Source organism: Vidua macroura, chromosome 18 (genome assembly GCF_024509145.1).
Source record: "Vidua macroura isolate BioBank_ID:100142 chromosome 18, ASM2450914v1, whole genome shotgun sequence".
NCBI classification, from domain to species: Eukaryota; Metazoa; Chordata; class Aves; order Passeriformes; family Viduidae; genus Vidua; species Vidua macroura.
This window is the reverse complement of record NC_071588.1, coordinates 7,436,757-7,725,114: the sequence shown is the minus strand read 5'-3', so window position 1 is coordinate 7,725,114 and position 288,358 is coordinate 7,436,757. Positions and strand designations below refer to the sequence as shown.

At 40.9% G+C, this 288,358-nt stretch overlaps 4 protein-coding genes and 1 long non-coding RNA gene across 17 annotated transcripts in view; 2 read left to right on the top strand and 3 right to left on the bottom strand.

Annotated features, from left to right (window-relative positions):
- Positions 1-32,043, bottom strand: part of GNB1L (G protein subunit beta 1 like) — a 44,509-nt gene extending 12,466 nt beyond the window's left edge. The window contains exons 1-4 of one of the 4 annotated variants that reach the window (XM_053993507.1): positions 31,962-32,043; positions 4,161-4,288; positions 3,786-3,911; positions 1,648-1,810 (exon numbers count right to left, since the gene is read on the bottom strand). In XM_053993507.1, coding sequence (XP_053849482.1) covers positions 1,648-1,810; positions 3,786-3,911; positions 4,161-4,276 — 405 coding nt within the window. In that variant the 5' untranslated portion in view covers positions 4,277-4,288; positions 31,962-32,043. Of the gene's footprint in view, positions 1-1,647; positions 1,811-3,785; positions 3,912-4,160; positions 4,289-18,095; positions 18,271-31,010; positions 31,334-31,961 lie in introns of those variants that run through there. The other 3 variants (XM_053993505.1, XM_053993508.1, XM_053993506.1) reach the window with 3 other exon arrangements.
- A 20,356-nt stretch (positions 32,044-52,399) lies between these two features.
- On the bottom strand, positions 52,400-82,714 carry TXNRD2 (thioredoxin reductase 2). The gene is made up of 17 exons (XM_053994033.1): positions 82,668-82,714; positions 81,570-81,635; positions 80,812-80,868; positions 80,047-80,191; positions 79,641-79,715; positions 78,754-78,832; positions 77,754-77,816; positions 77,340-77,410; positions 73,899-73,918; positions 73,437-73,528; positions 71,948-72,122; positions 65,638-65,774; positions 60,712-60,807; positions 60,415-60,507; positions 59,571-59,642; positions 57,719-57,816; positions 52,400-55,477 (listed from the first exon to the last, which is right to left on the bottom strand). Exons 4-17 carry the CDS (start codon positions 80,130-80,132, stop codon positions 55,354-55,356), a joined length of 1,281 nt encoding a protein of 426 aa, XP_053850008.1. The 5' UTR covers positions 80,133-80,191; positions 80,812-80,868; positions 81,570-81,635; positions 82,668-82,714; the 3' UTR covers positions 52,400-55,353.
- Positions 81,598-104,463, top strand: COMT (catechol-O-methyltransferase). Of its 6 annotated transcripts, none has more exons than XM_053994036.1 (6): positions 86,373-86,406; positions 89,618-89,670; positions 97,157-97,439; positions 99,212-99,405; positions 100,627-100,758; positions 103,203-104,463. In XM_053994036.1, the coding sequence occupies exons 3-6, from the start codon at positions 97,157-97,159 to the stop codon at positions 103,380-103,382; spliced, it is 789 nt and encodes a 262-aa protein (XP_053850011.1). In that variant the 5' UTR covers positions 86,373-86,406; positions 89,618-89,670; the 3' UTR covers positions 103,383-104,463. The 6 variants fall into 6 exon arrangements, with proteins under 6 accessions (XP_053850009.1, XP_053850014.1, XP_053850013.1 ...); XM_053994035.1 differs by lacking the exon at positions 86,373-86,406 and adding an exon at positions 88,077-88,252; XM_053994034.1 differs by lacking the exons at positions 86,373-86,406; positions 89,618-89,670 and adding an exon at positions 81,598-81,692.
- Positions 104,464-108,181: 3,718 nt separating this feature from the next.
- On the bottom strand, positions 108,182-272,429 carry ARVCF (ARVCF delta catenin family member). Of its 5 annotated transcripts, XM_053994029.1 has the most exons (17): positions 203,255-203,365; positions 195,716-195,874; positions 186,500-187,107; positions 179,393-179,892; positions 172,346-172,529; positions 159,252-159,369; positions 157,833-158,004; positions 151,090-151,161; positions 127,105-127,232; positions 126,026-126,176; positions 124,477-124,669; positions 123,209-123,320; positions 122,534-122,624; positions 121,429-121,482; positions 116,746-116,837; positions 114,743-114,856; positions 108,182-113,363 (listed from the first exon to the last, which is right to left on the bottom strand). In XM_053994029.1, the coding sequence occupies exons 1-16, from the start codon at positions 203,291-203,293 to the stop codon at positions 114,755-114,757; spliced, it is 2,775 nt and encodes a 924-aa protein (XP_053850004.1). In that variant the 5' UTR covers positions 203,294-203,365; the 3' UTR covers positions 108,182-113,363; positions 114,743-114,754. The 5 variants fall into 5 exon arrangements, with proteins under 5 accessions (XP_053850004.1, XP_053850007.1, XP_053850005.1 ...); XM_053994032.1 differs by lacking the exon at positions 114,743-114,856; XM_053994030.1 differs by lacking the exons at positions 108,182-113,363; positions 114,743-114,856; positions 203,255-203,365 and adding an exon at positions 272,370-272,429 and having other exon boundaries at positions 116,465-116,837.
- Positions 121,739-122,696, top strand: LOC128816419 (uncharacterized). Its single transcript, XR_008439900.1, has 2 exons — positions 121,739-121,894; positions 122,553-122,696. It is a non-coding gene; the product is annotated as an uncharacterized LOC128816419 (long non-coding RNA).
- Positions 272,430-288,358: the final 15,929 nt, after the last annotated feature.

Genomic DNA, 288,358 nt, shown 5'->3' with positions numbered 1-288,358 from the left:
TGGCCACAAGGAAACACACCCTTTCTCTTGTTCACATTAATAAAGCTTTTAACATGTTTTTGGCAAATTGGCAAGAAAAGTGCATGTAACTCATAATTGGTGATTTAAATGCAATCATGAACAAATAAATGCCTGTTCAGATCTCATTATTTATGGACTGAACCTCCTTTAAGACAAAATTAGTCTTTTTTTGGACACCAGCCAAGCATAAACACTTATTAAGTCTTAATTTTAATCATAAGCTGCAAATGTACTGTGTCTCACACAGTGCTGCCTGTTTGGAAGCACTATATATTATGGGAGCTTATGTGAATTTATTGAAACATGACACAGTTCTAATGCAAAGGTTCACACACAGAGTGGAACTCTTCTACCTCAGGAGATTGCAAATCATTCTTCTCTTGCAGGCCCCAAGCAAACAAATGAGAATAAAACAGAGATGAGTTGTAAGCAACACCAGGGTAAATGTCTTCTATTTGGGTCAGTTGATTATTTAATTCTTCATTACCGGGACTTCTCCGGCTGACACGAGAATGCACTTGTCAATTTTGTTTAACTTAAGTATTATTGAGCACTGCTTTAAGATGGAGGGAGTTCTTTGTTTGATCAGAACAAGGCATGGGACTTAGAATGGTTGTATTTACTGGTGCTGTGTCTGTGTCCACAGGCATATCTAGTTCTGTAAAAGGGTGAACACTCTGGCTGTGAGTCAACAAAGTACTTAAATATGTGCTTAACTTCTGTATAATAAAAAGAACACATTTTCTTGTAATACAGGCACTTATTACTTCATGTATAAAATATGCAAATTTCAGTTTCAAGATACACAACCTATAGTCCAGAAATGCATGTGAACTTTTATGCTCATCAGCAATTTGCACTTAGCTACAATATTTCATTTCATATTTATGCCACTTTTTTCTTCTTTCATAATTTTGGTATTTTGATGTCACGTATTTAGTATTATTTTTGTGTGATGTCCTCAAACAGTCCATTGTAGAAAACAAAACAGTAATTTCTTACAAAGCAGAAGTGGACATTGCCAACAAAGCTGTCAGTCAGTGAGTGCTGCAATAGTGGCATTAGATGTGGACTTACCCAGCAGGAACTGAAACGGACCCTGCAATTATCTCACACAGAGCAAACCTCTGGCTGGTAGTAGTAATTCAACTATTTCCAGCCCCAGTTCCAGGTAAGGAATTAGCCTGGGGTGAAAGACCAACTATTGCATTACAAATCACCTGCACCTTCCCTCTTCTTGCCAAACCCGATTCAGCTTCAGATGGAATATAAGCTCCTCCATCTGAGGACAGACCTGCTGACCATTAGTTCCCCAGAAGGACTCTTGTTTCCAGTATTCAGCAGCACCAGAAGAGTTTTCAAAACGCCTGCATGTAAAGATCAGCAGCAGCTGCAAATACTTAAATGCCAAATAAATCTTGGGGTGGTATCCTTGTTATTAAAGCATGAGTTATATAATTCAGTCATCCTCGTGGCAGTAGAATTAGTGATTAAAACCCCCAAAGATTTCTTGTGCTGCCTGCTCTTGAGCAGACAATTCAATGGCACTGATGTTTCCCCTTCTGAACGATGTCATTTCAGTACCAAAAGCAACCTCTCAAGCACAGAGAAAGAGACACTTCCTACCTCCTCCAGGCTCCTGGCTGCCATGGCTATTAGCCAGCGTCCCTGCGCCACCTTTAACAGAGAGCATCTGCAGAATCCCACATGCTCCGTGAAGACAGAATCCATCACTGAAGTCCGTCCCTCTGCTAAATCCCACAAGCAGATCCTCTGGTCGCGCCCCTGACTGTTACAGTAAAATAAGTTATCCATGAGCTGCAGTGTGAGGAAGCCTGGCTGCCTGCAGGGCAGTAACCTGAACTGGGTCTTTAACAGACAGTAAAGGACCAAGCTTCGAACAGCTTCTGTGGGGGCGTTAATTGGGTGTTTTATGAAATGGGGGGGAGTTCAGTGTCCTTGAGACCACCACCCTTCTGCCAGCTGTGGAACTGGCCAAGAGGTTCAACTATCCCTGGGAGGGGGGAGGCTTGGGAGCCAGTCAGATACACTGCAATCACAGTTTCTGTTTCCTTGTGCAGAGAGGCTTGATCAGGCTGAGTTGTGCTATTTATATGTAAGAATATATTTATAAAGTCTCATGAGCAGTTGAATATATACACAGTAAAAAAATACTTACATTTTATCACTGATTAGATCTAATTTAAAAGGAAACAAAAGTATCCCAAGATTTACACATGTAACTCTCATTCACCCTAGCAATGAAATGGAAATGTCATGTGTTGACAGCTGAAAGACAAACAGCATGACAAGACCTTATCAGAGATGAATAAAAAGTGACAGTTATTCAGTGGTCAACTTCCCACAGCTGCAGGCAGGGCACAGAGGGCTTCTAGGACCGTGCACGTGTGGAGACACAGCGGAGAGAGACTGGCAGCAATTGCTCAAGGAAATGCTGGGGCTGAAACACCCAAGGCCAGAGCAGCAGCAGCCACATCCGAGGTACGAGCGCAGCTCCCACGGACTCCTCGGCACAGCCCTGTCCCAGAGGCTTTGTGCTGCTCCCAGGCAGGCAGAGCGAGGAGGCCACACAAAGGGCACAGCAGGAATTGTTGCAGATTTATGTGATCCCACTGGCTCTGGAACAAAGTAGCACTGTGCAGAAGCTTCCAATCCATAAACCATCTTAGCAACGGATGTATGTGCTCATGTTATCACCTGGGCAAGGAGTCATCAAAAATCCCTTACCCATGTCTTACTTTAATTAGCAGTATCACCTGAAGAAGCATGAAACCAAAACAGATGAGATGTAAATCTACAGACTGTTGGGACTTCAACATCAGTGCTGTTCAGCTGAGTGACAAACTGACACAACATTTATAGCACTGTGGATACAAACAGTGTGATACTGCAAGAAAGTGTTGTGATTTAGCTTCACAAGAGAGAAATATAAGATACAGATAAATGCTGTCCTAAAACTGCACTGCTATGTGAAGTGTTAGAACTATACAGTAAAAACAGAGGTACAGGAAAACTCTATAATTATACAAACAATGCTCATTCAATATGATTTTATGGGGGAGAGTGTTGATAATTGTACTTAAGCAGATAAGAAATATAAATGCTAATGAGTTCCACTGTATATTATGAGATGTCTTCTCTAGATAAACATGTCAGAACACCTCCTAATCATACAGACACTTTGGCATCTACTCTAGATCACCTGTCTAATCCAAAGTACACAAATCTTCCTGACCTTCCCTCGCTAAACAGAAGGTATTTTGCAACAAAGCAAAAGCATGAAACTGAGCATTCTTGCTCATTTTCAGTCTTCCACTCTCCATCTCTGATTCTTCTCTTTCTTCCTCCCCTTTTCTCCATATCCCCTCTATTTATAAATTCATTTTTTCAATCTTCCCCAGGAACCAGCAGTGAAAAGTTCATCAACTTCAAATCCAAGTGTATTTCCTTGACCCAAAGACCTCACCTGTTCTTAGTAAAGACAGTACAGGTCCCACGTTGTTATGATATCATAACACACATCATAAATAAATTAATTGCATCTTTTCCCCTCCACCCCCCACACTTTTTATTCTAGAGTTTGTCTGTCTTTTTTTACTTCAGTACATTTCCATATGTGTTGGAGAAACTTTAAGTGACTTTAGAATTAAGAGAATCCTTTGTGTCCCCGCCCCCCTTTTTTTTCCCTTCAATCGCAGGCAAGAGACAAGAATAATTCACTGTTTTTTGCCTGCTTTGCTAACCTGAGAAGTCTGTCTTTACCACCCATTGTCTCCACGCAGTAGACAGATTTTCTTCCATGGCCATCCAATGCTGTGTCCACTCTGTGTGTTTTCAGGTTCCAGACATGGATAAACCCATTCTCAGACCTGGCAGTAGGAAGACATGCTTTTAGTGTGAGCACTGCATGGAGGTGATCAGAGTCTGATGCTTTTCATTTTGTTTGTTTGTTTGTTTTGTTTCCAAAACTGATGCTGTATGCACAAGTAACATACCCATCATGCAAAATATGAATGTTGCTGTTTTCCCCAGAAACACTTTGTCAAAGTAATACACTTCAATTCAAAAGGAAACAACCATATGACGCTCAGCAGAGACAGAAATTCTGGTGTATTTACCCAGAGAAAAGAAGGGGGATATCAGGTTCTGGGCCTCCACAGGAAAAATGCAGAGTGTGGACTGCAGCACAGGTACCTCTGAGCACAAACTGTGGATCCGGAGGTGGCAGAGCCATCGGAGCAGTGAACTGGGGGGTGAGAAGCAGACACAGATATCACAGAGGGTAAAGCAGCCTAAAGTGAAATGACAACTTTAAATATATTCTGAGCCGGACACTTGCTTCTGCTCTTTCCTCTGAATTTTCTTTATTGAATGTTCTTTCTATTTGCCACCCAGTTGAGGGTGAAGTATTTCCTCTTAAGACGAGCTGACGAAGCAGGTGTCCAACCTGCTCTTTGCTGCGTTCCTCTCTCAGCAAGGTGCTGAGCTGGCCACGCGCATGCACCTCTCGCACACTTGTAAATCTCAAATCGGTCAGCTACTCTCCCTGAGCTAAAGGGAGATAAATACAAGAAACTTGACACCCGTAATTTGAGTGGGCAAGCAATTTATCATTCTGCTTTAGCCCCCTGGCTAAGTCTTTCCCCTTCCTCCCCACAAAAATACTACTTTTGTGTTTTTTCAGAAAAGCATTACAGTGAACATATCAACAGAAAGAATTTCAGATCACAGAATCACAGAATCACTATGTTGGAAGAGACCTTCAAGATCATTGAGTCCGACCCCTGCCCTAACACCTCAACTAAACCATGGCACCAAGTGCCACATCCAGTCTTTTTTAAACACATCCAGGGATGGTGACTCCACCACCTCCTCGGGCAGACCATTCCATTACTTTATCACTAGTTCTGTAAAAAAACTTTCCTAATATCCAAACTGTAGGTCTAGAAGAAGGGATTACAAGTGACCTTGCCCCTGATAAGTCACAGTTGTACTAATTACCAAAGAAGAACAGTCTTGCTATTAATGGGTCACAGCTGTGACTAATAAAGATACGTGTGATAAAAGGGGTGGGTTGGCTGGACAAGGGGGAGCTTGGGGGAAGAAAGACCACCTTGAGGAGGTAGACCTTGAGGAGATAAAGGAGCCCTAACAAAGAAGGAACGATCCAGAGAGACACACAGAAGAATGAAACAAGGAAGAGAGTTGCTGCTGCAAAAGATCTGCTGTGAGGTCAGTCTGGGTCTGATAGAGTTAGAGCCTGTTGTTGGAGCCTGCAGTCATAGTCGAGCTAGGTAAAAAAACCTGTGGTCAGAGGCAGCAAGGAAGTACTTGCAGTCCTATTCCAGCAGGAAACAGGCAGCAGTAGGAACTTGCTGTAGTCACAGTCAGGATGGCTAAGCTGTAAAGAAGAATAAACCGGGACCCTTTTCATGTTGTTAAATAAGATTCTGTGTCTTGGCTCATTTCTACCCCTAATGAGAGGTCTGCTGCAACACCTGAGACTAAAATAGGATATCTGAAGGCAATAAAGAAGGAATAATATACCTATTATCTGGGCTGCAGCACAAGGGAAAAGGAGAGCAAAGGCCACCTCCTACCTACAGACTGGAGAGGTAATGAACACTCCCATACCTGGATCTAGTGGTTTACAGGCACAAGAGTAATTTGTGATATAGTCCACCTTGAACTGGGAGTTGATGGGATAATGATCTGCCAGCTTGAACACCTTCTTGGAAGCATCATAAATGAAGATGATCAGGGGGAAAATCCTCCTCTGATGAAGCAGGTAAAGTACTTGACCAGGAAGCTGGCATTGGTGGCCACCAGAATGAGACACTGGAAGGCTGACCAGAGGCCGATCCAGAGGCAGAACTCCAGGTAGTCAAAATCACTGTCCCTGCAACATCCAACCTGTATTTCCCTTGGCGCAGGTTAAGGCAGTGTCCTCTTGTTCTGTCAGTGCTGCCTGGAGAAAGAGACCAACTCCCCCTTGACTACAGCCACCTTTCAGCGAGTTGTAGAGAGTGACAAGGTCTAAGTCTCCTAAGCCTCCTTTTCTCCAGGCTAAACAGCCCCAGCTCCCTCAGTCATTCCTCACAGGGCTCGTGTTCCAAGCCCCTCACCCGCCTCGTTGCCTCCTCTAGACACGTTCAAGCATCTCAACGTCCTTCCTAAACTGAGGGGCCAGAACTGGACACAGTAGTTGATATGTGAGCTCACCAGTGCTGAGCATGGGGGAAGAATGACCTCCCTGCTCCTGCTGGCCACACCATTCCTGATACAGGCCAGGATGCCGTCGGCCTTCTTGGCTACCAAGGCACAGTGCTGGCTCATGCTCAGCTGGTTGTTGACCAGTACCCCCAGGTCCCTTTCGGCCTGGGCACTGTCCAGCCACACCGTCTCAGCCTATAGTGTTGCAGAGGCTATTGTAGTCAAAATTCAGGACTTGGCACTTGTATTTATTTTTAAATGTCATCTTATTGGACTCTGCCACCTATCCAACCATTCCAGGTCTCTCTGCAGAGCCATCCTACCTTCCAACAGATGGACACACACTCCCAGCTTAGTGTTGTCCACAAATTTACTAATGAAAGACTCAATACCCTCATCCATGTTGATGAGATGGGAGCGATGATCATTTCTACACAAGAATCCTATTACTCCAGAGTATGTTAGTTTTTGGTTCTAAGCATGGTTTCTTGAAAAAAGAAATGCAGTACTTCATATTAATTGAATGACTACTGTGCTAAACATTTTATTCCAAGGGTTTAGTATTCCCTAAAGGATCAAGAGATGTATGTTTTCAGCTTCATATCAAATGTGGTCCAAGTCAGCACAGAGTAGGACCAGTATATAGGGGGAGCAGCTACCCTGTCCCACACAAGGAACTCCTGGCAGAGCACAATTCCTGATGAGCTCACAGGGACAGCCTGTGTGATTCCCCACAGGCACTCACTGCTCTGGCCCCTCACCAGGTATTTCGCTTCACATTAACAGCTTTGCAGGCAGCTGTGCACAAACACTGGAGAAGGATGAGGACAAATTTTCTGTTCTGACTTGTTACAAATGACCCTCCAGACCTGGGCTGAGACAAAGCAACCGGCAGCTGATTCAAGTGGAAATAGAATTTGCAGTTCATCAGAAAATGCATTACAATGTCCATTACAAGAAATATTTTCACCATGAGAAGTGTTTACTCCCTGATCTGTGGCATTACTAGCCACACTTGTATATCTGCTTCTTCCTTTCTGACCTAACCTCACAAAGGGCAGCTTCTGCCACTGCAAGTGTCACCTGTCATCACTTTTTCCCACTTGTATATATTACCCCAGATTAAACAAAAAGTGTTCAAAATTCAGTAAGGAATGATCAACAGGTGTTTGTCTGCCTGCTGGTTCACAGCAGAGGAATTGCAGAGAATCAGAATGGAGTGCAAGAGTGACGCATTCTATGGCAAAACAGCCCAACTCTTCATTGCCTTCTCACCTCAGTACCAGCTTTCAAATTGTGTTTAATGGATGCACTTGCTAATGCACCTCATTTGCAGGTCTAAATTGAGTGTTTATAGATCAGTTATCACCATGGTATCTATAGGTTTTAATTAAATGCAATTATATTTTAGGGCTAGTGATGAAACAGGATTCTTCAGTGTAATGTGCAGTTCTCTCTCAATAGCACTGTGTAATTAGGTATGAAAATAATGAGCTCAGTGGATACCCTCTATGTTTTAGGGCCCTGACTCATCTCTTTTATGAAGTTGTTGGATGATCTAGACTCATGGCAGGCTGGAGTAAATTTTCAGATGTACATGATGTGCATGTTTGCCCCCACGGTGAGATGCAGCTCCTAAGTGCCCATCTGTAACATGCTCCACCTGTGTTATAAACCTGTCAGATCAAGGACTTTGTCACCAAGTGAAACCTCTTTGGGGCACTACAGCTGAGTGCTGGTACCCTCAAAACAACACTTTGTAGAACTAGATAAATAAAAGAGTAGCTAAGAGCTTGTCAGAGGGTCCCACTTCACAGTGGAGCAATTCTGGCTCACTGCACTGAGCAAGGAAATAGAAAAGAGGCAACCCAGAGGCTATCTGGGATTACAAGGCAGGTTTTTAATAGCATTTTTCTAATTACTGACACAGAAGTTTTTGCTGACAGACAGCAAGTGTGTGCGTGGCTGTGGGAAGGGTTTTACCTGGCATGAAATAGACACTACTAATGCATGTCTTTACAAGGATGATATTTCAGAAAAATCCTCAGACCAGTTACAGGAAAAAAAAAACCTACTGAAAACATACTTCTGAGCTGCAAGCTATTGAAGGGACTTTTTGCTCCTTAGAGTCTGGTTCTTTCCTTGCTTTTCTGCTAATCCTATATGTGAATCTGGAAATTTGGCTTAATATTGAATCTAATGTTTATTGAGTCCTTATTACTTCCTGTCATGATTTGGCAGATGAATGGCAGTGTGACAGTATTTAGTGTCTCATTTTCCTTCCAGCAGGTGCTGAGCTATAAAATTTCATCTTTGCTGTCTTTTTTATCCATGAGCTTGGACAAGTCACTTAAGATTTAATAAAAAGTTGTTAGGTACCTACAAAGTCCCATGAGGCTGCAAAGAGATGGAAATTTGGGGTACTGGTACTTTAATACCTCCAAGAAAGCATCAATCTGTTCCTGGTGACACACAAGCATGCTCAAAAAAATGACACTTAGCCTACCTTCAACTCACTGGTAGCTCAGTGTCTCTACCTTACAGGGATAATGAAGTACATCGTGGTATACTGATTCAAACAGATAATAGTTATGCAGTGCTTTGCTAAGCAGACAGCTACAAACTTGCTAAATATGATGACTGTGAGATGGTTAAAGCCTCTGGGGAAATTTTTCAAAAGTACCTAAGTGATTTAGAAGCCTAAGACTCATTTCCAAATGAATTTTCAATCCTACATCTCTAGGACTTTTTAAAGTTTCACCCCAGGTGTCTAAAAATGAGTTCTCTAATTAGCACAACATTTATTTTCTTGTTAACTCTATCTAGCCTCAGGGAAACCAATCTGTTCTTGTTAACTGGGGATATCTGCAACAAATTTAATTAAATGAATTTGCTTAGTATTTAGTCTGGTCTGAGAGCAAATTCTGGCTCAAGGGCTTGAACAAGTCTGGCTCAAGGGCTTGAACAAGCAAAATTCAACCTACAGAATAAAATTTATTTAAAAGCATTTCTGGGCTACACTATATGTTTGTCCCTGTGTTATTATCCTCCTGCCTCCTGTGAAAGGAGCAAAAAGATATGAATTCATGAATCATTTTGCTCATGGCAGTATTTGCTTGCAAGATAGCATCACCTGCAAGAGAGGGAACACCTCACCATGAGGCTTTTTGGTTTTTAAAAAAAAAAAGATGTTCCACTTTTTATTTCTTCCAGCCTTTCCTCCACTGGTAACAGCATCGTCCTTCAGGAGCTGAGCCACACTGATGTGGCACAGACAAAGAGAAGGATTTTTCAGAGTGCACTGCAAACCCTTGGGCTCCTGCACAAGTTACATTTGCTGCACAAGTGGGGAGTGGAAACCCAGTTGCTCAAACAAGGGTTTCAATTAGTGAACGGCTGAGTACACCACACATGAGGTACCAAAAAGGGTTTTGTCTAAGAAAATGCATCTGCTAAATGCCTGAACAATTAAATGTTCTTCAAAATTACATTATTTAAAAAAACAATTCACTATTAATATCCTTCACAAATCTTACTTTGCTTAGGTTGCAATTAGAATAATCCTCAAACCATTTGAATTTCTATGCAGTGGTATTTCAGTATCATCACTTCAGCATTTGATATAAAAAAGTTAAGCTTTCGTTTAATGAGAGGCCTTTAAAATATGTAAATGTCAAAAGGATTACCTTAGAAAAATCTCTCAGAGAATTAAAAACATTAACAGATTCCCACAGGAAAAATTCCAGCAGAATTCAGCAATTCTCCTGTTCCCACTCCTGTCACTTGTATTTCTATCACACATTGAAGCAAAAACAAATTGCTATTAAAATATCATCCAAACACCCTCCTCCCCCTAACAAACTCCACAGTTCACTTCGAGATACCAACAGCTCAAGCAAAGACAGGAAAAAACCCTCTTCTATTTTTCTTTAGGCTTAGAGTAGTAAAACCTCAGTGGTAAAAAAGCTTTTTCAGGTATAGGAGAAATAAATCTCCCTAGGCATGTCTGGCAAATTGATTTGGGACTGAAACCAGCAGGTGTGCAGACATAATTACTACTGCAAAATATCCAACACATCCAGGTGTGCTCACAAACAGATACATGAAATCCCTGTTATTTTTTGACAATTCCCAGTCAACCAGGTGCCACCCTCCCAAAGGAAAAATCAGAGCAAAGAATGAGTTGAGAAAGATTTAAATAAATTGTTCTTCTCCCTTTCCAGGCTTTTTCATTCATACAAAAGCCCTTTTTTAGCCTGCAGTTCTGTGCCTACCTGCACCCCCTGACAAACTCTGCCCAGTGTCACAGCACTTTGTGCTCTAGTGCATGAGTGTGTTTAGGAAGTGGGTTCTGAGCGGCAGCTGCTGAGGCAGTCAGTGCAAATAACAGACTGCTTGAAGTTAATGGTGCAATGCAAACAATTTTGTTTGTTCCATTACATTTGCAATCTCCACCATTAAAATCCAGAGGGCAGCCCTTGCAATATGAGCTTTCCAAAAGCAATGTTCCCACATTTCCAGCCTCCAACCACTGCAGACAATGAGGTTTCTCAGTGGTTGAAACTACAAACTACTCTCAGCCCAAGCAGTGCCCCATCCCAGGGCTGCTGGGAGTGCCGTGGCCTTTCCTTGTGGCTCAACAGCCTCAACAGAACCCAAGGGTCCCAAAGCACTTGGAAATATTTTACACATCCCTGGTTGTCACAAAATGCTGCCTGGTTCTATATGGCACTTCTCAGAAGCAGAGAACAAGAATTTAGCACTACAAGAACCCATTGAATCAGTAACATTTTCATACCTCATTAAAAGAGATGCCAGACAAATCCACACAAATTGAACGAGGTGAAGTTCACCTCATCTGACTGCAAAAGTGAAAATTTTTATAGGTTATTGACTACAAATGGTCTGAAAGCAGGTATATGATTTGGTAAACAATTCTTCAGACATGTTGTGACAAATTTTTAAGCCCAGCTTTTCATTTTGCATATACAAACCAAAAAATATCAGAACACACTGAAATAGGGAAGTCAGCAATACAAAGAGATGTTGTGAAACTGAAGAAATCTCTTTGCACCCGAGGTGAAAAGTAACTCAGCGATACAAAGAAATGCCTTTCTGGGTCCTGCAGCAAGGCAACACCCACAAAACATTTAGGGAGCAGTGAAAATCTCAAACTAAAAGCCAGGCACCCTGCTTTTCCGATTCTTACCGCAGCTGCCAGAAACACAGGATATGTCTGTTGTGTGAAAGGACAGAAATGTGCACTAGCAAAAGTAAAATGAGCACAAGCTTGATCAAGAGATGAGGGAGTGCTACACAAACAGTTGCAAAGGTCAGAGCCCCAGAATACATGAAAATTCATTTGTCAGTCACATAACAATGCAGCTTTCAGTTTAAAACTCCCATTTATATCTTATTGAGATAGAAACTGTATTATACTTCTAGGGTTTCTTTAAAGCAAATTTAAATAATAATTTAATTCAAGTAGAAATTAGAAAACATTACAAATTTTTAAACCAAGAAATTGATGTCAAGCAGAAATGAGTATTAGTGGAAATTTTTGATTTAACCAGTAAACGTACTAATAAAGCACTCTTAATTTTCAGAGATAAGGATAACAAAATGCTTTCTTTTGAATTGCTTATTTTTCATATTACTATTTACTTATGACTGCCAAAGCAGGGATTAAGCACAGTGATGTATACTTGTGACTTCAAAACCTAATTAATTATGATAATAATAATATTTAATTTTAAAAAAATCTCAACAGTGGATTAAGAGCATTCATTAGTTTGTGCTTGCAACAGAAAATACCATATCCAGATACTGTAGACAGATTTCTATCTTGCTTGCAAAACTTGCTAGTCAGCGACACATCAATGTCAAAGAGAATGCAGTGATTTATATGACCTAGTTACAGAATCCTTCATTAGCTGATATCATAAACCTGTTGCCACACAGCCAACATTACAGCTGACAAGAGTCCTTCCTCTTACAGGTTGGGAACACTAAATACTGTCAGAGCTTTCATTCTAAATAGTCACCAAATCATCTCTAATGACTAACAATGACTGCCTGCTCAGAAAAACACTTCAAAAGTCTCAGTTTGGGAAGTGCTGAGAACCTCCATTTCCCACTGACTGCTAGGGAAGTTAGGAGTTCATCCTTTCTCAAGAGATCCCCAAAATTACCTTCTCTCTTGACATTTAGACAATGAAGGATGGAGGTTTCCACATTTTAATAGTATTAGTCAATGGACAGATAGCAAACAAAACTGCTTATCAGCAACTGGTGATATGCCAAGAAATCTTAAGGGAGCAGGGGAGAAAATGACTAATAACCGTCATGCAACGCAACGCATTTTTAATGATTTCCACTCAGATAATGGCTCCTCCCAGCATTAGCACCCTTTTTGTCTGTAAGCATTCCTTACGTGAAAAAAGCTAAACCACAATATATTAAGATTTTAAGTAATGAAGTTTGCAAGAAAAATGTATATAAATGTCAGTGTGTAACCTTCAAGAATACTGAAACCCAAGCTTTTGTCTTGAGGTTCAATTTCAAATATTTCCATCTGCAATTTTTAAAAAAGTCACTGTAAAACAATTACTTTCTATAGGAAAACATAGTTTCAGCATGGGAACAAAACTAAGAATGATTATAATCATTTGAAAGACACTGAGTTAGCATATGGATCTCATTGCCACTTACACATTTTGGTCACTGGAACAAAAAGCTATTAATCAATATGTAAAAGCCATAAATTAACATAAACATTAATCATTCTAATACTCCCCCTGTGTCAGATTGATAATTTTTTTTCAGTCTTTCATTCTGACATATGCGCCTTCAGCTATCAGCTGTTTGACCTTTTTTAACACAATTAAACATTTTGGGCATTGCAAATCTTACTGAGGTAAACATTTTGGAGACAGACAAATGTCATGGATATATTTATGCCAAAAATATGGGATCTGAAAATGTGAGAACCCCTGCTTCTCATGTTATTGCACTAGCTTTTAATAAGGGAACCTAAAATTCAGCATGAAAAACAGCTGAAGCAGATGGAATTCTAGTGTTTCATAAACAGGTTCAATTTGCAGATGAGGGAAAAGACACCCATCTGTTTTACTTTCTGAAACCATTAATTGCTTGGAAAAGTGCAATGATATAACTACAGCCAGCCTTGTTTGGAGAAAGAAAGCATAAAAGTCCACAGGAGTAAGGCTCTACAACACACTCTGCATAAAATTAATGGGGACACAAAAGACAACAAATGATTAATCACTTTGAAAACTTGAAGAATATGAATATGCATTTATATATATACAAAATAAGTTTTAAAAAAAGAATTTGTATAAGTTTCTCTTCACCATAACATCAGACGTAGAATGACTTTAAGTTTGTACATGTGATAAATCATTGAAATCTGGCAGAAAACTGATGAGCCAAGGACCATCAAAAGACTGTTTTGAGTAGCCTCCAGTTCAGCCATGCATAGCAATCTGTCAGCCACGGGGCTCTGTCTGCCCATCCTCCTTAATTAGGGGTGCTGCATAGTGCAGCATCAGCCACAAATCTTTTGGTTCCAAGAGCTAATAATGTCCTCAGATAGCATGGGCTTAATTAAACATCTTCCAGACATTTTTGCAGACATTCCAGCAATAATCTTGTTTGGTAACAACTATTAAAAAGAATTGACAGAGAAGAAATACATCAAGTTGTTACAGCAACTGAAGTTATTTAGGCCAGAATTATATGTCTGCAATTAAGGATTCTGTAACTCTGAGCAATTAAAATATCACTTTATTTGAAAACTAATTAATTCTAAACACATATTTTTCCCATGACAAACTTTTATGATTGTTTAATTTATTCCATTCTAATTACACTTTAATTAATCTACTCTTGTATAATATTATACTGTTATTCTGGCACTTGACCAATGAAGACAATAAATTGATTGCAGTTCCTTTGTGCAAGAGCAGAAACTGTCATGCCAGTTTCAACACCAGGTTTATTTATTTGTCTGTTCTATTACTTTTCCTTTCCCCCCACAGGGCATAGGAACATGAAACACAGTACAAATCAGATGACATTTTGTCTTCTGTACTTTCTTAGAAGTGTGAAGTATAACAAGAGTTTTCAGAATTAAGGAAAAGTATATGTGACATGATATTACATAATAAAATACAACCAATAGTAAATGAATTTATACTTCTAAAATACACCGCTTATTAATGACTTATTAATTGATTCCTGATGTACAGGACCATGTCCAGAGCTGCTAGAAATGGAGTTGTTTCCATGAACATTAGGGTCTATTCAGGATCTGGCTTGACACAGTCAACAAAAAGGGAGAAAGTGACCAAATCCCATTTTCATACCAATCTTAAAATTAAATTAATTCAGTATCTTCCTAAGTTTAAAAGCCACTGCATTTTAATTTTGCATCAAGTCACCTTTGATTCAACTAAACAAAAGTATATACATTATTTTATTACTCTGTAAATATAATATTTGGATTAAGCTGCAATAAAATAAATATATACAAATATTTATTACACATGGAATTAGTAGTGTTGCATTTTATTTTGCTTTTTACCATACATGAGGTAAAAATTACTATTGTTTATAGTCAGAAGTCTGCAATTTTTTTTTTTTAATGTGAACATCCCTGAAGTTGGCAGTTTGCAGTCATTTGCTGGGAGGAGACAGTGAGAAGTGACACTTCATGAAGACACAATGAAGCAATCTACTTTTCATGTACTTTTAAAACTTCAGCTTGTGCTCCTGGCCGCATGCTTCCCTCTGCTTATGAAATACCCCCGTACTGTGTACACCTCACCATGGGAGAAATTCCATGCAGAGGTAGGCAATTAAATTAAACTACACTGCAAGTTGAGCTCTGACAGTGCTTCCCAAAATATTTCTTTTATTTTAAAGACACAGTTTACATTTCATAGAATTAAAAAGACAAGTACAAAATACATATTCATTAAAAGAAGAAAAAAGACGGCAAATAGCTGAACGGGCTATGTACTTCTCCGGAATATGGTGGGAGATGCATTTATATCAGAATATTTTACCTATTTCCTACCCCCATGTTTATATTGTTATTTGTTTCATAACAGTTAAAAAATATACTTTAAAACTGCAAATAGCAAGCAATACAAATTTACATAAACACAGAAGAAATATTAAATAACCAAGGGCAATTTCTATTTGTGACCAGCTTGTATATTGAAATCCAAATTTTGAATCTGATCTATGCCTGTCCAAACTATCAGTGAGACTGCTCAAACAAGGGAGGGTTTGCAGGGTCTGTTCATTACACCAGTATTTCATAAAGCGTTTTATCCTTCGGAGCTTTCTGCTTCTGTGTAAACGACAACACATCTCCAAGACCAGTGTTATTCCACGTATTTCTCTGGAGATGGAGAAGCTGTGGCAGGGACAGTAAGTGACCTCCCAAGGTGCCACAGTTCCTAAAACTGGGATTAGGACTCCACTCACTGACTCCAGGCACAGACAGTCCCTTCCCAGGGACACTGAGATTCACGTGCCATGCGGTATTTTAAGAAACAAAGCAATGTGGACAGTCTGTATCAATTCATTAGATTAAAGCTCTAAATCCTTACTCAGGTCAGAAAAAATCTTCTCAAGGTCAGAAACAAACTGCATTTCAGTAAAGACCATCACATTTGGTACTTAACACTTTACTTTCTCCACAATCCCCTTCAGCATTGAAAAGAAAGAAAAGACTTAGTGTTGTGTACACCACTTTTAAATATATGACTCAAAATAAAAGATAATTAAGTATTTTTATGTTATGAAATATCCCCCAAAATTCAAGCTTAATTATTAATAGTATGTATCATTTGTCTACTAGTATTCCTATTCCATACAGCCTAAGTATTTGGATAAGCCAAGTTACTGGAGAGTAACTTAGTCCAAGAACTCTAGTAGGGATCACTGTAATTCCACTGCAAACAGGAACAACATTTACAGAGTAAATATTACCTGAATATCAAATGAAAAAATTAATGTTTATTTTAACAGTTTAGGCTAAGCTTACACTTTAGACATAACTGTTCTTTCATGCCAGTTTGATCACATAAATCTACATCTATTTTACACAAGCATGTAGGATGCATCAGTTAAATATGGTCATTTCCAAGCATACGAGCATTTGCTCATATGTTAAACAGTTAAACAGTTAAAAAGTGAGGGATATTGATAAGAAACTGATTCCACATTTAACATATTGAATACTGATGATGCTTGATTCCCAGTTTCTGGTACTGTTTCCTGTGTCTGTGATGTTCTTACCAGTTAGTTTCTCTATGTCCTAATGAGTAACACTAATATTTAGCAAATGGAGGGAAATTAACCCAAAGTTACAAACTGGAATTGCAGTTTACACATTTAACTTCAAGCTTCACTCCTCTCATCCACCATAAATGACTCCTGACCAAAAATACAGTGAGAAATGCAACACTGTTTCACCACATTAATTTTAAACTTTGAACAATTCTGCCGTACCTGAACTTGAACTCCCAGCCTTTGAATTTGTGCTGAACAGCCCCCATTGTACCGCGCTTTTATGCTGGCAGGAACTGAAGTGTCAATCTTTCGTCAGATAATCAGATTATGTCATGTTCTGACCAAATTCATTAGGAAAACTTTTACCAACCCTATTATCTCAAACCAGAAAATCTAGATCAAAGTATAACTGATTTTACAGCACAATAAAACTGTTATAAATATTTAAACATTAATTAAATGGCCCCTTTTGTTAAAAGTAAATAAATAATTGAAAGCTACCTCTGCTTATAAGTGCTATCGAATGCAACCACATTTATCACGTTTCTAAGAAAACCTGGTTCTATACATGGTGGAGAGTGGGGAGAAAAGCACTTAAAAGTTATTTGAGAAGATGGAGGGTAGCTAGACTTTTAAATGATTTGCCTAAAGAAAGTCACACTGAGTGCTCATTCTGGTGACAAAGCATTAATCCCTGAATGTCTTTGTTAACTCCATTCACATGGGACAGTTTTATCTACTTCATGCAGATGTGCTGGATGGACACTACATTCAAAAGGAGAGAAGAAATCCTCTTTAAGGAAATCCTACATCATTCTCAGTAAATGCAATTGTATTGTAATATATTGTTTTCTTCCTGGAATATGCATGATTTTGTCTCCTAAAAAGGTAAATAACTGTAATTGACTTCATCAGATGTATTTTCTGCTTGTTGATCAGATATGACATCTGCATAAACCAAACACTGAACAAAAGAGTACTTACTACTTTCCCTTGTCTCAGTTTCAGCTGGATAGCAAGCATGGCATAAGGAGGAATCAAAGAATTCATATTAATATAATTAACAGCAAGGAACCAATCTTAGACTAATCCATGAGCAGAAGCAGCGACAGGACAGTCATCAATACTGATTTTGCATATTTTTCAGTACTCCAATCAGATTCTCCATCTGTAACTCAAACTTTAAAAGTATGATAATTTACGGAAAGGAGATTAATTTAGCCATTTTGAGTCAAAGACTTATTTCATAGCTTCATCCCAAATCCTGTATATTGTTAGGATCCCTTTCCCCTTTGAAGACTTAGTGAATGATTGAAGCTTCTACTTTCTGAGAAACAGATAACACAAGACTAGTAATCTGACTCTAAGCCACTGGATAAAGGCAGTTTGTTTCCTCTTAGCCCATCTGTCAACACCTCTTCAGTAATTAGTCCTAATTATTACAAAGGGCTAGCCTCCCATTCGCATTATTAAATCAGAAATAGTATCATAGCCAGGTATCTTTCAACGCCTACCAGGCTGGCGACCTTCGATTTCATTGAATCTTCTATCAGTATCCGCCTTTGGAAGAGCCTCGGCAGTAATTTTAGCATCAGCTTCAAAGATGCAGATCCCACAGTGGAATTCCAGGGATGCATTCATATACACACCCACATCATGTGACAGGAGAGCAAGCAACACAATTGACCTTTGCATTGTTCTCTAAACTCCTGTGATATAAAACACACATTTCTATTTTACACAATGGAACTGGCTTTTGCCTGCGTGCTTCGAAGTGCTCCTTTGAACTAAATGCTGATAGGAAGAATAGTGAAACCATGTATAAAGATGAAGGTCAAATCTTTGTTAGGAAAACAATACATCTGAAACTTTTTTTCAGACCAAGATAAATTTGCAAGGAGTAAACAGTAACTAAAAATATTCATAAATGTATTTAAGTGTGAAGATTTAAAAGGCTTCTTTTGTTTATTTTTGCCATATAGCTGAAGTACTTCCCCAGAGAAGTGGCAAACAAAAGGATGATGACATCCAAATTCTCACAGAACCAAAGCTCAATTAGCTGAAGCTTTAGTCAGACTGCTTTAAGCTCTTTATTTGCAGTAACATTTACTTCATTGAAACAAGAGAAAAGATACTCCTAAGAACCAAACACTCCATTTCTTTTGATTAAAAGCCAAATGTGTTTCCCAATTACACACCTGAGACCATGAGTGAGGATTTGTTTATGGTGGATTTCTCATCAACAGCAGAGTACCACCAGTTTCCACAGGCACAATGAGCCGACCTGAGCTGCACTCATACAGTTTATGACTCATGTAAGTATCCCTGCTAAAAGCAGGTCCCAGAGTACAGGAACTACACATAATATTCAAAAGTCTCCATGTGAACAAAGCCCATATTGTCTGATTAAAGCAAAGAATGTTTTTGTTAATATGCTTAATGTTACCAAAAAAAAAAAAAGCATACAGAAGACATTTTACAGATATCTTTTACAACAAACCTCCACCCAAACCCATATTAAAGAACTTTTCTGTGTCCTATATTAAAGTGGTGATTTCACCCCCCTGCCCCACTTTCTTTGCAGGTCTCCTCCAAATGCTAGAGATGTAATAAAAGAGTGACCTGCTATGCAAGAAGCAGTAGCCTGAAGCCTGTGGGGGAGTTGGGCAGGCACAGAACTGGGTGCTTGGGGAGGATGCTCCAAACTGCAGGGATGCCATCCCAGCTCTGAGTGTCATTAAAGTCCAGTGCCTGGAATAGGGACCATGACCCAGATTCTGGGTCCCTGATCTGTGTGGTTGGCCCTAAGTCCCTGTTGATTCATTGATTCAATTCGGCCTACCTGGAACTAGCACAAAGACATCTCAGTAGCACACAGTACTGGAGCATGAAGAAACTACTCAGATCCAGCTCCCTGCATACTTGTCCTGCATACCTTCCTGCCAGAGCACTCATGGCACCACACAGCTTCACTGCACCTGGATAGCTTTTCCCTTCTGAGATAACCAAAACTCGCTGCCAAGAAAAATAAACACACAAACTTAAAATTCATTTTCCAAGTTGTATATTTTCCAAACAAATGCCATGTTAGTGACATGCACAGTAACAGGCAGGCATTTGACTATCAATGGATCAGACTTAAAAACACATTAGTATTTCAGGTATCAACAATGGAGTATTAACATGCTACCATTTTCTTCTTGATTACGCTTATGAGAATTCAATGTACTAACAATAAAACCCTTTCAAAGCAGAACATAGTGTGGTACTGTATGGCAGAAAAAAATGCCCTGCAAGGTCGGATGATTGGTCCCATCTGGCCTAGTAACTGACTTCCACCAATGCCATGCTATTTAGAGATACTGTTTAGGAAAAAGACAGAAGCCTGGCTGCTTTTGGGGTCCATTCCTCCTGCCCCCCATGCGCCCCTCCCCCATGCACAATGATGTTACAGGGCACACAACTTCACTGTCCATTTGCAGTTCTCTTTTTGTCTATGAAATTATCTGACCTCTTTTGAACCTGCTGATATCCTTGCCTTTGCTACCATGGCAAAAAAATGCACTACCCGGAGTTCCAGAAATGAAGGACTACTTTCTTTTCTTTGTTTTAAACCTGATCTCCTACTACCTTCACTGAGTGTCTTCTAGTTCTTACACTGCAGGATTTGGAGGGCAACAGTTTCACATCTGGCTTTTTCATCACTTTCATAATTTTATAAATCTCAACAATAAATATCTGTCTTTCTCTAAACTGAAGAGTACTAGACTTTTCAATCTCTCCTCATATGAGAATTGTTCCATTTCCCCAAATTGTTTCAGTTGCCATTTTCTGCACCATCTTTAACTCCACTAAATCCATCTGGAAAAGCAGAGAACTGAACACAGTACTTCTGATATGAGTCCAATGAGCTTTTCTTAGTAGCACAGTGACATCCTTGATGAGATAAATCCTCACTAACGTCAAAAATCCCATGTCACTTTCAAGAGAAAAGTTATTTCTTTGTACAACAGAGATAATTCCAGCTAATACACCTGGCACAGGAAGTTATCTTTGTTCTCAATAGTTTGGGATTTCTCCTGCAGAGCAAGCCAACAGAGAAAAGGCTAAGTGTAAGTGTACTGTACAAGGAGCTACATCCGGAAGAAATAGCATAATATTTGAATAGCACTTCCTGAAACACCTAGACTTCCTGGAATTAACAGTTAAAATCACAGAGGAATTGATAACGTTCTTTGACAACCCAAGCATAGCAGACTGCTGCCCAACACCACTGTGTACCTTTCAGGGAAGAATTTTAAAGGTCCTATCTGCTCTACATCAATGCTTGAGAACTCTGGTCCATTTTTATAGCTATATGCCCTGTAGCTTCTCTTGCTGATGTGGGCCAAAATCCCTCTTATATATCATGCTAGGAGCTGCTTCTCTCCATTTCCAGCTACATCCATTTAAATGGCACATTCTATGGTATAACAAATCCTTCTCTATTCTAAGTTTACTTTGTATTATGCAGAAATCTTGGAGTGGCAATGAGTGGCATTGATTTTCATTTAATGTCATTAACTTCCATGGAAGTGTTTGGGTCAAAGAGAGGCAGCAACTATAAAAGCATATGTGCACAATGTAATCTCAAAAGAAAACAGAAATCAGAGTCCAGCAGCAGGAACAAAAGGAAATATATCTTTGCTCCAGCTGCATGAGCCACCCAAGCACTGAGGAGAACAGTGCTGACATCTCCCTGAGACTGCACGACAACACTGCAACGTAACCACAGCCTTGCCTTGGCCTCACTTCGGCCACCACATGCCCAAGTCAAATTGGCAATGAGATGGATGGATCCCAGGGCCTTTACCTGGCAGTTGTGCTCAAATGCAGAGAGAAAGATGAGGCCCCATGTCCCAGTGCAGTCCTCACAAGAAGAATGAGGTCTGGGCTTCACGACATGGTTAGCAGACAACCTCTGCAAAGCATATTTTTAGATATGCTTTTTTTAGATATCATTTTTAGATACTGCAAATTAAAATATTTTGTAGGAATGCACTTCTGCTGTTTCCTCAGTTCCCTCTAAGGTTCAAAATATTTACAAACATCAATACTTACACAAAGGTAGCACCACTAAACTAACACTGATTTTAAAGAGATTACATGCACAGTGAAGATGTTCAAACACATTGTCAACAGCAATGGCATATTAACTGACTTCATCTCTCTCAGAAGAGAAAAGTCTTCATTATAATGTGCTTTGTATAAAACCAGACTACAGTTTAACCCACAAGGTCTCTAGTACGTTCCTTTCTCAAATCTGCAAGTACTAGTTTCACGGAAGAAGTCTGTGCCAAAGTATATTATACCTACTATGGCAATAAATTCTTCATGGATGAGGTTTTACATATAAATTACCTTCATTTGCAGTCTCTGAATGCTCTTCTAAATTTTATGGGATAATATGAATTATGAGCACCCATGTATTTCTTGTAGCTATATTGTGAGACATATTTTTTCTACTACTTGCAAAAGATTATGCAAGTGAATTATACTCTACACCTCTTTCCCTCCACCCTCATTGAACAAATGTGATAACACAAACCAGTCAGTTGCTTATGAGAAGTATTTGGTCTGCTATAAAGATATGTATTAGTTATGTACGTATGTATTAGTTAGTCTAACTAGGATTAAATGTAAATCACATGGTAAAACAAAAGCACTAAATATATCAGAAAGGTTTTTCCTAAACCTTATAATCTTACATTTCTTAACCTCAGTTATTTCTTGGTTTAGTTATTGGATACATTTATGGTTTGGCAAAATAACGGTTTTTAAATAAACTGTACATTTAAAACGCACAATTTATATTTATTTGAAGTTACTATTGTAATTTTTACAAAACTTGGCTGGGTTTCAGTTGCTGGGCTTTAGGTATTTTGCTGGTTCTGCTGGATTTCTAAAACCCCAGAGAACTGGGAATGGAATGAGTCTGTTCACTGTTATTATTAGTCTCTAATACATACTGTTGGTGACCCACTGGAACCTAAATCCTAGCCATTCTTCATGTATCTGTTGAAGACTGGGGGCTTTGGACTCAGTTCATACACAACATTTTCCCCAGAAGCAAGGTTCCAGGTTTCCACAGGAGCTCTAATTTCATGAATCACTAGAAACATGAACTGGCAAACAGTACCTGGACCCCAATTCTATAAATTGCTCTAACCCCACTATCTGAAACAGCTTAGTAGTTTCAAAGGCTTCAAAGGAACAGGTCCAGGATCAGTCATTGTTCCAAAAGGATAAGGTGCTACTGAAGAGCACCTACTCACAGCCACCTGAGAGGCCAAAGACATCAGGAATGGAACACGTGGTGTGGGAACACTTTCCCTGCTCCCACGACAGCGGGCAAAGGATCAGGCAAGGAGACTCATAACAAGATCAGACAAAAGAGAAAACACTGAATCATGTTAAAGTAATTACCAGAAAATAAGACTTCTGCAAAATATTTGCAATCAGCTCGCTGGAGCCTTCAGGCTCAGTCTTGCACTGGGCTGCCTGTAGCAGCACCACCCCAGGAGGCGCTCCAGGAAGAACGGGTGACTCAGTCGCAGTTCCTCCCTGGCTCCTTCCTCCCGCATGGCACAACAAATAACTGCACCCTGTCCCACCGCAGCGCTCCCACGTTACTGCCAACCAGCCAGACAGCACAGCCAGCCACAGCCCTGCTCCCCCTCTGCTTGCCCTGCTTCTGGGACAGTGAGGGCACACACACCCCACTGTCTCTTCACCCCAGTGTCTATCCTCTCCCATCTCCACACACCAAAATCTGCCGTCTAAAGCAGCCATATGGGACACATTTACTTCTCACTGCTGCCCTGGGGTGCTACTAGGAACAGGAATAATCTAGCACAGAGATAGCATCAGCATGAAAGAGAAGAGAATCCTAGTTAGGAAGAACGTATGTCGTCACTAGATAATGATAACCACATTTAATGGGCACAAGCATGAAGGCATGAATTTCAGAGATTTCTCACTTGTTTTAAAAAATAGGGGCTTATTATAAAAATGCCCAATTACACCATCAGGCACTATACAATATTTATGATAAAAAAATCACTATAATTAAATGCTAAGTGCTGATTTCAATTATTTAGCAGTGGAGCAATAAAATAAGCAGATACCTTTAAATCATTATTTCCACAGAGAAATCACAGAATACAAAAGTAGCCAAAAAATTACCTGTTGGGACCTTAAACATCCCATAGTAAGATTTAAGCTGCAAGGATTCTCAGATCCATTTTTTTTTCTGCAAGCTTATAGTGGAGCTAGTATATGGGAAAAGAGTGAATTCCTGCCCTGACTGAGTTAGTTACGGTATCACCTAGAACTAGACATTCGGGAAAAACAAAGGCATATACAGAGGCTAAAAATAGTGAAGATCTGAAGCAGTGAGGCAGTTCAATCCACAGGGGCCGTGTCTGCACATGCCCCCCGCTGAAGGACCTAGGTTGTGTTCATTAGTGTTGAAAAACACTGGAAGATTATATTAAAAAATATTTAAAGTTGAAAAAATAGTTACAAAACATAATCTTTCTTGAGAAATAGCATTCAAATCACTAGAAATCAAGGGCATTCCCAGTAGATATTCTCAATAATCTGTCATAGACAGGAGAAAAAAGGCTTCCACATTAATTATTACAATGTGGAATATAATACATTGTATTACAAGTATTACAATGTGGAATATAATACATTAAGTATTACAAATTCTGTTCTAGGGCTAAGTAACACTCCTGGATGAATGGTGATAAAAACAACCAGCAAGCAGGAGTGAAGCTGTGGCAAACCAGGTGCTGTACTATCCTTAAACAGGATGCAGTGCACACTGTCCTGACCAGGGACAGGACTCTGTCAGTCAATGATTTGAAAGTGGCCATGCCACCTTCCTTTCTTTTTAGTGTAACTGATATTACATCAAGGAAAGACCTCCAGCACAGCTCCAAATTTGCAAGGCTCAAGTGCTGTCAGTGTGCCAGACTCACCATTACAGGGCAAAATAATGGATGGATATGGAGCTTCTAGACTGCCTTCACTCCAGTTGTTACCTTACAGAAGTTGGGATGGATGATACTAAAAAATTATTCATGTTTGGTATTACATTAAGAATTCTTCTGTCAAAAAAAAAAAAAAAAAAAAAAAAAGAATACAGCCCATTTCCATTCATGTTTCTGACAAACTTTTGCTTTTCTTGATAGATTTTCAGCTAAAACAAAAATTGAGTTAGAGATTTCCAGTTCAAACTAAATGTCCTATAAACTAAATACGGCTGATTATTCCTTGCTTCCTTACATCCTTCTCGTTTACCAAGAGGAAAACAAAACTTGTTGAAGAACACATTTTAAGGCAAGAATAATGACCATTCTCAACCCTATAGTTTCATTTTTATTGCAAATAAAACAACCCTGAAGGTCTTCCATCAGCTTCAGAGGCTGGGAGGGAGTGGGAAGAATGATGTGTTACACTACAATGGAGGAAGTACATACGACAACTGGAAAAATGGACTATAAAAAGCTTTTCTTACAAAAACATGAGGAAGCAACCAACACCCTCAATTGTTGAAGCAAAAGCAGGGAGGCCTAAACACACTACCAGAAAAAAAAATTTAAAAAGTTCTGCAATGTGTCACATACTCCCAATTACTCTCAGATTTGAGAGCCTGGTTCAATAAGGTCTGACAGTTACCAAGAGCAAAAGAGCACAAATGCTGTGAAACTGCAGCAGGCTGGAGACCCTGCTCACACTATCACTTGGTTTTCTGGCACAGCACTATGGACTCTCCCTCTCTGCAACCTATTGCAAGTTGGGTAAGGAGCCCTCTGTATCTGGAACAAAGGATCAGAGTGCAAAACCAGGCCACAGTGCTGCACTGCAGGAAAGGTGGTGCCACCAGGGCAACTGCTTCTGCTCCAAGGGCCTTTCCTAACCAGCAGCATCCTCAGCTGCATGGCAGGAATGCATCCCCTCCAGTTAACCCAGGAACATGGTTCCCCCAGCTCAGAACCTGTGTGGCACACAAGGGCAAGAATTCAAAGTACAACTTCAGAAGGTGAAACCGGCTCATTACAGAAGAGATTTATTAGAACAAATAGCGAAATACTGTCAGGACAGAGGTGCAAATTCTAACAAAGCAGACTGAGGAAAAAGGAGGTGAACAGTGAAGTTGGCCACACTAATTTTACATCCTTTGGAGAGACTGCTTCCTGGCCCTCTGCACTGGGCAACACTCAGTTAGAACAGCCATCCCTGATATAGGCTCATGCACGTCCATGCCCCAAGAAACAGTCCCATACACCACAGTATTCTGATCCCTAGCAGCATAAAGCCTCTAAGAGAGATACAAGCAAAAGAGAGCTCCCACGATTATCTACTGCCACTTCAGTAATCTCATATTTTTCCATTAAGGTCATTTTCCTTGTCCATGAACATATATTGATGTTTAGCATACATTAGCAAAGTCATAGCCCTCCAGTTACAGAGCTTGAACTTGTCAACAATTATTTAGTGCGTGTAGTGGAGCTAGGTCAGAATGCAGATACACAACTCAGTGATTCTACTAGTCCTTACAAAATCGTTCCTTCCCCAGCAGCCGCTGTGTGAAAGGACATTAAAGGTAGAGGTTTGGGTTTGCAATGAACCTGTAGCTTCAAACTAATTTCACTTAGAAATTTCTTACATGGTTTTGAGTATCTACCACTCGTAAATGACTACGAATGAAAACCAGAGGTGCCATCACACAATATTCAAGTGGAAGTAGATAGCCCACATTCTTTCCTGTCCCCAGAACACGTCAAATTGTTTTGGAATTTTTGAAAATAACAAGAAACACACTAACACTTGAACAACCAGTCTGGGATAAAACTGCAGTCTTCTTCCCCTGCTACTTACTTAGGGAAGATGTTATCATTACTTTGCCCACAACACACAGACAGCAGCACAGCTTATCACTTCAAACACCAGGAGAGCCAACACAGGAGAAACCAGCCTGCTTTGTCCCTGGCATTAATGGTCAATGCAAAACAGGATACTGGATTCTTGAACATATTTTCTTTAATCTGCAGAAGGCACAAAGGAGTTCTGATAAGCCATTCTCTCTCCTGATTTCAAAGTGAGAATCCATGGCTTTACAGAGCTCTGCTCAAACACGGCTCTGAGGAACCTCATTCCTAGATGGCTCCAATTCTCCCACCTTTATGTGTGTGCCAAATTTATCTCATTGTCTGGTTTGGTATGTGGTTCGCTGTTGTCGTTTTTTTCACATTGTGTCCATGGGTCTCTCCACAGCTCACACTGCGTACACTTAGAGTCCTTGATAAATCTTGTTGGCAGCTAGCTCTGCTTTTCCCACCTCCTAGCACTGACGAGGACAGTTCTTCTTTTAAATAGTCTCACTGCTTTCTACAGCAAAACTGGCACTGTGGACTGCCAACGGACTCCTAACAATTTCTTTCCATGTGCACAGCATCATACAATTCTACAGGGTGAATTAAGAAAAAATAATCCTCAAATCTTACATAATTCTCCTTTTTCTAGATGTCAAGAAGTTCTTTTCGTGATAGTCAAACTCAAGTGTCAATGACAGAAACTTGTATTTTAAGAAGAGGCAAGCAGAAATTTCTCATCATCTGAACATGTCGTGCTATGCTTCTGGGCACACATTACAGTATCTTTTTCGCATCACACCTACTCTACTAAATATACAAAACACTGTACAAGTGATAGTTTTGTCAGCCACCAGCTAATCAAATGAAAAATTATTAGGCTTAGAAAAATAATAAAAGCAGAAGCCAGCTGTGCATTTGTTGGATGAAAATCCCAGTGTCTCCCATGTTAGCTCATGTGTATTTCAATTTCTGGGAAGAAAATAATGGGAGTTTCTCCACCCTTTCTCATGTGAGCCATAAAACAGATTTATTACCTAGGATATATTCTGTGTTTTCTCCTGAGGAAAAAAGAAAGTGGTGGAACAAGTTCATTTTTTTCCCTTCTAAAACAAGGATTTTCTTTATAATAAACACAGAGCTTAATTTTGGTATCATATGGCCCTTCTATTTAATGCTCTGGTCACACTTTTGCCTTTCTAAATCTTGAATTGTTGCATTTTCATTTCAGTGGGGAATCTACAGCTGCTCCAGCTGTCTGAGTGTGAAAAGTCTGTCCTCAGATTCCTATCTGGTGTTTTAAAGCAAAATCTTTCCCTCCCCTAAATCAAAGAAATTTAGCATCTACTGAAAAAGTATGGAATAACTAAAACAAAAAGAAAAGCTAAACATTAGTCTATGTTTCTTTTTCAAATAGTTCTTGCTCTGCTTTACCTTACACTCAAATGTCACCCAGCGGCTCTGGGAAACTCAGGCTGCAGACCCAGAGGTTTAGGACAGGGTTGCATCTCATCTGGGAAGGTTATCCTGTACAAACAACTATTTTTTTTACTGTAATGGTCACCTTATGACCTTTAAAAATAAATCATGAGAAAGAAGATTTGCTGACTAAAAGATTTTTTTTCTCCTAAAACTCTTAATTTGCTCACAGTATCATGTTACGGTTCTAAAAACCCGTGCTGGTAAATCCATTTGCAGAAAAGGTGACTTCCTCTGGAACTTTCGCTTTTGAGATGCAGAAGAGACCGATTCCTATTTTAAACACTTCTGAATCATTATATAGCCTGGATCCTCCAGTTTAGCGGTCTGGAAACTTTCAAGGCTAAGATATCCCTTTTTTAAATGACATCCAGTAACACAGCTTTTTAAAGTAAATCTGTTGACTCTGATATTTGTAGCCTAAATGTGTTCTACAGTCTCCCATTGCTAATCAGCACCTCTTGTTTAATGAGTCACTTTCCTCAACACGGCAAACCTGACATCTCTCAAAGTTTCAGTTCTTTCAAATAATCCCATGATATATGAGCGTTTACATCAAGTCATAAATGCCAGTGAGATAATTTTTGAAATGACGAGCATTAGCTGTATATAATTAAAATGTACCATAGGAAGTGCATTCATTACAGTTGTGAAATTGTTTTATTGCTTATGAAAATAAAAAAAATGCACTTTTAATAATACGACTGTGCCAGCACAGAGCTCAAAAGGAAGCTGGCTTGCTTGGGCAAAAAATTGTGCAGGTTTTTATAGAACATTTGTTTCATTCTCATTGTTTTGTGATCACTTACATTGCTCCACAGAGACCAGTAATTTGGAAACTAAAACCCCAGTAGCTGAAGAGTTTTCAACCTATTACGAATTTGAAATCCTTCATTTGTACTACCAAGTATATTTCAGTGCAGTCAAACTGCATTCTTACAAAGAGAGCATGAATCCACCCACAAAGATATTCTGAGGAGGAAAACACTATTATTGCCACTAGACTTACCTTTTTCCTTTATAAAGACAACAAACACAACAAACATGTAATACTGTGTTAAGATTCCAAATTTGTACAGAAGTATCAGCACTACAACTCAAAAAGGTGTCCAAAAAGCAAAGTTCAACCTTTTTTTTAATCAAGTCTGTCTTCACAAATTAAGAAATAGCACTAGCATGCATCTATAATCCAGCTGCAACAAGACAATTTATTACAGAAGAGCAGTCATAGTAGCTATTTTTTCTGAATGAAGACAGTGCTTCATAGAATATAATTTTAAAAAATCAGAATCTTCACGGTTAAATTTCCCATCTGAGCTAATTAGCAATGACTGGTTTACAGTTACTATTGATCCAATGAAACAGTACATTGTTATAGCTCAGCTTGCAGAGAAGTAGTACTCAAATTAAAAATAAGACCCATACAAACATGAAGCATAATACAGCCTGATTTTCTTTGTGGTAAAGAGCCAAAAAATGTGTCTCTTTAGAATGTAATAATATATACGGGTCAGTAATTCAACAATTCTTTGCAAAAAGAAACTCACAGTATTCTAAAATGCTCAGAAAATGTGTAAACATACTTAGTCAACATTTCTGCTCCCTAAATACCTTACCATTCCAACATTGTAATTCCAGTGCTTAAAAATAAGTCTCTACATCAATTAACCAAAATCAGACAATCTATCTGATATTAGAAACCGGCATCTATTCCAGTGCATGCACCAACATAATTCCCATCTGCAGAATCTTTAAAACTGATAATCACACATCCAAGCCAGAATAAACAGAGTTAGACTTGCTGATCGCAGGGTATTTTTAAAACAAGAAAAAACTAGTTTACCTGCAAATCAATGGAAACGTTAATAGGAATCATTAAAAACGAAAAGGTTGCTCCAGTAGCTTTTAAAAATCTATTAATTTAGTTACAAATAAAGTTTTTATAAGGATTCCTTATACTTCTTGTAACTTAGGCAGACAGGACACATTTTTTATGGCATTTCCCAGTCACGGGGCCCTCTCTTCTCTAAAAGCTGCACAGAAATGCTGCTAAAATTGGAGGTTTCTGGAAGGAGCTTCAGAAGGATGAAAGAGACTGTGCTAAAATGTGTGGCAAAATGCTCCTCAAAACAATTCCCAGAAGAAAAAGTCACACACATATTTCCATCTCGTGTGGTCTGCTTTTCCAGAGCACACACCATGCTTGCTTTTTACCTTTTTCATTTCAAAATGAAGCTGCTGAATCTGAAACCGGGATTGTTTCTTACTCAAAACTGGCATTTAAAGGAGTTGTACGAGGCAGTTTCGTTATTTCAAACAACCAGCACTGCTGAGGAGAAAAACACAGCAAAAGAACGCCCATGTCGGAGGTCAGTGCGCAATGTCCCCGAGGGCTGCGGGACGCGCTCGGAACAACGCGGCCGCTGCCCCGCCGCGGGCCCGCGCTGCCGCCAGAGGGCGACAGCGAGCGAGCCGGCAGAGCCAGCTCCGAGCCCAGACCGACCATCAGAGCTAGAGCTCTGACCAGTTGATAAATACAACGTTATTTTTCGTATTACCATAATGTACTTGACAATAATATGTTTTCTTTTGTAAATGCTTCCAGCTGAAAGGTATTAAAGCCCTTTTAGGTGTTCCTGAGGACTGCCACTACTCTTTTGCAAATGGTGGGGAGAGACCCACCTGAGGCCGTGCCTTCCTTCTACAGAACCATGTTCAATACTCAGCCAATACTCAGTTTCTGCCTTACCTCCGTCTGCTCAAGCAGTGCAGTGTCGCTTAAATACCTAAAAAATACCTATTTCTACTGGTAGGTGAAGTACTGAGATTATTATGGGGAGTTGTAAAATTCAGTACACTGGAAGTGTGAGCTCCATTACCACCGCTGATATTGATGCCTGATAGGGTGTGTCCTGAAGTCAAGGCACACACACTCTTATCATCGCTGCCAGAGGAACTCCTGCACGGACTGCCCAGGCAAACTGCTGCAGAGCATCAAGGAGATGCAGACCATAATCAAAACATTACTTTGTTTGAGCAGATGCCTCACTTCAGCCACAGATGCAACATCTCCCTCACCGTGCTGGCTTGAGCTTCTTCCCACGCCCGCTGGAGTGGGGCTGTGTGGGGCTCTGCAGGGCCGTGCAAGGCCGTGAGCAGCTCCGAGAAACCATAAGAAGCTATGTAGGGCCGTGCGGGACTCTGAAGCTCCGTGCTGAGCTCTGAGAGGCCACGCGGGACTCTGAGGGGCCGTGGGGCCATGAGGGGATCTGGAGCCGTGCGGGGCTCTGAGGGGCGGTGCGGGGCCATGAGTGGCTCTGAAGAGCCGTGCGGGGCTCTGAGGGGTGGTGCGGGGCCATGAGTGGCTCTGAAGAGCCGTGCGGGGCTCTGAGGAGCCGTGCGGGGCTCTGAGGGGCGGTGCGGGGCCATGAGTGGCTCTGAAGAGCCGTGCGGGGCTCTGAGGAGCCGTGCGGGGCTCTGAGGGGCGGTGCGGGGCCATGAGTGGCTCTGAAGAGCCGTGCGGGGCTCTGAGGAGCCGTGCGGGGCTCTGAGGGGCGGTGCGGGGCCATGAGTGGCTCTGAAGAGCCGTGCGGGGCTCTGAGGAGCCGTGCGGGGCTCTGAGGGGCGGTGCGGGGCCATGAGTGGCTCTGAGGGGCCGTGAGTGGCTCTGAGGAGCCGTGCGGGGCTCTGAGGGGCGGTGCGGGGCCATGAGTGGCTCTGAGGGGCCGTGAGGGGTCTGTGAGGTGCCGCGGGCGGTGGGTGACGTTGCCTCCGCCGCCCGCTCCGCACGCGGCGGCCGAGCCTCCAGCGCGTCGTTGCCCTGGCGACGCCCCGCGCGTGCGCACAGCACCGCCACCTCCTCCGGCCCGTGAGGCGGCGCCGCGCCGATAACAACGGAGTCCTCCCAGCCTGATCCGACCCCGCCGCCACCCCCACGGCCGAGCGTGGGGTTCCCCCGTCCTCCCTTCCCCCGCTCACCGAAAACCCTTCCGCCCGGCGGGCCGGGTGCGCGGTAGCGATGATTCGGCGATCCCCGCGGGAACCAGGCGGACACGGAGGAACGCCGAACGCCGCGCGTGACGTCACGGGCTGGCGGGAGGCGCGCACGCGCTGTCGGTCCCGGCGGCCGCTGGCCCTGGCGGGCCGGCACCGAGCGCGGCTCAGCTCGGGGGTTCCGTGAGGGGCTCCCGCTCACGGCTGCCCGCAGCGCCGGCGGCGGCACCGGCAGGCAGTGCAGCCCCCGCGGGGCATCCCCGCTGTCCGCTTCCTCACGCTCCGTAACCGGAAGGACCCGGCCTTCACCGGGAGCCCGAGCGTGTCGCTCTTCCGTGGAGCCAGACACGAGCTCTGAACCAGCCGGGAAGGGCTGTGCCGGGCGGTGGGGCCGGGCTGTCGCTGCCGCCGGTCCGTGTGTGACTCGGGCGATTCCCCACAGCTGGTTGGGAATGCCGACCAGTGGGTGCGCATTGGGCTGTGGTTTGGGCTCTCTGCTTGCACAGCATCCATTTATCAGGTGCTCTGCTGTGCATGGTGTTATCGCATTCCTGAAGTCATTTGTCTCCTCCAGGAGCCACTGTGAACTTGGATTTGTGGCGGGATAAAGACCCAGTTCTTTCAGTGCAACACAGCCATACAAGTTCCCCAGGTCCTGCAGGAGAGCTTCCTTAGAGAAAAAAAAGTTGCCTCCTGAAATAGTTCCCGATGGAAGTTACTGATTAGATGTCACAACTGAACTGAATCAGGCAACAGTTAAATAACTCTGTGTATATTGTTGGAACAAAACTGCTGTGGGATTCGAGTTGTACCCTGCTACTGTACCCACCCACCTGCAGCAGGATGGTGAGAAGTGCAGTGCAGATGTGTACAATGACAGCACTGCAGAGAGACCACTCTTCCCCCTTTCACAGGCCCCTGCCACACCGAGATTTGCTCAAGGAAAGCAAATACGCTTGTGTTACCTGTCTAGGAGTTAAAAGTTGTGTCATTTATGTAGTTTTTCAGGAAGCTGCCCTGCTCTAGTTCCAGCTAGAAAGCTTGGTACCTCATAAAACATGCTTTTCACTTTTCCTACCATTTTTGCCTATGGAGCCAGAGTCTTTCAAAACTAAATTAAATCTAGTGCTGTTAAGTGAGTTCTGTTCTATTCTGTTCCACTTCTATTGATGCAAACAAAGGCATGGAGATTTTTTGTGATTTTGGGAAGGTAAATCTGGAGCTTGCTTTTCTACTCATATCAAATTTCTCATCAGTAGGAACACTGATTCCTAAATCCTTGCTCTAAAGGGCTTTAAATGGCATTTGGTGGTTATGAGGACGCAGTACACTGAGGAGGTTATGCCTCTCATTAGGAGGAAAGTCCTGAGCACAGATAAATGCATTCTGTATTGTATAATGCACAAGCACAGCCCCATATTTCCCTGTATGTTTTGCTGAAATGATTTGAATTAAGAGATTTAGAGCAGCAGATCATTGCTATAAATTGCTATGTATAATGGAACCACATGTGCAGTATACTTCAGGTCTTTAATTTGTTAGGGGCTAAATGTTTAGTAGAATATGGTACAGTTACTATTCCCTACAGTCGCCTTGAAAATGAAATACCCCTTTCACAATGCAAAGATAATGAGTTGTATGGCAAGATAAGGTGGTTACCAGAATTCAGGAATGACAGAATCCAATTAATTTAACAGGAGTTAATGCAAGATCAAATTTAGTACAGTTGGATGCAGTTTGTAATTGAAAGTTCCATTACAGCATGTTTTTACATGTTATCTTCTACCAGTAAGTGATCTCAAAAGAGCAAATCCTCTATTTTGAACAGCAGCAATGTGTTTAATATATCATAAATAAATTTTTCCTTACATGTTTGCTGTGAGGAACTGCAGGTCCCAAGAGCCCAGTTGTGCACAAGGGGCTGTGCTCTTGCTCTTTCTCACAAGGGGACATGACTGAGCTTAAAGAGAAACCTGGGTTTCATCTTTGACTGCTTTGTTGTGCTGCCCCTCCCTTTTTACTTGTTCATCCCTTTTGCTATTTTCCAGTCTTCTGGGTGATCACCCCTCTTTGTTTTTTGGGTGGGAGGGGTGAAATCAGCCCTCTAGTCAAATAAACCTTTCAGCTTCCTAACTTCAAAATAAACACTTTTATTGTGGACAGTCCAAGCTCCTTAGGCAAAGCTTTAGGTCTCAAATCCAAAAGATACACTGTGTCCTTTTAATAATTTCATAGTGGAAACTCACTATTTGCCCATTCCTGTGGTGTTATGGAGGTTTTCAATGATTCTGGTTTAGGTTTCGGGATTAGGTGAAACCAGAGTGCCTTAAACCTCTTTAGAGGTTTGGGATTAGGTCTGCATCAGGCCTAATATAGCCTTTCTGTGCAAGGCTAAATTAAATGGCAGGAGTATTTGTTGTGCACTGATTCACAGGTGTTTGGCAAAATACCAGAAAACATAAAGAAACCACTGGAAGAATCATGAAGGCAAAGCCATCGAAACATGAGTATTAGCTAAGTACTGAGGTATCACTTGCAACTGTGGGGTCTTTCAGACTGCTTTTAAGTGATTTTAAGCATGGATATCATTTTTATGTGTCTCTTTCACATGAATGCGAGTAAATTGAAGATCTGTCGTGCAAATGGATCATGGATTTTATTTGGGTATTACATTCTGGTAATTTCTGCCTGTTTTATAGCAAATGTATATTAAAATTTGTCAAACAGCTGATATCACTGAAACTCTATTGTTTTATTGTACACATAAATTCTACTCCTTCTCTGGAGCATGCATTGGACTGACAGAATATGCTAGGTCATGAGGAGAAAATTCAATAGATTTATGCCTACCATTAAAACACTGGCTGGTCTGGCCCAGGAGGCAGAGGCATTTGCCTTACTGATGACCATGGACTAACTGGAGGAACTAATTTTGTTGTTTAGGTTGTCTACTGTGAGGCTTTTCAGCACTTTTCACTCACTTTGTCTCTGGTAGGGCTGTTTCTCCTCTATGTGCTCAGTTCTATAGTTTGTAACATGGGCAAGTCCTGACTCCATGGCCATCCCCTGAGGTACTGTCTGAGCTGAGCAGATTTCATCAAGCAGGAGTGCAGCTCATTGCTGCAGTATCAGGATCTCTGCAAACTGCAGCAGCTGGTTTGGCTGCATTTGTAGGGAAAAGCTGATGCCTGGCTCAGCAAAGCCCGAGCCTGGCATCAACAGAAGCCAGAGATGGGGAGGCAAAGCACAGTGCCCAACGGTTCAGTTCCTACAGCTGCCCAAAATCAGTCACTACCTGAGCATAACTATCTTCTCACACTAAAGTATTCCCTTCACAGATTTTGTGCCTGTCAGCCCTTTACAGAAAAGTGTAGTTTAACTGCATTTATCTACCCAGATAAACAGATTGTAGCTTTGCTTGTAGACTTGCCTGTATTTAGAAAGTTAACTACATCTCAGGAATTGCAGGGCTTCTCTGGAGGTTTTTGCCATACCAACAATGAGTTCTCTTGCTGCATGCTATTTTTTGCATTCCCATGTTCCAAGTGTTCTGATCAGCAGTGCATACAGCCAGGTCCTCTTTTCTCATGTCTGCTTGCAAAAGCAAAACAGAAATAGTTAAATCAAGTTTAACAAGAGTATGTCCCCTCTAATCAGATGAGCTGTAAAATAAGAGGGAGGCTAACTAAAAGGATTTAATAATCTTAGAATCTGTAGAAAACATTATTTATAGCTTAAGAGCTACACAAGTCTTGAGCTTTAAATATAAGTTCTTTCCTTCTTTAATGGTGCATGTAAGGAAGAGCAAGAAAGAAATGTTCCAGTCAAGGACAAAATCATAAAATAATGAGCAGAAGAAGAATGAAATGAAAGTATTAGGGGCCAGGGGAGGCTGAGTGGGAGTTTGTCTTCATACATGATTGATCTAAACTTGAAAAGGAAAATAATAAAAGACTCCTCATCTTTAAACAAGATGGTTATTTGAGCATAAATAACAGTTTCATGTCAAATATGCTGCTATTTCCAATGGAGTCTTTTCACTACAAAACCACAACATTCTCAGCCCTAATCTCCTCAGATAAAACAATACGGCTGGTGGCTGTGAATAAGCACTTTGAAACCAACCTCTGAAAACACCAACACGTTCAGGGTGAAGAGAAACAGAGACAAAGAGCTGCTGTTTATAGATCTTTGCCAAGCGAGGCCCCACCTGGCTTGCTTGGAAACGTGCTGTAACACCCGAGAATTGTTTCTCTTTGGGTGGGAAGTCCAGCTCAGCACAGCCAGCCCAGGGGACTGAGGCTATTGATGTGTCTCTGAGTTCGGTCCCACATCAGGCTGAGCTGTCACTGAAACCTGCAGCAGTGAAATGCCAAAATCCTCCTGGATGCTTGAGCCTTGAGGTTGTGTGAGGAAGGGTACAGTGAGAACAAACAGCTGGGCTCTCTGTGACAAAATGAGCACTCCTTTCCCAACCCATTTGCAGCCACATGGTGATGTCCCCTCCCTTGTGCTGACCCCAGCACTCATCTGAGCAGCATCAGGACATGCAAGGCAGGTTGCAAGGTGCCAGGAAAGGAGAGGGCCTGGAAGGGAGAGCAGTTACAGTGGAAGAGACCTCCCCTGAGCAGTGGCACCGAAAGGAGCAGGCCAGCCGGGACACAAAGGTTTCCATCCAGAAAATGACATCTCACCTTAAGCAGGAAGCTCATTTCCCTCCACAGTCAGTGAGGAAAAGCAGGCTATTAACTACATTGGAACATCCCCTCCACCTTTTTTTCTTATTCCACAGTTTCCTAACATAACACACTTAAACAAGCTTTGGAATCCAGAAATGCCATCCCATGGGAAGTGGGAGAAGACTTTTGTTTCAGCGCAGACCCCCAGCTGTTGTCTGACTAGAAGGACCTTGCACTGGTGGTGGGGGACGTCCTATGGCAGCAAGACTTGGAGCAGGATCAAATGAAGAAACACTGTGGCATTTGCACTTTCATGTGGGTTTTAGGGGCACTGTCCATAACACAGAAAAAGTCCTGATATTTTTGAGCCCCTCTCAGAAAAAAAAGGGAAATGAACTGGGCATTGTTCTCCTCAGAGAGATCACTGTAAAATGGCCTTTGGACATGGTCTAGAGGCATCAGCTGCACAACCTCCCCATCAGTGCTACCCTTCCAGCAAAGCTTCTGAGGCAGGGCTCAGATGAGAGAGATGTTGACAGGATGCCAAATCCTAACCCTCTGGAACTAGACAGAAAAGAGAACCAAATGGCAAACCTGTATCTGTGTCGAGCTGTAAAAGCCCAAGCTTCTGTTAAGTCTGAAAAAAACCTTTGATCCAAACATCCCTACTTTTTAGGGTTTCCAAACACAAGTGAAAACACAGCAGTTTCACCCTAGCTTGAAACATAGCCTCACACCTTTGATTTCTGAGGAGAGATCATTTTTCTTGGGGTGAGGCACGTGGACAGCAACAGATCTCTCATGTCTGGTCCAGACAGGCCAACCAAAAGGCTTAAGTGGACACACACAGAACCAGCATGTGATGGGATTTAGTGCAAGGAAATCAAACTCTCTGCCCCACCTCCAGAGCTTATCCTTTAAAGACCAGTCCTGTGCTCACAGCTGGAGTTTATGTGAGTCCTGCCTTATTAATTAACTGAAGCCAGTGCCTTTTTCCCCTGAATTCCAACAGAAGCAATTAGAAAGCAGATACTTCACATATAACAGCTGGTTCATTTAACCCCCTGCTCATGCTATTGTCTCCCCTCCCCCAGTCAACTCACATACCCCTTTTCCATCCTTTCATGTAATGGAGAGGGACAGTAAAATCAAGTGGCAAAAGCAGGGGCAGCAGATAACCATATTCTTAATAAAATCATCTAATGTAATGCTGAAAGCAGAGAATTGTTGTTGAGGCCACAGTTCTAAGCAGGGAATTGTAACATTCACCTACCAGATGGGAAAAAAAGCTTTGGCTGTCTACAGTGTCCTCCTTATAAGGGGATCTGTATCAAAGTAGCAGCATATTTTCTTCACTGAAAGCTGTTGATGTCATTAGAGCAAGTCTCATTTTTATTTAAGACCAGAGTTAAGAGTCACATAAAATTGGCACAGGTGAAGGCACCAGGCCCATTAAGTTGTGGAACGTGACTCTCTGGGAACTTTTTGAATGTTCATGTACCTCCAATTTATTTATGCTTGGACAAGCCAGCCTCAGAGCTTCTCCTCCTTGCTTCTCGGTATAAATACAGCCTCAGTCCTACCATTAGGCCTGTAAAAAACCCACTCAATCCACTAAATTTGCCCCACATCCAAGATAGATCCAGTTACAGGAAGAGCAGTTCTGCCCTGCTCTGTTACACACATCACTGGGAGATGCTAGGAATATAAAATTAAACTCATAGCCAAAAACATTCACCATAACACTGGAAGTGAAATCTGCTCTTGCCAAACTACCTAAAGTGCATGTTCTGCTCCCAAGCAGGTACTCTAGAGGCTGGATCTTGATTTAAGGAAAGTAGAGCTGTTCAGAAGGAAATAAGTTTAGAGGAATGGAGATTAATTTTCTTCTGTGAAACACTTCTGAAGCAGGGAAGTAATTTCAGTGTATTTGAGGCAAAGGGGTGGTCAAGAGCCACATTTCTTTTCTTAGCATGGCTAGTATTTTTTTAATGTAGAATTTATGGGTACAATAGAGATCTGGTCCCACACAAGGCATCGGCTCCTGGCATACAGGAATAATAACAAGAGTAGACAGCCAAAGTACCCAGTGCTGAGAGATTTTTCTGCTAGATGATTCCTCACTGATCCTGAAATCAGGCAGCATTAAGATGACATTTTCAGTTATACTATGGGGAAGATTTAGGTCCAGCTATAAACTTCCCATTTCCTTCCTCAAAGAGGTTCCTATCAGAGAGCCAGCCAGATGTTTACCATCTTTATTACAAATTTTCATGTATCTTACAACACCTACATACTGTACAGCAGACGGATGATGCAGCTATCTAATACCTACATTACAGACATGGAGAACAAGTTAGGAGGGATTAAATTATCTGCCCAGCTTCCCTCAAGACAACACAGGTGTGGCTAGAAATCAAAACTCCAAGCTTCCAATTTTTGCTGTGTTATACTAATCTCTTTATATGCTTTGCTGGAAAAAAAAAAAAAATCCAACACATTTCTGTAACATGTTTGTTGGTTGAATTATGGGTACTTCTAATCAAACAAAAAGATTAGCATATTTTAGAAACTCTTACAGCTGATTAGTACACTGGTCCCCCTTTTTTATCTCCTGGATCTTTCTAAAGAAAGAAAAAATAAAAGAGAAGGGCATCTTTTTCTAACTGCAAAGGCTCCAGCTAATGAGAGTAGAAATCATATTTTATATTCTGGCAGTTAGTGGTAAACACTATTATTAAAGCTATAATAAGATCAGCAAATGTTGTATAAAATATTAGTGATGTCTGAGCACAAAGCAGAGTTCCCATTTCTTTAGTTAAAATTACAAAATGATTAACAGCCCAATTAAAAACATTTTTGTTTTTGACATGATAAATTATACTTTATCTACCTATCTGTGGATATAATTGATTATTTTATCCGTTTGCTGTTGGCTGTCATTAAAAAAGACAGATACCATGGCTTTCTGGCCTCTGTCCCACTGAGAGAAAGAACAAATCCTGCTATTAACGACAGACAGGATCATTATGAAAAAATTCCATTTGCCACTAGGCAACATAGCTGAGTTCCAGTAATTATTGTATTAGTCAAGCCGTTGAGAAGTTCCATAAAATTGAGAGAGTTTTTAAGAAGCATCCAACATTATTTGGCAACTTTTGTGATGTAACAATTAAAACCATGCTCCAGGCCCCAAAATGTGCAGGAGATTGCCAAAATCAGATAAAACCCTAGAGGGCCCCTGACTTGCAAAGGAAAAAAAAATCAAACTGTTTACTTTTAGGATCAGACATTCATCAACGTTTGGCTTTTGTTTCAGCTGGTGTCAGATAATAACAGCACCACGTTTTCAGTTGGCTTCTAACAAAACTCTGCACTGTTCGATGTCAGGTCCCAGGGCTGACACTGGCCTCTCTTCAGGAGAGGGAATTCTCATGGACCTGATGCTACCAGCTTTGCTTGGCAGATCAGATACCTGGGAGCACTTAGCAGTACCTTCTGGAGTGAATCACATCTTTAATCCACCAGTAGCATCAAGAAATCACTGGGGAGAAATGCAAGTTATTCCTTCCTCTGACATCTAGGAGCCGAGCCAGGCAACACCCCAAATTGTCAGGGCTGCAGGGGATAAAGCAGAAGTCTCCTGTCCATGTACCCCATTAACCTGTCAAGGAACTGATAAAAAAAAAAAAAAAAAAAAAATCACACTTTAAAACTGCTAAGGGAAATTGCTACTGAAAAAACTTACAGCCAAGTTTATCATTTACCTACTTCTCTACTGAATGGTGTTAAGGAATAATGATGTACAGTACCAAAAATGAAAGTACAGGATCAGGCTTCTGCAGTGGAAAGTGAAGTTGCGAAACGTAGACTTGGTTTAGCTTAATGAAGACTGCAGGAAGCACTTCAAGAGCATTTCTGTTTGCAAAGGAGTTTCTCCTTTCCCAGAATAGCATGCCTGGGTCAGAAAGTTGCAATGTTTTAAAGCATTGTGATGGGAGCAACAGTTTCCATGGCAGTCAGAGGGAGCTGGGTCTGAGCATGGGATACTGCTGCTGTCACCAGGGAACAGCAGTAGGGCAGGGTTTAGCACCAGCACCTGCCAGTCTCCACCTGGAACATGCTGTACCAGGCAGGACAGATAAAAAGATACACTGGAGCCTGCCATGATATGGCCTTTCATCACACAGCTCTGAGACTGGAGATGGCTGCCAAATGTTAAGGCCTGCTGACCTATTTAATAAAAAAGATCAAACCTACAACCCTTAGCCATCGTGACTTTTATCTGATGTAAATGGGAACAGTGGCACAGCACTACAGGCCATGGGCAGCCCTTGAACCATAAGTTGGATTGCCAAGGCAAAGGCAGAGGCTCAGACTTGAAGAGAGGGTGTGTGAAAGAAAAGCTGCTCCTCTCTCCCAGCTCTGAAACTGATCTTGCTGCTCTGCAAGGCATGCCTGAGTCCAAATAAGCTCAGGAATCAGATAATGCTGGAAGCTTCTGCCACATTTTCCAGCACATTTAACTTCTAGTTTGGGTCTGGCAAATGCTAGGGTGTGGTGAGATGTGTTGCTATAGAAGTATAAAACCTTAAATAACTACTAGCTGCTTTTGGGAGACAGCATGGCCTTGTAGTTTTCTTCAGCAGAACTAAAATATATATTGTGGTAGTATTCAATTTTCTTGCTTTTGGAGCTGTCCTCTAATATGAAGCCTCTGGCTTACAGCTCATCAGAACCATGAGTGAGGAAAATTCAAATCCCAGCACACAGAAAAGGGCTGTGATGAAAGAGGGAGAGTGGAGTGGATTGACAGTGCATTGCTTGTGGGTATTGCTGAGAGCAAGATGAACCCACTGAACAAATGATAACTTTACATTGAAATTGTGAGGACTTTAAATCAAGGCTACAAAGAAGGCTAAAACTCCCTGATCCAGGCAGCTCTCCTCAGATCACTGCTGTATTTTCTCTGTGGGCTGCAGCAACAAGCCTGAACAATTCAACCAGTTTCCACCCCGGCCTGGCTGTTCAGGCTCTAGTTTGTAGGTGTTTCCATCTCCCTCCATTGTGTTAGCTGGCTGGTGCTACTTTTCAGAAGGATGCCAGATGGCTGGTACTTTAGCCAACCTGATTTCCAGATAACTGTTTTTTGTGGATACCTCTTTAATTAAAATAAAAATTAACGTAAAGGACAAGTTTATCTGCTAACACATGCCATGGTTGTCTCTCAGTCAATCAGCATGCAGCAGACAGAGCTGCAGACTTCTCTTCCATACCACCGGTATCCAGAAGGGAAAAAATCAGTCCATCTGAAAAAGTGATCAGACCCTTATGCTTCCCAGCATCAATTCCCTTTACAGGACCCAGTGCCCTCTGCTGAGGAGAACCAAACTAAGCATTAACATTTCCCAGGCCCAAAAAGGGACTGTTCAGGTACACCAGTATGGAGCAGAACAGTTCAAAGTTCACCTCCACGCCCACCCCTTGTCCCATCTGCCATCAATGCTTCCACGTCACTGTAAAGCAACACATGGAAAGTATCGGGGAGCTTGCAAAGGCTACAGAGCTGTGAGAAGAGGAACATGTCCCTTTCTGGAAGGGGAAATCCGTGTGGACATATGGTAGCTGTGAAACGAGATGGACTAGCAACGTTGGCAGGCTGGAGCCGAACAGAAATGTTGCTGCTTTGCCTTGATCTTTATTTACAATAAACTCCTGGGCTCCAGCTCAGTGTTTTATCTGGGAGCCGCCGCCGGTGTTCCTGCGCCCGTGTTCCGTCTCATTGCTGCACTGACATATTTACATGCAGGCCGGGGCCCGGGCAGCTGTGAAAAAGGGGCCATATATCAAGAGAGGAAAAAGGGATGCAAAGATGAATTTTACGGAATATTTTCCATTTTTCTTTGACTTGGTTGTGCATTTTGCTACGGCCCATTGGCCACTCACTCAGCACTTGGACACTTTGCTCCGTGCAGTCTCGCCTCTATTTCTAATTGTGTCTACATGCCAAGCCTAGCCCAGTACCTGAGGCAGCCTGCAGGGAAATGGAGATTGAAAAAAGAAGGTGGGTAGGAGGGAAATTTCCTGCCCTTCAATGGCATATGCCATGGGAAAGAAAATCATGTCTTGTAAGTTCACCAGTCTTTTCCGAGTCCTGCAGGACACCTCTTACATTTGAGTGCCAAAGTGAGACGAAATATTTCCACTAATTTGTGAGAGAAAAGAATCAAGTCTCTTTTGCAGTTTCAAGAGATTGTATCATCTTTGATTTCTTCTCTGGGCAATGAAAAGGGTTAATTCCTCACAATGCTGACTTAATTCTTTCCTTTTTCCCAGTGGCTGACTAATAAGTTAGATGTGTTGACTCTGTTTATAAAGACAAGCTTTGGACATAATATTAATGATATTGTGTGTGCAATAACATTAGAAAACATTAGAAAACAAACACAGAGGCACCTGGGGAGTCTGAAGGCATCTTCTGGCCCTTCTGGGCTGACAGCACAGAGTGGCCCTCCAACATTTCCATTGGAAAAACATTTCCAGTGGAAAAACACTATCTAGCACACGAGAGTTTACTTTGAGTGACCCTCTTGCCTTTCAAACAATGAGAAGTCGGGACTGTTACAAAGCTGAAAACTTGTTTTATAAGAACAGGCCATTGCTCAACCAGCTGAAGAGGAGGGGAAAAAGGGATTCCAGAGAAACAATTGGAAATGAAAACTGGACATTTGAATGGAATAACGGCTGGTGTCTTTACTCTGGCACTGACATCAACAAAGGGTATAAAAGTTTTTTTCCTTATGTTTTTGCAAGGCAGAGATGGGAAGCGAGCATTGTTTGTTTATTCATTTGTGTTGGAGCTCCATGAGCACAAAGAAGTCACTTGACAGTTCCAAGTACTTAGCCAAGGCTCAGGTTCATCCCACTGGGAACTTTTTGCTCCCTTGATAGCCCATGTGAGATCCAAACCAGCATGTGGAGGTGCTCATTTCCCTCTATTGTCTATTTAGGACATTTAGGGGAGTGATGCACAATTCCTGTTATGTCACCATGGTATGGGTCTGAAAGCCAGGTAGGCCTCATTGGTCACCTGAAGATGCTGCTCAGCACAGGTGTGTACAAGGCCTCACCTCAGAGATTTGTCAGGCTTTGTGCAGGTGTCCTATCCTGAGTGTCACAATGCAGGCAAAATAAAATACTGCTGAACCATAGAATTTTTCTGGTACAGCTGTGTTTAAATGGAGCTGAATCAAGGTAATCTCACCCTTGGATTAAGAGCCATCAGTTCCCAGGAAGAGATCTGCTCCACTGAGTAAAATGTTTGTCAGCACTGCTGAAGAATCTTCTCAGATGATTCTTTGGAACTCTCTTCTCTGGATGGTTTCATTACCTGCAATGGAGCAGCTGAAGTTGCACGGGGAAGGAGCACCTGAGGTCATCAAACCCAGAGCTCAGCAAGAGCCTGGCAGGATAAAAAGACAGTCACCACTTTAAGCTAGGACATGGGGATCATTTAGTGACTCACCCAAGATCACACAGATGGTGCTTATATCAAGAATTAGACCCACCAAGCCATTCAACACCTCTGGATTATTCATTGGGGATTAGAGTCCATTTAGGAGTCTATTTTAATATATAAGTGTAGGATCTGGAGCTATGGTGGAATGGTAAATTAAATACTGAGAAGTCTGCCACATCTCTGTTCAAAGCAGGCTAACATTTCATGTAAGGAATTACATGCTTCAGACAGTTGCAATCATCTTCTGCAGAAATAATTTAAGCTTACTTCATCTGTTGTATTCTGATTTAAAATTTTATTGGAAATATAAATACCTATGTCGGTCACCAAACCAAATAAAACAAACATATTGAGTAGGGTCTATTATAGACTAATATGGAAACAAATAATCTGCAAGTCTGGTTTTATTTATAAGCTTATTTGAGTTTTTACTCTAGGCTCATATTAATCGGGTTTGTGGTTTCCACATCTGTACTGCTGATGCCCTGTGCAGACAGCATGCCAAGTCAGACCTGGGCATCCTCCAAGCTCTAAATGGAAAACAGATGCCTCAACTCCAGCTACCTCAAGACAAACAGGGCAAGTAACCTACCAAGTAACCACAGCGGGTGCAGCAGGCAAAGCAAAACTCTGGGGAGCTCTCTGAGGTGCCTGCTTGCAAGTTTCTTGCTTCTGACTTGCTCCAGGGGCAGCCAGACTGCCGCCTGTATTGTATTTGCTCTCTCTGATGATCAAGAGATACCAATTCCCTTCACAGCCTCCCTTTTCCTCAAGCTGTAGCTAGGAATTCCCAGACTGGACCAGTTAGTTCACAGTGTCAGCTAGTAATACATATTCTAGAGGAAGATGAAGAACTCCTGCAGATGATGGTAATGCAGGATGAATTCTTTCCAGAACACTTGATTATATTTAATATTTATAAAAAGCATTTTGAATGTTCACAAAAGCCATAAATATATATAAAAAAATGCCCATGCCCCTTGTCAAGCCAAAATGAATCCAGCTGTTCTGTGGTGCTGGTCTCTGATTGCGGAGAATCCCTGTATTAATGAAAGATGTATAAAGGGAATCCCAAACGAAATATGATCTCTGCTCAAGGCTGTTCAACTATTAAAGAATATTTCAGGGAAGTACATCAACACAAAGCGGATTCTCAACATGGCTGAGATCCAGTCATGAGAACCCATGTCCATGAAGGCATCTCTACTGCTTGCAGATATTTTTCAGAGCAAGTTGCTTCCAGACAAACTTTGTTTTGTGCTGGTACATGGCCAGAGTTTTGTGCCAGTGTAGCTACATCATTGCAAACCCATTCCCTAAGGCCCAAGAGAACCTCAGTGCAGTAGGAATGCCAGACCTGCTTCTTCCCTAAGCACAGGAGGGAGGCCAGTATGAGAACTGGAGCAAAATCACATACATGACAGTAATAAAAGAAAAAGAAGCAGTGTCACTGGTGTAAACACTAAAAATTTGGCAGAAGCATTCGAATTTATTCCTTGTGCACCCTCTGATGGCCATCCAGCAGCCTCTGCCACCTGTAGCAATTATCTCTTTCTACAATTTTCAACAAGGGATGCATTGCATCCTGTGTCATAAAATATGTTCTTTCAAGTCACTTTAGCATCTGTGTGTTGTTCATACAGCAAAACCAAGATTTGTTTTAAGAATTCAGAGCAGGGGATATTGGGGAGGGGATAAAAAATTAACACAACCTCAGTGTCCTAGCCATGTGGAAGGGAATCACTCTGTCATCCATCATCATCCTCCTCAGAGAACTGCTTTGCTCCCAACACGGCTGCTCCACTGGCTCCCAGGCAGAGGCATTCTTAGGAAACTGAGATGGCAAAAGCACAGTGTCTGATAGCAGAGGGGCAGATCTGTCATCAGCACAGAAGGCTGATTCCTTGTGGCAGTGGCTGGATAAAAGAAGATGCAATTAACAATTAGCTTTGGTAAGAGAAGACAAAACCCTTAAAACACAGTTTGTACTGCAGCAAATCAAGTCACAGACTTAGGAATTAATGGTTCAAATTCTTGGTTCTTGCTTTCCTAGATACACTAGAAGATGAAACAGAGAGTGAATTTCTCCTGCCACTTCATTCTGGCTGGCTAAGAATTGGGGCTTAGCCATGGAAAAGGGCCAACTTTGGAAGAGTTACAGGAAATGAGAATAGCTTTGCAGCATTTCCAAGCAAATTTAGCACACCTTTGGATTTGTATTTTCGGCACAAAACTCAGGCTTCGCACCCCAGAAAACAAAACTGAAGCTTTTCAGTAAATGTTGCATTATTCATTTCCAGAAGAGGTTACATTCACATGATTCAGATTATCTGGAGATGTGCAAAGAATATAATCAACTTACATATGCATAAAAGGAATGTTTCTGGTGCAAAGTCAGGTATCTTCCTCTCTCTAAGACATCTTGCGTGTGGATTAATTCAGACTCTCAGATGACATTGAAGAACCTTGTTCTATTATTTCACAGTTCACAGGTGCATGAGACCAAATCCAGCAGAACCTACATGCATAGCTCAACATCCTGTATGGCACTGCCAGCCGTTCTCTCCTCCCTCCTTCCCAATCACTTTGGTTCTTTGTGCCCTACAATAATTTCCTCTTACAGTCTCTCCTTTTTTCGTCATAGCACACTACAAATTATTTGTGGTTGCAGTGATTAATTTCACAACTCACACCTAATTTGACCCTAATAACTTTGCCTGAAAAGGGGACAATTCTTTGTTGATCCAGACAACTTATCATCCCATGAGCACAATAAAAAGGCAGAGCTGGTTATCAACAGGGAGATGCCCATTAGTATTTTTACAGGCAGAGTGTCGGGAGGTCCCTTATCATGTTGGGTTAAGAGCTGGCATGTACTCCAGGCATGCAGGGGGAGGCAGATTGCTTTCAGCCTGCAAGGCCACACAATATGGGAAGTGGTGGCTTGAAAGAGGAGTGGGAGAATGACAGATGGTTTGTGCCTGTGCGTTTCTTTAGAGGACACCAGGTTCCCACCATGGGAACAGCATGGACAGTAAAGGCAGCAACTTCATGTGAAGAGTGACAAAGCAAGTCAGCCACGGATGGCCCGTGGGAGGCCAGAGGAAATGCACCATTAGTCAAAGTTGGAGGAAAAATAAAATGCGATGACAACTGGGCCATTCATGTGCTTCCCCTTCAAGGACTGACCAGACCCTTCACAACTCAAAAGACTCAAGTATCAGCTTCTTTTTCTCTTCAGCCAGGCTAATGTGCACTGGCAGGGTCTGAGGAACTCCCTTGTCACTTACATTAATTCTTATCTTGTTGTTCTTGGCTACACTTCACTGAAGTACAGTGAGGGAGAGTGCTTCAGTCAATAATGTAGATACAAGAGGCCACCTCCCTCTGCTGTTCCTAGGGATCAGCACAATGGCTTAAAGCAAATGTTCACCCAACTTGTGAACTTGGGAAATATTAGGACTTCCAGAATTAGACATAAGACAATGAGGTGGCCTCACAAGGATATTTAAGTCCACACATGAACAATCTCATCACTCCAGGATAGCTTTTTGCATTTTGAGAGTTTGCTACTCAATACAAAAACTGCAGCACCTCAGAGTTCTCTCTCAGTAACCTCAGTGACAAAAAGGCAGCCTTGCATTTCACAAGCAAATTTCATCAGATGTTTTACTTTGCCACTGTCACGGGAACCCTCAGGCACTGCTGTCACAGCTGGTGAATCTGATGCATTTTGTCATTAAGGAAAGATGATGCCCTTCAGAAGGTCTAGCTGTAAACACTCACAAATGGTTGGTCTCTCATTGTTCAAGGTGAACAATACCACAGCTATGGACAGGACTTCTTTAGAATTGCCTCCTCTGGTGCTATGGCCTTTCCAAATTTGGAAAGTACAAGGGAGTTAAAGGAAGATGCAAGCAGAAAATCCCCAAATGCTCTCTTATGAATACATTGGACTCTTACCCCATCAAAGGGACTTCACTTATTAACACTTAAATAGGGCTACAAGTAGCTAAGTAAAATAGAATGAGCCTCTTGCAAAAAGGTGGAACAAGAAAAATTCAAGAATAACAATTAAGTCCTTAATCAAGAAAGAGAACCAAGTCCTGACCTGCAACTCTTAGAAACTCTGGATATACATAGAATGAACAAGGACAGAAATGCAAGCAAAGTCTGAAGTGTCAAGAGAATTCTCCTTATTCTCCTCTGTTTGAAATATGTCTAAGAAATAAACTCAATGAAAAGTAAAGCGGCAAAAATCAAAAGTTCCTGTCATGATTTAATTAGATCTCAGTCTGATGTAAATTAAATTAATTTAAAAAATATCCTTTGACAATCTAAGAGCCATTTCTTAAGTCTCCAAAGCAGCCTGTGTTCTTTAAATTACTTCCTGTCATATGGTTAATAATTTCTGCTTTCTACATTACAGGAGTCATTCACCTAGGACAGCCAAACTGAACAGTGCTATCAGTGTGAACACCCTGCTGCCTGAACTGCTGTGCTTAACAACATCTTCCCAATTATCCAGGAGTCTACTGCCAGCAGAATATTACTTGACTCCACTTCTCTAAGGAAAATGCTTGAATTTCCTGATGCTTTCAGCTGTGTTTGTACAACTTGCCTTCATGTGAAGTTGAAAATTAATGCATTTCCTCTTGACCCTTTGAGAGAGAGAAAAAAATGAAGATTATCAAGATTAAATAAAAATTCCAAGGCTCAATGCTTTGTCCCCACTGAACAAAGGCATTTAAAGAAAGATTGCTGAGCTCAACCTCCTGCATAAAGCTAAAAGCTGCTTTCTAACCTGTTGCTCTGACACAGTGTGAACAGAATACTGGTTGACTGCATTACAGTTCATTCACACATTAGAAAAAGATAAAAGTAAAACAAGCTTTCAATTTTAACTGTTTTTTTGGGAGTACACCATGGAAAAAATGCATTTGGGCCTTTCCTCACAGGGAGCCAACAAAGAAGGGAACATTTATTTATTTTCTCAATTTTTGTTTAAAGCCTAAAGCCTGTCTTTTTTCACTGTTTTCTTTCCCTTGATATTTTATTTTACTGGAGTTACATAGTATTCTAATAGACAAGGCTGAAAAGGTATCTATAGCTTAGATTTGTTTGAGTTATGTTACCACCTAGGTAATTCCTTGCAGAGCCTTGAGAAAAAGTCTCCTTGTGAAAGATTTAAGTAGAGGGATCTTGGTCTTTGGCTTTATGCTTAAACAAGGAATAACAAGCCTGATTCCCATATTGCTTTAAAGTAAACAAAAGGAGGACAGAAAAAAACCCAACAGTCTTTTTGGTGATTGTGTGATCTGGAAAAAAACAGAGCTGGAGGTGCAGTAGGGGTATAGTTAATCTTTCATGGAGTAAAAAGGCTTTCCTTAAATAAATGTATTAATATATTGGACCTACTCTATTACAAACTGCTGAGATTTCTACCTGGAAAAATTTTCCCCCACCCCCTCCTTGGAGATGCTGGTTCTGACAGGCTGCAACTCCCAATATCTCTACCCAGCTAACAATGCACAGCACCTTGTTCAAACAAGACTGGTCTTCATTTCACACTCTCCCCCAGGGAATATCCACTTTTCTCTTCGTACTATATCTTTATGACTGATGCAATCAGATTCTGGAAACCTGCCTTATTAGTTTATATTCCAGCTTCTTAGGGAATGATGTTAATTTTCCATTGTAGGACCAGAAGATTTTAGATGTGCTAGATCTTGTCTATAAGAAACAACAAAAAAGTGGCACACACAGTACCATGCAATGAAATGGACTACAGTAAACAGCATTCTTTGTACAGAAAGTCTAGGGGTTCCAAAAAAAGACACTCTCCTCAGTCCAACAGTGCCTGAAGCAAGGTATTTTACAATTACATTATGAATAGATAAATGTGCATTTTCTTACTTATTCACCTGAGATATTCTGCTTAATTTCTACATCAGTTCACCATCATAATTGTTTTCTTCCTAGATCTGTGTTTTACTAAGACTTTACACTGTTATGACCAAAGAGTTCCATTATATCCATTAAAGATTAGATAATTTTCTTTGTTTCCCACAGCAAATAGGATCCCATTCATGTCCCAAACAGAATGTCAGTAGTTGGAATGATGTTTTCTTAAGGTGCATATAAGATTAAAGACTGAAATCAGATGCAGTGTTGCCAAAGCCTTTGTAATATGCATGTTTTTCATGGCAAGATGATTGACAAGAATTGCAGTAAGGTGCTGAAGGGGATATTTCACCTGGCCCATCAAAATTCAATGTAGAGGATTAGAACTAAGAAGAGCTGACAATATTGACTTTGAGTACCACAACGGAAACATAATTAGCTTTTTGACATGTAGTGGACAGAAATATTCCATTTTAAAAAAATCAGTTAGAGTAATTACTGCAAATCTGTTGCATGCTGCCCTGGGAAAAAGGAAAAAAAAAGAGGTTTGCTCTGCTGTTTCCTCTTTTCCCAGTAAAATCCATGTTTGGCACTAGAATAAATGCATACAAACCCAGCCTTTCTGCTGGAAGAACATCAGGAAAACTTCGTGCATTAAAGTAAAAAACCTCTCTTAAAAGAGAGCACACAGATCTGAAAGAATGAAAAAGTCAATGAATTTTATACAAGTTTACGTATTGCAAAACAAACTGTCTGCACTATGCTTATTAAAGGCATATTTCATTGCCTAATCATAGATGTCTATTGTACCTTTTATGTTTTGAATCATAATTGCAGCCTTTTCCCCAACTGTAATAACGAAAGACATTTTGGCATATGCTTATATTGATTCCCCTTTAACAAAGCACTTAAGACAAATATTTGCATCCCAGTGAAATTAATGGCCAACCTTAGCTTTGAGTACACTGATGTCATGGGCATTTAGACAAATGGCAATTTATATGGGCACAGAATTGCCTACTTTGTTGGACAGACGTAAGCCTCTGAAGAGAAGTCTTCCAACACAAATGTCTTTAAAATACTCAACTGCTTTGGTTAGAAACACTATGGCATCCATGGTTTTTATGTTTTTATCAGAATAAATGTGCTAGCAAAAAAATGTGCAGCTGTTGCACTGAAGTATCTTTTCCAGCTCCTGGTCTGGAAAAATTTAAACTGTAGAAACTATTTTCAGTAGATGTAACAAAATACAGTACATGCAGAAATGGGAAAAGGCAAAACTTAATTGCACACAACACCTCAAGAGCAAGCTATCATTAGGTATAATATAAATAAAGCAATAAATTTTATTCCAAAATTATTTTGTCTGTATGCTCATCTGTTACTCTTTTTGCTTTGGGATTAAGTGATATATGAAAATAAACAAAACAAAAAAAAAAAAATCAAGAATTATGCTTACCTTATTACAATTTTTAGGACTGTTACTAGTTATCCTAATTAGTTAGAACCTGCAATGAAATATTTCAGGAAATTCCAATAGATTAAAAATGCAGAAATAGAAATGCCTTTACACAGAGTAAAGTCAATATTCATTCTCAGCATCAAAGCCAGGGCATATACGGAGGCAATACTAAACTAGCCTGTTTCAGCTCAGTATCACCTGACTTAATGGGAACTTCTCATCAAAATCAGTGGACTTTAAAGATATAAAAGAAAATTGAGATGAATTGAACAATGTACTCCCTTACTTTTCTAACAGAGAATTTTGTCAGAGTTCTAAATAAATTTTGCTAGTAATTTCTCTATTAATCTACTAATATTTTTACCTAGCAGTATCCACAGCTACTAACTGGCTTTGTAGCACTGCATTTTCTCCACTCTGTGTTCTAGTTTAAACCCCAAAGCGAACCGTTCTTGTAGAACACTGTAGCCCTGTAAAATGCTCTGACTGCACTCAGGGAGTTTACTCTTGACAAGACTTCAAGAAGCATGTCAGCATGCAGGGACAATGAAAATACCTGTTAGACCTCATTAGCAGGAATAAAGAGGCAATATTTGAAACCATACTTAAGAGTCTACAGTTTCTCTTAATTTAAATTTAAAATATGAGGCCATCCAGCCTGGGAAAATCTCAGTGGTTATTCAGTTTACACATTGATACAGAAGTATCAACATTTCCTTAATAAAAGGTCTGAGTCTGTCTATTTCTTCGTTTCCTGTAAAATACATACTTCAACCAAGATAGAAAGCATTAAGATCAAAAAATGTATCTATTGTAAGCAGAAATCATATGTAGAAAATTAAGCAAGTGCAATCACACATTTACTAGAAAAAATATTCTTTATTTATTAATTAATTCATAACACAATAAATATTGGGATCACACATATGAGGGACCCAGCAAAGCTCAGACTTGTTTGCACCATGGTGTGGTTTGACAAACAAATCCTCATCAGCTGGCATCCTAAGAAGCCTGACCACTTTTTTCTTGGTACATTTTCACATGCAATCAGTAAGTTGCAATGTACATCAACTGTTTCAATTTACATTGGTCAGGCTTTTAAAAATAATTCTTAAGCACCATCCCTGGTGAATCCTTCAGGAAAAAAAGCACAATCACAATATTTGTCATTATTCTGTCTTGCTGTTGATTCTGACATTATTATCTAGGTGGGAGTGTATGTTTTGTTTTACTTCAAGGGGCAACAGCATTTTCCACTAAATGAGGAACAGAGCCAGGCTGCTGTTGAAGAGACAGGAACAATTTCATGCAAGCCACTCAGCAATTCTAAAACCAAGACAGTTCTGTTTCTTCTGAAAACCATGACATGCTTTAGTTTCACACTCTATATGCACTGAGGACACATTTCCTTGAGATCTCTCTATTTGCTGTCCCAAATAATTAATTTGAACTTTAGAATGAATGAAATGAACTCATCTTTCCATTGATTTGTCTGTATGGACAGACAACTCTGTCTACTGGATGCATTGGGAGGGCAGAGAAGAGAAGCAGATTTTACATGGTTAAACACCAGTGCTTTCATTTTTGGGAAACAAAAGGAACTATAATAGATAATAACTTGAAAGAAAAACTTGTATGCATAAACGAAGTTTTGTCAGAGGTGAGCTGTTTCTCACAGCAAAATTGCTATTAGGCTGTATCTCCAAATTTTGAAATTTTAAGTAAAACATTTTAAGAAACCCTAATTTACTCTGAATTCCTTTTTTGTAAACAGCTGAGGAAAATCCAGCAAGGGTTTTGGCTGCACCATACTCATAAGGCCCTTTATTAAAGGAAAGAGAAACTTCTGAATGTGCAGGTATGCACCTATTTATATAAAGTTTTAATAATTTCTTCTAAAGGCAGCTGCAAGATTCAGGCGTTGTTTCAACAACATTTCCAGTCCAAATATTTCTTGTCAACTACAAACTTATGGATGACTTCACAGATGAAAAATGGCATCAGCAGATCTGATAGGGAATGCCACTTGGAGTCCAACTGTATCACTTATTTCTAGTTTATGGACCAGAAATGTGGACCAAAAAAAAAAAATCAGGAAATTTTGTAGAGAAAACATTTAGGACTTCTTTTGTTTAAGTTAAAAAAAAATTTGAAAATTTAATATTCTCATATCAATGAGAGTGTGATAAATGCTGTTAAATCCTATTTTACAAGGAAGTTTTGATCCCTTTTGCCTAATAGTTTCTCAGACAGGTACAACTCTCATGGTAAAAATTATTTCACACTCGATATAAACTACCCATTTGTCTGTATTGTTCCAGCAGTGAAATACCAATCAAATTAAAATAGCAGATATACACATGATCATCAGACTATTCTTCAAAACTTCAACAAGTTTGGAATGAAAATAACAAATTCCACACATAAAACACTGATATAAATTAACTGCAAAAAGGATATATTTTGTTTCACCTGAAGTTGGTCTCTTCCAATGTGCACTACTCTGCTGTAAAGGGTGCAAGAAACTGCGACTGGAATTGAAATTCAGTGCAGATTGGTTTGTGTTTGCCTTTGTCAGGCTACCTCCTTAACAGGGCTCTGCACAAGAAGCTTCACTCTCAGATTTGTTCCTCTCCTGCCACAGATGAGCCAGCACCTCCCCCTTCTGGAAAGCACGAAAATCATCAGGAATTTTCAACAGGGTAATACTTTCTTACTCGGGCCAGTACACAAAAACAGAAAAAAAAGAAAAAGTTGCAGATTATTATTTTATATCTTTGTTCAGGGCAGGACCATTTCTCTTCTGGATCGCTGCTTAATGCAGTTCCCTTCAGTAACATGTTTTATTAAAGCCAGACATAAGTCAGTTCAGATATAGTCTCCAGCTCATCAGTAAGAAAGTCTTAAAAACAAACCAAGAAAATATTTCAGTGTCAGCCATATTCCTGCATTCTATAAAACAGAAAATGCTGCATAAGGTGGATTATTAGAGGGTTTTACTCTACTTGTCAGCTTAATATACACTGTTCAAGCAGTAATTTGTGAGATGTGTCAATTTAGTTTGGACTGAGCTGAATTAAAAATTTGAGGAGTAGGCAGAGACGCCACCATAAAATTCAACTCTTTCTTTAGCACCTCTGAGATCATTCATTCTCAGTCCTCTCCGTAACAGTGTGACCAGGCTGCTAATGATTAATCCATTGTGATTCTTCCAGCAGCAGTACAGCTTCAGGTGATTTTCTATTAAATTCCATTACACATTACATTTTAAAGGAAAAAAACCCAAAGATGATTGCTTACCCTTTGTTATGCACTCCAGGAACTTGTTTCCACTAGTGAATGCAAAGTCTCAGTGTTCAATATTAGGATCAGTAATGAGCCACCCAAGCATGCAGGACAAAGCATCCCACCAAACTTCTAAGGGATGTCCTGTCTGATTCCCAGCATCTGAGACTCTTCTGCTGACCAACAGGGAAACCCAAATGACAACTGCTTCATTTGTAGATGGCCTCAGATGTCACGGGCTTTAGTTATATTTACATATGAAATACTGGGATTATTCCCTAGCTGCCAGCAACAGAAGAGCTTCAGGCACTCAGAAAGAGAGATTTGTTGCAGCAGGACTACATTGGTTTTAGAACTGTGATGGTGCAAGGAAAATTTTTCGGCTATGAGAAAAACCTCTCTACAAAAAAAACAAAAAAAAAATTCCTGTAACCTGAACCATTAAAGCTGTTTCAATTTTCAGTGCCCCCTTTCTTTACAAATATGTTTTGTGCTTTTTTTCCTTCTTTCCAGGGATGGTATTTAACCTCAGCAGCCTGTGACTGTTGCATCCAGGCCAGAACGCTTTGTAATGTGCAACTTGGTAACTTCTTCAGCACAGGTGGGGTGAATGCCAACTGTCTTCATCATCTGAGGATATGTAGCACCACACCTACCAAAAATCAACAACAACAAAAAATGACGCACAAAGTCAAATGCTATTCACCTGAAGCAGCTAAAAGGTACTAAAATATCAAAATAACTCTGCTCTTGTCCATTTGATCAGGTAGAGGAGTTGCATTTGTTCTTCAGACAATGCTGTCTATTATTTCTCAGGCACTTACACAACACGTAGACGCCCAGCTTCCCAACACTGAGGTAGGGAAGAATTGTCATAAGAGTTGAGACAGAGAGAATTAAGCAATTTACCCTAAGTCACAACTGAGCCTGTGGCAAAAACATATGACAAAACTGCAATCTTCAGCTTTTCTTGTACATACATGTGTGTTTCACTAACTCCAGATGGAAAAAAATGCACACATACACACAGAGGAAGAAAATCTTAATTAGAACTGTTGGAAAGAATCTGCTAAAGGAAATAATACCAGGATATTCTTCCATGAACTTAAAGTCTCTGGTGCTTACACTGAACATATCAATGTTATAAGCGAGGAAAAAAAAAAGTCTTTTATTTAGAAAAACATAGCAAGCAGACATAACCCACCATAACCCCCTTGTGCTACAATCCCACTTGCTTAATTCCCTTATTTGTCCAGTAACATTCTTAAGATTTGATGATTTTCTTTTGAACTGCTATTCCTGCCAGACCATGTTGTAAGAATAGCTGAAATGGCCCTAAATTTAAGAATTCTTTCAAGCTCTCTATGGAATAATGTTATATCCCTCTACAAAATACAGGAAAGGAAGCTATAGTGGCCTTCTGGTGTCTCCACTTACATCTAAAAACGCACTGACAAGCAAAAGATCTTTGCTGACTACAAATGTTACTGGAGTGCTGGGTGGGGAGGAAAGATAAAAAATCTGTCAGAGAGGCTGAAGCAATATTTGACAAAGGAGAAGAGCAGCTTTTACAGTGGGGGTTCCGCATTGAAAGCTCTGGATTTGTGAAATGCAACAGAAACCAATACAGGAATCTGACCTGCTGAAAACCTCTTACTGTGGCTAAAGTTTTTATTTCCCTCAAGCAAGGCAGAAAAGCACTCCAGTTTCATGTGCTTCCTTTTCAATGGTTATTTTGGATAAAACATCAAAACAATGACATCCTAAAAAATGTAGTTCTAGAATCTATACCACTGGCAATTAATGGACTACAAACACATGTTGAAAATGTGTACTGAGTGTACACTGCAATCAGTGATTTCCAAGATATTCCTCACATGTTACTTGCAGTCCTGCCTTCTTAATCCTTTCTGCTTTTCATTTATAATAGTCACTCACAACTGCAGGACTAAAACTGCAGTAAAACGGTGATCAAATTTAGGGAAATGAACTGACACCACAACTGGCAATGATTTATGATGTCCCAGACTACTTTCTTTGAAGAGGGAGTTAAAAATTATAGTTTTGTAATGTAAATAAAGGAATTAACATTTCTGAAGATGTGAATCAGCAATAAGAAGGGGAAAGGAAAAAACAAATAAGAAAAAATTGTAGCACACAAAAAGCATAGCAAGAATTTTCCATTTAACCAGAGAGGACTGAGAATCATTGCTTACTCCTTCAAATGGAGGACTTGTTTATTAATATTTGAGCAAAATCTTAAACAAGATCAGATCACAAAGGATGTTTTTATTGCAATTATCAGATCACTTCAAACAAAACTATCTTCCCTCTCCCATCATCCTATAGAAATTTCTTTTTTACTATACCATATTTAGCTAGTACCCCAGCAATATAAGAATTCAAGCAAAACTTGCTGAACATTTAAGAAGCCATGGCTGTGCAAATTTAAAGATGAGATTAGGAAAGGAAATGCTTGGCAGGTGTAAAGAAAGGTTTTTCTGAAAAGCACAAGTATATATTTTAAAGGAGTAAATTGCAAAACTGTGTGGTGATTTCCTATCCTGTGCACAAAATGCAAAAGAAGCTGCACTGAAGAAACTAAGATTAGTTTAGTTAATGATTAATTCTTTTTTTTGCTTTAACTATATCAAATCAATGATATATTTTCTTCAGTTGTTCCCTAACTATATCCAGTATTACAGTAACTAAATCCAGTACATCTTAATGAAGAACTGCAGTATTTTTTGTGAAAATATGTGCAATACTCCATAAAAGTAACAAAAAGCATGCATTCTTTATAGTGTTGCCAAAACTAGGCAGCTATCTTTTATAATCTTACAATAACTTAAGAAGCAGGCTTTAGAAGCTAGAGACATTCTTTTGTACTTACTTGATTCCAAGAGCAAATCCTTGAATAACTTCGCCTGCATTTGGTCCAATGAAATGAAGGCCAAGTATTCTTTGCTCCCTCTCTCGTAAGCACACCATCTGAAAACAATACATCACAAAAAGATCTTTTCTTAGAACACTTAAAGATAAGGCATGAAGATGAATTAAATGAAACTGGAGTGCCCCAAGATCCTAGTTCAGCTGTTTATTTCCAGTGTGCCAAAAACTTATGCACTTGCTTAAGTCTTACTGACTTCAATAGGTCTTACTCGTCCTTAAGCACTTTCCTGAATTGAAGCTTTATTAGTGTATTTCTTTCAGACTTGAGGGAGCCACTGACAACAATAATTTCTGGAACTGTTGTTCGCCATTTGTATGAAATCCTCAAAGTACTTTCTGTAGTCTGGTGACCAGACCAATACTCTTTTCCACTGAGTGGCCACCTCAGCACTTCTCCAAGCCTGTGCAGTTGTTTTCATCATGGTAGTGATTTTCACAGAAGATCACTACCATTATCAGCTGTATTTTCACAGATGACCACTACCAGTTCCAGGATATTTTGTGCCTTTGTGACAGTTAGTAAACACAGCAGCATGTTTGGTGAGATACATTTACCACAAGGGGCACATAACCTAAAAAGGAGTCAAGCCTCAGAAGCAGCCAAAGATGAAGGTTAATAAGTATCTAGGAGTGCCTGAGTCATTGCACACTTAACTTTTATTAGAGAACTTAATGAAAACGGTTTAGTTCCTGTAAGGACACCATCTTTATAATTATGAAAAGAAAGTCAGTCTCTCCCTGCATCCTCCCATCAGGCATTAAATTATCACTAATCTACTAAGTTCTGCTATTCAGTAAAAGCTCAGATTTCTTTCATCATGAATGCCAGGAACAGCAGCAATCTTCATGTGGGACTTTAAATATTAAGGCATTTTAAAGGAAAAAAATTTGCAATAGAGTTTGAAAGACTCAAGTTAAATGTTTGTTTATATGTTTTGAGAGTTTAGTAAGGACTATATTAAACGTCATCCAACAACTATTATGTAGTACTACTGTCAGTACTTCACCCTTAAATATTTACTCTAATTGACATAATTCAAAGGGAATACATAAAATTGAATATCATCACCTTTGTTACCCTAGTACTTGGGATGCTTAAGGCAAGCATTTACATAATTCAGAGGTGATAGAGTCAGAAAAACTGATTGCCATTATTGACAATGGACATTCCCTACATAACAATGTAATATTGTATCATATAATTGATGGACACATTTATGCAAAAAAGACTGTTCCCTGATGATGAGGAGAAAAGGAAGAAAAAGAAAACTATGATATATTCTACCAACACTACACTTCATCTTTTTTAAGATTCTCTGCTGTAGGCAAGAGCATCAAAAACCTTTCCAACATTGAGCAACTGGATTGCTGCAGAAGGCCCTTTTCAGGTCTGGCACTTTGGTCTAAACCAGAAGCTTTTTTTTTTTCATGAGTAGAGACTGACTAATTATTGTAGTTTTGTAAGCCTTACACTTAATTTTTGAAGGTATCACAGTTTTGGCAAGAGGTGTCAATATAAATATTTCATGTAACCAGTTAAGAACTTTTCTGGAAGAAGCAGAGATTGCTCTCTGTAGAATATGAAATACTTTTTAGGGTTCAAAGATGGTATTTATCAGCAGAATGTCAGTTCTGAAAAATGCTAATAATCTGTAAAGCAATTTCAAGATGTCTGTCACCACGAAAATATCCACCTTGAGATGTTTTTTTTTTTTCCAAACAGTGCTCTTTAAAGTTGGCTCTACCATATCCCATTTTAAGTTAAAAGCAAGTTAAAAGCCCACAAAACTCACTTTCATATAGCATTGAGTTGCATCTCTTTCAGCCACTGTGAACTCTAAAGGTTTATAATATGCATGGTATACCTGGTAGGAAAAACAATAACATTTCGTGTCAGAGAGTACTATTATGTCAAAACCTGGTATTTATTACTATAAAAACTACTATTACTATATATTTATACCTTTGTACAAATATTGATTCATTTATAACCTGTTATTTTAAAGAAAAATATGGAAAGCACAGTAAGAGCTTAACACAAACCTTTCTCAGAGAATCATTAGATTAAAAACAAAACTGAAAAAACCCTCACAAATAATGCCACTCAGACTAATGCACCAAATTAAAGGAAAAAAACCTAGCATTTTTAAGCTTCTCCCAAAGGTTCAATGCCTTTTTTGCTGAAAAAAATTAAATCCAAGAATTCTTCATATCTATAATAATGCATCTCACAACAAAATCCAAACTTTAATTTTTGCATTCTGAATAGTAAATTCTTATTATTTCATTAATGATTTTCCCGAGTGATTAAGAGTAACACATCATATCTTTTCAATGGTAACTTGTAGAAAGTAACATAACCATTATTTAATGATGCTGCACAATGTAACTTGCTAAAATGGCAGCTACTTTAAAGCTGCCACACCCTATCAGTGATTTTAAGCCCAAGAAGCAAAAGTTCCCATTGTGACCTGCTGCAATACTACTGAAGTTCTGAGCACTTCTGGAGACTCCAACTCCCTAACTGTAAACACAGTATTTTTGGGGACCAAAAATTTTACCTGCTAAGCAGTAAAAATTCTGCCTTTCCACAGGGCAACTTTGATACCAACTAGAAAATTAAAAATGCTTTCATACCTCAATATTGTCTGATCCATGACGTTGCACAGCTGCTTCTTCTGACAGGCCAACACAACCATATTCCAAGGGAGTGAAGACTGTGGTAGGCACCTGCTTGGGAGGAAGCAGAAGCTGTTACTGCTGAACCACGTGCAGCAGCTGCCTGGCAGACACTTGTGCACGACTGAGAGGTGCAGCTCGGGCACGCACCTCCACTTTGGCTGCTGTCAAAGCTGGATTCCAGGTGACAAAATGCAATTCCTTAAAAGAAAAAAAGCCAAAAATTGTTCTTACTGCAAAAACACGTTAACTCACATTGTCATAGTCCATCAGTTCTGAAGACTGGCCGAAAAGACGCTGAGCCAGCAGTTTTCCTGCAGCTATTGCTGTGGGTGTTAATTCAGGACGGCCCTAAGAAGAGAGCACAAAGCTTTGTTTGAACTCAGGGAGAAGCGGCATCCAAAGATTTCTCCTGGGACAATGGTCAGAGGAAAGCCAAATCTTTGGAATTCCAGCTTGGTAGGCAGGGCTTCAAATAGAAAAAGCAATAATAATTTCTGTCCAAACGTACTTTAAAGTCTGAGTTTACTATCTGTCTTAATGGGGGGAAAATGTCACAAATATGTAAAATCTTTTTATCTTATCATGGCACCTCTTGAAAAGCAGCACATATTCATATGCTGACTGTTCACTTCACCCTTTCTCTCCAAGTAAGCCATGAGGAAATTTTTCAAAGTGTCTTTTTAAAGCAAGAAGAGCCTAGTTTAAAGCAACTATGTTTTTATAATATCAGACCTTTAAAAAAAATTGTCTGACACATTTTTACAGAACACAGGCACAAAACCTAGCTACTTGTAGACACTATTACTGACTTCCTTGGTTGGTCCTGGACTGGAAAAGTGGAAAGCTCTTTTGCTAGCACTGTGACCTAAAGGGTGAGCTGGTCCTGGTCTCAGGCTCTGCTGTTACGGAGGGGCTTGAAAGGGATTGCTATTGGCAAATGCAAACTTCCTGCAAGTGAGAAATGGAACGACAGCAGGATATGACCAGGGTGTGCTCCAGTTCAAGCCATGAGTCCTGGCTACTTTTTATATCCAAACAGGGCTGTAAATGTGCCAGAACCCAAATTCTGAGTGCTGACACAGCACCGCTGGAGCATCAGAACTGCAGAGCTGGTGTTAAAGAACTTGAAAGTTTTTGAAATTTGAATTAAGGTATTTGCAAGGGAATATTTTCAAGGCCAAGGAAGAACAGTCCATATAGGTTAATAAGACTAAACAAAATTCATAGATCTAATAAAAAACCCCATTGGTTAAGAGTTCATCCAAGACATAGCATCAAAATGCTTGTCTGACGTGAGAAAAGAGGTCACAAATTCAGAAGGAATGATGTGAAAACATAAGAAAGCCATAACTGAGACACACTTTTGTGGCACAACGTGGAATGCTTTATAAAATGTGTGAAGTTTTGATTCACACACATCCCATTCAGATACAACACTTATCACACTCCTGCAAAGTCCTACTTGGAGGCAGTCATTCAATAAGCTCTCAAAACCAGTTCTCAGCAGAAAATAAAATAAGGATTCCCCATCATACACATTCAAAGTTTTTAACTTTTTTCATCATCCTGAAGTTTTTTAGTATTTACTGGAATCCATTCCTTTTTACCAGCTTATCTTTTTTTGTATGTTGGTAGACAGAATCTGTACATAGTATTAGCTACCATTTTCTTCAGTACACATACCATATTAATTATCTGCATATTAATAGGCATCTAGGCTTTTATCTGTAGTAATAACCACTTAAAAGTTCAATTGCAAAAAAACAATCTGAAACATTATATCTAACCTGATAACAGAAACCACAAATCTAATTGCTAATGAAGGCTAATCTATTTTTCCTCCACAGCTCATAACAAATCACAAAGCTGCAAGTCTATCCTTTTTTCCTTCTAACATCCCTCAAGTAACAATTTTTCAAATCCAGCATTTTGACTTTCAAGACTGTAAATGTAATTTACCAGATGAAATTTGTTTTTTCTTACACACATTTGCCTGAAACATGTCTGCCAATCATTTCTGTAGCAGGAAATATATGTTGTTTTGGCATTCCAGAAATGAATAGAAGATTGGAACGAGAGATAAAATTGTGAAAGCACTGCCATGCATTCCATAAAACCCAACTAATTACTAAAACATCCATGCAGATAAAGCCCAATTCCTCATAAACAATGACTTAAAGACCTTCCTTGGTAAATATTTGAAATGGACATTCACTTTGCAGTTATGTGTAGAACTACTCTGCTGATAATTATGGATACAATTTTTTTCATAGGAATTCTCCAATGGATTATACATTTAACTAAGATGGTCCTAAGAGAATTTAAAAAGCTTTGAAGTAATGTGTATTTGTTCTAACACAACTCTTTTTGGTCTAATTTCTATTCAAAGCAACATACTGTACATTCCACTTTCTCTACACATCTTTGTTGTAACACCCTTTGAAATATGACAGATGTGGAGTGGCCTGACCATAAACCTCCTTCTGAGGAAATGTCTTTATAGTGTGTGCCATGCTTTTCAACAAGAACACTACTGGAGGAAGGATTTTAACACAGAGAGTTTATATCAGCACTGAAAAAAATAATTCACACTAAAATTCCATCTTGATTTTCCTGATTACAGAAGATGAAAATGCTGAAATGCAATTTCACCTGCCAGTTGAAAATAATATTTTGCCAGAACTTGAATAATGTTTTTTGAGGGTACACAAACTGACTCGCATCTGGAAGATTTTTTTTTTCCCTTTTTTTTTCCCCAAATGAAATCTTGGGTAACATTAGGATTCCATTCCGTACAGGGGTGCAACAAGACACCCATGTACACACAGATTCCCATTTGTAGGGTAGGACTCCCAAGTGAAAACAGTCCTTCTGAGCAATCAGGAAACTCAGCTGCCCCCTCGCTCACTCCCCTTCCAGCCAGGGCACTGAATTCAAATTTTAAAAAAGCAGTTCTTGCTATTTGGTAGCAATTCAGTATTTATTCAGTGTGGAGTGGTAAAGGAGGGAGGAGGGCTTGGGAACTACTTGCAAAATTTGAGCAAAAGCACTTTATGGTAGCAAAGAAAATCTAACAGGGACAGAGCAGAGCAAAGAGAAATCCTAAGCAGGAACACTGGAGGAAAAAAAAAATTTTATAATGATTCTTAGGGATCATTGATGTTCACTCACAGGAAACAAAACTCCCCTTCCTGTGCTCTTTTGGTAGGTCACACCCAGAAAGCACCACAACCAAGCTTTGCAGCTCTGTGGCTCTCAGCAGGATGCCCTTGATTCTCATGTGTTAATTGGAGATGTGCACCAACACAGAAATTGATTTCAGTGCTGGTTCCCATGCCAATGAAGTTTATTATCTAAATTAATTCTGCCTAAAAAAAAAAAAAAAGAACACCCACTAAACTAATTTAAGTATTCAAATAAAATAAACTTCATTGCTTAACAAGTGGAATTACACAGGTCATGTGCTGGAGTCAGATAAGATAGTGGCAGTATTTCTTTTTATCTCTAAACACTTGAAATGTGTGAATACTATATGATGATCTCTTTAATTCTCTGCATTAAGCCAATATGCAGATAAAAGCTTAAGGGAATATTCTACAGAGCACTGACATAACTTTTTCATTTCCCCCCCTAGTTATACATTGGACACAGTATAGAACTGTGGTGCTGTTTTTAACACTTATATTTAGAAGTGTCTATTGAACCACTCAGGTTCAAAAATCTGCAATAATAGGGACAAACACAGGAAAAGGAAATCCAAGTTTTAACAACAAAATGAAAATGACAAATAAATGAAGACATGATTTTTTAGATCCAGAGAAGGAAAGAGGAGAGCATCCTGCCTCCAACTTTATATTTCTTATTTAACTAAATCCTCAAAGGGCAGAAGACAAAAAGCATCCAAAAGGAAATGACTTGCCCAAAATAACACTGCAGATTGGCAGCAAAATAAGCAACAGATTCTAAGCCCTGCCAGCATTGCCTCTAACAACTGCTTCTTGGATGAAATTAAAAAGAAAATTTTGGAAAGCAGTAGGGAGCCAAGCCATATATATCAGGGATGAGCAGGTGTAGGAGGCTGTTGTGAGCAGAAAGTGGACTTTAGGAAGTAGCCAAGAGCAAGAAGTGACAAGTAAAGAGGGAATCTGCATGTGAAATGAGAAGAAAGGAGAGGAATTCTAGAAAATCCCAAAATTCTGAGTGACTGGATAGAGTCAGGACAACTGGATAGAGAAGTTGTGTAGAGTAAGGGGAAAAAAAAGGAGAAATATCTGAGAAGGAAAGAGTTTTAACACAATTTAAAAGGAAATGGCAAGTCCACATGAAGATGGAGACAGACAGGAAGAAACACATGTCTACACAGAGGGAAGAGGTCAGGAGTGGTCAGCAGATTTATGAGATTTAAGTGTCTCTGGCAGCTCTGGAGTCCAGTCAGAAATTTGCAAGGCTATTCCCAAGACATCATTTAATCCATTACATCTCTTCAGAAACTAAAAGCACCTGTAAGGTTTATACATTTGAGAAAAAAAACAAAAAAAACCAAACAAAAAAAACCCCCAAAAAACCAAAAAACTAAAAAAGCCACACCCCTTATGTTTATTTAGCATAATCACTCACAAATCATGAAGAAAAGTCACATGCATTTAGTATTTTCAGCAATTACTTTTTCTTATTCTAGACGAAAGTACTTTTGTCAGGAGCATTTTGCATCAGGGAGCCGATAAGCTGTTTTGTGATTAGTCTCAATTAACACCCAAAATACCCCAAATGCAGTCACAGAACTTGTCATGGCCATTCCCAGTAAATGTACTCAGCTACAGAAGGTAAGAATTGCTTTCACTCGGCATTCACAGGCAGTATGAAGTCATATGTCAAAAGTGATACAAACATTATTAGAAAGATAATAGGAGTGATAAAGACATCATTATTAGCCTCTGACCAATGATGCATTCCCTGATAAACATCAGCAATAATCTCTCATGCTGAGATACTTCACAAGATCCCTGTGAAGGAAATTACTGACCCAGGTGGCTGGCATAAACACTCCAGCCCTGCCAAGTGAAAAAGTGCAAAACACTAAGATATACACTAGAGCATGACTACATCTGGGGACTAGTTATTAGTCAGGAACAAAGTTGGCTTCCTGTTATTGTAAAATAGTTTATATAGACTCAGTACCTCTGTTATGTCTCCAACTGCATAAATGTGAGGAACAGAAGTAGCTTCACTGGCATCAACAATAATCTTTCCAGTTTCAGAGTTAGTTTTCACTCCAACTGTCTCCAAATTGAGATTTTTGGTGTCAGGAGCTCGGCCTTAAGGAAAAAAAAAATTAAAGTAAAAGCTGTTGGAAAACTTCAGCAGTGTTAATCTAAAAAGATGGCATCCTCCACTATGTGTCTCCAAGAACTTTGTTCTATTTGATAGTCCAAGCAGAAATATGAGAAAATTTAGTATTACTGAGAAAGCTGCAGGGGTGGAAAGCATGGATATGACATTCTGTGGGAGAGGAGCTCGATCACTATTGCCTTTGCTCAGACATCAGAGGGTTATCCTTTTTAAATATGGAAGACAACACCCACTGGAAAAAGTGCAAAAACCACATGATTTCATATTTATTGAACATTCTAAATTCAGTTTCCTAATGTAGCACAAATATACATATAAAAACTATGCAACTTCTACACTGAAAATTTCCAATAAACATTAACTGAATGGCGCTCAATGCCAACAGTGTGTTGTGTATAATTTTTGAATAAAAATTATTAATAATGCTGTTCAACGTTAAAAATTCCTGAAGTCCTTGTTTCTTGTAATCTGAATACACTTATCTTAAAACACTTTTAGTACACTCAGCTTAGATGAAAAATTTTATGAACTTTGCTCTCAAGTCCTAAATGCTGATTTAGTTATCTCAAACTGTATTTGAGCTATTTCTGTAGAGTTTAGAAACATTTTAAATGTATTTAAAAACAAATGAGGCAAATCCAACCAAGCCCAGATTTTATTACAGCTTCCTATTCCAATGATATCAAATTATCTCATATTTAAAAAAATATTTTTTGTAGTGTTTTCTGCATAGTTACCCCTTAGATCAGTGAAATCTTAACAGCATTATACTGAGCTTTCTATAGAGCGTCTAAGGAAGCAATTCCTGACCCAAAAATTGGAATCTTAAATCCTATCCAACTTGTTTGAAAGTTAATAAGCACAGTGAAATTATGTGTTAGTCACAAAATATTGAAGGCTACACAGGATCACACAGAAAAAAAAAAATACCTGCATCTATCCAAATTAAGGAAATTTTTAAACATTTTGTCTCATTTAGAGGCTTTAAATGAATATGGATATATCTACACATACAAGTCTCCTTTGAGTCAGTCATGATTTGCATTGAATTTAATACAGAGATATAGCAAAGCAAAACAAAAAAGGAAATGTGTTTTCATTATAGAAACAAGCTCTTTGATGTTAATGTAGGAAATTATTAAACAAAAGGAAAACCTGGCTTGTCAATACAGACCTAATTATATGTAAACATATGATTCAGTGCTTTATACATCTTCCATATAGCCAGGCTCCTCAAACAATGTCACATCTGAATGCCTCTGTAAAGACTGCTGTGTATTAATTTCATCTGGTGAAACCAACACTTCCTCTGGGAGCACTGACTGAAGCTGTCGGCACTTGGCTATCTGTCTGTCTTCCCTTCTCTTGTCCCCATGGGATGTTGATCTGCTGTTCCTTCTCTGCCCCTTGCTCCCCAGTCCTGATGCTATCAGGCAACAAAAATAATAAACCTCCAGGACCTTATCTTGGCTCGGATGTGAAACAACTTCCTACCGTTGTATTTCTTTGGGTATTGAGAGTAAAGCCTGGGTATTCTGCAAATGGACAACTAATGGGGTTTTCTAGTTTCCTCTTTTTCCTGCCAGGCAGAGCCAAGAGAAAACTTAGCACGCAACGGCAGGCACTGAAAGAGGAAAAAAAGAAAACCCGTCAATAGAGTCATTTAAAGACCTGTGATAACAACAATTGAATTTATCAAACCTGCAGGATAACAAACTTTCCAATGCAGCCAATTTTAACATATGCACAGCTCGGTATTAATAGCTAAGAGTTACAAAGAAATGTGCTGCTTCTCATAGTGAAGTTTCTCTCTCAATTTTACTGCCTATTATTTTTGAAGGCAAAACCAAAAATTTTAAACACTGAACTGAAGCGTTATTGGCCTTTAGCCCCATGCAGGTTCACCCCCATAAACAAGAATTATACTTACTGATCTTGCTTCGTCTCAAATTCAGTAGCTTGGGCTCATGATTATACAATATGTCTTGGTAGGTTGTAGTGCCAAATTCAGGGACTTCTGATGTTTCCCAACATTCACTTACTATTATTAAATCAGTTCTCACCATTTCTCAGTAGGAGTTTCATTTTATACCCATAACTCCTGATTTTTCACATTTTCAACTTCAAGAAAGTATGACTTCACAGCTTATTTCTAAGATCCCAAATCCTACCAGGCACACAAACCCACCTTTTGCCTAAAATCAGCACATGTGCTTTAAGTTTGAAGATGTCCTGAAACTGCCAAAGAACAGGAGTTCTTTGACATCAACAAGAGGCTTTATTTTTCACTGAAGAGTTCAAAGATTAAAAACTCGATGGCAAGATTATGTTTGCCAAGACAAATCTAAAGCCCATTCCCTTTTCTACAGGGGCTGGCAGAGATGTGCTCACAGGATATCACAGCAATATTTTACCTTATGGGAATTTCCACAGAAAATCTCCTAACAAAATTTCTTTTTGCCTTGTTAACCCAAACTGGTTTGGTTGTTAGCCTTGAAGAACACTACAACGAAAAATGTTACATACTTAACTCTTTGTTGATACTGAACAGCAAAGATCCTATTTTACTGCACAACAAAATAAATCTGCCTAATGTCCAGTGTGACCCAAAGGACAATGTGCTTGATAGCATATGAAGTGCAACACCTGATACCTGTTCAGCTTTACAATGGCCTAGAGCTGTAATTCTTGTATACAGCAAAGATGATATTATTTTAAAGAATTAGTCAGGATCCTCTAAGTTTATAAATGTATTGGAACTTGAGAATGGTTGTTCCACTGCCCTCATGAGGGAAAAAACTCTTTTTATGAAGCTGTCCTAAACCAAAAGCTAAACTTAAAATCTGCTGCTGGTCATTGCTCTTTCTGTCACAGTTTACTACCACACTACCTCACATTCTCTGACAAACTAATTCCAGGCTATTTCACAAATACCTGCTTAGTTTAATCATCCATTCAGTGCTGCTCCTCTGCACAGTAGGAGCCCACTGGAGATGGACTGACTTTGTTATCTTTTCTAAGGATATTGTGAATTATCAAATTTCAGTTACAGCAGTGATATTTTGTCATGTATTGCAAACTCACACGGAAATATTACTTACCAATTCCTTTTGTATATTAGCTGTTTGCAACTGCTGCACTCCTGCCACAGGTTTCAGCCCTTCAACAGCTGAAATGAACCCTCCCTACAAAGCCTGATCTCCTGCAACTGTGTCCTGCAGCTCAGCAGTTGTGTCTGCTTACAAAGGTGTCAATCTCTACTCTTTCCTTTGGATGAAGATCCCATGTTTACTCTGAACACGCACACATTTACCATTGCTTTGGAACTCAGATAAACTAGGCATCTAACAAACATTTTTTGTATGTCCTTAGGGGCAGGGAGAATACTATAGAGTAGTAAAAGTTTATTGGTTCTACATTAAACAAAAATTCAAAACCTCAAAATCTTATAATTTCAGGAGAATTCTCTAGAAGCCAAAGACAGCACTAGTAAGACAGGAGGACATACAGAGCTGAACTGGAAAAATCAAATAAACATCAAGAACAGGCTCTTGTACTGAGCTGGAATATAACAGTATGTAGTCCCTCAGCAAGAGAGGATAGGCCCATGAGTTACCTACAAAGCTTTGGACTGAAACTTTTAAATTACATGAAAATGTATCAAAATGAGAGTTCTTTTTTTCTCCTCAAATATTTTGAATAGTTAAAAAAAACTGCTAGAAAAACAAAGGGAGCATTGTGCCTACTTTTATTGGCTTATCCATACAAGCAGAAAATCACACATTCCAAAAGCAGAACAAAACTCATCATAGAAACACAACCTAATTTTCTTTTTAAAGGGTTGATATTAAGAGATAGTACTGTAGCTTATTAAACTATGTCCACTATCAGTAACTATTTTAAACATCATTAATAAAACCCTACTAAAATTCCATGATGCACTGGCAAAAATTATGGAAATATGTACTATAATTTAGGCTACAATTCGTTAACAATAGCAGCTGCTTTTTAACCAACTCTACAAGCTGACTTGCTTCAATCAGTATTATAACTGGCACATCTGCAGGCAGGAAATCCTCAACACCACTAAGTTTCCCAGCCTATTATCTGAGACACCTGGTGTGGGTATGTTGATACAGAGCAAAACAATGAATCATATGGACTGCACACCAATTAACCAGCTTTAACTGTTAATGTGTTTAATCCTTAAGGGTGGAATGCCAATTTGAACACTAAAAAAAGTCAACACAAAATCCTCACACTATTCATTTTGCTGTTTCTAAATATGGATTTTAACTCAAATCTATGACAAAAATTATAATACATGTAGCTCCTTGGTATTGAAATTGTGAGCAGACTCATGTTACAACTGAATTGCAACAGTCTATCATGCAACCTTATTCCATTGTAATTAACAGTAAACCAAGATTTTTTCCCTTATTTTTCAACTTAATAGCTCTTTTTTCCATCTTAGACAAAAGTAAACAAATTGACTTGACATTTGACATGTGTGTCTCCAACTCACTGTACTTTTCATAGAACCACAGAATGGGTTGAGTTTTTTACCAGAAAGCTTAAGAAAAATCAAATACAGCACTTAGAAACCCACTTTTTGGAAACATTTTCATCTCACCTCATGAATATTACTCTACAGTTTTCAGGATTGTTATGTGTCCAGATAGCATGAGCTTTTTTTTGCTCTTGGCAAGCACTACTCTGTTTGATTGGTTCTGATGAGAATAATCCATTATTACAGGCTGTTCCACAATTTGTAGAGCCCAAGGCACTTCTAAGAGAGTAGTAGTTACAGTACGGAAAAGAAAACATTTGTCACAATGCACAACCTGCTCTCTGTTTGGGGTATTAGGAAGATATAAAGCTGACTTAACCAGGGAAATAAAACAACTGGACAGTAGATTAAGTCCACTGGGCAAAATACAAAATACTATAAATGATCTGTTTCTGATCCTGTAATGGATCTATTGTACAACCACAAGTATTTAAATTTATGTTATAAACAAATGAAAGAGTAATGCATTCCCACTACTCTAAAACAGAAATGCCAGATAAAAAGAATATAAAGTAGTCAAGGGGTTTGCTAAAGCTCCTAGTAAAACTGATTACTCGTCTGCATCAAAACAGATTTCTTGGGCAGTACATTTAAGCCTATTTACTTTGTTTGCCAGATATCATCTGCCTGCCAAATACCACTACTACCTTTAGCCCTGCATTATTGACCTAGAATTCCAGATAGTCACAAAGCTTTATAAGCACAAAAGGCAAAAGTCTCCTACTCTGGTGGGCTTACAGCCCATCTGAACCAATATAGAAACTGAGGACAGACTTGTAACAGCAACAAATGAGCAGCTTAGGGAGGCAACACTGAAGGAGTATTTTCATTCCTGTGGGCTGGAACCTTGTACATCATTTAGTGTGTTAGTCCTTGCCGGAAGTAGCATTTGTCTCAGAGGAGGAAAACCCCAGATTCAATTCCCATTTCTGATGATTATGCTCATAGACATTTATCACAGCATTCTTTTAAACCAATCTTCTCTTAGTTGTTGTATGTCAGTTCCAAGGGGTCTGAGATATGTGAAAGTCCCTAACCAAATTTCGAAAAGCTATACAGTTTCAAGGTTCCCTGCAAGAGCTTGGATTTTTAGAGACAGTTACTTCTCTTTCTCTGAATTGGATGATGGCTGCAGTAACAAACTTAAGCAGCACAGTTTAGAAAAAAACATAGAAGAAATGGTAGCCTCTTAAACAGGATAAATATGCACTTACAGTGAATAGCTTCATGAATCAATCAAGAGTATAGACTTAGAGAACACTACCTGCCAACCAGAGCTTGCTGGAATTCATGTTCTTACTCTAGTAGAAGTGAGAAAGATTAGATGGTCTCCCATTTATTGCAGCTCATGCAAAAATAGTTACCACAGACTTCTTCCATTCACTGTAACTAATGTGTTTTTAGACTGTAAATGAACAAATCAGGCATGCAAGAAAAGAATTAAACAACTATCAATGTTTAAGTCACTTAACATTTAATGGGGGGTGGGGCTGTTTGACCCCATGATGAAGTGACTTCACTTTCAGAATGGAAAGCATTGCAAAGAAATGTTAAGATAATCATATTTACCTACTGCCCACATAACGGTGTTGAAAGAATCGGTTTCTTCTGTGTCCAGGTCAGCATTTTTCCAAGTGACTTGCAATCTGTCGCTCTCCAATTTTTCAACTTTAGTTGGGAAACATCTCTTTAAAAATTTTGTGCCATAAGATTCCATGTGCTCAGTTACTAAAGAAGCCATTTGCTGTTGAGTAGTGAAACAAATTTGTTTTTTCTTATATACATGACCTTTTTAATGTAAAGCCCTCCTTCAGCTGGGTTCAGGAAACCCCAGTAAATACCTTGTGCATTTCAAACATTCTTTATCACTTAGCTACTATGCACTGCCAACACATGATAATTTAGGGAGCCACTATGACCTGCAACTCCATTCCAAGAGGCACTATACCTGAATACTCAAATTATTTTCAAAAAATTATAGCAGTATATTAATAAAATGGTTGCTTTTAAAGCATTTGTTGTTTACACAATCTAGAGCATAGTCAGTTTACCATTACCATAATTATAATTTTCTAGTAGTTTGATGAAAATTAAATACTTTCATAAAACAATGGGAGAACGATATTTCCTTTTGCCATAACACCTGACATTTCTCTGCAATGACTACAAATCACTAAGGTTTGATGGAAAGTTCTAATAGAAAAAAAACCAAACAAACAACACTTTTGTCCTAAGAGCCAGTTTGAAATAATGCCACACCACACTGAAGTAGTAAAATGTGGAATCAACAGGTTTATCCAAAGGCATCAGTGCTCTTGACTGCAGGAACTCAGGTTGCACCTTGCCAGAGTGTGTTTATTACTTAAAGGATATTATTACAAAACCACTCACATAGAACAACTCCACATAAACTCTCTCAAAACTTTATTTTCAAAGTTGATATTAACTAATATGAAGGCAACAGCAGGGCTATGTCTCTTCAGAAACATGAGAGCTCATTAATCAGTTTCCAACAGACTCAATGTGGCTGCAGACTGAACATAATTATTTTATCTTCATTAATACTTTATTAACTTTGGTATGGCCATTGTGCTCTTCCTGCCTACAGAGGATCAAGTTCTCAGAGCAAGCCCTACTGTAAGTGTTTGACCAAGTGCTACACACACACTATTCCCTGCTTGCTCAGAACTCATGCTGTTACAGGTGGGATTCTTCAATGAGGAGTATAAATCCCAAGAATTATTCTTATACAATGTTTTACAAACTCATGCCACCACTTTTAAGGCATACAAGCTGCTAGTTTTAAGGAAGCCACTCTAGGCTGGGAGAGGGTGACATACAACCAGGAGCTGTCCATGTGTGTCCATAGTGACTAGTGTCACTACCATGGGTGGTGTTTGTCACTGCCACTTAAGCAACAATACTCCCACCTCAAAAACTGGAAAATGGGAAATGTTTGGAGATGCAAACAACACTCTTCCTTTAGGAGATAAAAATAATAAAATCTATCTTTTAATTTATTTGCTAGATAAGGAGACGTAAGATATTCTGTACTTGCCTGATCAAACCCACGAAGTGGGACACTTCTCATCATGACTGTAGTGTCCAATCCAATGCCTGTTAGAAAGCCAGCACACTCAAGGGAAACATCTGGTGACACACCAGTTAAGCAAATGTAAACAAATTTTTCCATAAACACAATTTACGAGTAGTATACAAGCGGGCTTTTCACTTGGAGATACCAAGTTCTCCTCACACAGACATCTTTAGCTTGCTTTTGTACATAGAATAAAACTTGTAAGTCTTATAGTTAACATAGTTAACACTGAGTTTAAGATCCTGAGAATTTATCCTCAGCTGATCTTAATTTCCATGATGCTACTGCATAGAAAACGATTACCATTCTCTTACCAACTCAACTACAGGACATGAGCAGAGGAATTTGGAAAACTGAACTTTCATAGGAAAGACAGCTATGCTAGTTATAATCATAGATCATCACAGGCATTTCAAAGGATACAGCTGGCTCCAACAACCAACCTGTTACGGAAGAAGAAAACAGTGGAATGAGCTTGTGCACATTTTTGCACAGACAGAAAAAAAAAAAATGGTGTGGGTGTCACATTTGCCAACTTCCAGTCAGCTAGGACCCCTGAGTTAGCCAGGACTGCGGGTAAATGATGGAGGGTGGCTCAGTCAGCTCTTCCATCAGCTCCCTCAGCACCCTGGGGTGGATCCCATCTGGTCCCTTGGACTTGTGCATGTCCAAGTGCTGTAGCTGGTTTCTAACCAAGTCCTCATGATTTATGGGGGTTTCATTCTGTTCCCTGTCCCCATCTTTCAGCTCAGGGGTTGGGTGCCCACAGAACAACTGCTCTTTCTATTAAGGACTGAGGCAAAGATGGCATTAAGTAACTCAGCCTTTTCCTTATCCTTATTACTGTGCTTCTCCCCCCTCACATCCAATAAAGGATGGGGATTCTCCTGAGCCCTCCTTTTGTTGCTACTGTATTTATAGAAACATTTTTATTGCCTTTTACAGCAGTAGCCAGATTAAGTTCTAATTGGGCTTTGGCCCCTCTACTTTTCTTCCTGCACGGCATCCTTGTGGTCCTCCCTCTTCTCCCAGGGGCATAAGCACTCCTTTTTTCCCTGAGTTCCAGCCAAAACTCTCTATTCAACCAGGCCAATCTTCTTCCCTCACAGCTCATCTTTCAGCACATGGGGATGGTCTATCAATTAGATTATGTCTTCCTATCAAGTAGATTACAGTTCCCAATGAAGATTTTATTCATTGCTAAATTTAATTTTGATTTATAACCATCTGCTTTTTAATTGTTGTATTTTTCCAAATGCCAAATATTTGCCCTTCCCATCTTCAAACATTTGTGTACAATATTATAGAAACTGGGTTTAATAGATATACTTAGACTGGTATTTACCAAATATATCCATTTTAGTTCTTAAATAAAACCCCAGCTACCATCTCTCCCAATATTTCACACCCTTTCAATCAAGAATATAATTGAAATTATCCATCAACACTTGGAATTTATGAGGTGTATCAGCTCTCCAGCACAGCAGTTTCCATCTCTATCCCCAGTTGATCCCTACACTGCAGCAGTTCCTCTCTCTCCTGACCACATCCTCAGCTCCCTACATTTGCTGGGTACAAAAGGCAGAATGCTCTGTCCCTGTTCTGCAGGTAAAAGCAGCTCCAGCCAGGCAGCCATTAACACTCAGCTGCTGGACAGGCTGCACTTGCCCTCCTTTGCTGTTTATGTCTTATAGAGACTTGTTAAAATCTCACAGTTTGGAGATGACATCCCACACAGTATTTCCACTGACAACAAAGTATTTTGTTAGGTTTTTGAATGGGCTCGTGGCCTATGCCTTACCCTAAACCAATCTGCAGCATCTCCCAGTTCTAACAGCAATGCTTTTAAACTTCTGAGGAGTGCAGACATGGAGGCTGCAGCTCTGTAAGCCCCAGGGACTGCACAGTCAGTACAACACATGTTTTCTTACAAAAGACTTGAGATAACATCTCTCTATCTTACAATAAAAACACACAAGTTCTGAAGGTGTACAGAGAATAGGGTGAGTAAAAGCGATTAAAATCTGCTAGTCTGAGGTTTATGCTTAACATAATGGGAAATAATTTTTCCAGCATTAGGGCATCTGATTCATCTGTGAATGAATGATCACACCCTCATTAGCATGCAGCTCCTGGGAAGTGCTGCAAAAAGCCATATACTGCCCGTAAAGAAATATCTACTGGAGAGTCACAGGGAAAAGAATGAGAATTTCTATAATTGGGGCATACGTTTGCTCTTCTTTTTCATTAGATGAAAAATATGTGTCAGCTGGCACTTATTCATAGCATCAGTCTCACATTATTCACACTTTCTTGTACAAAACAGGAGGTTCCTGGGCATTGTCAGTACCTAAAAGAAAAGTTAGGAAAGCAGAACCTAACCTTGTTCACACCTGCTCAATTTCTTACTCATTCTCAACACATTTCAAGGCATCTCTTCTAAGTCACTCTGCCAAAACCCTTCATCTCAGGAGTTAGTTTCTTCCCCATGTTTGTATATCCATGGGACTTTTAAGTTGGTTAATGGTTTACTTTAAAAAAAACCAAAAAAGAATAACTGCAGGACTGACAGTTCTATAACCTCCAGGCATGTAATTTGTAGCTGAGATATGTACATTTGGAGAGGGAGAAAAGAAAGAATAACTACAACACAGCTCAGACTAAAAACAAAAGGTGTTAAACTGAACCTTGGGAATATTTATAACAGAAACAAATCCGACAGAAACAAACCTTTAACAACTCTCTCCTTCATTTGCTAAGGCACAGCCTGATAAAGCACAGAAATGCTACTGTAGCCCCTGCAGGCTTATTTTGACTAAATCTCAGGAATGCAACATATAAACACTAGACTCCCACATTACACTGTTACAACTTGCATTAGCAGCAACTGGACAAGAGCCACATTTTCACTGAAACATCTTACAAGGATAAATCTTATATTTTGGTTTTGGGGTTTTTTTGGGGGGTGGAGTGGGTATTGCTTTTCTTAAAAACAATTTCCTTGCATAAATCGTACTTCCAAAATTCAAGAGGTGACTGATACACTACAAACAACAACAAATTTATATTCTTTCTAAAACTGTACCAAGAAGCTTCTTTGTCTATTTGAAGTTTAGCTTAATACAGGGCATTTTTTATAGCAGAAAGTCACTGCCATGAATGGCAACTATGTTTTTTGTACAAACACCAGTACTATAGCTCAAAGTCTCTTTTGCTTTTTCTAAAATTGCTCAATAGAGAAGACAAAATGATAGCATTATCTGACTTTCAGGCTAGCAAATGTGCATTTCCTATCACAATTATCTTCATCAGGAAATTGCTCTGTAGCGCAGCATTGACTCGGAATCTTACTGGGCTATATGCTGTAAAAAAACAACTGTGGCATTTTAGTATTTCTATCAAAACCAGTGTTTTAATATTTCAGTTAAACAATAGCTTCCAAAGCAAAAGTAACCCAAATGACTCTTCATATTTTCTTTTGTTATCAGAACTGTCACAACTTAGGAGAACGCAAAATTATGTTGGAGCTACTCCCCAGTCGAGGAACAGGGACTGAGCAGTCCCCAGGTGAGTTCATGCTGCCCTCTTGTGACTTAGGGTGTAATCGCTACAGCAAAACCTAACACGGTGAAAGGTGTATTTAATTTGATTTTAGAAGGGAATTTCATAAGAGTTAAGAGGGGAAGATCTATCAGTTACTAATGAAGTTTGGTAATATGATATTGCTGCATTGCAAAGCACATTTTCAGAAGGAAAACAGAAGAAAAACTGGTGTACAAAAGGCAATTTTGAACATTTTTCACCTTGCCATATAGAAAAGGTAGGAATGCCAGCATCTATTGCAGCTGTGGCAAGGTAACTTACGTTTTTCCAGGAGACTTCTTTAACCAGAAGAGATCATCACTTGTGATTCCATACTCCAGTGCACCTGCAACCTATGATCACACAGGTAAATCTACAACACAAATCCTGTCAGCAATAAAAGCTCATAGCAATTCATAGCTGAAGTACAGACTAAGGGGAATATATCTGGGGCTGCCAACTTCCAACCTGAATTATCCTATAGCTCTAAGCAACACCAATATAGTGAATCAGAGCAAATTGTTGTCTATGGAAATGTTTTTCTAAAAAGCTATCCTTGATATAAAGACAATTTTTTGTGTGACACAAGTACAAAAATCTCTCATATGTTGTTTTATTTTTATATTCTTTATCCTTTTTCACTGTGTTCTGCATCTCAGCAAAGCAGTGGAGTTGTCAGATGGAAGGGTAACTTACATGTGTAGGGTATTTTGGTCTTCCTCCAGTAGCAATGACAATATTATCTGCAGTAACAACGATCTGCAAACAAAAATGAAAAATCAAAATCAATAATTTGCAATCCTTTTATCTGTTTTTGGATTTCATCTATGTACAAAGGAGTGATCAATAAAAAAACTGACACTACCATCTGCTATTTATGTGACATAATTATCAGCAATATATTAAAAAAAGGATGGAGATAAACTAATACATGCAGAATTTCTCCTACCCATTATCTACTAGGTTTTGTTTTAATATTAATGGTGCAATTGTTCTTACACTGTGCAAGATTCTGATGACTACTTGGAAGCAGTACGCACAAATGACACTATTTAAATCAATTTCTTGTCAGGATAAAACACACAGAGATCACAGCAGTAAATTCTGTCTCAGGCCTGGAGTTAAGCTACTTCAAAAGGAGAATGTTTCTAGAAAATCCTAAACACCTACCCCCAAGAACCTGATATTCAAGCTGATATTAATCAGTAACATTAAACAACTACCCTCAAAAAGGTGTTAAAAAGGCACGTTCAGGCCTTGTTAAGTACACAGCAATGGCCACCATTCAGTTATATGACCCAGCTGTGCATTCACACTAATTGCCTCCCACACACAATTTGGTATTACCGAGTTAATCACCCCTACAAATCACCTGAAGGAGGGAAACAGCTCAGAGCAACCTAATTCTCAGAACTTACATTTCTATAAGCATCAGCATGACTGACCAAATCAAACAAAAATATTTTGTCTCAGCATTTCCACCTGCAGAAAAAAGCAATAGCATCTAATGGCCTGGCCAGGGACTCAGCAGGCACCAGTCAAGTTCATAAACAACTTCTCTAAGTGGAAAATGCAAATCTCACTTACTAAAACAATTCTCAATACCTCAAGCAATCTGCAAAAGGACAATCTAGCTCCCAAATGACCTGAAATGTTCAAAGTGAACAACACTGCAGAAATCAGCACAGCAGCTCACCTCTTTACCTGCTTTTGTTAAACCACGGACTGTATGTGGATCAGAAAAACTTCCTTTTATGTTGAAATATTTCACCTTCCTGTTTAGAAGAAAACAAGAATAGGTATGAAATACAGTCAGCTACCTTTTCTGTATTCAAGTGCTAAAAAGGGTAGCAAACAGGCATGGAGAAGTAAAAGGAAGTAATCTCATTTCATAGGACTGTTTGCAGCTCTGTCATGATTTGTCACTTTATTTGTGTGTCACACTTAACTCTTCTATACAGAAAAGTAACTAACCTAGTAACAAACTTTGACATCAATCTTTGAGAGGTTATTGACCTCTTAAAAAAAGATATTTTCTGTTAGCCATACCATTACTAGTATTATCTAAAGCATTTCTGATGCCATGCTCATTTGAGAACACACCAAAGTGACTCAGCAGGAGTAACAAGACTAGAATCTGTTAAATTTTCTATTATAATTTCTCTATAAAAGGAACTGTATGCTGAAAAACCTAAAACTATTTCTGCACTGAAAGCAAAAAAAAAAATCTGCTGCTCTAGCATAGTGTTAGCTGTGGGTTTGTATGGTATAGAAATTTTGGGGGATGAGATCAAAAGTATCTTAAGAAACCTTGACTGCTTCATATTAATGCAAAAGCTCTCCAGACTAAAGAGAGCATCACTACACTGCTAGAAAGCTTTTGTGTATGGTCAGTGCCAACCACTATTCCACCAAAAGGAAAATGGGAGAGGAAGAGACCACTTACAGACCCCAGAAGAAAAGACTTACAGACTGAAAATATTAGCTCTAGATAGAAACTTGAAAGGGAATTCTGCAGTTCTACAAGGGCAAGAGCATCTCTTTGACTGTGGGAAGAAAGACAAACTTCAAAGTCTTATTTACTTTTCTTGTAGTTGCACTCTGTGTCCCCAGTTCAAGGATTTTACATAATTCTGAACACCTTGTGCCATCACAGACCTGTGCAAAACAAGAAACTGAACATGAAGTCATCATATTACAAATTCAGGTTATGCAACGGAAAGATATAGGCCACTGCTAAAAATGAGGAATGAACCACAGTATTTTTTGTTGTAAAAGCAAATTATCAAGTCCAAATCAACATAATTTCTGCCCTGAGAAACCAGTAACTAATTCTGTTTTTTAACAAGTACCAGGCTAAAATTTCACATGCAAAATTCACTTCCCTAAATGTCCCATAATAAACACCAACTGGGAAAAGGTTAGGCTATTGTTATGCATTTGCAGCACATAGGAGTGGAGACAGGCAACAGCAGGCAACAGTCTTTACCAGGTATGATGAACAGGTTGGGATATATTCCAGCCATAGTGTTGGGCATCTTTAATGGCACTCCCTAAAAGGGCTGCTTGATGCATAAGCTTTTTAGGAATGCAGCCAACATTCACACAAGTTCCACCAAGTCCCCATGCAGTTCCTTTGGAAAAAAAAAAAAAGAAAAAAAAATAACAGAAGAAAGAAAAAAAAAAAGTAAATGCACCAGCTTAGTGTAACAATGCAGTTGGGTCCATGGGAAGTAAAAAGTTCTGTAACAACACAGTTTACTGTCTCCTACAGATCAGTTTATAACTTTCTTTGTGCTCATTTGTTTGATGAAACCATCTCTCTATATTTTTCTTCTAAAATTCAAACCATCTCAAGATTTTTCTCAGAGCTCAGAAGATTCAGTAACTAAACATTCACGTTTGCAGATCTCATTTTGTGCATTGTGTACGAGGAGCCTCAGCATGACACAATCAGTATTTTTTAGAAATTGTAAATAACATTTTGACAGAGGGAATATTCTCACTTAAGTAAGTCCTAAGTCTACTATAAATGGTAGCATCAAGCACTGCTAACAAGTTTAATGTGCAGGGGAGCAGGCACAGCTGGTTCATCTTGGAGAGAACAAGCCATGGCACAAGCCGGGCTAAAGGACTTTTACTCCAAGCAAAACAGGCAGTGTGGCTTTGGACACTGCTGTCTGGAGCAACCTGCTCACCTGAGCAGCTGAATTTATGCATTTCCAATTATTACCCTGTTATTTCTCTTCCATACCTTGTGGGGAAGGTTCAACATAATCCAGAACAGCCACTTTTCTTCCAAACTGAGCAGCTTTAAACAAAGAAGCAAGGTAAGGTATTTAGAGGAAGGAGAAATACACAAACATAAACATTTTTAGTAGTACAGATATAGATAAAGTACAGGAGATGAAAGTTGGTGGGTTTTTTCTGTCTAACTCAAGATACCAGACCAGAGACCCAATCTGCCTATGTAGTCAGCAAATTCTCTGGAAGATGTTTAATAACCCAGAGTGGGGCCTCCAGCTTCCACTGACCCTAAAAATGCAATTTGACCTCAAATGAGATGTTTAATAACACTGTGGGTTGTTGAACATAGTACGCTGAGATACAAAGGGGGTAAGGTTCTCTACAGCAGTTAGTTCTTGGAAACAGTCTGAAGGGATTGTTGTTTTAACACATAAATGAGAATGATATTTTAAAAAATTCAGTATCTATGGAGGTACTCTGAACACTTTTACAACAGTGAAATGAAAGCTTATTAGTTTTTTCCCACGGCCAAAGAATAAATGCTTTTTAAAAGTTAAGAGGAAAGCCAAATAAGATCACACCATCTGAGTGTGTGAATCAATTTGCAGATTAACCATATGGAGCTAAGTTAATGATTAATGTGCAGGTACTGAGCATACTATGCTTCTTAATAAGCTTTAAGATTATCAGTAATATTTCTCTTAGTTTCCTTACACCCCACTGGAGTTAAACCAAAACTTCTGTTAGTTATTTATGCATACAAACCTTCTTTTGCACAAGCAAGGCCTCCAGACCCTCCACCAATGACCAGAAGATCATACTCATTCTTTCCTGTGAAGAGGACGTGAAAAAAAGAAGGAATAGAAACAGACCAGGAAGATGGGAGAGGTATGTAAGAAGGACAGTATTCAGAGTACACCTATTTTTACATTTGATTATTGCCGATTTGGGTTTTCCTCACTTCACTCTAGTGCTGTGGTTTGCTCATTAAGCTATCTACTCTGGTTTTGTGAATTAAATACAGAAAATAAAGCAAACAAAGTGAGAAAATAGATTGAATTTTTACATAATGACCCAAGTGGCTCATAATTAATGCAACTGAGATCCAGTACAGGTCTCTGTCTCAGAATTACAGCAGCAAGTTCTACGCAGATATTTTTCCGCGGGGTCACTTTATCGGACTCAAAGCTTTATACGCCGTGTGTGCCCCGCCGGGGCGTGGGCCGCGGTCAGAGGGAAGCTGGCCCCTGCTGCCACCCCGGCCACTGCACAGACCGGCCTCGGAGCAAACCGGCCCCGGCTCGGCGTGAGGCGCCGGGAGCAGCCGCAGGTGAGCGATGGCTCCTTCTAGGGAGGGCACGGGGTCGCTGCTGCTTGCGGGGCCGTCACGGGCAGGGCGGGCACCGAGCCCACGCAGCATCCGAGCCCGGGCGGGGGCGGCTTCCCCTGGAATTGCCGAGCGGGCTGGGAGGGCCGCTACGCTTTGGCGCTAATTCCGCAGGAATGAATCCGCTCTGGGGCAGCCCCAGCCCCACTGCGGAGCCCCCACCCCGCTGCACCGTCCTCTGAACCTGGCGGTCCCACAGCGCCCAGGCGCCGAGGGACGGGCTCCGCAGGAGCACCGGGCGCGGCCGTGGCTGCCAGAGCCCTCACGGATGGAGGCGGCCGCCGCCTCGGAGAGGAGGGGAGAGGCGGCCCGGTCGCCACAGCAGCCGCTCTAGTCTGTGATCTACGGGTCGTTGGAAAGGCTTGGGGGACCTTCCCCAGGCGCTTTGGGCGTCGGAAGGCGCGGGCAGCCGCTTCCCGCGAGGAGCGGCGAATGCGCGGCCGCTGCCGGGCCCGAGCCCCGCGGGTACCGCGTACCTGAGAGCGCTCGGAGCGTACGGCACAGCCCCGACACTGCCGGGGGACGCGCCCGCCGCCACAGCGCCGCCATGCTGTACGGCACAGGGCCCCGCGCCCGCCAGGACCCTGCGGGGTGGCCGCGCAGCGCCTGAGCGGAGGGCGGCGGGGCGCAGTGGGGATCCCGCGCGGGAGCCGCCTGAGGGGAGCGCTCGGCCCGGAGCCCTCACGGGGCTGGAGCGGGCGGGCACAGCCTCTGGCGCTGGCGAATCACACACACCGGCACGGAATCGTTAGGATTGGAAGGGACCTCTGGAGGCCACTCAGTCCAACCCCCCGTACAAAGCAGAGCCGCCTGGAGCAGGTGGAATGCTGGTTTGGAATGTCTCCAGAGAGGAGGACAGCAAGACCTCCCTGGACAGCTATTCCAGTGCTCTGCCACCGCCAACATAAAGTTGTTCCTCATGTTCCCGCGTTGTTCCTGCGTTCCTCATGTTGAGGTAAAACTTCGTGTGTTTTAGTTTATGGCCATTGCATCTCATCCTTCATATCATTAATGAGATTCCCTTTCAGTCTTCTCTTCAGACTAAAGAGGTCCAGCTCCCATAGTCTATCCTCACAAGAGATGCTCCAACCCCTTCATCATCTTCATAGCCTCTGCTGGACCCTCTTCAATAGTTCCTTGTTTTTTTATACTGAAGAGCCCAGAATTAGACACAGTATTCTGAGCCCAGTTATGGCCTCCTCAATTAAAATCAGTTAAAAATTGCATTAAAATGAGACATTTGGAAGGAAGAAAAATCCCACAGTTTGCTTGACTGGCTTCACCCCAGATCCTGCTGTAGAAAGGGTTTGGGGAAGGCCTTTTGGGAAAGACAAGGAGCATGATGACTGCCCAAAACCTCCCCTGATATCCAAGACCTGTCCTGTCCCCTCTGAACCATCCATCCCTCTGTAGCAGATGTGGTGAAAGGAGCTGCCACAGCCCCTCCTCGGGTGCAGGGCACTGGCTGACAGAAACCTCTGAGGAGGTTTGAACAAAGCACCTTCCGTGAGGTGTTAGAGGCTACACACAGTGTTGCTCTGTGTTCCTGTGACTGTGATACATTCAGGATCGTGAGCAGGACTCAGGTCTGGAAAAAGGGGTTCCTCTGCTGGCATGCTGGAGTGGGGCACAAGTGATGTGGGTCAGTGACCCTCATCAGCACCAACAGCTTGCACACATGGCTGGGCTGTGGTGGGACAGATACCTACTCGGGACAACCTTTCAGAAGTGCCTCCAGTGCATCAGCCTCCAGCAGCATTCCCTATCCCTGTGCCACATGCCTGCTCTTGACCTATCCTGAATGGGAGCTGTCAGAGTTAATAATGCCTGTGATGTGTTCTGACAGCCTGAGGTAAAAGGCCTGAAAGCTGGCATTGATCAAAAAAAAATCAAGGAACAAGTTTTCCTTGTTCAGAGCTGTTGGCTTGGCCTTTACTGAAGCTCAGTACTCGCCCTGCCTGCTGCCCTAGGTAGTGGAGCATATGTGTTAAGTGCCACCACAGCCAAAAGCAGAGTTTGGGACAAGAGAATCATATGCTTTTTCTACAGAAAAAAAAAAAAGGTTTTAGGCAGTCGTGGTTCAGGCTTTGGAGCAGGGGCCCCGCTCACAAGGGGGCAGCATCCAACCATTTTGTTTCAGAAAACATCAATTCTCTGGTCTACAGCTGAGGAGAGATGGTAGGAAATTAAAATACTCCAAAGAAAGTTTTATAGAATTCACTTCACATCCAGTTTAGTCTCTCTTTTTTTTTTTTTTTTTTTTTTTTTTTTTTCCCCCCAGTTAATGTTTGAAAATACATGGATGTTTGAAAATACATGAAAAAAGGCAGGAATTATTATCACTTTAGTAAGTGGATTGATGACTTTTTTCCAGCATCATTGCTATTAAACCTCCCTCGCCACAAAATACAAGAAAACCAAAGGCAAACCCCCTCTTATCACTAGAAACACTGTTACCCACTGCAACAACAGTAGAAAGAAATGACTGGAGCATACTGAGAGGTCTTTGAATTAAAGAAACCTTTGAATTAAAGAAACCTTCAGAGATAATCTTTTATGCTTTTCAAGGTGCGTGCATGCAAAGTTATTTCAGCTTTTCATGTCAGCCGCTATTCTGAGTTGAATCAGGCAGTGTTGAGCATATGCTCTTCACACTGATTTAGTTCAGACATGTAGGATCAAGGGTAGAATTAACTCTCCCCAAACACAAAACAAGTTTATGTGAGGAGATGTCCCTGCAGCATTATGGTGTTCTGCTAATAAGGAAAGGCCTTAAATGTGGCAAAGTGAAACGAAACTGAACCAAATGAAAGAAAGGTGGGTGTCAGTTTCTTCTGCTATGTCTCAAGTGAAAGCATGAGAGGAAATGACCTTAAAATGCTAAGGGAGGTTCAGATTAGAAGGTACAGCTGTGTGTGATGCTGGGGTGTGCCCAGCCCTGTGGCTGTATCCCACAGCTCAGGATAAAGCAGTGCAGTTCCACAGGTTTCCCATCAGGACCGCCAGCTTCAGAAGAAAGTCCAAAATCTGTGCTGTGCCATTCCACTTGTTCTTGTTCATTCTCACAGGCGTGATCCTCAAGAGTGATAGAGACAAACAGCAGCAACGAGGAGTGGGTTGTGCTGATGGTGACAGTATCAGTAAGAGCAGCAGCCCCTGGTATTTCCTTCTGTCAGCACTGAGTAGGTGTGTCTGTGCTGCACTTCAAAACTCTTTTTCAGGGACAGGAGACAGATAATGGTTATCAAATGTGGTTTCTACTGTATACGTGGCTCAGCTCATATGGCTTTCTACTCTTAATTTAATTATTTTGTGGTTAGCATTATGTTGATTAGATAATTAGTGATACACATTTATATATACATATATATAAAATATATGTTAATTTCTTTGAAGAAAACAAGTATTAAGTCCTTTAGCAGCAAATACATTATATTAACAGGAATCATTTAGATAAAGCCTTGTGTTTCTGCAGTGAAAGCAAATACTTCCAAAACTGAGATGAAAAAAACTTCTTCCAAGATAGTTATCAGATTTAACATCATATTTCCATTGAATTTTGTTAGTTGTAGCTTGGCATATTTGAAGTCATAAATAAACTTATACTCTAGTTGTGGCTTGGTTTATTTCCAGGTGGAGATGTTTATTCAATATACTTTAAAGAGTGTGGTATTAAAAGGATAAAGGAGACACCCTGTATCGGAAATGTACACAAATCCATTCAACAAAAATGGTGCTTTGTAAGTCATGAATTGATTTTGTTAGCAGGCAACTTTCTCCTTTTGAATTTATTGTAAAGACAGCTTGCAATTCTGTATGTTGTTTCCTTTGTAGGAAATACAAATATTACATTTATCAATGGCTTACTTAAATTCTTCCTCACAAAATGACCAGGACTAAATACTTTTTCTACCAAATCTTTTAAAAATTTTGACTTTTCAAGTGCATCTTCTTGTCTTTCCTGTTTTTCTGGCATAGTTTCCTTCATGTCTTATTACATTCCTGGATCAGCAACCAGGGAGGGTGGGGTGAAGAAGAGAGGTGTCAGGTAGATACTGTCTTTGGAAGTCATCACTTCGTGTCCTTTTTAGTGGGTGGGGTGGGAAATCGATTCTCTCCGAGGTTGCATTTTGTGGTGTGATCTAATGAATAATTTACAGAAGTGTCAGTGAACTCTACTGGGTCACTGGTTGAACTAAGCTGTCTCCGCATGAGGTAGGACCTTTTTGTTTCTTACCATCTCTCTCTTTTAAAGATTATTCAAGAATTATTTTCATAAATTTGTCTCAGAGTAGGATTAGTTCAGAATTTAATCTATGCCTTTTTATTCGTTCCTTCCTTCCTTAACATAGATCATCTGTTCATAGTTTGACCTGAACAAGTAATTGATTGCAAGTAAGGGAAAAAGACAGCAGAAACAGATGAAGCTTCATGTAACGCAAGTTCTTGGCTTCATTCAAATGCTTCAGCACATATTGCCAAAAACGTGAGGGTAGAAAAAAGAGAAATGTGGTATACTTAACTGCTTCAGAGTTTTTGTGACGAGTTATAAAGTCTTTGAAAATTGAGAGGTTTTTTCAATCTTCCTGATAACCTTTTAAGAGGCTTTGTAAACACAAAAGAGTCTAACTGCTTGTATTAACTGTTCAAATTTAGAGTACAACTTTGCTGGCCACCTTTCTTCTCTTTTAGCTGTTTCCTGTTTTAGATATTGCCAGGCAGTTTCCTGATTCAGACATGAGTGGTGCTTCCTTTCTTCAAAATTCCTCTTTTGCGTGTTTCTCAGCAAGACAGACTAATTTGACTGTGGAAAACAGCGAATTCCCATAAAAGAAAATCCCTCCTGCTATTCTGAAAATGCAAGCTCAAAAGAATTTTCTTCCACTCAGTGTTTCACATGATCTGTGGGGTTTATAATGTGCTAGCTCTCCTGTCTCCCTTTGTTTCGGCTTTTAAAAACCAGTCTTTGTCCAGGATTATTAGAAGAAGGGAATGCCATTTGTTGTTGTGCCAGGCATGGATTTAGGGGGAAAGGCTCTAGCTCCGTGCTATGCACAGCAAGTGGGAATGGCCCTGCCAAGCTGCATCATGTGACTGCAGCTGGGGGCTCTATCCATGAGCAAGTCTGCTCAAGTTTGTGCAGGCAGATCAGAGCTAAAGTGGCAACTGTCAGGGTGAGTCAGCCTGAACCAGCCAGTTATCCTGAGCTGCTGCCATTCATGTGATGTTGCTCCCAGGCTAATGCATCCTGGTTCTACACCTTCCCATGGAAGTGCCCTGTGAATCCAGTACCTGATAGATATTCTGAAGTCTTTTAAGATCTTGGCCCTTCATAAAAACTGTATTACACCAATACATTTGTAGTTCTCTGCAGTTCTCTAATCTGGTTGTATTAATATCAGGGCAGATTCTTACTGTCTGGACAAGGATAAGTCCAGATAGTATGGATAGTATATAAATTTATGCACTGTGGCGTTTGTAGCATTGTTAGTACATTAGTAAAAACTTGCAAAAATATCCATACTTATATACAGACCATGTGTTGGGCTAACAGATAAATTAAAGAGAGGCATAAACCAATGGCTATCAGGCTACCAAAGAAACTTCTCTTGGGGAAGAAAATATCCCATAACACATTACAAGACTTCAATTTTCTATTAACTTGGAAGCAATTTATGGACATTATTGCACACTTTGGGTGGCTTAACCAACTGAACCTCCAGTTTGTCTAACTTGCAGTTATTGCCATTCACCATTTTTACTTATGTAATGAAATATGTAGACAACAGCAAGGGTTACTTGCAGGCGTAGCTTTTATCGCACAAGTAAACAGCTGTGGGCAGGCAGAAGCAAGTTTGCTCCTCCCATGCTTTGAGCCTGAAGAATATAATTCAGCTCCAAGTTAGAAGACTTTTAGAAGTGTTGTCATGGGATATTGCTCAATCAGGGAAGTCTTGGCACTAAATTATGCTGCTAAGCAGAAGCTGGGCTGACACCACCCACAACTAGCCGTAGTTAACTGCAAGGACTTCTCCAAAGAGCAGCTGTATACTTACACAAGGTAAAGCTGTATACTTACTCAGTGCTTAAGTAAGTTTTGCTGTTTTAAACTCTTTTCTCCACAGCCCAGCAGTAAAAAAAAATTCTCTGCTAATTTGAATTGTGGGAGGCATCAGGGATCATGCAGACACAACCAGCTTTTGACCAAACAGGAAATTACTGTCAGTGAAGCTGGACTGCAGTATTGCTTACTTCATTCTTTGTTGTGCTTGATGTCTGGATTATAAGAAAATATTTGCAGAGCTAAAGATCTGTTATACATGGAAGAGATAGTTCAAAGTTATTCTGTATTGACATTGGGGACTGTGCTGTATTGCAGGGTCTTAGTTATGTTTTGTTTAGAGCTACTAGAAACATTTCAATCTTCACCCACCTATTTTTCCCCACAATTCTTTATTCAATTAATCTGCTTAAAATTATTTGGTTTTCTCTTGTCATGCTCTCAGGTGGTCCCTAATTCTTTCAAGGACCTCCCCTATCACTTGACAAAGCCTGAAGTTCTCAGAACTTCAGCTCCTGTTTCTGCCACATTTGGTACAAACACATTCTTTAAGTCTTTAAAAAGTTTCTAGGTTTGAGCTTCAAACGCTTGTTGATTAGGTCTGAGCTTTGCAGTGAGAATACAGGAGAGAACTATTACCATACTGTGTTTGGGATTCTTCGTTTTGGTTTTCTTCTGATTTTCTTCGATGATGCAATTTAATTGCAGCTGGGTTATATTGTTCCTACCTTGAAGGAAACAGTATAGACAGACAAGCTGAGAGCAAGGTTTATTAGAATAAGCCTCTTCTTTCATCTTAGAGCTGTTTGTAGCAAAATATTTGTCCAACTAGAAGCCACAGAAATTCAAATGTGCTATTTATAATGTATTGATTGCAGCTCCTCCTGTAGTTGCTATTAAGCCATTTGCTATACATACCTCGCCTGCCTCCAGCAGCACTCTATATTTAACCCGCATGCCTAGGTCTTGTTCCTACCAATTCTGCTCTGGCTGTAGCATGCCACGTCTGAGCTGAAAAAAGAACTAAATCCCTTGGGCCAAATTCATTCCTGAAGTTGCTTGATTGAACACATTGCATTTCTACTGAGCACAGATTTGGCTCACACCTGACTTTGTCAGCATTCACTGTGCTGTAGCTAAGTAACAAGAGCACTGTCGTTAGGGGACAGATGAATAGATTTCTCTACGGTTATTAGAGCACCGAGCACCTTTAAGGAGTGCAGAATCTGTGAAAGGAGGAGTTGGGGAAAAGGACAGCACTCCTTTTAGAGTCTGTGTAACAGAACTGATAAGCTATTCCTGTGATGTGATCGAATGTGACTGAATACTGCAGGCTCTTGGACTCTTATTCTGTAAAATCCACAGGAGAGCAGCACAGGAAAAGATCGGAGGGAACAGCTTCTGCTATACTAAGAAAGGTACATGTTTATATTTTCTTATTTGTCAGGCTTGACATGATGTGTTATCTTAGAAAATGTCACTATTTTAAACAGTGGTGCTTATGAAAGAAGTGGTGTTTTCCACATTCTGACTGGCACTCATTGTCAAGAAGCCAGTCCGTGGGCAGCAACAGCTTTCATGGAGAAAGAGTAGGACATATTTGTGTGCAATGCATTTGTACTGTATTGTAAATCTTGACAGCTGAAAGAAGTGAGATGAGATAACCCTGACTAAATTGAAAATTTAATTTATGGCTATAAGTATGCTGGAATTTGGTATTCATTTATATTGAAGAAAAAGCTGAATGAGAGTCTAGCTTCAGTTCAGTCACATTTGGCTGAATAGCTGCTTTTATAAGATGTATTTTATGGAGGTACTCATTCTCAAGAGGGAGTTCTGCTACTGCAAAATATCTCTGAAGTAGAGACAAAAAGCGAGTACTTTTGCTTGCCAGCCCTGTTGGTGCTTATATAGTATCCTTCTGATGCTCATGATGGATATTTTTTACTTTCTGTCCTTTACAAACAAACTCATATTTACCAATACTGTCAACTACGTCATACTGATGAACTCTGTAAACAACCTTAAACAACCTTTACTTTGTCTCTGCACTTCTGCTTACTCAGTCATGGGCTTCTCCAACAAAGCCCTCAGGTTCAGAACCACATGCATTTGCACAGCTTTGCAGTATTGAAATACAAAAGAAAAACTTCCTGATTTACAGCTTTAGTTTGCATTAATGAGAAAAGAATTTGATCACGTTAACACTGCAAGCAACTTACTTGCCACCCAAGTTTAGCAATGTTTCTCAGTAGTCTGGTACCCAGTTTACATCTGACAGTCTCATACTGTTGTCTTTCAGCATTCCTTCAGGATCACTGGAATTAAAAGTGACTGGGAATTTTTTGAAAAAACATAATTTTGGCAGCAGTCCTTGAAAACAGATCTTAATGTGTGAGGCCATTCTAAAGCTCTTTCAGAAAGCAAATTTCTAGACAGATACCCTCTATACCCACTCCAGGCACTTTTCTGGGGAGAGCTTTCACTCAGGATTTGAAACCAATCCCTACCCTGCTCTATCTCAGGCTCCCTCTTCCCACACAGTGTTTGATTACCTGTTATGCTGTGGTGAATCCCACCTTCCCTGGCATGTTAGAGTTGTTAATTTTCATAGAAAGAAGTCATCATTTCAGCAGAGATTTCCTTCCTAATCCTTCAGATCCCTCAGCAGGTGTCCTCACTACCAAGTTTCAGCTGTGCACTCCCCCCAGCCTGAAGATCAGCCTGTGGACAGCAGAAGGCTGTGCTGGGAGAGAGACAGATTTACAGTAGATTAGCTGGTAGCCTTGGAAGCAGGGCAGGAGCATGCAGTGGGGATTTGGGACACTAAGGATTCAGCCCTGTAATATAAGGAAGAGACTGTGAAATAGGTCTGTCTGAGGACAATTACCCATTTTGATCTTTCCTCTTCCAGCCCTTTCTCCCTACCTCCGTCTGGGGCAAAATCATTCAATAAGAGTTTGATTTTACTCCCTCGGGAACATGAAAATCTCAGCTTAGAAAACTCTTCACAGACCAGCTCCTAGTGTGCTGTCAGGGCAGAGTTCTTTCTACTTTTGTCAGTCCACTGCCTGTAGGATTTGTACAGTTCTGCTGAGCCACCCTAACCACTGGTCTTAAACACTGGTACAAATAGTACAAACACATCTGGAGTGCTCCAGTAGGAATAAGAACTATCAGAAACAAACACTTCCTAGGGATACCTGAAAAGCTGTCTTTGCTTAGGGCCTGGTAAAGTGCATTTCATATACTTGAAGAATTCTCTCACCCCAAACTCTGGCTTTAATCATGCAGCGTGTTCACTAGGTCAGTCTGGATTATAATGCTACAAATTCCTGTGGACCTGCTTGTTGGATGGAGATGAGGCCTCTCTGTGTGGCCAGTTCATTCTAAACACTGCACTTCTTTATGGGGCACACAACCATTCTATAAACCTGCTTTGGGTAGTAGCACCCAATGCCATCTAAAGAATGGCTACTGGGAAGGGAGTTTTAAGTGGGCAGCAATTATCCTAATTGAAATCTATGTGGGGAGAATGGATTTAAACATTCTTATGAAGCTTATTTGATGGGGCTCCCAAGCAGGCAATAGGCACTTTTCTGTTCTCTTCCTTTCATTCAGTAAGAAGAAACTTGTATTTGTTTCCTTTCAACCTGAGGACAGGGAAGAAGAGGGAAGACAAAAGGCTGTGGGAACAGAAAACAATCATCAGAACTTTGCATTTATAGAAGACAGAAATTTTTGTAGTCATGGCAGTGAAACTAAACTATAGTAATTTGAAAAAGACTGAGAGGTAAATCTAGATTTCAGGCAAGAAATAGTGAAAAATTATATAAAGTCTGCTCAGATTGTTTTAATGATGTCAGTGGAAAATCTGAATGTCAAACTCCAAGACTGTTTCCATCGAAATACAAACTATCCACATTTGGCAATATGATGATTATTCTCAGAACAGTTGCACTCACTTGAAAATACATAAACAGTAACAAAAGAATAGAAGGTAAAAAGATATTTTTTGACCTTTAAATGTACTAAATTATGAAGCTGTTGAATTGTGTTGCCTACAGCAACAGAATACAATATGTTTGGCAGAAGTTAGTTTAGACTTTCTGACCAAAATACTCTGCCTTTCTTTCTCTGGGAAAAGATCAAGAAAAACAAAATGCCACAAAAGAGAGATTGCCTCATTCAAGACAGCATAGGACTAAGAGTCAGAAACTCCAGTCCCAGCACAGCACAGATCTCCTCTGGCCTAATGCAGAACATTGTTAAAATATGTGTAGAAATGTGCTGACTCTCCTGCGTTGCTTTCACAATGCTTCATAAACAGCTAATATATCCTTACTAGTGTGCAAATCCTCTGCACACTTCAGTGCATGAGTGTCTAAAGGCATAATTTCAGCAGAAGCTGAAAAAGGTTGAATGATATAAACTTATCAAGTGCTCCCCATTCACCTGGTTATGTGAGTTAATAAAGTCAAAATTAGATTCTAAACCCTTTAGCACCAGAATGCTAAAGTACTGTCTGGATGCGTGGAGACTCATAATGAACTCTTAAACAACCAACCAGTACTTGGCAGTTAGATTAAATGCATGAAAAATTATAGCAAGACTGCATGTACCATTTTCCTCAAAGGCCTGAATTGTCAGCTGGCTGAAAGCCCTTTAGGAAGGCATTTGAAGCACTGCTTGTCTCCACATTTTCCCAGTTGTTCATAAACTCAAGAATAATAATGTCACATAGGCATTTGCTGTGCAGACAAAACTACTTTGCCTTTCCTCAGGTGTTATACATACATTCATAGCAGGGACTTTTCTGAAAAAGATTTATTCAGCCTTACAATGCCTTGAAAGTTTACACATGTAGCAGTAACTTTTACTCTTGTGGCAACACAAGGGAGATAAGACAGCTCATCCAAGGCCAGATAAGAAAAACATTGCCAAAATGAGACTGACAGCTAAGTCCCCTGGCTCAGGGTCACAAAGTTTACTCTCATTCCAGCCCTGGAGAATAGAAGGCTAATATATGTGCTGTCTTTGTACAAAAGGGTGGGGGTATTTGTGATAATGTTTAGGACTTAATTTTTAGTACAAAGCAAAGCAATATCAGTTTATCTAAGCTAAAAATGTAATGAGAAGCTCTGTAATTAGGCTTAGAAGGATTCACCTTGATTAGAGAAATGTTCTATCCAGCAGTTTTTCACCTCACAAGTATTTCAATATTTGTCATCTCTTATTTTTGCATCGGTAGGAAATGACATCTTCTTAATTACTCATAATGTAGTGAAATGCAGGCTTCAGAATAGTTAAATAATCAAATTTGATACTTCTTTAATCCACTGAGTGTGAATCTCACTAGGGTATATGCTTTTGTTAAAACTTAGACCATTTAAACATGCTTACTTTCACATGCTTATTTTTCTTCTCAGTAAACATCAGTTTTTAGCAAAGGGATATTGGTTTGGAATCAGAGAAGCAGTTGCAATCAGTAGTTTACATGACATTTCCATACACCTTCCTCTCACAGTGCTATGAAAACTTTGTACAGTTTTTATGAAACAGTGAAAAAGATCTCAGTTCAATCTGGTTACTTGGACTTACCTTAAAAATTGATGTTACCAATTGTTCTAATCCTTATTTTTTCATGTCAGGGAATTCTAGGAGCAATTATTTTTTAGCAGAGGTTGGGAAAATGTACCAGAAGGACTGATAAGTAGCATTACTGAAAGATCCTTATTGTAACCATTGGTGAAATGTCTGGAGTCAGCTGCATGAGAATAAAGAACAGGATGTATTGGTTTGGGCTCCATCACACGAGCATTTTTATGATTTTAGAAAAACTGAAGATCATATGATAGTAAGGGGATACTGAATCCCCTAACTTAACATCTGTTGGCATAATAGCAGATCCCTAAGTCTGAGCCAGTTTTCATGGTTTCTTTTAAAGCCATTGGAATGACTTAGGTGTTTCATCTCCACAGGCAGTTAAGCTGGGGCAGCAGATTCCCACATTTTGTGTCTGCTTCTCTCTTTGAAAATGTGTTTTAAAATCTCTGTAAACTGAAACAGAGGTACTCCCATTCAAATGCTGATTGTTTGATTATGGTGTACATCGGGGAAAACTGCTGAGCTGCATTATCAAGTTATGATTTGGTCTTATGAAACCTGCCAAAATGAGTAAGATTAGATGCATAAGAAAATAACTCAGTGCTTTAGAAAGACTCATCAGTAGTTTGACAGGTTTGGGCATGAAATTTTAATATGTTTTCTTTTAAACTCTGTCTTCTCAAAACCAGATGTACTGATACGTGTTATTCATTCCTTCCCATAATGTTGTCCCTCCAGTTTTCTATTTATTCCCTTGCTGAATTTTTCATTTGCCTGCTATTTTCCACTTCAAATTTTAGCTTTCAAAGAGAAGGCTCCCTTTATTATAGTGTTTCTAAAGCACAGAAGAGGTTGCAGTGCTAAGCAGTGTATTTGGAACCTCAGTATAAGCATTAAATAATAAGAGTGGCTGCCTTTTAATAAGTGGTTATGGGAAACTTGACTGTATGCAAGTTTTATTGCATACTTAATGAATCTCATGAATCCACATTACAGCAAAAATTACTGTTGCATTTTCTAAAGCTGTCATAACACGACTGTCTCCTAGGTAGTGGTAGCTTTAAATTGGTTGAATTACACACTTAATTTTCATATCAAATATTTTCCAGCTAAGAATATGAAAGCAATTACCTATTTTGGTACAGATCTTTTTTCCTCTGGGTGCATGACCATCACCATGCCTCTTGATCTTGGCAGACTGCCTTTACAGTCTACTGCTGTCACTAAATTTATTTTCACACCTAAGAAGACAGAAATTAAGAGGGACAAACTTTGAAAAATACTGTGTTAAAAAAAAAAAAAAAAAAGAAAAAAAAGTGTCCTTTTCCTCTCTTTTTAGAAGGTACCTCCTCTGGAAAGTGGTTTTCAGGATAATTGCCTCCTGAAGGAGTTCTGCTAAGAACAACCCATACTGCCAGTTTATGAAGGTGCTGGGGTGTTATACAGAAATATTAATAATAAAAAAAACAATAGTTGAAAAACATTCCTTGATACTTCAAAAATAAGTGAACTCATCAAGGAATGGAAAAATCAGCATGCACTCTGTGACCAACCTCTGGGGAAGCAGGGGGGCTCTGCTCTTCCATGTGGTACCATTCATGTGGGATTCAAATGCAAAGATCTGAGGCACTGTAAAAAGTGGATCCCTCTGAGTACTTGATTCAGTCAGTCTGAAAAAGAAGTCTCAGCATTCCTGCAGGACAGGGAGCAGGGCTGAGTTAGTCTACAGAGGCCATTTCTCCCTGTTTAGAGAAATCTCATGAAATGGTCTCACATCAATGCTAAGCAATAAAGGAGGAAAGCTGTTCCCCCAAAAATACACTACCTAGTTCATCCTGCTGCTCCCATCCCTTCTCGCTGTCTGACAGATCTTTGAAGGGCAGCCCCAAACATGCTGGCAGGATCTCATAGTGCTGAAGCAACAGCCTGTGGCTAGAGGGACCTGACTGTAGCTGGACTGCCACCAAGTGAGTCACAGGTTTGCTGGGTCACAGTTTCACGTGTCCAGGGGCAGGAAAGTTAAGAGACCTGCTGGCTTTAGGAAGTGTTTTCTGGGCTCCATCCATTCATTGGAGTTCAGAATAATTATCTCTCACCTGTGTCAGTAATCCAAATCCATCAACAACAACCATACAATCAACTAAGTCATGAAAGTCAAGGAAAGACCAGTAAAGTGAAGCTAGAGAGATGTTTAATGTTAAACTAATGATCTTTCCACAGCCCAATCGAAGTTCTCAGTGAACAGATAATGTCAAAAATTTTCATGTAGAAAAACTAAAAAGAGCTGAAGTCCTCCCATCTGAAAGGTGCAGGACAATTGGGCCTAGTCAATAGAACTTCTGCACAGAGGGAAAGAAGAAAAATTGACATCCAAGCCTTCATTATCCTGTTGAAGTAATGAAACAGGCTCACATTAGCTATCAAAAAACATTCAGAAGGTCCAAGAAGCAAGATTTTCATGTACTAATGACGCTGGCAGGCTCTGAAAGGAAACGTCTCAGGTCAGACTTTGCAAGAAAAGCATTAAGGGTAACTGTTAACATTGGTGACTGCTTAAAAGCAAAAGAAATAGACTTTTAACAGCTCCAAACAAATCATACTTGCTCTGCAACAAAGATAAGAGAATGACTGAACAAAATCAGCTGTACTGTATCTTGAGCATATCTCCATGGAAACTCAGTCATCTTCTGAAGTCAAAATGTGTTCTGCATGATGATTCAAAATTTAAGTAGTGGGATAGATCTTCCCCATGTGTATATGCCAAATCCCAGTACAGAATGGAGGTCAGACTATCCATAAAAATTAGGATTTTTCTGGGACAATATTTGGGGAAACAAAAAAGAGAAGCAAGAACAAGTAGGAAGAGATTTGGGGAATGTTGTTATCTCCTAGAATGAGATAATCCTTTTGTCACTGGTCTTGGGTAACTTAGGCAAAATTTTTGAGGATGTTGTAGCTCCTATTGGAGCTAGAAAAGATTTGATGCTGGAAGCTCCTTGTGCAGTGGCATGCTTGGAGCCGGGACTGAGCAGCTGTGTGGGGGAAGGGAATAGAGCATTAAATAAAGCTACTTGTTGACTGCCTGTAAAATTGGCTTCTAAAGGAAGCGCTACAGAGCACCATCCATTACCAAGTGACAGAGAGCCTTTTACAGCTACTTCAGACACAATCATAATTAAACTCTGTGTGTTCCTATTCAGTAGGGTTGGTTGTGGGTTATTTAGCTCAATATTTACAAAAGGGACAGCCCTCTCCTGTACAACCTTAACCCTGGGTTGTTTTTCTCTTTTCTTCCAGATGCTGGAGAGCTCTTCAGTCCCTTTGTTCATTGTCTTCATTTTGCTTTTCATTTTGCTGCTCATTGTGTTGCTCATCAGGAAAAATGGCACTGCTGCCCTTATCTGGAATGAAATAATCCGGGAGAAAGTAACCAATTTCATCATGAATCAGAGCAAAGAACAGAGGATTTTAAATTTTGTGCTGCAGAATGCAGTCCGAGGAGACCCCTGCAGTGTGGTGGACACTATAGATAAATACTGTTCCCAGAAAGAGTGGGCCATGAACGTGGGTGATGAGAAAGGTAATTGCAGCAGGGGTCAGCATCTGAAAGATCCTTCAAGACTAGCACAGTACAGGACATCTGATTGTATTTACATGGCAACTTCCATCTGCTGCTGCAAAAACCTCAACCCACACAGCCTTGTGGTCAGCAGAGTAGTTCTGTGAACAGTCATGCCTCCTCATGCAGATGTTTTTGAGGAGGGGTGTCCACTGACTCATCCAGAAAGTCACAGCCCCAGATGTGGGTTTCTGTGTTGTGCACATTGCAAGCGTGTAAGCAGAGAGTGGCAACTTAGGGGAAAAATCTAGGGTTGCATTATACCTCACTTTTTACAGAGGGTGCCTTCAAGGCATAATTCATTATGTTAAATACTTTCAGATCCTTAACAACAAGATAGCAAATTGAAAAAAACCACCAAAATTGTGTTTAACTATATGAATTTTGTGTATGCAAGCATAAATTAGAAGTTTCTGTTGAAGGGAGAAATCATTCATGTCATACAGTATCAGACATTGTTGCTATTTAGCAAATAGATAATCTTGTTCTTGTCTCCTAAAGAAAAATATGGGAACAAAACCTTTTTTTCATAGCTGCAGGAAAACAGCAATCTTTTCAAAAAACTATAGAGACAAAATGTTAATATGTTCCCTTAAGAATTAGAAACAAAAGTACCTCTTGCTGGGAAATTTCTGGTGAAATTTGCTTCGTCTGGGATTAACACAGCTAATGAAAAACAACTGTAAGCATTGTGATAAAAATGCTCTTCAGACATGTGTACAGTTTTTGAAAGTAGCTCCTAGGCATACCTGGCTGGGGTGCTTAGCAGAGCATAACTGTGGGCCATGGCTGAGTAGGAATACTTAAAGCTCTAAACTTTGAATATTTGTGATTAAATTCTTAATAATTTCACTCTAGTTTACCTCTGATGGCCTTTCCTCAGATAAAAACCAGCAAAGCTTTAGTCTCTGAGATTTCAAGAGTGACTAGATAGCCTCAAGATGCCTCATCATCATATTCATAAACAATACTCAGAAAAATATCCCTTAATGACCATGGCCTAGCATAAAATCCCTTCCACTACTTTTTGAGTTTAGTTTTCTAGTTTCTAGCCATACAAATAAGAGGAAATTTCTCACAAATAAATCTCATAAATAAATCCTTTTCTTCAAAAGGACTGAATATAGTCATTGTCATTTCTTTTTTGAACATTTTCTGTTGTTAACAATTGACTAATGTTTTCCATCTCACAAATTCATGCAGTGAAACCAAATATTTTGCAGCTTTGTAAGCAGACTTTTCTTTTTTCCTTTAAAGATGAGTATTTGGAATAAGAAATTTTATATCAGACTACAGCACATAACATTAGCAACAAACATGAGCACTCAAAATCCAGGAGTCATGTATTTCACAAATATGGCCAGTTTCTGCAGTAAATTCTTGGGAAAAATTACTGCATTTCCCCCTTCTAACATTATAAATTAGTTGTTTCAGGGAATTACATAAGTTATATAATTCAGGGAATTCCTTACTCAGAAATATGTATATTGTGAAACTAAGATTTCTTTTAGTTGAAAGTTTGCACTTTAGGACTTAAAATGTCCATGATTAACTTGATCACAGGCCAGTTTGCAAAGGATACAATATATAATTTGACATCAACTCTTAATTTTTGAATGTCCTGAGCAACTGAGTACATGGATTTTTTTTAAAGTTTCTTGTCACTAACTTGCTCTTCTGTGTATGAACCAGTATGATTTTGTCAAAAGGTAATCTTTTCCCATTTTAATCAGGTAAAATTCTAGACAAGACAGTGGAAGAGGCCAATCCATCAGTTGCCCTGGAGCTGGGAACGTATTGTGGCTACTCAGCAGTGAGAATTTCTCGGCTACTGAAGGCAGGAGCTCGTCTGCTCACTGTGGAGTTCAACCCAAAATTTGCTGCTATAGCTAAACAGATGATTGAGTTTGCTGGAGTACAAGATAAGGTAAATACCATTTGTCTGTAACCACTACAGCAAAACTGGTTAGATTTTTTTTTTTTTTTTTCTTGTACCCATGGGCCTTATAAATTTAACCAGCTCCATGCTTACAGTGCCTGACCTCTCACAGCAGGACTTCACTATGTTGCCTTCCAAAAGCCAGAAGAATACTGGGTTTCTCAATATAAACTAAAAGGTTCAAATTGGTATCAAGACTAACTACAAAAAACTGAGCCATAGTCCAATTTGTTACAAAAGCTCACAGGAATCAGTTGTATTATGTGGAGTGGATGTCAAATGAGAAGGATTTACCCAAATCTAGCTGGTCACAGTAACCATACCTAAGTTTTATGTAGTCAGAGGTGTCTTGACTCTCTATAGCTGGTTGAGATGCAGGTGATTCCAGTCTATAACCCCCCTCCCAGGTTGGGGGATTCATGCCTGAGTAGTGCCTGTCTATTCAGCAGACATCTCACTTCAATGGAGCTGGAAACACTGAAGGAAATAAGTCCCACCAAGGGACCCTCTAATGTGTTTCTTAACTTCTTGAAGAGAACCTGAAGTACCAGTGACATGTAAAACTGCATTTGTCCATCTGACTTAATCTCCTGATCAGCTATGAGTCATAAAACAGGCATTTCCTTACCACTTTCTTCCTCCTTTCATGGCATATGGTGCTTGCCTGACAAAAATCCACGTGCAGCAGCTGCTTTCAGTTTAACAGTAGTTACTCCAATAAATCTGTGAGGAAGATGTTAACAGCCTCTGTCCTGTCTCTTCCCTCTACTGGCCATATAAATTTTACATACTGTAGCCTCCATCTTTTTTCTAACCTAACCTGTTCTCTGCATTTTTTCCTTCCCTTGGACTACAAGACTCAACTGAGATGTAACTAAAAAAAAGTAATTAAAACCACTGTTTTCAACAGGAGATTTCATGTTTCCTGTAAAGATACACATTATACAACAAAAACAACAGGTCACTTTTTCTGTTGTTAATTTAAAAACCAGCAAAATCCAAAACACCCAAATTCGTATTCTGAAACTTAACTGAGTTGGTTTGTCAAAAATAGAAAGGTACATTTGACCTAACTCTATCAAATAATTCAACTGACATAATATTGAGCTATAAACATGATCCCTGATGTCTGGCTACAATTTAAAATGAGCTGGGAGCATGTAATTTTTCTTAATGGTTTGCAATTCATCACATGGATTTGTATTTCAGGTAAAACTCCTAGAAGGCCCTTCAGAGGAAATTATCCCTCAGCTAAAAAAAAAATATGAAGTGGATACTCTGGATTTTGTCTTCCTGGACCACTGGAAAGACAGATACACACCAGACACCATCCTGCTTCAGGTCAGTATGCACAATTCCAGTCTTAGAAGTAAAGCAGCAAATATCTTCATGTCTGTGAGGCCTCTATTCTTTATGAGGGACCTCATCTGATGTAAAATGAAGACTGGCAGCCAAAATAGCAGCCTTACAAGGAAAGAGGATTTGAAGGACAGGACCCTAAACTTTTGTTAAGGACACCTGCCAACACTACATAGCTCAGGACGCAGTGAGTAGTGCTGAACCATTCTGTTTCCTGAACATACAGGTGTGCAGTAGAAATCCTCCCTGGAGGAGTGCGTGGCCTGAGTCTTACATTCCAGGAGTGTGTGCATGGTCACCAACCAGAACACTTGACCCAAAGCCCATCCTGATCCTGGGAGCGTGTGAGACTTGGGACCTGCATATCCCAGCCCCACCTCTCTAATTTCCTCAGTACCCTTTGTTTGCCTGGGTCTGTGGTGTCAGCAGAGCCTCTTGATGAAATACCATTTTGGTAGTATGGCTATGGTAGCATGAAGTATGACTTGTCTTGGAGTTCTTACGCTCTGCCTAATTACTTGGCTGCAAAGCAATGTTAAGAAGAGTGCAGACTGCCCCAGCCAAGTACTTTCTAGGGAAATGCTGTCCAACTCTATGTCCAGCCCCAAATGTGTAAAAATTATGCTTATTTCTTCCCAAGCTGCCTTTCTGTGGGTATTACAAAATAAGTTGGCTGCAACAGCAGTAGGCAGTGGCAAAGGACTTCTGGATAGGAAGGTATTTTCAGGTGTTAAATAACTGAGATGGACAACATCTGTACCTGTCAACACAGCACATACAGATACTCTCCTAGCTGAATTTTCTACAACTGCCTGTTTCTATGGAAGTGCCATTTTTAAATTATTTTCTTCACAAATAAATCCACTTTTTTGAGCCTGCCTCTTAGATTGAGAACCTGCCAAATAATTCCTGACCCCTGCCTGAGGACTACAACACTATTTTCTGACCCAGCCTTCCTTGTTTTTTAGTTTTAAGCCCTGTCCTCCAGAAAGCTGTTTGAAATTTGTTTGGGGTTATGAACAGCTAGTATTGAACTTACACAGCAGTAGCTGAAGAAAATGTTCCCTCCGTACAGTTATTTTGTACTCAGAGAATGCTTTCTTTTAAACTGCCTGTGTAAGGATGACTGAGCTCTTTCCACAGTGCATCCTTATCGGAACTTAGCCTCACAACACAGCCAAAACAAACAGACGGTTTAGTTCCAGGGTAGTGGTCAGTCTGATGCAACTGTGATACAAAGTTGCAAAAAAACTCCTGTGAAATTAACAAGAGAAAGACAAAGAAAAGATCCTCAGATTTTCTCAGATGTCACAAACTTTCTAAAATGTATTCTCAGCAGGTATTGCAGTATGAATAGTGAATATGAATTATGAATATATTCAGATGAAATATGTATATATTGGCAGTGGTCCAAACAAAAAAAGCCAGACATGAAGACCATCTGAAATCCTGATGACCAGTGGAAAATCCAATATGTTGTCTCTTTTAAGCTTCTGTAAGCTGTGCAGTAGAAACAGACTGGAGGGTATTTGACACGTCTCTAAAATCACTTCTACTGTGCTGACTGATGTTCAGTCCCCAGAGGTAAGAGCAATAAGCTCAACGGCTTCTGCAGGACACTCATCAACAGAACTACTCTCATAGACTGGGAGTGACAAAAAACACCCCATGTTTTGGCTACAGCTACTGCCTGTAACAACAGGATAACAACAAGCTGATTTAGCTACAGAATTTGTTTTAAAACAGCTGCTAAGCCCAGATAAGCAGCTTCTTCTAGACAAAAAATACCAGTAAAAATTAGGTTTCTAGGTTTACTGAACATAAATGTTGCACTTGAAGTGACTGTTACAAGTTAGTTACGTCTTGTGGGAATTTGTCAGAGGGATCTTTATTGTGCAAAAACCTCACTTCATGCCCATATCCCAAACAAAAAAGCAGGAAGTTGTTCAAGATGAAAGGAAAACAAGCACAGAAAATCTTTCATTCTTTTAGCAGTTCTGGAGTCTGACTGAGACTGGCCAAAGCAGTACATGCTACTGTCAGGTAACCTAAAGAGCTACTACAACAATTTAGTGCCGTATTAAAAAAGTTTTTAAACATGAGGCATGGCAGCCAGAACAAAGCCACCTTACTGATCATGTAGACATAGCTGGAAACAAGCTGAGGTGCAAAGCACACACTTCCACTTGATTTGCTATTTCAGAATCATCATCTCTAATGTTGTGCTAATAAACAGAAAAAGCAAATGACCACAAAGGATCCGAGAGTTACTCAGCTTCTCCCATGTCTCTCTGACCTTCCAGACCTGTACCACAATGCATTTTTGGATGCAGGCACTCAAGTATACCTGGTTAACATAAAAGTACATTACATTCAAGCCAATGTCTGCTTAACAGCCACTATGAAGCCATTTCTCTTCTTTCTAGGAATGCAACTTGCTGAGGAAGGGCTCAGTTCTTCTGGCTGACAATATCATTTTCCCAGGAGCTCCAGATTTCCTTAACTATGTCCGCAAGAGCCCCCATTTCCAATGCACTAATTACCCATCTCATCTGGAATATATGCAAGTGGAAGATGCTATGGAGAAGGCTGTGTTTTTGGGATAAAGAGAGTCATTAATAATCCACTTTTTTTTTCAAATGATGTAAATGCAACTGCACAGGTTAACTTGTCCATGCTTTACAGGTTTTTTTTTTTTATTATTATTATTTTTTTTATTTTGGAGATTGTAATTAAACAAGCACTAGTGATCTTTTTAGGAAGGTAGAAACTGAAATATGGAGTAAGTTTGGTCTGTGCCATTGTTCCACATTAACTCGGCAAACCCAAGGTGATGCACATTGCCTTGCCTTGACCAACACATCATCAAACAACAGTCTGTCATTTTGAACTCAACTTGAACAACCACAGTTTGGGTGGAGAAATATACTGCAACTTCTGAAGACTTGTGTCCCCAAGCTAAACTCATTAATCATTAGCAAGAGTGGAAAAAAACATCCATGTTGCAAGAAAAGACCATTTCATGTGCCCTATTTTTGCTAAATTACTAGCATGCTTCTTGATGCAGTGAAGGCTCCTATTGTGAGATCAGATACTTCTTTGAACATTTACTGCAAAAGTTAATCATCTCTATGTGAGAGAAAAGAGCACACACTGAAAGAAGGCAGACCCATGCAGTGATGAGAATAACAAAACAGAATTTTGAAAACACAAACAAATAAAATTAATAATCTGCCCACACAGAGACAGGGAAAACTGTAGTAGTAAACAGATTAAAATAAATACAGTAACAGGTAACAAAAGGAGCAGACTCTTTCCAAAATACAAAACTACATAGTATTTGACCTTGATAAAATGCTGGTTTTCCCCTCATTATACTGTACATAAATAGTACGTGCTTTTAGAGGCAGGGCAAGCTGCTTACTCTGAAATGTTGGGTGTGTTTAAGATGCTCTATAGAAATAAAGTCCAGAGAGAATGGGTTTCAGCAGGTGGGCCCCGCACGCCCTGGTTAACCTCAGTGCTGTTACACCATGTGAGTAGTGTCGGTTGTCATTGAGAAGATTCAAAGCCAAATACGAGGTCTTTAACTCACCTGAACAATGCAGTGGCATTTCCTAGCATGTCCTGCTGTGATTATATAAGGCAGCAATGGTCACATTTCTAAATAAAAAGCAAGAAACAACAGAGCAGGGGCATGACTTTCATTTTTTCCAATGAATTCTGTACTGCATGTGAGGCTTCCAGACGTGAAACAGCCACAGAAAGAACCAACAATTGAAAATCAGAGTGAAAATCAAGGACAACCATTCTTGTCTTTCTCAGTATGAATTATTTCAAGCCTGTTATGAGTTTCTTCCTTGTATAGCCCACCTTACCGCAGTGGTCCCTCCCCTGGCCTGTGTGCTGCAGAAAATCCACCTCCAGGACACTAGTAAGGAGCAGAGGATCACCAAAAGGAAACTAGAATGGGCTAAGGTGACAGAGTCAGTTTAGAAATGGACCAAGCAAACCATGGTGACCCAGCCAGTTTGTACAGTGTGCATTTCACAGGGATAGGAGAAGGCAACACTATCAGAGTTTTCCTGACAAGGTAACTCTGTCATATCGTGAAAGACACAAGATTTCCTGTACTAGGTTAGATTATGCAGAAGCAGCCTCAGGTGACTCTGTTGTGCTGTTCTGTGTAGAGGCAACACTGAGTTCTAACACCTCCATCTTGTACTGTAAGTCAGTGATTCATTCTGTAACATTGCTGAGCAACATGTCCTCTTGGTATTCAGCTCAAGTCCAAGTCATTGGACCAAAGTCCTTCAGGTGGCTGGAAGCAATTTTTGCAAAATTTGCAATGCAAAATAATCTTCAAGCACATTTACTGGCATATACAAGTTTCTAGAGAAAACTGGAAAATCCGGATACATACAGTGGACCAGAAAATTTGTCTGTACATCTAAAGCCTCGACTCCTAAGAATCCTCGCTTGTGTTTAGCCCTAAACACCTTTGCACCCAACAGACACTCCTGTCACAGCAGGGCACAACACACAGGCTGACGAGCAAACCAGTCGCAAAAGGATGAGTAAGAGTAAACAGGTAGACTCTTCTGCACTTTACAAGAGAGGATCACAATAATGGCCAAAATTACTGTTCAAGGGACTCTTGATTAGGAAAGGTGGGAACCTGTAGAGTGGGTATTTCAAAAAATGCAGTAGTGAATAATGTATTTGTAATACATGTGGCAAATACAACAGCCACCTTTTAGTATAAGAAGGTATTTTAATTCATTAGAAAGCATCTCCTACATGGCAAATTGTAAAAATAAACACAATGTATGTACTATCAGAATATTTTCAGAATTCCGTATGTAAGAAAAATTTTTCCACTCCACTACATTTTTGAAATGCTCTTAATTATTGGTGGCATGGGATGAAAAGAAAAAAGCCTGACTCAGTTTGCATGACTGACAATTAGAAAAAAGGCTTTTGGTCAGTTGAGCAAATATGATCTGGAGTCACTGACACATAAATGTGAAAGCTCCCAGGGAAAAGAGGCACTTTTCAAAATAAAGTCACACTTTGAATTCTGGGAGAAGGCAGAGAGTGGATCTTCTAATTTGAACACATTTTAAAAACCTACTGAGTGTTACTGCAACATCAGCCTATTACAGTTAGAAGACACAACTATGCTTGCACAAACTATGTATGAAATGGTGCATGTGGAGCATGTGTTTAAGGAGTGCCCATGAGAATGGGCCACTGATAGAAAGCTTCCAAGGGGAAGAACTCCCCTAAAACAACATACATACATCTCTGCAAATTCTCACAGCTCATGTCAGCAATGGATGATCTCACCAAATAATGGTAATTTACACCTATTGTCCAGATGACAGTTACTGTCTAGGTTGTCTTAGTGATTCAGGCAGTACATGAGAGTGAAGTCTGGTTTCTGCCAGAGCCTCTTTGTTACCTCAAAAGGGACATGACAGTGTCTTTCAAAATATTGAACCAATTTGGTGTACAAGAAAGAAGGAGGATTTAAGAAGTAATTAAACCTAGCACTACTGACTTTTGCATAACAGCACCCATGGAAGCAACCCTTCCATCAGAATTTACTTGTCTGAGTACAGAGCACGGTACAGGAGCCACTGCCTCCTCCCACTGGCATGAGGAAGTGAAAAGCAGCTCACTGGAGAATTCTGAGCAGAGTCACACACTAAATGCAGTGAAGGGAACATACAAAAACCCATACAAGTGCAACAAGAAGAGAGAAACCACTGAGATCCCAACTCTGCCACCGAAGGTGACACCAGCAGGGCAGTGATGCGTCCTTACTTGGCTGAGCAGTCAATCAGGAATCAGTTGTAAGGTACCTTACAAGTAACAGCTATGATTGCTGTGCACACACACGTTGAACAGAGCACCAGAGTTTCAGTCTTTGCCTCTGTCTCTACAGCTCAGTTAATGACATTATAAAGCACCTTCCTGTTCCAAAAGATCCCCCTTCAGCTTGTTCCAGAACAAGATCCTGCCACTGCTGTGCTTCAGAGACCTTCAAAGAAAGACAGTGAGGAAGAGACCCTCGAAGACAGACTATTACCCCAAGACACTGCTGAAACCTGAAACAGATGAGGGCTGTGATATTTCTTGCCCACTGTTACCAGATTAACCTTTCACCTGCAGGACTCACCACTTCTGTTTGCCCAACCTGTGATAAGATGGAAATGAAGTAATTCTGACAGCTATAAAATGTCAGTTATAAAAACAACCTATTTGTTTTAGCTCAGTACCTTACCTACAGCATCTGCTATTCATTGCCATATTAGTGCATCCACAAAGGGAAAATAAGATTCCTCACTGCAGTGGAAGAATGACGACACCAAGCTGCAGGATGCTAAGTCTAGGAGCCCACATCTTTTCACAGCACTTGTGAAACTGTATCCTCCAGCTGCAAGAACAGATCCAGAGATGATTTTACAAAACACCTGGGGATGCATTTAAAACATCTGAAATAAGGAGGGAAGGTAAGCTGGAGATGACCTTCCAAGCTCTGTTTGCAAACATTTGCATGCAAATGAAACCTTACAGTGCTGTGAATGGTACAATCAGGAATTCTCATATGGCAAACTCTGTTACTGGCAATGATTCATTAACCTTTCACTCAGAAAACCTGACCTCCATTCTCTAAGGCCTTACAGAACATTCTGTGGAGATTTATCAGGTTTTGTCAGGCTTCACGAAGGCATGTCGGTGAATACGTGTGTTTAGATGTGCTGGTCACTGATCTCACGAACACAGATGAGGCAGTCCTCAAGAGAATGAGTATCTGTTGGTAACTGGCTGTTACCTTAAATACATGGGTGACTCTTCATTATCCGGATTTTCTTCCATTCCACAGTACCAAATGTACATTATTTGGCACATCCTCAAAGTAACAATTTCTCATGTCAACCAAACCTCATACATTGCTACAATTTGGTTTTCTTACACACATTTCAGAAATGTGCAATCTTGTAAAGTTACATAGATTTTATGGCTTAATTGAGAAAGGTTAGTAACTTTCCAAATGGAAAAACTATCAGCAAGTTCTGTGCTCACAGACATGCTGGCCCTTGAACATTGATGCAGATGTCTTTCTCACAGAAATATGCTTGTATATTAAAAAACAAAAAAAACCCCCATGATCTACATGTGCTACAACTCCAGCATATGGCAACAAGTCAAGAATGTTCAGCTTTACTCATTTATAGGGTATTTCAATTGCCTCTCATTACCACTGACCTTTTGCTAACACAGAGCATTGACCTGAGCTAGGGTTGAATAATCCCCTGCCACAGAAAACTGCTGCTGCAAAAGCCAAAGAATATTTGAGATACCTGATGTAACAAAAAGATAACCAATGGCACATGTATTCTTTCCAGGCATGGTTTATTGAAAACACACCAAACTGTTATCCTACATACCTGGTTTCTAACAAGCATTCTACTTGTCTGCATTATGGAAAGATCCTATCATAATAATAATACATTCTGTCACGGTAATATTTGTTCTATGAAAAGCATAATCCACCTTTTTTTTCCTCTCCATACTTGTAAAATCAAACCATTCTAAGTGTTTCAGTTTATAGTACAGTGTAAATACAATGCAAAATCCCACCAGTCTAATCTACAGAGAGAATGTTGAGCAGTTATTACAGAAAACACATTGTTGATTTTTTTTAAATTCTCCTACCATGAAAATTTTAAGGCACATGATAGTTACAAACACATTAGCTACTAATTACCAGTAAGCTTCTTAGTCTAGTTGTTTTTTTCTGAACAGTAAGAACCAGATTGGCAGGCCTTGTAGTATCTGCACTATCTTCCTCCTCACCTTGGACTTCAGATCATCCTACCCTGATGTCAAACTTTAAACAGAAAACAAATAATATCTTCCCCTTAAATGCACTAGGTTAGTTACTGTATCCATAAATCAGAGTTTTTCTCTGTCAAAGATAAGGAAACACTAGATTTTAGTGGCATCATAAAGAAATTTTGCAAAAAACTACGCCTACATAAACACCTTCAAAAACTCCCCCCAACAGCACAAACCTGCTGGCTGAAGGTATTGGCACATTGGAGGTTTCACTGAGCCAGCAGTGGCTCAGCAGATGAGGCTATAACCACTCTTATGTGCCCATTTGGCTTCTGAAGCTTTGCTTACTCGAGGGTTTGACACGTGCACCTCTCTCACAGGTAGCTGAGCCTATGCTCAACCTTAAGGCAGGTAACAGAAGGTAACTCACCACCTTCAGTCTCGTGGAACTGCTCTAGGAGTGAAAACTGCTTTGCCTAGCAGAAAGCTTTGCTGCTGTAAAGCATTACTGAAACTGCTCCTCAGAGCTGGCACAACTTAGGAAACTGCTGTAAAAGACATGTCACCCCTGGCTTTCTTCATGTGCCCCTGACAGCAACTCAGTTCCTAGTCTCCAGGGGCATCTTGGCAAGAGAGACCAGATCTGCTTCCCTGATAGAAGCACATTTGGAACCAGAAGGTCTGAGTGCGTGAGAACAGATCTGCGATAGGCAGCAGTTCTACCAGAACAGAAGACACTGAAGACTGGGAGCTATGGCTGCCAAAGCTGTTCCCTAGGGAGCATTTCAAGCTGACAACACACCTTGAGTTGTATGTATGGCTATACTGCTACTTAAATCCACAACAGAACCAAAATGTCCTACAGCCTTGACTTTTTGCTCTCCTCCTTGGATTCTGCAGACACACTGACTGACCTGGGAAGCCGTAAAGCACAGCTGCTTGCACACTTACTTGATGCTTCTCTAGGGGAGTTGATGCACAGTGTTTTTTCAACTTGCACAGCTCAGTGAAAACACTTGGGAGATATGTGAGCCACCTTCCTGGGAAGAAGGTTCTACAGTAATCACATGCTGTCAGAAGTCTCCCTCTCCCCTGTGTTATCTCAGCCCTGACTGGGCCATCAAATTTCCTCCTCCTCTTTAGCAGGAGTCTTGCAACATCATCGCTTCCTTCCACAACCATCCCTCCCACTACAATTTCTGCAGGCAGAAATCTCTTCTATCCCAGCCCCTTGCAGGCAAATTCCCCCGTTTTCACACTGGAGTCAACAGTAAAAGAGGAGGTCACATACCTGAGCCCCAAAAAGCACTGCCTGCCTTTTAGCAGGAGACTCTAGACCCTACTGCAGCATTAGTCAACACACACTGCCACTTTCCCTTCTTTACATACAGTCCCTGCTGCCAAAATACAACAATTACGGGTTCATATACCCACATTCCAGAACAGCTCAAACAGCCAGTCACACTTGTGCCAGCAAGGGGAGAGGTGAGGTCAGGGGTGGGCACACATCCCACCAGTGAGCCCCCAGCCAGAGACAAAAAGGACATTAAATCACCAGACCTGGTTCAAGGTACCCTGCTTTGGACCTCAGCAGGTGGGCTGGTAATACAAGGTGATAGTCTCACATACAAGTCATCCCCCAATCTGTTTTCCTTCCTCACCATCCAAACAACAGTTGAGAAGAAAAAAACCCACAGTACTGCTGAGGATGGGTTATTGCTACATACTTGGGAATTAGTTGTCAATGTAAGGCTTGGGAAGGGTAGGGGTTTGATGTGTGATTCCCAGGGGAAGCCTTGGCCCATCAACTTGATATCCAACTTCTTGACATACCATCCTCTGATTTTCTGCAGCAATAAACCATGTTGTCAGCTCACAACTCTGCTGGCTGCTGTAACATCCCCAGGAAAACAAAGAACAGTTTGCTATGATGACCTGGGCAGCTAGTGCCATCTAACCTGATAGGGACAGTTCAGGGTGCAGTGTAAATACCAAAAAATACTAAAATACTTTTGGGAGAAGTGAGATGGGGTCTGACTATCATTAGTGTTTTTAGCCCATTAATGACACAGATGAATGGAGACTCCAACCCAGTTTCTGAGTGTCCCTGCAGTGTCCCAGTAAGAGCCATGGGATATCTAGGATTGGAAGTCATGACCATAATTGGCCCCAGTCACTTCACTTGCTCCTTCCTGTGGTTTTCTCTGTTAACTTCTTGCTGGCTTTGAAGTATCTGCACAATAACTAAACCACAAAGTCTTAGCAGAGACTCCTTTCAACAGTCAGGTCTTTATTTTAAGTGAACTTTTTCTCAGACTCCTTTGGTAAATATATGGTTTGAAGTAGATCAGGGACAGACTGACAGCATGGCCCTTCTCTTACACTGTTCTAGTCAGCTACAAAGCAGGTTCCATTGCTAATTACTGAACGTTTTTAAAAAAATCCTTTCATATACAAAAAGAATACACCAAGTACATAACCAAAAGTGATATAAAACTCTTCTGTGTAGCTCGGTTAAAAGGGTCTCCGCGTATTGGCAGAACAAGTATGAAAAGAGCACCATTGATATAATATACAGTCAGACGATGTATCTGGTTTCATTGCCACACTTTATGTCTACACAGAGAGACACTGCCCCGACACAGATAGTCACAGGTGCCTCTCTTTGCTTCCCTTGATCCGCTGAGCATCTTTGGCCCAATAGGACTCTCATGCAGGTGAAAAAACAAATCTTTGCTATGTTGATTTGCTCCAAGCAACTTCACCTTCCCCAGGATCCAGAAGTGACACTGCAACGTATGTGGAAGATGAGGGTCAAAAAGGGAGGGTGCGAAACAGCACACGTATCATCCAAATCACTGACAGCTTCTGGCATCAGTCTTTTTCCCTGAATCAACAAATGCTTCCCTCTCCTGCAAACTAGTTTACATGGTTTGGTTAACCTATTCTCTGCACAACAATATATATATATATAGATATATAGACTTTTTTATTTATTTATATATATGTATTCATGTCAAATTTTTAATATACTCAAGAAGATACAAAGCTCTTGGTACTTGCCTTTTTTTAAAGTTTTTAGATTTTTTTTTTTTTTTTTACAAAAAATGTAATGGTTACTATTACAGTAATATTTTGGGGAGGTGAGATTGTTGGATACTTCCCCTATTTAGTTACAAAAGAACGGCAGGCACTGAAAACCGCAAATGATGTTTGCTAGACTCAAAAATGTGCTTTCCAGTCACACCGTTATTAGGAGCTTGTTTAAAACTAAATGTGGCAATCAAAGAACAGTGGCAACCAAGTAAAATCAGCAAAAGTCCTCTCATGCTGATACTGAGACATTTGCTTCCTATTCTCATCTGCTGCCCTCCCTTGACCAATGCCTGGAGAAAAATCAGTGATCTGAAATAATTTAGTTCCCGGCATTTCCAGATACCACATTTGCAGAGTACGTTCTCTTGAGGTAAACACTCCCCTACAGAAGGCAGGCCTTGGCATCCTGGAGGAAAGCTGCTGCACACGTGTGATTTTCACGCCACATGAAATATGCAATCTCAAAACAAAAGCAAAGGAACACAGAAACCATGACAATGATTTTAAAATGCCAAACCAGCTCCCTTTGTGGCATTTTTCATCAGGATCTATAGCCCAAGGCAAACACGGATCCAACACTGAAAAATTTACCAAACATAAGTGACAGACCCATCTCAAATTTATAGCATGTTCAAAATGAGACATCCTACAAAAAAGCTCCTATTTCCTTTCAATGTCTTAACAGCTATGGCAAAAGTAGTTCATCAGCAATGCAACAATGATAAATTTAACATATAAAACCTCCTTATTGCAATCTTTGAGAACATGGAAATAAAAAGCCAGCCAACTCCATTTCCCAGCACGTATTTCTGAACCAGGGATGCTGAAACCTTCCATAAACTGCTTTTCAATATGTAGAAATAAAAACAGAGACATTACAGAATTCAAAAGGCAGAAGTATTGTACACCAGATTATAATGATAATATAGCACTGTGATTGATATAGCTTACTCTAAAAGCAGATTATACAGCTTGCATCAATTTTGTCATCCATTCTCCAGTTCATTTAACTAGCATTTGATACTTTTTGTTCTGCATTTTCTCCCTTCATTGAAATCCAATAAACCCACTCAACATTCCTGCACCTTCTGTGGGAATAATAAAGAAAACCTAAACATTTTCCAGAAAGCCTTCGAAAATTTTAAGAGTCACAGTTCAAAAGAAACCCCCAAAACAAAAACCAAAACAATGAACCCCAAACCAGAAAAGTGCTGTTCTCCTCATGGCTACACCTACGGTATCATTTCAAACATCCTGCAGTTCCTCTCTCGCTGTGAAACTGCCACATGATGTGCGCTTCTCCAACTTGGCACCATCCACATGTAAGAGTCACCTAAGAATGCAGCCAGCTACATGGAAGCTTGGATTCTCTTTTCTTGCTTTTCTTCTTGCAGGAGTGGGAGGGAGGGAGGGGGAGGTGGTGGCTGTTTCTGGTGGGAATGTCAGGGAGTTAAGCAGCAGAGTGTCTCGCTGTAAGGCATCGTGCTCCGGGCGATGGCACTCGGGTGGGTTCGCTCCCCACGCCCTCCTGGGACCTGCAGCCCTCCCAGTCTGAATGGCAGTGGTGACTGATGAGATCCTCTGGGTCGATTCAATGTTTGTTTCTCCCCCCTCAATTAAAAAAATGTGGTTGGACTTTAGCCCTGCAAAATAAAGTCAGAACCGATTAATACCAGTCATTAGCATGGCCTTGGTGATCTCCATCACCTTGTGGTAGGACAGTAACTAAAAATGCCAACCTATGCCAACACATGGGTTCCTTGAAGGGCATGTCTGGGAGAAAACAACTCCAAAGAGAAACAGACTTCATTTTTCAATGTCAGGACCCCAGCTGTAGGGCTTCACTGCTCAGAGCAGAGTGCAGGAGTGAAGCAGGCACCACAGGCACATTGATGCTAGCCCTGTGCCTGAGCCACCATGGCTGATCACGCAGCGCTGAGCAGCCATGGGAGGCCAGTGGTGCCAGGATCTGCTCTGTGACAGCACCTCAGAATGCTGAAAGCCTCCTCTGGGCACGTGCTTCCAACCAGAAACAGAAACCATCTGCTAACACCTTGCATTTCTACTAGACTGAAAGGAAGGAGAGGAAAAATTATCAAGCACCACTACCCAAAAACATACAGGAGTTTTCTCTCCCACTAATGAAAGGGATTTCCATGTAGAATTATGGGGGTGGATGACAGTTCATGGTTTGGAATTTGGGCCTTTAAAGTCTCTTGCCCACTCTGATGGGAAAGTTGCTCAGTGCCTTCGTGACAGTCACTGAAATTTTCCTTTAGTCATAGCCAGGGGCACAACACCTGCTGTTCCAAACACAGCATCCTCTGACGGAGTGCCAGAAGGTATCACCGGGGTAACTCGAGCAAGACAGCAGGACACAGATTAGCAGTGGCAGAAGCAAATAAAGGCCGGTGACATTACTGAGGAACTTGGCACATGGCAAAGGCAGACAACTAGAACACAACAAAAAGGCACCTTTCTTTAGTGACACACAATAAAGAAAAAAAGAAAAGTGGGAGTTGTGGGTCACTGTTTATTGTGTAACCATTATCATCTCTCCTTGCAAAGTAACTTGTGTACAGTCAGCAGCTTTCCTGCTGTAATTCGTGGGAACCTTAGGGGACATCCAAAAATAGTCAAGGATATGTTTTTTCTTAAGTCTCAGGCTAATCCTTATAATGAGCATTGAGGGAGAAAAATGGTTGGAAGCAGGAACACACTACTCAAATTCATTCCCATGGCCTAACAGCAGAAATATTTCACATTTCAGCTGACAACTAATCATTCACAATATTAATTTTCTGCCTGGTTATTTGACAGGCTATTTTTAATCAAACAGTGGTGTTTGATTGCATTTCATTAAAGATACACTGAATAGTATAAACACCACTTTTTTTTTTTTCCAAATGCACTTTCATCTATCTCTAAGTTAGCAGTTAGATTTGAAGAGATCCCACAGCTATACAGATCATGCACAAGAGAAAGTTATTCACTAGCCCCAATTACCATTAAAAGGACCTACCATGCATGCAAATTAGACCCAGGAGTCAACAGGCTGGGGTTTAATGTCACGGGCATCCACCAGATTCACCGAAGCCCTGTTACTCCTGTTAATGTTTTTCCTATTTGTGTCATTCTGCAGCACAGGGTGAGGAGTTAAAGCAAAACAGAGCGGATTAATCAAACAAAACCACCAAACAAGTGAGCTTAAAGTAGCACAAGGGAAAATTAGTGGTAGAGAAAGAAACAGGATCAGCAAAGGCACAATACTGACAAAAGCATCTGCAACAGCCAGAAGGCCACAGTTCCCTGGATTCCCAGCCTCCCTTGAGCTTTCACACAGCTCATGAGCCACAACCCCCACAGCCACATTTCTGTTTGGCAGCACAGGGAGGAAGAGCAGCAGCTGCTCAGCTCTGCCCAGGTGAGGGCAGGGCTGTGCACACTGTTGCTGTGTACAATAGCCTGGATTCAGGCTACCCCATGGTGCTCAGAACCAAGAGGCAGCACAGGCTATGGGTCACACACTGCTGAGGTGAAATGTTTTTTCTCTCTTTCTCATAAAGCAAAGCAGCCACTTGCTGAACTTTGGTTGTGCTTCACTTCGGTCATACACTGGAGTTAGGGTTGCTTGATGTGATTTTGAGGGTTGCATTGGACCACTTTAATGAATTTTGAGTAGAAAAAGTAACAAATACTTGGTAATTTTCCTACCTTATCCTATTTTCCTTAAAAAAACATTTTCTGCCAAACTCCTATTGATCAACATTCTTATATAACTTACTGCATCCATTCCTGCTGCATCCTTGCAAAAATGTACTAGAAATGTGATGAGGGAACTAGGAAGTTTATTTGACTGATACTACCTCAAGCAGGACCATCTCTTGCCAATTGGAGGGGAGGGACACGTTGTAGGACTTCAGTATCAGCTTAAAAGAAGTCCAGGCAGATTGAAGCCACTCTCTCTTGGAAAGACAGAACACAGCAGGAAAAGCCTGGCTAGGCAAGTTAAAACAGACAAGTTGGTGCAGTCTTCCTGGTTTACCATCTATGGAAGTATTTTTATCCAAATCCCATTTTTTATTTCCCTGTTCAATGATGGTGGGTTTGCCTTTCAGCTGACTGAAGTTTAACTGTTTCCCCTCAACATGAATCACCTGGATTTTCTGGTATTAGCAACAATGTGCTGAAGGTTATTAAGGACAACCTTCTGCAGACTAGCAATAGTGTCTCCTACCACTGACTCTTATTTCAATGAATCCTCATTTTCCTTCTCGAAATTACTCCCCCAGGGGAAAGCCCAAGCTTGTGTTAAGGCCAGGGAGAACTGGTGGCCACAGTATTAACAGACTTTTTACTCTGAAAAGGTACAGAAGTGCAACAGAAATTACACAGAGCCTACTGAGCCACACTTGCACACAGCTCATCATTCAGAAAGCCTTGTAAAGTAAGAATTATTTTTAATTAGAAAATAGTCTAAATTTGTATTTAGAAGACACACACATAACTGTGTATGTCTCTTCTTCGCTCTCCATCTCCCTGGCCCATGGTCATGGTCCACCATCAGGACTGTGAATTGAGTGTTGTAGAAATGAGTACTATTCACCACACTGCTGGACATGGACACACGAGATCACACCTATTTCTCATGGTGAAGACAATAAAGCAGCATGACAATCTGAAGAGACTTGTCAGAACAAAGTCTGAGCACAGTTACACAGTTCAGGGCCAAGAAATGCTGCCTGGACAAGGGCAACAGAACAAACACTTCCTATCTTTACAACCTCATCCATTTTTACAAGAGTACAGCAACTACCTGCACTTGCTCCTGCACTGGAAAGCAACATTTTGTTTTTATTTCTAGTTTGCCAAGTGCTAAATTACAAAATAATGTCTTCATGTGAAATAAAAAAGGCCCTTTATACAGCCCCCTGGTGAGTGACTACCCCGTGTTTCTGGCTGAGGCCACTGGACTCCTTTCTTCCCAAGGCACTGACTACCACTCAGCAGTAAAAGGGAGCTCACTTTTAAAGGTTCCTTCTCAGAAGCGTCTCCTGTGTTATCACTGGTCTTGTACTTGCGCTCTTTGTCTCGGTGGTCGATGGTGGAATATCCATCTGAGGAGAAAACACAACACTCAGGCATGAAACAAAAACAAGAGCAGAAACAGAGCTGATGCAAGCAGAATTCTTCAGCAAAGGAAAACAAACCACCACAACCCAAAGATGCTGGCAGCCTGCTTCTCATGTGCTCCAGCTCTGAAATTTCATTTTTACTAGCTAAAAACAAACAGAGAAGCCTTCTTTTTATAGCACTGCCAGATGCTGGCACTCATTAGCAAGCAGCACTGTTTTCATCCCAGTCTGCTGCACTTTTTAGTGTGCCCAAGGAAAGGAGCAAGTTGTCATCTCATGCCCTGTGGCTAATGAGCTCCAAATTCAGCCCAAATCCGGCGTTCCTTGCTTAGTAGCCTGATTAATTGGCTGTGTTCATTCTCTGAATACTCTGCAGCCTGTTCCCACTTTTCCTGAGCCTGACTACTAGCAGGACATGACAATAATTTGGAAGAGTCCCCGTCAGAGCACTGAGAAAAAAGGGCCTGTCGAGTTGGAAGAAATCTCAATGCAAACCCTGCTGTGCTTGGGCTGTCTTTCATTACGAAGCAGCACCTGTTGGTGCCTTTCCTCCTGACAACTAAGGAACAGCATGAAAGCATGATGAACACAAGGAAGAAAACTGTGAGAGGGTTTTATAAAGAAATGGCTATAATTATTTCAGAACCTTTGCTTTGAATCATTGTCAGACAATGCAAAACTTAATTTATTTTCATGATGCATCAAATTTCCCTCATTATCAGTGACAAATAGATCCTTGCCTGCTCTGCTTTGACAGCATTGTAATCTGGAGTAAATGAGACCCGAATTTATACCTCCCTGTAGGCTTTTGTTTTCCCCTATGTAATTGAGGGATCATTAATGTTTTCTTGTCCTGACAAGCTGTGTTTTTAGAATACCACAAAAAGTTTTACATAAACTATCAAAATGCCTCTCTCTCTGTTTATTACTTGCCTGTTACAGGCTATTAAGGAAAAGTGAGTGATGTATTTGTGGGCTTCTCATGGCACTGTTTGCCCACATGACAACTGCACACCGTGCCAGGTCAGACTGAGAAAAACTGCAGTGTTCTGTGTGCCTCAAACCCAAGTGCACACAGACCAGCAAACAAGCACCTGAGGCAGGATGTATTTTTGACATCAAGGGCAGTAGGAGATGATTTAACCACGCTGACCAAAAATAACTAAAGAATTCTGGAGTTATACATGTAGTTCACAGATCATAAAGCATGATTTGCTACACGGCACTTAACTTACAATTACTTGTTGACAATCAAGATGCCTGACATTCTTAGCTATTCCTTTTGAACAAAAAAAGTAAAAAACCAGCTGCACCCAGCTACCCAGCCAGCACTTGTGGAGAACGCACGACTGATAATTCTCTTTCAAATGATAGGTATGAACACTGCTAGTAGGCTATGTCCTAATCTACAGATTCATCATTTAGTTAGAACAAAATACTTCACAAAAGCATGTATTAAGTGATGGGAAAACAGAAAATCAAACTTGCAGCAAATGGGTGGTAGCTTTTTACAATCTCATGGTAACTGTACTCACAAGGATGTAATGGATCACTGCACATTTTTGCAGTGCCATCATTATGGATGATTGACAAACACTTCCAAAAGGAATTGTCAAGACACAATGGAAACCTTTAAACTACCCCAGAAAGCAACAGTCACTAAGTGAAGGATGGCAGCTGTGATAGTTCCCAGGGAGCAAGATCATTAGTAAACTGTAATCATAAAAAAAAAAAAACAAAACATATCTTTAATACTACGAAAAAATTAAAACTCCCACACTTAGCCAGGACACATCAGCAAGAGGAAAATCCCACTTTTGCACTGGCAGTAATCTGACAACAAAGAACACTCAAGAACTTTGCTCTTTGCATCTGAACTCCAACACATTTTGCATTTTGTCCTGTGGGTCCCTGGCCTGCACGCAGACTAGCATCCGTAGGTCACGTGTCCAAAACCCACACACTGTGCTATGCCTCTGCCAAGGTAAGCAGCAGCAGAGATAGGGAGTTCATTATTTGATCAAACAAAATGAGAAATACCTTGAAAGAGGCTGCATTAGAGAAGTAATACCTCACTGCCCTGAGAACCACGGCTCTGCAAGAAGTTAGAAATACTGCTTCTCCCATATTTCACATTCATTTGAAGAAGCAATAAGAATTAATTACTTCTGTGGCATAAAGATCTATACATATCTTGCTGCTCCAAGGTATAAGTACATTATTTTGACTTAATACAATCCCTTGTATAACTAAAAGTTACTGTGGAACTTTTGTCAACAGAGGAATGCCCCATCCTTGGCTTGTTTACTTCTCTTTCTCAGGATCCTGCTTGCTGTTGTCTCTTTTGCTTCTCTATCTCCCCTTCACTCTACAGCAACATTTTTATGTCATTACAAATTACAGGACCAATTACATGCCTGCCAGTGTCAGTCCATCTGTGCCCTCACACAGCTCTCAACTTAAGAAAGATCAAACCTCTAAACCCATCAAAGAGCAGGAGGAGAAAGGAAAAGTCATGCCTGAAGACGGGCATGGAGGACAGTGGCATTTGAACTCTGTGTCTCTGGTCTGAACAATTTCACCTCCCAAGCGCTCCTGTCTGAGTGTCTGCAGGTTAACTAAGGCACACACAGAGTTCTGGAGGACTTGGCACACACTGGAGATCACCGTTCTGCTGCCCCTGCAGACAGCTCTGGGGCAGGGCCCCAGGCACACGGTGACAGTGGCACTGCTGCTCTCCAGCCTGACTGGAGCTGGGGACGCCTGACAGACCTGATCACCCCATGGTGACTCATAATATGGGGCTTCTTCTATCTCCCAGCACATCCACACCCTACCCACGCTGTTCCACTGCCCCAGACAGCAGGGGTCTGGCTGGTCTAGTACTGCTAGCTAATGGGGAACGTATCCTTCTGCCTGCCTAACCAATGACAGCAGAGTGATTTCCTCTGTTGAGAAGGATGACCCCTACAGCATTAGGAAAGAAGCTGAGACAGCAACAGCAATTTTATTTTTGTGATCTTGAAGCAGAGCCAATGTGGGTTAATAGGAAAAGCCCTGAGCCCTGAGACCAGGACAGTCTAAACATTGGTGAGAAGAACCCACAGAGGAGGGGGAGACAGGTGGGGATGTTCTGGAACCATCAGTCCCATATGTAAGTACTCTGCAGGGGATGAACACTGGCCTGGAAGGACCAGATCATTCCAGAGTGGAAAAAGAACAAAAACTCCAGAACACAACAGTCCATTATAAAGTTAAAATCTGAAAACACAGTCTAGAGCAGCCTTCTCAGATTAACATGCCCATAAGACAAAAAAAAAAAAAAAAAAAAAAAAAAAAAAGCAGCATTTGGAAGAGCCTGAAGAGATGAAATATTGTTATTCCAGTTGCCTGGAATTAAGGATAGTAAACTGGATAAATGAAGTTAGTCTCTTTTCATCTGACCTCTGAAATAGCACAAAGTCATATTGGAAGTAAAAAGCACTCAAGAGCTGGGATCAGGAAAATGTGACAGATATCTTCTAAAGGTGATAAAAAGACTGGAGAACAGCAAGGCCCAGAGAATCTGCCTGATGCTGTACATATGCTGTAAATTTGCATTTTGTTTTGTACTCAGGGCTGTACCAGTAACTCCTGAGAGCATAAGGCAGCAATTAATACGGAGACTATAAACAATCAGCACTGCCCATTCTGCAGCACCTGCCAGCACACAGCCATTCCTGCCAGGCAATCCTCTCTGAAGAGATTTTCTTCCATTGTGAGAACAAATGTTTCAGTGTTCCCTAAGGCAAAATACATACGGACAGTTGATTCATGGCAGGTGGCATCTCATTTTTCCAAGAATACAAAAGGTAATAGATACCTGTTCTTTTACTTTCTGAACATGCTTGGCTTTTTCTTGGCTCTAACATGCTATTTTATTCAGCCACAGTCACTAATAGCAGTGTACCAAACTGTTTGGTATAGGTGCATTTAAATAGGTGCAAATTCTCAGAGACCATACAGCACCTTTATCTATCTTGGTAAAGGAAAAAAATCCCTAGAAGTTTAACACTACAGAGCTTATCAAAGGCATCGCTAGCAGTCAGTGGCTCTTCTCAATCTACAGGAAAAGCCAAGCTCATTTAGATGCAGGTAAATGGAAAGTAGAGTCATGAATATCACACACACTAACCTATTTTTGGTTTTACCTACAAAAACAAAGGCAGAACAGATTTAAACACAAGCAATACATTGAAGTAAATTTTCAACTCTTTCTTTCTGAATCCCAGAGACTTCCAGATCTGTAATAAGGAATGCAGCTGCCTCAGGGACCAAAGAGCAGAATGAAAGATGGGTCAGTGTACCTCCAATATAAGCATAAAGTAGTGGGGGAAATTGGTGTGCACATTCCACATGTATACAAAGAAAAAAAAAAAGACAACAACCAATCTTTTGTGAGGTAATGTTCTGTTTTAAATGTCAGCTTTATCCATCTGAAATAATATCTCCTAGAGAAATAGTTGAACTTTGCTGTGAGTGACAGTGTGCTCTATTGGAACAGACAGAGAATTTTATCTTTGACTGAATTTACCTGGGCCAAGTTCATCCATAGGTATCATATCACGACTCCCAGACTTCTCATTATCTAGAAAACAGAAGCATTGGAACAACTTGAGGTACATTTGCTTTTCTCAAAACCTGGTAGTTTTGAATTAGTCACAAAACCAGAGAGGTTGATAAAGTACTGAATGCAGGGATTATTGTAAAAAAAATCCCGAACTATTCAATTGTTATCCATTCAGAAAGGGAAGTCTGAATCAAATTCTCCAGACAGCACATATAATCCATGTATTTTCTGCTTTGGCACTGTAATACAGGGCTTTCTCTCTCAAACTGAAACTACAGGTCTGCTCTGGGCTACCTACCAAGCTTAACAAGCTTCTCTTTGGTCTCTCCAGAATAAAAGAGAAGGAAAATAAGAAAGGGTGCAGCTTCTCATGGCACACCAGCCAATCCAGCAGCCTGCTGAGCCAACAGAAAACTAATCCACAATGAAAGTAAGTTTCTTGTCACATCAGCAAGCTGACCCAAATCATTGTCTGCATAATGTGCCCAGTTTGATCAAAGACAGGGAAGGTGGAAATAGGCAGGGCAGTGTGGGGCTGTTGTTTCTGCAGTAACACCAGACAAAGTGCACCAAGCAAATCCTGCTCTTACCAACCAGAGCCAGGCTCAGAGACACAGCAATCACGGTGAAATCAAAGTTGGTGCTACACTGGTGTTGGTGTGGCTGTGCCTCATGAAAAACCACAGACAGGATTAGTCAGAGCTTGAATAAACTCATCTCCAATAAAAAAGCCCTTCATGGTATGGGAAGAGGCTGTGCCAAAATGGGCACATTTATTTAAAAAAGGGAAAGACTCCAGTACAGAGCAGGGGTAAGGTCAACCCCACTTGCAGGAAGATGTAACTGATAACATTGCATCCAAGTTGAGAAAACAGTATCAGTAGTGTACATTTTGTAAGGGAAGAAATTCTATCCATCTCCAGGTAATAGGCAGTGGTTATTTTGAGACTGTGGGGTAAAAATCACACATGAATAATACACTTTTACCCCCTTGTGCTGTGACACAGTCACAGCAAATCCAGAAAACCAGTAGAGCACTATATGACAAGTGATAAAGAGAAGAACTGACCTTGACTTTTATCCACCAGAGGCAAAGTGCTGTCGTCATAGCCAGACCTGCCAGCAGTACCTTTGGAGCCCTTTGGAGCTGCAGAAACAGACTACAAGACAAAAACCACACAAACACCAAATTGCTACTCATGGAAACTGAACAATAAAAATAAATGAACCAAGAGCACAGAGAGAGATTATGGAATGCGCTTAAGCCCCCCTTCTGTTGATAATATGGAACTGGAGTATTTTTTATTTTCACATAGATTTGATGGAGGAATTTTCTCCCTGTTTTCTCAATGGCAGCACTGGTGCCATGTGAAAGGAGAAGCCTTCCAACAAGGAAAGGTGAGGAGGCTGCATGTCAAGCACAGGTGGGTGCCCTAGGCTGCTGTACAGAACATTTCAAAGGAGACACAACTAAGACAAGACATGCTAATTCTTCCACCAGTAAATCAGGGCATTTGGGCTGTACAGGATGGCAAACTCCCCAAACCTAAAGAGCTACATTCCACAGACCACAGCAAAGCACAGCCAGCAACTCTATGCAGGACGGTGTGACTTAGTAGGATACAATCCATTGTGCTCTCACCTGGAAGAACAGATGTGAAAACGAAGATCTACAAGACTGCAAGATTAGCCTAAGTCAGGACATCTCCTTCAAGCATTTCCAGAACTTATTTAAGATCTTTACCTGGAAGTGTGACTTGTTCCATCCATCCTTCTGAAGGGCATTTCGTAGTTCTTTATAGCTCCAGATCATCTGAAGAATGTGAGATGCTGCTTTTGTTTCTCTGGGAGACTGGCTGATTTGCAAGATAAAATTACAGTTTAAGTATCAAGCAATGTCCGACTATTTGTATGTTAATACCTAATACTCCACACAGCTATTATTTCAACCTATAAGTAATGGGATATATGTGAAATCATTCAGTGACTTCTTAATATCTACAGGTATTTGCTGACAAAAACAGAGATCAAAATGTTATGAATTTTGTACATTTCTGTGTTTTCACATGTATTGCTGGACAAGCACTGTCAGGTCAGGTCAGAGGCCATGGTGACACTTTTGTCTTGTAGTTGTCATTAACAAAGAACAGACAGATTCCATTCTGCCTGGATTTTTACAGGGAAAAAAAACCCAAACCAAAAGTATGTTCTAAGCCACTTTTCAAACCTTCATCCCAATGTACATCTATTCCTCACAATTCAATGAAGTTGCTCCATGGTTTAAAATACCTTACAGAGTAATTTCGGTCAGCAAAAAAAGTAAGCTGTTTTTAAATCAAAAATGAAATTTTATCTATTCCTTACTAAGTCAGTACACAGACACCTTTTATATTATAAATCAGGCCTACATTTTTGGTGGCTCTCATATTTTATAACAATACAATCCAAGAAGGCCACTTCAGCCACTCTCCCAGAAGCTTGCAGCAAACACACCTACAACATCTAACTATGTGAACTACACAAAACAAAGTTTCCTCTATAGCAGTCAGAACAGTGTTTTTAAATGGAAGAAAATTTGTCACTTCAAATTACCACCACCAGCCCTTTGGCCAGAACAATTACTGCACATCATTAACCATTTCACTTGAAAGAAACAGATTTCATCACTGGCATTCCAGCAGTGGAACACTGCCACAGAAAAAAGGCCTTCCAAACGAAAACCAAACACCATGGTTTCACTGCAAATGCTGCCTGGTAAATGTATATATGATGCTAAGATGACTCTGACAAGGAGAGAGCACATCTTAACATGACTGAAGTGACTCATCAATTAACCTTTTTCATCAAGTACCTTTTAGAGGCTGTTTTTACTTTGTTATATTAACTGTTGAAATTACAGCTCTGAAAGGCTGGCATGCTCCAATACTTTCACAAAGCAAAAGCTGCTGTTAATAGTTACATCTTCATGTTTGCAAGGCACTCTCATGCATTTTGCTTTCAACTGTCACTTACCTTGACTTGCTGATAGCTACCAGCTTCTGAATGCCCTGTGTCTGGATCAGAGACCTTGCATTTTCTGAGCTGTCAGTAATGATTTCATGGATGGTATTCAACACTGCAACCACTGTGTCCTCTTCCAGGTTCTTTGCAGATCTCTGCTGCCTGCTGGGCAAATTTCTTACCAGCTCACCCATGGCATAACTACCTAAATAAGGGGAAGAGATACCATTAGGCAGCCCTAATAATAATTTCAGCTTCCCATCCTGAATGATAAAAGTCAATGGTGTTTGCTATGTCAAAAAAAAACACCTTATAATGCATGTGTTTTAAACCACAAGACTGTAACTTCACAGGGTATTTATCATTCATTCATTATTTCAAGGCGATTGACAGCTGATAAAGCCAAGATTAAGTCCTTCATCATGGATTCTGAAAGGTATTGAGGACAGAAAAAAGGCATTTTTACTGAGAATTTTACAGCCAACATCTATCATATTTTGCAAAGCCTGAGGCAAAAAAGCATCCAGTAGCTGCTAATGCCAGGTATTCATGCTAATACACGCACATGGTTTACTCAACTTAGCCTTGTAATAGGCCTTCTGGGGCAAGGTGTGCAGCCATACATTTATTAACCTTCTCCAATAAAGGTAAGAAAGTGTTTCCTCCTGGGTGCACTTAGCCTTCTCCATGTACAGTACTCGAGAAAAAACAGGGAATCTGGACTTTATCATTCCCAGGTAAACATTTGTACCATTTGCCTGGCTACACCTCTGAACTATTAAAATGAGAACTTGACATATTAAGGTAGAATCCCACTTTACTTTTTGCCAGTATCAATTTCAATGATGGCCCTAAACATGTCACCTAACCTGGCCTGACAAGGTTAGAGTTTAAACAAATACCTTAGTTAAATACAAAAGTCATCTAGAGGACAACTCATCTCAGCTGAATCTTTCAAGATTCCTGCTTATGGGCAGGTGAATTTTATTTACCCTTTTGGATAGGAGCTAGAGCAGTGCTGAACACCAACTTCAAGAATATTAAGTTGTTTAGTGTCCAGTTTCTACAAATACCCACCAGGCAAAAGGATGAGAAAGGAAGAAGGAAGCAAAAAAACCAAAGGTACAACTTTAGAGCTCTCTGCACTTCCCCAGGTTAGCTCAGCTTGACAGAGGCCAGACTCCCACTCTAACTGGAGGAGCTGGCAGGCCTAAGGAGCAACATCTATGAGCACAAGTCCCATACCAGCCAGAGCTAAGGAAAAGACAAGAAACCTCTTAACCAATCCAGCCCTCTGCACATCTACACACACTCCTCTCCTGCTAAAGTGTACACCTAATGGTACTCCCAAATTAGAGATCTCCCTCAAGCCACAGCTTGTTTGAGTGGGCTGGAAATACATTCTGAGCTGACAGCTCCCCACTTGGCAGCTACAGCGCAATCCCAGATAGCATGGATGGAGACTGCAGAGAGAACAAATCCTCAGCACAAGGGAAAGAAAACATGAGCTCTCTCAAGGGTCTCCAAGATCCCAGGCTGGTTAGAGAAGTTCAGAAGATACCTATGAGATCTTTATTGCGACGATCCATGGAAAGGTTTCTCAGGGCGATGGACACAGCCCTCACGACCTTGTCCGAGTCGGACTGGAGCAGCTCCACGAGCACCGGCAGCCCCCTCTCCTTCCGCACCGTCGCACGGATGTACGTGGACCACTGATTGGGACACACAAGGGAAAAGAAACAGCACCAAGTATTGTGAGTTCATATACCTGCTCTTTCCTTGCCACTGGAATTTCCTTCAGTGCTGTAACCCTTTTTTTTCACTGCAAAGACCAGTTAGGTTGGGCATGCTGATTTATCCCATTGCCTTAACCCTTAATTCAAGTTCACCAAGAACCAAGGAAGAAAGTGTGTATGAGTTCATTCTACAGCTTCTGGGGAAAGAGGGCAGGAACAGAAGGAAGGAGCATCATCTGCCAGCATCTGTTCTGTACACACCTTGGTGTGAAAACACATCCCTCTGGATTAGGAAAAAAGAGGTCACTTGGAAGAAACAGTAAAGCATCTAAAGTATCTGTTATCTTCCTCCTCCTCCAATTTCAGAGTTTTATTCTGTTTCATGATTGTTTTTCAAACAAGCCTGCATTATTTAAAATAAGCTGTACTCAAGGCAGCTGTGAAACACCACCCTGCCGACCCTCAGGCTGCTATCAGTCCCACTTTGCTGAATGGTTCTAGAAGAGACCGGGCAAATCTTTGAGAGAACTGCTTTATCAGCACTGGGGATGCTTCATAGAGGGTATTAGGGGACACTCTGGAGTGCAGTTTCCTCAGCAAACTATCAATCCAACAAATTAAATATTCAGAACACATAACTATCTAATACCAGGCTTTTCTGAATGGACAAAGCAATGCTTAAGTGGCTGAAGTGGTGGCACTGTAGTTCCACTACGTAAACGCCGCCAGCCCAGAAGAAGCAAAACTCTCCAGTAAGCAAATGGAAGTATTTTCCTTGACATTCCCACCTCCTTTCTTTTTAAAGGAGATACAAATGTACAAAGTAACAGTGCACCTACAATGGGACATGCCCTTATTCTTTACTTACACAAAGGAAACAAAGAAGACTGAAGACTGCACTCACCGTCCAGTTGCCAGCACTAAGGTTCTGCAAAGCTCCTGCTGCAGCTTCAAGAGTGTTGAAGTTCTGACTTTCAGTGAGGATGGAGAGGTATAGTCGGACCACATCTGGCTGGTACAATAATTCAAAGCCTGCAGGTGGGGCAAGGGGAGAAGAGAAGCAAGAGAAGCAGAGAACACAATGTATAAACAAACACATACCCCTATTTAATAACAGAAGAGAACAACCAAATGAAAACTGTGATAACACAGAAAGAAGAGCTTCTGCCATGTCCAAGACATCCTATCCACAGTTGTTGGAAATGGTGGAGACAGCAACTCATGCAGAGAAATGTTCATCTGGGCTGCAGGTCACTTTGCTTGTCATAAGGTCGACAATTCTTTCTGGAATCTGTGCTATGCTATAAACCACCCAGCATGCAGGTAATGACAAGGTGACAAGAGACAATTTTTGCCTGCAACAATTATTACTTTGCATCTCTAGACTGGGCTGCAAATTCACCTTGCACTCCTGTCCTTGTTCAAATCTCTCTCAATAGTTTTAGAGACACAGAGAGCAGGGCCAAACAGAGTGAGCTACACCATCCTGTCAGCCATGCCCTGCACACACCTAGGGGACAGAAGGAAGAGGCAGGATGTCAAAGTGACCAGAACCCCCACGTGTTGGGTGGCAAGGAGGAACACTGACTCTAGTTCAAATATTCAGCACAGAAATATGCCAGCATTGTCCCACACTGGGAGACTGTGACAGCCACATCTGTTCACTTCAGATCCACAGAGTCACTGTATCAGCTGTGCAGTTTCAGCATGACAGGAATGAGAGCTACTCCCAGCTCTGCCAAGGATTTCCTTTTGTGATGCTGAGAAACAGTGCCATCGTGTCCTGACTTCCTCATCCACAGGATTAGGATTTATGCATCTACCCATCTTAAAAGGATCTTAGGCAAGAACTCCATCACTCCAAATTGCTGAACAATTTGAAGAAATTTTTATCTACCTTCCTTCACTAAGTGTAGCATAACACACTGCATCAATAAGGGCAAAGTATGCCAAGCATCTGCTTAAAGGACAGGCCAGACAAACTGCATCAAAGTGTTGTTCAGGTTATGTGAACAAAAAACTAAACCCCTAAATTGCCTTGGTTAGTGCACAAGGGCACAAGCAAGCTCTGGTCAACATGACTCCTCTGCAGTCACTGTAGCTGGGCTGGTGGCCTTTGGGATATTTGCAGTAAGTAAGCATTAGGTAATGCAGCAATCGTTACCTAGGAGAGGATTTCTAGAAAAACATGACATCAAAGAAAGCATAAAGGTGTGAAGAAGCCTGGGCAAAGAGGCAATTTCAAGCTTGTTTTGAGGAAAATACTTTTTATTATTTGTACACATGAAAAGAATATTCTTCACACAACAAGATGCTGTCCTAGAATTATAACATAATTCAAAGCAAGTTTTCCACTAGTAAGACAGGAAACCTCCATATACAAATCACTTCTTCTCTTCAGCACTTTCTCTTCAAAATCACCCATCTCTCGTCTCTCATACACACATCACAGATTATCTTATTTTAGCTATCTTCAAGGAAAGCTGTCCTATCCAGTTTTTTTTTTCTTCCCTGTTGCTAAAGGCTTCCTGAAATAAAAGCCTTGATTTTAAATGAAAGTATTTCTCCATATCCTTCATATGGCTGTGTAGCTTTTTGAGTCAAGATCTCAGAATTCAGCCCTCTAAATCCTTTATAACACTGTCTATGAACACCGTTAAGCTGTGTTAACCCCCTGGCTGTACAGCAGGTACTGAAAGCAAGCAAACACCATCAGCCAAGGTTTGTTCCATGCCAAAAATCCAATCTATGCATGAGGATCCATGAGGATCCATGTACTGGTTCATACTTTCCATGCTCAGCTTCTCATGTACATCCCAGCACGCCCGGATCCTTCTCCAGTGACCGGATACTTAACCTGCTCCATGTCTGTGCCTCGTTTTAATGCCACCACTTGCCTGCTACACATGACACCCTATGGATATGTGCAAGCTGCAACAGATGGTAACCCCCAAAGGCATCCTGCCAATCCATACCACTGACTTTCCTCTTCTTGAGTGTCCTCCCCTTGCACTGGGATCATTGCCCTCTATATTGAATGCTGAGGGAAAACTATCATTACTTAAGCCATGAAGCATGAACAGTTGTACAGCTTTTCTCCATTCCTTGAATAAGTCTGTGATTATCTGACTTCAATACGACCTTCATATCACCCTTTTCCCCTGCCACTTCACAAGGTGAATTGGCAACCTAAGAACTTCTCAAGAAAAAACACTGCTGATAAGCGCCTGGTGTTGCTTTCCTGAACACTAATACTTAAAAATCTCTTGGGATAGCCTACTGGAATTTTGACACTGTTATCTTTTAAGGAAGCTTTGCTGAAATGTAAATCAGATCAGCAGAAGAGATGAAGGCAGGTTCATTAACAGATAATATTCATACAGAACATTTTCTGCTTCTATATCTGAGCTCAGACTTGCCTGTGGTTCAACAGGATGCAATTGTTCAGCCAGTCTTCTGTTTAGAAGTACGCAGTTGTAATTTTGGCACGCTTGGAAACAACCCCACACTGTTACTCTGTCCTGTTACTTAAATGCAGTCTGTGATGTGCCCTTTCTGTCAGTCTGTACGTTCCTTTTTGACTGGACACACTTCCTTCCTCAGCACCTTGCTGTGTGGGAATGCTGAGAGGCTCCAACGCCCTCACCTCTGCTCCTCTCCTGTGGCCACAGCTGCATTCCAGTCACGCACCTCTCACCCGCTCTCTGTCATTACCTCTCTCCATGCATGAAAGCATCTCCTTTTTCCTACTACTACTATAAGAGCATCTCAAAAATGCCTTCACCTTCTCTCTTCAATAATGCACAACATTTTCTCTACCAGCCACCAGTACCTTCCTGCTTCGGGGTGTAATTCCTTTGCAGGTGGTGGATGATTCCCACCTCACTCCACACCCCCCTTTTCAATTACATTTATGCTTCTGCCCTACTGGCATCTGTCTCAAACAGAGCCAGAGAGTGCTACACACCATACATAGCTCTGTCCTCCCTCCTGCCTCTCCTGCTCCACTCCCAGCACTGCAGCTCTTCTGGGTCAGCCTGGGTATGCCAGGGAAAAACAGCAGGAGTTTCTAAAGCCAAGTACCAAGAATGCCCTTCATGGAGACTTGCTCATTAGCAGGGATGAGAAACTAATAACGAGAAAGTTGCTGCTACACTGGAGGGTTTTCCCTCTCTGACAGCAAGCTGACACTTTTCATAAGCATTATAGTGCCTTAAAAAGAAACAAACAAGTTTTAGATTTTCTCCATCTGCCTCCTGTCCTAATGAATCCAGCTCTGCTATTTATAGGATGCAATTTGTCTGAATTATTATGAATTTCCTTCCAGTGCTGCATGAAGGCCTCGTACATTTTTCCATGAAGCGCTTCAAGCACGTTCCTGGGAAGCACAGCTGGTCCCACCTCCATTAAGCACTTGCTTCTTTTCAAAACTGATTTCCTTAATTTCAATATCATTTGAATTATTTTTTCAGGTAATGCTACTTTTTTTGCAATATACAGCTAACTCCTTACACCCATTTAAAAATGGATAGAAGAAATGGGAAAAGAGGGTCATTAGTGATAGAGAATACATCAAATGATAAAAACAGCCACTGTTTTTCTTTTTTCTTTAAAAAGCTGTTTTAATTATAGCCCAGATTTAGCACTGCCCTTAAAAAGATAATCTTCTTGGAATAAATGAGATTTTTCCATTGGTTATGGATTTATGCTGAGTTGCAATCTACACTGTTTCCTCCTGGAAAAGCATGAAGATAAGTAATTTATTGCTTCTTTCACTGCGGAAAGCAAGGTAAGAAAGTTCACTGTATTAGCTTTTGGCTTCCAGAGAAACGCCTTGGACACTCATGTCACTGTGAGCATCAGACCTTTTGCAGTGTTTAAGCATTCCCCCAGCTAACAGCAAGAAGAATGTGTCACAGAAGACTATCTTCCATATTAGAGTCATCTCCAACACACTGCAGTCTCATCTTTCCGAGAAATAGGAAGATGAGCTTTTTTGCAGCAGAGTTGCTCAGAATGGGCAAATGGGACTAGTTCTGTGTGAAGTTCACATTATCAGGATGTGGCAAGTAGATTATTTGCCCAGAGAACAGTGACAGCACAGACAGCAATTTGAATCCTGAATGGAAAACACCTGAGGAATTAGCTGGGGCTGATTAGCCATCTCCATCCCTTCAGCCCTCAGTCCCTATGCCGAGAATGATGCAGCAGCTCCTGGATTATCTCCTCCACAAAACTATTTGCTTTCATCTTGGCAATGCTGATCCTGTGCCTATACTTAGCTACATTCTGGCAATAACATAAGATACTGCACCAGGTGCCTATCTCTGATACACTTGCTTAATCCCAAATTCAGACAACTCTCTTTGGAACAAGGCTGCCAAATCTATTCCACTTCATCACCCATTCCACTTAGGATTTATTCTCCCACCACAGGCATGGGAAATTATACACATGTGCATGCTGGACTGATGAGGAATCTCCTGCTGCTGCAGCAGAAATACCCTGCTTAATTTTCTATCCATACCAAACCGCTGGACTGATGCTTAAAACAACTGTCAAATTTCATAGGAAGCTGGAGGGGTGCTGGCAACACTAAAAAAAACATGAGCGACTCCTAAACTGGGGAGGGGGAGGGGTGTGTGTGTTTGTGGAATCACTGAAGTGAACTCTCATAGCGCACTCTTGCTGTGTGCAGACACAGTTCCCACTTACTGCACTTTGCTTCCCGACAGAAGGAAGATGCAGCAGCACCTGGACTCCTTTTGGGCTGCCACTACCGCAGTAGGTGCATTCCCAGCCCACAGCCCCGAGGGGCTGCCGGCACTGGGAGCTCTGGGGTCGCTGTGCTCGCCCTGAGCTGCGCTTGCAGCGCCGGCAGATGGAGCGAGAGGAGTCCGGACCGCACCTCCTCCGCAAGGTCACCTGAAAACAGACTTTGCACAGTGAAAAAGCATCACCCTCAGCAACTAGGAAGCTATCGGCCAAAAGCCAAAAACAAAAGGAAAAATAAAAGAAGAGAGTAAACAGTCATGACAGTGAAAGAAATGAACACTCAGAATCTGCACAAAAGAAAAGCTCCGCAGCCCTTGGACTCCTGCCCTCTGCTGACAACCGGCCGGTACCTTCACCACAGCCTGTGCAGTTCATTGTCTGCAAGGTCTAAACCAGGGCTCAGAAGTATTTGCTACAAAAATGTTTTCAGAACACTTCAGCAGCAGATCAGTCCTGCAGTTCAACTCTCCCCTTCCAGGAACCTCTCACCCCACAGCATGGTTTTACAGCAGACTACATGAAAAGCCCCATAGAAGGCTGGGGGAGGTAGCTGGTTACTTTTGTAAAAACAGTAATCAGATCCTTAAAAATCCCGACCCATCAGCTGCCTTCCATCTGTACGCTGTGCTTCAGCACCCAGTGCACAGAGCAGCTTGAATGCCAACATAAACTTGCAGGATTCTTCTAATTGAAAGGCTTAGCAGTAGTGCGAACGCAGCCAGCTCCAGCAGAGCCAAACGCTTGGCATAACTGCCCGAGAATGCAGCTCGATGCAGATACATGCAGAATACTGAGTGTCACACAGCAGAGGCACAGCAAACTCTGCAACGAATGAAGATGAAAAAATAGGTGGAAAGTTCTGAACAGTCCCTGTGGCTTTCACTTCAAGGTGCAGCACAAGTCAGGACAGGTACTGAGCTTACTGCAGAGACTGAATCACAAATGCAGCATCAACCACTGAGCAGCAGCTCTGAAGACAGACAGAACAGCCTCTGAATAGTATTGAAAAGAACAACCAGAATAATGTGGGACACATGAGACTCGAATCAGGCTTGAGGGAATGTTTAAAAAGAGTTTTCTATTTAGGCAATGAACACCACACTGTGTGACCTTTCCAACTAATCTACTAAGTCATACAGAAGTTCTAAAATGATGTAAACTCTTCCCAGCTTATCACATACTCCCACAATGACAACAGCACTGGCACACTACTCCAAAAGGGAAGCAAACAAAGCCCCAGCCCAAAGGATGTAACAGGAATGTTACCAGCACTACCAAGAGTGAGGTATGCAAAAAACAACACAGGGAGCTAGGGTGACTACAGGGAGGACAGAAAGGCAGAGTGGAAAGGAAATGCTGGAGGGGAAGGCAGTGCAAGAGAAAGAAAGGATGCCTGGGAAAGCAAACTGTCTTCTGCTATTTCTGTTATTCTTTACATTTACCAAGCTCCACAAGCTGTCATCAAAGTACCTTCTTACAAGAGAGTGTGATTTGTACAAGGTTGGTTACATCCCACTTCATATCCAAAGAATATGCAATTCACCAAAGAGGTGTCTCAATCAAACAACCCATTTTGACCTTGTATGAGTTCTAGCACTTCTGTTTTCTGTGACCACACATTTTAGAGCTAATACAGTTTTCCCTTTCCAAAGGACCTGCAAGCAGCATTTCTCCCAACAGCATTTGACACACTGCCCAATACAAAGTCTTTTTCCAAACATGTGCAGCTGAGTCTCCTGGCAACTGGAGATGTTCCATTAAAAGCCTTTTCTCCTCACTAATCAGTAGCAAAGGCTCTGGAGGACCAATACTTCGTAAGAATCTCAAAGCTGCTGCAGATAACTGGAGCACTACCCAAGCTACTAGTTCAAAAGGGGAATGCTCTGTCCTGCAGGGCTGTCTCCAAAGCACAGGGAATCCCCAGCAGCCAGGCTGATGCAGGGATGGAAGAGCTGCTAAAGGTCTGCACCTGCAGGGAGAGGAGACACATGGGTCAACTGCAGCACATTTAAGCATTTCTACGTCACCTTTGGCAATGTTTTTTTTGTTTGCTTTTGAGAAACACCATTGTTACAAGCAACAATGCTTTGGACTGGAGTTAACTTTAAGCCCTTTGGCTGCATGATTATAATGGAGAGTTCATGTAAATAGCTTCCTTTACCCCAGTCCCAGAAGACTTGCCTCTGACCTGGGGACTCTCAGTATAGTACATGAAATGTTAACACTTGCTCTCACACCCACTTCTCTAATTCAAAGTTATTTTTATTTACTTCACAGTGATAACTAACAGTTTAATTTAAAGAGAAGAGGACAATCATATTATTCCAAAAGCAAATCTATTTTGAAATGCAGTTTGTATCTAAAAATCAAACATTAAATAAAATTTTCTCCCTCTCTCTTGCACACAGAGCACACACTGGAGTCTCTGGGCTGTGAGCTACATATGAAACGCAAATTGTTTGGAAGGACGGGCTCCTCTTTTCCCACCACCAGCTTACCATGGTGTTTGCAAGCTCCCAGAATGCAGCCCAGGCCCTGCATCACCACTGCAACACCTCAAAGTGGGACTTGGTTCAAAATCCTGGCTCACATACGTAAGTGAGTACAAAACTAATTTGCATCAAAGGTCTGCCAGCTCTGCAGGGTTTCACAGTGTGACACTGCCAGCTGTGCTGGGGTATGGAATTTCTGGCAGCTCAGGCACACCCAGGACTCTAAGCTAGGGATGAACACTCTCTGGCCTGGAGAAAGGCTGTGTCTAGGGGAGTCTCTCTTACTGGTTGCCCCTTACTCTTGCCTCAATCACTACAGTGTTTTAAGACAAAAGACTGATTACGCTTATCAGGCTGGTGATCTCACTGACAGCAGATCAATACGCCAAGGGAGCAGCAATGCTCCTAGATGTGAGCAATCCTGCCTGCTCCCTTCAGGGAAGCTCCTTCCTGAAGCTTCCTGGTTGGGCTCACATGTCTAACAGCTGACACCAAAAGGAGCTGGGCACAGTGATGATGTGCATTGCACTGGGGCTTCTTAAATAGACACCAATCCAGCCCATGCATACAAGATCAATATCGAGCGTGTCATTGATCATGTTATGTTTCCCTGGGAGGGAAAACCTGAATTTCCAGATGCTGTCTGCTACATCACAGGGATATTTGAACAACAGTGACAAGGTCAAACATCCATGCTTATTCTTTTAGATCTCAGTGCTGCTGCTGCTCCTATTGGCCATGGGTGCTTCTGATATGTCTGCCCCTGTCTCTGCGAGGGTCCAGAATTACATGACTGACTGGTTTTCCTTCTCCTCTCTGAAAGGACCCAGATGGCAGTGCTTGGTGACTGCCCACATGCCTCGAGGGGTGTCTCCTTGCTCGTGTCACCGAACAGCTCTATTTTGTCACTCCTCCTTTTTAGCCAGAGAAAGCAATTCCAAGGACTGCACAATCCTCTCCAGAAAGGATAACACTGCCCAGCTTGCCTGGCTTATCTGGCTACTGGTGCCTGGGCCACTGACACCAGTAGAAAATGTGTAGAGGGTCAGGAACTGTCAACTTACTGACCTCAGAGCTGCAAGCTCCAGCCAAAAATATGTGGGGATGCCAGAATCATCCAAACCCATAACACTGCCCAAAATCACTTCCTAATTGCGGCTCCAGAAAGATGCAGTAGCGAGGTGACACTGGAGAATGCCTCACCTGGGTACAAGCAGGTGGGAAGTGGCCCTTTCTTCCTAATGGGGAAAGGCTGTAAGTGGAGGAATCTCTAGGCCTGAACATGCTTACTCTCTGCCTTGGTACGGCTTGAATCCACTGCTTTTTGGAGCATACTGCAAGCCTTTTCCATTTAGCTAAGCTTTCCCAAAGGAACAAAATAAATAAAAAGATGGCTGGCAAAGCTAATGAGGATTGGGAATGTGAAGAAAATTATTACTTTCCATATTAGATAAACAAATGTGTTTTTTCAACTGTGCATTCATGTATTCATGCCAGAACATGTGTGTTTTCTGGGACTTTTCCTTGAACTGAAACAACCAAATGCAGACAAAAACATTGTCCTTACAACCCTCACCTACAGCTCCGTAAAGCCCAACACAGCTTTCTGATCACAGCTGCCACGTGGTGCAGCTGAAGAGACCCAAGACTCTTTTCACTGCCATTACTAGTGCAGATGTCTAATTGTCTAGCCCAACCATCAGCAGGTTTAGCTTAGTGTATAAAATACGTTTATTAAAGAGAGAGAGATACTGAGTGATTCCCTGAAGGAAAACCCATAAAAAATTACACCACAGCTATGTCCAGTAGTAAAATACAATGTGTTGCTTTTAGTATCTCATCAACAAGTCCAAGAGCCTCATAACAGAAGAATGTCTCAGAACTAGAGTCATCACTGAAAATCAACAGCACTATTAAGGGACTCCTTCCTTTAACTTGTGGCTGCCTGAGCCTACCATTTTCTTTCCTCTGGTCTTCAGTGTGTGTTTAACCAAGGATCATGTGTTCCAAATGGCCCTTTTTTGGCCTCAAGCCCCTGTAAAACTCAGCTTTGCAGTTCCAGATGCCAATCAGCTGCTCTTACTCCTGGAAGCTAACGAGCTTTTAGATTCCTCCCAGCTCAGTAGAAACCTGTCTGGAGAGAAAAACTTACTGCAAAAGGAGTCGTGCTTTAGTCCTTGGCTCCAGATGCCACCTAAGCATATTTATTTTATTAAAAAGATTCTGACTTTATTTACAAATGCTGAGATATTGAACAGCTTTATAAACGTATCTGTCATAAAATGCCAGCAAGTAGAGAAGCACAGCAAAAGGAAGAAACACTCCAGCAGACAGCTGCATGACAAAATAAAAAACACCACATGGTAATGCAGATTTAGTTGAAATATCCACATGCCCTCTGACATTCAGTACTGAGGTATGAAAGAAAGGTAGAAAACACACAGAAAACAGGTAAGAAAACAGCTTTCTTACCCCTGCAGATCTCTAAGTATCTTCTTTCCTGTCTTCAAGACGGTGTATGAAACATGCTGGATCATGAGGCCAGGCATGGTCCCACCAAGTGCCCTCCCCTCCCCTATGAGACACTAGTCACAGAAGCCCAGTAGACCAAAGCTTGAGAGGGGCTGTGGAGTGGAGGAGAGGCCGCAGGGCTCTGCAGTGCAAAGCTGCGGGGTTCAGCGCCAGGCGGAAGCAGCACTCGAGTGCAGAGGTGCGAGGTGGTTCCGCAGAGCCGGCAGCCGAGGGAAGGAGCGGCCGCAGTCCTGGAGCCAGGCTGGGCTCAGGGTGGCTGCAGCAGTGACCAGGGCTTTGCCTGCACACAACAGCCACACTCCTCCAGACCTGCACAGATGCTGTTTCCACCAGGTCTGTGGGGAGCCGAGGTGTGGGAGGACCCACAGCATGTTCTGTGGTCAGCCCTTCTGTGCTGTTACACACTGGGGTGATGGCACTAAAACCAACCAGCAAGGCAAACCCAAATCCTCCATCATTCAGGAATTTACAGAAACAGGATTACTCTGTGAGATGTGGCACTTAAGGGGTTTCCACTGACTGTGCTTCAAAACATTCCTGCTGCTGAGGGACTTCCTGCTTGGGTTTGAAAACCCACAGGGTCCTGACAAGCACATGGGTGGATCAGAGCTGGAGCTGTGACAGACAAGGATCGACTGACAGCATTTCCTCTCGGGCTGGCACCTGTCAGGTTCTCCCCTTTGCAGCATGCCTGGGTTTTATCTTCAGTGCCAAGGGAAAAACAACATCAAGAAAAAACCCCAAATCTTCCAGAGCTTGTGCACACTGAAATATGCTTAGAAGCCAAACTGAAAGCTTCTTCCTGGGTTACTCATGCTTTACCAAGTCCTCTTGTACTTCCACTGCTCATCATGACTTTTATATAAAGTTTAATAAATGGTCATAAGCCATTACACAGGTATTTGGTTATTCATATCAATCCAGCTGTTTGTTAGAGGACCGTCTGCTTCAGGCAGTGAAGGGCCGCAGAACTCCACAGCTTGAATTCCTCAAATAAGGCAGAATAAATTTTTCTATTCTCCAGTGTATATATACCCTCACTTAAACATCAAACATCTCAAAATACATCCCAGTAAGAAGGAAATATTTGGATATAAACAACTAATCTTTTTTGGGGGAAGCTTAGCAGAATCCAAGCTGAGCAGAGGCTACCAGGTCCAGTCCCAGCCTGCAAAAATGAAAGGTCAGTGGCTCCTAATCACTGGGACCAAAGCCTGTTTGGTTCATTAAATGCGAAGTCCTGCAATCTTGCCTTTATAAGCATTTTATAAGCAACTGACATATGGAAAGACTCCCCCGTGTTAATAAATAATTTATTGTACGCCAACCCAAACACTTCCTCCAATCCTGTTTGTGTCCTGAAATTGCTAATTAGTTCCTGCTCCAGCTTCCAAAGTCAAAAATGTGTTCCAATTCCTCTCTCCATTTCATGAAAGCTGCCTCATGCACCCAAAGGCAGCCCAGTGCCTCTAATCTGTCTCAATTACAGTCACTGTGCTGCTGTCAGGCAAGTATCTCCCAAGCATCCAAGAAAAAGAATTTGATGTTTTCAATGTCAAATGAATGTCAGGCTAGAGTGGAAGCAGCACAAAAGGTTTTCCTTACCTTCTCTAATAAAAAAATGGACCTTGTAGCCTAGCTTTTTAAAGGTACCATATTTGGGTACTTAATTCTCATGGATTTCAGTGTAAGCTAGAAACATTAATGCCTCAAAGAACAGAGATTCTGCACTCATCCTCAAAGCACTGTATCCAGGCAGGGATTACAGATGATGAGAGACAAGAGAAGATGCTGCTGCTCCTCCCTCACTTAAATTGGGACACACTGGAACGTACCACATCAAAGTACTAAATGAACAGGTAGTCTCACTCTTCCTGCCAACCATTCTCTGCAGCTTTCTGGAAAACCAGGGAAGTTTCTATTAAATGTAAACCTGCCTGCTGTTCGGTGCACTGCCCAAACATTGGATAATCACAGGCAGAACTGACACAAAACCAGCTCTGCCTACAGAATAATAGATTTCCTGGGAACACAGATCTTGCTGTAAAACTTGAAGTTGGACTTTAAAATGTGAGGTAGGACAACATGATCTGGAGAGAAGTAGCTCCCTGAAGCCTTAGCTGGCTAAACACACACACAATAAAATCACAAATAAATCTATTTTCAAATCAGAAAGAAAAATAAGAGATAGGGACCCTAGTGTGTAGCAACGAATGAGATACTTTGCTGCAATGAATAGAGGGAGCACACAGACATTTTTCAAGAGGCAAAGGGGAACATTACACAGCATCAAACTGCAGCCTGTCCCATATTCACTACCCTACAGCAATGTCCTGCATTCATAAAGCAGCAGAAAACCATATGAGAAATTCTACAACAAAGCCACAGCAGCCACTACCACAAAACAACTCTGACAGCTTCTTTGAAACCACTTCATCGCCTTTAAAACACTTGAAAAGATCCCAACCCAACAGCCATTTTGTCTAGGAGAGTTTTCAATTTCAATGCAGCTTTCTTATGGTAATATTATGCAATTAAAAATTGAGCTTAAAATTACCCATGTAAAAGATTCTAAGCAGAAGCTGACATTTACTGTGGAGGTTGTTCATGCCTATAGAAAACTCTGAAAAGGTCAGTGTAAATGTAAATAAGGACAGATACTTCCTCAGGAGTATAGAAATTTCCATCATGTTAGGGCCTATACCCATTTCTCCATGTAAGGCAATGTTATGAATGCCCTGATGGCTTTTCATGGACCATATGAATCCAGAGCTTGATCTAGAAATAGGTCTCCAAACTTCAGTGAAACTACTGGCAGCAAATTTTCAGTGTTTTAGGGAAAGTAGGATCCAGCCACCCAGAAAACTGCCAATACAGTTTACTGTCTGTGGGTTTAATCTCAGCAGTGTTTTCAGCAAACAGGGATGTTAGATTTGGAAGGCACGTGCCTGTTAGAATTTAGCTATTAAGCAAAACCTTGCAAAACTGCCCAAATCCAAGTCACACGTGCATTTCCTAAGTCTTACATTTTGGAGGCTATCACTAACCTGAAATACTCTCCTGGGAGCAGCGCTCATGTTATTGAATAAATGGGATTAGGTGTCATGCTTCTGACATACCCAGTTTCTCATTCCTTGAGAAATTCTGAACACACTGCCAAGAACACAACATCTCAGTCATTCTTCCCGCTTCTCTCTTCTCTCACACATCTGCAGGTTGCCTGGTGTGCTCCCTTGTTTTATTACTCAATGTGAAAAGTAGCCCCAAAAGGGAAGCGGGAAACCTGAATCTGCAAGGAACGCAGACTTCCTATTTCCTAAGCGTTTAAAGGTCACTGGGGACACTCCAGGTAAGGCAGATCCTTTCTCTAGACCTTCCTCTTGCCCCCTCACACTCTGAGTGAGTCTGTGGAGATCTTTTTCTTGCTCATTGTTTTTAAGCTCTCAGCAGGATAACATGCAATTATATGCTCAATCGTGATTACAGATCTGCTGGTTGTGATTTTAGAAGTCTCAAAACAAAAGTAATTAGATGAAATGTTCTTCCTGGCTTTGTAAGAGAGGGACAAGAAGAACTGACATCTCTAAATGGAGTGGACTTGCTAGCATGAGCAAGCTAGGAAGATACTGCTTTAGTAATCAGGAAATCTCATCTCTGTTCCCAGCTGGGCCACTGAAATGCCCTCTAACTGCACAACTCACTTCAGCAGTGGTACCCTCTTTCCCTCCCCACATGAGTTCAGTCTTGCTTTTATCTAGAGCTGGCCTGCTCAAATGGACTGTCACAGTGTGCTGGTACTTACTCTTTACTGAGGCTACTGGTAAAAAACACCACAAAGTTGCTCTAGACATCTCCGACAAAAGCAACAGGAATTTTAGTAAAGAGATGGCAAGGTGTGCAAAACACAAATGAACTGGGCATGAGGTGCAAGGATGCTCTCCACATTACCTCCTTCCAGATCTGCCTGAACCAGGGTCTATTCCTGCACAGACAAGTAACATTTCATACTATTACAGACTTCCAATTTTCCCTGTGATCAAGACACAGAAAATTCAGGGCTAAAACTAATGGTCTGTGAGACTGAAATAAAAATGCTCTCCTTTCTACCACATACTGATCAACATTCTCACTGATCATCTGGAAATGCCTGGGTCAGCAATCAAGCTCTCAGTGGGTTCAGAGCAACCAGCAGCTGGATTGACATTGCTTTCTAAACCATGCAGAAGTAAGGTTCCCCCTGCCTCTAGCTGACAGGTAAATTTAAGTGACTGCTTTACCATGTAAAATGCCTGCCTCTGAGTTCAAGGTCATTCTTCTTCAATCCACAGTTAGAGGTACATGGCACATTAAGTCCTGTAATTCCCCTGTCATGGTGGAAAAGGGGGGCAGCTTTTAAGCCTGTGCAGAGCACTTGGGGTTACAGAAATAAATATGGCTTCACATAGCAGCTTTCACAGTCAAGACATCTCACAGTGGTTTACAAAGTAATGAGTCAGATAATAGGGCTGCAGCAGCTGTGCAGGTACACTCACTGGAAATTAATGCTGCAAAACCAGAAGTCTTAATTTTTTGATTCTCTTTATTTGTTCTTCTACAAAACATGATGGCAGCTTCAGCCCAACTAATGAGCATCAGTGGCTTCTGCAATTTAAAATGCCCAGGTTATTTGACATTCCAGTTTGTTTTAATTTCCAGATTAACTCTATGATTAAAGCTCTCCATTAACTATAATACTGTTCAGGCAAAGTGGAAAAGATGCATGTACCTGCCTGTCTTGGCTGCACTGTAAGGAAGGTCTCCTTGCCTGATCTCTACTACCACCATTTGCAATTAGTTCAGAATCACACAACTATCTGATTTTCATTCCCCTTTCTCTGCCCCACCATTAGCTGTTCTAAGGAGACCCTCAAAGGCTGATTATCAAGTGTTCTGAGGATTCCATGGTTTATTGCACTGGCACCAGTAAAGTATATGTGTAAAAAAAATATTTTTATTTGAAACAAGCCGTATCTTGAGGTGCAACCTAACACACTCAATTTTGTATATATGCTCCTTTCTCAAGTTCCATGGGCAAATGGACTTTTTCATTCTTCTTCTCATCTGAGTCACCTAATCACCAGTTGTGGATTATTTTGGAAAAATGTGCTGGTTTTATGTAGACATACTTTTCCTGGCTGACTCTGTAATCAGTTAATGAGAGTTACACAAAACAACTAGGCTGAAAGGGAACGTGGGAGGTCAACTGGGCCAGCTTCCTGCTCAATGCCAAAATTAGACCAAGCTATTATGCTTTTGTCCAGTCAGGTCTTGAAATCCTTCAATGATATAAAGAACCCTTCAAAACCTCTCTGAGGAACCTGCTCCATGCCCAATTATGTGGCATTAGTCTCTATTTCTTTGGGCAGAAGGATACCAGATGCTTTCAGCGAGACTCGAGTAATGTCTGTCTAGTGCTGAGTTCTGAATGCACCGAGTCACCTCAGGCTCTCAGAAATCCACATTCTGGCTACCCCTAAAGCACAGCTTTCAGAACACTCACCTGTAACTACCTTCTTTGCTTCTGCTCACACTACTTCTGGAAATCTGGAAAGGGATTTAAATCAACATTACACCATTTTGCTGCCTCGGCTGTTCTGAAACTTGCTGCAGTTCTCTTAACTTGTCAAGCAGCTTCGTCAGCACAACTTTGCTGCAGTACTTTTGATGGACACCAGAGACAACCGTAACTTCGTGCAACAAGGTTTTTGTAATTGATTTTGACATGAAACTTCATCTCTAAATTCTGACAGAAGCTGAGTTCCTCTTCCCTGAGCTTCCTGGCGATACTGGCTGGGCAACCAGGACAACTTTCAGATTCGCACCCCTCTTCAAAGGATCATCTCATTTTTTACGCTTATGCTAAAAGGGGGGGGGGGGGTAACTCGGAGATTTCACTGTTATGGTTTCTTAACTGAAACTAAGTGGCATGGCAAAAGCTGACATAATGCAACAGTGATGGATCGGTGGATGGAGTGAGTCTTTCCCTGCAGTGACTGAGCCCCAAGACTGAGGCAGCTACTGTTATGAGGGATAAGCACCCTCCCATCAACTCCTGCTTTTACTCCTGGCAGGTTTTCTTGGCACATTCTCCTTTTATAAACAGTCCTGGAGCAGCATCTATATAATGAGCTATGCACTGTAATAACAAGCATTCTATTTTAGAGTAACATTTAGAATTGCTTGTAGAATAGAAATGCTAAATGGGATATGCAAAAACATACACACAACCTAAAATGTGGGGAGGGAAGAGAATTTGCCATTCTCAGCAGGGCAAACAGTACAGGAAAAGCTGTGAAAATTAAAAACATATACCTTTCCAACATTAACTATTCTCCATCAGAAATATTAGCCAAGTGGAAATGACATGAAAATTCAATCAGTGGTTGAAGAGTTAAGATGCTGCACTGCCAGAGAGCACACACTGCTATAATGGAAGTAAATGCAGCTGGGCAGTAAAACTTACCAAGGTTTCAAGTTATGCACTGGTTTATGTATACACTTTTCTATACAAAGCATCATAAATAATGCAGTTGAACTTCTCAATTAAAAAAACACAGTAAGTATAATTCGCATATTGAGAGCGCAAAGCAATTCACAGTATTAAATATTTGCAAATTTCTCTCTGCAACATGAACGTCTCAGTTCATTCCCACAGTATCTCACTAGGGCAAACCTCTACCATCCACCTTTAACTGAAATTATGGTTTTATTTCATTTTTATATCACTGTACTGCTAGCAATAGCTGGGATACAGCATACTTCACCAGAATTCTGCTGTTTTTACAAACATACCACATACCCTCCATTTGCATTGGTTATCACAGAAGCAGTGAAAACACTAATTATTTTAGTGAAGGTAACTATTCTAGCTATTATTTTGGTGAAGTGATTCTTCTAGTGAAGGCAGTGGAACTAGCAGGCTCTTCATGAACAGGTTCACTACAACCCCAGCAACTGAATGCTATTAACTTGCTTAAGGCCACTGAGAAAATCAGTAGCAATGCTGGACTGGGAAAATCAGACTCTTCTCCTTCCAGTTCTGCCTTTAGCTGAAGCTCCAGATCACTCCATCTCCTTATTAGCTGCTGTAATTACCATGTGCTCTAGTGGAGCTCCTGCTGTTTAGTTTTTTATAGGCTACTTTATTATGCAAGTATATATAGGCTCTTCCTGTTTGAGATGCCTAAATCTCATTTTCTGTGCACTTAAGTTGGCCACAAACTCATATCAAGCTGGAAAAGGAATTTACCACCTGGGATTCCTGTCTTCTGAAGATACTGCTAGTTATTATAATAGATCTACATCCCTGGGTGTCAACCTCAGGCAAAAAGGAGCTGGAAGCTGACTACTGGAGTCTTTTTATAGTCCCATGAGAGCCACAGGTCAAAGGACCTAAAAGAGGGGAGGGAGAATCTTGCCTCCAACTTTCATCTTTTCTCCCTCATGTGCTAAGGGAGACTAAACATTTGAGAATGCAAAAGAAGGATAAAGAAGAGGAATAGCTGTTGACGTTGATTCACTATTTCCAAGATAACCAAAGTATCTTAGAAGTGAGTCAGCTTTTTCTCATTCAGAAGGAAAAGTCTGAAATTATTCAGAAGCAAAGCAGTCATCTTAACTCATCCTGCATGTGACCTCTAGTTGTTAAGACAGATAGAAGACAAAGGAAAAATCAGGAGTTCTATAGGCAAACACATTATAGTGGAGCCAAACAGAGATGGACAGGAACCACCACCTTATGACTTCAAAAAGAGTTTCAGCTTCTATAAATACAGAGCTGAATGGAATTCTCATATCATTACAATTGCTCCTCCTGTCTCCCTCTCCCAGCAGTTGTTTCCCACTGGTCCCTCAGCTTAAACTTCATGACCTAAACCAGAAAGACATTCACACTATGAAGTGTCCATGCTGGAGTGGGGAGGTGCTAGTGGCATTTAAATAGCACAGTTGAAATTTCTTCTTGGTTCTATATCCTCCATGTAGCAGAACTATTTCAAGTCCCCAGCTCAAATCTTCCTGACACAATCCCTCACCTGGGCCATTTACAGCATAGTCTACTCACACAAACACTGTGCTTTCCCTCAGTCAGCTCCAAGAGCTTTTCTGTTCCACAGATGCCATTTCACCCCTACCAGGAATCTAGCCTTTCTTATCTGTAAACACAGGTTTTGCCTGGATGTCCCTATGGATGAAGCAAGGGACTGGAAGCCACAGCTCAGGGCTGCAATGTCAGGGCATTCTCTGAAGCCAGAGAGCAACAGTTTGACAAACACAGCAGCAATTACCAGGAGGCAAAGCCAAAACTATTCTTCACATTCCTGAGCAGACAGATAACACCAGAGCTGGTCCTGTAACAGTCTCGAATTCCTCTCATATGATTTTGTGGAATAACTGAACACACAGCAGAGCTGTGAGTCTCAGCAGCACTGCTGTACACAGTTACTGTACCGGGTTTCAGTCATATCATTTAGTATTTCTCCCAGAAAAGTATTTTTTTCCTTAGAGTCTCCAAAGTAAGAATACTGTGGGATAGAATTGTATTACCAAGTGAAAAGAATTAGTGGCAGAGACAGAACAGTACCCCTGGATCTCCAATTCACATCCCAACGGCATCCCCCCGATATGATTTTTGCGAAGCCTTCAGTTTCAACCTTAAAACTTACAATTTATGTTCTGCATATTTAAATTTAACAGATGGATAAGAATCACAAAGAAGTTTTCACCTGTAGAGCACAGCTCAGCAGGCCAGGAAGCAATTCATGTATGTGTCCACCAGCTCTGAACAAATAAGAATACTGAACGTAAGAATCAGAGGAGATTATGACAAAAAAGGCAGAGGATTCCAGAACAATTAGCAGTCAGCTATGGAAACACTGTGTACACAAGAAAGGAAAAACCCACAGGTGCCTGCTCTGAATTCCTTGAAAATATAGGGAAAAAGAATGGGATTTTAAAGGTACCAGATTAGAGAAAGTTTGGCAAGTGCAGGTTCCATATGGGAATTTTCCTATTCAAGGCAATAAATTTTCTCTGACTCAAAGCACTGGAAGACAGATGAGAAACCTTTCACTGCTTTGTACATTATGAAAAACACATGGGACCAAAATGAATACTCAGCTTAGGAAAGCAACAGAAATAAGACATACTTAATAATTCTGATCAGAATTCTCAATAATGTGCATGAAATGCTCAAAAGATGTTAATACAAGAACATGTTACTTGCTCTCACAGAGGAGATCTTCCCAGTCCCTGAATTTCCAGCAGCAGGAACAGGAGGGGTGTGGATAGTGCCATTAATCAATCAGTTCTACTCACTTATTCACAATACGACAATCAAAATTAATGATGGAAGGGAGCTGGAAAGGGCAGGTGAGTGCTTGAGTCAACTTGTCAAGATTTAAAGAAAGCAAATTAAAGCAGCAGTGAAATGCGAACTGCAGCCAATCTTAATTACAAACTAAAGCCAGAGTAAAGTGAAGTTTCTCTCTCCTTCTACTACATGTTGCCTTTAGCTGAAGACAAATTGCTGGCACTTTTGTAATCTACTAAGTTAAAGTCATTACCCTGACAGTGCCAGGAAGTCTAATTTCCTGGAGCAGTAATACAAAGATTTATAAGGGAATTTAAACACTTGCCTTCTGGAATAGAAAATCTATCATCAGCATGAGGCTACATGGAAAGTGACTAAGAATTTCAGATAATGGAGAAGAAGAAATTCACCTGCTGACAAGTTCATCCAAAATCTCATTCCCTGCCTACATAGGCTGCTGACCAAGGGTAAGTGTACACACAAAGCTGAGCTTTCAGATAAATTCAGCTTGTCTTTGCTGTCCCCACTGCAACAAAACAGACTTCTTCAATTACAAGCATTTTTAACACTAGTTCAGTATTTCAGCATAACCCTCTCCTAAACTTATGTTCCCATTAAAATGGAATTAAACTTAAGTAATCAAAAAGGAAAAGAAAAATTAGTAAGCAGCTTAATAACTGCTTTCAAGGAGAAAATGAGCTAGCTCATCCACCAGGCTGAAATCTACCTGCATGTCTCGTTATGGCTGAAGATTTTCAACTCCCTAATGAGATAAACTGAAATGAGAGCTGAACTTCAACACCCAAAGCTCCAAAGAGCAGCTACTGTTCTGCCCTCAGACCTATAAGCACAAACAACAAGCCATAAGATTTGCTTAAACCAGACAGCAGAGAGGTCTGGATTTAATTAGGAATAACCTAATGCTGATTCCACATGAAAAAACTGTTCTACTCTTCTGGACTTTCTCCTCCCATACTCCAGCACTGAGGAACAGAGGTGGACAGTCCAACACCTTCACAGAGGAGGATTAAACACTACAACCACTGAAACATATTTGGGGGGCTGACACACATCAATCCTGATTCAGTTCAGAAAACCTTATTGCAGAGGTAATGCCATCTGAGACACTGCCTTCCCCTGCACAGATATGATTAATCCTCATCTTCCCCCAGTGCCTGAGCCTCCTGCCACTATTCCTGCTCAGAAGTTAAGGACTCTGTGAACACAGCACAGGAGTTGTACTATGCTACGTATTTAATGTGTACACAGGAGAAATCAGCGCTTTGGTAGTGCAGAAGGGAACACGCTGCAGAGGAGGCAGCCAGCACCACTATTGCTGACCTACTTTAGACTGGGGAAGGGATTTCAGTAAGGCTTCCCCCCCCCACCAGAAGCAGCAATTTTTGAAAGTTCTAAATTTAGCAAGGTTCTGAGGACAGCATTCATAATTTCTTGTCAGTGCTGTTCCCTTCTCTATGCAAGCTCATATCACTTACCCCCAAAATTTATGCTGTCTTTGACTGCCAGGAAAAAAAAATATGCTCCTTTCAACAAAGAGGAAACAAGAAGCTTCTCTTTCACAATCTTTCCTCATGAGGACAAGAGTACTCTGGACACTGCCAGGGCATGTACATTAATTTTTTAATATCAGATGAGACAGCTTCTGAAAGCACTGCAAGTTGTCCTGTCTGACATTATCCAGTTTACCACAGATAACAACCCTGAACAAGAAGCTTTCCCCTGCCAGAATGCCTAGCACATAAAATTATTAAAGGCTTAGAAATGGTTTCAGGGCTGCTCAAATGATGTGCTGCAGCAAAACCTGATTCCCATTAAAAAACCAGGAGCCATCAGGAAGAGACTCTAGTTCATCACTCTGAAAAAGAGAACTGCCTTCCTTCATTCATTCCTCACCAGAACAAACAAATTCCGGGGGGGGGGGAATGTGAAATACTAGCATTTAAACTAGGTTACAACTCACAGGACCCTTTGGATTGTTCAGGATATGAGGATGCTCCCAAGATGTTGTACAGCAGGACAGATGCTCTGAAGGACTGAGAAACCTCTGCACCCTGCACAGACACTAGCCAGTCCCCACCCACAACCGACAGAAGTTTCTGGTTTTATGTTTGGCTGCAGGACAGGCAGATTCCTGCCATTCAAGTAATTTGGAGCCAAAATTAAGTTTCCAGAACTGATAGAAAATAGGTCTGGAGTAGTCTGCTGCTACTAGTCCATGGTTTTTTAAGTGATCACAAGCATACTCTCAATTAAGCTCAGTGGTCATACCTAGGAGTATCTCGAAGGGAAACCATGATGTCAAGTTCTTGAAACGACATCTTTAGACACACCAGATAAGCTCCATGGATGATGACTGTAAGATTACAGTAAACTTAACAACACTACATCCCAGTATTTGTTAACTACCACAATGTTCATTTGCTGCATTGAATGAACAAATCTTATTACTGCAGTTTCACTTGCTCACAAAGATTCCAGCTGAAAACTCACTTTAAAATGACTTTAATAATACATGAAAGAGATTAATCTATAATTGTTGATTTTTGAAATAGCACTTCATCATGTCACTCAATCTGAGTGCTTCTGATCATTAAAACTTGCATGATTTTTCCATCTCGGTAACGAGGTTCTACCTCAGCTGAGAGCTGATCTCATCAGAGTCAATTATATTCTATAGAAGAGATCTGGCCAGAGTTCTTAAGGGTTTTAAAACGGCAATTTTATTGTTTTTATTTCAGTGAACAATTTAAAGTTCAAGCAACCTTGTTAGAACCTTTACTATCCAGGAATTCTCAAGTAAATTAGATGCCTGGCAGGAAGCTACCAGCAAAAAAGTGAACAAAAATGCATCAATGTCTTCATTTTTTTACTCTTAGCACACAAGTCAATAGTTACTTTTAAAATATGCCTTTTTTTCCGTGTCAAAGTGCTTCTTTCAAAATGCTGTGGGATTAATCTCCTGACCTTATCTATCATGAGATATGTAATCTATTTGACTTCGATAAAATGGGGGTATCTCAAAATTATCAAACAACCTCTTCAAGAGTGTGAGATTTCTAGCAATTGAATATAACAAGCTGTGTTAGCTCAGAGATAGATCCATCTCCCATCAGATCTGCACATCACTGCTACCATTAACAGAGCCACATGAAAGCATTTAAACTTATTTTAAAGAAAGCTATGCAAGATACATTTCCTTGCAGAAATTCTTGATTTCCATCTTTTCCCTCTAGTGGCACCGACATTCCAATTGCATTTAGAAAAGAACGCAAACGCTGAAGCCTTTACTATATTTTGCATTCCTTTCTTTTCCTGCATCCTAAAGGTGTCTCCTTGCTCTGCACTGTTATCAGCTCCCAAGCTGAACTGATGGCAGTCAGTGAAGGCTGATTAGAAGTATCCTGCAGCTCTCTAAACAGGATGGTACTGTACTGCAGCTTCTGAGAGGTTCATTAATATCTTGCATTATTTCACAAGATACAGAAGATCTTGTGCAATAATGCACCAAATGAAATTCAGTGTTTAGACATGAGACTAGAGACTGCATTCACTATAAAGGGTGTCTGTAAATAGATTAATCTTCATCTTAGGATTAGGTTGCATATCATCAATCAGAGTTTCACTGTGAATTTGAGCGCAGCACTATGTATGTATAATTATTACACCATTACTGACTACCAGCACATCTCTAAGGATCTCAGACATGGCCTCTGTTGTTGCTCTCAGTTAACACCAAGGAAATTGAAGCACAAATAAGTGGACTGGACCAAGGTCAGTGTAATTCAGGTATCCCAAATCCATTGATCTCTCCACTGAGTCAGATTGTCTCTTTACACTCTCCAAAATTCTCTAAGTGATGTGGGAAGAGTTTAAAATTTTTCTTCTGAGGAATACTCAGGTAGTTCTGGGTATTCAGAGCTCATTAAAGTGAGGCTGACAGGGTGGCACGGCAGCAGTTGCCATGACAATGGCTGGATCTTTGCAGAGACATTGCACACACTTCAAATCAAAAGCCGTGCAAGTCTCAAAAACACTACCCAATGCTCTAAGAATTCTGACAAAATCCCAAATCACCTCCTAATCTCCAATTTAAAAAAGTACCATGCATGCAAGAAGGGAATGCAGATTGTGAAAGATTCCACCTCTGCCAGAGCTGAAATACAAAAGCACAATGCAGAAGAATTTTCCTGTGAACCTCCCAGATTTTGGAAAACTGCAAGTACCACTCACTACAAGACAGGGAGGAATACTGTGCTCAGGGGAAGACAGACTATCAGTAAAGGCAAAAATCTCCAATCCCTGCTGTTACCCAATTCCAGAGAACACTGAAGAATGACAGAGATGCCAGGGAAGAGAAAGGGTTAGTGCCAAGCACCCTCACCAAGTGCGTTTCAGAACTCCTTACGGTCAGGTGTGGTGCAGGTGAGTTGCAAATGGAGCTGTAGAGGAGGAGAGCCTGTACTCACCCCTCTCTGGAGTTACAATCACCTAACACCAAATCAGACAGGTTTCTACAAACTCCACCAATTCAGCAGTCTCAGATAAAAATTCATATCCAGTATTCAACACTAGATAACAGCATGCACAGATATATCCATTATCTCATTTAACTGGCTACAAAAGAAAGATCAGCCTGATATGCTCATGTCTCAAGTCCCTTTTAAGTGCCTCCAGCTCCCAATCTACTTGTTATTTCCAAAAGCACAAACATTAGCATTACCTTTTGCTGCTTCAGACCGCTTAGGCAAATCAAGTGTATCAAAATTCCTGTCCAGATCTCCATTCTTCTTTCCTGTGCAAAAAAAAGGACAACAGATGGAGAAGATTGTCAGTATACTGACAGGTAAGTTACTGTCATGTGCATCTACAAGATAGGAGAAGATACAGACCCAGAATATAAATTACAGACTGCTATCCATAATTGTGTGTATCTGACTCGCAGTCCAGCTGCACAGCTGTGGTTTCAGCATGAGCAAACTTAGGGACAAACACCCGTGCTGCTTTCAGGTTGATCTTCAAACATTCTTAGCACTAGTATTTCAGAGACTCTTAGGAGTGCTTTAAACCTTGAAAAATTGTGCCATTTCCCGTCTTGGCAAAGCTGTGCCCCTCCATCAGAAGCCCAGTGTTTACTTGTTGTTTTCACAGATGAATCTTGACCTGAAGCTTAGCTCAAGCAAAAACTCAGCAGCAGAGCAAAAATAACAAAGCTTTGCTTTGCAGCCTCTACTCTCAATGCAACAACCAGGCAGGAAGACCTAGATTTAATATATTGTACAGACAGCAGCCAACAACTTAACCTTGAATTGCCCTTCAATCGACAAAGCGTCATTTTTGCTATTTATTAGAAGCTAATGGAAATAATTCCATACTTTTGCTAAGAAACAGTATCAAACTATTACATCAGCTTTAATTTATACAATCTTTACATACAACAGAACAAAACCTGCACTTTTAGTTAGGCTGAGAATTCAAGGTTATGTAAACACATGGGGAGAGAAGGGTTAGTTTCCATGCCCCCAAGGAGACACACTGCCTTGGGTGAGCCCACATGGATGCTGTGGGATAAGCAAGAACCTTGCCATCAGAGGAATACTGGCAGCGGGGAGAGATATTTAGAAGGCAGTGCAAGAATCTGCATGGCTTCTGAGGACAGCAGTGTACAACTTAGCTTTCCCAAATTATTCTGAGAGGATAAAAATCAAGTTATTTAGACCCTCTCCCTCCAGAGCAGGGAAGGCAGGTGCAATGGGATGAATTTAGGCAATGCAATTTAAGCTGCCAGAAGTGGCTTCTGCACAGGGACTACCAGGCTGCTAATGGAGGTTTTACAGAAAGGGCTGGAAGCTCCACCAGTCAGGCTGCTTAAAAGCAAACAGGAAAATGGTCCTTGAAAATGTAATGGGGAGATTAGTCTGAGTCTTGTCTGCCAACAGGTCACGAGATAGGAAAGGCCAGTCCCTGCCTTGTTACAGCAGGGGGTTGGTACATGCACAGCAAATTCAATGGGTCACTCTTGACAAAAGGATAAAAATACTCACTACTTTACAGAGAAGAATTAGAGCTTTTAAATACCATTATGAATATTTAGGAATAACATTAAGAGGGAAACCCCCCCCTTCAAGGTAGTATTCCATCCTCTCCCTTTCTTTGGAAGAGGATGGAATCACACCCTTTTCTTTTGAAATGCCAACACAGGAATACCAGCCAACTTCAACTGTTGTGCAAAACATGCACCTAGAAGTTCTGCTGATCTGAAGTAATTTCCCTAACTGAAGTACGTAGAAGCCCATCTAAGCAGCCAAAAGGTCATGCAGCCAGGTACCACAGCACTCCTTGAAAGGTATCTTTTCTAAAGGAAGGGACAGGAATCAGTGAAACTTCACAGCCTTCCATCATTTTTTTGCTCTGTGAAAGAAGCAACACATTGCTTGGGGAATGAAATACCAGAAAGAAGTGCTGTACATCACCAAAAGACTTTGCACTTCATAATGGCAGCTGAACCCAGTTACTGGCTGCAAACCCTTGTTGACCCTTAGGGCACTGACAGGAAAAAGCAGGGCAGAGGGAATTAAAAGGAAAAAGCATTCAAGGAAGGAAGTCAGTGTAGGGAAGATTACAGACTTAAAGCAGACCCATAATGTGACTCCATCTTATCTACAAGTAGGACAAACTGTTTTTTCACATGACCCCAAATTTCATGTCTCTGCCATTAGATAGTTTAAACCTCAGAACATATTCTCAGAGAGCCAGCCAGACCTTACTTGACACAACTACTCATTTCAAAAGTTCTCTCTATAATTTAAAGGTTGGTTTGGCACTTCTACCAGCCCTGCAGAACTGAGATGGCACAGTAAGAGCTCCCTTCTTCCCAGTGGCAGTGTTTAGTAAGCACTGTGTCTGTGCACAACTTATTAAGGAGGAATTGTCCAAGAGCGCAGTGTTGGCTGCTATTTTTGAGCTGGGAATGCCAAAGCAGCTGCCTATTTACTGACCCATCTTTCATAAAGACAGCACCCTCCACCTGTGCTCTGGGCTCCTCAGTTGCTGTCTCTCCTTTTCTGGGCCAGACAGCAAACACTGGCTGGTTTGTATCTCGGCCCTCTAAGGAACTCCCACCTCACAGGTCAAAGCCCGTCTGTTCAAAGCAGAAGCTGCCAGCTGCTTGCCAATGGCAGCAGTACAGAACACAGAACTCTGACCAAGGGGATTTCAACTCTACAAATTACTTGCTTAATCAAATGGATTGTGTTTGGAAATACCCCAAGCACCTACATTTCCAGGGCTTTCCTATAGAGACAAGGTGAGCAAGCTGCAAGAATGCTCCAAACCAAATCCAATCCAGAAAGCAAAGGTTTCAATCTGAGGCCCAGCAGCTATTTTTCCTATTTGATTTTCACAAATACTGGGAAATTTCTAAAAAGGTGACCAAATGTAGCAATTCAGGAGTCCACTGATTAAAACTTTCTCAGCCATCCCCATGCATCCCTGATAACACAAGAAAATCAGCATCACTATCAGATTCTGTAGCTCTGAACACCCTGCTCTGTCCCTTGAGTCTGTGCATTTGTTCACAACAGGGATGTGAACACACACACAACCCATGTGGCTGGGATTTGTGTGGAGCACACCATTGCCTGGATCTTCACAATCGGGTTGTGCACCACAGGGATGCTGAAACCACAGCACCAGCTGCGCTTGCAGTAGGAGAGAAGTTTAAGATCTGTTTTTGTACATTTCAATTTCCACCCATGTCCAGGTTCTCCAGGTTTTCTAGCCTGAGGTGTGTCAGAGAAAAGCCAATGCTGGATGAGAAGCACAGCTCCAAACTTTGCCAAGAGACAGTTTTGAACGTGCCTGCTGAAAGGCCTGTTTTATGAGACCTGGCTGTACGATTGGCACAGCACTCTGGTTTGGGAAAATTGCCTGACATGAGACTTGCTTGTGCAAGATGCAATTTACAGTCTCTGAAACAGAGGGATTAAAATTCTTCCCCTCTCCCCCCTTGCTACTTTTCATTATGTAATAAACAACCAAAATATGACCTTCAGCATTTTTTCCATCTGTCAGAAACTCGGTACAGACTCTGAAGTGTGACCCAGCATTATTAACCACTAATGTTGCTGTTGATCTTCCTCAGATGTTGTTTTGCTTTACCGTATAATCAAACCATGGTGCAAGACAGACTACTTCTGCTGAAGGATTAATTCCCAAATGCTTTCTCTTTCTGGTTGAAATAAAAGTTTAAGGGAAAGTGCTTCTTCATAACAATCCCACCTTATCCTCCCCGCTGTTCAGTAACACAGCCACTGAGCTGGCCACAAAGGAGTGACAGAAACCAAGGGCTGAGCTCTGTCCTGCCAACAAGTCCATCTTCCACAGCCTCACCACTCACAGTCCAAAAATCAGTGCTCTGCAGAACACTGCCCAGCACCATTTGTTGGTTGGTTTTTTCCCCTCCCCAACATTTTTCCTTTGGTCCAACCCTCCAGAACCCATGAAGTGAATGAAGCAAGTGTCACAACCTGAAAATGCCCCTGCCTTCACCCCCTAATCAGTCTCAGTAATGGAGTCCCCCAGGCACCCACAGCCTATCAACTTCCCAGCCAAGGGAAGCTTTAGTCTCAGACTTGTGTCTTCCAGGTGCAATTTTACTTACTGTGCTGGGATGAGAAACTGAAGCCTATTCCCTGAGACAGGTACTGGGGTAGCTTTCTCCAGCTCCTGTGTGTGCCAGTAACAGAGCTGCAGCAGCCCAGGCACGTGCCCAAGCAGAAAAAGTACCAAGTACCCCTGAGAACACGCACCCAAGCTGCTGCAGCTCACGGCCCCTTCCAGCCCCCAGAGCAGCCAGCAGAGCCTTCCATCTGACAGGCCTGGTAACACAACCCACACCTGGGTGTTCCTGCTCTCCTGGGATTAGCAGACCAGCTGCACAGCAATCCCCCATCTGCACTTACACCAAGAATGAATAATTCCTTATGTTTTCCATTTGTGGTATGGAAAGACCAAACTGCAAAAGCTCCCTCAGAGGATTTTTCCACGGGTGCTGAAACAAACAGGAGGATGCGCTGGTGGAGCAGAGAAGGTGGATGAACAAGACCTCGATCTCAGCTCTTAGCCTTGCATGTGAAAGCCAAACAAAGCATGTTATGGTGATGATGAAAAGAAAGTATTGCAGACTCACCTTGATTGAACCACTCCTCTAATTACCAGAAAAGCAGCAAAAGGAAAACAAAAATTTACAGGATGAAGAAAATACAAAGGAACAGTCACAAAGAGGCAGAATTTCATAGAACAGGTTCAAAACCTGAGCATTACAAGACTACAGAAGTTTCATCAATTAAAAAACCAAACCATGTTCTCCCTTTTGTTCCTCCTAAAAACCCCCAATCTTTCTTTGCACAGCCTTTTTTTTTTTTTCCTTTCTCTTTTTATTAAATGAAAAGGTGCTCACAGAATTGAGGGGACAGAAGGATGACTAGCCCTTTGCAGAGGTATTTGAAATGCTGTGATCAATGACCGTGAAATAAAATAAACATGGAAACACTGCGAGATTAAGTGAACAAGAAAGGAGAGAACAGATAGATTTTGAAGTTCTAGACTGAGAAAATTAAGGTAGGTTCAGACCAGTATCCACATAAATTTAACAGCGAGACAAGGGAGCTCTCTTTATGATTTTAAAAGCACATTTATGAATGGATTTTAACTTTTATTTTTTAAGCACAACAGTCATCTGAGACTCCCTATTCTTTTGATCTACATCCTACCAACTGTGAGCTCAGCATTATCACCAGTTGATTTCCCTCTGGGGAACAGCACACTTTCAAAAGAGCATTGCAAAAAGGTGAAAAAACCATTAAAATGTATTGTCATTTCCTGCCAAACACACAGAGCCAAACCCAAGCTGTCACTGAGTGCCTGCACTGCTTGCTGCAATCCACGGGCTCATCCCCAGCATCATATGATTTTGAGACCGACTTGCCCAGAAAGACGTGACCTGGTGCTTCAGCTGATGCACAGAAAGCACCCGGGTGCACAGCCCCAGGAGAGGAGTCCCTAGGTGGGCACAGGCAGACACCTGGTGTGGGACACACACCTGAGAGTGCTCCTGTCACTGCCATCGAGGGGGTGGAGGACAGGTCTCCCTCAACACAACATCCTCTTCCCACAGGCCACTCAGAGCTTTTATGGCTGAAAGTGTTTCCATTGAGTGTGTTGCTCTCAAGCAAAGCAACAATATGGACTGCAAGTGGCAGGGAACAGGCTCGAGTCCGCACACATGCAAGGTTTCCAAAGGGTATCACAGGTTCAGTCACTCCCTGTGAGAACAGGCTGGCCAGGCAGGCAGAATTACTTCTTTAGTTTTCCCCCCAGTCTTTAGAAGATTCCCATCAATTTTTTATTTTAAACAGTTTAAATGTAGTTGATGACAGATTAGTCTGCAAAAGCAAGTTCACACTGTGATGACTTCCCTAACACATATGGAAACACGTAATATTTTAGTAACTTGCGCAGGTCAGATCAAAGACTAATGTGCAGCACACAGTTCATCATGTTCAAACAACTCCACATCAGCTCTTTAGGGGCAAAACCCTTCCTTGTACCTGGCTATAAATAATAAGCCAGGATGTGTGTACACATGAATGAGAAGAATGAAGCCTAGACAGAAAATGGAATTAATTATCTCTGAATTCATCTAGAACAGTCATTTCTCTAAGAAAGGAAACAGAATTCAGTCTAGAATAGTAATTTCTCTAAAACAACAAAGAGAATGGATATAATTTGAGTGCCTCCTTGTAAAGGAAACATGGAAGGGGGGGTTACTGAGACTATTAATCCTCTCATAATGAAACTCATTTGCAACACTCATGCCCCAGAGGAGAGAACAGGTCTAAAAGTGACTGACAATTAAAAGCTACAAAATCGTATTTGCAATGTAAATTACTGAAATAGTGACTGAATTGGGAGGTTGTATGTTTTGGTTGAGTGGGAGGGGAGGTTTTTAATTTGTTTTCACGTATGAAAGTCTGGAAGATGTACAGGCAGGAGTGCCATGCACAGGGATGGATGGATGGATCCGTGCTGGCTTGGCTTCCTGAGAAGGGCACACATGCTGCACATCCAGGCAAGGGGACCGAGCAGAGATGTGACAGATGCAAGAACACAGCAATGCAGAGGAGAGGCAGAGCACATCCACCTTTTTCCAACAGCAGAATGTCATCTGTCAGCATGCAGCATTCCTGTTTAAAGCCAAACAAAACTACAGCAATAGTGGAAAAAAGAATCCCAAACATCCAACAGTGATGCAACACAGGAGATAAACACATGCCAGGACACTGCAAACACTCCACAAACTGCATCATCCTAAATGAGCACGATGAACGTGCTTGCAAGAGCAGGACTGCACAGCAAAATTACCCCCAAATCCATTTCTAGTTCTGAGCTTTTTACAACACATACCTTTAGCTTTTTTTCCACCAAAACAACCAGCATCATCTTTCTTCTTCTTCTGGGAGCCTCCTGTGCCTGTAGTCTGACCAGCATCCAGTTCTTGGTACTTATCAGCTCCAGGGACCTCTTTGTGGACATGATAGGAAAGGTTCCGCATGATGCACACACAATTCTCCACAGACTGTTAAAAAGAAATTATGTTTATGAAGTATTGCACCCTCTTACCTGCAAACCATTGTATTGTACAGAGAAGGAAAGTCAAAAAAGAAGGCTACCTGTCCCAGGAAAATCATGTAGCTCTCAAGGAAGATTTAGTCAACACCCTTAAATTAAAGTTCATTCTTCTTCTAAACCTCATTTTATTTTTCCAAAAGTGAAGCGCTTTATAAATAGCATCCATTCAAAATGAAAACTTTCTAATCAAAAATACCACTTGATCTTACATAAAGAATACCATTCACCAAAAGATCAAACACACAGCAGAAAATGATCATATAAGGATCTTATTTTAATCCAAGTCTCTCTCTCATTCTTCCAACATTTACAGTCTCCAAGGGGCCCATTTTATTATATTTTCTCTGGGTCAAAACCTAGGCCTTGTGAGGATTTCAATGCGAACACACGTTGTCCTGCAGTAATAGCTAATCCCCAGCACATCGGGTTCTGACAAGAGCGGTGCTCTGTAGGTTGCAATGGAAACCGCCAGGTGGTTACAAAATCCACTTCCAAAATTACCTGATTAAGTAACAGGGCTTTGTAACCCCCTTGTTCAGGCCATCACATGGTGAGACTCAGAATAAAGTAACGATGCTTTACAAACCTTCTGGTGTTATAAAGAATAGTATGCTCTTTTTTTAACAGGTTAAAGTTATGATGTTCCTCATGCATATAAATACACTTTTAAGTGCCATGGGATGACATAATGATAAAAACAGATTATTAAAATCTGCACCAAAAAAAAAAACCAAGCCACAGTGAAAGTGCTGCAGGTCTGAAGACATTTCTTAATGTCTAAGCACTTCAGTCTTCAGAGATGGTGCTGAATAAAGTTTTTAAAATGGGAACTGACTCATTTGCTGCTTTGTGCATATGGGACTCAATTCTGATTTAGAGACTGCACTTATAAATGCCAATTAAGTAATGCAGAACAATAGCAATAATGTCACTGACAATAAAGGAGTAGGCTTCTCACCTCTCTCAGCGACCAGCCTTTGCTCCCCTCATCAGCCATAGAGGCAAACACAGCAGCATCCTGCTGATACGCCATCAGCACTACCACGGATACCAGAGATGAGAGGAGGACAATTACTCTATTTTCTGAGGCAAACATAATCCTCTTCTCATACCAGCAACAGAAGTTGGATCCCAGTGCAACACTTCAGCATAAATTGATGCAAACATCCACTGTATTTTAATACTGAAATTCACCTTATTGTCGGTGTCCTTCTTGCCAACGGCAGACTGCAGAGCATGAAGGAGGGCATCCACCAGGCCATCACACTCTCTCAGTCTTCTGCGTGCTTCTGCTCCATCTGAACTTACATTCCTGACAGGAGTTGAAAGAAAATTTAGCCCTGTAACCTTCACTATAAAGTTAAAGGTGCATTGATTTATACTACAATTATTAAGAACTCATCACCTTGGATGAAAAATTAGGAGGCCAAGTAGACTGACAAACCTACTAAATCTCAGTAAAGTATGACAAATTCTCATCTGCAAATCTCTGAGCCTGAACAAAAAAGGGAACATAAAATCCTAGAGGTGCCTACAAACATACTCTGCTTTGCTGGCAAGCCCAGGGACTCACCCTTAAACCAGGCTGGAGTCTGCAGAGCAAACAGTATGCAAATCAAAAATTTAATTTCAAAACCAGCAGTTCCAAACTGAAAGATACTTTTACTACCTTAGGTAAAACATGCTAAGTCACAAGATTGCTCAGCAGTATCATGGCCACAGAAACTGAAAAAGCTGTGTGCAGCAGATTCATTACAAAGTCTGGGTCAGTCACTTTTAGTAAGGAAAGGATGACAGTTTACATGGCTTTGAATTTCTCAAAACTCTGCACAAGAGAATGGCACAGGTAGAAGAAGCAAGACAGAGTGGAAGGCTACTTGGAGTTGTTAAAAGTTACATTTATCAATGACTGCAGAAACTATCAGAGGGGACCTTTGAACTTGGCCTCACTCATCCAGTGAGCACAAACTGATACCCCACAGCCTTGCATAAGCATCAATCTGCCATTACCCAAAAAATAAACAAAATTCAAGTCGATTTTCCAAATGCTGCCTTCCCCCCATCCCCCCCTTCTTCTTTAGGGGGAAAATGAAGTGACAAAACTATTCTCAATAGTGCTCACTGACCAAACCTGTATGGAAGCTCTTCCCAAAGTTGAAATGCAGTAATTTTGACAGTAACACAGACAACCTTTCAACTTTCAGGTCTTTGAATCCCACAAAGCCATGTAAGGTTACCTCTCAAAAGCTCAGGACACCATCATTACCTTCTGTTATCTGGATCCTGCAGTCAGTTCTTGCTTTTAACTAGAGGGACTGCCAATCTCCAAGTAATTAACAAATCAATCATGGTCCCCTCCCATGTCCTGGTCATCTGGGCAGGCTGCTCTGTTAATTGGATAGCTAGGAAAATCTACATTTTCTCAGAGACCTCTCAGAATCTGGAGGCACTTAGTTGTGAGCTGGGTGCTTTAACAGCACATTAACTTTCAATTAAGAACACAAATGAAATGCACAGATAGATCTTTTCTCAAATCCTAACACAGCTTCACCTCTAGCAATGGATGATAGGAGGCAGGTAAACTGGATATTAAAATGATTCCACAGGATAGATGGAGGAGAATTCTATATGCTGTTTTCCCATCTCCAGTTGTACTAATCCTTTTGTATCAAAAACACCAATGTGAATTTTAATGCTACGTCTTTATGAAACTGAAATTAGAATTCAAATTCTCTGAGATACCTTTCAGGAGTTATAACAATAAAAGCAGCTCTACCTTCAAGCATATCTATTAATGTGGAACACTACTTGTTAAGTTTCAGGCTGACAGAAATGCACTACAAATGGTCTTATCTGAAGCTGTGTGTCACATTTTTTATTCCCTCATTAAGTCTCAGAGTGTTAGAATTCACAAGCAACACTTGCAGACTAAAGGCAGAACAGCTCAACCGTGTCACCTTCCTTGCCCTATGGCCCAGAGGAGATTTTTCTCTGGTTCACTTGTGCTATCACACTTGCACCACATTTGTTTTACACTTTGGTTACAAACACCACCACAGTATTGTGTATCCTGCTTTCTTACTTCTTGATCTGTACTGGGGCTAATATCAAGGTAGACATTGATAAGGTTATGATTGAAAAAAGTATTTTAATATTGTATCAGTAAGAGTGTGGCCTGCTGATATCACTGCCTCTTCAGCTATAATTTTTTTTTTTTTACTGGAAATTAATGCCTCGAGAAAAAATTCCCACATATATCACCCATAAATAAGCATGAAAACTCTGCAGAATAAGTTAATAACTAATTAATGCTATGACTAAGTTATCCAGACATCAAACTTTGCAGCCTTAATGTTTTAACTAGCACATCACAAAATGTATCCTTATGAGCATCTCATGCAGAAACATCTGCTCTATAAATACACAACTCTTGGGATTTTGTTAGTCCTCCCTCCTTGGGTAATAAGCTTCCTGCAGCCCTTGGGATTTATCCACCCTGGAAGAACAAACCCCATTTCCTTGTCTGTAACTGTACCCCAGACCTACAGGAGAGCTCAGCTCCCACTCTTGTCCCAGCAGTCCAAGCAGATCTCAGACAGACAAAGCCCAGGGAGATCAGCACTTGCATCGTAAGACTGCTCTTCCTGCTGCTCCAACACTGCAAAAGGCAATGAAGATCTCCCAAACTCCATGGAAATATTTGCATTTCAGATCCATGCCAGACATCTCTAAGCTTTAAACTAAGGTGGGCCCTATGAAAACAATGACAGTATGCTTTGACTAAGTTCTCATCTGACCATCCCATGAGAAATGCTGCCAAGTTTAGTTTCCATGATCCAAAGACGCCTTCACAAGTCCATGCAACCCAGGAAAATGCCAGGCTGCATTTCTGCTGTGGCCTTAAGACTCTACCATCAATCTCCTTGAAAAGCATCACCTTGTAGTCATTGCTCAACTTCATCTTGGGTCTTCAGGAGGGGCTGGAGCATGAAAACAAAAGGGATGACATGGACAGAAGAGCTACTGCTGGCACTGGTCATGAAAAAAGGACCGAAACTGCCATGGAATAATCAACCTGATAGCACACTTCACGACAGGAGTCAGGAAAAATCTCTTCCCATTTCACATCTGTACTGGGATTATTCTGCATCTTGTATCTGTTAAATGTGACGGAATGGAAGATGTAACCAAACCATTGTCCAAAGGAAGCTTTCAAAGCAAGGTTTCTGAACACCCTTCTTCCAAGAGTGATGGAAATCAACAAACACAACCGATTCCAGCAGTTAACAGAGGATTTGCAGTCCCTTTACACAGGGCAACACTCCACAGAAGGAATGCAGAGCCTCACCCAGGCCAGAAACCCATGCAATGGAGATATGTAACATATGGCATCCAGACTTGGAGAAAGCAGAGAGCTTTGCTTTTCATTTAACTTTTCTACACGTTAGACAAGTACTGCTACACACCAGAAGTAATTATTCAGGGGATGAAGTGCTTTACACAAGACACCAAAGAGAAAGGCAGCTGAGACCCCAGCTGAGGTTGCTGCTAACTCTGTTACTTAGGAGACAGGCTGCCTTGCAAGACCTGGAATGGCCAGAAGATATTGCAGTTAAACAAATGATCTCACTGACTTGCTTGCTGGGGCAAATTAATATCAAGAACTTCTGTGGATATAAGTCAAAGCAACTTACAGAAGTTTGAACAACCCTGCAGGGCTTTTGAAGCACTCATGACGGGCAAATAATCTGTTACAAATTAAAATAAAGTTGACTGACCATTGAGAAGGGTGGGAATGGTGAGGGGGAACTACTCAATCTATTTTTACACAAACCAGTGACAAATGAGACCTGCCATTCATCCCCAGTGTTCTGCTCACTTGCCCTGTCTCTTCATCCCCAGGAAGGTCTCTGCTGCTTTCCCTGACTTTCCTGCTTTTCAATACCTTTCCAAGAGTCTATTAAATGACAAATGTATTTTAAAAACAGAAGTGTCTTTCTTATGTCACAATGCAAAGGGTAATAGGAACCTTCAGTGTGCTTCCTGTAAGAGTCTGAAGAACAATTCTAGAAACAAAACACAGAATTACTGCCCATGTGGCTCCAGGTACACAGGAAAGAAACCAACTGGATGACTGATTTTACGTAAAGCAGTAAAGTACAAATCTAATTCCAGAGATTTTAAATCTCCAGCCTTTAGCTAGAAAAAGCAACCTGGGTTCTTCCTCAAATTCTTGGGAGTACAGACTGTGGCCAGGACTAGTGAAAGAGAATTCGTAAGGATATTGCAATATACGCTCTCCCTGGGGAAAAAAACCAAAACAACAAAACAAAGAAGCACTAAGTAAATGTTAAATAAAAGTAAATACCTACGAGCATAGAAACTCATCAGGCTAGGAATGCAGTCTGTTGCTATTAAAGACTTCAGAGAATGGGGGCGAGTGTGCTGAGAAATCTGTTCACGCCTTTAGATAAAGTTATCATTATCACCAAAGAGTTGCCTTAATAATATGCAATTCTGAATGCTACATTTACAATTGCAGAACAGAGCTGGCATTCATCGCCCCTAGGAGAGGTGAGCTGTTACTACTGTCTGTGCCACACACCAGAATTATCTTCAAGAGAAAAGACTTAAACGTAATTAAGTACAGGGTACTTAACTTGCACTCTTTCAGTGCAATCATGTGGCAGTGCCCCTCTGTGCTCTCCGTAACAATCCAACAGAGTGGAGATGTGGAGAGCTTTTGGATTGTTTTCTTTTTAATGGTGATGAGAAACTTGAAAAAAAGGCAAAGACACCTTCAGCTCTGAAAATTAAAACTAGTATTTCCAGGACTGTTGTGTCTGTCACTTGGCTGGAGAGCACCATCAGATGCTATCCCACAGTGCTGCAGATGAAGCCAAGGCTGGAGTGTTACTGAACACTTACCCTCCCTGCTTCAGTTCAGCAGGTGTACAAAGCACTTTGTTTAGAGATCTAGCTGGGAATGAAGACAACAGCTTGGAGACTTTTGCTTTTTCTATAAATAGGAAGTTGAACTGGAAATTTTTAAGACATCCTCCTAGTAACACTTCCACCTTTCCCTGGAAAAATCACAGGTGAGAGCTGAAGCCAAGACAGCAATGAGCTCTTTCCAACCCCTTGCTAGACTCTGAGCAGCACCACCACGAAGGCTTTGCTGTCCAGACACTTGAGTTTTGCATACTTCAGCTGATAAAAGACTGCTTCTCACAAGTCTAGCTTAAAATATATTTGTTGTTCTATCCACCTATTCTGGCAGGCAGAACCCTTGTTATGGAAGCACCCTTCCACACCCACACACTGCTTCACAATAAAGAAATTTTTATTTGGATGCCAGCCAAAGGAGATGGATCAGTAATAGTTGTAATAAACGAACTCTATTTCCAAGTGTATATCTAGGCCCACTATGTCTCAAAGGAGGAATATACAACATTTAAAAATCATTCCATCATTTCATGCAGAAATTGAATGGATTCCATACTTCAGTTCACATCAAGTACCAGAAAGTTTAATTGGTATTAAAGTTCATTGTTCTGAAAACAAGAGCGAAAAAGAAAGAAGCTGCCTGTGGCATGAAGATAGCCTGATCCAGGCAGCTCTGGTCAGAGGGCCCTGTACAGCACAATGCAGTTTGGCAGCAGAGAGCTCAGTCAGAAATCAAGCAGAGAATATGGTAAAGAAAGCAGAAAGAAGCCAAAGTCCAAATGAAATGCACAGAAAGCCAGAGGAGCTCTACTGATGTTGATTTAGGCAGGGAGCAGCTGGGTAGTTGTTGTTCAGACCTGGGATCCCACTGGACACTGCTGCTCCACTCCAGCATTCACTGACCAGTTACACCCAAGAGAGCAGCAGCAGAGCAGCCCCAGTTTCTTTGCATGCAAACCCTTCCACCTATTTAAATAAAGTGGCTGGTTTTGTTTAGTTGACCAAATGCTTGAGAGGACATAGCAAAAGCCACCCTGAAAAAGGGTTTAATGAGCTTAGTCTGTGCTCCAGCAAGTGGCACAGAGCAAGAGATCTACAGAGCACCCTGTCACACCTCATATCCATGTCTGCACTGCCTACAGGAGCTCTCTGAAACAGGCTAGGGCCCAAGAGTATGGTTTAAGAAAGAATGGCCTTGACATCTGTACCTCGCTGTTGGTGGCTTTCTATGCCCAAAACACCTCGTAATGCCTTTTCAGTAAAATGCTGACTGGTTACCTCCTGCATGACCTACTTGGAGGGCCTTAGCTTGCTCTCCTGTAATGCAAAATGATGCAGAAACACACTGCATGAGAATTCCACGATGCTCAGCAGCTACTTAGCTTCCAAGTTATTCCAGTCTCTTCCTGGAAGAAAGGCCAAGGGACTCTGCTTGCTTTATCACATATGCTTGCTGCCATGACAAAGAATCTCAAAAATACAGAAAGGAGGTGGCACTAATCTAACAAAAATCAGGGCTTACAAGCCTTCCAAAGCAGACTACATCCATCAGAATGACTGCAGGGAGCTTTGCTGCAGTCCTGCTCTTCACCCCACCACAGCAACAGACAATTTTTTGTACATTCCCTCTCCTGACAGCCAAGGGAGGAGGGACCTAGGTTCATTCCTAAATAATGACAAAAGGCAGTAAGCAAGTGCACAACTTTAAATTTATATCTCAAGATATGATTGTAAAGCATTAAGATTGCATGTAACTAGGTTATGTCTCTGCTGCTAAAATCTATGCATAATTTATTTATATTACAAGCTAAACATCAGGAACTGTCAGGAGGAACCCTAACAGCTCCTTACTAGCACGAATTAAACGCTCTGCTCATCATATAAGCCCCAGGACAGCCATATGCTGTGATCCTGCACAGTATCAGTAAGCTAATTAAGAAACTGCCTTTGCTCACTCCTCTCTTTTGTGTGGGTTTTTAATTTGAGTTGATTTTCTCCAGTCTGGGTTGGGCAGATAAGCTTCTCCCTTTTCGTGCTACTTGCTGCCTCCAAAGTGAGGATTCACAGGCAAATTTTGGCTCAATTTTTATCTCCTTCTGTAACTATTCCTTCTCCCAAAGTCCACTTCAAAAGCACCAGCTGCACACCAAAAGACGGACAGTATCTTAGCTCCAGTACCTGGAGCATGAATCTCCCACAGGCTGCACTCTGAACACAACACGAGCTCAGCAGCCTCCAAACGCTGGGGGGACAGAGATGGCAGCATCTGCCCGCAGCTCCCCTGGGTGGGACAGTGAAGCATTAACCTTTGGGAGGGCTCCTCTCCACATGATCCTGGTTAAATAACTGCCCTGCAAAGCATAGGAAAGGACAACTTGAACTAGGATAGGAGAATACACTGAGAGTAAGAAGGAATGTCAAACAAATGCCTTTGTCAAAGAACCCTTTTTGGAGTTGGGGAGCAGTGTAGCTGCCGAGGAGAGCTCTGTACTAATGCAAATTTGCTGCTGATAAAAAAGATGGAAATGTGAGTTTTCAGGTTTTTAGTTTCTACCTTCTCTGTTGTGCCATGCTTCAGTGAGCAAAGCTCCCTTGACACCAAGGGCAGCTTATCTGGCAGCAGTGTCACCTGAACCTCACCTCCTGCACCCTGCTCTGCACTAGGCAGCACTTCTAGGTCACAGATTGGCGCTTCAGTGCCTTCTTACCTCAGTCAGCTGGAGATGAAGGCTGCCTCCAGTGTATGAGTGCACACAGGACAAATATTAGGTGACTGTCACCACATACTATTATCATGCCTGCAGGAGCTAAAGATGAACAGAACTTGAAAGTAATGCATTTTGAAAGCTCTAATTCCCAGGCACTCTTCTTTAGAGAAAAGCCACACATTAATCATTAATAAGAAAGGAGGGCGTAAGAACCTGGTTTTGATGACCTTACTTCTTTTTGTTCCTCAAATTCAGCACACAGAGATGGGAAGAAAAAACATCACCGATACACTCCATACAAGTGTTTTCGGGGGCAAAGAGAGAGACCTTTTCTGCCCAAACAAGACCACACTTTGCTTGACAAACCCTCTTTACCTCCACGTGCCCCACAGACACACCCACACTCCTGCTACAAACTGTGTGTGCAGGCTGTGTCTGGGTACACACACATGTTACTAATATATAAAGACAGGAGGCAGTGTTACCTGTGACTGAAACACTGCAAGTGACACCTGCAGGACAAGATGCACAGGCATGTACCATAATGCTCTGTCCTCCTCAGAAAAAGGCTCAGAACATTTGCATACAAAAATTATTTGACACATCCCAAGTATTATTGACTTACCATCAAGCTCTTGCAGTCACCCTTCCTCTGAAGTACTTAAGAGGGGCCTGCAGATACTTTTACATCGTTTCTCAACCTGGTGGAGAAATGTATTTCTGGCTCTGAATTCCCTGAGTCCTTATACCATGTCTTTGAACATCGTATCTCACATTCACCAAACCTCTCAGGTGTGATTCCATGGGACCAAACCCTTAATTTACACCTACAGGAGTTGTTTATTCCCAGCTGATGTCTGTAGGATGAACCATTTCAAAATCCTTGAACTACTGGTATTTACAGCAACTTCAGGGGAAGGTACATACCAAGGTGCCAGTCCCACATTAAAGATGGAAGAGTGAAGATCAGTGAAATCTAGATCCCCTAAGGCACTTAGCAGCCTGAACCTCATCAAAGCCAGAAGGAGACAGGGCTATTAAAAATTAGACCACAAAAAGGTTTATACCATTAATCTTGCCTGTAATTATGTCAGCAAATAAATCCACACTTCTCAAGTCTCCTGGTACAGCTCCAGCCACCAGGCTGTCCCTTCCCTTCTCAGGGAAGGGGCTGATGTTGGACAAGCTGTTATGTGCAATCTCCAGCTGAAGAATGGATGTTTTTAGGGAAAGTCAGGTGGGTGCAGTTTGTTTGTGTTCATACACCTCGGCCAGGGCTCTGAACCCTGAGGATGTTTGTGAATGCGAATTTCTGTGTACTTGGAGAACTGACAAGAAATGCTGCAACTACAGATGGTACCCCTGGAAAAAGGAGCACTTTGCATCTGTTTGCTATGCAAATTAATTCATTTAACATTTGTTGACAGCAGGTCAGTTTAGCACAGGAATCAGGCTAGAAAGTTGGCAATTTAGGAACTAAGTTCTACTCTGTCCTCTTATAAGTGAAAAAATCTAGGAGAATTAAAAGTAATTAGGCAAAAACCAGCAATTAAGACTACAATGAATTTAATTTTTAAATCATTAAAATCCTTGCTGCTTCCAGAGAATTAGGAAACATGGTGGTTATCTCCACACACAACTAACAAGACGATGTGACTACAACAGTGCTCGGACCCACAGATGCAGCAATTCCCATGAAAAGCAGGGAAGCATCTTAGGAGAAACAGGGGACCCAGGGAAGGTCTCTGGTACTGCCTGGGCGTTCATGAACCACAGATCCATCTTTCCTACAAGAGCTCAATTCATGCTCTTCTCCTGAAGCACCTCAATGTCTGGGTAAAAGTTGTAGGAAGGATCATGAAATGGCCTCATGAAGATGCACCAAATAATTCCATTATTTCACCAGGAGTGCTATTTGAAGACAAATACTTCTGGAGTGCAAATCCCAGTACGGATTTAATTGTTTAAAGAAAAAAAAAAAAAAAAAAAAGGCAGTAACTAGAAGAGACATTCTCCACATACCTAAAAGAATAAAATACAATGTGAAGACATAAAACTTGCACTGCAAATGAAATGAAGGAACATCTGTGCATACTTAATGATTCTCCTATGGCAAGCAAATGTCTTCCTTACTTCTTCCCCAGTCCTACTGCTTCATAACCAAAAATCCACTTTGCTTTGTCTTTTACTGTTCCTTTCCATATTTCTACTAATTATGTTTCTTTTATCAGCTTCAACAAGAATACCTCTGTTTTACAAAATTACACAGGGCAGCATCCCTCACAAGGCTAGTGACCATTTGCAGCAGTAAAGTGATTATGGATATTGCAGATCTATTCATCACATTGTGTCTACCCTTAGAAACACAGCAATGTAAGAGGAAGCATCTTTTTCCTGATCTCAGGATGAGAATGAAGACAAAATTACCATCACCTGCACTGGTTTCTGAAAACTTCAGTGGTCAAGATTACAAAAGAACATCCAATAAATTTCATTATCAGATAATATTTTGCAAATTGGATGTACTGCCAATTTCCAAAGGATTCCTCCAAACATTTCTTTGAACAGAGTTTTTGGCAAGTCAAGTGCAGAGTGAGATGGCACACAGAACCCATCAGCCATGTTCCAGATGATACCAGGATTCAAAATATCCCTACAATGGGCACTACCACAGGAGAGGGCCTGACTTCAGGACCCCTTTAAATAAACAACAGTAAGCATAGACCTTCACCAGTGGCCTTTTCCTCCTTGGATTCCCACTGGCCCTCTATGTGTGTAGTCAGCTACAGTAGCCTGGAGTGGGCACCACTGAGTGTCCCAGGTAATCCCAGAATGAAATAACATGGCAAAGCAGCTTTCTTGAATGGCTTTTCTGATGATAAACTGTGAGCAGCTTCTCTGATTTCCAGCTTGTAAATGACCAGGTCCAATGTTTTTCAGTATCAGACACAGATAAAGAACAGGTCAATTGCTAGATGCAAGTCCTGTGGCCACACAAACCAAAATCAGTATCCAGCATCACAGCAGGAATTTTCTTACTTCAGCAAGTGGGTAAATCAGGGCTATAGAAAGCCAGAAAGCCAGCTCAGCTCCAGCCAAGGGCAGAGTGCATGGATCATGGCTCTTATCTTGTAAGTCAATCCCCAGCCCTGGTGCAGGTAAAGATCTTTGCTCAGGTATTGGCCCCAATTACTGACCCTGCAGCTGAAGCATCCTTCCATCCCACATGTGCCTGCCACACCACACCATCCCTGCTGTTGATGCAGCTCTTAATCCACCCTGAGGCACTGGGCCAAGGTGACTACAGAGCTCACCCCAACCTACTCAGACCTGCACACACACCAGCACCTGAACCCCTGAAGTGAGGAGGGAGAGACACAAGTTACACAGGGGAAAATGGGTAAGACTGGAAAGGAAAGTGGGATGGACCAGGAATTTAAGAAGAAGTAAAGCTAAATAATTGTAGTGTGGGGTTTTTTTAATTACTTGTTTTTAATTATTTTGAAATGAGTGTTTCCATGGCTCCACATTATCAAAGGAGAAACCTAGATTAAGAACAAAGTAAAGATGAATAAGCAGCGTTTAAAAAAAAGCGGCAAGTAATAATTAACTGGCAGTTCATGCTGTGAATCACTGAGTTTGGAACAAACTCGCCCACATCTGTTGATAAACTTCATTAACTGAAAAAATGATACTGAAACAAATGCCATGCTGCATGCACAATGCCTGTCTTCTGCTTAGATACCTAAACTGCAAGGACACCTGAAACCTCAGAAGCTCAGAGATCGTTCCAGTTATTTTGGGAGACAACGCAGCTCACACCTGAGGCTCACTTCCAAAGGGGACAAAGGGAGGCTGGCACATAATCAAGAGGCCTAATCTCCCAATTAAATATCAAACTGGTGAACAGTTTGTAGTCTGCAATAAGCTACATTCGTGGAAATTGAATTTCTAGGACCAGCTACTGTGTCAATGAGAGAAGCATAGGCAAAGGGGTTTTTAAACACTGGTATCTGTCAGACAGATGGCTGCAACAATTTATTCTCTGTTGGTGTTAACTATCACATCTTGCTGCTGCTTTTAAAGATGAGCTGCACAGGATTTCAGCACACAACACAAAATAATTTCCAACAGTTTTAATGTTAATTACTTTTGATATGTCCATTTAGACACCTAATCTGGAAGTGCTCTACCAACGGCGTGTGTAACACCCCTGACACGGGAATAGGAAGCACAATCAGCTGAAAGGCAGCTCATACCCACCCGCTCCTGCACCCACTCACCTCCCTGCATGAAGTGAGCACACAGCAGGGCAGTTCTCCCCAGTTCCTGTGCAAGAGGCTGCTGTCTCCATGGCTCAGCACAGAGAGGGACAGATTACCTTTTCCAGATTACCTTTCCCTGCTCTCACATCCCCATCTACCTTAGGCAGCCTCAGTCAAGCATGAGATCACCTCGCCTCACATCTGATGGAAGCTTCAAATTTTCCACAAGGAAGCACTAAGTCCCTCCTGACTATGACAACAGAGACCAGAGATGAGAGGACTGTAAGACATGTCCCCCTTCAAAAGCAGAAACAGCCACCACTCACTGGGTGTCGCCTGATGCATTTCAGGTTGCATCAGGACCACTTTGAAATACCAGAAGTTTAAATTCTCTAACATCTCAGTACTATGTTTCACACCCTTCTTCATAGGCTTTAAGAATACAATGTCCAAAAGGGCACAAGCTTTTGAGCGTCCTGTTAAACCAGTGCCTTACTTTAAAATTTAAAAAAACCCCAAAAACACAAAACAAAAACCCGCAAAAACCCAAACCAAATTGATCAACAAACCAAGAGATTCCCTGGAGTACAGAAGTTCAAGTGGATCCACATACTAATAAAATTTTATGATGTGGATTAGGGTAGTCTGCTAATGACTAATTTATTGTCTATACTTATTGGAGAATCTCATATTCATTGAGATAATCCTTTTATTCCCTCACCATGACTAATTTCCTCTTGCAGAACACCCTTAGAAATGAGACACTAGTAAGTAAAAACCTATGATGTCTGGAGTCTGCTTAAAGGACCTCAGCTTCCAGTGGGACTGCAAATAATTTCAGTAATGGGCCCTTCCAGAACACTTTTCATTACTTTCTTCATTTGTGAAGTTACTTGGGGGAATAGCTATTGCAATTTAGAGACCACAAGCCCAAGAAACAGAAATGAACCAATTTCTGAAGATGCATTAATCAGTAGAAATCTGACAGGAGTACATTTAAGAGCAAGAGAAGGTATAATGCCAAATCTTTATTAGTTTTATTCAAACTAACTGACTTCTTCACAAAGCTGAAGAATCTAAACTGAGCGTAACTATTTTTTCTCAAAAGAAAAGCAAAGTGAGACCCACTGTGTTTAGGGAACATTGGTTCTTCAGACTGCATTAGGACTCCTCCTAATTCCAGCTTTTAGCATGAACTGCCCTGCTCTCAAGGTGCTCTCAGAATTGCAAACACAGTATGAAACCAGAAAAGCTCCTTTGCAAGGAATTTTAGAAGGAACATTTAGAATCCTAAATAGTCAGTAGCTCAAAATCTTCACTAAAAACCTCCAAGAAACTACGGGGAAAAAACTCCGCAGCTGCGCCTTACCGCAAGCAGCCCGAGGTGTTCTTGAAGACCGTTGTCCACTCGGCGTCGCGCGGCTTCGAGTCCTCGTTGGGCTCGCTCTCCCAGCCCGAGTGCGGGATGATCACCTCGTTGGTCAGCGTCTGCAGACCATGGTTGATGATGACCATCTTCAGGGGCTCGTAGGAGGATAAATTCCACAGGGTGCCTGCAGGGGGATTATTAAATAACCAGAGTATAACAACTATATTAAATCTGAAGGGTAAATAGAATCACAGGATTCACAGTGCTTGAAGGTTAAATCATAAAACTAAACAAGAAGGCGAAGCAACTTGATGAGATGCCAGACCAGAACCAGCTTAGGGAAAATCCCACAGCTTCTTCAACAAAGCACAGAAGTACTTTTATCAAGACATGGATATTGTTGAACTCATCAAGCCCTACACAGAGTACATAAAGGTGATGTACTACTGGAGATTAATAGGCTTTTTCTGCTGTATACAAAATTGTGTTACACTTTCAAGTCTAACTATGCCTCAAAAAGTAAAAATTCATCCAGTAAGGCAAAGTATATTGAGCAAGTCCTAGGAGAGATGAATTTCTGGAGGATCACTGATCTTATGCTTATCTTCTGCACAAGATAATATTTCATTCAAGTCTCTTTTCTATTATTTATTTTCTCATTTTCCTGTCACAAGCAATATCTGTGTTCAAATCTCCTGGTGCCACAAACATATGACTTCTTGAAGAAGCTGGAAAACAGAACTCCACTGTCTTTTCATTTTTAACTCAATTATGAGCCAAAGTAGACAGAAGTCAAACATCAAAACCGAATAACAGAACAACAGCTTTATAGCTGCAAAATACCCAGTGCTAGATAAGTGATACAGCCTCCCAGCAGACCTGTATCAGTGTCCTGACAGTTATTACTCATCAGAGTAGGACTAAAACAGAATGCTCACTTCAGAGAGAATTTCTGCATAGACCCAGCCTGGTACCATCTGAGAACTGTCAGTAACAACACTTGGAGGGAGCCAGACAAACGCTTTTGGTCTCCAAGGAAAAGTGTGAGTTCCAGCAAAATTTTCAGACAGCCCAAACAGAAAACCCAGATTCCCCAAAACACACAAGGAACCTTTCCTAAACTGATGGAATATCAACCTGAGGCTCCCCGTGTTACAACCACTATGGACTTGTGCAGATTACAGTGCAAACTGTAAATCTCCACCTCATTTTATATACATCTAAAAAACACAACAGAACAACGGAAGTGCAACCTTTTGTTTCAGCTCCTTTCAATCTTTCCTGGAGCAGTGATGCAATCAGTTACCTCTAGAGTGGAACTAGAAAGGTAAATTTTACTGCTTAAAAAGAACAAGGCAGATATATAACTAAAAAGTCAAGAATACCTTCAAAATTTCCAAGAGCTCTAATATTACAGGATTGTATTAAAGTTTTCCAGTGCTAAAACCTTTTGCTTGTTTTAAGACTTAGAGATTTGTGTCTAGACTTCAATACCTTCAACCACAGCATGTAAAATAAAATCACCACCTCCAAACTCTTCCTATATTCTCATTCACCAGAGGTTATTTCAAGAAACGAAATGCAACTGTGGATTCAAGAGAGTTCCAACTGAATTGCAGCACCAACCTGCCCATCTACCACCAGCTTTAATGCTGTCACCCCACCCTGACCAAGAGAACCACCTGCTCCAATGGAAGCAGCTCCTCTACATACACAGACTTTTTATTAAGGGGCTGGCTGTAACTTACACAATGAACTGTTTAGGGCAAACACAATTTGATTGTAAATCTCAGTGACTGACTACCAGACAAAGGGAACTGGAGTTACACAGAACATTTCCCCCACCCTCTTTGACAAAAACTCCCCCAGCATTTTACAAGCTTTCAATTTCTCTTCTGCCTCCCATCTCTACAATCTTCCATACAAAACAATAAACTGAAGAAGAATGAAAGACAGCCTTACTATTAAAAAAATTAGTGCAAACTCTTCAAATTATTCAAAAGGTCAAAGCACTTAAATTTATAATATTCTCCTTGATAGTTGCATAAGGAAATCCAAAAGAATCCCTCTGCTGAAAAGCATTTAGCAAGGGAAAATGCACAGCATTTAAAAGAAATGTAGCACAAAATAAACAGATGTGACGGAGTCCTGTGGTTCCAAAGACAGAGAAAAAACTTCAGGTTGAATACTGACTTCATATTTTCATGGGGAAAATATTTCACAAGAAAGGATATGGAAAATAAACACACTGACAGTACATTTTTCTTATTCAAAATTATGAAACAAAGACCTCTAAATTCCAGCATCCTTTCTGCTCTAGAGCAAATGAAGTCTGTGGAAAGGTCACTGATAGTTACAGCCTTTAGGTTAAGGGGACAAATTCAGATCCAACTGTAGCATTTAGCAGTACAAAAAAAAAATCAGAGGGAAAAAAATTGCTGTAAATTTGACATCCATCTTAAATATCATTCTCTTTTACTATTGGCCTAACACAGTAATGTTTCACCAAGCTGGAAACAGTGTTTTTAAAACTCTTATCAATTGAAATGAACAGCACTCAGGAGAAATCATGTCACTAACACAGCAGCACAAGGTGAATGAAGTTATCTAAATTTTCCATGCACTTTCACTACAAGTCTTGGCCTTTTTAACCAGAGACTGCATGAATTTTAGGACAAGAGAAAGATGAAGTATTGCTCTTCAGAAGATGAACATGATGACTAGCAATTTTTTATTCATAAATACTGTGGGTAATGTACTTATGTACTTGTGGCTTCAACCATCATCCCTGATTTTCCAATATATTAAGCAGGGAAAATAACTACAAGCTTTTATTTCAAAAAAAAAAATCCAACATCAACAAGAAACCAGAAGCTGTTTAATTCCTTTTCTGTGGTCCATAACAGATAGTTTATCACTTGGAATAATAAGCACACTGCAATATATTCCCTGAGGAATTCCTGTTGCGTGTTGGTTGGGGGGGCATTTGTTTGATAGACTTGTTTGTATCCAAGTCCTGAAGATTGGAGCTGTGCTCTTTTCAGCAGTGTTGAGCACCAGAACATGAGCCAGTGTGTGTCAGAACACACCACAGACAAGGACCTTCTTCTGAGAAGCCCTGGAATAGCAAATGGAAGGGGAAAGCTCATCTGAGATCAACAAGCTGAAGAGAGCAGGGTACTTCTCCAAAGAGGAGTCCAGGTCTGAGCAGCTGACAGGACCTCAGCACACATCAGTGCCCAGGAGCAGGGAGTTCTGAGCCAGCTGCTTTATCTGCAAGTTGCTATTCGAGCATTAGATCAAAATACCTCATCTGCAGAGAATTTTGAAGGTCAATCATTTTTCAATTATAACCAATTTGAAGCATCATATCCTGCACCACTTAAAATCAGTGCAATGTCATTAAACAACAAAATTACTCCAACGTTCTCACAAAGAACAAAATTATTCATTAAAGCTACCAATTTCTGATTGCTTTTCAAAGAATGTAATAGAATTTTGGTCTTGCATATCTGATGGGAACATTTCCTCCACAAAAACCTTATCATTCAAGATAAAACTTTTGTAGCTTTCCCAGTCAGAACAGATTTAATTCCTTATCAGCTTAATCCTCATTTCTCTCTTTTTCTCAAGAAAGTGATCTGAGAGTACAGCAGTACAGCTGCAAACCTAGCAAGAAATGAAGGAAGAATTTTATGGAGTATTTCTAGTCATGATTTACTTATGGACACTCTAACACTTAAATCAAGCTTTTTTCAGTGCAGTAGCTAGGAAACATTTTGTAACTCCACATTCCAAAAAGAAAGAGAAGTGGCACCTGTGGTATTTTATGAATCTATCTTTGAGTTTAGAAGGCAGTTTTTTGCACACTTCACAGATCTCTGACCTTGAGGGACATCATGTTTAGTGCCATTTGTCAAGTGCACTGTTTTACCTGGTAAAACAGTGATGGCACTAACCCAAAGAAGTTTTCCAAATTCTGATAAAACTAGTGCTATCTGTAAGGAAAAAATCTACAGACTGGCTTAATCTGGCAGCAGTGGTGTATCAGTACACTCTGCCTGTTCCAGAAGTTAATGTCAAAACAGTTGTCTAACTTCTCCAAGTGTGTATCCTGGGAAGTGCTCAAGGGAACACTCCCAGCACAGCCAGACTCACTCATTCAGCACTGATGCCACACATCTGATTTCTCCCTCGATGCTGCATGCACCTCTTGGGTGTTTTTAACTCACTGGCGTGGCTTCTTCCCCACTCCATTAACAGTGACCAGATCCAGCTGTGGCTGCTGCATCAGATCAAGCAAAGGAGAAGGCGTGGAGCTGTCAAGGACTGGCTCTCACATTAGATGGTCTCTTTTGCCTGAAAGCCCTGCTTCAAACAGGGTGTCCTACTGTGTGACCCAGGTACCTCCTGCCCTGCAAGCAGGCAGTATTCCACAGCCAGAGAAACAAAACTTCAAGCCTAGAACTGCTCTTGAATTCAGACAACTGAATTATTTAAACTTCTTTGAATTATTTCAATCTCTTTGGAAAGTAGGATTATTTTATCATTTGTCCTTAGCTGGGATGACCAGCTGGTGATTACTACTGAGCTTTTGAAAAGCAGCCAGTATTGAGTTAAAGAAAGATTAAACTGTAGAAAAATCAATGTGTCATACCAAACTTGAATTTGGAGCCCGTTAAAAGAAACAAACACAAATGCTGTATACTGTTGTATTTTCTTTTCTTTTTTTTTTTATTTTTTTCTTTTTCCTAACGCATTGCTGATGAAGTCCCCAGACATTTCACTCCAGACACACTGAAAAACTTTCATGGCAAAGGTAGGCCTTGGTTTATCACTAGGGCAAGGCACCCAGATAGGAAGTTGTGATTGCTACCAGGAGAACATTGGAATTGTGGTCTGAATTTCCAAGGCTGCAGAACACAGTCCTTTTGTAGCAGCCCTGCCTGAATGCTCCCTTTGCACTTCAAGCTGGCTCTTGTTTCTCTCTGCTGACTTTTGGAGCTCATTTTACAAATGGACAATTCCACATTATCAGCCAGAGCTTTGAACACAGACTGCAAGTACAGCAGCAGCAGTCACAGAGGCATTGCTGGAATATTCTTCTTTTTTGTGCTGATGCTTGAATGTCTCACACCGGATCTGGTGATATCATTTTAGAAGGGGAACGAAATTATTCCTGGTTAGGTGGAGATTAAATACACATCATCTGTTACTGGACATCTGTTTAGGTTAATGCCCTTAGTATTCCTGATGTTTTTGAGTAAGGGGAAATAAAGAGCTCTAAGTAACAAAAGCCAAGGTGGAATAAAAACACTGTATTTAATTGGCAAAAACTACTGCCAAATAAAATGCATTTGAACTCTAAAGCTAATTAAACAATGGGAAATCAAAACAATTGCCATTTACAGTGAAAAGGAAAAACATCCAGTTTGCTTTTGCCATCTCAGAAATGACTGATTACCACCTAGCACTATAATGATATTCCTTCAGAGTAAATTATAGACTGGCTTCTCCTTTCTTGAATCTAAGGAAATAAATTTATTGCTTCTCAGCACTCCAGAAATGAGTGTTGATTAAACTAGAACAGTAGATAAACAGATATTCTTTATTAAAAAAAAAATAAAGTCTGCCATCACATTAAATGAGTGCAACAAATGGAATATAAATAGCACCTGCAGAGTTTCCATGTTGAGGCAGAGCACAGACAGCTCTCCAAGCACAACCAGCACGTGCTACTCAGAGGTTCTCTGACAAAACAGACAGCTCTCCTTTGCCAGCTCACTGGAAAAAGGCTGGAAAATTATCCCTGCTAGTTTCAACACTGTATATTTAGACCTAGTTTGCTAAATAGCCTATAATGGCTGTGGAAGAACAGATGGAACACCCAAGGCCACTGTTCATCTCAGAGAATTATGATTACCAGTAAAAACCTAAAGAGAGCTACTATAATTTTTGAGGAAATTACAGAATTATGATGTTTACCTCTAATGGCTTAATCAATGTTTGCAACAGGGTCTACCTTTACAAGCCAACATTGGTAAGGCAGCTAAACAGTTTCAGCCCTGGACCCATTTCCATCCTCACAAAGCTTTCAGGAAAAATTCTGTTTTGGCACAGAAATTCATTGGAACTGCTCTGGTCTCCATCCAAACATCCCCCGTGGCTTCTGAGAAGAGAAAGGGAAATCCATTTCACTCCTCATGATTTATGAGAGACTGAAGAACAATATCTTTCTCCTTACTTTAAGAGCTGACATACTTTTCTACCCTTTCCCACTTAATGGCTGAACTTTGAAACTTGGCATATACTTTATTGCTCTTTTTGGATGATGCCCAAGACTTAAGTTCAAATTAAAACAGGTTAAAATAATGGAGCTGTATTTGAAAACTCCCTGCAAAGTGCGCATGAATTCAGTAACCTGAAACGTAATTCTCCCTTTTCCAACCTTTGCAACAAACAAATCCAGGTCTGAAGTAACCAAAGCAGACCCTATGCTCCCTAAAAACTGAGTTTTCCAGCCCAGAAGTGCTGCAACTTTATATAGAGCCTCAGAGTCCTGAGCACCAGGTTGGAAGTGTTCCTGATGAGACTGACTGTTCTCTAAATATGAGGGAGTGGGGACATGGCAGCAGGATTGTTTTATAAGAGATTAACAAGGAAAGATTTAGCTCAGCATATCTTACCTCATGATTGCAACACGCTGAGGGCACGTGCACTACAAATTACCTGTCAATGGAGCTGCTGTAACTCATTTCAGCTTCAGTACCCCAAGCACGTGCTACTGCATGCGACACCCAAGGAGCAGCATCCATCCCCCAGCAGCCAGGGAATCCCAAGGGCACCACACACACCCACAGAGATGATCTCGATCCCCTCCTGACGGGCACGTGTCAGGCTCTCACCCCACAAACGTGGTGCAGCTACAGAACAGCTGCAGCCAGTGATCTAAATTCTCCTTCAGCATTGTAATCTCCAGAAATTCTTGTTCCTGAAGCTGAAAGAACTGTTCTAAAGACTAATCCATTAACGAAATCAGACACTGACCTGTAATTAGCTCTCTGACTTCCATGTCGTTTGTTTTTCGCAACAGCCTGATCAATGCAGGGATCCCATCACAGTTCTTTATAGCCACTTTGTTTTCATTATCCTTCCCATAGGAGATGTTTCTGAGAGCCCCGCAGGCCTTACGATGGACCTCAGGCTTTGGATGATCCAGCAGGCCCACCAGAATAGGGATCCCCTTGAGGTGCCTGACGTCCTTTTTGATTTTGTCGTTCTCGTAGCACAGGTGCTGCAGGTAGGCCGCGGCGTTGGACTTGACGGGGTCGATGGGGTGGCTGAGCATGGCGATGACCTCGGGCAGGTCGGGGTCCCTCCAGCGCGGGTCCTTGCGGATGCTGTCGATGGACGGCGAGCGCTTCCCCAGCCGGTCAATGCTGGCCATGCTGCCCCGCTCCGGCTGCGCCAGCGGCGCCGCGTAGCCGCCGTGCAGGTACGGGATCCTCTCCTCAACCATCTCCGTCTCGATGGGGTCATCGTAGCCCCTGTGAGAAGCAACGGTCCCAAGACAAAGAAAGGGGGGAAAAAAGGAAAAAAAAAAAAAAGCACGTTTAAACACTTAGTGACTCTTGAGTCAATATGGAGATTTCAGCCACAAGCACACTTTTTAATATCACAAACATCACTGGGGCAGCATATTTACAGTTTCTAATAGTTTATTTGGAGTAACTTGAAACTTAACCATAGTTGAGTTCTCAGCAGTGATGGGACTCCAGCACAGGGTTTGTTTGGCTAGCAATGAAATGATGACAGGAACTGCAAGCCATCAAACAGATTGCTTTCATTTTGGTCACTTAGCAAAGCAATTACAACAGAGCTGGATTACATTTAGTAGGAAACACTGATCTTCATTAATGCTGCTACTTCTGCAACAAACCAAAACTCTAATTAAAGGCATTCAAGGCCTGGTCAGGGACCGCAGATTTATTTCAGCAAGTCTGACAAGTTCCACTACATTTCCATGTTGATGCTTAGACAAGCATACTCTAAACACTACTTTTAATCGATATTGCCATAAACCACCCTCTTATATATATTTTTTTCCAAACCTTTTGCTTTACAGCTTTTTCCTGGACAGGTTTGCTACTGTCTCAGTATTACAGTTAGCTCAGTCAATCAAGTGGTTCTAATTGCTACAAAATGTTTCTTAAAATCTTTCATCTAAAGCACTGAATGATGTTATTGAACCATTTCTGCTGTCATGCTGAAGTATAGGCTATTAGAAGTCAGGAAGAAAACGGAACTTGCTGTCATCCCAAAGGGACTGATAATTAAACTGGGCTCTGGGGAGAAGAGCAACCGGAGGTGGAGACTCAACTTAGTCTTGTACAATTAACGCTTTTAATGTTAGAAGTGCCTCTCCTGACTTTACGTTGCTTTAATTGCTGTTCTAAACCATAAACTGAATGAAAGGATAAAAATGGGCAAGTATCCAAAACTCAGAATGAATCTGAAGAAATCCGTTTATTGATGCAGTTATTTGTATATGTATAATTCAGCAGTTGCTCTACACAGTAATTTACACTCTCTGGACAGTCATGTTTTCTGTTACAGAACAAAGCTGCTTCCATCACTCCAAGCAGAAAGCAACAACACTGAAACAATTTACTTCTGTGAATGCACATGGGGCAGAAGGAATAACAAAACCCCTTAGCTACTCCTCAAAATCCTGTTTTTACAAATGCAAATTTGTGATAATCAGCGTTAAAACTACAACAAATTCTCATTTCTCAAACTCATCCTCATGCTAAATTCTTTTTCAGTTCATAAAAGCAGCAGAAGATTAATTTTAATAATTGCACAGCTGTTTCTTGCTTGACTTGGTAACTCACAATTCAGAACATCTCAGTCGTGTGAGCTGCCCACAAGATAACTGTGCACCACCACAATTACACCTGCACAATGAAGTTTCTCTCTCCTCCTCATCCGTGCAAGTACACAAAGATAATTACTGTCTTGGGATGTAGTTTGTTTGCTTTATTTCCACAAAGCCTTCCAAACAGAACCACACAGATGGGACTATTTTCCTTCTCCGTTTGCCACACAAAGCTGCTTGGTCTCATTAATTTGTCAAAAGACAATTCTAGCGTTAGGACTTCAAATTGCAACACTGTTACGACGAAAGAGTACCACATAAGTTTAGTACCAACAGTACTGATTTTAATTGTCAATCACTACTTATTAAATATGAGTGAAAATACCTGAAGAATTAATCATTAAAAAAAAATAAATAAGATCACAACCCTGCTTTAAAACAAGACAGCATCTCTCAACAATTGGTAGAGAAGAGGCTAAAACAAAAACAAGACCCAACACTCCTCTGAGGATGAAACAGGGTTGAGAGCCACTGCTAATGCACCAGTGACATAACTCAATGACTGTACCTGGCAGCAAAGAAAACACCTGCACCCCGACCCTTGAAGACCCTAAATCACTATGCAGAAACTCTGAGATCCTGTATGAACCTAAGAGGTATACAAGAAAGCTCAGCCAAGGCAAGTATCACACTACTTCAGATTCACATGACTAAATGCTGTGATCAAGGCTAGGGAAGGTTAAAAAACCCAACAGGGGAAGTAGTTTACCAAAACAGATCATCTGCAGAGGATCAGAACAACTGCTTAGGCAGAGCAAGGCAGAAGTGCCACAAGCCCCAGCACCTCTTCTTTAACAGAGGGCTGCAAGACCAGACTGGCAGAGCGAGAAAGTCAAAAGCAAGAATCTATCACGGCATTAAACACACCCTGATCACCAACATATTTACACGCTGGGTGAGTAAAGAAATCCTCTTTCTGAGTCAGACTGATGCAGTCCAAATGTGATTTTTCACATCCACATCATTGGAGCAATAGGCTGGAAAGGAAAAGCTACTTGATACAGGATTCACAAGAGCCTCAGCAGATACTGCTCTCGAGAGACCAAGAGCTCTTTACTCTCAGGACTGAAGAGCTCTGGTGCTATGCCAGAGTTGCCAACTGCAAGCATCTTGCCTTCCGTCTGTTTGTAGCAAGGCAGGTGAGTTTTTAGGATGCCATGGGTCTCACTAATCACCTGTCTCAGGGAATTGATCAAAACACATTCTAGCATAGTTAAAAACTGGGAGAGAGCTTGTGGATTTATCATCTTCCTTATGGCTTCAACACAGGCACATTTGAATAAACAGGTGAAGGATTTAAAGGTCTAATCCTCAACAACTTCTACAAGTGTTACATTCGTTACATTTTGCAGCTGGTGTCTGCTTTGGATAAAAGACCATAAAGGCTTGGGATTTCAGCAGGAAACTTTGTGCCAAACATTGAAGAGGAGATGTAAAGACTTTGCAGAATGAGATTCTACTTTTGCCAGGATCTGTTTGACAGGATACACAAGGGGATTCAAAACTGGAGTGAATCCTCTGCTGAGAGAAGCCTGAGTTAGGGCCATATGGTTAGAACACCAAAATCCCCTTAACTGGAAACACCTAAGAACTGTCAATGGATGAGCTGACTCGGGTTGCCTCCTGCCACATCAAACTCTGCCTTTCATCACCTTCTGCTACCAGAATATTATCAAACTGAATTCACACTAAGGAACACACTCAGAAAAAACCCAAATATTATTCAAAATTGACCACATTGCTTGTCTCACCCTGCTGTGCCCAGGCATGTCCATAAACTCCTGCCCTGAACTAGACAACATCCTAATATTCTGTACTGAACAAAACACCAGAAGAAAAAAGAGACTGACATGTACAGTGTTATCACTGTGTGTTCTCTCACTGTCTATACACAACAGCAGCAAGACAGACCCAGGAATTTAATCTAAAATCTGGCTCATTTCCTGATAATAATAATTTGGACCGTGAAGTGACCACCAAATACAGTCTCAGTGTCTTAAATCAGGCTTCTGGCATAGATAATTTAACAGTAAAAAATGGTTTTGTTGTAGATTTAGTCAACATTAAAAATTGATACCCTGTCTAGTCTGGAGTAGTAACACTAGCAATAGCTGCTCCAGAGCCCTTAGGGAAAAAAGAGGTCCCATGAATGCTCATACAAGTACAGACTGCAGTGGTTCACTCTGGAAAGAAATCACCACTGACACAAGAAAAAGCTGAACAGAAGTTATTTAAATCAGTAAGATGGATTATGACTTGTCATTTCTTTCCAGCCCGTGTTCATTTCAATTTAATGATTAAGAAATATTCAAATAGCAGTAGGGATGTTTTTTGTGAATAAAAGTATTCAGTAATTCCTCCTTCTCTTGCAAAAAGGACTGTATATAAAACATCCAGCACCCAATAAAATTAGATGTTTTTAAAAACTGTAATAAAACACCTAGTATAATAAAGGCAACCTACCAAATGAAGGAAAAAAGAGCACGAACTCAATTGAAGATGTGTAAATACTGTCATAAGTAAACTTCAATACTATACACCCCAAATGCTTTTCTCTAACTCCAATTTATTATGCAACCTGACTTACACCAAACCAGAGCACAGGCTGAGGGGAAGAACAAGAATTGCCAGGTGCTCTTGCAGAAGGTGATGTATCTTACATGAGGAGAGACTCAGTATGAAGGAAAACAAGAAAGCCCAGCCACAAGCAATGATGAGCCAACAGAGGGAATATTTGCCTTTGTGCATTTATCTGGATTTGGAGATGTTTGTGAGGAGGCACAGTTTTCTCCAATTTAAAATGAAATATAAGTAGCTTAAAATAAGGCTCATGATGACAGAAGAAAAGCACAAATAGGTATTAATCTCTGTGATCAAATGGAGCAGGCAAGAGCTGGAAAGAACAATCTGCACTTCTAATCCCCCCGCCTAGGACCCCCTCCAGACAGATCTGGGCTGCCTCCTCATCACACAGGGAATCAGACTCACTAGCACAGATTCCGATGAGAAACCTCCATCAAGCCCTCTCAGAACAGGAACTGACAGTAAGGACTCTTATCTGACCTTTAAACTACTCCCTAATGAAGTAGCAGCTACTGGGAAGAACATGAGACAAAGGCTCAGTGAGTCATCAGTGGAGGAATTCTGTTCAGGACACGAGATGCCCAGCTGAAAGTCGGTGTGACACAGAACAGCATCCAACAGAGTTGTTGTTAAACCTGCTCTACACGTACAAACTTTCTGAAATCAAAAGTGACATCAATTACTCACATTCATTTAATCATTTTCACAGAAATAAAAATCTAAAAAAACTAGAGAGGAATAATAAATTGGCTATTACCCTCATCTAGTACAAAGCACTACTTGTAGTCTTTATTTTCTTGCAGATCAGTAGCATATCTGAAATGCAGGTTTACTGAATTGTTCAAGTATTTCTTTGAAATGTCAAAAAGTAACTGCTTATGAAGAGGCCCTCATACAATCTTCTTATGTTCTCAACAGCTAAAGTTTGCCGCCACAGTCAGGCTAATTATTTGTCAAAGCCTCTTGATCATATTAAATATGGAAAAAACCTCATAACAAAAGAAATGTAGAAGAAAAATTATGAATTGGTCCTATCCAAACTGCAAGGAACAATAAATCAAAGGGATGTTTAATAAAACCACCAAATTTTAAAATGCAAATGGGTAGGTTCTAAGAATATATTTAATTATTCATTTTGCATACAGTTTGAAAAATGTTAATAAAAATTTAGAAGTGTTGATGCCTGACTTCTTCTATCAAGAACTGTAAACTTGCTTAGTTCAGGGAAGCACTAACCCAAGTCTGATAGACTGATCAGGATTCTGGCACCCACTGGTGCAGGTATTTCCTTCAGCCCCACAAAACAGGGATGTGATTCAACTACTTGGTAAGCCTGCAAAATAAAAGATGTCACAAGGGACTTGAAGGTTCTGGGAGATATGCCTTGACACCTTTTCCTTGCGTTTTTATCTTTCCTCCCCACCCCCCCACACAAGTATAGATGACAGTTTGGAAGTGTTTGATTCTAGCTTTGGAATGAACTTCCAGAACAGGGAGGAAAAATAGAACCACAAAAGCATGAATGACATAACATCTCCAGGGAGGAGGACTCAGAACAAAAAGGCAACACAAATCCCACCGACAACTGCTGCTGATGCAGCAAAGCCTGAGGTCAGAAATGTTAAGTCAAAAGACTGTCTGTACACAGAGGCAGGTGAATCCAGACTCTTTACAGCTCTGGAAACTATTCTAAATTAAAAGGAAAAGAATGAGAACTAAATCCGTATCAAAACACGAATCACGAGGATATGACTTCAAGCAGGCACATGTAAAATTTGTACACCCCTTAGAAAATAAAGTATTACAAGTTTTTCAGGTCTGTACAAGATGACTTTCAGCTGAGTAACAGGACTCTTTTCCCAAGCCTGGGGGTTGTTGGGTTTTTTTCTGAAATGCAAGAGCAGATAGCTGAACACAGCATAAACAACTAATACCAGAAAACATGGCATAAAATAGAACATTCCTTAGAAACTGGGCTGAACCAGGAGTAATTTGTAACTGGTCATTTTAAATACAATACATTTTAAATACAGATACTCTTTTCTCCCCTATAGGCACAGGACAAAAATAATGATCTAGTCTTTAAGATCTGTGAGGTTCAGCATAACCTGGTCAGACAGCAGAGGGTGTGTGGTTAGCACAGGATCTGGGCAGAGGCTGTCACACCTCACAAGACAGCTTGGCACAACTTCACCACCAGGGATCAGCTCATCTGTAACCCCAACCAGCTGTTCAAAGCTTTTGTTGGGCAGATGTGCACACAACCAGACCTGTCAGGAGTCTCCTAGATCACAAACTCCTCTTTTCACCTTGCTAGTGTGGGATGGCTCTAGGACAACACAGTGCATTCACAACTGTTTTTTATGAAAAGGGGAAAAAAAGTAACTTAGCCTTCTTGTACAAGGTCATCTTTCTCTCTAAATTCAACCTGAACTAAGCAGCCCAGAATCACTGAAAGGGTCCTTGGGCCCCACCTCTCTCTCTCTTCCATACTTCATGTGTGTTTTCCAGTCGTTTATGGACTGTTTTTCTGTCAAGTAATTCGAGAATCTACCAGTTCAGAGAATTTAAATGTACATGACCAAATAAGCAAAAGCTGCAGAACAGCACTGTGAAAAACAAACGGGTTTTACCTTCCTTTGTGAGGCCTTCCTCTCTCTGGCACACCTGCAGACGTCCTCCTGTTCACAGTGGAGTAATCGGGATCCAGTTCATACCCTTCATCATCTACTCCGAGGCTGCGGTTGTCATCTTCCAGTCCATAGGGCTCCGGCTGGAAGCGCTCGGGCTGAGAGCGGTTCAGGTCAACACTGCTGCCCACTGGCACCTGAGGCTGGGCAACTGGGCCGTAGTTCTCCCTCCTGCTGGGCAGGGTGAAGCTGCCATCATCGGGCCGGTAGGTGCCCCCGGGCACGTAGGCGTAGCGGGGCCGGTAGTTGACGCCCCGGGACAAGCTGCCGTAGTTGTCCGAGAGGTCTCCGTAGCCGTCGTGGCCGATGTAGGGGCGGTACTGGCCCTCGTGGCTCTCGGGGTACGAGTCGTTGTAGCTGTTGTAGGATCGGGTCAGGGTGGATGAGGCCTGGGGGGTGATGAAGCGCTCCCCGTTCTTCAGGTACCTCCTGTCGATGGAGTCTGTGTAGCTGCCCATGGGCGAGGAGCCGTCCATGGCAGGGAGCCCGTCCGGCCCCAGCGGCACCTGCCGCACTGTCCTCGTGGTGACTGTCTTGACCATCTTGGTAACCTGGCAGGAAGCAGCGAGTAAATGTGTTAATGCTCTCCTTGCTGCATAATGTGGTGAGAACACGGGGAGAGAGCACCGCAGAGCAAACTACCGTGCCGTGCCCGTAACACCGGCGCAGCAATCAGCTCACCTGTTAGCTTTCCGAATGAACAGTGGAAAAATACTTCGAAAAAAACACTCTGGGCTCTTACTATTAAATCAAAACCACTGCAGCCATGTGACAGCACATAGAAGTAGCACAAAGTCATTATATCACTTCCAATTCCTCCAAAATGTTTTCAGGAGACACCTGTCCTAAGAGAAGACTTTACTATGTTGTGGAGCCACAGCCTGTCCTCCCACAGCTACAGCATAAATACCACATCACATTCTCTAGTTTAACAAAAATAGAGTTATGTGCTTCTGCCTGATCTGCATCAAGTTTGCACCTCTGTGTAATTTGATGGAGCTCAAATTTGGCAGAAATATTTAGGAAACCATGACCTCGAACAGAGAAGTTTAGGGCTTCAGAATTGTGGACAACACACCTGCTTTCTCTTTTACAATATTCTTACATCCATCAACCACCACACAAGCCCAGTAGGTAGCTGTTGTAATTATTTTGGTGACTAACAAATTTGCATAATGCAAATGTAATTATTTATGCAAATCTGTATAAATAATAATGAACACTAACATCACATTGCTTTTGCAATTGCAGCTACCTAAACATCCTAGACAAGCTTGTTTAAAACACTGAAGAAAAATCTGTATACAAATACATATTTATCTTTACTTCCATAAATCACATTTCATTTCAAAACAGAATTTGCAAAAACAGAAAATAGTAAATGTCCAGAGGGCTCTTGTATTCAGGGTTTCTTGCTGAAGGGCAAGAACAAAGAGTCCTTAAAACTTTGCAAGAACCATCTGCCTTTGTGGCAAAGGTCTGGTAATCTGTTTAAGACAGTGCTGGACAAAAGGCACGGTATTTACAAACCAGCAAAGGGCCTTCTGTTTGGGTCAGTATCTGGGCTCCATCAACTTCTGTACTGCCTTCCCAAATGTCCAGCAAAAGCTCTTTTGGGAAGAATAAAAAGTCCAGTAGATGCCAGTCTATCGTTGGTAGCCCCAACCCCAGTAAAATTACTTTAACCTATATAAAGTTACTCCAACCCTAGTAGGTGCTGACTTTCAGCCCAACCAAGCAACAAAACAGCACATCCACAAAGATGAGAGGGAGAATCAACCTACTTGACAGCATTACACACATCAGGGGAAGAACACAGAACTGGTAAAAGGTATTTGGGTTTTCTAAGCTATTACAGGCATAAATAAGCATCAGCAAATGACACTTTTCTTCACATACATCTCAGATTGAAATGCTACATTCAAGGGAAATGTTAACCACAGTACGTATCCCTGGACTGCTCAGTGGCTCTGAATCCAAATAAATATTTTGACCTACAGCCTGTGATTTAAATATTTAGGTTGGCAACAGATTAGCCAAACTGCTGCAAACCTAAATAACTGAAATAATTAGAGTTCATCTCTTGAAGCGGCTCCAGACATGTCCTCTAGCCAGATGTTTTCACACAGAAACCCCAAACAGAAAAAAGATTCACCCAAACAGCATTTCTTTTCCTACACACATCTGTGAGCAAATGATACTTCAACATAATGAAGTAATGAAATCCTACAAGACTGAAAGCAGCACAAATGCCTCTCCACCAGCAGTGTAATTAACAGCAACCTGATGCTGAATGCAGCATAGCCAGGTACCAACACGACCTCTGTATCTAATTTGAGCCAGAGCTGAAAGGATTTTCCTCATCAATACAAAGGGATTTCCTCAGCAAGTAAACATCAGGAAAGATGCTATCCTTCCATGACTCTGAGTCTTTACTCCTTTTTTCAAAGCACACATTTCAATAACTGGCAGAAAGGAAACTAGAAACTCTACATTTATTTAATGACACATAATCGAACAGGGGTTTTTGCTTGTTACTGGTGCACAATGCTTCTCCTTTGCGCTCAGTTGTCAGCGTGACCACTGTCACAGCTTTTATAAACTCAGCAGTGAGAGGAGAAAAAGAGCTGGTGGAGTTTACAGTAGCTCTTTGTGAAGTGGATACACACAAAGCAACACAGCTCAGTGTTCTCCTACTTAAGTCAGAAACAATACTTTTATTCAAAGTACCATATTCGTAAGTGATCTAAGAGCAGAAAAAAGGACATTTCTCAGGCCTGAAACACGCAAGTTTTGCAAAGCCATGACAAAACTAGATGCAAAGTGCTGGGCCTTTGTGCTCTTGAATTTGGGAACCAGTAATAGCAGTAACAGGAATTAAGGTAGATGTCAACAATTTGATGAATCAGAAATGGATACTTGTGCTCGGAAAGGAACAAGGAAGGAGCTTTCTAAATGCCAAGAAGTGCCCTTGCATAACCTCACAAAGCTCTTTCAGCACTATACAACAAATCTAAGCCCAAGCACTGCTTTTCAGACACGAGCTGCCACGCTTGCTCAGTATGTCACGTGTCATTTTTCCTAAAGCTGTTAAGATCAGACAATAGGAAGTACCTAACACACCTCTTGTGGCTGCAGCAACAGCACAAAAGGAGGAATGAACTTTGTCCTGCAGGATCAGGTCGACCTTCATCAAAGATTTGCTCCATGTTATTGGTAAACAGACAAGGTAACAGAAATGTTAACAGCCAGGACAATTGTCTCCAACAGCTGCTACATATACACAAGAAACACAAAGCAGAATTTCAGATCACTGAAAATCACCTCCTAGACTACGTGTGACCTGTCAGCTACCCTTAGTGAGGTTTTCACCATGCTCTAGCACTCTACAGAGTATTTACAGAGATTTTGGTTTTTAGTTTAAATTGCCAACACACAATGTAAGGGATTAGTTTGCAATTTATATCTACTTTGCCTTATTTTCCTGTCTTTTAGACTAGCACAGACAGACTTTCAATGGCTGTGGCTCATCAAAAAGCCACACTCAGTGTCAGGCAGCACAGCACATGTAAAAACAAGTTTACAGCGTTAGCACAGCTTCACCTCTCACTATTTTCTCAACGCTGCACCCAGCAGCAAACACAAAGTATGAGGACAATCAAAACCACCTTGGTCAGACACATAAAAAGGAACATTTCACTCAAGCATTAAAGTATGCATTTCTCATAGTATAAAAGCATTCAGTAATGCTACAGGTGTTATACCAGGGCAGTCAAACAGAGCCATTTATATTTTGAGAGAGAGGGAGTATTTGTACTCATGCCTCATTTATCAGACAGAGGCACTGAGACAGAAGATTTATCATGTGATAAACAGATTTTGCTGCTGACAGGACAATAAAGGGAAGCTTTTTGGCAGCAATTAGCCAGCACACAGATGAAGGTCCATTTAATGAAAGGTTTCCAAACAAAAGACAAAACCCAACCAACAAACCAAACACGTTTATTTCAGGAAATCCTGCTCAAGGGAATGTTTAATTTATATTTCTCAAAAGAACACGGGCAATCTTGAGCAGCTGACAGCACAATAATCTTCTCTCCCAACATTTTTGTGGTTTCCTTAATACTGATGCATTAGCCAGAGAGAATGAAGCTATTCCAAATGGAAGTCCCAACAGACTGCCTTATCTGAGAGACCCTGATCCTTCAGATGCACCCAATCTTAAAAAAGATTTATTAGCATCAATTCCTCACAGCAGATGTGCTCTAATAAAAAATGTAGAGTTACAAGTTACTTTGAATGTAATTTGACTTCGTTTACTTTCCATCCCTAAAGAAAACCTGTGTGAAAAGGCTTTTTCACCCAATGACAAATCAAAGATGCTCAATTGTTTAAATGCCTCAATCTCAGAAGAAAGCTTCAGGGTACTTCCCTATGAAGAGGCTTGTCTGAGTAGGCTTACAATATATTTGTAGGACAAAAAAAAAAAAAAATCCAATTTACAATTCAGCCTCTCTGCAGCCAAAATTCTGTGATACCTCAATTCAGTGATTTCACTGCTGCTCTCCACACCCCAAAATCTAAGTATACTTCCACAAATAACAATTCTTTAATAAATAATTCCCTTACAGGCCACATGATAATGGTCTCACTAATTATGTTTCTGGAAATATATTTGCCAATGGAACATAAAGGAAATATTCATACATTTGAAACAGCTTCTGTATTTTTCTGTTCCTTACCCTCCTATTTATTTAGGAAGATAGGAGAACAAACATAAAACTATCCAACAATTAGATTTACTGGATGCATGTGCATATGGCACAAGTAGGTGTCTCAGTCACAAAGGAGTGAAGACTCCAAGATATCTGTGGAACTGGGCTATCATGGTCAGATGCAGTCACCTTATCTAGAACTCTGCTTCCATTTTGTTTTTGAGGTTGGTTTTGTTTTGCCTCTATTTTTTTTTTTTAACAAAAAAAGCATTATAAAAGCTGACAGGGATAACAATCTTGTTGAAACTGTTGTTAAGCAAGAATCAGATGAGAAGGAATGCAGGAGGATCTGAGCATCCTGACATTTCTGTGAGCTTATTTTTGAACTACAGACTGTAAAAATTTATCAGCCCGTGCAGGTTGAAGCTATTACCTTTCTATTAAATGCCGTGGAAGAACTCACCCTGTAGGTTTTCAAAACAACAGCTGAAATCTCTCCCCTTCAATTTTAAGCCTAATATTTCACATTTTGAAAGGGCCCTCAACTTCAGCTAAAATCCAGTCTGTCTCTATTGCCTAATTCCTTTGCATTTCCTGCAAAGTTTCAAAGAACTGTCTCTTGGGGTACCTGGCACCAGCACAACCCAGAGTTCTGGTAACAACCACTTTCTTATCACAGGTGCTAGAAGTGGGAACAGCAGTTAATCACTGTTGGGAGCTGGACCTGCTGAGTATTGGAAAGCTCAAAGAAAATGGATGGACTACAAATTAAACAGCTTTGTATACAGATTGATTTCACAGTTTGCTATGATAAAACATCAATTTCAATGAGTAACAGTGACCTAAATCTATCCAATCTTTTGGCATTTTGAAGATAAAATGTGCCTGAAAAAAGGAAACAAAGTGAACTTTTACACAAACACACACACCCCCATCTAATTTGCTTTACTGAGTTCTCTTGAGCCACTTACAACAGGCTCCCTTTAACACCTGGCAGTGCTCCAGCCAGCAGCAAGAAGTGGAAGTCTCTCCCCAAGGTGACTTTCACTGTTTTAGCTTGATGGGTATTTGGCTTCCAGAGATATTATAAAGTTGAAATGAAGTGTTATCTGCTACATCTTTTGTGCAATGAATGCTATGTAGGGACTTAGTGTAACACTAGAAGAATAACAGGTAGGGGAAAATTACCCAGAGATATCTCATTTTGAAAAGGCAGATGTTCTCTATTTAAAATATGTCAAATATTAAATTCTATTACGCCTTCTTCCTGCTTCACTGCTACAGGCATTTTCAATGATGAGGGAAAAGCAAAGCAAAACTGTCAATGCATCTAGATTAAGGCTGTTTACTTAATACACTATTGAAAAGAATAACCTCTATAAATTATGGGTTTGAAACAACAGGGGAAGGAACAGAGAATAAAAGAACAGCAGCATCCAGGAGTATTCATGTTTACAGCCTTTGCTATGCTGCATTTCAAGAAGAATTTCAGAGGCATCACTCTCCAGCAAGCTAGAAATTCACACAATTTAGCAAAAATAAGTGACATTTCCTTTTAAGAATCCAAAAATGGCATGAGGTTGACAAATCCCCACATAAATTATCCAGCAAAGAAAGAATACATTTGAAAAACACCTCTGGTCTCTCTGGCTCCTAAAAAATCATGACCTGTGTTACTTACTCTGTGAGAGGAAGTATCTTATGCCACCACTTTCTTTGCAAGATAGATATGCTGGAGATTGTGGCCGACACTGTCCAGTAGAGCCCTTAGTTATAGACACAACAAAACCAGGTTCTAAATCCTTCCTAAAAGGGGCCTGGAGCAAGCAGAGCGATGTAGAGCATAAAAGGCTATTGCTCAGAGTAAAAGGAAAGGCTGAGCACAAACCTACCCCCTGAGCACAGTGTGACCATATCAACTTCACACACTGGAGAGTACTGAAAAGAGATGTGAGGATTCCCACCACAGGAAATGTTGCTCCTCTACAAGGACAAGTACCACCTGCACACTGAATGCAAGGCCAGATTCAAGTGGGGGTTTTTGGTTTGGGGGGGGGATTTGTTAAGTGTATTTTTAATTTCTTTAAATCTGTGAGGGAACAGGCAGAGACACAAAGCTGCAGCTTTTGGGCTCAGTATCTCCTAGTGCTGGCAAGTAGGATGCCCAGCAGCCATGTGGCTGCATCTCCCATGCCAGGGAGATTTCTTCAGCACCCTCCTCTGAGCAGCAAGGTCAGAATTCTGCCACTGCACAGAGGTACCAGGAAAGTTAATTTTCTCTGTAAGGCTCTCACACATAATAGCACGAGCTATGAAAGCACTATGATGATACCTATTAGAAATGATTATGTCAATGACAATTAACTCCAGGGCAATTAACTGATGCTACTAAACCCCAGTGACGGAGTTTTCATTTTCACAGAAAATGAAACAAAATTCTCCCAAAACAAAATGCAAGATGAAGACCAAAGTGATATAAAAAACTTGTAAAATCTGACCTCATACTAGTATCTAAGAGCTGTTAAATCTATGCCTTTTTATCACAGCAAGGAGAAGTCAAACCAAAATCATTTCAGAGGCAACAACCCCAACCAACTCTCAGCACCTCTTCTGAGAGTCAGGGCTAAGCCAGGCTGTGTTTTGAAATTTCAGAACCACTTTTCTCAACAACTGGGTTTTTAGTATTTTTTTGTTGGTCCTTGTAGCAGTGAATTACTAGGAAACAGCTCTGGGTTGTACTTAAGCTGGAGTCAGTGGCATTATTTGAAACAACACAACTGGAGAGTAAAACAGCTACGCATCCTGTCCCCATCCTGGGCACGCTTCAGTGCCTGCAATGACCTGCAGCAAGACAAGAAAGCCTTGCTCTGTGAAATGGAACAGTAGCTCCAGGGTTACTGTTTTTTCAATTTTCCTTTCCCATATGCAGCTACAATGCCTGTTTTGAAGCTGCCACTGTTCTCTTCTGTGGGAAGATGGAAGAACAGGAGGTCCCCAACACAGAGGGAAAAAATCACACCTCTGAGCCGTGACAAACACGCAGCTTTTATCAGTGCCACGACTGTCCCAGACAAACTGCTTCACTCCATGTGGTCCCGTTATCCATGTGAGGCATGGCCTCACCTCTATTTTTACAGTCATAGCTATAATCTTATGCCCTTGCAGCCTTCTAAAACTATGCACTACTATTAGTACATATGAAAAGGTGTCCATCCCCACTGTCATTTTATCACTTCCTTCCTGCAAATAACAGTTGTTGTGGCTGCTACTAGAAAGAAAATAACATTTCTTTCATGTAAGTCACAAACTAAATACATTAGATTATTTGAAGAGCTAATAAAAATGTGGGAGGTTTTCGTTCATTTGTTTTATTTTTATTTTAAGACCTTAATCTCCTTTCAACAATGAGAAAATAGGCCAATTATATTTACCTTGTAACTAACTGCAACAACTATTAAACCAGATACTCAGTTTATTATAATCTGTACAGGCTTACTGACCTCAGGAAATCAACATTCATTTACTTCAACCTGAGGATCTGATGCCCGGAATAGATATCCTAGAGGACTGCAAATCTGGAACACCAGGGAAAATAAACACTGTTTTACACAGTGACCTGTCTTCAACTCCTTTTAACACAGAAAGCAGTTGAACAATCCCCTCCCCCCCACCTTTTTTTTTTAAATCAGTCTTGTTTAGAAGTTTTTAAAAGGGGAATCACCCTTAATCTTTGTAACGTTCCAGTGGCACTGAAAGCATGCAAGGCAGCCATGAGCACACAGCACCTGCTCAACAGAGACTGCAAAATTACCTTACATAAGGAACAAAAAGACATCAGGAAAATTAGAACGTCTGCCACACCTGTAATCCAGCCAAACTTCAGGTACAGTCACTTGAGAGCACACCCAGCTTTCCCCATGCATTAGGAGTAAGATGCCATTCACAAGATTGTTGCAGATTTTAAATGCTATGGTGTTATTTACACAGGCTGTTTTCTTGTTCTACAGGACAAATGCATAATCACATAATGTTATTATAGATTGGCCCTAATTTTAGACATATTCTTCTCAGGCAAACCCTACCAACTCATCAATTTTTGTTTGCAGGGCAATGCTGTGAACAGCTTCAGTAGAATGAAGTGAATGTTACAAGAGTATGCAGCCTGAGAAGGGGTTCTGGTGTTTTTGTTTGGTTAACCTGGATAATTTCTATGCTCAGTTCACAGCTCCATGAACAGCAGAATCAGCACAGCTGATAGGGAGTAATCTAGACACAGAGGTGAAACTGAAAAAACCCTGAACTCAGCTCTGCTGGCAAACACAATGTTCAAAATCACTGAGGATCACAATAGCATGATTGCCATCACTCAGGCTATTCCCTGCTATTTCTATTCCATGATTAGATGGCACTTTGCCATTTTCCTCAGTGGTTATTAACCTCTCACCTTGGTTTCAGTTCTCCTTGTGGTTCCATCTTCAGAAGTGACAATAGACACGTGGGAAGTGGGAGTGCCTGGGTCTTCCTCCACAGTAACTGTCTCTTCCACCATTTCTTGAGGCTCTTGCATCATTGCTATTGAAGTCTGGTTACTAGGGCTTTGTTCCTATAAAGAAGCAGGTTAAAAAAATTAACTTCTCATTTCTACCATCATGGTGTAACTACTCCACTGATTTCACTTTCTTTGATTGAAAAAAACCACATTTTACCCAACAATTTGCAAGCAGAGATTCAGAGAAAGGAGTGTTTCGTGTCTCAGACAAGCTTGCTGCAACTGTGCTGGTATGACTGGGCTCAGTGCAGCAAATAGAAATCCTGTGAAGCATCTATCAAATACTTCATATTAACAGGCAACAGACTAGCAGACTACTATCTTATATTTAAATCTGCTTTAAGCTTTCTCTTCAATGCCCAGCATAGAAGGAGTGGAATTTTTGTCTGCAAAAACATTCTTTCAGTTCTACAGTGAACAGGCCCACTGGGCCTGGTCAGAGCATTTAATCTTACACACCATTGAAAGTTTCTTTGCATTTGATAAAGTATACTCAGTTGGAGACTAGAGAAGGCTATAAAACATCAACACCTACAATTAAATAGACACCTCTCTCAAACTGCCCAAAGTGATGATAATTAAACAAAAAATTCACGGCTAGAGATTAATTCAGTGAAATGCTTCCCTTCCTACATCTTAACTAAGTCTGTAAGGTCTAACTGGCTACAAGCTTATTTAAATTTATAACTGATAGACAACATAATAAAATCTAAACAGAAAGTAGGGAGATCAAAGGTGGGTTCTTGCAGGGATACTGCCTAAAGAGAACACTCTGCTGCTCGCCAGCAGAACCTTCCTTTTTCTTATGCAATTTTATGCAATAGTGTGTTCCAGCACAGAAATCAGAGAAGCTCCCTTTGGTAGATGAATGTCTTTCAGAAGTTTCCCAGCAAGAGGCCAATGAAGAACCAGCTTATACACTGAGAAATCAGACTTTTGCCCAGCATTATGAGTCCTCAGCCATGTAAAATGAAATGACAAACTGATCATTTCATTACCAGCCCTGAAGGTATCTGGTTACATAGACTTTAAAGCAAAGCAGGGCTTCTGTTGGCACATCCTGTCAGACACTCAAAGAATATCCTTTATTAACAACTACACACACACACATTTTTACACACATATTTTAAGAACAAAACAGAAAATCCAAGAATGACACAGAGCCCAAAATTGTAAATTGAACACACTTTGCCAAGAGAAAACTCTGGGCAAATTCATTCTTTCTCTTCATATCACAGGAAAATAAAAAGGCTTGGGATGAAACTGTTGCAATAGAGATGCTAAGCCTAATTACAAAACAGTTTAAATATTCTCCACGTGTGAACAGCTTCATCACCAGAGAACTACAACACCACATTTTGTATCAGAAAAATTGCATTCAACCCAGCTATAGCCTTTGGATTCCCTCTTTTGCTGTGCTGTGTTTTGTGCAGGCCCGCAGTGACCTTTTGCTGCTGATGTCTTATTAAGGTCTACATTTAATTCTTGCATGATCTACAATTTCTCTTTATACAAGCTGAGATGCCCCTGACCCAGTTTTCCTTTATTTACAGCTGTATTCTGACCTTCTGGAACTCAGACTTCAGTAAGAAAGCCACTCTCATTTTCAAGTAAGCACTAATATTAACCAAGACCATGACAATAAGCCTCTGTCAATCACTTCAGTCAAAATGCAACAGTGAAAGCCTTCAAAGATAAGGCACCAGAAGTGATACAAGCAGGCACTACTTCCATTTCTATTGAAACCACAGAATAACTCAGGTTACACAATCAATCAATGAGAATAAGGTTTCTGAAATCCTAAAGAAAACCACTCCTTCCAGTCTGCAGGACTCAAATCATTAATGGCAAATAATTTCTGATACACGCTGAAATCCTCATGGTAGAATTCAGATGGCACGTCGTGCCTTCTGCGCGTGGCTCCAGAAGGGGAACTTGCTCCTGCACTAAATACATGATTCCCTTCACATTCCTCTTGAAGATACTGTGTTATAACTGCAACTCCCTTTCTCACACCCCGCAGCGAAGCCTTCCTCCAAAGAGAATAATTTACACAATACTGCAATATAGTTGAGACTCAGAATTTTTATTCATCTTCAGTCAACCAAACCGTATCGAGAACAAAGAAATCAGTTATGTGTAGAGAGTTTTTGCAAAAACCTTTTCCCTGTAAACCTCACCATCGAATGCCAACATTGCTTCAAGGTGGGACCTTCTCACTCCTCTCACACATGTATGTGCACACACACAGCTCATCCACCACCTTCATTTCCAGCTGCACTTGAGGTGCTGGCATCTCTTTGTTCCCCTCTAGACTATAGAGGCAGCCTCTGTTTACTGATAATAAACCTGAGGAGATGGAAGGTGGAAAGAAATATTTTGTTCTTTGAGCTTTTGCAATACTTTTTCTTTATTAAAAAATAGAGAGCCTGCCTTTATATTCAGACTGCCTGTGGGCAAAGGAAACCTTAAAAGCTGGGCTCTTAAACATGAGCAAATTGCAAGCTAGAGCACATTGACTTTAAATGCACGTTGTGCTGGTTTTATCCTCTGGCTGCTTCTAAAATGAAGATTCAGGCAGATAGGGTACAGATCTGTATTCCTACAAGAGAAAACTATTGTTAGCAAGAGACTGTCCTAGGCATCAGAAAGACTAAAAGCTTGCAAAGTTCAAGGTAGATACCTCAACACAGACAGGTACCCAGCCAGCATCGACTCTGTCTTCTTACTATGTGAGCTCCTGACAACCTGTCACACCCAGCTTACCCCTGAACCAGGTAGCTCTTTGATCTCCAAACCCAGTGCTTTCTCTACATCACTAGCTTGGAGCTGTCACAAACTAACATTAACGTGGAAAAGATGCAAAGATTTTGTTATCTGTCTTTAGACACCATCATTAAGGATTTTAGGTCATCACAAATTGTAAAAACTGGGACACATTACCCTTTTCAACTACTTCCTCTGGGCTCAGTTTCGAAGCCAGTATTTAGGACACTTTTTTTTGCTAAATACATCTCAGCATCTCAGATTCCAAACATCTGCATGTATGCCTAATTATCCAGAGTAAACCACAAGCTGCTGGATAGGGCTGGAACACGACACCCCTAATGAATAATGCTGCCAGTAGTTCCCTGCCTGCTAGAAGGAGGTTAATTCCAGTTCAAAACAACATATACTCATTTACCTTACTGGAGGCTTTCAAAGCAAAAGCAATGAGATTACAAGATGCTACCAAATTATAAGAATAGATTCCATTGCAGTTATTGCATGTGGTTTCAGTAGTCATGACTTTTCCTTTTACTTTTTTGAGACCAAATGAATCCTGTCCTGTTGATTTGAACTTGCATCTCCAGTGTGCTTTAAAAAAGCCAGGCTATTTACAAAACAAAGCAACAATCAATTTACCTCCAGCCTGTAAAAGTTAAGTGCAGATGAAACAGCTAAAGACCTTGTAAAGTAAGCAAGAAACATAAAGTAAAGGTAATTCTTGTTTTGTTAAAGAACAGTGATTTATCATTTAGGGCACATATCTCCTAGGGCTTATTTTGCATTAGACTACTACAGCTTCTGTAATCATAACCATTTCAATTCCTAGCATTGTATTTCCATCAAAGTAGCTATTTTGTATCTGTTTTAATAAAAGAATAACCTCCCCCAGGAGGATCAGACATCCTACTTCAAGACAGTAAACAAAGTTCTTTATTCTCTGCCTATGGAACAATTTTTAACAGTCTGGAAATAATATAAAATTGCAGATTATTATTTCCACTAAAACAGCCTCTCTTCAAGAACACTGAAATCATGTACATTGAATCTTCATTCTCCCCAAGATCTCCTTTGTTCTGAAGACTGCAGTGCAGGCTATTCCAGCTACTCCTTACTCCAGGCTACAGTCAGATAACAGATTTGAGGGTTTTTGCAAAGCACAAAGGCTGGATTCTACATCAGTGGACATACTTGTCCTCAGTCAACCCCTGCCCAGACAAAGCTCAAGTGTATCAGTTCCTGTGAAACACATTACAAGTCTGGGCATAATTAATGGCATTGGACAACAATGCTAATTGAATTAAATGTGGATTCTCCCTCCTCTACTACTCCTTAAATTACTCGTTAAAGCTTCAATCTCTGCAAATCATGAGATTATTTCTACGTGTAAAGCAAGCCAACACTGGCTTTGTTGAAGTCAAATCTCAGGCTGATGTTGTGCCCCAATGGTCTCCTTCCCACTCAGATCTGCACTTCCAGCAGTCGTGTCCTCAAGCTTTTATTTGCTGAAGCCACGTGGAGAAGGACACAAAAGGCAAGTCTGCAGAAACACAGCTGCTGAAAAAAAGTCTGTCTTGAGATCTGCATCAGACTGAGACATCAGAGAAGAAGAAAGTCACTGATGGAATTTGTTGAACTTGGTGTATTTGAGATAGACTTTTCCTAGTACAAGATCCAAATCCCCAGCAGCTAAAGACTCTCAAATCTGGTTATCACAGCCTCCTGCTTTGTCAGAGCACCCTTCTTTCACCACAACCTCAAGATCCCTGCTGTGCTCTCTGCCCTGATTTGTCCTGAGAGCTTTCTGTGCATCTCAGTGCAAAAGCTGGATTCCAAGCTGAGCAGCTCGTGCCCATCACTGAGCAGCACTGAGTCCTCTAAGGGGCAGCAGTACAGGAAACTGTCTCACTCTTTTTAATTTGTTCTTCAAACTCAGGTGAGCCCTCATATACTGCAGTGCTTGCACTACTGCAAGACAGGGCCCCTTCTGCAAGCACATGGAGACCTGAAGTTCAAGGACTGCCACAGTTACAGGCTGTTTCCCCTAGTTCAAGAAACACAGCAAGATCCAAATCTTCAGCACCAAGCACAAGTACACAGCCAGACCTACCCAAATTCTTCATGGCTGGGGAAACACTGTGCCAAAACTGGGATCAAATGATGGCACACTCAAGTAAAATGGCTCTAGAACAGCAAAAAGCATATGGACCAGCCTGTACTGAAACACATGATGCTGGAAGGGGAGTCTGCAATACAGACAATGACTTAAATATGGGAATACATAAATATCTACTTTGCTGCAGATAAACAAACATCCATTTAAGTAAACTTACTTTTTTGTTTTCTCATGTGAAATAAAACGTGGGGTTTATATATATATATTTATGTATATGTATGTATATAATGGATTCAGTGCACTTCAATGTGAACCCAAACACATCAACCTATGGGAAAGCTTGAAGCTCTGCTAGAGCTCTGACAAGCTCTCCCCTAAGGCTGGTCAGCTCAGAACAGAAGGGAAATGTTAGCCCCAAATGAAAGCAGGCTGTCCTGGCACAGGGTACCAGAATGAACTCAGCCCCACACCACAATGCACCAACTGTTTCCTGAACACTTACACACTTCCTTTGTCCTTCAGAAACACACACGACAAGCAACGAACAAATAATGCCAAGAGCTTTTAAAGCACCGAGGTTAAAAGGAACATTTCAGCAACTGGAGAAAACCCTTAACTACAGGAGCTCTGAAAAGCCACAAAGAGGAGTGGGTTTTTTTGGAAGCAGGCATGGTAATTCACCCTTTGAAGGCATCACACCTTTCAGGGAGAGCAAGAGGCGGAGGTGAAGGAGAAGGAATCAAACCCCAGACAAGGCCTGGAGTAGCAATATTCATCCCTCAAGTACAGCAAGACACACTGGGGTTCTGTTCAGCCACGCGGTAGCTGCCCATCAACGGGCAAATCCAGTGCCTGCCCAACGCTCAACAAAGAGGGCTTTTATGCTATTTTAAACAATCTGAAGTGTCTCAGTTAATGGAAGACCGGGCAATTGGCCCTCAACTATTTCTAATTGACTGGAATGATGGATGAAGCTAAAGGGAAAGCTGACCCACTGAACTTTTCCATACAAAGCTAGGAAACTGAAGGAGATTGTAAACAGTTTATAAGAACGAGAAGTGGGAGAGGCAGAATCCCAGGGGCTTTGCTCCTCTCAACCTGCTGTTGTTTCAGACTAAGGAAAAAAAAGAGCTTCAACTCTGAGCAACAAACAAAAAATACATGGGAAGGCCTGAACAAATCGGATATTTTTCCCATGCTCTCCTCCCCTTTCTCTGGGAGCTGTTTAACTCTGCCATGCAAGCTGGTCCTTTGAATCAGAAAGGGCAATTTGTCACTCTGACAAGGTGTCTCAGGGCTCTCTATTGCCTTGCCCTGCTTTTCAGATTGACTGGGTGTTAACCACGGATGTCAAGACATTACATCTGAGTCAACTTCAACAGATGTGATGATATATACTTAAAACTTACATGTTAATCAGTGTCACGACATTAAGATAATGCTCAGGAAACCACACATGCCCCTGGATTTTCTGAACAAAACCATCACTAGCAGCTTTTCCCTGCAAAGGGCAACAGTGCTGCAATGTGACAGAGCTGTCTGCTCACCTCAACAGCTCCTGGGAAGGAAGTCTGAGGACACGCAACTTCCAGACGGGGAAATGGATGAGTAGTCGGTTCAAATTCACACCATCTAACTTTAGGCAGCTTAGCAAGGTATCTAAATGCAGGGTAACTTAATTCTTTCTTGTTAGTCAAAAAGAAGAGTAGGAGCCTCAGAGAACAGATCTTGCACAGACTAAGTAACTTCCTTGGACAAATCCAGCTCTTGCCACTGATTCTGCAGGAAAATTGTATCTAGTGCTTCAAGACAGCATTAAAGCTGGAGGACAAACCCCGACCTCAAAGCCCCAGTGTAAGTACTCTGTGTAGAACCCAGAACAGGACAAAGGTATCATAAGTCATCACTCAGTCCCTAAGTCAACAAGCCCTTTTTCTCTCAGTAGCTCAGCAAGATCAAGTAGTAAAATAGAAGCATGAGCCATTATTTGTAATATGGAAATTAAAACTATACAGGACCAAAAAAAAAAAAAAAAAAAAAAAAAAAAAAAATCAACTGGTACACAGAACTCTCCTTCCCTTAACTGTCGACAACGTGGCCAGTGTTTATCTGGACAGACTGCCCAGTAGGAAACCGAGCAGGAAATTACTGTTTCTCACCAAGATTTGTACAGAGAGTTCACTGCATTTTGCCAAACTACCTCCCAAAGACAAATACAATATAAATCTGCATGCCTAATCTTTGACCAAACCCAAAACAGATCTGACTTGTTTCCTCTCTGGAGTCTTTCAGATGAACTAGCCAAGGCTAAATTAGGGAGATTTTTAGTAGGACAAGGTTATATTATGGATTATGATTTTCCACCAAGTTTTTTCCTTCATCTCTACCTGCTGCCTCTACAGCACTGGTATTATGGGTGGTGTGGGATGACTAATTTTACATTCCTTTCTGCAAGAGAAGCATTCAGATTTCATTTCTTCAAGGCTCTACAGAGTTTGGGTTGCAAATTAAATGGATGCATGTGTTACTAGATATCAAGTCCACAAACTTACATGCACATGGGAGTCAGAAGTACAAGCTAGGTCCTTCATCTAAAACAAAAAAAACAACTGTCAGTTTGGCAGGTGAGAGCAGGTTTCTTTATGCAGTCTGTGTGTCCCAGACTCTACCCCAGCCACCTTCACATATCATTAGTGAGTTAAACCAAAGCCTGCCAGACACAGCCAGTTCTAGGCTAACACACACACGCCTACTTGCACTGCTACAAAACTACCTTAGAGAATTGCTTTGAACTTCAAGGCAGATGTAAACCATCTCTGCATTCTTTGAATTACAACCAAGGCTGGAGCATTATTTGAGTGTCCTAGGAGCCATATCAGATCAGTGTTAAATTTAACTCATCTCCTCAACCACCCACAATCTTGCTGGTAGATCTGAACTACGCAACAAAAATGCTTTTTGTGGAAAAACAGCACAAAACCCAAAAAAAGTCCAAAAAACAACAACAAAAAAAGCTTTTCTAATCCTGAGGGAAACAGAACAAACAGACTACTGATGATTTTTTAAGCTTGCATTCCAAGAAAGCTGTTCCTTAAAACAAATTATTTCTCATTCTAGGGAATACAAAGCAACTGACAATAAATCCAATCACCCATCTCACAAGGACTGTGCCTGCCCCAGTGTCTCCCACTATGAAGCCCCAGAGCAGGACTGTGTCAGCCCAAAGAGCTCCCCAGGAGATGACCCCTGTTAAATCACACACTACTTCTTCCCTCCGCATCTCACCAAAAGCCATGGTCTGCACAAAGCACAGCAGGAACGTGTGAACAGCCTCTGACACAGCCTGGCTCCTGCTGCTGTGCAACCCCAGAGAGCAGAAAAGGGACAGCAGGAAGGGAACTGTGCAGGAGGTCTCTGGATAGATACAAATCCATTGGAACACCAAAAGACACAAATAAGGCAACAAAGCCAAAGACCGCTCTGACTGCTGTAAATCTTCCAAATGGAAGAGATTCCAGCAGGAAAACAATTTTCCCAAGTGCAATGCAGTTACTGTGCTATTTCAGCTACCCAAGAGAGTTCACCAATGGCTTTTTGTCCGGTAGTCTGCTTATTTCACACATTTTCTGTTTATTCCCTAAGACTGACCTTATTACCCCTACTTGTACATGGCCAGACCTCACACACTGGGAAGAGGGCAAGTGCCTGTGATAAACTAGCAATAAACAGTATGGAAAGAAAAAAAAGAGAGAAAAAAAACCCCTAAAACAAAACCAAAAAACTCCCCCAAAAAACAACAACAACAAAAAAAACCCAACCAAAAAAAAACCAACCAAAAAAAAAACCCAACCAAAAAAAAACCCCCAAAACCAAAAACAACCAAAAAACCCAAACAAACAAACAAAAAGTAAGTTTTGGATATTAGAGTAAATGCTGTGTAAGAACACGTTCAGTTCTCATATCCACAGCTGTGGAAGGGTGTGGATGCATGCAGCACACTGGGCTCAGAGCACACCCAACACAACAGCCAGAGAACAGGATCAGAGGTCTCTCTTTCAGACCTAAGGTCCGAGCTATTAACCTCAGAAGAAGGTCAAGGAGTGATCTGATTAGCAGTCAAGTGCCTAAAGGTATAATGGAAAGCTGAAGGAGAGCCCTTCAGAGAGAAAGGTTTAACCAACGCCTTTAGTGTCTGTGATGAAGACTGACAAGACACACACACATTAAATTTTAAGACAGCAAGTGTGATTTGTGCAATAAAGAAGAAACACATGGAAAAATTTTGCTGCTGAACAGGTTGGACCTAATTATTTTTAAGAAACATGTTCCTATTTACTCATAAACCTGATAATGGCGAGGTGCTCACAACTGCATGCACACAACTGCTCACACTTGACTGCTACAGTATTTTCTAATTCATTAGACTGCTACAACACTCTGAAGATTTTTCAGGCTAAGAATAAATTATTTAAAGCTTGTGAAGGAATTCCCCATCCCCCCCAGCCTGCACTCAGCAAACTACATTTAGATGCAATAAAGAGATTTTTGTCGGCCAGAGAAGGGGCTAATGATGCCTGTTCATCTTTTGGCCTACGGAGTTCCCTCTCCTCCCACCAGTGAGTCCCTTCTCAGCTGTCAAGCAGTACTTCAAGTAAGGCCAAACTGCAAACCAGAGCACTGTGTCAACGGAGAAGCCACCATCACCCAGGAAGGACTGTCTGTCCCATTCCCCAGCCTCCGCTGCCTACAGCACAGCTCCCAAAAACCTGTTGTGCCAGCATAACTGAAATAGCTGTGGGATAGCAGGAACCAGCGACTGAAGGGGAAAAGAGAAGAGATGAGCACCATCTATCCAGGCACTGTCACCTAGAAAATTAATGGGAAACCACTGGTATCATTCAGTTTATAAGAAAAGCGCTCAATATTGACAGTCACCCATTCAGCAAGGACTGCTATTACAGCATGAATCTTGAAAAGGAAAAAGTCATTTAAGCTAAGGTGGAAGTCACTTGCCCAGAGGTAAATACCTTCACCAGCCAAATAAAATAGCTCTCCATTTCTTAGTTAAATGAGTTTGGCTTTTTCCATTTGTCATCAGCTCTGGCTAATGGTTCCACATACTTGCTGGAAATAGGCATCTTTCTATGACCACTCGCTCCTCCTGGCACTGTGTATACAGTCAGCTCTTCTACATTAAAGCACTGGAATTGTAAAATCCTATCACATTTGCCAAGCACTCAATTATTTACACAGTACCTTTTTATTATTATTTCTGATGTGTTTTTGTTTGGGACTTCACAATGGAATTCAAATATGATGAATACTGAGACAAGATGCAGCCCAAGAGTCAGCAGTCTAAATCACTTTTAAGCAGGTTCTCAGAGGGCTTTTGAGAGAGAGCCATTTCTCAATTAAACACACACAGATCGAAACAAGAGATCAGGATGAAATTAAGGGCTTGCTATTAACAACCATCAGTCAGAAAACTAAACTCATGCTCTGAAAGCTGCACACTTCTCTGCAGTTGGCAAGATGAGCTGTTTGAACCTAAGGACAGGACAGCTGCACTTCCCTCCCACTCCTTGTTATGGTTTTATGCCAGAAAACAGAATCTTTAATTTTTCCAGAGAAGCCATGCCAAGTGGAGGCTGCAAACAGGACATGGTGTGTTAGTAAACTCCTAGGCAGCTTGCTCACAACCCTGGCCAGAACCAGTCAAAGTGCCTAAATCCCTACATGCACACTGGCAGTAGTGACAGCCTCCCTTTCACACAAACTCCTCTTGTGTTAGACTCCTTTTGTAAATCAGGCCTGTGCAGGGCATGCCATTTTCACCTGTCCATGCAGCACCCAGGTACCCAGTCTTGCCTTCTCTCCTCTATAGGCTTTCCTATGACCCACCTCCACAACTAAAATTTTGGCAGAAATAAACCAAAGCCCTCCATAAAGCATTAGCTGTCCTGGGATCATCTATACACACAGCTGTCTTTCCCAGAGTTCAAATGAAGCTGTTCTTCATAAGGAATCAAAGATAAACAGTCATCCCACCCACCTTTTTTAACAGTAAGACAGACAATCACTACAACTCTAGCAGCAGCAAGTCCACCACCTACTATGAACACCCTGCCATAAACACAGTTCCTGCCTCCAGGACTCACCCTGAGCACAGCATTGGGAATGTTCTCAGAAACAAACACTGCCAGGGTTCATCCTACTTTCGTTTTCAGCTTGTGGGTTTATTTTTTTCCCCAAGGGAAAGCCAGTGTCTTTGAATTCCTTTCAAGAGTCTCCAGCAGCAAAAAACCTCTCCAAAAAGGTGCTGTTGAATCCACAAGCCAGATTTGCTGATTTGGACTAACCCATCACTCACTTACATTAACAAATTGTTAACAAAGAAATTCATCTGACAGAAATCCATAATATTTTACATCTCAACTTGCTAAATCAGGAGTATAACAGTAACAGAATGCAGTATGCAAGGAAGATGTTAAGTTTGGCAAACAGTTGCAAAAGCAATGCTGCAGCCTGAAGAACACCAGAAAGATGAGCAGAGGAGAAAAAGCATTACAAAATTCATGAGTCTATCCAAGGAGGGCAAAACCAAACAATAAAGCACATCAGGGAGAAGGGAGGACAGATAAAAATGAGAAGAGACAGAACCTATAAATGAGAAGAGTGTCATGTGGAAGCCAAATCAGTGGCTTTCACATGGAAAAAAAAGTGTCAGGAAAAGAGGAGGAGGAGGGAAAGTATGAAAGAAATATTTCAGTTTTTAATTCCATCCTGTTAACACTGCTTTTGTTCACCATATAAATCTTTTGGCGAGCAGTAGCTCCCTCCACACACGGCAGTATATTAAGATTCTTTATTAAGGCTTTCCCAACACCATAATGTCATTCTTTGGCTTTTTATGTGGTTTGCCTAGACTATGTTTTTGTTGCTAAGATCTCATTAGATGTCTATCTGGTACTGACAGGGAAGAGATTATAAAACACAAGAAACCTGAGCACAAGCCCAGTATTTGATTTGACACAAGTGAACACTCTCAGGCAACAGCGCGATGCCTTGTGTGTGACTTGGGGACACTTCTGTATCTGCTCAGCATGAACAGAATGGGTCTGAACTGTCCCATGGTGGCGTGTGAGCGATTAATCTGGGAAAGTACAGAAAGGGGAGGAGAGCTCAGGCCCAGATGTCTCACAACCCACCTCCCACACCAGAAGCTCCTGTGCCAGCCCCAGCACTTCCAGCCCCCGGGCAGGACAGCTCACAGCTCTGGCAGATGAGCTGAGGACTGGCATGAGAATATTGCCCCAAGCCACGAATACCAGGGAAACACAAGAACAACACAACACAAAGATGGAGCCAAATTAATAAATCTTGCTTACAAGGGATGACAGCACATCAGGAAGAGCAAATGTACCCATCTAGTTACCCGGGTGGAAGACAAAGACATCCATCCTGAACAGCAAATTGTGTCCAACACCATGAACACTTCACACCCCACAGGCAGAAAGCTAGCCTGATTCTACACTTAATTAAATTATCTATGTCAACAATGACCAAACACATCAGCATTTACAGCCTCCCACCATTTATCAGTTCACACATGCAGAAATTAAACTGACTCCCGAACAAGGAATCATGAGCCACTCTGATCACAGAAAAAACTACAGAAAACTATTTTTTGCCAAAATGTTTAAACTGAGCACGGTTCCATTTGGAAAATTACATGAAACCAAAGTATAACCGCATTATTCACTTCACAAAAGCCACCAAATATATTCTAACAGGCTGTTAGTATACATCTAGAATGTATTTAGAAACCCAGAAAATAGACCAGATAACGTGCTCTATATACCCTCAGCAGCAGACATTACAGCTATTCCTAATCCTAGCTTTGTGAATCTGGTAGACGTAATTCATTGTGCTTTTGGATCCAGAATATTTTGCAAAGCACTGCAGTTTGCTGGCTTAAAATCTGCCCGTCCAGCTCACTGTGTAGAAAGATTTCTGCTGACTTCACCCACCATTTTATTTGCACTCATCAGGGATTAGTATTTTTCCCTGCTAAGGATACAGACTGCAAGTACCAAGTAGGAAAGGTTACCCATGTGGCTGGAAAAGACAGGTAACATTTTGACAGGTGATAAATATACACACAGTGAATGAGCTTTTAAGGGGCACTTGACTATTTCTTCCATGAAGTTCAAGTAGCATATTTAAATTTCAAATGCTTTAGAAATTTTACTTCTTTTTAAAGATATAATTGATAAAATATTTTCATCATTGGGCATTTCATACCCATAACTTCTCTAAGAGGAAGTGAGATCATCAGAGAAGCCTCTGTATTCTTTACAGACTTTCATGAAAAAATTTCTCCTCTTCAAAACTTCAAGAAATAAAATAATTTTTCAATGGAGAGTATTTTGTGTAATGTTAAGAACCTAAGAAACCATGAAGGTAGCAAGCCCTTCTGGTCCAATCCTCTACTGGTAAGCTCACACCTCAGCACACTGCCCATTCTAAAGCACTGCCATATTTTGCAATGAAGGTGGTTTTCTATCATAGGGATTTGCACTCCCATAGTAGGCGTCTGTCTTTACACTCAGCAGGAAGAGAAGCAAATTTCAATACAAGTCTGTATAATTAATTTAATGGAATTTTACACTATTAAAATGACAACTTCAGAACAAATCAGTGAGTGAGCTGCTTCAAGAACATCACCGTCACACCTGCAGCAAAAACCCCACAGCAAAAGAGAGTATCAGTGAAAATAATTTCTTACAATATTATGTAGCATTTTCCAGTTTGAGCAGTTAAGCAAATTCACATGGTCAGCAGTAAAAACCTTTTGTAAACCATTTGGATCTTGTTTCTCCTAAGAAAGTTTTACGAGAGAACTAATTCATTCTTAGGAGCAGGTGGAGAGATGTTAAAAGTCTTCATCACCAGTGACCATGCTCCAGCAGAAATGTTCACTGTTCTTACCCTTGGAGCAATATGAACATGGTGACAGAACAATGGATTTACTTCTAAAAGAACACGAGCTTGTGGAGGTTTGGAACTTGGGTGAATCGCCCTGCAGTGCGTATGAACTATCCAGCCTACCCTGCTCAGCCAGTGCAGGGCCACAGAGGATGCAGTGGAAGAGGAAGGCTCCACAACGCCCTGCCCACTCCAGAGAGCTCTGTGTACATCTGTGCCCCAGGACATACAGCAGCTGTACCAGAGCTGCTCATTCCAATGCACACACGGATGAGGGGAGCTCCAAACAAAGAGAGCTCAGACTGCCGGGAGCTGGCCGGGCCCGGCTCAGCGTCAGGGCCAGGCTGCAAAGCGGCGTGTGCTGACATCACTGACGTGTGAGAACGCTGGTGCCTCACACAGCTCGAGCATCAGCTGCAGTCTGCTCTCTCAAAGCCTGGCAGCAGTAGGCTGGAGGAGGCACTCCCCAGCCCATCAAGAAATAACAAGTGACAATTCAGGAAAGCATGTTTGCTATCCATTCATGCATGCAAGCAGTCTTGGGCCAAAGAGTGGATGTGCTAAAAGGTTTTCCCCAGAGGAAATGTGTTTATTAATTAATATCTACTGAATTAATTGGTTCCCCATATGCTCTGCTTTGCTTTTAAGACTGGAGCCCTGTTGCTGTTACTGAAAGGTGTCAGGCATGGTGACTACCCAGGAGGTTCATCAAAACACTTCAGTCAATCTGAAAAACTAATCTATGTTTTTGTATTCATCAAATTTACAGTGTATCCATCTACGGCTGAAGACATGGAAAACGCATTTAAAATCTCCAATCCATAATAATTTTAAAAAGCCAACACACACTCGTACTTCAGCCACAAGTGTGATACACAGCAGAAGCACAGAAGGAGGTGCTGATCTGAGGCCATCAACTCATCTCTTGGCCCCTCATCTGCAGTAACCCTGGCTGCTCCTTTCACACACTGTTACATTCCTTACACCAATCTGTTCTAGCAACTGCTGCAAATACCACCAAACAAACCTTTACATCCATCACATCCACCCCCCACTCCCTTTCATTAGTGCAGGAAAGGTATTTTTGGATTCTGACCACATCTGGCACAATTCTGTGCAGTGACATCATTTTTCTAATGTTATCAATCTCTCAATGAGACACTTTATTCAACACATGTCAGTGTCAGCTGGCAGGAACCACAACTCCTGTCATTCCTGGTACTCCAGTACTCATCCTGCACCAGCCTCTGTGTAAGCTCAGACTGCAGTAGCAGAGAAGGGAGAGCAATCCTGCAACCTCCCTCTTTTAAGCACCCAGCATAGATTGGGCATCCTCATCCCTGAGAGAGAATTTACTCTCCAAGACATTCCCCCTCTACTGCAATGCCACCTCTCCTAAACCCCCTGGATGCACCCACACAGTGCAGAGGCCAGAAAACCCTTTGTCAGAGTATGGAAGGACAAGCACTCATTATGGCAGCCTCTCCAGCAGATTCAGAGACCTTTGATGTTTATTTAGTCCAGGTCTCCAATTTCAGCACTCCCTCACGTATGCAACACCCACTTAGTCCAATTCAGAAACCTGAATATCAGCAACTGTAATTACCACACCCAGACTGCAGAAGCAGCATCCCTGGCTCCCTTGCAGAAAGTCTCAAGTTGGTCTCTACAATAGAAAAGGAGTGTCTCAGCTGTATTAAAATACTGTGTTCCAAGATTTTACCATTGTACCAACACACTACAATACACTGCTTACTGCAAGCTGGACAGGCCCAAGGACCAGGCATTTGACATCATTCAGACAGAAACTGCTCTCACAGAAAGGTCTCAGGTGCAGCCACATGCCACTATTTAATTTCACATGGCCTGTGCTCAGCCTGCAGTAGCAGAGGGGGGAGAGCAGTCCTACAACCACCCTCTTGTAAACATGTTTTAGCACAGGCTTGAGTTTCTTCAGCTTAAAACCTCAAGAAAACAAAGCTGAAGACAGCTCAAATGTACAACTTCAATTCTGCTCTAGGAAATAGTTAAAGCATATCACAAAATAAGCATTTATTAATATAAACAGGTGTGATTGTGATGTGTTCAAAACAGCTTCCCACAGAGGAAGATGGCCATGCTTTACCAGGTCATGCTGGTAAGCAGCAGAAGAGGCTGCAGAGAAGCACAAAATCACGTTCCCAAATCAGAGGCCTTGTTAATAATTTCTTTACAAGTACATAATAACTAGAACAAACATTAGAGCTACCTTCAGAGAATAACATCTTCTCTAAGGCAGGCTGCAAATAGAGTCAGCAGGATCTGTGCTACCTGTCTGAATAACATATTTTCACTTGATAATGGGCATATGACAAGCACGACTTTTGAAGTGACCCGTATAAAACATTAGTGCACAACACAGTGGTTGGAATACTGCAAATGGAAAAGGTGGAATGACTCCTCCTGTCTGGGAGAGCTGTTTCTGAAAGATTTGCAATATGCCACATGGCACCATGTACAGAACTTCATCTTTCCAAGAGATGGCAAATCTCTCTTAAAGCAATGAACTGCTCCTCTTTAATTCAGCATATCTGCCCCACCCAGTGATTAAGTCCTTTAACAGTTAATTTAGGAGGATGCATTTCTCTTTCAGATGCTAGTAGAAGGCATACAACAGCAAAAAAATGATAAATGTTTAGTTTCCAGCTGCTCTGATACAGCATAAACCTACAGTAACTATGTACAACATCACACCAGTATAACCTCAATAACCCCCTGTGTACAGACTGAGCTGTTCCTGGAGGCACCTATTTGCTCTTCAGGGATTCAGGCCTGAAGGGATCTTTTCCATGCACTTCACTTAGTTATGGTTCACTACCCTGCATGCAGACACAGAATACTTCATAACACATTTACTGCCCAGCTGCAAGACATTAATGATTAATTTCCAAGCTTATCAACTCTACACAGCTGTTGGGATTTCCTTTTTCCTCTGTTTCTTCATTGCTTGCTTTGAAGAAAAAAGAGCAGGAATATCACACAAAATCCAGATAGAGATATTGAAATATGGCAGTATTTTTCAGTCTCAGCAGAATAGCTGGGGAGTCAAAGGTTTTAATCAAGGGATTAGGAAAAAATATTTCAAATACACTAAGTGCATGCCAGATCAAATCCCGTTTTCTGTCATACAAGGTAACTGTTATCCAGTGGACTAATTTGCAAACAACTTTATTTGTTTATTAAATAAATCAGACTAGGTGAAAAGATGTGAAGACGTGATTTGTGCTGTCAGCTTCACCCTGTGAGCATGGACACTGAGGATGGAGAAGGCACTTGTATGAGGTCCATGCTGAAGTGAGATCTGCATGCAGAGACAATTCAGTTGATGGTGAAAGATGACATGCACAACAACTCCTGCCTGGTCCTTTGAAAACTCTCTTATTTGTTCTGTCATGTCTGCAGAGCAGCTCTGGGGAATGGCTGAACAGAGCCCAAAAGGCAACCGGCGACAGAAGTGCTCGCACCACTAAGCACCAGCTCGGAGCCTGGCAGACAGCTCTTGTCTGAAGGTATCAGAGGAGCTTGTTCCAGCAGGCACGAGGAGCTACTGCAGCTCAACTGCCACCCCGCAAGAGCATCAGATGGAGGGGGAATACACCTATTAGGGTCTGGTAAACAGGGACCAAAGAAACAGGGAAGAAGCCACAGCTACATCTGAATTTATCTCTAAATCCACATTTGGCCATCAGAGGAACAAAGAAATTTGATTTAGATTTACCTCACCCATCTGCTTCTCTACTCTTGAAAAGGAAAGTATTACTAAAGTTTTTCACAAGAGAGTTAAAGGGAACTTCCTGCAAAGATCTCCCCAGACAAGAAGTGCTAGTGACTTCTCGCGAGATATAAATATAGCAAAAGTTCTCAAAAAGTTTCTGAGTCCAACTTTTACTTTGTTGTTGTCAAATGAGTCCTTGATGTCTTTTGTAGCTCTACATTACCTTGAGGCTGACTGTGGGAAAGGTGCAGCTACAGCTTCCCAGTGTAACTCCTGACACAAATACTGTCCTGAAGGAAAAACAATGCTCTTCTGAAATAACATTAAACCATTAGTAAAGCAGAGCAATTACTCTGGAGAGAAGCCACTTTTAATAACAACAAAATTCATGCAAGGACAACTGTAATGTATAAAATTTACACTTAAATAGACTACAAAGACCAGCACATCTATCCAAATGCATCTGTCTGTCTAAATTCACAGCTTTTTTTCCTTAGCATAAAGGTTTGCAATAGGAATTCAGGAGAATATGCCAAAAACCTTTGACAATTCCATACATGGAGCACAGAAAAAATCTGAAGTACAAAGAAAAAAAATAAAATCAAGCATTTTTACAGAATGTGCTTAAATGCCTTGTTTCCTGCCTGAAATTTGCCTTCTGATAGTGTCAAGTCCACTATGACACATGACAAAACTTTTTTCCATCCAGTTGCTCTTCCAGATCTTTGAGATGTTCTGGGAATGGTGGGAAGTAACAGTTTTAGCAAAATATAGCCAGATGACCAGGACAGTACCAAAAGGCTGAAGGGTTAAGTAAAGGAAGGCCAGATGAAAACACACACCCTCCCCATGCAAAAGGAGACAGGGAAATAAAACTGCCTTGATTGGTATTTCTGAAGAACAGCTCACCTCTAGGGATTTACTAATAATGTTCTCCCAAGGCAGGCTTTGTGTGACAGCTGATTGTCTCTCTGGTAACATCTTTAAAAAGAAAACCATGCCAGACAGTACACAGAGCATCTACTCCAAGGACTGGTCTGCAGAGTCATGGTCAGTGTCCTAAGTCTTTTTACCTTTGCTCTTAAAAAAAAAAAATAAAGGAGCAAGGGGAAAATCCCATCTGTGACATACCTTAGAGCATCAGAAATTTGGTCAGCTTTTGCAGTAATCTGAATCACCCCTCTGGCTGCCCTTGAATTTTCTCACAAGATCCAAGCCCTGCACAGATAGGATGCTGTACTGCAACAGGTAAAAGAGAAAACCTGCAGAATTGAGGTCAGAGGTCTACAGCTCTGGTAACTGCTTTTCTTTTTCATTGGCAGAGGCAATGGGCTACACGTGGTGTGTGTGAAAGAATGAAAGCTAAAGCAAACAGCTTGCAAGTCTTGTTAAATTATCTGTACCGAGTAAGAACCATGAAAGGCACACAACACAGAAAGAGATTATGAGGTACAGTGGAAAATGAAAGACCTGCAGTTTAGGGCCCAGTCACTGAGTGTGAGGTATCTGGTATCCTACAGCTGACCAGAGGTTACAGAAAGAATCCATGAGCATTCCAGTGTAAGCTGCTCTGCTGACTGATTACTTGGGGCTGAAAACTAGTTGAGGAAAAGAATCAGCAGCTCAGAGAATGGCAAAAATGAAGACAGACTTCTAAGTATACTCTAACAGTACCTGGAATACTGTGCTACAGACGTGATCTAATTAGACAGTAAGTCAAATATCCACATTCCGTGACTTGATGATCTATTGTATCAAAGACCCTGAGAATTTTTTGACATTTTAGACAACTAAGACAGTATTTTCAGAAGTTGCATGTGAGTCACTGGGAGTCTCTGATGAACTCCCTCTGAAGGAAGCAGGCCATTGAGCTGCCTTTCCAGCAAAAGCCACAGTGCATTTTCTGTTTGTGGCGTTTAATCATTAAAAAGAGGGGGGTGAAAAATCTTTTTTGCTAGGGCACAGCTAATAGCAGAATGAACTACCTCATTCATCTAAATAAAGTCAGCTCTAAACCATGCAATAACCATTTAAGTGCCTGCTTTCTTAATTATTCCACTGTTTGTCTAACTCATTATGAGCATCAAAATAATAAGCTCATTCAGCATCAACCAAGATCAGACACAGAAGACACCCATTCAGCCTATTCACCCTTCTGCCCACTGGGGGTCTGTCCACTGCAGCCTCGTCCAGGTTTATGGGGTCTCTGACCCCCCTGAGAATGTTCAGTCACTCCACAGCTCAGTACAGCACAGTTTTATGAAAGCTTCCTGTCTCTTCTACTATCAGTTCCTCCACAGCCTTTGTGTGGATTCTGGGATGGTTACCTCTAATCTTCCAATTTTATTTCAGAGAAAAAGGTCACCTTCCAGTGTGAGCAAGGACAATATTCCCAATGGCAGAGAACAGGTGAATTGTTTCATTATTAATTCACTCCCCTTTTCCTCACCTGTTGCTTCTGAATTCATTATTTTGCATACAGCTGCAACAACTAATCTGAAAATCAGGATGTCTATAAATGCACAATAGAGCTCACTTGGGAAACAAGGGCAACATACCTTCCAGAGGGCACAAGGTGCACTTGCACCTCCCACACAACCTCAATTATATCCTGCATCCACTCCCTTTCAGAAAGGCACAGCACTTTGATTCCCTTAAGAAAAAGTACATTTCACCTTTCTATGCTTCATTTCAGTTTGGCATTTATATAGCTCAGAAGCTAACTACACCTTTTTCTCATGATGTTAGCATATGATTAAGTGTTCCTCAAACAGGGGCACCTTTCTTGGAGATGGTAATTGAAGTCAGCACATGGACTGGCCTGAGAGGCTGCATTAGCAGCTCAAACACTGCTCTCTTGCACTTCTGAGGAGCGAGCTAATCTTCAGGTGGAGTACAATAGCTGGAGCCTTGGAGAAAAACAGAAATGGCAACATGTCTGGGAGCCTTTTTCTTGGTGGACAAGCCCATCACAACATCACTCCAAGTGGCAAAACACAACTGGAACAAATCAAAACAAAGCCACAGCCACGCTTGAGTTCCTACTGAGGGAGTGGTGTTTTCCTCAAGTATTTCCAAACAGCAGTCAGGGTGGGTGGGTGGGGGGAGTCAAAGGCTTCAGTACAAACTGTTTATTGAAATAATTCCCTTTAATTGCCCTCCCTCGCACTGCAGTTTTTAGCCATGGAATCACTTGTGCCCTGGGAAGGGACAAGTATGTACCATTTGTGACTGCAATTAAGGCAGAGTAATTAACCAATCCCTCCATTTCTGTAAGAAAAGCTTCTTAAGCTGATAATGAATTTAAGCATTTGAAAGTAGTGAAACTGATTTTCCATGCAGCAACAGCACAGGAACTGCCAAATGCTTTCCTCTTGACTGTTCACTGAGCACCTGAAATGATGCAGATCATTACTTCAGCAGGCACCAGGGCTGTTAATCTCAAGATTTACATAGGAGGCAAAACCTTACATTGCAATATAGCCACAGAAGTGCAACTGTGCAATGTACACAAATTTTATATGAAACAACAGGCTCTTCTGAGAAATTACAGTAATTTGGGTGCGAGAAAGGGAAAATACTTAAATCTGCACAAACACTGTTAGGACAGCAAGGGTGAATTTACACAGCACACCAACTGCCAATTAAAAACATTAAACAAAAGCCAACCATCTTGGTCTGTAAATTTTTTCCTCCTAACTGCTGTGTAGGCACATTATTTAGAGCAGCTGTGTTATTAGGAAAGAAAGGAAAAAAACTGAAGCAGCCCTTATGCACTTACAAAATCCTGTGCAGAACTTTGACTCTGCAGTGAAGGGCTCAGCCTATGTTTAGCCAGCAGAACCTACTTGACTCGTGTCCCAAATTTAGCACTGAGAGGAAAATTCATCTCCAGCAAATCTATTAAATGAATGTGGCATCATTTGAGTCAGGAGCCAAGTCTCATACAACCAAAGCACAATTAAGTATCAGGCAAGCAAAATGTTTGAAGGCAGACAAACTTTCCAATTGGATGTTATAAACCAGGGTAAATAAACCACAATGACAAGGGGCATTTTTGAATTACAATTCCATTATAGTTAAGCATTTAAGCATAACGTACAGTTACAGATTCTCAGCCATGCCACTTCTCAAAACTGAGAAAAAATGTGCTCATTTCCCATTCTGTAGCTGGGCAGCTGCACTCTGAATGCTGCACTGGCAGCAGTGGGTAGTGTCAAGCTTTTCCCTTGTCACCCACTCCTGTAACCCCAGGAGCCACTCTGATCTTTCAAAAGCTGTTTTTTCACAACCTCATGGGATTCACTTTCTATTTCTTCACACCTCATTTTAAAGATCTTATAGGAAGCTCAAGCAGTCTAACTCAGGTCACTACCACAGCAGCTGCCCTAAAATGGAAAGCCCAGCCTGAGCTGCCACCACTTGGTGATGTGGGACACCTTTGATCAGGAAACCTCACTGAGCTATCACCTACACCTACATGTCTCAGGCACAGCTCTGCTCAATCCATGGCTGTGCAACAGTTCAAATGAAGGAACGCTGCCTCAGCTACGAAAAACATATCAGAAGAAAACAAAAGGCAGAGGTGGAAAAAAAAGCCAGCTGGAAGCTTTTATTATCTTTTTTCTTGAGTTCTATACTACTCTTTCCCATCTCTGAAATGGTTCTGGAACTCTCACAAACACATTGAATAGATAGAAGCATACAAGAGACCTTGTCCCGGAGGCACAAAATAGAACTGGGTCAGAAAACTGGGAAACATTTGACTTGCTCAGGCCAACACAATAAGGCAAAAAATGAAGTTTTGATTGGAATGTGGCCATACTGGCTCAAAGCAGTTATCTCCTACACGGACTTCAGTACTGATGCCTTGAACAACAGCAGTATCATGTTACACATTTTGAACAGGACATGATTGGTTTCATCCTCCACACTGCACATCCAGAGCGTCCCTTCTCCACCCAGAAGCAAAGAGGAAAAGCCTTTCATAACCTTTTCCTGAGCTTAACTAAAAATCACCTGGTACTTGTCAACAGAAGCAAGAGCAGGGATGTCAAAAGGTCATCTAAGAGCAGGCACTTGACCTTCCTGTCTTGAAATACCTGAGTGCACCTACCCAGGTACTGCCACTCCTGTGACACCGTGCACTGAGGATGACTGGAGCCCCGAGCCCCTGCTTCTCTCCATTTAGATCAATCCATTTCGAATACCACAAGTATCTTAATATAAGGTGACTTCTAGAACAGTTAACTCTGCACTGCTTTTACCTATTCAAAAATTTACTGCTTCTCTGCTGCTAGAAAGAGTCATAGACAAAAATGTTCAGGTCTGCTCCTATTCACTGTCATTCTATAATGGGCTTCTCAGTCCTTTTCTTAAATTTTTCTCTCCCATACAAGCAAAGGAGGCAAGATTTAGTCCCCCAAAATTGTTTAAACAAGACAGATGAAGAGAGGAAGACAAAGCAGTGTAAATGCCACAAAAGCGCATAAACATGGATGTGCAAGCACAAAGGTGGGAGCCTGCTGGGAGAGGGCGTAAGAGCCATTAACACCACGCAGTGCAAACCATGTTTAGACAAACCCTGAGGATACACATCTGGATGGTATTGACAGAAGTGACCTTGCTACAAAAGCAGGGCTATCACCAGCTCTCCAATATTGCAGGAAATGTCCCAAGCAAATAAAGGCCTTGTTTCCATTTGTATTATATAAATTGAAATAATTCAAGCACCTTCCAACAATATTTTACATTTCACAATCACTACCTTCTCTACATCACGAGAAATTCAAAACCAGCATTCATTTTAAAAGCTGTGTATTTCTTAGAAGAGGAAACTGAGGCACAGACTATCAAGAGATTATTCTCCACTGCTTCAGTGCCTCCAGTCATTCTGAGCTTACCTGGCACATTGGTGGTCAGCAACAGCAGTAAGTCTGAAGTGCATCAGTGTCTGACAAAGAGACTCCTGTCTCTTCCATCATGCAAAGAGAAGACTCTGGTTCTTTAACTTTTCAGGCCACTGAAGAGCCCAGCTGAAAAAGTTTATTCTTTCTGTGTGGCAAATTTTTGAAATGTCCCACAAATGGAAGGTTGCCTCTGGAACTCATTTATCAGGAATTTCAGCAATGCTCTACACAGATGTTGCATATCACTTTAGGCTCCTGCTAAAAGTCAAAATGTTGTTGAACTCAAACATGAAGGATTAACTCCACTGGACTTTAAACTGCCATGAACACTGACTGTAATTCCCTCTTATGACAATAAGAATATCCCAACATCCAACAGTGAAACGACATGACCTGGAGGCTGCACCTTGTCCTCTTCCCCTCACACTTTTTCCCACCATTCAGCTGAAATTCGTACATGTTGGCTAAACTTTCCTTAAGCACTCAAGATTCTAGTCAATTTTCTTAAATTCTCAACATCAGCTACTGTTTCTGCAGAGGTCCTAATCTCCTTCAGTATTTTCAACAACATTTTCTCTCTCTGGTTCCTCACTGCCCACCCCACCCTATCTTAGCATCTGACGCCCAACATCCATCTCCTTCAGTATGTGCCTGAAGCACTCAGACTCCATTTAGTAACTGTGAAAAGCCACTTCTTCCACCACAAGCAGGAGCCATTTCTTCCTCACCTCTCCAACCATCAAATGCAACTCACAGGAGCTCTGCCTCAGAGTTTTTATTACCAGCCCCCTTTCAATCAAAGGCACTGGGCCAAAATAAACCATCTCACTTACTAGTCCTGCAGCTTGCTGTCCATCACTGCTATTCTTAGCATACTTGGCAGCGTATCCTAGGGATTGTTCATTTTAAGGGATGTATGTAGGGAACAGGACAATAAAGTGAGACTCTTGACTCCTTCAATGGCATAACAGAGAGCCTGAGAAACAGGGATGTACAGAAACTGCCCCAATGGCATCCATCAATAGAGGCAGAGACACATGTTTAGCTACTTTACAAGAAGCTTTTCAAGCTGTAAATGTTCAGGTTATTTGTAGAGCCTTGGTTTCAATTTCATGAAGCCTAATCTAAATTTTTGCTGAAGTTGCTATATTAATAGCAGCTTCTTTCCTCCTGGGAAGTATCAACACAATCATCTCCTGGACTCCTTAATACAGGCTAATAACAAAGGCAGGCAAAAAGCAAACTACAAAGGAGACAACAACCCAGCTCAGAGAAGTTCTTATTTTTTAGTTGGCAAGCAAATGAAAACTCCATATCTACAAAGGTGGAGTAAGTATTTCAAAAACATATTTCTTATTCCTACATGGTGAGAAAAGCCTTTTCCAATGGATTGAAGTCTCTCAGTTCAATCTTAACATTTATATGAACTTTTCAAGTATTTTCTGCTCTTGCAGATCATTCATGTGCTTTTAAAAAAACTTTTTTCTCAAAAAAGTAAAAAAAAGTTCTTTAGTCTCCAAACTGAAGCCAGCTCTACATACACTCATAGGTCAAATCTCAAACCCTGCTATTTCTTTACGTGGACAGTAAGAAAAGCGTGGCTGTTGTTAACAAATACATCCTGAAGGAATGTCCCAGTCATGGGAATGTGAGCTAGAAAACAGAGCACCATTCTGTAAATGGAGCAGTCTAACAACCAATTCTGACTGTCTGTTGTACACACACTTACATGCTTCTCTTACAAAGCTTCTTCAGTCCTTTCTGTGGCTCACCAGCTCACTCACAGAGGTCATTCTGCGGAAAATGTTTTTTTCTTCTTTGCACCCTTGCTGCCGATTTCCATGTTAATTAATCAATAGATGAGGTTCACTATAGGCCATCATTCCTTGTTACTGCACTGCTCACCACGGCCCTGGTGTGTCCATCTGCTGTGCTGGTGAGGCTGGCTGGTTCCACAGGATCTGCTGGCAGGCTCCAGGGCAGGCAGCCAAATAGCTGCTGGCCTTCCAGCAGCATCATCCTTCTCCTTTAAAAATGCCACATCCTTCTCCCACAAACACACAGCAACTGCTCTCCAGCTGAGCCATCCAAATTGCTGCACTACCTCAGCATGAAGATGTATCTTGAGCTTTGAAACAAAACGTTTTGGAACTTGAAGGATGTCAGGGGTTACCTACAGAAACCTGCCCAACTATTTCCCTGGTTTGTCAAACAGCCAAGCACAACAGCAGCAGTCATTCTGACAGACTAAAGGGCCAGGGACCAGCTGTCTACAGCAAAGAGCCATTTTATTGGTCAAAAGAGGGGCTTTATAATTAAGTTATTATGTAGTGGTTGAACGATACTATAAACCTTGTTTTAAAGCTGATTTGATGTACTTGAAATAAATCACTGGGTAGCCCTAGTTTTACTGGCTTAATCACTTTTAAGTTTTTCCCTACTTTATTGGGCAACAATTTCAGAAGCCCTCAAGTAATCCTGATGCCTGGTATTCCTCCCACCAGCGCAGGCAGAAGCACATCTGGAAATAACCCAACCCTATTGTTTTGCTTACAATAACAACAACCAAATAGACCTTATGGAAACAGATTTCATCTCCTATGCACAGGAAAGTGTGAACAGTGAAACAATGATCTACGGAGGTGATGAAAGATGAAGCAAAGTGTTTTTGAACCAGTGTTCATAGGAGCAGCCCAAGCAGGTGTGTGGCTGTACCCAGCACCATGAGAGGACACAAGGCTTGTGCTGCAGCCAACAGCAAACCACTCACTGGAACACATCATCACCTCCTGATGTGCTTAATTCCTCAGTATGGCAATACAAAAATAACATGGCTGCATCACAATGATACAGTAGGAAAATCATACACCTTGAATGTTTTGTCCTATTTTAACATAAAGGATTTTCCATTAGGCAAGGACAGCCTTTCAGTAGTAGAGTAATATTTCATGGGGGAAAAAAAAAAAAAACATCAGCTTTTCAGTTTCTGAATAGGGGGGGAAAAAAGCATTTCCAATATCCTTTTGAAAAAGGACCGTTGAGACCAATTCTGTTGTCTACTTCAGAGATCTTTAAAAGACATTTTGTTATTTCAAGCCAAAGCGCATCACTCTGTCATGGGGAGGGAAGAGGAGAGAAAGGGGAAAACAATTTAATTTCCCCTGCTCATCTGAACACGCATCAAGTGAGCCTTTCAACAAACTCATAAAAATGTGCAAGGCAGACAGAAAATAATTTAGGATGCATTTAGAATTTATTGACTTGGCCTGGTCATACGTTTGATAACGTATCTTGCTGTTGGTATGGCAAGTGGGGAAAATAAAATTAAAGCTGATCTGTGAAAACCGGTAGGCTTAGCTTTAAATGCAGCTTCAAACCATACCAGAACAACAACAAAAAAATCTGATCTCTCTTTGGAAAATACACTGAAATGTCTCCAAATTAGCCATAATTATTGCAAAATAACTTCCTGAAGAAGAAATGGGCTACAAAACCACTTGTGGTGGTAGGCATGAGAGATTGAGCACTTCAGGACTAGTCACTGGCCCTTTGCTCCTACTGTTCCACACGGCCAGTGAAAGCTTCCTTAACAGGAGAAGCTGTATTTCAGAACTACTACCTGAAAGAAGCCCAGTATTTTACATTCTTGCTACATCAGTTTGACTCTTCCTTATTTAGTACTTCCTGCTTGAACAAAGTCCCAGTATTTTGTCTGGGGGTAAGGGGGAAACGTTAATTTACAGGGAAAGGTGAGGGTGGTTTAAGCCAAGAAGAGCCTGTCAAGCATTGATATATACACTCTACCTTTCTGTGATACAACAATTCATCCTTTCCTCAATCCTTCCCTATCACACAGCCAGATGTTGCCAACTTTGTCAGCGTGACTTCTGCAGCGATGGCATTACATGGCAAGGGACTGTGCCACCACCTGCCACTGAGAAGGTATCTGCACCTCTTAGGGAAGCTCAGGACCTGTCTGAATTATTTGTAACTGGTGGTTCTACAGAAGGGCTTCAAAAACAAAATCTTAAGAGTTCTCTCAAGGCTGAAGTGCAAAAATATATTAAGAGTTGTGAGATGCCTCCATTTTTTGTGTTCCCTCCTGGACCTGGGGGAATTTTTGAACCCCAGGCTGCCAATAGCACGCCAACAAAGGCATGAAAGCAGGTCCCAGCTTGGACAGAAGAGTGCAAGAAAATCCAGACACACTATTCAGTGTCCCTAGCTTATGTCTGGAGTAAGTCATCTGAATTTGATAGTGTTTCAAGAGAAAATAACTAAAACACCCAGTGGGTTTTTTTAAAATTTACTTTTGAATACTTGTGAGAAAGGCTGGGGAAGAAGCTTCTTTTTGCAATGCCTTACAGCTACAGAGAAAGCAATCCAGCCTTTTACAAAATAAGAAAAACACAGCAGAAAACAAAACCAACCAAAAGCTCTTCAAAATTATCAAGCACAGTGCTACCTTACAATCTAGCTCTTGATTAAGAAAGAAGTTTGGGATGCTTCAAAGGGTACAAAATTTCACTGAAAAAGCCACCACCTCAGCAGTGAGAAGAGAACAGCAAAGCCTGTCCGGGCTCAGCACCAACCTCAATGGTCTCTTCCCAGGATTATCTCTGTAGCCTCCCATTCAATGCTGTTTAACACACCACAGCACACATTTTAGCTGCTAATTCAGCTCTCTGGTCAAAACAGGCAACAGAAGCAAATGGATCATTCCTCCCCAGACCCTGATTTCCAACCTATGATCATTTATTTATGCACATCAGTGTTCACAAATTCATCTCCAGCAGCCCCTGGAACACAAAGCTCAATAACCTGATATGGTTTCCATGAGACCAGATACAGAGATTGAAGGAAGGACCATTAAAACAAAACCAAAAAAGCAATGAACTACAAGGGAGTTGATGATGTTTCAAGGCATGTAGCAAGTCTCTCCTACTGATCATTCTGCCAGTTCTTCAACTGAACCACAACTGAAAAGCCAATTTAATAAACATCTCTCATTTCAACAGGCAGGACGCCACCAGGCACCAGGAAATGTTGCAGCTCAGCAAAAAGATAATGCAGTGATCACTGGGTGGGTATAATAGAGGGATTACTTTACAATTACAGCAACAATGAAAAAGCAATTTATACAGTAACACACTGATATACTGGCAAGCGCCTGTCCAAAAGGATTAAATGAAAGTCTGACACAGACTACAGCCAGAAGAATGTCTTTAGCAAAAGGTTTATGAACTTCCCTAGACATATTTCTAAGCAATGTCCCTTAAAGACAATATCTTGTATTTAGACCCATTTTAGGAAACAGGCACAATGCACAAACAAGAAATAAAGTTCACTTTGAGTATTCTTATTTATTTGAAGAGAAGCAAAAGCATATATGAAAAGGCTAGGTCACTTTTAATTGCTTCAGAAAGCATACCTCAGTGGCCCCCCAAATGCCCTCATTTATTGAGCTAAAACTGGTCAAGGAACCTCAGAGGTGGCACTGGTAGTTCTTGGGGTGCTCCTGCTGCAGCAGTGACTTTGAAAGACTATTTCAGAAGCCCTCAGCAGGAACAATAAGGAAGAGGCCAGGAGAGAGGAAGTTATCCAGGAACACCATGTGGATGGCCAGAATGGTTCACAGTGTCTCATGCCCCTGAAGCAACACCCCTGGTACTCTCTGGAAAAGAGCTGCTTAACAGAATCAACTTGCAAGGATAGCCTGCAGGTAGATCAGGCTCCCTTCCAGAGCAGGGAACATCCAACTGAGAGGGGAAAAAACCCCCACACTTCAGAAGAGAAGTTCAGGTAGTTCAAAGGGAGGGCAGATGAACATTTTTACAAACCACAGAGCTTTTAGCTCTGGTTGATTTATTAAATGGGTCGTCCTCTTTTTCCTATCACTTCAGGCAACAGCTGAATTATTCAATGAGCTCCAGTTGACTATGTTGTTTCTAAAACACTTGGGCTACCTCTGGGGAAGGAAGACAAGAGGCAAAGGGGAATAAAAACATGTTTAAAAGTTAAAGAATTTAACAGAAGTGGGTCCTATTCATTTAGAGAAGTCTCAGAAGCGGAGAGGAAGTCAAGCACTTCTGCAGGTCTCCTGGCTAAGGAAACTTGTAGCACATGGAGAAGTGGAGATGTGCAGCTCAGCTGCAAAGCTCACAGCACAGGGGCAGCCTTGTTCCCCTAGCAGTTAAAGGGTGATGGCCCTTCTGCTCCCACGAACAGGATTCATGGCTCCAGCCTCAGTGACACCCACCATGTTTTTGGAAACAAACACATGCTTTATGATCTGAACTTTCCCATCCCTAACAGAACTGTCAAGAGAATTTCTCCTGCAGTCCACTTGAAAGAAAAGCAGTTTTCAGACAATCCTTCAGAGTTTAATAACTGTGGTACTTTTTTTTTGCCAGCCTAAAGCAGAGTGACTCAAACTGGACAGGGAGAACAAGAAGGAAGCCAACCTCTCAGTGAGGCAAATACCAAACGACCAGGCTAACAAAGCCACGCTCCTCTGAACACAACATTTCTCACGGATCACCAGCTCCAGGACTTCACTTCATAGTGGCATTTAATTAACAAGAACACTGTATGATGGTCATGTGAACAGAGGTTAGTTTTCAGATGTTTTTCAGATTTCAGCAGTAGTAGAAGTGGTTGGCCATGAAGTAGCAGATGAGCTCTTGCAAAACTATTTATGATCCACCAAAGAAGAGATTTATGCTCCAGAGAAGGTTGGCTTGCCAGAAGAAAGCCTCTTGACAGCAGGGAATTCTGCTATCATTTGTGCTTGCTCAGTAATTGGAGCTGGATGCAGGAAAACAGAGTGATCCATCAGCATCAGCCAAGACAAAATCAAATCAGGAAATACATAAAAAGAATTAATATAATCAAGAAAAGCAAAGGACCTGACAGCAAATCAGTGAAGCCAAAAGCAGACACAGTTATTTACTACAGTAAAAAAAAAATTAAAAACCTCCAAACCTGTAGATAATTTACTCACATATGACGTATTTTACTACTGCTCCCAAACACTTGCAAATCACATATGTATATTTCAAAATAAAATGAGGTATTTATGGCTTTTTAAAATATTACAAGAAATTTACAGGCACAAAATCTATAAGGACACAACCAGAGCATTCTGACCTGAGTAAATCAGAGGATTTTACATGCCAACTGATGCTCAAATATAAAAATTAAAACCAGAATGCAGCACTGACAGCTGGTAAGAATTTCAGAAATGCAAAAATGGTAGAAGTCAGCAAAACAATAGTCAGAGCCAATAATCAGGGGCCCAGACTTAGGTCCTGTATGTCTGCTTACTCTACTAGTTTTGTGGGCCAAGTACCAGTACTGGATATTGAATTCTCTCTCTTCACCCCCAGGTGAGTGGGAAAAATAACAGTGTATACTCACTGGATTTATCTTCCCTGAAGAATTCCCATTTCTTTCAAATGTTGTCTTGAACCAAAATACTCCATCCCAACTGCTGCATTGTCCTGGGTACCTTACTAACTCCTACATAGCTTTGATAACAGAACAGGCATGATCCTATTCCAGTCATTTCTTAATATTTCTTCCTGTGTCTTATTAAAATTTCTTCCCAGCTTCTTCCTTTAGTTGCCATTTATCTTTTGTACAGATGAAGTCTGTCCAATCCAGCAAGTCCAGGTTCTCATCACTGCAGGAATGGCACTGATGCAGGAATTTTAAATGTGTGGGTTTAGCTGGTGCATACTCATTGGGGTAACTGTGAATGCAGTGTAAGAATTACTCATTGCAGTGATTTCAAAAAGACACTTTAATAGCTTTTTGTAGAAAAGGAAGTTTGAGCTTCTGAATCACCTATGTAAAACAATGAAATCTGCCTATTTTTTTTTTAAACTAAGAACACAGTCTTTTTGTTGTATTCCAGTAAAGCTGCTTCATTGTAACCAGGCATATTGCACAATGCCAATTTTCAGCCTCTAGTGTCATAGGGAAATTCTCACTCGAGTAACTTCCATTCAGTCCTAGCCAAGAGCATTAGAATTTGTATGAAGCTGACGTGCTTTACCCAGAGAACAGCACCCAATAAAGTTTACTATACAGACCCAAAATTCAATATTGAGGGCACATCTTTGAAGTTATCTAGAATATCATCCCTGGGAGAAAACTACTCACTAAAGCCACTTCATTTTAGTTTTTGTGTTTGCTTTGCGTTTTTTTTTTAAATAAGCAAACAAGATTATGACAGAAATTATGCAATAGAGAGAAAAGGGGCTTATCTAAAATAAATAAAGCCTCCTGTTTGCAACCAGCTGACAGCATTTGGTATTTCTCTCTCCTTCCCTCCCCCTCTTTAAGACCAACTTTTCTAGTTACAAATCAACTTTCAGAAGAGATTTTCAGATGAGTAATGGCTCCCTTCTCAGTGTGGCCATTCTCGTGGCACCACTGAGCAGGAAAATTGATAGGACATGGTGCACATTTGACAGTGAGCAGTTCAGACACTGAATGCTGCTTGAACTTGCACACATTTTTTTTATCTTCACTTTTTGGTATGTTAGTTACATTATAAAGAGCAATGCAAGCTTAAGATGCACTCATCAGTAAGTTCACTGCAACTCAAGCAGATTTATAGAGTTTCTATTCAAATAACTCCAATTTCCTCGGACTTCCAGAAACATCACCACACAACCTTGAGACAGCCCCCCCAGAGATGTTTTGCATTAATCAAATTATGCAGTACCAGCAGATAAGGGGCTGCCAGTGGCTTTTTAGTGACAAAGAGCATAGGGGCAAGATGCTCAGGATGAGTGACCTCTCGTCCAAACCTTCTCTACAGACCAATCCTCCCAGTAAGTCACAGGCAGTCACATTTTCTCCCAACAGCCATCAGAGGAAGAACGCTGAGGGCAGTGTTCTGGGGAGAAGGTGCCTCACATCAGCCTGGGAACAGAGGAAGTTGCCTGTGAGAGCTCCACAACTAAAGCAGAACTGCCATGGTGTGCTGGCAGGGTGAACCCGAGCACCTGCAGTTTCTACAGCAGTCACAGTTCTGCCTGCTCACCCTCTCAGGTAACCAAGGAGTCCAGGCTACACCTGACTGTACAGACAACCATATCCACGGGCACTCTGACATATACACACTACCAAATAAACTAGAAAAATGGAAAGGACAGAGGTATCACGGTATTCAAATAAGAGCTTTCAAGCTGGAAACACAAGCAGAAGAAGTTAGGACAGCAACCGGACATTGTCTCCAACAAGCTGCTTTAAACATTTATCAACAAATTCCTCCTGTTTGTTTTTTTACTGTCCAGCAGAAACAGGTCAGACGAGCCATGTACACGCAAAAACTCCTACTGGCTGTACTGTGTGGGCAGTGTTGACTACATATGTCTCACTTGCCATGTCTCTTACCACCTACCGAATCCACAGGGATCAACATCTGGATTCCTCACTGTTGCTGGCAACACAGACACAGCAAAAGGTCCAATCTTCAGCCCTGGAGCCACAGGTGCTCCTGGCACAGTGCCTGCTCTCATCCCAGCCCACATAGGGCACATATTATTTACTTTGTCAAAACCATTCAGAGATATTTAACCTGCCCAAGGACTGTCCACTTGTCTGCCCACAGGGGAGAGGAATGAAATTAGTCATTATAAAGGAAAAAAACCTCTTACAGCTCCTTTTCCTCTCTGCTCTGTGAGGAACATGCCTGGCTGAAGTGATACCAGCAGAGGCAAGTACCCTGAGCCTTTAGCAGTAACACAACGGGGAGTGAACGGGGGGCAACTCTCCAAGGACTAGATCTCTGAATGGGGCAAGACATGATGGGGGTGTCCCAACATGCCTTTCCTCTTTATGTTGTTATCTGAGAAATCTACATTCAAATCTACATTCAAAGACTTAGTACCTTATTATTTCAGATTTTGCACAAAGAAGTCTTGAAAAATCACATCATCCACTGGAAACAGTAATTTTTGGTTGACTTAGCCAAAACTTCAGAGAAAAACTGTTTACTGATATTCTCACAGAGGTAGTCAACAACATACAGAATGCCACATGAGTTCCTCACAGCCAAATGAGCAGACTTTTCAGTAAAAAAGACACTGGAGTAGGGCTCCCCAGGACAAGAGCCACTATGGAACCCTTCTTCAGCCTGATGATGGGCCCCCAAAGCTTGACCTAACTCTTGGCAGGAAGACGAGCGTTACCCTTAAGAATGTGTGGGCTTTTTGACTAATTTTTTCTGTTTAATAAAAACAAGGCATACAAGATAGAAGGTGGAGAGAGGGAGGACAAAGCAAACAGTCTAGGATCCTTTTTTAGATTTTTTTTTTTTTCTGTAGAAAAATAAACCCAGGGAGCCTTATGGCACAGGAGGTTCTAACTGTTCTCTGTAGACCTTCCAAGCACAAAAAAGAAAAACAAAGACATTAATCTGGGCAGTAACAATGCCAGTAAACACATTCCAAAAGCCATGGTGCAGTTAAGGTGCCTCTCTGCTGCATCACCACCACAGTACATCATGGCAGGTAAGAAACTTGGAACTGGAATTCTCCAAACCTATGGGAATGAAAATCTCACATCAATTTCAGGAAAGATCAGGGAAAAAAAAGTCTTAACCTTTTTCCACTTGATTAGCACCTGTCACATATATATGATGACAAAAATCCTCTGTCTGTTCCCTTAAAATCTGGAAATGTAACAGGGAGTATTTCCTCAGCAATGATCCTCCTGCACTTGGCTCACTAGTCTGCTGTCATTCCAAATGCCTCTGGAAACATCAGCAGGATCCAGATACCCCAATTAAAAGCTGGCATGTACTCAACTGCACTGCTGAACAGCCAAATGTTAGTCCTCCAATTACTGTCCCAACAACTCCCTCCGCAAAGCTGCCCCTCCAGCACTGCGCTCTGTGACTGGCAATCGTCAGTTTGGGAAATTTGCAAGAGTTTAAAATAAATGTATCACTTTCCTAACAAAAACAGTGAAGTTTTTCTAGGGATAGTACAATCAATTTAGTCCTGGTACTCTTAAAAGCTCTTAAAACCTGTCTCCAAGGCTCTCCTAGCACTCCAACTATATTTAGATAAATGTCGATCCTAGAAACTTAATTATTGTCCTTCTGATACAACTGCCTCCTGTCTTCAACTCCCACAGTCAGAGCTACTGAAGGAGACACTGCCATTAACTGAAGCCTCTTCTTCAATAAAATCCACAGCATGAAAAATACAGAAATGGATCACTTGGAATAGGGGGTCACAACCCACAGAATTTGCAAGCAACACGTAGACCACATATGGCTAAATAATGGTACAAAAGGACACTCAGCCTTCGCTCCAGAGCTCTGCACACCTCTGCTCTGACTCATGGTTCATGTCGCTCACACAAAATGCCTGTTTAGGGAAGAGCACCAAGCTGAGCTTTGGAAGAAGCAAGCAAAAGGAAAGAAGTCAACTCCTACATATTCAGCAATGGAGCTAGCACAGACTGCACTCACGACAGCAGAAAAGGCCTATTCCATTTACCTGCTGTTACTAAATTCAAAATCAATTTATTTACATGAGATTTCCTGTAACAAACAACATTCAAGTGGAAGTCATAAGTAGTTTACTTGAAAAGACAGCAGGCAGCTAAAGTAGCTATGACTTAAAACCTCTCTTTTTTGAGCTGGTCACTTGAACAGAGGAGTTCTAGAAACAAATAAAATACCATTAAAATCAGTATTCTGGTTCCTCTTTGTGGCATGAAATCAACTTCTACTCTTCTAAATCAGCTGACTGGTTCCACCAGCATCACCTGAGCTTAGAACTTTATGACATTTTCATTTACTTGTTTCACAATGGGCGATCCCTTCTATTTTTCAGCATCTTGGCATGCTTGGTGATTGGTTTAAAATTTATCAGGAGATTTGCCAGCCTGAAAGGAGAAAAATTGTGTGGGATCTCATCAGTGTAAATAAATACCTGACAGGATGGTGCAGGGACGATGAAGTCAGTGGTGTCCAGGGGAAAGACAAGAGGCTTTGGGCACAAACTCAAACACAGAAGGTTCTGTCTCAACACCAGACACTGTGAGGTTGACTGAGCACTGGCAGAGATTGTTCTGGGGGGCTACAGAGTGTCGGTCCTTGGAGACATCCAAAAGCCACCTGCAAGTGGCCCTTCCTGAGCAGGGGGTTGGACCAGATGAGTTCCAGAGGTCCCTTCCAACCTCAGCCACTTGGTGATTCTCTTGCCCCAAAATATATCCTGCTGGTTTTGAAATTATAAATCTGCATTCCAGTTCCTCTCCAGACACTCCCCACCTAAAGCAAGCCAACAGGGAAAAACAAACCTCAAAGCCTTTCTGAATTGCCTCCCCCACATTCAAATCTGCAGTGGCCATAAACTCATGCATAGTAATGATCAGCTTTACTTGGGGCTAAATAAACAGACTTCACTCAGGACTGCTTTGTAACTGTGGCACAGAAGACCATGAGTTTCCTTTTGCTCATCAGACAGGCAAATAGGTATAAAAATAAGTCTGGAACTCTGGAAGAGTTTGTCTTCCAGGTATCTACCTCATCCAAAACACATCTGTCCAAATAATTAATAGGCCATAATCTGAAGTGACACAAAGTAAAATAAGAAATATTTGTTCCACACAGTTTAAAGAATCTCACTGTATTTTCAGGCATGATCTGAAAGCTACACCCCTCGAAATGCCAGAAGCACTGATAATCTCCCCCAGATAATCCCAGAGTTATATCCCCTGGCTTCCTCAGCACAGAGTGCACTATCCAGGAACTGTGACCTGCTTACCTTTATTTCAGTAACAAAATGTTGACAATCCCTCCAGAATTCACTCCTTTAAGGGAAGGAGCAAAAGTTCAAAGTTATCTCTAGGAGATGTGCTAAAGCCTGCCCAGTCTGTCTCATCTCCCCACTGCCCAGCTGGATTGGATGGCCTGGTAAAGCTGTCTCTGCTCACCTTCAGCCTGCCATGTATTCCTGCTAAAGGGATCACTTCAACAAGTCAAAGCATGCAAACATACCCTTCACAATCTCCCTTTTAAAAAGCTCCTTAAAATCTGCCTCTTCATCAGTCATCACTGTAAAAACCTCTCCACTCTCTGCCTATGTGACCTAATTTATTTAAAGAACAGGTTCCTGAGGTTCCTGTCTGGCAAATCAACCCCCTTAAATCAGGCACCTTTAATCACATGGCCCCCACCAGGGGTAAGAGAAAGGTATGTTCTCATGTATGTTCTTTATACCTGCAATATATTCCTAATACTCTAACAGATATCTGCTTTCTGTCATACTCTGTGCTTGTTTAACCTTTACATCATTGTTGTCTAGAATTAATTCCATGTAATCTCTGACAGACTGTCTCCATGGTACTGACACATCGCCCCACATTATTATGTGCTGACATTCACAGCCACTTCATGAGACAAATGGTCCTCACTTAGATGCTAAATCAGCAGCCATAGGATGCTCTAACGTGCTTCTCTCTAAATTGATCCTCGCTATTGTCAGCCACAAAAATGCAACTGATACATTGCACACAATCTTCATTCATCACATTTCAATTAAACTTCAATAAGACTGACTTCAAGAGCACCACCATCATCACCAGATGGCTGAAAGTTCAACTCAGCACCAGCAAACATAACTTGCTGTGCCACCAACACCCTCCATTTAACAGCCTACTGCTCCTGTTTGGTACCAACTCATTGTCCTCTAAAGCAAGAAACCCCAGGGATAACCCAGAGCTTGGATCTCGTCTGACAGTTTGCAGCATTTAAGGCACCTACAAGAGCATAGAATGCAAGGAACAGCAGAGCCTCCAGTCTCCCTGCGATGAAGTATTCACATATGCATGTGGATGCTTTGTAGTTCTGGAAAACTTTTACAGAAGCTCGAATTTTCAGAAGTATATTAGAAGTGAGGCATTGAGTAGCTTCCAAACCTTTCTGACAGCTGACATCTTTCTACACTTAGAAAATTCAGTGAGCTAAAGAAAGAAATATTTAGCTATTTGAATTAGTGTATTGTCCCTCCAAAATGAGGTGTACTGGGCTATAGAGATTTATCTTCTTTACATCTTACGTTACTTCAACAGCCAGCTAAAAATAGAAAAATGGTAATTATTTAGCGCATCTTTAAAGCAACAATTTCCCTCCCAATTAATTTCCAGTTCCTCAGTTTAATTATGTACTCAAATTTTCTTGACGCACACACTGCAAGAAGCTGAATGTGTTTCCTGTAAATTTAATCACCTTCAGAAATAATGACCCTAAAAGAACTTTGTAAGCAAAGAATAAGAAGTCCACTCCACTAAATCTGCCTGGACGGAGAGAAGGCAGAAATTGATGTCACCAGACAGTAAACTCTGGAGCTTGAACTCGAGTAACAAGCTGCTTTCACTTGTCCTCAGGGTAAATGACCTCCACATAATAACAAGTAGTTCCGGCCCAAATAAGAAGGAAACTCATCGCTCTCACAAAAAACAGGGGTCATCATTATTGCTCGCAACATCAGCCACCGTGGAGCCCAACCCAGGAGTCTTAATGTCTACTGAAGCTGCAGACAGCCCAGACCTATTTCTGTCAAGTTTAGAGACAAAACTCCTGTAAATTTCTTTAATATATGACTGGAGACTTGGGGAGAGAGTGGAAAGCAGAGAGATCAAGCACTGCCTTTCTGGAACCAGAGCAGAAGTAGCACCAGGGCAGAGCAATGCACGCTGCTGCACTCAGATCAGGCAGAAACACACAGACCTTCCTCCACCCAGAGCCAGCAGAAGGTTACCTCCAGCAGCTCCTATTATTTTCTTTTCAGCATTTCTCTATTCTTCTACCCTGTGACCTTATCCTAGAAGGGGCAGTGGTCCAAAGGCCAAGGAACAAAGCAAGAGGGGCTCTTTACCTCAGAGGAGGGCACAGAGCTCCCCTGCACACAGAGCCCTGCGTCGCTGGGGGATACAGAGGTGCCTGTGCAGAGACCCTCCTGCCACAGGACACTCCTCACCCAGCTGTGACAGGACTCGCCTTGAACCTGTGCCTGAAACCTGTCTTTGTATTTAATCCAATCCTCTGGTGTGCACCTGCATGGTTTTTGTCTCGTGTTGGAGGCATGAGGGGGCTGGAGATTCTTTGCAGATAAGAGATTACTTCAGCATTGTACAATCAGAAGACAAGAAGAAAAGAACCCCTTACTACTCAAAGCTCTGTCATTTGAGCACAACAAAGGGGAACTTTTAGAACAAAGCATTTCTGAAATCAAATATCTGCTAAAAGCTTACACATTTCAAGCCTGTCTAGATTACTAACTAGGTCCAAGTGGAAATGCACAATCAGACAATAGAAGGCTGGGTTAGCACAAAGTGCAATGATCTTATAAAATATTTAAGCAAAGCATGTGACCATTGATAATATGCACTTTGATTGAACAATAGGTTGTGCACATAAACAATGTAGGGCTTTGGGGATTTTCCTCCAAACCTCTAGCATAGGGGCATTTGTGGGCAGGGAGGAAAAAAAAATTAAGAAAGAAAAAACAAGTAATATACACAGAGACACATTCCAGACTGGCATGGCAGAGTCCCTTTAAAGTACATTTGTAATATTATGCACATTCTAGCTTAGGAACAGACACATGTACACACCAAGAGGTTCTGGAACCTTTAGGTTATTGAGGAAACAACACAAGAGGAAGGATTCTGCTGAGAACAAAGCTCTCATACTTACCTGTAGTCAGCTACTTCAGCAGGCTGTTTCTGTGCTGAGGCTGGTCAAACCCAAACAAATCCATGGTTTAATTATTAATAAAGCCCCCATCCCAGCTAAGGCAGGCAGGCAGCTGCACAGGAGTATAAACACATTAAATTACAGTATTTTTAATTCACCTGGTTAAAAATCATGTTTTTTTGTTTTTCAAAAATTAGAATTCCAGAAGGAGACCAGGTAACAGAACTAAACTTCATTTCTCTTCTGAATCACACACTTCATATGAGCACAGCACCTATTCCTGAAACCACTCAATTGACAAAAGCCTGGGTAGGCTCCCTTCCTGCTCCAAACTCCAGACCAGAGAAGCTCCAAGAAAATTAAGCCAGCAGCGATCATTTCTCCTAAGAAACACCCAGTCAGAGATGGTAATTATTTGCATGCCTTGCTTTACAATAAATAGACTGGCATCAGGCAAAAGCAAGTTTTACAGGACCTCATGCAGCACACCAGCAGTAAAATTCACTTGCTTACCAACCAGAGAGGAGGGGAAGGCTTGCATCCAGGAAATATTCCAGGTATGGTGTCACAGACCAAAACTTGGGGAAAAAGTGTGATGGAGGTTATAGGCTGTAGCAGGAAAACAGGCCATGAACTGCACACTCAGTTCCAGCATCACTTGTAGCACTGCACTGAACTGTCTGGACACCACAGCTGACTTGCCTCTCAATTCAGGGAGCTCTGTCTCCTTTCATCTAGGGGCATTCAAATCTTACCAGGAAACAGCTAGACAACTGGCTACTGTTAATTTGTGTCAAGTGAGGAATTCTACATGAGGAGCAATGCTCAGGCTTTCTAGGAAGGTAACTCACAATAGCTTACTTCAACCTTGGTAAGTAGTAAAAATACAAAACCATTTCCTATGTTAAAACACAGCAGATCGTATTTATGCTTAGAGGGAAAATATAAATAATTAAGAACATATCATATGCCCTTTGTCCTCCTTAGTCCACCTTCACTATCATTGACCAATTTTTCTGGAAAAGGTGAACAGTGGGTTCAAATCCAAACCTCTGAGAAGACTTTAATTAATGTCTTTAAGCTGAGAGCAACCCTTTGTAAACATTCTTTTACAGATGCAGTAAGTCTGAGCATCACCATGACCACCATCAAACACTGCAGGGTTTCCATGAAGGAACTGATGTTATGCAAAATTCCAAAAGATAATGAAGACTCTCTTTACATAGCTACTACACATTGTGTGCCAGCAAAACACTGTACCAGCTCAAAAAGCTGAGAAGACAAAGAAGATGAATAACAGAATACATAGAATGTAACTAGAAACAAATTATACTCTGTAAATTTATATTTTAAAGGCATTTAGACCGTAACACTGACACTTATCCATAAGCTGGAGTCAAGTCTACACCCCAATGAAACCTTCTGTGTCCCAGCTGTACCTGCAGTTGTCCTCATCTGCACCTCTACAGGTTAAGAACAAATTAAACTACAAGGTGATGTTCTGCAGCACAATTTTTCCACTGCATTTGTGGCTACTGTGTGCATTTAGGCTCTCTGCAAAATGTTTCTTTAAACTGCTGCCTATTGGATACAAAGCAGAGATGAAAGCTGTAAGAGAATTCTGTAAATTCTAGGATAATCCCAATACTGGTCAATCATACATCTTATTTAAAAAATGCAATCAATACTGGAGATATAAAATATTAAAGAAATACTTAAGGCAGATATCACTACTCCTCACAACTACTACAGGATGGGGCTGCATGGTTCCCCTACTCTTGCTGGGTTTATAAGTAACTGCATCTGAATTAAACCCAGAGACCTATGAAAAATTGATGCTACACCAGAACAACTTTTTGCCTGAGGTGTCACCCCCCCCAATAAAGTTGAAACACCTATCCAGCCCAGTTTCTGTAACAATAAAATAATTACTTTCCTGTTACGGAAGTTGCACAGGACACCCCTGTCAACAAGGCAAGGGGCTAAAACTGTCAAAAAAGATAAAAAGAGCAGGGCAAGATTATTACGCTGAAATCCCAGGAGGTGCCCAACATCTTACTCAGGAGATGATTCATTCAAATTTCATCAATCTATTGAATGAATAAGGTAGGCAGAAAGGATGCTGGTATCAAAGGGAAATTAATGATGACCTGAATTTGAAACACAGCTATCGCCCACACAGAGACTGAGACTCACAACGCCTCTGCGCCGCCCGGATTCGTCAGAGAAGGCTGCATTCTGGGACATGTCAATTAAAATTAAGAATGAAATAACTCTGTGCAACAGTGCTGAATGGCATTTTCTCTCAAGAGACCACAAGTTCCTACTGAGATTTCAGCTGTGCAATCAGATTTCCATTCTTAACTCTTTCATTTCCAAAGTAATTGATCCGTTCATGACACTCTTCCTTCAATTCTCAGCTAAATCCAAAGACATAATTTTATAGAGTCTTGGACCTACCCGTAGCCAAAACCTGGACTACACTTCTCCAGAGTTAATGAGACACGAGTGCTGCAGAACACCAGCTCTAAATGCCTTTGGCACGATCAGAACTGAGTTGAGAATTTCAGGAACAAGATAAAAACCCGAGAAGTGGCAGTGTAACCCCAGGCTGAAGGGCACTGCTCAACCAGGCAAACCAGGCAACAATTCTGAGAAATTGGACCTCAAGAGTTGCCAGGGCCAATATTTGAGTTTCATTTGTCCAATGGAGAAGTCAGCCTTCATCACCTCACGCTACCTGCCCCACCCACCACGTGTCCCAGAGCTGCTGCCCAGCAGGGTGAGCAGTCCGTGTTCAGGCGGGATGGGACCAGGAGCCCACACAATCCTCTGGGCAGCCAGGGCTGCACTCCCACCACCCCTGTGGGAAACACAACTGAGCAGAACCCCAAACAGAGGGCATCTCTTTAGGGTATCTCATTAAGTGCTCAACAAAGCCATCTTGACATTTTACCTCAGGAGAACACGGGAGCTGCATTTTAAGAGGGAAGTACCTTTTGCAAATTTCTGCAATTAAAAAATCCACAGGAAATATTAGGAAAAAAGTAGTTTAAGTGTTGTGTTTCAACACAACGTTAACCTAAAAGGCATTTTTCAAAAACATTTATCTGTAATTTACAATCAGGAGAAAACTAATTCTCCTTGTCCCTTTAAAGGAAACTATGAATTTTTAGAAGACTAAAACAAAACACTTAAGGGAATTTTTAATACAGGAAGGAGGGATAAGGGCATGGGGGAAGAACCCAACAGACTTCGTAAATATTTTTGCAATTCTAGTTGCCAAAACAGTATCCACATAATGTACCTCAGCCAAGTTTCTCTGAAAAAAAAAATCCAAAGAGCAACAATTCATGAAATACACCCACACATTTGCAGTGTCTTTATGCAAGCATACACAACACTTCAGCTGCTGTGGACATGACTCTTCCTTTACATGGCAGATGCTGATTTTACCAGTGTCTCTTTTTCTGGAAGGGCTCTGGAATTCAGCCAAGCTAGGCATGGGTGTTACACATTATATGCTATGCCTCTTGGTGAAGGCAGCAAAGGAAAAAAATTAAATTTTATCTGAGTACTGTAAAGTTTGTGCTGGCACTGTTAAGCTGAAATTTTGAAGCGTCAGCTTTGTGGGAAAAAAAATAGAACTGATCCCATGTAAATGAAATAAAGATGATTCTGACTGAAGTCTCAAAGACCAAGAAGAAGAAAAACCTACTGAATTAACAGTGTGCCACACTAGACTTAGGCAAACTGCAGGCAGATGCTTCAGTTCCTATTTAAACATCAAAACCAGCAGTCAGGTTTTCCAAATTATTCAGCAGATTGACACAGCACCTTTTAATTGATCTCTAATCATATCTGCGGCTGGTACAAACTTTTAAAGGTTTGAAAGTCTGTCCCTCAAACCTGGTTACCTATATAGCAGCAGTTTTCTCTGAATATTTGGCCCTTGAAGACATGGCAGGGAAAAATAAATTTTTTAATCCAACATAAGAAGGGTCACAACTTTTTCAGCAATGAACTGAACAAGGTTCTCCCTCTCACTTTGCTTTTTCATACGACTGATGGAAGATAATTTCTGCATGTTAAAATATAAAAACTGCAACTGTAAATATGAAGGTTCATCACCAGTACATAATAAATGAATTGGTGCTTCTCTGCACTCCTTGCAGTGCAAGAAGGGTGGGTGCAGTGTCACTTCCTGTTTGCTTTGTATTTCCTGAACATTATCCAAGTCTTTTTCCCCCAACTCCTACATCTAAAATGACTGATGGCTGCTGGTTTTGATGTAATGACAAATGGCTCTTGCCTCCAGAAACAACCTGCTAAAATGAATATTGTACCTTAGAAGCAAAGTACTACTCTTAAAAACTGCCAACAGTGTGCACTAATACATAGCCCTGGTATTACTGTGCCACTAACTGGTGTCGTGGCTGTCACTGGAAGATGAAAACCTGAATAGCAAAGAGAAAAGAAATGGGATGTGATAAGACTGCATCATAAAATACAAGATAAATGTGTCACCATGACCATTCTAAACTCAGGTAATAAAATAACATGTCTTTGTTGAAAGAATTACCCAAATGAGATTAAATTGCTGAGGACAAATGTGATGTGCTCCTCATCTAGCACACATGTACTCACATTTACATAGGCTAATGTAAGAAGAGGAATACATTTTTAAAACATTCTTGTAAACATATTGTTGTCAGAAATACAGACCACTCCTGATGGTCAAAGAGGAGAATGAAGAACTGGAAAGTATAAAATTATTAAAGCACATGGGTGAAGAAAAATGTATTACTGAAAAACAGAGACAGGAGCTGCAGCATCAGGTTCTGACACTCTTAGTGCTGGGATACAATCACCCTGCAGAATTAACACCATAACCAGCACACTTCAGAAAGCTGCCAAATATTTAAAAAATATCTACTGACTTGCCTGGCAGTGCTAGAAGGCAAGGGCAGACTTTCTACACGACTGATTCACTGAAATTTCATCCAGAAAACCATGTGGTTAACTTCACCCAACCACAAGCATCAGGAGGCACCCCTGCCACTGTCCCCCTTTCTGGGGAGGAAACCAGAACTTTGCTTCCCTCCTATTTGCAAATCAACCAGTGGGTTCATCTGGAACAGCATATAAAGGATGCAAAGCACTTCTGAAGCCCCAGTCATAGCACTGGGAGCTTCAAGGCACATGTAAACCAAGGCACTCAAATTCCTGACTTTCCATGACTTAGGAATGGCCATTCTGGATGCCACAGGAAGGCAAGAAGGTCACGCCAGGAAGGTGCCTGGAAGTAAGTGATACCTATTGTCATCTGCATGACCTGATGCAGAACCAGAGCAGTTGCTCAACAGAATTTATGCCAATATAAGTGGGTGCCATAAAAGAACTTCCAGATACTGTTTCAATATAAAGAATTTGTCTGGTTTATCAGTGATTAACAAGTATTAAGGAAGGTGCTGACAGAGAAATCTAGCCACTCACAAAATTTGCTCTGTAAGTAAGTAATTTTGTCCATTCAAAACAAATGTTTCACATTCCTGCAGTGCAGTACTGTGTGAATCCCTATATGTAATCTTTCACTGGTTTCTTTGTCAATCCTTTCTCTAGAGCTACTTGGAATTAGCATACTTCCAAAGGCCTGTATTGAACTCCTTAAACAAGTGACTTTATCTTATTCAAATTTGGAGTTCTCATCTCTGTAACTCTGGTAGAGACACTGATTTGTGTCTTTGTTGAAGTATCACACACCCAACCAGCCAAGGCCCACTCAGTGCCATTCCCAGGAGCCCATTTGCTGTTATACCCTTAACAGCAAATTCACCTGAGAATCTTATCAAAAGAGAGGGATGCAAATATCTTCAGATGCAAAACTTACGAAAATAATTTCCAGAAGTTTACAATTCAAACAGCAGAATAATCCTGGTCACACATAGGATCTGTTTATATCTCAGGGCTCTACCATCCATAAACAAATTATGCTGCATCTCTTTCATCAGCTCCTTAATCAATTACAAGCTTGTACTTTGAAAGGACTTCTGAACATTCCAGATTCTTCTTCTGATCAGTCTTACACTACACACATGCAGAGTAATGCTACTTAAATTAAATCATCTTCTCATCTCCACATATGTATTTTTATACCCACACACATATATATAAACACACACAAAAATACAATCTCTACTATACAAAAATAAGCCCTGACTCTGGTTTCATTACAGACTTTCAGGAACAACTCTCTGAACACTACAATAATCTTGCTGAGAAAGTTTTACTGAAAATGAAAGTTCAGAACTGTGCCAAGTGATTTAGCTTGTAGAGGCAGAAATTCCAAAGCTCAAAAATACTTCAAGTTTAGTTAAAACACTTTCTTTTTTGAACACTGAGGAGTTGTGATGCTAAGGATAGATGTGTGGGATTGACAAAAGGGAAAACTCTGGTATTTCAATCTTCTGCTGTAAGCAGGCGTGGGCCTGACTCAAAGAGGCAGAGAACACCACTGGAAGTTATGGATTTTCACATTACTGCAGCATAGAGGGAGCACCGAGTTCATGCAGTTTTCACCCCTACATACAACAGTACAACAGATACAAAAGGTTATGCTGCCCTAAGAAAGCAAGTGTTGCTCATCTGGCTTCTCTCAGGTATAGTCACACGCAAATTAAAAAAAGGTCCCAAAGCCTGGCTGCAACTTAATGAGAGACAGAAGACACAAAGACACAGTGACATTTAAAACTATCAATGTTTGAGTTTCAGCTTTCCTTTTATCCAAGAATTTGAAATATGCTCCCTCTAGTCTAAGGATTTATTTCAGGGACTCCATTTACTCTTCAAACCTCCACTGGAAAAACAAAACCAAAGAAAACCTACTAGCAAAATCCTGTGTTTCACTTCTCACATGCTACTGAAACAACAGTGGTTTTAAAAACATCTGAAGAATACAGTCTTGTTATTGCTCTAGTCTGTCCTTGGGAAGATCTGTGTAAACCAAATGTATACAGAGCTCGCAGGCCAAGGCACTTGAGATTTTGTATTGTACTGTCACCTTGCTTCACCAGCAGAGCCATCACACAAGCTCCTGCCCACACACTCCTGTTCATCCCCTGCCATTTTCTTTCTCCCAAAAACTTCATACAGAGCCACTTCTCCTCCCTGTTTCATGCCCAGGAGGAAGGTACAACCCTCCCAAGGGCCTCAAACAGCCTGCTTCAGGAGGCAATTCCTCTTTTCATGAAGCTTTATGGTTTGTTTCAGCTTTTCTGCTGCATCAGTTCACTGGTTCTGTTCCCAGAATGGTCCCCAAACATGAGGGTATTACCTTGTTGCACTTTGGGAAACCAACAGCCAGCAGCAGTGAAGAACAGGATTTTCTGAACTCCAAGGCTGAACCTCCCATCTCACACCACAATATCCACAAATATTTCCACAAAGGAGAACAAGCAGTGGTGCAGTCTGAAGCAGGAGCTTTTTAGAAGTTTCCCTGCATTACAGCTACAAAATTTTGGTAGCACAGAGGATGTAACTTAGAGCAACTGAGGAACAGAGGCAGGAACAGGTAAAGACATGCTAAGAATATGCTAAAATCCTTATATTCAGTGAAATGCCTTGTTCTTTTAACACTCAAATGCAAGGACAGAACTTCACCAGTGGCCTTGATCCTATTCCTACTGAATCAAACCTTAAATTAGTGGCAGAAATGAACTCCTGGGAAAAAAAGTGTTTGTGAGCAGCTTTGTTATAAACATCCAGTCTATCCAGTTTCAAGTGTGATCGTTTAACACACTTTTCTCTCCATTTTACCTTCCTTAATCAGTATTTCTACATTTGGAAAGACCTTGAGTGCAGACATTTATTTAAGGAAAAAAAAACACCTACACCAACCAAAACATGTTTTTATTTTTAATAACTGCAATGTAATTTCAGCAAAAATTGCAGCCAGCCTGATGCTCCATGTTCAACAGCTCCAGACCTTGGGGACAGGTGGTTAAGCAGTACAGCCTCAGGAAGTGGAATTGCTGGAATGCTTTGCTTGGTATGTCCATTGCTGTTACAAAGCTGTGCACTCACACAAAATTAACATTACAGGCCCTCACATCTCCAACAGCAGTTTTAAAGGAACACAGCTCCTACTGAGGCATTTTCAGAAACAGAACACATACATTTCCACATTTTACACAGGCTCCAAGGCTTCCTCGTTATGCTGAAGGACTCAGCTATGCAAGCTCCTCCGTGGAAGGTAATGGCACATTCTCACACCTGAGTTGATGTTCCACACCTGAACTGAGCAATAACTGCCCAAAGAATTCAAAAATCCACTGTCCTGTACAGAATTACTGCCTCTGTGGTAGAGCTCACACAAGTGTGTGCCTCCATTCGGTTGCTCCAAAGTTCAACACCCTAGTGAGTCCCAAAACACATTCCCTTTGCCCAGCTCTGCTACAGAGGTCACATCTGCTGCCAAAGGGAATGCTTGGGGGAGCAAGGAAGACTCAATACTGGAGACTGCTGCACCTCTTCACTCCAAGACAGTAAAGCCTATTAGACCTGTTTCAGGCCATTCATATGTGAGAATCCATGGGCGGATCCCTACAGAGATCCATGCCAAACCTCACACTCCCTTCTTATTTGGTTTTTCTAATATGACTTGACCAATTGCTTGGAAAATAATGATTCTGTTGCATGCTGCACCTCCATGAACATTTCTTCCACAAGCTTTCCGTCACTGGTACAGACTCACAGCAGGGATGTCACTAATGCATTAAATGCTTTTTCATCTTGCCAGATCTACGATTTCATACTCTCTCACATCAGTATTATCCTCTAGTGAAATGCTTCAGGAACAAAGTGCTGAGGAAGGCCAGCTTTACTGAGGTCAGTGCCTGAATCTGGAATGTTAATAAAGTATTTTCCAAAGCAAGAGTAACAGAGAACTGAAGAGCTTTTGCCAAAAGTCACTTTAAGTGACTCCTTTCCCCTTCACAACTTCATGGCCCTGAGGCAAGCCAGCACTTTAGGTTTCAGATCCAGATCAAAGGCGTATGTGATACTGCATGAACACATATTTTAACAGTTCTAGACTTCAAGATCCTTCTCAGTTTCATAAACTCTTTACTTACTTCCAAGGCCACTGCAGATACTCAGCACAAACTTCAACAGCCTTCATCCCTCATGAGCAGGAAGGGGAATGGCCAAGGGAGGAATCAAGAAGGTGACACCCACCCCACACATCATGGCCACATTTCTGGTTTTCAGCATTTGGGTCCTCTACCAGTGCTCTCAGGTACAATGCTGCTTTTGTGGCCCAGAACTTCAGGAAGCATGACTATTCTCAACTTCTAATAGAAGTTATTCTTCATTGTTTTTAATTACTATTTCACAGCTGTCCTTATCTAAATACAACAGGCCTTCAGTTAATGTGGCAGAAGTCCATTGTAGTATCTCTCCTATCTTTATCTGTATGGATTGTATAAACTTGTCATCCACCTCAAAATCATTTATTCATTTGGTTTAGTTTTACTTAATTGTGATCATTACAGCTAAAGAATCACTTTCTAGAGGCCCCGTAACTGCACAGTAAATTTTCCTGACAACTCATGGCTTAAAACCACCACCTTTCATTAAGCAAAGCATTCTCTAATAAACTGTGCTACCAGATTGAACAGTTATTCTGTGAAAAGACCTCAGAATGAATCCAGAACCATTACTCCAACAAAAGAGATAAAATACCACATCTCTGTCTAATCTTCAGCTATGACAGACAGTGTGAAAATTAAAACCATGACATTTTTTTGTTTTGATATGGGAGAAGAATTTACAAGCTAACTGAAAAGCATGACCTAAAGTGATTAACTACAACCTTCCACTCTCACTCAAGCTTTTCCGCCTATCAACACAGAAAACCCAGAAGACATGAACACAGCTGTACTGCACGGGTAAAAGACATGAAATACTTTTTTTTTTTTTTTTTTACTGTTAGCATTCTGCTCCTTACCTCCAGCTTTTTCCTTTATGTATTAAGAAAACCCAGAGAAAACCAAAATCCCTTGGAGCTGCTAACTAGATCATCTATCTCAAACTCAACAATCCATTGCACATAATCTGACAGGTACAGTAGCTGTGGGTCAGGCAATATGAACAGCACCACAGACGAATCAAATCCCTTCCTAAGTCGCCCACAGGAAGCATGACACACACACAAGTACCCAAACAAACCAGCATTCGGCCACCTCCAGCAGGCAGGACTGTGATTCCAGGGAATCCTACAGACAAAGAAATGCTCACTGGAGGACCCAGCTGAAAGGGCTACTTTCCCCTCAAGGGAATCAGCATCTTATTTGCATCATGAAATGATTCAGCCTTCTGTTACTGAGATGGGTGGGTGAAACACAGGGTATTAAACCAAGCCAGAGAAACTCTAACAATCCCAGTGCAATGAGCCTTCAACAAATTCAGGGATGTATTATCAGTGATGTATTACTGTGGCATTTTCTTATTCTACAGTACTCTGTTTTAAATTACAGAGGCAGAGGAGAAAAAAAGAAGATTAAGAAAAAGACACAACCTCATCCTAGTTGAAGAAGCAGCTCTACCCTGCCACCACCTGAATTTATCAGGTTTCCTGAGGCTTACAAGGTAGGAGAAGGAGGCTACCCAGGAAAGGACCTACGAATTACAGGATTCTATACTATTTCTATTTATTTAAATCTAGTCCACAACAGCTTTGCCCTGGAATACCCAATGACACTTGAAAATAAAGAATAATATTGGAAATATTTTTACACCAAGTTGTAAGTCCATTATAACTACTAAGACGACAGCCAAGAAGAACTTTATGTTTAAGATAACATTTAGAGTGAAAAACCATCGTTTTTTCTCTGGTATGTCCAGCAACAAAATCAAAGAGAAAGCCAGAGAGCACAGTATGGGAAAAGCAAACATTGAACAAAAGCACAATAGCTAAGCTTTCTCTTTTAAAAGCACTATTTCTAGCTGTTCATGTCAAAGAGCTCCCTAGATTTATTGAGCAGGACGAGAAGGTCAAAGAACACAATGGCTTGCTTTTTTGGGTGTTTCACCAGTTAACACAACAGAGACAAAAGCAGATTCTCTCTCGAATGCTCCGCTAGAAAGAGCAGCTCAGCTTTTGCTCTTAGTTCTCAGCTAAAAACGAAAACACAAGTAAACAACCCCTTCCAGCGCTGACAGCTTTCTCCACGCCACCAGGACCCCGCACACGCGGCCGCAGAGCCCGAGGGGAAGGACACAAGTTTCGCACTAACCTGTTTGAGTTCCGCAGGCATTTATGCGAGGTGCAGGTCCCGCTGTCCCCAGCACGGAACACCTCCGGCTGCCCGCAGCCCCTCCGCGGACCCAGCCTGCTGCTCTGACAGCCTCCGGAGCCTCTTCCCCAGGCGAAGCTCGCTCCTTTTATACCCGAACCGGCACCCTCGCCGCCCCAGAGCCCCTCCGCAGCTTCCCTACGGACTGAGCCCATCCAGGGAAAAGCCCCGCTCCGCCGGCAGGACCGGCACCGCCGCGGCTCGGCAGGGGACGCGTCCGCGTCCCTCTCACATGGCCGTGCCGCCGCTGCCCCGGCGCCGGGAGGCTCCGTGCGGGGGGCGGCACTGACGGGCAGCCGCAGCCGGAGCGGGCCACGCCCGGCGCGCCGGGGGAGCGGGGAGAGGGGCAGGGCCGGGCAGCGGGGAGAGCTGCGGGAGAGCCTCGGCTGTGCCCGAGCAGCCTCGGCTGTGCCCGGCGCCGCCGCGCGGTCCCTCCGGCTGCCGGCGACTGCACCGAGCGGCTGCGCGCCCGGAGCCCCGGGGGTTCCCCCGCTTCCCGGCCCGCCCCCCCCCGGATCTCTCCTGATGGATTACGGAGACAAAGAGGGAAGCCGCCTGTTCCCGGCGTCTCAGAGCGGTAACCTGCCGGCTCCGGCGGCACACAGCCCTTCCCACAGCGCCTGCCCGGAGAGCGCAGCTACCTCCGGAATTACAGGGCGGTCTGCAAGAAAGCACAAGAAAAGAAACCTCCTCGCTTGCTTACTTTTTGCACTTCACTTCGAGATTAATGGCATCCCTAATGCACCAACACCAGAGAACGATGATCTTGCATCACTATCTCCTCCCTCTTGTATTTTACACAGGTGCGGCTTAGAGCTAAAAAGTACAACTGACCTCATTTTGTAAAGCCATTCACCTGCCCACAAACCTGTACCACATTCATTAGCAGATTGCCTGGATAATTTACTCATTACCAAAATGAATGCCAGGTGTGCTATGCCTTGCATCCACCAATTCTGCAACAAAAACTGGGACTTCACAGCATAGTTCAACACAGTTCTCACATCCATCTATTCCTAGTAAATTGGAAATACCTAGTTTTTAACATTCATTCTTTGAACAAGGTTGTGAACCTCTATGAAATATCTAGGAAGAAGGGGAGCCTTCCCATACGTCTTATTCTAGGATCTGATCCTTCTTTCTGTTTTTTCCACAAAATTGCAAGAAGTGATGTATTAAATATTTTAAGACATTAAGTCTTGAAAGAAAGAGATGTAGGTTGGTAGGTGTGAACCAACTTAACTAAACCTGAAGCATTTTTCCCCTGGAGCTACAACAGGACAAGAGGAGATGTTCAGCCAGCCCTGAACCAGAGCCCTACCCTTCCATGGAAGCTGTTGGCCAGATCTGGGAGGGATTGAGGCCCCCAGCGCTGAAAATGCAGCACTGCTTGCAGATAGCTGCTAAGAGGCAATGGTGGGTCTCCCTTTTCCTACGAGGTTCCTGCAGCAAACCAAAGCCATAAGTAAATCCGACACTGTAACAGCTGGTGGCTGAACAATGGTAATTAGGGACTGAAAGATATTGGCATCAAATTAGAGACTATCCCTGGAAAACAGGCATAGTCAGAGTCAGGGAGACCAGCTATACACCAGGAAGAAAAGTACAACTGAATTGTCTTTAATTATCAGAATAGGCATCTTTGCACAAAAAGTTCTTTTCATCCCAGCTTCAGGTTCCTTGAAAATTTTAAAACATCCTTCCAGTGTCCCTATAACTAACAGTTAATTTGTATAAATCTTACCAGAGGAACCTGAAAAAGTGGCATTTCCTCTACAGGCATTTAAGAGTGGAAGAAATGTTTCAGACCTATTTAATCCTAATTTCAGCCTTCCTACTACTGCCAATGTCAGCATTCCAGATGTATACCAGAGCTAAGGCTTTGTACTTTAGGGCAGAGAACAGGGCAGAGCTACTTTACCCAGCTCATCCTAGTTTGTTTAGAAATAAATGCGGTGAAGTTTTACCAAGCCCTTGAAGTACCAAGGGCATTGGTAGATGTTGCACAAGGTTTAGCTGAAGTGATTTGCTTCACTGGAGGGAAAAGATGTATTCTATCTACAGGGGAATAATTTAGAGGCGACTGTAGTGGCCATTAATAAAATACGTAAAGGCCAAAGCAAAAGGAATGAGGTTTGTACTGTACTTTTGTACAGTGCTCTCCCACCCCTTCTCCTTGTCCAACTTTTCTTCAGTTAACAAACTAAAATAGCTCCACTTTTGTTGAGGCCATGCTGGCACAGAACAGCACCATTCAATTTAGCCATGCACATGGCTATGTGCCAGACCTTTATACCCTGTCAAAGAAAAAACCAGTGTAAAGCCTATATCCATAGGGCACTGAAGGAGCTACTCCTGCATGCAAAGTGACGAAACTGAAAACCTTCCTGGCTGGATTTGCCAATTCTTACTTGCATAAGAAGTCTCTCATGTTGTAAACCCACATGTATTTGTGCAAGCCATGCAAGATTAGTGCTGCTGAATTTTGAAGTCCCACCTGCTGGAGTCAGGTTGTTATTTAAAAACATGCTTTTCCTCTAAAATATGAAATAGATGCTTGTAGGCCTTCTGGTAGTAAAGTAAATTTTGAAAATGTTTTGACTCAAAGCTAAAAGATTTTTTTTAAGGGAAATTACATTTCAAGTCCCCTTAGCCTCTTGCAATATTTTACTAGCTCATACAATTCTGAATGCTGAGATTTGGCAATGTGAAGTCAAAGAACTAATTACCTAAAAAAGAGTTATGGATTAGATCCCTAAGGTTATACTGAACTTCCAGATTCTGGCAACAAACACTCTATCCATTAGTATCAGACTGCTGACTACATCACAACCTTCCCCTCTTTTTTTAAAATGAACCTTAAATTCTTAATCTGTCTTTTTTTTTTTTTTTTTCCAGCTGCAAAAGTAGGGTGAAAACCTTCTTTCTTCTTGCTGAGAAATTAAAAATTTATAAATAGGAAGGGATTTAATTCTTTGGAAGATGGAATAGTATAGTATCTCAGCCAAGCTCTCTTTTCTTATTTTCTCCCATTACCCTTAAAAAATTCCCCATCACTAGTGCTGCTCTATAGATTGATCTGCTCTCGGAGGCAGTAAAAAGGAAATGGTTTACAGCTCTGCCTGGGATCATAACATATGGCTTCAGTGATATGTAACTTCCATAAACCCAACAGAGCAAGAAGACACAAGATGAATCAAGAATCCCAGCTAACCATATAGGCAAAAGCACTGCCATCACCCATGGCAATTCTCCGAATTAGAGAGCCTGTATTCATACAGGGGCTTCCATGCCAAGGGTGTTTTATTGTCCTTCTGTGAATTTCACACAGCAAATAAACAAGGTTAAGTGGGAGAACTAAAGCACAGCACCCTGGGATGTGTCAGAGTGCCCTACAGTCGTGATTTCAATCCACACAAATGCAAACAGAACATTCTGAGATACATTTTGAAATCTTTTCCTGTTAGCATTATCATAATTTTTAAATGTATTTGAAAAGTTACAGGAGCCCATTCAATGCATCTGCACTTGCTCCAAAATGGTTGCATGACTGCAGAAGGACACATCCACCCAGGTATCTCTAACGTTGCTATGAATATGGTTTTGACAATCTTCTTGTTCCCATACTGCAAGTTTAGAAATGGAGACGAAGCCAGAATGCCTCAATAGGGAGCTGTTGTATAAATGGAGGATAATTTCAGGTGTCTTCTTTATTTAAGAAGCCAGTATTAAAAAGAGGTCTAAAGGATCACAAGGGCTGAAGAACAATACAGCAAAGCAGACATTTTCTACAGGCTGACACCACTAGGCATTTCAGTAAGTTCAGGGGATTTTAATTTGTATACCAACACAGCTTCCATCTTGCTACATCTAGGATCAGTCAACTCCATTTCATCTAAGTTGTCATATGACAGCATGAGAACAAGGACAGTGTGGTGACAGCACTGCTTACATTAGAAACAAAGGACAGAGGAAGGTACATGTCACTGCATATAGGTCACAACTGAATGAATGACCTATGTTTCCTCCCCGCAGCTTCATTTAGGTAAGAATCACATTAGGTAAGAGTCACATTTAGGTAAAAATCAACTACATTTTAAAGGGATAAAAAAACCTCCTCCAGTTTATGAAAAAAAAAAAAAAATTAATTACCATGACATTTATAACAGAATGACAACAGCAAGGAAAACAGATCAAGTTAAGGTTGGTACTGTGACCATAATTTCATGCTGTAGTTATTGGAAAGGAAAACAAAGACTCAAATGCAGGAAAGAAAGACCCAGTATTAACTATGTTTCATTTCTTAGATTCTGTTTTGGTTTGTGGATTTTCCAGACGATTTGTGCTGTATTTCATGCTGCATATTACAAACTCTTGCTCAGAAGGTACCAGCTTAACGCGTCATTCTCTCATCCAGAAGGCAAAAATGTGGTTTGCCATGATGCACCGGACTGATAACTGTCTGCACAATCTACCCATTTTCATGGTAATTACTGTCCTCTTCAAACCAAAACCTGAAGCTGTTTTGCAGTCCCTTCTGAAGAGAGAATTAAGGTCTCTGTGTAGGAAATTTATTCCAGAGCAGGTTTCTTGTATTTTAAATAGTTATATATGAAAATAAGACTGCAAAAAAGGAAGAAGAGCTAATCAGATGGGTTAGAAACACAGACACTACAGTTCTTTTCAATCTTTAACTACAGTATTCTAAAAATGCCCTGTGCCAGCATTTTAGATTAAGTCCTTAAAATGAACTCTGACGGTATTCCACAGCATTTCCCAGTCACCACAACTACGGATAAAAAATATTCTCTCCAGCTAGTAATTTAGTAGCTTAAAAAAGAAGCAGTTGTTGGGGTTTTGTTTGGTATTTGTTTGGTTGGTTTGTGTTTTGTTTTTTTTTTTTTAATAATACCTAAATAAATAGTAAACTCTGAATACATTTAAATCAAAGGCTTTAATTATAGTTGGCACACAGCCTCAGGCTGCCCATGGCCATCTTTGGCCATTCTGTTCTCAGTCACACTGATGACTTCAGTGAATCACTCCACATTTGTGACAAAGCAAGCAGGAACATAATTTGAACCATTAACAAGATGGCTTAAACTAGCAAAAGACTCAGTAATTTATCAATGTCATCATAACCCAACATCCCTTTTGGGCTCTTCCAGCATTAGTTCACAAGAGCTTACAGACACTGCAGACACCTGAAAGGGAACCGTAGAAAAATTTTGAGTTTAAAAGTGAGGTTGAACCCTGTGGATCCAAAGCCCAAAAGGCGCAGGGGAAGAGGAAATTGCCAGGCTGGCTGCTTGGTGGTTTTAAAGTTTCTGCAAAACCTTTCTGCAGCCACACGTGGCTGTGTGAGGGAAGAGGCTCACAAAGGCTGGCCAGCTCCTGGGCAATGCCTCGCAGGGATGAAGCTCTGCCTCGCTGCTCCCCTACTGATCAAGGCCTGTATTAGGAACAAAATCTTTTCATTAAATTGGGAGATGTAGTACAAAAAGATTTTGTCATGGTTTAAAATCTTTCTTCCTGAACATCCCAACTAAACTAATACAGTCGTATGCTTGGGAACTAAAAAGTAGGACAACTAATAATCTTAAAAAGTCAGGACAATTAATCATGTTCTGCTGTCTGAACTGAGAAACAAACAAGCAGCAGGACATGAAAAATAAATCACAACTTTAATGTAAGATGATTCATGTTAATTATCAAGAAGCAAATGTGGTAAATGGGACTAGAAAGTTGGGGGTTTTTTTTAAATCCTGTTAAACCTGATACTACTCTTTAACATTTACATTTTAATGTTCCTGTTTTAAGACTTTTTTAATACTTGCTTGCTGTTATACTTGCTAATGTTGTAACACTCAGAGACATCATGCAAAGAAAAACTTAGATGCCTGCTTACATAATGAGAACACACTGCCATCAGAATTTAATTTTAATGTGTTTCTCTTATATGTTCTCCTAGAAGAAAACATAGTTCTATTAGTAAAGCAATGTAAAATCATGGAAAATTACTATGGAACAGTGAATTTATCATTCAGTTTAAATATTTTTAATTAAAATCTGGCACAGCTCCAGGCCAGAAAGGCTAACAGTTGTGAAAAGTCATTCTTTCACAAGTCTTGTCAAACAAAGTAAGAAAATACTTGCTTTTCAGTTGCTTCCAAAACCTCATTCAGTAAAAAATTACACTAAAGAAAAGGAGTTGGAACCATCAAGGCAAATGAAACTGTAAAAATATTTGAGATGCTTAGGGAAAACATGGCCACTGCTTTGCACTATTACAATCATTACTGCAAAGCATTGCTGTCCTGCAGACAAACATTAGATGGCACTTTGGAATTCAGCAGTTCCTACAGAGAATTGCACAGCACATACTTAACAGATGAAGTGTGAGATGTGAATGTGAGGTACTTTTGATGACAGAGAGAAAAATGACATTTCTGCAAAGGTGTGATTTTTGGAGCTGGAAGTATATTTTCAACCTGTACATGTAAAGCTATAAAATAGTATGAAATTTAAGTTTTGAAATAAACCCAAATCTTATAGAGAATAAAGTCATTCTTCCTCCAGACAGAGGGTCAGTTTCTCAGTCACTGGGCTCCCTTTTTATTTTTTATTGAATCATTTGGAATCTACTTTTTAAACTAGACTCGCTGACAAAGTTTTATACAAATACTTCTCAGATAGCAGATCAGATTTTGAGTGGATTCAGCTGCGTGCCAGCAGTTCTGAGCCCCAAATAACTCTCCTAAGTGGGGTTTAAGTAGTTTGCTTATCAAATAAATCCCTTCTGGAAAGAACTGCACAGCTTCTGATTCAGCTGGTCAAAGCTTCTTAACTGCTGCTGAAATTGATACTATTATTCCCATTCCCTTGTATCTGTGTTTTTACCATCTAAGGCCTTAAATGAAGACTGAAGAATAATCACAAGGTTGAGACTATTCAAGAAACAGAAGAACAAGAAAATGTAAATTCTTGCTGGAGTAACACTTGAGTCCATTTTCATAGTCTCTCATATGATATATACCAAGATGCCTCCTGTTGCACAAACTTTTTTTTTTTTTTTCACTTTGTGAAGTCTCTAGCTGACACCTGCAGTGATTCCAGGAGAGCTCCTGCTCTGGCAGCAGCACTGCCCCAAGCCAGCTGCAGGGCTTTGTGCCCAAGGAGCACCAGCTCCTGCTTCAGCTTCCACTCTTGCTCAGCTATCAGCCAAAGGTCCTGGCTCTCACTCTAAACCAGGAGCTGATGCTTTCACAGAGATGGGACAACATCCATAAAAAAGATGCTCCTCCAAGCTAAATGCAATTATTATCATGTCCAACACAGGAGAAGCCAGGGACGGGGGCAGATGGGAACACATCTCCCTGAAAAGTAGCTGAGTAATGGCTCCTGATGCAGTTCCTAACTGCTGGGATCCCTAGGTAGTGTAAGTACCTCTCAGCTCACACTGAATTCTGATCTAAGAACTCATTCTCCCAAGGGAATCATATTCCCAATCTCCCTCCTCCTTCCCCCTGGAACCTTTGGATAGTTGCACATATGTAGAAGCTGAAACCTGACCCAGGTCACTCCTGGAAGCTCAGTAACTCTACTCACACTGAATGTGCAGAATGAAGGCAGAAGGAGTGCCCCTGTAACTCCCAGGAACCTGCAGGCCAAAGGAACACGAGCCAGACTACAGAGTGAGGGGAGCTGGGCAGGGGCAGCAGCAGCCACAAATCAGGTGTGAGGTGACTGACACCAAACCATGTTGTACCCCAAAGCAGAATGTACATTTCTATGGATTCCACTGGGTCTGTAAAGGAATAAGGATTATCCTTTCAAGTTCTTTCAACATTTTGCTACCTATCAATACTGGCAGAAGGAGAACATCCACGGGTTAACTACCAATGAGTTTATTCCTTGGTATGTGGCAATGTAGCAGGAAATAGTACTGTAACACCAGGGAGCTGTCATGAACCGACAGCATTGTTTATACCTGACCTTACCTGTAAGGCAAAAAAAAAGAAATTTTCCATGCTGTCAGTCCCTTAATGTGAGCACAAATATGTTATATAACACAGGAAGCCAAGAGGCACTAGAAACTCAAACTAATTACATGAAACTTCACACGCAAAGATGGAACTGCATTCTGTATGAGATGCAGAAGAGAGAAAGGAAAGGTGAAGATTCAGTGAAGCTCAGAACCCATGGTTGCTTCTTTTCTGGAAGAAATATATATATATGTATATATAAATATATATGTATATATAAATATAAATATGTATATATGTTTAAACATATATACAATATTAAGTAATCATTAGATACAATATTAATGCACCCATATTCGTACTATCAAAGCACTGGAAACAGTCTCTCTATTCTAGCAGTCTGTACCACGTCAGTGTGGAGCAGAGAATCTTAAATAAAAGTAATGAAATACAGACAGAAGTGCTATTGTTGCCCAGGCTGACTCAGAAAGGTTAACCTGAAGGTATTTTCTTAGAAAAGCAATTTGAGCTAATCTTGTATTTTTTTTTTAATTCCCCCCATCTGTTCTGGTGTGCTTTAGAGTTCACCTTTTATTTGAAAATAACCCTCAATTCACTAAATGTCAAAACTTCTGTTTTGGCAGAAGTGACAGGTACCTCAGATTAACAAAAAGACTGAAGAATATTGGTACTTAATTATGGCTTAAAAATACCTGCCTGAAAAAGAAAAAAAATTCAAAAGTGGTTGTTTGTTTTCAAGCAGGTGTTATTTCTCTGGAACATAAGCTGATATATAAATGATCCAAATTGTAACTATGAAAATATTCTGTAGCTTTTTTCCATAAGCTACTTTTCCTTGAACAGCTATAATCATATTTGCAAAGTGAAGGAAAAAATAATTTTATTGACTTGGTTCATTTTTAATATAATAACATCCCAACAAACCCACCACTGGGAACCTAAAAGAATCACAGTAACAGTCAAATGTAATAACTTTTTAATTATTGGATGATTCTGTGAGTGTGAAGACTTCTCAGATCAACCCATGTTACTTCTTACAGGCACATAAGAGTCAATATATCTGATAAGTAAAACCCTGCACCAGCATGTAAGGGGCTGATTTCTGTTATTTGTACCATGTGAGATTTGGCAATTCCCACAGCTTTCCTACCTGTAAGAAGGGGAATAATGCCTTTTTCTGACCTAGAAACCCCTCTCAAATCCCTATAGGACACTACAGCATCTCTGAAGTCAAGGTATTGTTACAGTGCTTTTGCTGGCAACAGAGGTTTATCGAATGCTGTACTTTACTTTGGTTATGCAGCATTAACAGGAATGGAAGTTGTCACCACGTACTGATGGGAAACAATCTTTGAATGCAAACCTTGTTCAGCTCCCCAGATGATCAGATTTGACAGAGCTTCTCTGAAACCCATGGAGCCAGTTTAAACCATGTGAGGATATAGCCTAGTGTTTAATAAGTATCACATGTCTAATGTTTTAATAAAAGTATATATACATATATATATATAAAAGAATATTCTTTATTAGTAGTAAGTTATGTTTTGTGGTGGTAATACCGCATCTCTGTGTCAGCCTGTCACAGCACATAACCCACACAGGCGCGTCTGTATCTCCTTCCTGCCCAACTTCAGTTCCCACTGTGAAGAGCAGCAGAAAGCTGACTTGGAAACCAGGTAGATTAAATTATACTTCATACATGAAGAGAGTAAGATTTCTCAGGCTTGTAAAAAACATTATCAACTAGATACTTGAACATGTAGAAGACATATGATGGGTGCCATTCACCAGTGACTTACTGGACTGTGCTTGTCCTGGAAAAATGATCAAAAGGCAACGACTGCTGAAACTCCCACAGCCTGAAATACTGTAATAACCAATGTACATGATTTACCTCAAAAGTCAGAGAAGCAAATACAAATATACATTAACAGACCACTCTTCTGTCTTTAGTACAACCAGAGTTTCCCTTCCAAAACCCAACAGCAGTGACCAGCCACGTGGCTCCCACCACTCAAGGCCAGAGATAGTCAAGACCATTGTTAAAACCTGCAGTGAGTTTTAGGAGATTTTATTACCCTGATAAAAGATCTGTGGCCAAAGTTTCATTAAATGTTACATTTTCCAGACAAATGCCAAGGTTTTCACTGTGTAACTGAAGACCTTTTGTCCGGAGGGTTCTTAGTCTGAAAGAACACTTTATTTGACCCTTCAGAATCTGCAGTAGCACATGTATAAAGCTGCTACCTTCCCAAAGTTCTCAAGTTGAGACACCCTAATTCATGTCACTGGCTGCACACTCAGCAACAAACTCTAACTGCAGCTACAGTAGAAGCCTGGGGAAGCTGCACAGAGCAGAAGTTACATTTACCCATCGTTCAAGCGCATCAAGCACAAAAAGCACTTTTGTCCCCATTCACCAGGGCCTGTGTGGGTTAAAGGGGACCGTCCCTATGGGAGGAGCTGCTCACAGTCTCCTGCAGGAACACAGATGGGTACAAACCTCTGCAGAGCCTGGAGGTTTGGCAGGCACTGCCTTCTGCAGTGGGCTATGAAAGCACGATCGCCTTGGCCACTGCCTGAATAAAAGACACTCACTAATATTAATGGGAGACATTTCAACAACACTTAGGACCTCTCATTGTGAGGACAGTGTTTCCCAGAAACCCCTCCTCTGAGGAAGTTTCCTCTTAAAGAATAATCTCAGCTATTTCTAACTAATATCAGAACAAACCATTCATGATTTGTTTAGATTGTTCAAGTAATCAATCTCTCCCATGAAAAGATAATTTTTAAGCTTTAAGTTAATTTTTAGAAGGAAATATCCACACTTAATGCAAAATCAAGAAGCCTATGCATGCACTTTTTGGCAATTACAGCACATCCCTGACCTCATTTGCAGATCTGGTATTTCTCTTTAAAGGCCACAAGACACAATGGCATAGACACTCACAGAAAAAGTCAGCAAGTACAGCAGAGTTCACATGTTCCATTCCAGTATTTGAAATTCACACTGAACAGGCAGAACTCACCAGCAAGTGGCTAACTGGGCTGTCTAGAACAAGGAGTTATTGTTATGGAATAAGTTTAAAGCTGCTATTTAAAAAAAAAAAATTAAAATTAGAGTTCCAGTATTCATTAATTAGAATAAATATTTTCATAAGACCTTGATTTTGTCTTTTGTGAACTTCAGAAAACTGTTACACTCCTGGCACATTGCCCACATATATAGTACTTTTCCCTGTCTAAAAGGAAAAGGGAAAGGCTTAATTTTCTGTTCTAAGAAGGGAGTAAGTGTGGGATTGTATATTAAAAAAAAAAAGTTGTGAGAGAGACTCTATTTACAAAGCCCTGACTGTACACACTTCCCTAACAAATCCCTTTGGCAGATTCCACTTTGACAAACAAACAACATGGAAAACTGATGCTGGTTGTGAAGATCATTAAAGATTATTTGTCACTCTCATAAAATGGAGCTAACTCTCATTTCTTTTGTCCAAATTCTACACAGAATAACTAGATTATGTATAATCCCCACACAAGTTCCAAATGCAAAAGCTGCTACTTGAATTACTTTGCAATATTCCTTATAACAAGCTATCAACTGGGGTGATCTGCAGCACTCAGCCAGTGCTCACTGCAACAGCCTCAGAGAGGTGGATTTCACTGCAGGGTGTGAGCAATCCCCACGGACAGCAGAGCACAGCCAGCCTTGTGCTTTGTGTACTCTGCGCAATGAAATACAACACAGAACACTAGTCAGGAAAATATTATATATTCTGCATAAGACTGCAGGTACAGCTTTCATCCTTCAGTTAAACACTTTTTAATTCTAGTAAGTCGGGGGAATTTGGCCCTCGGTATATTTTATGAAAATTCACACAACTAACCTCACATTGATTCTTAATTGTGCATATTTAGCTATTTAACCGTTTTATTTCATATATAAGGTACTCTAAAAACCTCAGTGCTAATTATCAATGAATTAAAGCTCCCTCACCCAGTGGCAGGGAGCCGAGCATACGCAGATTCAGCCTGGGGTCACTTAGAGGGGCTGTTTCTCCATAAAAGTCACGTAGACCCCAGCAACTTAAAACTCTTTTATTAAGTTTTCTTGGAAGTGGTTAGACCTTAAGCCATTACACTGCAGAAAACTCATGCTTCATCAGTTTTGTGGATAAGGAATTTCATTCTGAAGCTATTAATCAGGCACTTTGCACAAAGTCATTCAGAAAAAATGAAGGTGAACTTGTCCTTTTCCTATAACAAATAGGTAAGCACATCTCCCCTCTCCCAGCCCAGCTGCTCATCAGAGGATAACCACCTACAGCTCCTACCAGACATGGTCAGACTTTTAGCCTAACCTAGGCTGCTCCTTTCACATGGAATCCCAAATTCAGGCATCTACATGTAAAAAACATGGCAGCTGTTACTAGAAAAGCAGTGCTGCCATAATATAAGGTAAAATCTGCCTCAATACAGCTCAATGCATGTGTAATTGTAAAACAGTCTGGTATAACTGGGAAACAACTTCTGGAATCCCCATAGCCCAGAGTTTCCTTCTGAATTGAACAATGTTTTCTTAGGAAACAGACCTTCACAAATGGTACTATTGCTTCTGCATGACTTACCTTGTGTGTCAGAGGGGTTTGAGAGCTGAAGTAATTTAGAGACATAAGTAGTTTGTCATTGCACATTTAAACAGTTAAAGAATGTGTATCAAGCAAAACAGTATTTGGAAATCTAAAGCTACCCACAAAGCCAGTTTGCATCATTAAAATAGTCTATCAATTCACTGCACATGAGAAACAAATTATGAAGTCCTCCCTACACAAACAATAAGGCTTTGCAGGAGGGAAATCCCTGCTTTTCATGCTGCTCCCTCTATTCAAAGTCCAGCTATTTCTAATGGAAATTTTGTTTGCTATGGAGATTATGATTCAGCCTTCTTTTACAATCACCAGCACATCACCAGACTTACAGCAAGTGCATAGATTAGAGGAGGGTGTGAAGATCCCTTCTTAGGGTTTTTACTCAAATATGCACATACTTTTACAAGTATCCCATGAGCTAAGAGGGAGAGCAACTTCCAAGCCAAGGCTCTGAAGGCTCGCAGCCGACTCGATGAAGCACACACGCCGCACCCCAGCTCTGGGCTATCAGAAGACAAGGCAGTAATGAAATGCTGACAACACACGATGCACTGACTGTCAGGAATGGGACACTGTGCTAGGGACTCTAGTGACAGTGAAAGGAGCAGGCTTTACCTGCAGTACGAGCTGCTGCCAGGCGGTTGCCAGGGGCTGACCATTGCCAATGTTGCAAATGCTCATGCGGTCTGCGGGCTGATTGGCACGCTCGAGTTGCAAGGAGACATTGCGCCGCTCTTCCTCAAGTGCGCGGGTGAGCCGCTCGAAACGAGCTTCTTGCTCTTTAACAGATGCTAAAATGCTGGCAGCAGACCTGATATCATAGTCATCCATGACTGCTTTCAAATGCTTCCTGCCTGTTAACTGTCCAGGGCAAATGGAAAGGGTTAGGTAAAGGGTGGGGAGGGCACGGGTCAGAGGTTAAAGATAAAAATGCATATCGTTAGTCACCTTGCCAAAATACTGATCACTCTGAGAAGCAAACTGCAGTGCTCTTTGAAAAGCATCCATCTTTCCATCCACTGATCTGATTTTAAATTAAAAGTTATTAATCTAAGACTTTCCTGTTCAAAAAAGAAAAAGAATATGCTCACCTTTGAGAGAATTTGTATTTAATTCCTTTGATCTTTTTGCTAAAACTGCTCTGACAAGGGTTTTCATCCCTCTTGCAGAGCTAATTTCACTGTGCAAATAATAATGTACTTAAATATATAAAAAAAGATATGGCTGTAGAGGGAATGAAGAACATTCTCACTACAGACACCTGGAATTTTTGTCTTCAACAGCGTAAGTGAGAAGTTTAACATTTTTAAGGACAGAAACTTCATGATAGAAGAAAACAGTTGTGTCTATTTTTTCCACACCCCCCAAACTTAACAGACAGTAGCTGAAGATAGTTTTCATTTTTAAATTATAGCAGCACACAGTAACATGGAAAACATTTTTAAATGCAGAGTGTGCAATTGCAGTTGAAATGCTTGATGATTTCAGTCAATGAAACAGTCCTTCATGCAGCCGTTTGCTAATAATGCAAATGAAAAAGCAAACATCTTCCATGGAAAACACACAGGACTGCTTGTCTTTCAATGCAGAAGAAGAAACTCAGAAACCAGCTAGGTGGGTTAGAACTTCTGCTTTATGTCTTCCCTATCAGGGCTATGAAACAACACATTTAAAACCCTATCTCCACCTGTATGGTGCATGCAGTAAAACTCCCCATTGATTCCACAGATCTGTGACCCAAACACCATTTAAAAATTTTTACTAGGAGTATGAAATCAGCAATATAATATAAACATAAATTATGGCCTCAACAGAACCCTTAGTTAAAGTTAATCAAGTAACCCCTTTACTACTAAACTACTTAAAACATCTCTGAGACAAGCAGAGGCAGAACTATCTAAGGCTCCTGTAATTCAAGAACTGTTCATATTCTGTGCTAAGTCCTGAGAAATTGTCCCTTGATTTGCTGCCAAAGATTCTTTGTTTTCCATCTATCAACAAGGATTTCCATGAGCACAGATAGTTCCTTGCTTCCTCATGCTTTGCAATTCATCATTCAGTGCCTTTAGATGATGCACACTCTTGACTGATCCATTTTCCATGACTGTTACATTTATCAGGTGTCTCTCCTCTGCAGATTCTTTGGTAGCTCATAATAATGTGGTCATAATACTGTTATGTTCCCAAAGAGGAGTATTAGTAGTGATTAAGCTGCATGTTTTTACACAGTTTGTTGGGAACTCCTAAGCAGGCTCAACGTCTCCTTGCTTTTGTCAAATATGGGTGAAGTCATCCAAAAGGCCAAAAAGACACTGGGGCAGGAGTGACAGACCCAAATCCAATGACATACACCCTGATTTCATGGGGAATAACCTGCCAGTAGCACTGTGTTCATTGTTAACCCTTAGAGAGTTGCTGTTGAAAGGAATCAGAGTAAAATAAAATCATGTTAGGAACAGTGTAAGGACTATCATGTATTAATCTCATAATGTGTACTTATAACCATGACTTGAGCCTTTCATGTTTGCAGAGCAGTAGGTAGAAGTGAGTTTTGTCATTTTTGCATTGTTTTAACTTCTATTGAAATTCTGAAAGAAAACCAAAAACCACCAAAGGGTTTTCCAGATGTCACAGACTAGTCAAACACAGACCAAACTGCCAATTTCTAAGACCTTCCAATAGATTATTAAAAGTCTGTAAAACCTTCAGGGAGTACATTGGTTTCAGTAAAGGAGAATCACAACCCTCTAAAAGGATAGTATGATTCATGGGAAGTCACAGGAAGACTCACCTGCACTATCTCAGCATGAGTTAGCCCTGGCACAGCTAGACATGAACACAGCCAGACTTTCTAGACCTCAGCTGGCTTGTGTGCAGCCAAGTTCCATGCTTCTGCTTTTGTGCTTCCCTGCTTTTGCACAGATGGAGACAGCTCTGTTTGTTGTCACTGCTCCCAGGAGTTGCAGGCATGCTCACAGACTCCTTGGAGTGTGAAAGAAGTGGGACTGCAAAGACCCGGGCACAAGTCAGATTTTGGAAGAAATATACCAGGGGGTGGGGGTGGCATTTCTAGCCATACGTTCCTAAAGACAACCCCTGGGTAACTGATCAGCATTGCCCTCATGCTAGAGCAGATCAACAGCCTGGCTGCCACAGACCCAACTATACCTCACAAGGGGATATTCCAGGCCCAAGAAGAGTTTGGATCAGTCAGGGATTAAGGAATGCAGACAGGCTCCTTTGAGGTGCTGCAGAGCAGGAATTCAGGTCTTCACAGGGGCCCAGCTTTCAGGAACTGTCTGCAGCTAAAACTGCTCTTTCTCACAAGCAATCATGGTATGACACAAAAGTCATCTTTTGGGGGTCCCACAGGCTGGATATGTCTGTGGACTGATTTCAAAAAGTAAGTCTAGTAGGGATATAGAAAGTAGATGACAAGATGTTATCTACAGTAACTAAATTTAAAACAAACAGGTTTCTTGTAGAACATACAATGCAAGTTTCTGTTCTAAGGAAAAGCATTAGCAACAGTGCAAGAAAAATCAAGAAGTCCCTCTTCAGAAGCAATTACAGCTTTAGTAATAAAAATTCAGTTGATGAATGAGCTGGCATATAAATTCCAAGTCACATTTTGATAATGTGACAAAGATCCCGTTCAGAAAACCCTTAATGAGATATAAGCCCTTAATGCCACACATGAGAAAACCTAGAAAATTTGGGTTCTATAAATGGTAAAATCTTTAGAGAGATCTTCCTGCAGAAAGTAGAGTGTTGACCTCATTATAACCATAAATACTATGCTTCTTTACTCTTTGCAAAGAAAAACGCACACAGAAAATAAACTGTATAAATTTTCAGATGTACAATTAGTGACCACAAAAATCCTAATTGCTATGCAGAAACAGCAGTAGGACCAATAACTGCCTTTTAAGTATTGTTGGACAAAGATAGACTTTTGCATTTCATATGTTTTATTAGCAGATAAATACTTGCTTGCTGTTGATTGCACCCCTAATTATTTAACCAGGGTTTCAGCAATTTACATTATCAGCAGTCTAGACTGGAGGAGAAAATAAAAGTACTGACTCATGAGTCAGTTACTCAGGTTGCCACTTGCAATTTGCTACCATTCGTAAATAAATTGAAGTGCATGGAAAAGGGTATCAATAAATGAAAATATTAGACCCAGAGCAGCCAGGTAAAAATTATTCCTTAGGCTGCACTTCTAAACACAGCAAACAGTTGCCTACAGAGTATCAAAGACTACGCTGACAGCAGCAAATCTCTCTCTCCTGCCTACGTGACTCTAAATACATTAGTGTTGCACTGGAGTTAGAGCAAGTAACAGGAGGTGTTTATTCTGACAGTTCCACTAATGCATCGAAAGGCCCCTTCTAAATCAATACAACCTGAGTGCTCACCGAGGATGAAAATCACCCCAGTGCAAAGGGCCAAAACAGGGGTCCTGCTCATTGCTAATACCCCAGCTCACACCCGAGTCTGAGGCTCTTGGAAACACTGCCAAGACTCCAAGGGTCACTTGGTGCTCCACAAAAAACGTGAGTCAACTCTGCATGCTAATTTCGCTATTATAGGATGTAACTGATAGTCAAACGTTTTTGAAGAGCCCTTCAGATTAAGAGGGTCAAGTTTGGTGAGATTTGGGCATCTAAATCCTAACAGTGATGGAGAACCTCAAATGCCCTGCACTTGGAAGTCCTGTGCGTTCCGAAGGAGATGGGCTCTGTGAGTGAGCTGCGTGCGGAGAGCGCGCTGTCCTCCCGCCAGCGACACAACACGGCACAGGCTGCTCCCAGCTCAGCTGCAGGGGAACAGGCCCCAGGCACTGCTCCCATCCAGCAGTCTGGATGCTGAACTCAGCTGCCCCACTACTGCTCTGTCAGACCAGTCCAAGTCTATCAGTTCTGCTGGCAAGAGATGATTCTGTGAGCATCCAGAAGCTTGTTCATAGAGCTGCTCAGCAGCTGCAGGAGCAAACACGAAGGCCTGTGAGTGTGCATGGAAACAGCAGCTTTGTGCTTCTCCAGGGAAGAAAACCAGCAGAATAAAAGCAAAAATGGGGCTTAAACAATCCATGGTACTGAAGCATAACACATGCTATGACATTCTCAGCCCCAAGTGCCACGAGAGATGAGTAGCATAACATGAGTGCTGCCCTCCATGCGACACCAGAAAGCATGCAGAGAAAAGGGAGCCATACACACCTAGTGAGGTACCGAAGTCTGAGGGTTAGAGCTGCTGGGACATCACCCACTAAGACTAGAACAGGACAGACAAGGCAGGAGAACAGCTTCAAGAAGAACCAGCTACAAGAGAGAGGAAAGAGAGACAGAGTTAGTTAATAAGGTATTACAGACTCTTCTATATACAGTCAGCTCCTAGGTTCTTCTCACTGTGTTGTAGAAATTATTTATTACACAGTTTTCCTCCTAACTTGTAGTAAAAGAAATAATATTCAGAGAAGCCAATTCTGAGACTCCTAAGGAAAAAAAAACCCACCCTGATTAATGTAATTTGTTATCAGTGATCAATACTTGCATGTTCCTATGAGATTTACAGTTAATGTCCTATATCAGGGAAAACTCTAGACTGGAAGGAGGATGATGGAATGTTGCAAAGCTGGATGTTGTAGCTGGGCAATTTAAAACACAGAAACCTAATAGGATGCTCTCAGAAATGAGAGCTGTTATTTGGGCACACAACTTTAGGCCTCTCTCAGATGTACAAGCCCCAGATGGCTCAAGATCATTTCACAGATTCCTGTCAGAGAGGGGACATTCATTTCTAAAAGATGCACACAGCATAACAGCTTGTTCTCCCTGTCTGTATGTGCACCTAGCTGATCCCACATGAAACCAACGCAAAATAAGCTTTTGGGATATCAGGTCATTTGTGTAGCTCAGTAAATCCCTGATTTATTTTGTCTTAAAACATCTATGACTGAAACGTCTCTGGGTCAGCAGCTGCCAATTTAGACCCTGTTTTTGCTGGAGAATGTAGAGAACAGAACCCATTTGGTGAAGGTACAGTTCTGTGAGGCAGCACTGCCAGTCTCCAGCTACTACCACATCAAAATGCTGCAACCACATGGCACAAAATGCAGAGCCAGTACAAACTCACACTCCTGGTTCAAATGTTTTTGAACATTTTCAGAGAGGAATGCTGCCCTGGCAGATTTTTTGCTTGACCAGGTACTGTCTGCCTTCCTGAAGCCAGCATAAACACAATATCTTATGTTTCAGCCAAATTACCAGAAATACGATCCTTTCTTCATATTGGATCCAACCTCAAAGAGCATAGAACCATCATGCCAGAAATCTCATTTTTTCTTAAACTAACAGAATTAAATTCTATGCTCAAAACTTATATAGCTGTTACAAAACTGTGCATAGATATGCCCAAAGATGAAAGTCAGGAGGCAGAGTGAAAGACTAATTCTCAAGTAAATGACCAGAGAGTAAATTAAACATAAATGAGTTTCTAGAGATAAAAGAATAACACTTAGGACATATATATATATATATATATATATATATATATATATATATATAAAAATACATGTAACACATCCCATATAAACTGCTTCCCAGACCTTATGCTGAAACCTATCTTTGAGCCTGGTCCTCTCGCTGCTGTGGTTGACTGAGTTCTAATTTGACCCTTACGTGACAACCTCCACCAATGAATAGCAATGAGGAATTCACAAAGAAAGCTATTTCAATATAGTTCTCTGGTAGGCACAGACAGACACGCTGTGCTGGTGTCAAAAGAAACAACAAAAAAGCTGGTGAGGGTTTTTGTGTTCCTTTGGACAGAGGCAGTCTGTGAAACAAGGTTTAAACCAGGGAATGAACGAGAGCAGAGCAAATGGTAACAGAACTCCTTGAGAAGGAACTTTGCATCTTAAGGACATTGCAATGAATGCTGCAGCTCCACACTTCCATTACTGCAGAAAAAAAATGTCAACGTGAAATATTAGTAAGAAATTTCATCTGATCATCCAGCAGGAATAATTCTGTATAAATAAATAAATAAACTGTGCAAATTAATTTGTAGAATATCATACTATGAACTGGGTTAAGCCACATCAACAAAAGCATCCAAACATATGCTTGTAAAGGCAATACAGTTCCAAAACTTAACTCACTAAAGAACTAGTTCTGGTCAATAGCACCACAGCATCTTCAACCTTACCAAAATGGTTCCCAGTCCATTTAAAAAGAAATAATTTAATTAGCCTTTTAGTTCAAAGCACTGAAATAATACTGTAGCACCTCAGAAAAGATATAGTTCTCAACAAAAAAAATCCCCAAAATTTTCTTATATCTAATTCAATCTCTATGTATTAATCACTGCATGTTTAAATGATGACCAGTCCTCTTTCTAGAGCTTCCCTTTGATAAAGATTCCTCACTTCAGCACCTTGCTACTAGAGTTTTCCAGGTTTTCATTCCAAAATTTCATGCAGTGTTTTCAGGGCTTGCTGATATAGTGTGTCTACGTAGCTTTAATTATACTGTAGCTCTCTTTCCCCAGTAAGGTAAATTTCAACTGCTATATTCTTCCAAATGGAAAAGAAAATAAATTATGGAAACACAGAACATTTTTCTCACATCTGCATATATATAATAACATAAATAATTCAGTTTAATGTTCTAAAATTCAAACTGAAATATTTTTGCAAGGGCAATTTTAAAAGTAAATGCTTTAGCCTATGGTTACTTTTACCCAATGTTAAAAAAAAAAAACAAAACAATTTCTTCCTAAAATTTGTCATTTATAAACCAGAACAGCAAAGAGCACCTTTCTGAGCTCCTGCTCTCTGGGACCTAAGGACTTGTCTACACTGAGTAAGCTGAACTCCTCCATCACAGCACTCATTATGCCACACTTCCTTCAGAGATCGGTGTTTGTGTTAATTAAGCATAAAACAGCACAGCAAAATGGCAGCATATTACTTCACACCTACTAAGTGTCCACACTAAGGTTTAATGGGGTATGTGATAGTCTATAAATTCACACTGTGCACTGTAAATTCTCTGTGTAAACAAACATTCCCCAAATATTTCCAAACGAGTGTCTAGGGGGAATAGTTTTTGTAATAATCTTGTAAATACTGAAAGACTGAACAAGGCAGAGATGGTTTCTCATGGAAAAAAGAGTATTTTGATTACTTCAGCAATTCTATTTGTTTAACACTACAGCTTCTAATAATCAGGCCCATGTTTTCATATTGCCAAAACTTTTTCTATTTCCCTTTGTAGCTTTTGTTCTTCTATAGAAATCAAATGCAACTTGAAAGTCAAAGCTAGAATGAACAAGATCATACTTTGCAATCTCTCTTGGAATATGAATAGTAAATTTGCTGAATCTCAAGCCTCTGACACCTTTCCTTCTGCCTTGGAGCTTGCCAGACATGATTGCTACCAGCCTGATTAGTTCATAGGCCGATCCCTTTAACACCCCAGAACACATGTCCTTGCATACTAAAGCTGCTGCGTGCCATCGATTTTTCAAAGGTCTCCCCCACTGAAATCAATAAGGAGCTCTGCTTAAAAATGGATTGCACTTTGTGGTCCCTTTCTGAGTTGTGGATATCCAGGCTTCCAAGTATTCTCACAGCGGCCTTTAGCAGCAGCTCCATGTCCCCCACTTCCTCTGACCCCAGTGTGATCCTACCCCACATCAACAGACCCTTCAGCTACTGACCACTCCAAGCAGAACCAGACAACAGATAATCCCACCACAAGTATTTCACTGGAATAATGTCTTCCAAGCAGCAAAGGAAAACCCCTCCAACAGCCTATGTGACTGTTAAATAGCATCAGGCCTTCAATTAACCATGGAGGCTGTAACATTTTCAACAGAAATTACTTCCTTACTCTAGGGCCTCCCTTGCAAGCAGAGCCACCCAAAATCAATACATCTGCTCTCACAACAGGGCTATTTCAATGAGAAAGAGAAAAGGATAAAGATCAAAAGCAGCACAGTTCATAACTCCAGTCTGTCCTTCTTTCCCATGTATTTTAAAGCTTGGCTCCATTAATATACAATCCAATCTGGCTGCAAATAAGCCAAACACATAAAGACACTGTTATAACCTCATGCAGTTACTTCCAGAGAACACTAACAAGATTTCACTTAACAATATACAAGAATCCTCATTTTTCTCATCTCTTAGGTGTTTAGAGTTTTGGCAAAAGGGCTTCCATTTTAAGAGAAAGGCTTCTGCCAGGAATGTGACTGAAACTGCCTCTGTGTGGGGAACTACAGGAGAGCACAGGCCCGTATTTAGGAGCATTAAATCTCTACAAAATACAGAACAGGAGTCAGTGGGGCCAGCAGCAGCTCCCAAAGCCAGGCCAGTTTGTCACACAGAGTAACCGAAACATTACAGGGAGGCTGGAAAAATCTGCAGAAGATCATAATAACTCATCCATAAAAGATACTATTGTGCTATCATCAAGTAGATAAATAACAAAATGGCAAACAACAAAGCTGAGGTCAGCTCTGCAGTCAGGCAGCCCAACAGCTCCACCCATTCCAAATGCCCCCGAAGGCACCAGGCAGCCTGTGTAGGCAGCATATTCAAAGTAAGAGCCATTAGGTAGGAAATTGTCCTTTCATTACACATTTTGAGAGGAAAAAATCCAACTGTGACCCCACAGAACAGTGAGTGTTTAAGCTCAGCAACAGATGTGTCAAATGACTTATCCCAACCATGAGGAGTTAATTGATGCTATAAATAGCACTCTGCAGACAAAAAAAAAAAAAAAAATCCACTTAATTCTAGTATCCAAAGAACACGGTCTAGCTCTACTTATCAGTAAAACTATTTTCCTTTAAAGAAGTGGGCTTGGATGTTTTACATGTAGATTAACACAGAGAGATAATTTGATTTCAGGCTATTGAGAGATTTCCTTCCTTTTATGTTTCAGAAGAACAGGGCTGCATGCAGCTAAATGAGATCCATAGATTACAGTAGAAGAAAGGCCAATAAAACTGCACAGCTACATTCCTGGGTAATAACAAATGCTTTTTAATTCTAGGGCTCCAGTCTCGGGGTTTATGAGGGCATTTCCAATTACTATTTTTAAGATTAATGCAAGTAAGTGCATCAAATAGAAACAGATTCTTTAACTCATCTGAATCAAATATTTAGTATCTCCCAAAGCATTTTATACCAATAAATAAACTGGCACTGCTAGGAAAAAAATTCACAGGTCTGAAGTATTCAGAGTGAGCCTCTTCCCTGTGGTTTTCACCTGCTTTCAGGAAGAAAACAGAACCAAAACCCTTCAGTTGTTTTCCAGAACATGGGTCTTGTTTACCTCTCACAAGCACATCTAGAGAATTGGGTGGCTGTTCTATTGCTCCACCAGGGAACTGAAAACATCAGTATAAACAGGAAAGAACATAATGGCAATGCTCGTGTATAATTCTTGAAGCTACTAAATCAAAGTAATTTCATTAGCTGCTTACTAACCAATTTTACTGCATTAATCTTCCATATTTCAACCTCCCTCATTAAAAACAATCAGATTTCCACCTTATGTTGCTTAAAACCAGAACAGTATCAATTAAGAGATTAAAGCAATACAAAGACAGAAGAAACAGAATAAGGCCCAGTAGCTTTAATTCTCTCCAGTAACATCTGTGTCATTCTAAATCCAGGATTTTTTTTTCACCAAGCTACATTTGGAAGCCTGAGGCACTAAGTAAATCTACTCTGTTTAGACCAAAACTGTTGATCTGCATTCTGCAATGGCATGTGCAGAGCACACCCTTCACTGTGTCAGCATCTGTACATTTAAAATGTAATCCAAGTTCATTTTACCCTTGTAAGTTTAGGATGCAATACAAGTTTGTGCTGATTAACACCACAGCTTTTTAGTATTACAAGGCAAACATGCATTTGAGAACTAATAAATAATTTCTGAGCAAAATAAAAGTATTTAACTCATCTGCTGTCTTGAATAATCATTCAGTTCATGCATAAACATAAAGACAGGAAAAACAGATACATTTTAATGAAAGTCTTGGAGAAAGTCATCATTCCATATGATGGATTTTAGCATGTAACCTCTTTCAACAGAACAGTCCTTGTTACACACTATAAAAAGGTGCTGCTCCAGAGGTGGTGCCTGGTTGAGGGGCAGAAGCATTGCCACAGCTGCCAGTTCAACTCTCCTGTTTCCAGGTGCAAGGTGTTGCTGAATGTTCAAGGCAGAAATCCTTATCCCTGAGAAGCATTTCCTATTCTATTAGCCAAGCATCTCGGCTTCTGTGGGGTTAAACTGACAGCCAAAGTAGCCCTCAGAGAATAATATTCAGGACATGCCTGGTTCATATCCCTGGGTAAATCAAGATGCCATAGTAACCTCATTGATTAGTCCAGACTCAAGCGTTCTTTACTCGTTTGGATTTTCCCTCACACAGAAACGCCGTGCTGTGCTTACACTGAGCAAAACTGCAAGTATCAGTCTTCAAGACTAAGATTTATATCTTTATTACAAGAGCTTTTTATTCACTGGTTTGTGGCTCTATCAAAATGTAAGCATTTGTGGTGTCTGGCTGCTCTGCACGTGGTGAGAGCCTGGCACAGGTCACCACAGCCTTGGGCTGGCAACACCAACATCACACCAGACCTCCAGTGATCCCCCCTTCTGCAAATCCCTCCTTCCCTGCATGGTAAACCTGTTCTGAATCTGACCTGCTCATACACCTCCATTTCAACTGGTCAACTATCACATCCAAATCAAACCTTCTGCTGAGGCTGACCCTGACCTGAAAATCAGCAGGAATTGGGAAAAATATTGGATTTAGGGGGTCAGTAGCAATTGTCTTCTGGAGAGTAATTTTCTTCCTGATAGCTATAGCTAGACTCTGATCTCACCCCTTCCAAGACTATCCTACATTTTTATCTTTGACTAAATCTTAATGCTTTTTGTAGTTTATATCCTCCATCAAGAATATTTCCTACTTCCAGGAACAAACTTATCACTAGTGCCTAATTACAGTTATTTGGAAGCAGAAATATTTCTTCCCAATCACTGAAGACCTGCTCCAAGAAACAACTTTCTATTCAAACATCCCTTTTTAATAACCATCCTGCTGGTAACTGCTGAGTGGGAAAAGTAACAAATTTGCTTTAATTTTCTAACCACTCTAAATGTTTAAAGGAAATTCCCTCTATTATATTAAAATAAAAATCCTGCACTGTATAAATAGGAATACATTTCAGCTATAATAAACACGTCTAACTCATTTCATTAAAACTATGAAAGTAACAGAGATAAGTCCCAAACAATTCAGACAGTAAATACAATGTAAACTCTGCTGAGAATCTTTCCAACAAACAGCTTTGAAACTTTAAATGAGCTATTTATTTTCAGTAAAACTTTTTGGTTTAACATATATGTTTAATCTAAAAACAATCAAATGAAAATGGAAAAAACTTTATAAAAATCAGTAACATGATATGTGTTATTCAGAGGATTATTTTCGAGGAATGCTTGGCTAAAACTATAATCCACCTACACTGAGAAAAATAAAGCAGTACACAGAAGGGAGCAATATTTCAGGAAAATAAACATGAGTACTTTAATATTTAAACCCATTATTCACTTTCAAGTCCCCAGATTTAAAACAGACACACCAAAGTACTGAGTGAATTCAGAGCAGCTGAAAATGCTTATGATCATCCTCTAAGAGAGCAGAGGATTGGCTTTTGATTCCAGAAAGACTAAGTTATAGCTGGCAGGGAGGGCAAGGAGAGAGGAGAAGACATCCTGAGACTCTCACCCTTCCTGCCTGCAGGAAGAAGTCCCAAAGTTTAGAGGCATCCCCTGCTCTGTCAGGGGTAGAATGAAGCTAAATGAGTATTTCCATGGTGATAGGAAAAGAGAGAGATGGATCCGAGAAGGCACAAAAGAGAAAATTGTCATCCCTGTTTTCCTCAGCTGCCCTTGTGTTCTACCCCAGCCGCTGCCTCTGCTCCGGAGACAACGAACAATGGCAGAGGGTCCTGTCCTAGCTCCAGTTTTAAGGGACATCATAGGGGTATTCCCTTCTTTCTGCTCCTCAACCATTCCACCACTATGTTAAACAAATTTTAGTTGGCCTTGAATAGCATGCAAATGATGGAATTTCTGAGGTGTAAAGACAATTTAGTAAAAGGATAGTGATTTAAGAACACACATAATGAAATAGTAACAAGACACTCAAGAGACTCAGCTGCAGAAACACAGTACCTTTTATAATCTTTCTTTCTTGTAGTGACTTTTAAGATGGAAATTCTCCCTTGGTTCGATAATAACTCTGTAAGAAAAACAAAGAAAATAACAAAGATTTTTATTCCATCTGGGGGAACTAGGAAAAGGGGATTATTTTTGAATAACTGATAACATTTACATAATACTGTGGAAGTCTTTTATTTGTATGTCTCCTTGGTTCCCCTTCCTGAGTCATGCTGGTTTACAAAAAAGCATTAGTTCTAGCATCTATTCCACCACCACCTGAAATCCCAAAAAAAACCCACAGAATTGGAGTATTGAAAATAAACTCCCTTAATGAAGATCCTCCTGATTTCTGTCCCAGTGCCACTCATATGTGCATAAATCACACCCTTATAAACTTAAAATTTAATCAAATATATATTTAATTCCCCATTAATTCCTAGATTTAAAAGCAAAAAATGTTTGCCTCATAAGCACACATCAGAGCATTTTCAATCATCCAGGTCTAAATGCCATCTAGTGGCTCTAAAAATGTCAACTGTGGTTCCACAGATATACCTCATCCTGTCTGACATTTTTTCTTCTAACAGCAGGGAATAAGAGAAATTAGGACAGAAAATTCACCAGAAAGAACTCAATGTTTTTAAAAATCTCTTTTTTTTTGTTAGAGCTTTATGCAGCATTTCCATTACAGCATTTCTTATCCTAGCAATTTCCTGAAGTTAATCAGCAGGATCCTTTGTCTTGGTTTCCCACTCTCCTACTCTTCCTGAGAGCAAGAACATTTCAAGCAGTTGATTCTTGCAGATCACCCTTGCTGGGTTTCACTCAGGTAAAGTTTACCCAAAAACCAGACATGCCACTGCCCTTCCACCAACACATGGCTCCATCACGAGACCCTTCCTCACTGCTCCTCCTTTGCCTCGATGGTCAAATAAACACCTGAGTGGTAAGTAAGGAAAAGCACTTCAATCCTGCAGACTCACTGTAACCACAGAGGTGCTAAAAAAAAATTCTACATCTCTGATGCAAGAAGAGAGCTTCTTTGAAGCCTAATTTCTTTTAGCTTTTGTCTCATAAGAATATCACTTATCTCCTCTAGTAAACTAATTTTATTTATTTTATTAAGTCAGAAAGAAATAATGCTTTACATTTAGTGTCACCTGGAACAGACAAAAACTACTGGAAAAAGTACTTCCCTTGATTTTTCTTTCCTCCTTTTTCACCTGTATTTTTGTTGTTGATTCAGAGCCAAGAAGATAGCTGCCTAAGGCTTGGGATGTCCTGGGTAAGACCCAGTCCCATTATAGCATTCATGTACAGCTGTGGGATTGCTGAATCTTTTTTAATCATATAACCTGGGAATAAAGTGCATTTGCCTACTTCACAAGTACTTCCAAAATGTGTATATAAAATATCAGCAGTCTTATATTCACCCACAGTATTACTGGTGGTCTTCTCGTGATTATCACACCTGTATAGCCTAAAATTTAGTGTTGAACACCAAGAAAAAACTCCCTGTCTTTTTAACACAAATCTACGTGTTTCATTTTACTCTTTGAGCAGGGTATTTGTCAAACAGCGACAGTCCCTGATGTGCTGTGTGGGTTATGGCAAACACCTGGACCAGGCAATGCCGGGCACAGTCCAACTGCTGGCAGGAAGCCGAGTGCTGGTTTGTATTGGCTGATGCAGCTCAGAGCTTCAGCCCAAATCCTGGGAAGCAGGATTGCAGCTTGCTGAGGCTCATGGCCATTCTGCAAAGTCCCCTTCTCAGCCCTTGGTTGCTGCCCATTTGATAACACAACCTGCGGTGCAGGGGAGAGGGGGGGAAAACCCACCAGCTTGGACAGCATTACATTTAATAAAACACCTGTTTCATTACAGAAAATGCTGCTTCATTCCAGTGATGTACTTTTATTGCTAATTTTAATCAAGTATCTTACAGCTCTCAAATGGGAAAGGTGGAGAAAAACCTGTAATGGCTTTTCAGATTGCTTGTTATCTCTCACTTGTAACTAATTACCCCAGTTGCACTGTTCAAGACTGAGTGGTTTGATGTTTACTCACCAACAAATGACAAAAAAAAAAAAAATCAGACAATTAGTCTCTAGCTATAGTAACTAATTAAGATAAGTATTTTCAGAAGGAAGAACTTAACAGAACATCAAGGCACTGACACTGCAAAAATGTCTGGGAAAGTAAAGCATCTATCAGCAAAGCATTTCTTGCCAGTCAGCGAGTTCTACAATTGCATCCCCAACACACTTCATTCTTGTCCCACTCCAGTGAACATAATTAGTTATTAAAGCTTTTCTAACATGGTGACAATGTGAGCAGCTTGTTAGACTACAGGAAGACTTAGGGACAAATTTTGATTCTGCACTATTGCAAATGTGTGCACTGCCAACAGATGAGTACTTTTACACAAACAGCATGATGGGAAGTTTAATAGCAATGTGTTTTACCATTCCTTTTTCTTAATGTCTTATTTTGTATCATCAACTATGCCTGGTCTGTGCAGGTAGTCCACGCCTCACACCTTCTTGGTCCCTTACTCAAAAAGCTTCTGAGCATCCACCCAAGCTCTTGAAAACATTTGCTTTCAGTCAGTGGAGCAGCCTTCAGCCAGGTACAGCCTGGGCAGCTCCACTGGATTGCCTGGCCCTTGGCTCCCACTGTGCCAGTCTGAGTGCCAGTGACATGGAGCCAGTGTGACACAAACCACGGCTGGAACATGCTCTGGGGCACAGAGCAGATCCCTCTGCACAGAAACTGGTGACATTAACACTGCCTAGTGTGAGGGAAGCAACCAGTGTAGTCCAAAATAAACGATGGACAAGCAGACTGCTTTTCAATTCAGCACTATAAGCACACATTGCAAAATCTTGCCCAGGGTATGAATGGAAAGCCTTTATCTTTGGCTCTCTCTGTCACTCAAATGACCTTCTCTCTGGCATTTCTGGCATTAAAATAACGAATAAGGAATTTGGATCATGTAATTTATTTGGTAGCAGAAAAATTACCTGCAGACTCATGGCTCCAGTCCTCACTGCACACTTACAACCTCAAAGCAGCCTCAAGGAACAAATGTTTCTGTCACTTACAGCAGCAGACTGCAGCCAGCACAACTTCACTTGGCAAAAGCTACCTCAATGGAAAAGAGAGACCAGTGGAAAAGAGCTCACTTACTCCCAGATTAATTTGTCTGTCCATGTTTTGTTTTATTGATTGCAAGAAGCTGATACCCTCCAATTGTATGTTTTCCTTGGCAAGACCTCTTGTGACAGATAAATCACCAGAAGTTTGGGCAGAGCTGAATAGAGCTCTCAGAAGTGTATTTTGTGTCTGCTGTCATTTACTTAACTAAGAGACAAGGAGGTGAAAAGAAAGAATTTTCTTCCTTCATCTTACATTTTCATTTGCTAAACTGCTATTTTATTTCCCAAAGAAATGTAGGGTATTCTGACTGACAGCACAGTTCTGCTTTTATGTAAGGTATCAGATGGCAAACACGAGGTAGCTACATTACACAACTCAGTGTGTGGGTATATGCTTTGTCACAACTTGAATCAAAACACATGAAACAGTCATGGGAAGTGAGGTTTCTCCTCTTAAAGATGTGATACAAACATAATGAACAGCAGCCACCCTGCACACTCATTACAAAGCTTTCCATCAAAAGAGGTGGACTTGAAGCTGTTTGATATTTTAATATTTACACTCAATTATCTCTAGAAATTTATTTAAAACAGCATTATTTTTGTGTTACTTAGGAGCTCTGAGTTCCCTTAGAAACTCCTACTCATTCTTAATTATAGTGTAAATCAGCATGTTAACATCAAGCGAGCAACCACTAACTAAAGCAGCTGATACAAATGCAAAGTTCAGACAGAAGTAGTGGCAAAATGCCCAGAAAGTTCCAAACCCCCTCTGAACAGCTCAGTCAATGTGGAGAGATACACAGACCTTTCAAAAGAGATGCGCTGGGTAATAGCAGTTACTGCCAATAAATTTTATATAAATATTACAGAAGTAGTAAAGAGCCCATGCATCAGTACACAGACATGTCACAGATAAGAACTGTGGCTTTTTAAAATGTCAGGATTGAAAATGTACAACAGCCTATAAAATGTCACTCAAGTCATTACATGCTACCAGTGAAGTAAATAATTTATTACAGAAACAATGGCTGAACTAACTCTGCCAAACCAGGTGCACCTATTTCCTCTACTGTGTTGCTGTGTTGATAAAGACATGACATATTAAAAGAAAATGTATGAAATACAGAACTACAAAAGCCAGTGTACAGGGATTCACTTTGCTGTGCTATGATACAAGCAAAATTAAAGCTAATCCTTTCTTCTGAAGGAAATGTCACAGACTTCTGTGCATTTGGTAAATTAATATTTATAAGAAGCCCAGACAGTTTAGTGTTTTTAATACAGGACTAAGATTTCTTCCTAAACATCAAACAGAGGAGATGCACTCAAACAGCAGTTTCTTGATCACAACAAACCTAAATGACAATATTTCCAAGATTTGTTTTCCATCAAGTCATTCCGATTAGCAACTGTGTACAACTGGGACATCTGCAAAATCCACCAAGTAGCCATAAATTATACATTCCTAACTCTTTAAAGTTAACACATAATAATCTTCTTATCAAGAGCTGCTGACAGCTGCTAGTACTATGTTCCTAATAATTCTCATTACAAACAGACATCTAGGAATGGAAAAACAAGGTACCAGTCTAGTACAACACTGGTGCAGGTACATATATAATAAGTGAGACTTTACCAACAGCATTGTTTCAAGAACTTACACAGCAATAAAACTATAACTGAACACCTTTTATTTAAAAATGTAATTTAAAATTTTACAGCTTAATATACGTAAGAGTTCATCACACCCAATTAAGTTAAAATGCAGCAGTTGATCACTTTTTATGAAAAATTTTAAAGGAATTTTGTTATACTACATGCTAATATGGAGTTTCATTTAATTTAGATGGTGAATTATCTAATTTTGTTTTCTAGTATACTAAGGGTATCTAAATTGGACTTGATAGCATTCATGGGGTAACCAAAGTCACCTTTTATGTTTTACAGAAAGAGGATAAATTTATTCATTTAAATAGGAGGCAAATGTGATCTTCCAAAATTCTATAATGAAATTTAAGCTTGGAAAAGAAGGATAAAAAAAATCAATCCTCGTTTTAGTAATAATATATTAGTGCCAACAAAGGTCACAACAACTGTGGGAAACTGGCTGCAGATGTTTGCATTCTCCAGGGTAGAAATTCCTCTCTCAAGCAAGCCAGACCCAGTCCTGTAACTGTAAGGTTAAGACAGCAGATTTTCCAAAGCAAGCTGGAATTTTTAGAAGAATCTCTATGCACAATTTCGATTCAAAAAGGAAAGCTGCAATTTGCAATCAATATCCTACTGCAGACAGAGCAGAGAGGAGCTGCTGTAGCAGAGCGGAGCCATGTCCCAGTTCAGCGGGGATGACAATGACCGGCAGCACTGTGCAGGCAGCGGCGTCAGACGTCCCTGTGCTGCTCTGACAGAGTTCTGGCATGTTCATGATGCTGCACTCACTGCCCATGGCCAACAGCTTCTGCCCTGGCAATTTCACTGGCAAGGGTTCAACTCGGAACAAAAGCAGCTATCAGATAGTTTGTCAAGCTAGGAAATTTCTTACCAAAATATGTACTTGAAAAATGTCCAGTTCTTTCTGTGCCCAAACAGAAGAAGAAAATCAGCCTGAGTGAAAGCTTAACTAACGATATTTTGTGAATAAAATTATAGGGTAGCCTAACTTAAGAACTGTTTTCCTGATAATTTGCATTGCTGCAGATAAATCTGAATACTCCAAATAGTCTAAGCTGACCACTAGAATGACCACATGCAGTCACTACTAGACCGGCACCTAATCCTGTAACTGGCATAAGGCCTGTTGCCACAGACAAATTACTATTACATGCTGATAAAGGTAAAAGAAAGGAACAAAAAAGTACAGGTAAGATTGGAGAAATGACAATTCACAGAGGGAATGACAATTTGCTGAAAGTCAAGAGCTGTGAATGATAAATCTCTGGAATCTCAGAATCAATCCTTAACACCTAAGTGATGCCTTCCTCTTGGTCCTTAAAAAAGACACAATTGAATGAGGCCTCAGTCACATCTCTTACAGCTCTTCTTCACATGAAGCAGGATTTTAATTTTTTTTTTAAACAAGAACTTAGAAAAGTAGCTTGAAACAAGGGGAGTCTTCTAGCAAACCTGCAGAATCCATAGCACTCTCCTGGGCAGCAGGAGCTGCATACATCTTCCAGAAAACTGGCAAAGTGGATGTGTGTGTATGCAGGTAAACTTAATGAACATTCCCAAACTCACAAAATACATATAAACAGTAAGGAAACCAAATGGTAAATAGATAATTTCATATGTGCTGGCATTCTTTAAACTTTACGTTCCACAGAAGCACTGATTTGACTAATGAGGCTTTCGCAGTTGAAATTGCAAGGATGCAAAGTCTGTCCCTGCATGACAGCGAAAGAGCACAGTATGTCTGTCTGACTTACACAACAATTATGTATTTTCTATTGAATTGCATAACAATGTTTCTATTTGTCTTTGTTTAAAAATAATTTAAAGTTCTAATTATTAATGATGATCTGAAGGCAGAAGTTCACATAAGAGAAAAAGAAGGGCCTCTACTCAGGCATGCACATGGATCAGTGTGACATTAGCACAGATTAGGATCACTAATATAAATTACTTCAATAAAGCAAAGGGAAAATTAAAGGTGAATTACTGTAGTAATCTAAACTGAAAAACAATTGCCAAGGAAAGATATAAATAGCATCCAAAATCGCTGCTCTAAGAATGTAAAACAGATGGGTAGGAAGAATATCTAGGGATAGAAGAAATCAATCATTTGTAGTTGATATAGATGAGAGCTTAGTAACCTTTCCCAGCCAACTGGGAATTCACACAAAAAGCAGGGAGAGCTTAATGAAGAAGGAAATAAGAATAATATTTCTATTCCAAGTCCCAGAACTCTTACAAACTTCATTCTAATGCACTCAGGCTACTGGGCAGTCATAGCACTCTGGCTATTTAACGATACAGCAATATATTCAAACACTAAGCTACAGGTCTCTCAATTCCCAGGACAAACAAGAGCAGCTAAAACATGCACTGTTAAGTTCCCAGGAGAGTATGTGTTCCCACCCTCCCATGGAAGTTCTGTAAGTATCTATAATCTTACATTAATGGAAGCATGGTAAATATACACATTTATTAACAGGGTTTGTTTCTTAGTGTTTTCAGTGCGTATGTTTAACAATCATCGAATTGTAACAGTTTGTTGGGTTTAATCTGGTCTTTAAACGCTGAAAGAGTTCAGCCTCTTCTTTTAAAGAGGATTAAAACATGAAAGCAGCAGGAATTTGGTTATCCAGGCACTTCTGAAGAAAAATTATTTGCTTTGCCACACTGTTTCCTTTTTTATGGTGTATTACTGTAGTTCTTCTGATATAGAAAATTAATTACAAATCTACTGTAAAGAAGCTGAATAAACTATTTCTACCTATATTAAAAAAACTCCTTGTTTTGTATTTATCTTTAAGGCCAATTAAGGGGAATTACATGAAAATATATTCCTAAAACTCTAACATCTTGCTAATTTCAAGCAACTTCTTGGTATTTTTCTAAGAAATATTGGGAGGATGTGCTACAGAAAACTTAACCAAGAAAGAGTGTTAGGATTCTGATACAGACAAGCCAGTACTTAAAATAGAAAGAAAAAACAAAAAGAGGTGGGGGAGTAAACTCAGATCACTAGAAATTTGGCAATTACAATAAACTGCCTAATCTATTTCAGTGACAGCCTGACCTCAGAGTCCCAAATGCTGCATTTTGCTCCCAGTGGAGACACAAACAAGAGACCAAAGGTTTTTGAAAGGCTAAATGAAGCAGTGTAGTACTGAGGAGAAGAGCACATGCTAGAAAGCCTAGCAGTGAAACACGCTGACACCAAATACATTTGTGGGCAGGAAGAACACAGAAACACTGGCAAGGAAAGGCACTCAGGAGAGCCACATCTGCACTGTGACCAGAACAGCAGTGCCACGTGTGAACTGGCACTGGCAGTGTGTGCCAACGTGTGACCCTGGAGAACTGTCCCAGCTCTGTCGAGAGAGCCTCAATTGCTGTATTTATCCCTCTCGCTGGATGGGCTTTATGTGGCTGCTGTGGTACCTGCCACAACAAACATTTGAATGTATGAAGTAGCAATGGACTAATTCATATTAACTGATCATTGTGATATGTGATTTAGTGACTGCAGACAACTGTCTCTGTGGCTAGACAGAGATATAAACAAGGAAGGAAAAAAACATATGCCAGCAAACAAACAAGGAAAATAAGCTGAATAGTGAAGAAAGCACACACAGAGTCTGTCCTACAGAGCCACTGCTGGTCAGGAAAGGGAATAGATAATTACTAGAAAAGAAACAGGAAAACAATTCATATACATTTGCTCCATGCTACAGTTCCTGCTCTTCATGTTGATAGAAGGATTAATACACATTCCTGGTAAGAACAGTAAGCGTGGAACTGCATTGCTGTAAAAATTTATTTATTTATCAGTATAGATTTGATATACCTGTTGAATCTGTTTTTCAGTACCATATAACCTTTCCCCTTTTGCTCATAAAAACCACAGAAATGAGAACAATTGAGGCCATAGAAGTACCAGTGGCATAGCATTTGGAGGTGTGGCTGCACAGTGCCACACTGGGATCTGTCTGGGTTCAGATGTAATTGAGATCTCATGCCTTGCAGAACCTTTCAGCTGAGCACTGCTCACTGCAGCTCAGGCTCAGGGAGTGGAGCAGCAGAACAGGGACTAGCACAACATGAGAAACCACAAAGCAGTAAAAAGCTGACAGATCTAATTTTAGTTTTGCCAGCCTGGACAGTGTCCTCGCAACAAGCACCAAGTGCGATAAAACTGATGAACAGGACCGACCGCCAAAAACACAGAAGCAGCAGCTCCATCACACAAGTCTTATTTGCATCTTAAATATTTATAATGTGCAGATTTAAGAGACAGAGTCTGGCTGTTCTTTCAATCTGTTCTTTCAATCTGAAGGGCTGCTGTTGGATGGGAGCAGCCAAGCTACTGCAGATCCTGCAGTCCGAACACTCACGTGGGGTTGTGCCAGCTCCAGCACCTCAGGGCTGGGGCACACCACCGATGTTCAGCTGCCAAACTTCTCCCCTCTCATTTTATTATTCCTCTTGAATGATTCAGAGATGTCTCTCGTTTCTGTGGCACCAAAAATGCAGCTAAGGATTGATGATGCCAAAAACACCAGCCTCAAAACACCCTCAGCTTGACTAGTTATTAGAGAAGGGAAATATATTTCATACAACTACCTTGGAACCAAGCAAGATATTTTGATTTTAAATCACAACAGTGTCACAGGCATTAGGTGTTTCTCAGATCTCAAAACACGAAGAAGTGAAACAGATCCTATGAATACAATATCAGATATAATGGCACCATATCAGACTTGCAAAACTGCACAAAAATACACTTGCCTGAGACTTGCTAGAAAAATTGCAATGAACTAACAAGTAATGATATACTTTATATTAAAAAAATATAATTACCCTGAGTAGTCTGATGAAAAAAGCTTCTATATATTAAGCTGCTCATATAATGGTAATAAATTTCCATGATAATATAAAATAAGCTGCTATTCCCTCTAGGCCTCATCTAACTCCTACTGTTCTTCTCCCTTAGAAAGGGAGTTGGACTTTTCCATGTGTCCAGAGGCCATCCAGACACTAAAAGAGAGCAAGAAGCAAATATACCTTCCACTGAAACCCTGTTATTAACCTACTTTGATTAACAATACCAGAGTTTTAATAACATAAAGTGAATTTTATGGTTTTAAATAAGATTTTTTCATCCACCGAAGTGCCCATAAATTTTTGTAAATTTTGGTAAAGCCATCAGCATATATTTTCCAAGAGTTGGTATTTGCATAACCTTATTATTAAAAACTCTAGCAGGCTCTCTCTCTGTTAACCACACTCAGTCCTACATGAAGGCAACAGGAAATTAGATTGTGGAAGAACTACGTAATTTCACTCTAGATGTTAATTAAAAGAAATCACTAAAGCCAGAGAAGTTTAAATCAATAAGAGAATAAAAGTCTACATTTAGGTGAGATTTAAATCCAAGGCTAAGGCCACAATAAATCTTAACATTACTTGGCCGTGTTCACTTGATGCTGAGACCTACAAATTGCAGCTTCTTTGCTGCTGAAAGCCACAATCCACCATTCTTTTAATGGAAAGTTGTTTAGGAATATTACTGAGCTTTCAGTAGGTCTCTGAGATGTGCAGTTTTGAAGGGCATGTTTTAATTGTATGTTTGTCAATCATAAACCCATCCAATTCTCATGGAAACACACAATCATGAGGAGTCAAATGATTAACTTGGCAGCTGAAACAAAAGTTTTATTGCTGCAATTGACTGAAACTCTCTGGTTTGCATATATTAAGTTGAATGGAATTACAGTAATGGCCATGCTGTTGGACACAGTGCTTTGTCAAGACTTTAAACAGATTTAGTACTTAAATTCTTTCTAGAAAACATGCATTATTCTGATTGTATTTAAGCTAGAGCTATCAGGATAACGCTTGGTCCTTAATATCTGTAATGACATAATCATGCAAAAGGAAATTATTTAGACTGACTGACTGTGAGCTCAGCTTCAGGAGCTGGCTGTTGAAACAAGTAGATATAATTAATTATACTAATTTACACGCTTATGTAACCTGGATACAATAGAGACACCACAGACAACTCTAGCATTTCTTTTTACATCTTCATTTCTTAGCTGCACCCAACTCCACACTTGTGAAACACTAAGAAGAGGAATTTGAAGAATGTGCAGTAACATTTAGACATGTCTAAAGGGTGGCATTTGCCTCTCTCCCAAAATGTTAAGGAAAGGAAAAAGAAAACTGTGTAATAGAGAAAAGTTTGGCAGGGCCAACCAGCACCTCCAGATTCCAGCTTTATCCGACTGAAAGCAGGAGTTATATCAGCCGCTTTTAATCCCCTTCTGAAATCAGCCAGTCACACCAGAAGCAGAACCAAGTGATCGGACATCTCGTAACATTCCAAACTGACAATTCAGAAAATTAACTCACTGCATTATTTGTCTCAGTCCTCTCCATAACCTGCACAGACTACTGTTAGCAAAGTCAACTCTGAAGTTTCAAATCCCTAAGAAAACTCAAAATACTGTCTGATGTCCAAAAAAATATTGAAAGATGCTGAAAATGCAGAAAGTAGAATAAATTTTGTAATTCCATTCATGACTGACAACTTAATGAAACGCCACCATTAACACCATAATGCAAATATTTTATAAAATCTCTATATTTTATATTTTATAAAATCTCTATTTCACTTTTATAGAGATTTTCAACTTGAAACTTCAATGTATTTTCCAAGGGAAGTAATGTTAGCACCAGTAATTCCTATCGGAGACACACCATGATGTATCCAAGGAAAATCTACAGCAAAACCTGGAATTAAAAGGAATTTTTTACTTTCATAACCCTATTCAGATTCTTTGATCACTATGCTGACTCCGAAGAATGGGAAAGCTCAAAAGGAACCAAAAAAATTCCATTAATCCAAACCTGTAGATAACAGCATGTATTTCCACATGCAGTTATGATTTCCTGCACACATGAACTGGTGTGTTCAAGCATCTTTTGAAGTGATTTTCAGAGTGTCTGTGAAAATGTATTAACTTTAGTGCTCATTAGCTGTAGTCTGGGTGCATGTGAGTGCCCAGCTCCTGCAGTGGTGCCTGAGCAGCCAAACTGCAGCTGGAGGTTTTAACTTCTAGATTTCCAGCATAACTATGGCAGATCAACACACAGGCTCACACACGTTAATGGGTACGCTCCAAATTACAAGGGTGCTGCTGAAATCTTATGTCAGTTTATGAGAGGAACAGATTGTTTCCATGTAGTTTCTATGTAACTTTAAACTCGCTGCTTCACTTCACTGTATAAAATATTCTTTTTAATTTATAGAAACTCCTATTATTTTTTCTTATTACAGAAATTAAAAAGATCACATCAGAGCATTTGCTATAAAACTGGACACCTTTAATTACTATAAAAGACTTAGACTGCATTAAGTCCTCATGCTTAATCTGGGAAATCAGGAATAAATGAAAAGGATGAAGAATTTATTTATTGGAAAAAAATCTAACACAGCCACATGTAACTACATTAAATACTTTATCCAGGACAGAAACAGGAATGGATAGGGTTGTGGGTATTGGTTTGGGATGGGGGGGGTAATGTTCCTTCAGCTTTTCTTGGTTTGAGGTTTGGCTGAGTTTTTTTTAAATAGTATCAGAGCAGTTTCCTTCCTATCTTGGAAACACAGTGAGGCAATAACAGAGCAATGGATGAACAAGAGTCTGGTGTGTTGCTCCCCTCAATCAAGGCAGGCACAGTATTTCCCATCTGTGATGGGCCACCAATCCTTCATGCCACAATTTACAGTAAGTCTCAAGAAAAATGACCCCTTCTGTGTGCGTGTCCACAAAGGTTTGATGGGAACAGCAGCAGGGATGGACAACTATCCACGTCCATCAACAACACAGTTACTAAAGTAATACCAGATACAGTCCAATTTGGGAGAACACTGGAGTAAAATAAAAGCAATCAGGACTGTCAAGCTGTATCTGAAACCGTGGGACTCTTGAAAACCACAGATGAACAGAAAGAAATGAAACCAATAAAACCAAGGGGTATAGAAATACTTTTTTAGGTTTTAGAGAAAAATATCCCCAAGTGAATATTTATTCATGTTCTGTTTCCATTTTATAAAATACTTAGGAATTACATCAAATTAGCTAATCTGGATGCAGTGTTCATATTGAATAGTATTGAGTACCTAGTTACCTAGTCATAGCCCTGAAATTTTATTCCCTTGCCATAGCTCAAAGTTCTTAATATTTACTGTAAAATTGCATAACATTCACATTATTCCTTCTCAGTGTTGAACTGCTCTTCTGGTTCCAATCAGGAAAAATATCAGATCATTTAAAAATCCTCTTTATCCAGAAACACATTAACAAAGCTAAAAATGTCACTCTACATGCTGTGCTTTCAATTCAGATTATTATATCAATTTATTCAGAATCACTCACCATCAGCTGCTCTTGGACTTAAACTTCTCCACCTCTTACTAACACACAAACTGCCCAGGACAACATGTACTACTGAAGATTCTTGTTACACAGAGAACTATTCCCCCTTATACATCAGATTCATCAATAAATGCATAGGTTGTGTCAAAATTTCCTTTGAAGAACAAAGCTATGACAGCTAACATGTTCTATTAAATAATGAGAAAGGAATGGATGCAGCACTGCACCCTGTACTCACGCTGTTAGCCCCTACTGGAGCTGGGAAACTGGCCACGAGTGCTACTGCCCCGAAGCCACGGTTTGGGGAGTGTGAAATTTCATGCCACAATATCTAAAAATATGTAGAAGCTGGAACAAGTTCAACATCAGCACAAGTCTACTGAAGTGTAAGACTGGCCTTAAATATTTCAGCTATTCCAGCACTGCAGATTCCTACCCCTAACAGTGCCAGAGAAAAGCACAGAGATGAACTTACAGTAGTGCTTTGCAGGATAGAATTACACCCGGAAGGAATGGGGGCTGCCATCCTGGACAAGGAATCCAGATGCTCTACTACAGCAGGAACAGCGACAGCACAGCACGAGTAGCACAGGACTGCACAGGAAGAGTTCTCTGAACTCCTTGCAACACGGTGCAATACAGTGGTTTGCTCTTAGATCTCTGAACCTGGAATCTTTCAGTCAAGAGATCTTTTTCTCCTACATTTTAGTATGATGTAATCTAAAACGGCTTTTTATTTTTGATTGTTTTTTACAAACTAAGACACTTTTTCAACACATGTAACGATTTATGTCCATCTTCGGTATTGTTCAACATACAGTGATCCAAAAAGGTAAAAACTGTGTTTGAGAACTACTGTTCCATTTCTGCTTGTCATTTAAAACTTTGCTTCCTGTTTATTCTGACTCTTTAAAATTTCGGTACTTGAGAAATTTCATGCAACAGTCCTTGCAAAATCTGGTTTGATAGACAGTACTTTGAAGATAAAACCCAGACAGATATTTTTCAACCACTAGAATTGTCTAGTAGTGAATTTCTGCAGCTACAGAAAGAAGCAGTAAATGCCTGAAGCAGAATTTCACTTGTTTGGATTGTTTACTAGAGAGATTTAATTGACACACCAGCAGGCTATTTTGCTGATCTCCCTGCCAGTACTCTGGTTCTGCTCACAGATGAATCAATGATGTTGAAATCTTGTTACCTGCCTCTGTGGCTTCAAAACATCTGACTGTGCAAATTACTATTTTTATCTCTTTTCATTTGATAGGCTAGCTGTGTTATGCCCAAAAATGTCATAAAGAGATATTACCTCCTCTTTTAGCAATTCAGTACACCTTTTAATTAAGAAATATTTATTAATATTCCTGTATCTGTCAAGCCATTAACCCCACACAACACAAATGAAATTACATCTCCCTGGAACCCTGGTAAGATAAAGCAGGATGAAGATTAAAAACTCTTGCAGCTGATCTTAAGACTTCTTTTTATGGTGGTCTCTCTTCACTGTGGGGGCAAACTGCCACGTGGAATGCTACCTGTAAGAGCAAGTAACCTACCTGAATGACTGCGAAAATGCCAAGGGTTTTTGGTTTTTTGGGGGGGCTAGTAACTGAATTTGCCCCAGCTCTGGAGTTACCCAGAGGAGTCTGGCAGCAGCAGGTCAGGGGTGGAGACCTCGGCTGCCCTGGCTAACATGTGCCCTCTCCTGGCAAACCCAAGCAACATTCTGTCTCCTTCTGAACCTCCTGCGGGATAAAATGCTTTTCAGTGCTCAGAATGGTGCAAGTCTATTTGAATCCAACTATGAATTCTGATAAATACACAGAACCAGTACCTTTGGCTTGAGTCAGGATGTAACGCATTGGCAGAACAACCTGTGTTGGGACTAACCAGGAAGGAGTGTCTTTGAGGTTTCTAAGATTCCTTTGAAGATTAAAGCAGACTTTAGCAGAGATACAAGCAAAGATTTCTAAAGAACTCTAAAACTGAAAGTGCAAAGGAAATGGTAAAATATGAAACACACCTTTCAACTGTAGCAGGAAAAAAATTTATTTCTCTACTGGTTTAACTGCTTTGCAATATTTTAAGACTATACTTTCTTCCTTCAGGTGCAGGAACTCTAAAGACACGACTTCTACCTACCACAGTTCCTTAACAGATCTTACACAACCTCAAGCACACTGTAGTGCCTCCTATTTCCCTTCTCCTGCATCCCTTCTGCACTGTCCCAAAGACACTGCCCATGTTTGCACACTTCCCCAAATGGAATTACAGCAAGTAAACATAAATGGGAAATGCATGCAGAGGGACATGCTGCTCTGAGATGGGCAGGAAGAACTGGTTCCTGGCAGACACTGGACAGCGTTCACTCAGCTCACAGTGAGTGCCACTGGCAACAAAAGGAATGCTTCCCTAGGAGTATCTCAAGTGTTGCTGCTTTTTCCAACCTGCACAATTCCCGTTCTCTGTCTGGTCTTTCCTCCCTTTACTCTCCACAGAGAACCAGAACTAACTCAGTAACATTTCAGTTTAAGATTTCTTGTTCCAGACTGTTCTCTGGTTCTGTACCACCCATCCATTTACCCAAATCACTGGGGGGATTACAATCCTTTCCCCAGCTTATTTTCTCCAAGGAAAAATGAAAATGATAAAATGTTTCTTGCCTTATCTGTTCCTCATTGATGCAGAGCTCTATGGCTAAAATGCTCATCAGAGTCAAAAGCCTGGGCAT

Bases quoted from the DNA above. Each gene is read 5' to 3' on its own strand.
- TXNRD2 (XM_053994033.1), bottom strand. From the start codon at position 80,132: ATGCATCAAGCAGCCCTTTTAGGGAGTGCCATTAAAGATGCCCAACAC. The intron at 78,833-79,640 runs GTAAATAAGACT...TCTTCTAAACAG, and splicing joins AGAGTGCAACTACAAGAAAA to GAAGGTGAAATATTTCAACA. The intron at 59,643-60,414 runs GTATGAAAGCAT...TTTTCCTACCAG, and splicing joins ATGGATCAGACAATATTGAG to GTATACCATGCATATTATAA.
- COMT (XM_053994034.1), top strand. The intron at 97,440-99,211 runs GTAATTGCAGCA...CATTTTAATCAG, and splicing joins GAACGTGGGTGATGAGAAAG to GTAAAATTCTAGACAAGACA. The intron at 100,759-103,202 runs GTCAGTATGCAC...TCTTCTTTCTAG, and splicing joins CAGACACCATCCTGCTTCAG to GAATGCAACTTGCTGAGGAA.
- ARVCF (XM_053994028.1), bottom strand. From the start codon at position 203,293: ATGAAGGACCTAGCTTGTACTTCTGACTCCCATGTGCAT. The intron at 172,530-179,392 runs GTCAGTGTCTGA...ATCCCCCTGCAG, and splicing joins AGTCAGAGAGCTAATTACAG to GCACCCTGTGGAATTTATCC. The intron at 127,233-151,089 runs GTAATGCTAATG...CCCCACCTGCAG, and splicing joins GCGGTCTGAAGCAGCAAAAG to GCTTTGAATTATTGTACCAG.